At 43.4% G+C, this 288358-nt stretch overlaps 11 protein-coding genes and 2 pseudogenes across 22 annotated transcripts in view; 7 read left to right on the top strand and 6 right to left on the bottom strand.

Annotated features, from left to right (window-relative positions):
* Nucleotides 1–10001, top strand: part of LOC121571623 (ICOS ligand-like) — an 11438-nt gene extending 1437 nt beyond the window's left edge. The window contains exons 3-6 of one of the 4 annotated variants that reach the window (XM_041883198.1): nucleotides 3042–3350; nucleotides 3495–3812; nucleotides 5473–5606; nucleotides 9265–10001. In XM_041883198.1, coding sequence (XP_041739132.1) covers nucleotides 3042–3350; nucleotides 3495–3812; nucleotides 5473–5606; nucleotides 9265–9318 — 815 coding nt within the window. In that variant the 3' untranslated portion in view covers nucleotides 9319–10001. Of the gene's footprint in view, nucleotides 1–3041; nucleotides 3351–3494; nucleotides 3813–5472; nucleotides 5607–5831; nucleotides 6309–9264 lie in introns of those variants that run through there. The other 3 variants (XM_041883197.1, XM_041883196.1, XM_041883194.1) reach the window with 3 other exon arrangements.
* Nucleotides 10002–37167: 27166 nt separating this feature from the next.
* LOC121571619 (phosphatidylinositol N-acetylglucosaminyltransferase subunit A-like) lies at nucleotides 37168–44742 on the top strand. 3 transcript variants are annotated; one of them, XM_041883187.2, is made up of 7 exons: nucleotides 37168–37651; nucleotides 41703–42216; nucleotides 42614–42884; nucleotides 43059–43191; nucleotides 43292–43424; nucleotides 43691–43897; nucleotides 44062–44742. In XM_041883187.2, exons 2-7 carry the CDS (start codon nucleotides 41770–41772, stop codon nucleotides 44353–44355), a joined length of 1485 nt encoding a protein of 494 aa, XP_041739121.1. In that variant the 5' UTR covers nucleotides 37168–37651; nucleotides 41703–41769; the 3' UTR covers nucleotides 44356–44742. The 3 variants fall into 3 exon arrangements, with proteins under 3 accessions (XP_041739121.1, XP_041739122.1, XP_045068056.1); XM_041883188.1 differs by lacking the exon at nucleotides 37168–37651 and adding an exon at nucleotides 38733–38891; XM_045212121.1 differs by lacking the exon at nucleotides 37168–37651 and having other exon boundaries at nucleotides 41467–42216.
* An 8151-nt stretch (nucleotides 44743–52893) lies between these two features.
* Nucleotides 52894–55218, top strand: LOC121572507 (annotated as a pseudogene).
* A 16605-nt stretch (nucleotides 55219–71823) lies between these two features.
* Nucleotides 71824–74742, bottom strand: LOC121572508 (dynein light chain Tctex-type 1-like). Its single transcript, XM_041884574.1, has 5 exons — nucleotides 74716–74742; nucleotides 72929–72970; nucleotides 72635–72758; nucleotides 72282–72359; nucleotides 71824–71900 (listed from the first exon to the last, which is right to left on the bottom strand). Exons 1-5 carry the CDS (start codon nucleotides 74740–74742, stop codon nucleotides 71824–71826), a joined length of 348 nt encoding a protein of 115 aa, XP_041740508.1.
* Nucleotides 74743–85817: 11075 nt separating this feature from the next.
* Nucleotides 85818–178087, top strand: LOC121571615 (synaptotagmin-like protein 5). Its single transcript, XM_041883177.1, has 17 exons — nucleotides 85818–85932; nucleotides 153602–154012; nucleotides 155922–156137; nucleotides 156411–156653; nucleotides 157367–157528; nucleotides 158885–158996; nucleotides 159130–159274; nucleotides 160071–160168; nucleotides 169602–169697; nucleotides 173210–173278; nucleotides 173879–174057; nucleotides 174995–175097; nucleotides 175462–175623; nucleotides 175735–175840; nucleotides 175960–176095; nucleotides 176237–176445; nucleotides 176577–178087. The coding sequence occupies exons 2-17, from the start codon at nucleotides 153894–153896 to the stop codon at nucleotides 176717–176719; spliced, it is 2298 nt and encodes a 765-aa protein (XP_041739111.1). The 5' UTR covers nucleotides 85818–85932; nucleotides 153602–153893; the 3' UTR covers nucleotides 176720–178087.
* A 776-nt stretch (nucleotides 178088–178863) lies between these two features.
* LOC121571620 (sushi-repeat-containing protein SRPX) lies at nucleotides 178864–194602 on the bottom strand. 2 transcript variants are annotated; one of them, XM_041883189.2, is made up of 10 exons: nucleotides 194424–194602; nucleotides 189156–189212; nucleotides 187552–187746; nucleotides 187167–187343; nucleotides 185727–185853; nucleotides 184587–184705; nucleotides 184104–184283; nucleotides 182751–182884; nucleotides 179934–180055; nucleotides 178864–179817 (listed from the first exon to the last, which is right to left on the bottom strand). In XM_041883189.2, the coding sequence occupies exons 1-10, from the start codon at nucleotides 194515–194517 to the stop codon at nucleotides 179637–179639; spliced, it is 1386 nt and encodes a 461-aa protein (XP_041739123.1). In that variant the 5' UTR covers nucleotides 194518–194602; the 3' UTR covers nucleotides 178864–179636. The 2 variants fall into 2 exon arrangements, with proteins under 2 accessions (XP_041739123.1, XP_041739124.1); XM_041883190.2 differs by lacking the exon at nucleotides 189156–189212.
* Nucleotides 194603–196082: 1480 nt separating this feature from the next.
* On the bottom strand, nucleotides 196083–212394 carry LOC121572509 (transcriptional regulator ATRX-like). The gene is made up of 17 exons (XM_045212033.1): nucleotides 212314–212394; nucleotides 211868–211993; nucleotides 211453–211551; nucleotides 211292–211354; nucleotides 211031–211189; nucleotides 210670–210819; nucleotides 210391–210549; nucleotides 208282–208437; nucleotides 208050–208174; nucleotides 207766–207978; nucleotides 206879–207488; nucleotides 203017–203123; nucleotides 200870–200935; nucleotides 200282–200579; nucleotides 196824–199186; nucleotides 196514–196760; nucleotides 196083–196480 (listed from the first exon to the last, which is right to left on the bottom strand). The coding sequence occupies exons 1-17, from the start codon at nucleotides 212342–212344 to the stop codon at nucleotides 196083–196085; spliced, it is 5370 nt and encodes a 1789-aa protein (XP_045067968.1). The 5' UTR covers nucleotides 212345–212394.
* Nucleotides 212395–219454: 7060 nt separating this feature from the next.
* On the bottom strand, nucleotides 219455–219578 carry LOC121573108 (annotated as a pseudogene).
* A 3471-nt stretch (nucleotides 219579–223049) lies between these two features.
* LOC121571622 (ankyrin repeat domain-containing protein 10) lies at nucleotides 223050–255117 on the top strand. The gene is made up of 5 exons (XM_041883193.2): nucleotides 223050–223571; nucleotides 226526–226678; nucleotides 227981–228072; nucleotides 248423–248697; nucleotides 251639–255117. The coding sequence occupies exons 1-5, from the start codon at nucleotides 223374–223376 to the stop codon at nucleotides 251938–251940; spliced, it is 1020 nt and encodes a 339-aa protein (XP_041739127.1). The 5' UTR covers nucleotides 223050–223373; the 3' UTR covers nucleotides 251941–255117.
* Nucleotides 255118–263881: 8764 nt separating this feature from the next.
* LOC121571626 (ubiquitin-conjugating enzyme E2 A) lies at nucleotides 263882–269776 on the top strand. Of its 2 annotated transcripts, none has more exons than XM_041883202.2 (6): nucleotides 263882–263916; nucleotides 266988–267068; nucleotides 268472–268497; nucleotides 268775–268864; nucleotides 268961–269049; nucleotides 269271–269776. In XM_041883202.2, the coding sequence occupies exons 2-6, from the start codon at nucleotides 267043–267045 to the stop codon at nucleotides 269397–269399; spliced, it is 360 nt and encodes a 119-aa protein (XP_041739136.1). In that variant the 5' UTR covers nucleotides 263882–263916; nucleotides 266988–267042; the 3' UTR covers nucleotides 269400–269776. The 2 variants fall into 2 exon arrangements, with proteins under 2 accessions (XP_041739136.1, XP_041739135.1); XM_041883201.2 differs by lacking the exon at nucleotides 263882–263916 and adding an exon at nucleotides 264625–265335.
* Nucleotides 269777–272472: 2696 nt separating this feature from the next.
* LOC121571624 (inhibitor of growth protein 1) lies at nucleotides 272473–276124 on the bottom strand. The gene is made up of 4 exons (XM_041883199.2): nucleotides 274596–276124; nucleotides 274163–274327; nucleotides 273615–273763; nucleotides 272473–273426 (listed from the first exon to the last, which is right to left on the bottom strand). The coding sequence occupies exons 2-4, from the start codon at nucleotides 274299–274301 to the stop codon at nucleotides 272788–272790; spliced, it is 927 nt and encodes a 308-aa protein (XP_041739133.1). The 5' UTR covers nucleotides 274302–274327; nucleotides 274596–276124; the 3' UTR covers nucleotides 272473–272787.
* Nucleotides 276125–276208: 84 nt separating this feature from the next.
* LOC121571617 (ATP-dependent (S)-NAD(P)H-hydrate dehydratase) lies at nucleotides 276209–281124 on the bottom strand. 5 transcript variants are annotated; one of them, XM_041883182.2, is made up of 11 exons: nucleotides 279870–280851; nucleotides 279288–279767; nucleotides 278924–279071; nucleotides 278698–278743; nucleotides 278521–278609; nucleotides 277806–277914; nucleotides 277651–277701; nucleotides 277452–277556; nucleotides 277273–277384; nucleotides 277038–277158; nucleotides 276209–276467 (listed from the first exon to the last, which is right to left on the bottom strand). In XM_041883182.2, exons 1-11 carry the CDS (start codon nucleotides 280369–280371, stop codon nucleotides 276317–276319), a joined length of 1914 nt encoding a protein of 637 aa, XP_041739116.1. In that variant the 5' UTR covers nucleotides 280372–280851; the 3' UTR covers nucleotides 276209–276316. The 5 variants fall into 5 exon arrangements, with proteins under 5 accessions (XP_041739116.1, XP_041739115.1, XP_041739117.1 ...); XM_041883181.2 differs by having other exon boundaries at nucleotides 277264–277384; nucleotides 279870–280850; XM_041883183.2 differs by having other exon boundaries at nucleotides 277264–277384; nucleotides 279303–279767; nucleotides 279870–280850.
* Nucleotides 281125–281527: 403 nt separating this feature from the next.
* Nucleotides 281528–286036, top strand: rab20 (RAB20, member RAS oncogene family). The gene is made up of 2 exons (XM_041883200.2): nucleotides 281528–282006; nucleotides 285411–286036. The coding sequence occupies exons 1-2, from the start codon at nucleotides 281817–281819 to the stop codon at nucleotides 286010–286012; spliced, it is 792 nt and encodes a 263-aa protein (XP_041739134.2). The 5' UTR covers nucleotides 281528–281816; the 3' UTR covers nucleotides 286013–286036.
* The last annotated feature ends 2322 nt before the right edge of the window (nucleotides 286037–288358 follow it).

Raw genomic sequence — 288358 nt, 5'->3', positions numbered from 1 at the left:
CCCCTTGGCGTTTTTCCAAATTTTTTGCATTACAACCTGTAATTTAAATGGATTTATATTTGGATTTCATTTTATGGACATACACAAAATAGTCCAAATTGGTGAAGTGAAATGAAAAAAATTACTTGTTTCAAAGAATTCTAAAAAATAAATAACGGAACAGCTGGAGCAGTTTTGCCTTGAAGAATGGGTAAAATCCCAGTGGCTAGATGTGCCATGCTTAGAGACATACCCCAAGAGATTTGCAGCTGTAATTGATGCAAAAGGTGGCTCTACAAAGTAGTGACTTTGGGGGGGTGAATGGTTATGCACGCTCAAGTTTTCTGTTTCTTTGTCTTATTTCTTGTTTGTTTCACAAAAAAAATATATTTTGCGTCTTCAAAGTGGTAGGAATGTTGTGTAAATCAAATGATACAAACCCCCAAAAAATCAATTTAAAGTCCTGGTTGTAAGGCAACAAAATAGGAAAAATGCCAAGGGGGGTGAATACTTTCACAAGCCACTGTAGTTACATAACTATCAGTGATATAGGGTATATGTAGGTTAGTGTTCTTGGACAGCTATGATGTTGAGCAAGTCAAATTTGTAATCCTATCCAGGCTGGTCTGTTTTGTAGTTTGATAGAGCTATTGTAATATGGTATTTTGTTGCTTTGGCGTAATAGTTATGTAATGAAATCAAATACACTAATACTACAGCTTCTATATTCCTTTGATCAAGTCATTCTACTTTTTCAGAACTTATAGGTTGTTAATTGTTAGAAGCCGTTCCTTTGTGACCTACATAAAGACGATAAGAGTTATTATCTGAGAACTCCTGTGGCTTTACATTTGAAATCCACAACAGATCTAGCAACAACAATTTTTAATTTACTTCCGCTTCAAATGGCTCACCTGGGAGTGTTGCTCCACTTTTAAATTACTCTGTTTACTTAATACAATCTCTTATGGGCTATTGAATTTGAAGAACGGTTCATGTTACTTTGTATGTGTTGAAAGTAATAACTTGTCATCATTTCTGTCTCTTAAAACATGAGATGTCAAAGATTATCCCAAACACCACATGCACAACCAGCTAATGTATGTCCCAAATGAATGGGAAAGATTGGCACATGACCCCATGATGAACTCTAATCATTTTGGGTCTAAGGAGGAGGCTAATGCTAGCCAGACACTGCTAAATATTACAAATGGGCACTAACGAACTGTCTGGAGCATTGAACAACAGCCAAGGCTGAGTGTGTTATTCCGCTGACACAACATTCCTCCCTTTGTTTACTTAACCTTAGTACCACTTTCTGCACCCACCTGCTGGGATAAACTTATCTTGGGCACAAATCAAGGGCTGTATATAGTTTTTTATGACTTAACAAGGGGGGTTCACGTGAGGTTAGAGAGGCTGTGTTTGCGTAGATGGGAGTGTTGGGTTGTTTAGGAGAAAGGGCAGAAATAGTCTCATAGATGGACGACTGGGATGTTAATGTATAGACACTGTGTGTGACACACACAAACCCATACATATACAGGAGGAGGAGTAGAAAGGAGAACTGAAGATGTGTGGGTGTGACAGAGGCAACAACAACTATAGTTAAGATTCAGCTTGATAAACAGTCTATTGAGATATACTAAATATTATGCACGCACTTCTCTTTTTATATCTTCAAGTGAGACATGACTGAGGTGAAGGTCATTGTTACTGGTTTCAGTTTGTCCTTATTCTGAGGGTCCTTTGGTAATTTCTTTACGCATGCACTCATTATAAACTCAGCAAAAAAAGAAACGTCCTCTCACTGTCAACTGTGTTTATTTTCAGCAAACTTAACATGTGTAAATATTTGTATGAACATAACAAGATTCAACAACTGAGACATAAACTGAACAAGTTCCACAGACATGTGACTAACATAAATTGAATAATGTGTCCCTGAACAAAGGGGGGATCAAAATCAAAAGTAACAGTCATTATCTGGTGTGGCCACCAGCTACATTAAGTACTGCAGTGCATCTCCTCCTCATGGACATTGCCTACATACTGGTCCCCCGTGGGAAACGAACCCACAACCCTGGCATTGCAAACGCCATGCTCTACCAACTGAGCTACACGGGACTACCACCAAGGCACCTGCAAGTTCCCAGACATTTCTGGGGGGAATGGCCCTAGCCCTCACCCTCCGATCCAACAGGTCCCAGACGTGCTCAATTGGATTGAGATCCGGGCTCTTCGCTGGCCATGGCAGAACACTGACATTCCTGTCTTGCAGGAAATCAAGCACAGAACGAGCAGTATGGCTGTTGGCATTGTCATGCTGGAGGGTCATGTCAGGATGAGCCTGCAGGAAGGGTACCACATGAGGGAGGAGGGTGTGTGTCCCTGTAACGCACAGCTTTGAGATTGCCTGCAATGACAACAAGCTCAGTCCGATGATGCTGTGACACACCGCCCCAGACCATGATGGACCCTCCACCTCCAAATCGATCCCACTCCAGGGTACAGGCCTCGGTGTAACGCTCATTCCTTCTACGATAAACGCGAATCCGACCATCACCCCTGGTGAGACAAAACCGTGCACAAGATAATCCATCCACTTGACAGGTGTGGCATAGCAAGAAGCTGATTAAACAGCATTATCATTACACAGGTGCACCTTGTGCTGCGGACAATAAAAGGCCACTAAAATGTGCAGTTTTGTCACACAGGGTGCCCGCCAACAACATTTCGCTTAGGGCCCCCAAAAGGCTAGGGCCGGCTCTGACTGCACGTGTTCATATGGATGTGGGTATGCAGACCCGTGAGCCCCTTATGATGAGTTGAGATTTTTTGTGGCCCCCACCCCCATCAAAGTTGCCCGTCCCTGCTTTAGAGTCTGGCTCTTCTTGTTTCCTATATTCTTCGGAACCGATGGGAGTTTTTATAAGCTACTGTTGTTATTTTCCAACTTTTTTTCTTATCTTGTTACAGACAAATGCAACTTGCCAAAAACATTATGGAAATTAACCTTGAGAAATTGAACCTGCTCAACTGGGCCTTTTCTTGTCTTCTAGCCCAGTCAGATGTGCAAGCAATTGTGGAACAGAAGGTCCTCCTGCAATGCCCCTGCGTAAAACGAAATGAGAAAATGAACATATACTGGCAGCTAGAAGAGCATACCACCGTGCTCTATCATGATGGAAGTCATAACAACACAACCATAGGGAATGGATATGAAAACAGGGTCCGTCTCTTTCTGAATGAAGACAAGGACAACTGTTCCCTGCTCCTCTCAGGCATCACTGTGGCAGACAACGGGGTGTACAAATGCTCCTATACAGCCAACGCTTATGTCTACAAAAACGTTATTCTACATGTGGCTGGTAAGTAATTTGGTTGGTTTGTTTGTTCATTGTCTTTCCGCCATCGTTTTATTTCATTGTTTACTTCCCTCCCTTTCTTTTCTACTTAAAAAATTACTCAATTTCAGGCACGCTGTTGTTGATTATCTCCTCTCTCCTCTCCAGCGAGCTACAGTGTCTATATGGACCTCGTCTCAGACCAGGCTTCGGCGTGTTCCGGAGGGGGAGAGGGGTCGGGGGTGTACCAGTGTAAAGCCTCCGGGGGCTATCCAGAGGGCCAGATTCACTGGGAGCTGGATGGACATCCTCTGGTGAACCCCTCCAGGAGGGATGTGACCCACCTGGACAACTTTACAGGACTCTACAGCCTGACCAGCAACCTGACCATCGAGCTGAATAAGGGTGAAAAACTGCAGTGTGTGGTGGAGAACACAGCCCTGGCCTCTAATCTCACCTCCAACTCCAGCTGCAATCAAAAGCTTGGTGAGTACAGGAGACTAGTGATACCAGTAGATCTACTAACCAGTAGCAGTATATCATGGTAGTCAGGGTCTGGATTACATTGAATAATTTTGATTTGGGTCTCAGCTTGTACAAAAACTCCTAAAACGATTCCAACACCATCATTAAGTTTGCTGATGACACAACACTGGTAGGCCTGATCACCGACAACGATGAGACAGCCTATAGGGAGGAGGTCAGAGTCCTGGCCGTGTGGTACCAGGATAACAACCTCTCCCTCAACGTGACCAAGACAAAGGAGATGATTGTGGACTACAGGAAAAAAAAGAGGACTGAGCACTCCCCCATTCTCATCGACAGGGCTGTAGTGGAACAGGTTGAGAGCTTCAAGTTCCTTGGTGTCCACATCACCAACGAACTATCATGGTCCAAACACACCAAGGCAGTCGTGAAGAGGGCACAACAAAGCCTATTCCCCCTCAGGTGACTGAAAAGATTTGGCAAGATTCTACAGCTGCACCATCGAGAGCATCCTGACTGGTTGCATCACCGCCTGGTATGGCAACTGCTCGGCCTCCGACCGCAAGGCACTACAGAGGGTAGTGCGTACGGCCCAGTACATCACTGGGGCCAAGCTTCCTGCCATCCAGGACCTCTATACCAGGCGGTGTCAGAGGAAGGCCCTCAAAATTGTCAAAGACTCCAGCCACCCTAGTCATAGACTGTTCTCTCTGCTATAGCACGGCAAGCGGTACCGGAGTGCCAAGTCTAGGTCCATAAGACTTCTCAACAGCTTCTACCCCTAAGCCATAAGACTCCTGAACAGCTAATCATGGCTACCCGGACTATTTGCACTGCCCCCCCCACCCCCACCCCATCTTGTTACGCTACTGCTACTCTGTTAATTATTTATGCATAGTCACATTAACTCTACCCACATGTACATATTATCTCAACTACCTCAACTAGCCGGTGCCCCCACACATTGACTCTGCACCGGTACCCCCCTGTATATATAGCCTCCCTACTGTTATTTTATTTTACTTCTGCTCTTTTTTTCCTCAACACTTTTTTGTTGTTGTTTTATTTTACTTTTTTATTGAAAAATAAATGCATTGTTGGTTAAGGGCTGTAAGTAAGCATTTCACTGTAATGTCTATACCTGTTGTATTCGGGGCATGTGGCCAATAAAATTTGATTTGATAAAACATCTGCATAGGAATACATGAGAATGAAAAGCTAGGAGTGGGTGCATGCGTGCTTGTGTGTATGTGCGTAAGGGTGGGGGAAAGCTAGGGAAAGCCCAGGCATAAAAATACAACAGGGAAAACCTGAACTCTGTGCTAGAATGAAACAACAGTATTATCTCTATTAGCATTACCAATGTGTAGAGAACAGTGTTTCCTCTGACTGAAAAAGGAAGGAGCTGGAATCCACAGTGATATGTTGAAGGGTAGTCAACAAAGAAAGTTACGCTGCTGTGGCATGTTGGGAGGAAGTGTGAGTTTTTGTTGGAAAGCCTTCTCACCACAGGTCAAGTTACACCAAGAGGTCTGCCTTTTCAAATTCTTCCTCTGACAACTTTTTTGCTTCACCTTTTCTCATCTAAAACATGTTTTTGGAGCGTGTCATAGTTTATATTCACTATTCATATGTTTTCTGTTTCCTCTCTCCTTTCCAGTGTCCATGGGAACTAGCAGTCCTGATAAAGTAGTGGTTGCAGGAGTTGTGGCTGTCAGTCTGGTTGTGATGTTTATTGTGGGAGTCCCGCTGGTGTTCTTACTAACTAGATGTTGCCGACATGAAAGGTCAACGGTGAGCCATTGCCCTCATTATCTGCCACTTGATTTCTGGCCAAGTGTTTAATGCTCTAGTAAGAAAACCAGAGAGCAAAGTTCAATGGTTAATCAATTGTGTTTGAGTTTTAAATAAAACATACAAATAAAATAGTACTTAAATAGTGATTGAACAGAGTTGTGAATTGAACAATAGCGTTTAACACTTTGTGTGTGAGCAATGTTTTGTGTTTTTCCCTGGAAGAAGCAGAGAGACACAGAGAGGCAGGAAAGAGGCGAGACCCAGTCGTTGAATGCGTATGAAAATGACTCTGCCCGAATGTGTGGAGCGTCTCCCCCCTCTGATGCAACAATCTCTCTTCAACTGACAGACAACAAAATGGAGGGATGATAATGAGAGGAAATGAAACTTAAAATAAGGCCTGTGTTCAACGTAGAAACTTGGAGCAACATTGAGCAATGTGTTGTACCGTCATGTCTGAACTATTCTGTGGGTGTTACGCAACGAGGCAAACAGCACCTGAAAGTGGTTTATCACGGTTTTCCCCAGTTCGGTGACACTGAACTGATCCCTGAGTTATGAATATGATGACGAGGGTATCGTACAAAATGTGGCCATGTAGACAAGGTTTAGGAACTAAAAGAGAAGAGGAGAACCGCATAATGGGAGAAATGACTGTGATCAATGGACTGAACGTGAGCTAGACTCAGTGGACAAAGTCCCCCCCCACAAGAAAAGGCAGCCTGAGTCTGTATATTGCAGTTGTAGAGTTTACTCACTTCTTAAAGTACTGGTGCTTTCATATTTCTAAAAAAGAGTAGCAGATTAAACAAGACTACTGTAGTTATATAGCTAATGCATGACTGTGAACGGCCATCATTGAAACTTTTGTCTTTATACATCTTGTATACTGCATGTTCCTGGTGTTGGTCTAATGTAGATCTGTCTGGGCTAAACAAGATTCCCCTCTGTAAATGTCAAACTGGTATGGGGGAGCCCCTACTGTGCTATTAAAACCCCTTATAACGTCACTGGTCACATTATAAGGAAGCTGCAGTAGGAAGTGTCTACTTTGCTGAATCATGCTGAGGATTCAAACAATTTGGTTTTATGTTAGGCCAAGTTATTAGTTTTCATGTAAACAGTCAATGAAGTTATTTTACTTATAATTGTGAATTTAATTATCTGAATATGTAAAGAATTGGATATCAGAATTGTGTTAATTGCTTATTGTTATGTATCTTGCTGTGAACTAAGAGAGCATGTCATGGGATGACTAAAGTCAAGGATTATTAAACTTACAAATGTCAAGCAAATTCTCTGGTTACTCCAGTTTAGAGGTCTTCACATGTCCACCCGAATACAGACCTGACCTGGTACCCGAGTGGGTCCGGGTCCAAAGTTCTAACTTTTCCTTCTGGTCCGGGTCGTGTCCTGTTTGATTGTCATCAGGTCTCAGGTCTATGTAACTACAGCTGATAGACCTGAGTGGACCCGAATGGACCCGACCAAGGCTCTGCATAGCCTATAGAGGGCTTGTAGTACTCCTGAGTGGCGCAGTGGTCTAAGGCACTGCATCGCAGTGCTAACTGTGCCACTAGAGATCCTGGTTTGAATCCAGGCTCTGTCGCCGCCGGCTGCGACCGGGAGACTCATGGGCGGCGCACAATTGGCCCAGCGTCGTCCAGGGTAGGGGAGGGAATGGCCGGCAGGGATGTAGCTCAGTTGATAGAGCATGGCGTTTGCAACGCCAGGGTTGTGGGTTCGATTCCCACGGGGGGCCAGTATAAAAAAAATATGTATTCACTAACTGTAAGTCGCTCTGGATAAGAGCGTCTGCTAAATGACTAAAAATGTTTTTTTAAATGTAGTTGACGTTTGATGCCTGGTGTCCATGTTGGAAGACCACCGCATTAATTATTCTGTTCTGACAACAACAGCCGATTGGCTACCTCAAACTGCATGATAACAGTGCCTAAAACTAGTTGATTCATCACCACGGTCATTTTCTGTAGAGTATTTGGCTGCTCTAACAAGGCAGGAAAGACAACGGGGGAAAAATATGTTTACAGATTCCCCGCAATCATGAAACACCCTTGGTGCCACATGAGATAAGACTCTTGTCAGAAAAGAACAGTCAGAAACGCGAAGAAACTGTTTTTCCCATCAAGACCTGAACCCAGACAGCTGTCAGTAATGGGTCTGCTACGATCATTTCATCACTGGTCAGTCAAGTCTGATCGATTTCGAGTTTATTTTATCTAAGCTAACCAGGTGTTAACAACAACACTAAATTAGCCCAAATTAGCTAGCTAGCTTGTAGTCTAGCAATTAGCATGTGTCGTGTGAGTTAAAAGTTTTGGGGAAGCTATTTTTCACCATAAAATAAAAACTTTTGCATTTGCAGACTAATGCATGGACACAGCCCTTAGCTGTGGTATATTGGCCATATATCACAAACCCCTGCGGTTCCATTGCTATTATGAACTGGTTACCAATGTAATTAGAGTAGTAAAAATAAATGTTTTGTCATACCCGTGGTATATGGTCTGATATACCACAGCTGTCAGCCAATCAGCATGCAGGGCTCGAACCACCCAATTTATAATACACTTGAAATGACTGGAGAAATTAGCTGAATCTTTTTTAATAGGATGGTAGCCTAGGTCTACTCTACTGACACTGACAACAGATCAATAAAAACGACCCTGTCTTGAATAAAACCATGTAATCTAGGCCTATGAAAAAGGGGTCCTGGCTAAAAGGGATCCAGCTTTTGTCAAATTGACAAAAATATGTTTTTGCATTTTACCTAATCCTTTTCCAAACTGTAACCTAATTATCCTAACCTGCTGCCTAAATTCTCCTAATCTGCTATGAAATGTCAAATATGATGTTAATTTGACAAAAGCTAGACTTCTTCTAGCCATGACCATGAAAAGGGGAGACGCCAATTGTACAATATGATGTCCATATAGCCTGGAGGACATTATTGTCTCAAAAATCTCTAGTGGTTATCATATATTCAAACAGCTCTGTGCTGCTCGGCGCAGCGCAAGAAGTATGATATATCATATCTTCATATGATAACCCAATTATAATTTGTTGAGAACTTTTTTCATAAGAGGGGAAATGTATGGACATTACAGCACAGGACAAAGACCTCAATGGGATAGGACAACCTGCTGTGTTGACTATTGGTTGTTCCAGCCCAACAACAGATTTAATCTTAATCTTTATATGACACTAAAACACCTGAATGAATTAAACACAACCAAACAATTAAGAGCCCTGAGTGGCGCAGTGGTCTAAGGCACTGCATCGCAGTGCTAACTGTGCCACTAGAGATCCTGGTTCGAATCCAGGCTCTGTCGCAGCCGGCCGCGACCGAGAGACTCATGGGCGGCGCATAATTGGCCCAGCGTCGTCCAGGGTAGGGGAGGGAATGGCCGGCAGGGATGTAGCTCAGTTGATAGAGCATGGCGTTTGCAACGCCAGGGTTGTGGGTTTGATTCCCACGGGGGGCCAGTATAAAAAAAAAATATGTATTCACTAACTGTAAGTCGCTCTGGATAAGAGCGTCTGCTAAATGACTAAAATGTAAATGTATAGGTGACCTGAAGAAGTGATATTCTAACATCAGGTGTGCTTTTCATTTGTTTATGTACTACTGTAGGTTCACCAGCTGACCTCTATCAAGACACCCATGTCGACTGGATTCCCACTGTGAAGATGAGCAATGCTGCAGCAACATCATTTTCTACTTCTACTACTTTGTCCTTTTCCAAATATGAAAGGAGACATCCTATGGTAGAAAAATTACAATCTCTGTTATGCACTATATAAAAGTGATTTTTTTAAATCAAATGTTTGTTCATGTAAGAGGAAGCTAGTATTTTCCCTTTCTGTCTGTGTGCTGCTTAAGTCACGCGGCCAAAAGACAAAGGGCCGTTTGAAAGGGACCACAGTTTTGGTTCATCCTGTTGCTTTGGTATCTTTCAAGGGCACAGCTGTGAGGAGAACAGAGGCTAGCTTGAGAAGAAGCAGCTAAATATCAGCAGAAAGGAGTAACGGAACTGTCGTTATCACTTGTTTATTCCCACCATGATCTCACACACCTGCTAAACTGCACATACATAAATGAGATTGTATCTTTCTATAAAAACGGAGACCCGACCCTGGTCACCTACGGGTGGTTTGTTGACCAGCTCCATTATTGCAATAATGAATCGATATTAAAGTATGATTGTTTGAAGAAATTGAAAGTCTCTTCCTTACTTGATTAGAATTTCCACGACAACCCCCTAATTATACAAGATGGTTGTTATATGCTGTGGTCAATCTGAATGATTCGGTTGTGCCATTTGAGTAGAGCACCTTCACCCTTAAACCATATGAATATATAAAATGTAATTTGGAATGTGTAAAAGACTATTGTATGATATTGTAAACATGCTGTACTTTAATAATACAGTGCCTTGCAAAAGTATTCATCCCCCTTGGCGTTTTTCCTATTTTGTTGCATTACAACCTGTAATTTAAATTGATTTTTATTTGGATTTCATGTAATGGACATACACAAAATAGTCCAAATTGGTGAAGTGAAATAAATAAAAATACTTGTTTAAAAAAATTTGTACAAATAAATAACAGAAAAGTGGTGCGTGCATATGTATTCACCCCCTTTGCTATGAAGCCCCTAAATAAGATCTGGTGCAACCAATTACCTTCAGAAGTCACATAATTAGTTAAATAGATTGCACACAGGTGGACTTTAAGTGTCACATGATCTGTCACATGATCTCAGTATATATACACCTGTTCTGAAAGGCCCCAGAGTCTGCAACACCACTAAGCAAGGGGCACCACCAAGCAAGCGGCACCATGAAGACCAAGGAGCTCTCCAAACAGGTCAGGGACAAAGTTGTGGAGAAGTACAGATCAGGGTTGGGTTATAAAAAAATATCTGAAACTTTGAACAACCCACGGAGCACCATTAAATCCATTATAAAACAATGGAAAGGATATGGCACCACAACAAACCTGCTAAGAGAGGGCCGCCCACCAAAACTCACGGCCCAGGCAAGGAGGGCATTAATCAGAGAGGCAACAAAGAGACCAAAGATAACCCTGAAGGACCTGCAAAGCTCCACAGTGGAGATTGGAGTATCTGTCCATAAGACCACTTTAAGCCATACACTCCACAGAGCTGGGCTTTGCAGAAGAGTGGCCAGAAAAAGCCATTGCTTAAAGAAAAAAAATAAGCAAACACGTTTGTTGTTCGCCAAAAGGCATGCGGGAGACTCCGCAAACATTTGGAAGAAGGTACTCTGGTCAGATGAGACTAAAATTGTGTTTTTTGGCCATCAAGGAAAACGCTATGTCTGGTGCAAACCTAACACCTCTCATCACCCCAAGAACACCATCCCCACAGTGAAGCATGGTGGTGGCAGCATCATGCTGTGGGGATGTTTTCCCATCGGCAGGGACTGGGAAACTGGTCAGAATTGAAGGAATGATGGATGGCGCTAAACACAGGGAAATTCTTGAGGGAAACCTGTTTCAGTCTTCCAGAGATTTGAGACTGAGACGGAGGTTCACCTTCCAGCAGGACAATGACCCTAAGCATACTGCTAAAGCAACACTCGAGTGGTTTAAGGGGAAACATTTAAATGTCTTGGAATGGCCTAGTCAAAGCCCAGACCTCAATCCAATTGAGAATCTGTGATATGACTTAAAGATTGCTGTACACCAGCAGTTTTGCCTTGAAGAATGGGCAAAAATCCCAGTGGCTAGATGTGCCAAGCATATAGAGACATACCCCAAGAGACTTGCAGCTGTAATTGCTGCAAAAGGTGGCTCTACATAGTATTGACTTTGGGGGGTGAATAGTTATACACGCTCAAGTTTAGTTTTTTTGTCTTATTTCTTATTTGTTTCACAAAAAATACATATTTTGCATCTTCAAAGTGGTAGGCATGTTGTGTAAATCAGATGATACAAACCCCCCAAAAATCCATTTTTGAATTCCAGGTTGTAAGGCAACAAAATAGGAAAAATGCCAAGGGGGCTGAAAACTTTTGCAAGCCACTGTAAGTACACATATAATCCATGGCATACAAGGATATACCCTTACTCTCTTGGGACATTCATTGGGACCTTTTCATCTGCAGACAGGGTTTGACGGCTCTGTATCTGAGGACAGAAAACATCACAAAGAAACAGGCTGCATTATACTCAAGTTAGACAGCCCTGAATATTGTTGTTATATCGCTCTGTCCTCAATTTTTCTCGCTAAGGACTGGAACTGGAGAATAGTTTCATAATGCCCTACAACTAAGGTACCTGCCCTATCCAGAGTAGTCTTCTCTCCTTTCTCACTCTGATAGCCAGAAGTGCTAGCTAATCCTTTCACCCACCCTCTTCCATGGCTGTTAGCTAGCTACCTACCTAGTTACAAATGCATTTGGAGTTACAACGATAAATACATCAAGATAGCTAACTAGCTAATATGAAGTTCCCAAGCTGGTGATATTTAATTAACGTAGCTATACAGTATGTAAAGTTAGCTAGCTAACTAGCAAACATTACATTAGCATCTCATTTGAGTTAGCCTGCACACTAAGTTTATGTGTAGCTAGCTAGCTAATAATGCATCGTTTTTGATCACTTTCCACAAAGCTACACATTCCTTTGTCTCATGCCCTTCTGCACATTTCTCACACCTAGGAACCTCCCTCCTACACACTGCTGTCACATGCCCATAAGATTGACACCTGTAACAACGTAATGTATTCGTCACAAAAGCTTGTACTGGATAACTTACTGTATATATCCTAACATCACTTTGTCAGGCAAAGAGTCAACATCAAAACTCAAAAGAACAGACCGACTCTTCTGTTTCACCACTCACGCCACCCTGTCTGCGTTGCACCAAACGATGAGCATCACAAACACCAGGAATCATCCCCTTCAGTTGGTAAACTTTCACATTTACCGCTACCCCAGTATTCACTCCTTTCAATGGCGCCCTTGTCTTGAGAGCAAAACAATTCACATCTCTTGTCCCCATTCGTTTGACGTGGAGCGCCTGCTCCCTCTGACCAGCAGAAACACAAACAATTATCACAAGACCACTTCTGGTTACTTTCACCAATTCCACAGCACCCAACTCTGTTTTCACCCACCCTGAAACCAGAAATGGATCAGCCAAAAGGCAAGCGTCCACTTCTTCTAAAAACTTCAGACTCATCTTTATCCTGACCCTCGGTGCAAGCCTCGGGCTCCAAGAACTTCACCACACCTACCCCCTCCGATACTTCGCCCTCACTGACTTGCATTTCTCCTCCTGTCTTCGATCCGGCGTACAGCTCACCCTGCTTACACTTTCTACCATTCTTCTTTAACAAACCATAGCCAATTTTAACCCGATTCAAGCTCACCCTCTTCCTTCCTCTCTTAGACCTCCTCTTCCTCTCTTTTTCCCTCCATTCTTCCTCCGTATTCCAAGTATACGTCTCCTTATGATAATACTGCACTTCTCCTGACATACATCTTGTTCTTGCCCTCTCAACGGACGCCATTTTTCCATTGGGCGTCAAGCCACTTCCCAACATTCCTGTGCTCCAAACGCAAAGTAGACAGCCCTCGGCCCTAAACCCTCAGCCCTTGAATTACATTTTACATTGTCATATCCGAGTGTACCTTAAATGTCCCTTGCCCAAGTGAGGGAGAGTGATGATCGGAGTTGAAGTTGAGCACTCCTGTCGGGTAGCTAGCTACAGTTACCCATAGCTGGCAAGCTAGTTATATAGTTTGGTCATTTATTCCAATAAATTTCAGAATTCCCAAAAAATATGTTTATTAAGCTAGCTACGTTTTATAGGCTCCTCACTACAAAACTAAGCCAATTTGAGCGTCATTCCCATTTGCCAACGCTAAAATCAATGTCATCTATATATATTATTTAGCAAGCTAGGGTCATAATGAAAGATTTTTTATAACTAAACCTCATTGTTCTATCTGTGTCATAATTGTACCTCACATGCTGAAAATGTAGTCTGTTGATTCAATTTGACACTTCGCGGCCACCGGAGTTTGACACGTGACAACAGTTTGCATTGAACCGCACAAGTGATTTAAAGTTCTTCACTCACTCCCTTGAGCTAAATTGGAGGGCCCAAGGGGCAACTTTTGTGAATTGGACCTCCACTTAAGAGGACAATCAAACTGCATCCGGTTTTGACGGAGATTCCCCCGAGGGAAAGCGGCTAGCGCGAGGGCTGAGGGGGTAAAATTAAAGTGTTTGGACTGCAGCCTGAGCACAGATAGAACAATGAGAGTTTGGTCTTCTAACATGGCGCTTGGTGCGGTTGCTGGGTGATTTATGACGCAACTGCAAGCCCTCTATAGCATATTTATTTTACGCTAATAAGGTTAATTTATTGACTTATAGAAGGCCTAGCCAACATATAAAGACCTAGTCGTTAACCAGAAGAGCAACTTGGCTGATAAACATACTTTTTTTGTATAGGTCTGGTTGTCTTCGGGTCCATTCGAGTTCGGGTCTGATAGTTTTCTGGTCTGGTTCCCCTTTTTATTAAATTATAGGGTCCGTTCGGGTCCGGGTCTGACATTGCTCTGGTCCGGTTCTGATTTTGGACCAGAGAAGACATGGTTACAGCTGGTCCAGGGTCAGTGTTGTTGTATTATTAACCATATTGGTTAAGCTTACTGAGCTAGGAAGAGCTGGTTGGAAATCAGGAAAATAAAAACAGTTTATAGGTCCTATGATGAGGTACTAAAGGGACGAATCCAGGATTCATATGTGTTCATATTTTGAAAGGACCAAACAGACATTACACAAAAACAAATACAGTATACACTACCGGTCAAAAGTTTGCTGAGCACTTGTTGGCTGCTTTTCTTTCACTCTGCGGTCCGACTCATCCCAAACCATCTCAATTTGGTTGAGGTCGGGGGATTGTGGAGGCCAGGTCATCTGATGCAGCACTCCATCACTCTCCTTCTTGTACAAATAGCCCTTACACAGCCTGGAGGTGTGTTGGGTCATTGTCCTGTTGAAAAACAAATGATAGTCCCACTAAGCCCAAACCAGATGGGAAGGCGTATCGCTGCAGAATGCTGTGGTAGCCATGCTGGTTAAGTGTGCCTTGAATACTAAATAAATCACAGTGTCACCAGCAAAGCACCCCCACACCATAACACCTCCTCCTCCATGCTTTACGGTGGGAAATACACATGCGGAGATCATCCGTTCACCCACACCGCGTCTCACAAAGACACGGCGGTTGGAACCAAAAATCTCCAATTTGGACTCCAGACCAAAGGACACATTTCCACCGGTCTAATGTCCATTGCTCATGTTTCTTGGCCCAAGCAAGTCTCTTCTTATTATTGGTGTCCTTTAGTAGTGGTTTCTTTGCAGCAATTCAACCATGAAGGCCTGATTCACACAGACTCCTCTGAACAGTTTCTGTTGATGTGTCTGTTACTTGAACTCTGTGAAGCATTTATTTGGGCTGCAAATTCTGAGGCTGGTAACTCTAATGAACTTATGTCCAAGATGGCGTAGTAGTGCAGTCCTGTTTTTGTCGTGTGTCTGTAAATAGCCTGTAAATACCCTGTATTTTTGTATTTTTCGTACATATTACCCTATCAGACTTTTCATCCTTCTACAAAATATACTTTCCTGCAACCCGCCTCACTCAATGTGGAACGGATTCTATTATTGACTTACCTTTTATCTAGAATCTCCAGTTGAAACTAGCTAGCCAGCTAACTAGCTACTTGCTATTAGCCACAGTTAGCGGTATTTCACCCAGAACATTGGATTTTTCTGCCGGAATAATTTAATCACTGGACATTAATCACCGGATCGCAACTAGCTAGCCGCAACCGAATGGATGTTGCTGTTTGGCTAATCACCACTGTCCCCGATGCAAGCACCAGTTAGCCTCGAGCTAGCCTAGAGCCAGGCCCATATCCCGGCTATCTACCTCTCGGTCTACCGGACGGGAGTAGCCAGCTAACTAGCTACTTGCTATCAGCTACCGTTAGCGGTTTTTCACCATTGTACTATTATTCGGCCAGTCTGCACTGTCTGCACAGCGCGTTATCGACCCAGAACATATCAGTTTTTCTGCCGGAATCACTGAATCACTGGACCTTTAACTCCGGATTCATCGCTACCAGCTAGCTGCAACAAAATGGACGTTGTGGTTTGGCTAATCATCCTGAGCTAGGCCCATCTCCCGGCTATCTACCTCTCTGTCAACCGGACGGGACCACCTAGTGTTGACACGGAGCCCCGCCGATCCTACACGACTGGTCTGCAGACGAAATCGACTGATGTGGTTACAACAGGCTTCCCGTTACGACGTCGACCACGAAGATTCCATCTGCTAGCCTCGGCCCGCTAGCACACGCTAGCCGTGGTCTCTTGCTCGCTAGTGCTTTAGCAGCCCCCGAACTACCTCCGAACTATCCTATTGCTGTTCACCGGACCTTATGATAACTCAGCACTGATAACAACATCACTAAAAATAACAACACTAAAAATAACAACACAAAACTACCCACCACAATATATATCAAACACCCACAAAACCGAACAATAACAGAAATTACACCCCAGGGGAGCACCTTCCCTCCCCCTTTATACCCAGCTAAAAACACACACACACAAATCCTAAATCCCTATCCCTCTACACTAACCCTAACCCTAAACCCCCCTTCCACCTCTCCCTATAATATAATAATAATAATATGCCATTTAGCAGACGCTTTTATCCAAAGCGACTTACAGTCATGCGTGCATACATTTTTACGTATGGGTGGTCCCGGGGATCGAACCCACTACCCTGGCGTTACAAGCGCCATGCTCTACCAATTGAGCTACAGAGGACCACTGTATCCCTAGCAGCATGCTGCCCCCACTTCCTCTCCTCTCTCTTCATTCTCCCCCTCAAATTCTGCTCCACCCTCCTCACTATCCCCTCCACACCCCCTTCTCTCCCTGTCCTTTCCATTTTCTGCCTAGCTTCCCACAACCCCCGTTTAAAGCAGAAAGCTGTCCCTAACCATCCCCCTCGCTTTCCCTACACCTCTCTCTACCCTAGCCCACGTCACAACAAAATCCCCCCTCACCCTGCCTATCAACACCTGTGCCCTAGCCCATACCACCCCGGCAAAAGCACAGCCCCAAAAAACATGGCGCAATGTCTCCTCCCCGCCACAAGTTGGCCTTGGGCAGGTGGGGGATCGAGTCATGCCACGCCCGTACAAGATGGAACGTACGGGCAAGCCCTTATGGAGGCTCAACCAATTCAGGTCCTTGAGCCTGTTATCCAGACCTCACACCTGCACTCCTTCCCAAACCACAGCGGGGATATCCAATACTGGCCCGGGACACCCTCCCGTCTCACCTCCTCGTACAGGTGCCTGTGATCTAAACCTACTCGGGCAACTTCAACCTCGGGGTGACCACGCAGCCACTTGGCCGCATAGCCAAAGTGCCACGGCAGCTGTTCTGCCCGAGGACATGTGTTAGTCCACACCATTACGCTTCTCGCCTGGTAAGAGAAGAACACCCGCAGGAAGTAACCAGATGGGTGTATTACCGGATGAATGTGGTACCCCCCTACCTCCCTCCCCGATGGGAAAGAGCATGCGAACCCTCGCGACACGCTCGAGCCTGCCACCCCACATGAACTGAAACACTAGCCTCACTAGAGGCCTCCTCAGACTAGCTGGCAATGGGTAGACGAACGCCATATACAAAAGAGACGGCAACACATCCACCTTGAGGACCAGGACCTTGCCTATAAAGGACAATGACCTAGCCCTCCACATCCCCAGCTTCCTCTGTACCACTGCGATGCTCCTGTTCCAGTTCAGCGTGGCTGAGCGGGGGGTCTCAAACAAGACCCAGAGAATCTTCAGGGCCCCGATACAGAGAGATAACCCCCCCAGGCACATCCGTCCTCCCACGGCAACTTCCGAAAAACTTAACGGAAGACTTAGCGTGATTGAGAACCGCTCCCGATACTCGGGTGAATTCCCCAATAATGGCAAGGGACCAAGTCAGGCACGAGTCCTTGCATAGTAACAAGGAAATGTCGTCGGCGTACTGCGTCATCTTAACGTGCAGCCCACCGCTCCCAGGGATAAGCAAGCCCTCCACCCCTGTGTCTGCCCTAATGGCAGCCCCCAGAGGCTCCATGTACAGAACGAAGAGGAGTGCCGAGAGCGGGCACCCCTGCCTGACCCCCGACGCGAGGTCAAAAACGTCACCCATGTGACCGTTTACATTAACCCGGCACCTTGCTCCGACATATAAAGCACGGATCCACCCTATATACACTGCTCAAAAAAATAAAGGGAACACTTAAACAACACATCCTAGATCTGAATGAATGAAATAATCTTATTAAATACTTTTTTCTTTACTTAGTTGAATGTGCTGACAACAAAATCACACAAAAATTATCAATGGAAATCAAATGTATCAACCCATGGAGGTCTGGATTTGGAGTCACCCTCAAAATTAAAGTGGAAAACCACACTACAGGCTGATCCAACATTGATGTAATGTCCTTAAAACAAGTCAAAATGAGGCTCAGTAGTGTGTGTGGCCTCCACGTGCCTGTATGACCTCCCTACAACGCCTGGGCATGCTCCTGATGAGGTGGCGGATGGTCTCCTGAGGGATCTCCTCCCAGACCTGGACTAAAGCATCCGCCAACTCCTGGACAGTCTGTGGTGCAACGTGGCGTTGGTGGATGGAGCGAGACATGATGTCCCAGATGTGCTCAATTGGATTCAGGTCTGGGGAACGGGCGGGCCAGTCCATAGCATCAATGCCTTCCTCTTGCAGGAACTGCTGACACACTCCAGCCACATGAGGTCTAGCATTGTCTTGCATTAGGAGGAACCCAGGGCCAACCGCACCAGCATATGGTCTCACAAGGGGTCTGAGGATCTCATCTCGGTAACTAATGGCAGTCAGGCTACCTCTGGCGAGCACATGGAGGCCCCCCAAAGAAATGCCACCCCACACCATGACTGACCCACCACCAAACCGGTCATGCTGGAGGATGTTGCAGGCAGCAGAACATTCTCCACGGCGTCTCCAGACTCTGTCACGTCTGTCACATGTGCTCAGTGTGAACCTGCTTTCATCTGTGAAGAGCACAGGGCGCCAGTGGCGAATTTGCCAATCTTGGTGTTCTCTGGCAAATGCCAAATGTCCTGCACGGTATTGGGCTGTAAGCACAACCCCCACCTGTGGACGTCGGGCCCTCATACCACCCTCATGGAGTCTGTTTCTGACCGTTTGAGCAGACACATGCACATTTGTGGCCTGCTGGAGGTCATTTTGCAGGGCTCTGGCAGTGCTCCGCCTGGTCCTCTTGCACAAAGGCGGAGGTAGTGGTCCTGCTGCTGGGTTGTTGCCCTCCTACGGCCTCCTCCACGTCTCCTGATGTACTGGCCTGTCTCCTGGTAGCGCCTCCATGCTCTGGACACTACGCTGACAGACACAGCAAACCTTCTTGCCACAGCTCGCATTGATGTGCCATCCTGGATGTGCTGCACTACCTTAGCCACTTGTGTGGGTTGTAGACTCCGTCTCATGCTACCACTAGAGTGAAAGCACCGCCAGCATTCAAAAGTGACCAAAACATCAGCCAGGAAGCATAGGAACTGAGAAGTGGTCTGTGGTCACCACCTGCAGAACCATTTCTTTATTGGGGGTGTCTTGCTAATTGCCTATAATTTCCACCTGTTGTCTATTCCATTTGCACAACAGCATGTGAAATGTATTGTCAATCAGTGTTGCTTCCTAAGTGGACAGTTTGATTTCACAGAAGTGTGATTGACTTGGAGTTACATTGTGTTGTTTAAGTGTTCCCTTTATTTTTTTGAGCAGTGTACTTCTCCCCAAAACCTAACCTGCCTAACACCCTGAAAATAAAATATAAGGCTTTAGCCTGATCAAGTGCTGCTACCATTAACGGCAGCCCTCTATCCTCTACCCAAGCGATGGAGTCCTTAATCAAACTCAGGTTTCACCTAATAGAGCAGCCCTCTATCCCACACATCTGATCCTCATGGACAACGTAGGGAAGAGCTGTGCGCAACCGGTCCGCTAGAACCTTTGCAAGCAGCTTATAATCTACGCACAGCATGGTCAACGGCCGCCAGTTGCCAAGGTCTGTTGCGTCCCTTCTTGTAAAGAAGTGACAGCACACCTACGGCCATCGATCCCCCCGGGATCCCCGTCTCGAATATGGCCTTCAAGACTTCAAGGACTACCGGACTTCAAGGACTACCGGACCAAGTTTCCCCCACCTGCAGAAGCACCCCGTCGTGATCTGAAAAAAAAACACAGGTAACAAACGCCCAGACAACTGACCCAGTGACCTGGATAGAAAAATATAGTCGAGCTTCTGCTCGACCCCTCTGGAGTTGCGCCATGTTGGACCTGCCATCGTCGGAGCAGTGTGCAGGCCCCCATCTACCAGACCATGGCACGCCATTAGCCCGGCGATGGCACCTGCACTACTGTCCCTCCCCCTCCCTATATCTATATTAAAATCCCCCCCTATCACCAAGTGTCTATTCGTGGCACACAGCGGCGCCAGGCAGTCCACCATCTCCCTCCTGCCTGCCGCTAACTGTGGCCCGTACACCACAATTACCCTATATCTATCATCCCTTACTGTGACATCCACCCCCAAAACCCTCCCCTGCATACCTACCAAAGTGCCCTCCACCTTCACCTCCCTATTCCCAAACAAAATCCCTACCCCCGATGAGTGCACCCCCCCATACCCCAAACCGATTCTCCCTTGTCCCACTCCCTCTTAAACCTTATTACATCCCCACTATCCCTTATGTGAACCTCCTGTATAAAACAAACATCAAAACCCACCCCCTCTAAATACCCCAAAACCGCCCTTCTTTTAACATCCTCCCTTATTCCCCTCACATTTAAAGTAACAAAAATAATCCCTGCCATAATACATTTCACAAATTACAACCTACTAAACCCCAAAAAACTAAACAAAACAGGAGGCTCACCTGATGCTCCCCTGCTCCATCTCCTCCTGTAGGGACTGCGACTCCACCCCAGATGCCCCCCCACTCCCCTCCATCTCTCCAACCCAGGATGCAGGAATGGTTTGGCTCCTGGGTTCCCTGCATTCTGGGCTCACCACCATCCACCTCCAAAACCCCAATCTCAAAACAGGTTGGGAACAAATCAAATCAAATCAAAATGTATTGGTCCCATGTGTGTTGGGGGGGCAGCGAGGACACAGGAGATTCTTCCCCCACAGCGCCCTTCTCCCCCATGACATGCTTGCCCATCCCTCTCCCCCACCACCCATTTCCCTCTTCCTGTCCGAGGATCTCCCCCTCCTCTTCCCTCTCTTCTTTGGAGACGCCAGCAGTGGGGAGACCCAGCCCCCCTTGATCACCAGCTCCTCCATCATCTCCCTCACCTCATCCCCCTGGGCACTCGACATCTCGCTTTCCCCCACTCCGGCCCCCCCTCTCCCCCCTTCTCCTCTCCTTCCAGGGCTGTGGCTGGCTCCTCCCCGACCTCCTCTCCCTCCGCCGCCTCCGTCTCCGGCACCACCTCTCCCACACTCCCCTCCGTCTCCGGCACCACCTCTCCTTCCAGAACTGCTACGGCAGTCCCCTGCCCGTCCCCCTCTCCTCCCGCTGCTGTTCTCGGCTCCTCCTCCATCGTCGATGGTATTGCCTCTGGCCCTGCGCTTGGGTCTGGAACTCCTCCTCCTCTTCCTCCTCCATCCCCCGCTCCTGCCCCTGCTCCCCCACCCAGCTGCAGCTGCATACGACTTGTGACGAGCCGTACACTCCCTCCACAGGTGTGCTGACGATCCACACCCATGGCACTTCTTCGACTCATCACAGTCCTTCGCCTCGTGTGCCTCAGACCCACACACCCTGCATTTCTTCGCCCCACATGAGATGAAATTATGGCCATAGGCCATGCATCGTCTGCAGAAAGGGGGCTGACGGGCATAAAACAATGTCCCCCTGTCAGCCCCCAGGGAGAACAGAGCTGGAGGATGAAGGTAACCTCCCAGGCCCTTTGGGTCTTCCCTCAACAGAGCCTGGAAGCTTCTCCTCCCGTTCCAGAACCCTAGCGAGTCTTTGAGGAGCCTTGCCGAGGACACATTGTCCATATACCTCCCCATAAAAGCCCTCGCCTCCTCATCCTTAACATGCGGGTTATACAGTGGGGGAAAAAAGTATTTAGTCAGCCACCAATTGTGCAAGTTCTCCCACTTAAAAAGATGAAAGAGGCCTGTAATTTTCATCATAGGTACACGTCAACTATGACAGACAAAATGAGAAAAAGAAAATCCAGAAAATCACATTGTAGGATTTTTAATGAATTTATTTGCAAATTATGGTGGAAAATAAGTATTTGGTCAATAACAAAAGTTTCTCAATACTTTGTTATATACCCTTTGTTGGCAATGACACAGGTCAAACGTTTTCTGTAAGTCTTCACAAGGTTTTCACACACTGTTGCTGGTATTTTGGCCCATTCCTCCATGCAGATCTCCTCTAGAGCAGTGATGTTTTGGGGCTGTCGCTGGGCAACACAGACTTTCAACTCCCTCCAAAGATTTTCTATGGGGTTGAGATCTGGAGACTGGCTAGGCCACTCCAGGACCTTGAAATGCTTCTTACGAAGCCACTCCTTCGTTGCCCGGGCGATGTGTTTGGGATCATTGTCATGCTGAAAGACCCAGCCACGTTTCATCTTCAATGCCCTTGCTGATGGAAGGAGGTTTTCACTCAATCTCACGATACATGGCCCCATTCATTCTTTCCTTTACACGGATCAGTCGTCCTGGTCCCCCTGAAAAACAGCCCCAAAGCATGATGTTTCCACCCCCATGCTTCACAGTAGGTATGGTGTTCTTTGGATGCAACTCAGCATTCTTTGTCCTCCAAACACGACGAGTTGAGTTTTTACCAAAAAGTTCTATTTTGGTTTCATCTGACCATATGACATTCTCCCAATCCTCTTCTGGATCATCCAAATGCACTCTAGCAAACTTCAGACGGGCCTGGACATGTACTGGCTTAAGCAGGGGGACACGTCTGGCACTGCAGGATTTGAGTCCCTGGCGGCGTAGTGTGTTACTGATGGTAAGCTTTGTTACTTTGGTCCCAGCTCTCTGCAGGTCATTCACTAGGTCCCCCCGTGTGGTTCTGGGATTTTTGCTCACCGTTCTTGTGATCATTTTGACCCCACGGGGTGAGATCTTCCGTGGAGCCCCAGATCGAGAGAGATTATCAGTGGTCTTGTATGTCTTCCATTTCCTAATAATTGCTCCCACAGTTGATTTCTTCAAACCAAGCTGCTTACCTATTGCAGATTCAGTCTTCCCAGCCTGGTGCAGGTCTACAATTTTGTTTCTGGTGTCCTTTGACAGCTCTTTGGTCTTGGCCATAGTGGAGTTTGGAGTGTGACTATTTGAGGTTGTGGACAGGTGTCTTTTATACTGATAACAAGTTCAAACAGGTGCCATTAATACAGGTAATAAGTGGAGGACAGAGGAGCCTCTTAAAGAAGAAGTTACAGGTCTGTGAGAGCCAGAAATCTTGCTTGTTTGTAGGTGACCAAATACTTATTTTCCACCATCATTTGCAAATAAATTCATTAAAAATCCTTCAATGTGATTTTCTGGAGAAAAAAATTCTCATTTTGTCTGTCATAGTTGACGTGTACCTATGATGAAAATTACAGGCCTCTCTCATCTTTTTAAGTGGGAGAACTTGCACAATTGGTGGCTGACTAAATACTTTTTCCCCCCACTGTATACACAGACTGCCACCCATTGCCTTACCCGAGGCAGCTGTTCTATCTTGCCGATGCACTGAAAACCCCGCCAGCTGTATGTTATCCATGTCGTCGTTCAGCCACGACTCGGTGAAACACAAGATATTACAGTTTTTTATGTCCCGTTGGTAGGATAGTCTTGATCGTAGCTCGTCCATTTTATTATCCAATGATTGTACGTTGGCTAATAGGACTGGTAGAGTCAGATTACCAACTCGCCGTCGGATCCTTACAAGGCACCCCGACCTACGTCCTCGATATCTCTGCATCTTCTTCATTTGAATGGACAGGGATTTGGGCCTTGTCGGGTGTCTGAAGTAAATCCTTTGCGTTGGACTCATTAAATAAAAAATATTTGTCCAGTACGAGGTGAGTAATCGCTGTCCTGATATCTAGAAGCTCTTACCGGTCATAAGAGACGGTGGCAGAAACATTATGTACAAAACAAGTTACAAATAACACAAAAAAACACACACAATAGCACAATTGGTTAGGAGCCCGTACAACGGCAGCCATCCCCTCCGGCATCATTATGTGTCAGCATGTAGTTAGCTGTAAAATCGCCTAAACAAACTGCACTATCGATTTAGGCGTCTACAATCTCACCATGTTCAACCTGCAGATCGATGTGCCTCACAGAGTGGAGTCTTCTTCTTCTTCTTCTATGTTATAATGGCGGTCCGCAAACCAACGTTAATGGTGCATGCCGCAACCTACTGTGCTGGTGTGTGTGGTCAATCACGGTTTACAACAGCTCTAAATCCTCCTACCTAACTCAGTACATCTGAGAAAATAAAAAAGAGCCCTACTAACTTCTAATAGACCCTCCCACATCCCCAAAATCCCCTCCAAACCCCCCAACCCTGTCCAACCTCAACGACCCTACACTTCAATCTTTCCCTCTCTTCAACATACTTACAACAATATAACAACACAGGCTCCACCGTTTCATCGACCATACACTCCAGACACAAACCATTAACTTGCTTGCCAACCAGATGTAATGATGAGTTTGTAGTGTATTAGGATTATGCCTTTGTTAAATGTTTTTCATGAAGAAATGGAATGTTGTTTATGTTAGGTCAAAAGTAGCCAGTTGTAGGGTGACGCCCCAGGGGAGACAGGTGATTGGACCGCAGAGGGAGCAACCCATATTTTTACATTGTTTATAAGTATATGCTGGAGGCACAGGAAAGCAGAGCAGCCATTACAATTCGAGGACACTGCTCTCCGGGGGATCTTGACTCCTGTAACTCATGCTGAAAGCTTGTGATATGAATAAAACTTATGATCAAAGGTTCAGTATGAGCGGACTCTTTGTTTGACAGCAATAACCACCAGCATCCCACTTCGGACACGAGAGACGACAAGTTCAATGTACAATGTCCTAAGCGCAATCAAGCAAACGCCACCTCTTCCTTCCTAATCTAACCTTTGAATCTTGGTCCACCAACCTTTCTTTGGAGGGCATATACAGTGGGGAGAACAAGTATTTGATACACTGCCGATTTTGCAGGTTTTCCTACTTACAAAGCATGTAGAGGTCTGTAATTTGTCTGTATTTATCATAGGTACACTTCAACTGTGAGAGACGGAATCTAAAACAAAAATCCAGAAAATCACATTGTATGATTTTTAAGTAATGAATTTGCATTTTATTGCATGACATAAGTATTTGATACATCAGAAAAGCAGAACTTAATATTTGGTATAAAAACCTTTGTTTGCAATTACAGAGATCATACATTTCCTGTAGGTCTTGACCAGGTTTGCACACACTGCAGCAGGGATCTTGGCCCACTCCTCCATACAGACCTTCTCCAGATCCTTCAGGTTTCAGGGCTGTCGCTGGGCAATACGGACTTTCAGCTCCCTCCAAAGATGTTCTATTGGGTTCAGGTCTGGAGACTGGATAGGCCACTCCAGGACCTTGAGATGCTTCTTACGGAGCCACTCCTTAGTTGCTCTGGCTGTGTGTTTCGGGTCGTTGTCATGCTGGAAGACCCAGCCACGACCCATCTTCAATGCTCTTACTGAGGGAAGGAGGTTGTTGGCCAAGATCTCGCGATACATGGCCCCATCCATCCTCCACTCAATATGGTGCAGTCGTCCTGTCCCCTTTGCAGAAAAGCATCCCCAAAGAATGATGTTTCCACCTCCATGTTTCATGGTTGAGATGGTGTTCTTGGGGTTGTACTCATCCTTCTTCTTCCTACAAACATGGCAAGTGGAGTTTAGACTAAAAAGCTCTATTTTTGTCTCATCAGACCACATGACCTTCTCCCATTCCTCCTCTGGATCATCCAGATGGTCATTGGAAAACTTCAGACGGGCCTGGACATGCGCTGGCTTGAGCAGTGGGACCTTGCGTGCGCTGCAGGATTTTAATCCATGACGGCGTAGTGTGTTACTAATGGTTTTCTTTGAGACTGTGGTCCCAGCTCTCTTCAGGTCATTGACCAGGTCCTGCCATGTAGTTCTGGGCTGATCCCTCACCTTCCTCATGATCATTGATGCCCCACGAGGTGAGATCTTGCATGGAGCCCCAGACCGAGGGTGATTGACCGTCATCTTGAACTTCTTCCATTTTCTAATAATTGCGCCAACAGTTGTTGCCTTCTCACCAAGCTGCTTGCCTATTGTCCTGTTGCCCATCCCAGCCTTGTGCAGGTCTACAATTGTATCCCTGATGTCCTTACACAGCTCTCTGGTCTTGGCCAGGTTGGAGTCTGTTTGATTGAGTGTGTGGACAGGTGTCTTTTATACAGGTAACGAGTTCAAACAGGTGCAGTTAATACAGCTAATGAGTGGAGAACAGGAGGGCTTCTTAAAGAAAAACTAACAGGTCTGTGAGAGCCGGAATTCTTACTGGTTGGTAGGTGATCAAATACTTATGTCATGCAATAAAATGCTAATTAATTACTGAAAAATCATACAATTTGATTTTCTGGATTTTTGTTTTAGATTCCGTCTCTCACAGTTGAAGTGTACCTATGATACAAATTACAGACCTCTACATGCTTTGTAAGTAGGAAAACCTGCAAAATCGGCAGTGTATCAAATACTTGTTCTCCCCACTGTAAATGCCGGCCCTTGTGCTCAGAGTCCCATCTCTTCTGCCACACATCTATAAAAATGGCTCCGATCTTACTTTTGGCCTCACCTCTACCCAGTGGAACATTAATATCAATTATATCTCGTTTAAAAGCTCTTTTAGCTAACTGGTCTATAATTTAATTCCCTTCCACACCCGAATGTAAATCTCACTACTACACCCATTCTCTCAATTCTCCATAATAACATTAATACCTCCAATAGTAGGTCACTCCTATTAGATTTACCAGATGATAAACTATTCAATACTATAATTCTAACAGGTTGTACGTCCTCCACCCACTGGAGGGCAACTATTATCGCCAACAGTTCAACTGAGTATATCGACAGTTCATCTGTTAGTCTTCTACATATCTGCACATCAAATTCAGGAATGTAAAGGCCTGCTCCTGTGCACCCACTATCTGGGTCCTTGGATCCATCTGTGAAAAGCGGTAAAAAAGCATAACAACTTTTACCAATGTAATTTTCAACCAGTTTCCCTATATCACTGACTTATGACCAATCTTTCCTTTTCTCTACCAAGGTTAGATCAACAACAGGATCTGGGAGTAACCATGGAGGAACATCCCCTATCACCACAGAAGGGCCAACCTCCAACTCCCTCAAACCACTCTCATCAGCAAGCTTTCCAACTGTCCAACCAAAACCACTGCCTTATCTACTAGTATATTCCCAACAGTCATCTAGAACAGTAGCAGTGGGATGCTCAACCTCACAGCCTTTCAACCTAACCCAATAAGCTAATGGCCATTTTTTACGCAGTATATCCAAAGGCATCTCACCTGCCTCCACTAGTAAGGCACATACAGATGTTGATTTAAATGCACCAATACATATCCTTAAAGCTATATACTGGATTCTCTCCAGCTTCTGAAGCCAAGTCTTTGCTGCTGTTCCATAAACTATACACCCGTAATCAATTGTTGTTCTGATCAGAGCTCTATAAATATCCATCAACGATTGTCTGTCAGCACCCCATTCATAACCATAGACCGAGTGCATAAGATTCACCATCTTCTTTCACTTTGTTTCAACATTTCTGACATGATCTTTCTATGTATATCGCTCATGGTGTCATGAGCCCTCTCACTCCACCGGGTTACCACCTTAATTGGTTTCCACTATCTTCCACTCTGCTCACCTCCCTCTCTCTACTCAGCCTAACTAGCTCCACCTGTCCCTGCTCTGCTCGGCTCTAATTACTCTGCCAGCTGCGCTGCATTACCCACTAACCTCTCCCAGTATTTAAGGCCCTGTCTTTCAGCTCTCCGGTGTCAGATCGTCTGCAAAGCTCACACCCGGAACCTGTGTGCTCGCGCTTCTGGCTCACCCTTGTTTTGTGACCCCGGACCTGCCTGATGTTTGGATACTCTTCTGCCTTAGGAGATCCAGACCTGCTTCTGCCATTTCGACTCCTGACTACTCTTCTATCCCGGTAACTCTGACCAGCCTTCTGCCTTGCTACTACGTATTTTGGATTCCCTTGAACTGTACTGCTGCCTGGTTTCATTCCGCCCTGTTGTGTCTGTGTCTCCCCCCCCCCAGGACTTCTGGACCACCCACCACCGGCTTCATAGGACGCATCGCTGCCACTGGGGGGGACACAGACCCAGCGCATTGGACGGGATCCCTGTTACCCCTGGAGCCTTCATTCACTCCCTACTTCCCTTTTCCCTTAAGTTTAATAAACTTTCTGGTGTGACGCAATTGTGGTCCTCTGGTCGTCTGTCTGAACCGTGACACATGGAACCATATAGGGAAACCCTCCCCATAAGCTGTCCATACAGAGACTACTGTATATTATCAGCAACTTTCTTCTTCGAGAAGAACATACAAATTTTTTTTGCCACTGACTATTTAAAACTCCAGTCAATTGACCATCTTTCAACATCCACTATAGCTTGTTGAATAGATTTGATCACATGAGAGACATTCCTTCCCCTCTTCCAAATAGCTCCATCATCAGCATATAGGGAAGCCCCAATACACCTACCTACATTCGAAAACACATCGTTAATCATAATGTTGAACAAAATAGGACTGATAGCACTGCTTTGAGGAATACCATTGTCAACTCCATAGGCATCAGATAAAATGGATCCTATTTTAACTCGAAAATAGCAATTAAATAAAAGGCCAAAACCCAGTTATACAGTCGTATGAAAGGTTTGGGCACCCCTCTGAGGCTGCATAATAATTTACTCTGTCGTCACAGAAAATTATCACAGTGGCATGCCATTCATTTTCTAATAAAAGCTGAGTACTGGGGTATTGTCCAGACAAAGATTTTTAGTGTAGCAATATTAAGTTGTATGAAATTAAATCAGATGTGAAAAATAGGCTATGCAAAAATGTGGGCACCCTTGTCATTCTGTTGATTTGAATACTTGTAATTAATTGGAACACACAATTAGTTTGGTAAGCTCATTAAGCCTTGAACTTCATAGACAAGTGCATCCAATCATGAGAAAAGGTATTTAAGGTGGCCAATTGCAAGTTGTTGTTCTCTTTGACTCTCCTCTGAAGAGTGGCAACATGGGGGCCTCAAAACAACTCTCAAATGACCTGAAAACAAAGATTGTTCAACATTATGGTTTAGGGGAAGGCTACAAAAAGCTATTGCAGAGATGTAAGCTGTCAGTGTCCACTGTGAGGAACATAGTGAGGAAATGGAAGACCACAGGCACAGTTCTTGTTAAGGCCAGAAGTGGCAGGCCAAGTAAAATATCGGAGAGGCAAAGGCGAAGGATGGTGAGAACGGTCAAAAACAGCCCACAGACCACCTCCAAAGACCTACAACATAATCTTGCTGCAGATGGTGTCACTGTGCATCGTTCAACAATTCAGCGCACTTTGCACAAGGAGAAGCTGTACGGGAGAGTGATGCAGAAGAAGCCTTTTCTGCACACACGCCACAAACAGAGTCGCTTGAGGTATGCAAACACACATTTGGACAAGCCAGCTTCATTTTGGAATAAGGTGCTGTGGACTGATGAAACAAAGATTGAGTTATTTGGTCATAACAAGGGGCGTTATGCATGGCGGCAAAAGAACACAGCGTTCCAAGAAAAACACTTGCTACCCACAGTAAAATTTGGTGGGGGTTCCATCATGCTGTGGGGCTGTGTGGCCAGTGCCGGTACTGGGAATCTTGTTAAAGTTTAAGGTCGCATGGATTCCACTCAATATCAACAGATTCTTGGGAATAATGTTGAAGAATCAGTTACAAAGTTGATGTTACGCCGGGGCTGGATATTTCAACAAGACAATGACCCAAAACACTGCTCAAAATCTACCCGGGCATTTATGCAGAGGAACAAGTACAATGTTCTGGAATGGCCATCCCAGTCCCCAGACCTGAATATCATTGAGAATCTGTGGGATGATTTGAAGCGGGCTGTCCATGCTCGGCAACCATCAAACCTAACTGAAGTGGAGATGTTTTGTAAGGAGGAATGGTCCAAAATACCTTCATCCAGAATCCAGACACTCATTAGAGGGTATAGGAAGCGTCTAGAGGCTGTTATTTTAGCAAAAGGAGGCTCTACTAAATATTGATGTGATTTTTCTGTTGGGGTGCCCAAATCTATGCACCTGTCTAATTTCGTTTTGATGCATATTGTACATTTTCTGTTAATCCAATAAACCTAATTTCACTAATGAAATATTACTGTGTCCATCAGTTATTTGATAGATCGAAATGAAATTGCTGATCCAAACACCCAATTATTTATAAATAGAAATCAGGGGTGCCCAAACTTTTTCATACGACTGTATCTCTCTAGAGCCCAATTCTCCTGATATTTCATCAAACATCGCTACAGATAGTTGACGACAAGGGTTGTAAAAATTGTGTAACTTAATATTACTACCTGCACTGTAGATTTCCACCATCACACATTCATATTCAGATGGGACAGTTATATTACGATATACAAGACCTTCTCTTATGAACGTAGCACACCCATCACCCTGTCCAGTTGATCTATCAGATCTGATTGAACAATAACCAGGAATAATAAAATCAAGATGTGGTCTAAGCCATGTTTCTTGAACACATATCACATCAGGTTTGATCTCCAAATCTATTACATATTTCTTAAACTCCTGACCGTTAGCAATAAGGCTTCTGGCATTCCACTGAAGGACAACAAAAACCAGTACTCTAATTCTTATCATACTGAGACATTCCATCATTAGTATTATTAGGAGTCAACATATCAACAATTATGGCAACAGTAACATCCGTTACTCTTAAAAACTCTGTTGCTGCTTCCACAATGATCTTCAACTTGGCAGTTCTTCTTTCCACAAACGCAGTCAGGTTGATAACCTTTCCAATGAAGGCTATAAAGTAAATCTGATTAACTATTAAGGTGTCCTTTGAAACGACACATTTGTGAGAGCAAGATTTCTGAGCAGGTCTCGTATCTGTGTCTGGACCAACATAAGCAACATTTCCTACAGTAGGTCCACTTATTCCAGGAGTAACCCTATTATCTCCATCATTCTGCCTAGTAGTTCCACCAATCTGCCTTGCAGCCTCTGTTCTGCATAAGAGACATTATGAGTGATTTTATATCTTTGGGCCTCTCCAGCTTCTTTCTGCACCTGGCATCCACCAAATGCTTTCACTTCTCTGCCCCTCTTTCTTCCTGAACAGCCTTTTTTGGCTTCAACCACTATGCCCCCCTCTACATTTTATTTTATATCATCTATGGACATAGATAGTGGAACCCCAGAAATGACCCCCTCAGTTTAGCCAAAGCTCCAGGGACATGACTTGTGATTTTCTTGCCATTGAGAGTTGTCATGTTCAGAATCTTCCCTTGCTGAACATGGTCAAAACAGAATATTAACAGTCTACCATTACCAATGAACCGGGCTAATGTGACTTCCCCTATCACTTTCTTAACGGCATTGGTTAATCGAATAGGGTCTAGATGAGACCCCGTGGTCGCATCAAACACGATTACAACATTCCACTCTGACACATCATTACTTTTGTTTTTCACTACCTTCACCCTCTTCACGTTCTCAACACTAGAACTACCACTGCTGTCAGCACTTTTTCCTTTTCACCACAGACCATCCAGGTCCATGACTTTCATCATCCCCACCCATACCATCAGAACTATCATCCCATGTCGACCACAGTCCAGCTCAGCTGTTGCTAAAACCGTCTACCACAATATAGAACAGTGGATTATATTTCGCTTCCTTGTTTGAAGCCGAACCTCGTGCGTCCAAATTTACCCCCGCTCCCCCTCTCCTTGACCCAGAGTGGAGTCTGACATTCGCAACGGCAGATATACTTTTGAGGAGATGGGCCACACAGTGCATTCTGGTCGATTCTGGGACAAGGGGCGCTCTCCTTCAAGGAGTGAATGGGAGTCTATTGGGCGCTAGCTCAAAAACCCAACATTAGCACGAATTTCGTCAACAAGAAGTACATCATTAAAAAATGTTTCCAAGATGTGAGATAATTAACTTGCTATCTGTAGAATCGTATAGCTTTGGAATCGTGACATTAAGTACTTTCGAGGAAAATAGGAACGTTTCTCGACATATACACAGATTTTGAGAAAGGATTGCGTGATGATTAGTTTACCAATAGCGTGACGCAGTATGACAACGTGAACGCGATTGGTCGACAGTCTGTTGGGTGGGGTGTTATACGTTTCCTCATTCATTGGATTCCTATCTCCTTTCTGTAATATATCTGGCAACGGCACCATGGAACGCACCCTGGCCTAACGCCCTGATCACACCGTTAGTATTTTTGCACAAAGTAGTACGCAGCATAATCTGGATATGTGTGCAACTAAAATTCAACATTCACCTTCTGCTACCATTTCTGTCAAGCCGTCTACGTATACAGTTTGAAGCATACGTTCGATAAATCCAACGTTCTGCACCACACAGAACACACTGCAACTGCCTCTGCAATGCAATGATGCAAGGCAAACGCAGCGTTCCATTGGAAACGAATGTACTTCTGGTGTACCAAAATGCAAAAATACTGTCGGTGTGATCAAGGTGTAAAGAGGCAGACAAATAGGACAAATGTGCTAGATGTTAAATTACACATTTCTCGAGGTAGGAATATCGCAAAAAAATATGATCAATTGCTCATTCGAGAGAAGAAATCGGCTAGTATTGAAATCTGGCATGTATGATAGACGTTTTCGCGATCTAAAAGTCGTATTCCTATTCATTTACAGGGTAGTGAGAGCGACTTTACCACGGTGCATTGTTATACCGGCCGCATTTCTGCTTGCTTGTGCCCCAATAACTCAAATACACATGAAAACATGAAATGACCCAGGGAATCGATACAACATCACTCAGAGATGCACAAAAACAAAACTTTCATAGTTTGTGTGGATTAATGTTAATTTTCTCTTCCCCGTAGTGGAATTAACTTTTATTTAGTGAATGTTTAACCCCCGTCCAGTTAGTGGCGACAATACACCTTTTTGCATGTAGCTTGCCAATAAATCCAAAGAAGAAGAAGAAGACATGCTCGTACATTTTTTATAACTAAACCAAGATAGACCACAGCTTGTCGTTTCCAATGGGAACAAATGAGTCATAGTGGGCAGAACAAGCAAGGAGGTGGGCAGAGCCAAGCACGCGTTAGCGATATCCTATTGGCATGTTCTAGTATACATCTGCATATTTCCGTTAGGGAACGCCTATCCTGTGAAATGCGCGTGTGCAATAACTCAATTCACATTTGCACTCTAAACAGCGCGATTAAAATAAAAAACTTTTGCAACGGTTAAAGTCTACAAAACTTAGTCAACTCTGTTCATAACAGATTCTAGTTTTGGGAACAGAATACTGAATTGAGATGAAATATTTAATCGATGAGAAAATGTGCAGAATGTCGACCAAAATCCATCTCGTTCCCTCTTCCCACTGCCCGCCAGTAGGATTCCTCTCACTATTTGGCAGTGAGTGGAAACGCCAACCGGATGCTTTACATTTATACATCCAGTGAAATATCTGTCTCATTGTTCGGTGCGAACGCTAGATGCAATCACGTTAAGGGTAGACTGGAAAAAGATGGCGGAAGCGGACGATGAAGTGGATTCTGAATCCAATGGCGGTGGAATCAAGGAGAGTTGTAGTGTTGTCCAAAATAATGGAAAACGGAGCAAAGTAGTGTACAGTGATGATGTCCCTTTGTATCTAGTAGGAGTACGGTTTGTTAATGAGGAGCAGCTGAACAGATTACCAATCTTGAAGAAACCATTTGAGAGACCTTTTTTTTTTTTTTTCACCTTTATTTAACCAGGTAAGCCAGTTGAGAACAAGTTCTCATTTACAACTGCGACCTGGCCAAGATAAAGCAAAGCAGTGCGGTAAAAACAACAACAACAACACAGAGTTACATATGGAATAAACAAAACGTACAGTCAATAACACAATAGAAAATATATATATACAGTGTGTGCAAATGTAGTAAGTTATGGAGGTAAGGCTCTTAAATAGGCCATAGTGCAAAATAATTACAATTATAATTTAGTATGAACACTGGAGTGATATATGTGCAGAAGATGATGTGCAAATAGAGATACTGGGGTGCAAATGAGCAAAATAAATAACAATGTAAATAACAATAAGGGGATGAGGTAGTTGGGTGGGCTAATTACAGATGGGCTGTGTACAGGTGCAGTGATCAGTAAGCTGCTCTGACAACTGATGCTTAAAGATAGTGAGGGAGATAAGTGTCCCCAGCTTCAGAGATTTTTGCAGTTCGTTCCAGTCATTGGCAGCAGAGAACTGGAAGAAATGGCGGCCAAAGGAGGTGTTGGCTTTGGGGATGACCAGTGAGATATACCTGCTGGAGCGCAGACTACGGGTGGGTGCTGCTATGGTGACCAATGAGCTAAGATAAGGCTGGGATTTGCCTAGCAGTAATTTATAGATGGCCTGGAGCCAGTGGGTTTGACGACGAACATGTAGTAAGGACCAGCCAACAAGAGCGTACAGGTCACAGTGGTGGGTAGTGTATGGGGCTTTGGAGACAAAACGGATGGCACTGTGATAGACTACATCCAATTTGCTGAGTAGAGTGTTGGAGGCTATTTTGTAAATGACATCGCCAAAGTCAAGGATCGGTAGGACAGTCAGTTTTACGAGGGCATGTTTAGCAGCATGAGTGAAGGAGGCTTTCTTGCGAAATAGGAAGCCGATTCTAGATTTAACTTTGGATTGGAGATGCTTAATGTGAGTCTGGAAGGAGAGTTTACGGTCTAACCAGACACCTAGGTATTTGTAGTTGTCCACATATTCTAAGTCAGACCTGCCGGGTGGGCAGGTGCCAGCAGCGTTCGATTGAAGAGCTCCGATTTGACACATTGAACTCTATCTGAGAAGTAGTTGGTGAACCAGGCGAGGCAGTCATTTGAGAAACCAAGGCTGTTTAGTCTGCCAGTAAGAATGCAGTGATTGAGAGAGTCAAAAGCCTTGGCCAGGTCAATGAAGACGGCTGCACAGTACTGTCTTTTATCGATCGCGGTTATTATATTGTTTAGGACCTTGAGCGTGGCTGAGGTACACCCATGACCAGCTCGGAAACCAGATTGCATAGCGGAGAAGGTACGGTGGGATTCGAAATGGTCGGTGATCTGTTTGTTAACTTGGCTTTCAAATACTTTCGAAAGGCAGGGCAGGATGGATATAGGTCTGTAACAGTTTGGTGGAAAGAGTGCTAGGTAAAGTGAAGGCTGTGAGGATCACGAGAGACGGGCTTGTTTATATTTTTTGTGCTTCTGCGGATCAGAAGGAACGTGCGTTTAGTCTCACCCGATTTGATACGTTTGAAGTGTCGTGTGTGTCTCTTCGGAATAGGGCACCCCTCAAGGGGGTTATATCTGGCTTCTCATGGGAAGTCGATTTTGAAGAGATGAAACATATTCCTGGAGTGATTGATGCACGTCGGATGAATCGTGTGGTGAATGGTGTAAAAGTGAAGAGTCTATCTGTTATTTTGTTTTTGATTTGGAGTCTTTCCCTACTCAAGTGCAGTTGGGATATATAAACTAAAGGGTCAGAGCATTTATCCCAAGACTAATCTGTGATCATTGTAAAGCTTTTGGTCAAGTTGTGGAAAATATCATATAATGTGTTTTAAAAGTGAGGAAAATGTGATATGTTGCAATTGTGGTGGGAACCATGAAGCTACATCTTTCGATTGCCCGACAAGGGTGAAAGAGAATGAGGTGGCCAAAGTCAGGGCTGTCCAGAGCATTTCATATGCAGCAGCTGTTAAAGGGTTGAGGGTTTGAATGGTGCTCCTGAAGAGTCCATGGTGGTGGATAGGCCTTCACTGCAGGCTGCAGGCGTTGCCTTTCACCAGCAGGACACTGACATTTTAAAGGTTAAGAAGGTAGACTTTGTGGCCTTTATAGCTATGGTGATTAATGGCACTACCAAGGTGGAGAGAAGGTCCAGGAAGATAGATATCAGTAGCCTCCAACTGCTCTTAAACACTAGTAAAACTAAATGCATGCTCTTCAATCGAACGCTGCTGGCACCCGCCCACCCGACTAGAATCACCACTCTCGACGGGTCTGACCTAGAGTATGTGGACAACTACAAATACCTAGGTGTCTGGTTAGACTGTAAACTCTCCTTCCAGACTCACATTAAGAATCTCCAATCCAAAGTTAAATCTAGAATCGGCTTCCTATTTCGCAACAAAGCCTCCTTCACTCATGCTGCCAAACATGCCCTCGTAAAACGGACTATCCTACCGATCCTTGATTCGGCGATGTCATTTACAAAATAGCCTCCAACACTCTACTCAGCAAATTGGATGTAGTCTATCACAGTGCCATCCGTTTTGTCTCCAAAGCCCCATACACTACCCACCACTGTGACCTGTACGCTCTTGTTGGCTGGTCCTCACTACATGTTCGTCGTCAAACCCACTGGCTCCAGGCCATCTATAAATCACTGCTAGGCAAATCCCCGCCTTATCTTAGCTCATTGGTCACCATAGCAGCACCCACCCGTAGTCTGCGCTCCAGCAGGTATATCTCACTGGTCATTCCCAAAGCCAACACCTCCTTTGGCCGCCATTCCTTCCAGTTCTCTGCTGCCAATGACTGGAACGAATTGCAAAAATCTCTGAAGCTGGAGACTCTTATCTCCCTCACTAACTTTAAGCATCAGTTGTCAGAGCACCTTACCGATCACTGCACATGTACACAGCCCATCTGAAATTAGCCCACCCAACTACCTCATCCCTATATTGTTATTTATTTTGCTCTTTTGCACCCCAGTATCTCTATTTGCACATAATCTCTTGCACATCTATCATTCCAGTGTTAATACTAATTGTAATTATTTTGCACTATAGCCTATTTATTGCCTTATCTCCATAACTTGCTACATTTGCACACACTGTATATAGATTTTCTGTTGTATTTTTGGCTTTATGTTTTGTTTTACCCCATATGTAACTCTGTGTTGTTGTTTTTATCGCACTGCTTTGCTTTATCTTGGCCAGGTCGCAGTTGTAAATGAGAACTTGTTCTCAACTGGCTTACCTGGTTAAATAAAGGTGAAATAAAAATAAAAATAAAATTGTGGATGCAGCGAAGCGGTTCCTGGGGTTGAGAGATTTCTCAGCGGAGGAGTTACATGGAATATTGGCACAAGCCGTACCACCCTCTCAGGCCCTAGATATGGAGATTGAAAGGAGGAAGAAGTGGGAGTTTTGTTTTGGTCAATGTACTATTTTTATTTGGGTGGATTAAGGTAGTTTCCCTATCACATATGGATTTTTTTTAACCTTGTTTTGATTTTTCAACCCGTCCAGTTGGTGGCGGCAATACACCTTTTTGGGTTGTAGTCTGCCATAAAACCTGCAGAAGAAGAAGAAGAAGAACGTCTCATTGTTCTATCTGTGACACGATGACGCGGAGCAGGAAGTGTCTGTGCTGTTTTGATTGACGATGCACTGAGACAAAGTTGTTGATTTATATAAAACAAAAAGCAATTTCACTTTGTTTTGAAGGTAAGGTCGTAGTCAAGTCTGAACCCTCTGAATGTCCTTTGCAGCATCATAGCAAACATACTAGCTTACCTAGCTTAATTTGTAACGTTAACTAGCCAGCTAAGAAGCTACTGTAGTTAGTTACCTCCAAGCTACAACTGAATGGGTTATCTACACTGAGTGTACAAACATTAGGAACCATGGATATATTCATGGGGCCAAGGAAAATACGTATAATAATAATTTATCTTTCGTCTCTCTGTGTTTCATAATTGACCTTCAATTCTCAAGACACTGAATGTATGTGGTCCTCTGTAGCTCAATTGGTAGAGCATGGCGCTTGTAACGCCAGGGTAGTGGGTTCGATCCCCGGGACCACCCATACGTAAAAATGTATGCACGGATGACTGCAAGTCGCTTTGGATAAAAGCGTCTGCTAAATGGCTTATTATTATTATATTATATCTCACCGGAGAAACCATCCGAGCGAGCGAAACCGCACACCTCTGTCTCTACGTGTAGACTATCTATCTGATGCTGTCTGGTCCAAACGAGTATGACATTGTTGCCATCCCTAACATTGAATGGAATGCAACGGAAGCCAGCGGGCATTTGGCCTCCCTTGATTAAAAAAATATATATACAAAATGTGCCAATCAGTTTAAGATAAACTGAGCGAGCTCAGCTTAAGCTAAACTGAGCGAACTCAACCTTGAATGGTCCTGGCGCACCAAAAAAATTGTCAAGGGAAGCCAGCTTGGATTTTGGCATCCCTCCTATCAAATCGCTAAATTTGGCCCTTTCCTAAATTAGCCATGTATGGAGATAGGGATTTGGACTTGTGGTTTTACTTAATTCTCCATACTGGCCAATTATTATTTTACATTTTAGTAATTTAGCAGACGCTCTTATCCAGAGCGACTTACAGTTAGTGAGTGCATACATTTTCATACTGGCCCCCCGTGGGAATCGAACCCACAACCCTGGCGTTGCAAGTGCCATGCTCTACCAACTGAGCTACCAACCATTAATTCATACATTGTTGTGCCCCTGGCCTGAGAGGATGGAAGTTCAATATGTAGCAGGCTAATGTTAACTAGCTAAAGTTGCCTATGAATGGAAGTTAGGCTAGCAAGCAAGCATTTTAGCCAGGTAGCCTAGGACAACAAAAAGTAAAAGCGTGAACTGTATGGCAGAGTGATAGACCGTTTCGTCAACATGAAAGAAAGGAGGATGGCATTGGCGTTTCTCTACAAATAGGGTGAGTCAACATATTTTTCTACTTGCGTGCACACACACTCACGCAAACAGGACCATGGACATCCACATCTTCTTTAGCTTACGTTGATTGGAATAAATTGTTTTGGTATCTTTTAGTTGTCACTGTATTAAACTAAGCAGAGGTGATTTGATAATGTTGAAGTTGAAATGGTGCTGGAATAGTGGAGGCAGCTCCTGTTTTCTTTGCGACTTGCGGTAACTCTCTGTGGTTCTAAATCAATAGTTATTTAGTGGTCTGTAAAATCCGGAAACATTACCTTGCTTGACCATGCTGTAGGTCATGTAACTGTCTGTTAAATGCAATATGCTCTGTGGACTAAACAGGACAGAGGTTGGTATCCGGTTTTGTGATAAAACAAAGGTGTGGTTGAATTAATTCTGCCACTGTGTCTTCTTATTCTTTAGGCCTATATATCACGGTCGCAAGGCATATGAGTTAACAGGTTATAGAGCAAACAACACAATTGTCACAACACAGGTTGTAATATGGCCTTTTTTATGGCTTCCCCAGTGATTTTACCCACGCCCCGCTACTGTTAGGAACACCTACTCTTTCCATGACGTAGACTGACCAGGTGAAAGCTATGATCCCTTATTGATGTCACTTGTTAAATCCACTTTAATCAGTGTAGATGAATGGCAGGACACAGGTTAAATAATTATTTTTAAGCCTTGAGACAATTGAGACATGGATTGTGTACGTGTGCCATTCAGAGGGTGAATGGGCAAGACAAAACATTGATAACCTGCCTAAATGACTACCGACCCGTAGCACTGACGTCTGTAGCCATGAAGTGCTTTGAAAGGCTGGTCATGGCTCACATCAACACCATTATCCCAGAAACCCTAGACCCACTCCAATTTGCATACCGCTCCAACAGATCCACAGATGATGCAATCTCTATTGCACTCCACACTGCCCTTTCCCACCTGGACAAGAGGAACACCTACGTGAGAATGCTATTCATTGACTACAGCTCAGCATTCAACACCATAGTGCCCTCAAAGCTCATCACTAAGCTAAGGATCCTGGGACTAAACACCTCCCTCTGCAACTGGATCCTGGACTTCCTGACGGGCCGCCCCCAGGTGGTAAGGGTAGGTAACAACACATCTGCCACACTGATCCTCAACACGGGGGCCCCTCAGGGGTGCGTGCTCTGTCCCCTCCTGTACTCCCTGTTCACCCATGACTGCATGGCCAGGCACGACTCCAACACCTTCATTAAGTTTGCTGACGACACAACAGTGGTAGGCCTGATCACCGACAACGATGAGACAGCCTATAGGGAGGAGGTCAGAGACTTGGCCGTGTGGTGCCAGGATAACAACCTCTCCCTCAACGTGACCAAGACAAAGGAGATGATTGTGGACTACAGGGGAAAAAAAGAGGACTGAGCACGCCCCTATTCTCAGCGACAGGGCTGTAGTGGAACAGGTTGAGCGCTTCAAGTTCCTTGGTGTCCACATCACCAACGAACTATCATGGTCCAAACACACCAAGACAGTCGTGAAGAGGGCACGACAAAGCCTATTCCCCCTCTGGAGACTGAAAAGATTCGGCATGGGTCCTCAGATCCTCAAAAAATTATACAGTTGCACCATCGAGAGCATCCTGACTGGTTGCATCACCGCCTGGTATGGCAACTGCTTGGCCTGGCCTCCGACCGCAAGGCACTACAGAGGGTAGCGCGTACGGTCCAGTACATCACTGGGGCCAAGTTTCCTGCCATCCAGGACCTCTATACCAGGCTGTGTCAGAGGAAGGCCCTCAAAATTGTCAAAGACTCCAGCCACCCTAGTCATAGACTGTTCTCTCTGCTACCGTACGGCAAGCGGTACCGGAGTGCCAAGTCTAGGTCCAAAAGACTTCTCAACAGCTTCTATCCCCAAGCCATAAGACTCCTGAACAGCTAATCATGGCTACCCGGACTATTTGCACTGCCCCCCCCCCCACCCCATCTTTTTACGCTGCTGCTACTCTGTTAATTATTTATGCATAGTCACTTTAACTCTACCCACATGTACATATTACTTCAACTACCTCAACTAGCCGGTGCCCCCGCACATTGACTCTGCACCGGTACCCCCCTGTATATATAGCCTCCCTACAGTTATTTTATTTTACTTCTACTCTTTTTTTTCTCAACACTTTTTTGTTGTTGTTTTATTTTACTTTTTTATTACAAATAAATGCACTGTTGGTTAAGGGCTGTAAGTAAGCATTTCACTGTAATGTCTGCACCTGTTGTATTCGGCGCATGTGGCCAATAAAATTTGATTTGATTTGAAGTGCCTTTGAACTGGGTATGGTAGTAGGTGCCAGGGCGCTCTGGTTTGAGTGTGTCAAGAACTGCAATGCTGCAGGGTTTTTCACGCTCAACCATTTCCCGTGTGTATCAAGAATGGTCCATCACCCAACGGACATCCAGCCAACTTGACACAACTGTGGGAAGCATTGGAGTCGACATGGGCCAGCATCCCTGTGGAACGCTTTCGACACCTTGTAGAGTCATGCCCTGACGAATTGAGGCTGTTCTGAGGGCAAAAGGGGGTGCAACTCAATATTAGGAAGGTGTTCCTAATGTTTTTTACACTCCGTGAATAAGCCACTACAAAGATTCGACTAGCTCGACTAGCTAGCTTGCAACCGCTTATTCATAAGATCATCTTTCTATAAGCTTCATTACCAAAGTGTATGATACAGTATTTAGATCGAGTCCTAGGTTAACCTGAGCAGATTGTGTTCTTGTATCTAGCCATTGTAATGTGTATTTCATTATTTACGTAGGTGCATGGTTGCTCTACATGTGAAACGACTGTATGAGTGACGCATACAACCACAGCACTCCACTACCATGGGCCAGCGAAGGAGGGGGACGGCTGCCCAAGCTCCCCCAGCAAACAGACACCCTGACGGGCTCATAGTAGCTCCCCAGGCCCCAGCCAGGAAACACAACATTTGCATGGTGTCAGACTTCTTCTACCCCAACATGGGAGGGGTGGAGAGCCACATCTACCAGCTATCCCAGTGTCTGATAGAGAAGGGCCACAAGGTGGTGATCGCCACCCACGCCTACGGCTGCAGAAAGGGGGTCCGCTACCTGCCCAACGGGCTCAAGGTCTACTACCTGCCCCTGCAGGTGATGTACAACCAGTCCACCGTAACCACCTGCTTCCACAGCCTGCCACTACTGCGCTGTGTGTTCGTCAGGGAGCGCATCACCGTGGTGCACGCCCACAGCTCCTTCTCCGCCATGGGCCACGATGCACTCTTCCACGCCAAGACCATGGGCCTCAACACGGTGGGTAGCAGTCTAGCAGAGAGGGTGTTGTGAGTGGTGAATCTAAGCCTACTTTTGACCGAAAGTAGTGCACTATAGGAATATGGTGCCATTGCAGACGCATTCTAAGGCAAGACGGTAGCACAGGGCTGCCCATCCCTCTTCCTGGAGATCTACTGTCCTGTGGGTTTTCAGTCCAACCCTAATTTAACACACCTGATTCTACTTATTAGCTGCTCAACAAGACCTCAACTAGCTGAATCAGATATGCTAAATTAGGGTTGGACTGAAAACCTACAGGACAGTAGATCTCCAGGAAGAGGGTTGGGCAGCCCTGCGGTAGCATATCACATTCCTGAAATAGCTTTTTATGTGTCCATCTAGTATAAATAACTAAAGGTTGTTTTCTGTTTTACAGGTGTTCACTGACCACTCCCTCTTCGGTTTTGCTGACGTCAGCTCGGTGCTGACCAATAAGCTGCTGACTGTGTCTCTGTGCGATACCAATCACATTGTGTGTGTGTCGTACACCAGTAAAGAGAACACAGTGCTCAGGGCAGGGCTCGACCCCAAGATTGTTTCTGTCATCCCCAATGCCGTCGACCCCAGAGACTTCACCCCCGACCCCTCCCAACGGCATGTCGACAGGATCACCATTGTTGTGATCAGCCGTCTCGTCTACCGCAAAGGTAGGGTGGGAGGGAGGGAGGGGTGAGACTATATACTTTATATAATGATAAATGTGGACCACACATAACAAAAAGATGATCTATGTGTGCCTGTCATTTATTATTACATACAGTTCCGGTAGGTATGATTGTAGGAGTGTGAAGTGTCATTCCCTGCTCTTTACCTTTTTTAAGGAATAGATCTTCTGGGAAGGATCATCCCAGAGCTCTGCCTGAAACATCCAGATCTACATTTCCTGATTGGTGGAGAGGGACCAAAGAGAATCGTGTTGGAGGAAGTGAGAGAGAAATACCAGCTACACGACAGGTACAATTATACAGTGATGTGTGTGTGTATGTATGTGGTTGTATGTACGTATGTGTTTATATGTACTGTATGTATATGAGTTGCTTCTCTCTCTCCCCAGGGTGCATCTCCTGGGGGCCCTGGAGCATAAGGATGTGCGTGGGGTGTTGGTCCAGGGACATATCTTCCTCAACACCTCCCTGACTGAGGCCTTCTGCATGGCCATAGTGGAGGGAGCCAGCTGTGGACTACAGGTGGGTTCATCCCTTATTACAACACAGGCCAGGTACAGTATATGTTAACTGGTGCACTTTGAGATAAAGTGGTTGATACCTGGGACTGGTTGGGTGTTAGTCAGGGATAGTCTAATGAGAAGCAGTGGTGGATTGAGTGGGTGTTTGTGCATTACGATTAATGGGGCAATGAGGTGAACTTTGTATATGTGTGGGTGTTTAGATGTTGAGTATGCTTGTGATGTGAGAGATTTCAAGATCTGATAATTTTGTGTGTGTGCTTGTAGGTGGTAAGTACGCGTGTTGGAGGGATCCCAGAGGTTCTGCCTGAGGATCTGATCACCCTGTGCGAGCCCACCGTGCATTCTCTGTGTGCCGGCCTGGAGAGTGTCATCGCTAGGCAACTATCAGGCCGGGTTGCCTCCCCCGCCACCATCCACGCCCATGTCCGCACCCTGTACACCTGGAGGAACGTCGCAGAGAGGACAGAGAAGGTAGGCTCAAACATGCTTCTGTTTTACTCTATATTTTATTATGTTTCATAAATCTACACTGTGATACACTTTCATAATACCTTTCATTGACACAGACTGAGATACTGATGAGGTCTAATTATAGTGATACTAACACTGTGTCAATGCTCTCTCTATTTTGTCAGGTGTATGACTGCGTCGTTGGGAAGGAGGTTCTTCCTCTGGACAGACGGCTGCTCAGACTGAGGGCACACTGTGGCCCCGTGGCAGGCTCCATCTTTTCCCTCTTTGCTGTTCTCGACTTCCTCTTCCTGCTCCTCCTCCGCTGGCTCCTCCCAGACCGCCTCATAGACATTGCCATGGACGCCACAGGCCCCCAGGGATTGTGGAGGCGGGGCTTGGGCGATAGGAAAGGAACTCACTCTAAAAGTGCCGTCTTGACAAAGGAGGAGCCAGGTGGTCACAAGACCAAGTTATGATCACAACTCCAAGCAGGCACAAGTCCTTATCCTATTATATAACTCCTGATATATTGATACCTGACCCCACTACCTTATGACCTGTGGAGACTGACCAGTCATTTTTTTTTTCTTGCTCAGGTAAAGTTAAGACTTATATTCATTGTAATCCCTGAATGTGAAGCACTCCTGTTTTTATATTTCACTCAGTTTGATTTGATTTTCATTTCTCTACCCATGATTTGCACTGAATAACGAAGGGATATAGGCGCACAGAATTATTTGACATAGGAAAAAGGTTGAGGGTATACCGATCTCACGATGATGGCTGTGTGTAGCCTGATGATGCACTGCTTCCTGGATCTTGACCTATAATGTAAATAAGTAAAGTAAAGTTTTTCATAATTACCTATTTTGTCCCTTAACGATGTTGGTGACCTGTCACTTTTTTTATTTCAAGAATTTATTTTTACTATTTTCAACATTGTAGAATAATAGTGAAGACATCAAAACCATGAAATAACACATGGAGTCATGTAGTAATCAAAAAAGTGTTAAACAAATGTTTTATATTTGAGATTCTTCAAAGTAGCCACCCTTTGCCTTGAAGACAGCTCAAATAAGCAAAGAGAAACGACAGTCCATCATTACTTTAAGACATGAAGGGCAGTCAATCCGGAAAATTTCAAAAACGTTAAGTTTCTTCAAGTGCAGTCGCAAAAACCATCAAGTGCTATGATGAAACTGGCTCTCATGAAGACCCAGAGTTACCTCTGCTACAGAGGATAAGTTCATTAGAGTTAACTGCACCTCAGATTGCAGCCCAAATAAATGCTTCACAGAGTTCAAGTAACAGACACATCTCAACATCAACTGTTCAGAGGAGACTGCGTGAATCAGGCCTTCATGGTTGAATTGATGCAAAGAAATCACTACTAAAGGACACCAATAAGAAGAGGATTTGCTTGGGCCAAGAAACATGAGCAATGGACATTAGAAAGGTGGAAATCTGTCCTTTGGTCTGATGAGTCCAAATTTGAGATTTTTGGTTCCAACTGCCGTGTCTTTGTGAGACGCAGAGTAGGTGAACGGAGGATCTCCACATGTGGTTCCAACCGTGAAGCATGGAGGAGGAGGTGTGGGGGTGCTTTGCTGGTGACACTGTCAGTGATTTATTTAGAATTCAAGGCACACTTAACCAGCATGGCTACCACAGCATTCTGCAGCGATACGCCATCCCATCAGGTTTGCCCTTAGAGGGACTATCATTTGTTTTTCAACAGGACAATGACCCAAAACAAACCTCCAGGCTGTGTAAGGGCTATTTGACGGAGAGTGATGGAGTGCTGCATCAGATGACCTGGCCTCCACAATCACCCGACCTCAGCCCAATTGAGATGGTTTGGGATGAGTTGGACCGCAGAGTGAAGGGAAAGCAGCCAAGTGCTCAGCATATGTGGGAACTCCTTCAAGACTGTTGGAAAAGCATTCCTCATGAAGCTGGTTGAGAGAATGCCAAGAGTGTGCAAAGCTGTCACCAAGGCAAAGGGTGGCTACTTTGAAAAATATAAAGTATATTTTGATTTATTTAACACTTTTTTGGTTACTACATGATTCCATATTTGTTATTTAATAGTTTATTCTACAATGTAGAAAATAGTAAAAATAAAGAAAAACCCTTGAATGAGTAGGTGTGTCCAAACTTTTGACTGGTACTGTAAGTATTCAGAACCTTTGCTATGAGACTGGAAATTGAGCTCAGGTGCATCCTGTTTCCATTGATCATCCTTTAGATGATTCTACAACTTGATTGGAGTCCATTTGTGGTAAATGCAATTGATTGGACATGATTTGGAAAGGCACACACCTGGCTATATAAGGTCCCACAGTTGATAGTGCATGTCAGAGCAAAAACCAAGCCATGAGGTCGAAGATCTCAGAGACAGGATTTTGTCGAGGCACAGATCTGGGGACAAGTACCAAAACATTTTGCAGCATTGAAGGTCCCCAAGAACACAGTGGCCCCCATCATTCTTAAATAGAAGAAGTTTGGAACCACCAAGACTCTTCCTAAAGCTGGCCGGCCGGCCAAACTGAGCAAACGGGGGAGAAGGGCCTTGGTCAGGGAGGTGACCAAGAACCCGACTGTCACTCTGAAAGACCTCCAGAGTTCCACTGTAGAGATGGAAGAACCTTCCAGAAGGACAACCATCTCTGCAGCACTCCACCAATCAGGCCTTTATGGTAGAGTGGCCAGACGGAAGCCACTCCTCAGTAAAAGGCACATGACAGCCCGCTTGGAGTTTGCCAAAAGGCACCTAAAGGACTCTGACCATGAGAAACAAGATTCTCTGGTCTGATGAAACCAAGATTGAACTCTTTGGCCTGAATGCCAAGTGTCATGTCTGGAGGAAACCTGGCACCATCACTACAGTGAAGCATGGTGGTGGCAGCATCATACTGTGGGGATGTTTTTCAGCGGCAGGGACTTGGAGACTAGTCAGGATAGAGGGAAAGCTGAACGGAGCAAAGTACAGAGAGATCCTTGATGAAAACCTGCTCCAGAGCGCCCAGGACCTTAGACTAGAGCAAAGGTTCACCTTACAACATGACAACTACCCTAAGCACACAGCCAAGACAACGCAGGAGTGGCTTCGGGACAAGTCTTTGAATGTCCTTGAGTGGCCCAGCCAGAGCCCGGACTTGAACCCGATCGAACATCTCTGGAGAGACCTGAAAATAGCTGTGCAGCGAAGCTCCCCATCCAACCTGACAGAGCTTGAGAGGATCTGCAGAGAAGAATGGGAGAAACTCCCCAAATACAGGTGTGCCAAGCTTGTAACGTCATATCCAAGAAGCCTCGAGGCTGTAATCACTGCCAAATGTGCTTCAACAAAGTATTGAGTAAAGGGTCTGAATACTTATGTAAATGTAATTTAAAAAATGTTTTACAAATGTACAAAAAAAATCTAAAAACCTGTTTTTGCTTCGTCATTATGGGGTATTGTGTGTAGATTGATGAGGGGGAAAAAAACAATGTAATCCATTTTAGAATAAGGCTGTAATGTAACAAAATCTGGAAAAAGTCGATGGGTCTGAATACTTTCCGAATGCACTGTATTTTCAATAGTTAGCTATAATTTCATTATTAAAATGCTATATGCCAATCCAGCCATGGTTATAACAGGCAATATCTGCATTGGCTTAACGCAGTTTCTCTGGACCCCTGCAAGGTAGGAGTTAACCCTCCCCCACCAAATAAATAATATGTCAGCCAGACCAGGGTTTCCCAAACTCTATCCTGGGACCCCCTGGGTGCACGTTTTGATTTTTGACCTAGCAATACTCAGCTGATTCAAAAAAGCAAAGCTTGATGATGAGTGGGTTATTTGAATCAGCTGTGTAGTGCTAGGGCAAAAACCAAAACATGCATCCAAGGGGGCCCCCAGGACCGAGTTTGGAAAACCCTGAGCCAGACAGCCTCTCACAAAGTATTGACCAGGGCTGGATGGAGAGATGTTAGCTGTGTGGGGTTGGGGGAATGGGATGGGATGGAAGGTGGAGGAATGGAATGGGATGGGATGGGATGGGAGGTGGGGGGTGCTCTATATTTAATGTATTATTTCTTAAACTTTATAATCAAAATGATCAATACTTTGTAGTTATGTATCTTTTGTAATGATTTTTTTTCCTTCTTTTTTAAAAATTCTTCTGAGTGGCAGCCCAAATTAAATTGTATTTGTCACTTGCGCCGAATACAACAGGTGTAGACCTTACCGTGAAATGCTTACTTACAAGACCTTAACCAACAATGCAGTTTAAAGAAAATATTTACTAAATAAACTAAAGTAAAAAACAGTAACACAATAAAATAACAATAACGAGGCTATATACGGGGGGTACAGGTACCGAGTCAATGTGCGGGAGTACAGGTTAGTCGAGGTAATTGAGGTAATATGTACATGTAGGTAGGGGTAAAGTGACTATGCATAGATAATAAACAGTGAGTAGCAGCAGTGTAAAAAAGCAAGGGGGGGAGGGGGTCAATGCAAATAGTCCGGGTAGCCATTTGATTAATTTTTCAGCAGTCTTATGGCTTGGGGGTAGAAGCTGTTAAGGAGCCTTTTTGACCTAGACTTGGCGCTCCGTGCAGTAGCGGAAAGAACAGTCTATGACTTGGGTGGCTGGAGTCTTTGATAATTTTTTGGGCCTTCCTCTGACACCACCTTGTATAGAGGTCCTGGATGGCAGGAAGCTTGGCCCGTGATTTACTGGGCCGTAGACTTTCTTTTCAAGTCTGAGGATAGGGCACCATTCACACATCGTTAGGGGCGTAGACTGGGTAATGCACATCTATTGTTGTCACTATAAAAACACATTTACTGCCTAAAGAGATTCAGGGTATTCATGAGCCCCTAATGTGTCAAAGAGATGTAGAAGAGAGAGTACTGTATGCAGAGAGGTTCCAGAGATGCTGGACACTCACTCCCATAGCAAACAAAGGCCTATGTTTCCATGAACCTCTAGCCTTTTGGTGGCCCTAAGCGAGATTTGGTTGCCACCCCTCGCTGGCAAAACATTTTAGTGGCCAAAAGGCTAGAGGCGGCTCTGCATACAGTATTGACTTTTCATTCAAAGGTTAATGGAAACATAGGCCTGTGCTGGACACTCCCATAGCAATATTCCCGTTTTAAAGCTAATTGCCTGCAATTCTACACATTTTTCCATTAATTATGCCATGTTCATGTGATACAGTGCCTTCAGAAATTATTCATACCCCTTGACTTATTCCATATTTTGTTATGTTACAGCCTGAATTCAACATTGATTAAAAATATTTTTACACACAATATCTACACACATTACCGCATAATGACAAAGTAAAAAAAAAATGGTTTGTGCAAATTTATTTAAAATGAAATACATAAATATCTAATTTACATAATTATTCACACCCCTGGGTCAATACAAGTTAGAATCTCATTTGGCAGTGATTACAGCTGTGAGTCTTTCTGGGTAAGTCTTTAAGTATTATACAATATTTGCCCATTATTCTTTTCAAAATTCTTCAAGCAATGTCAAATTGTTGTTGATCATTGCTAGACAACCATTTTCAAGTCTTGCCATAGATATTCAAGCAGATTTAAGTCAAAACTGTAACTAGGCCACTCAGAAACATTCAGTCTTCTTGGTGAGCAATTCCAGTGTAGATTTGGCCTTGTGGTTTAGGTTGTTGTCCTGCAAAAGGTGAATTAATCTACAGTGGCTTGCGAAAGTATTCACCCCCCTTGGCATTTTTCCTATTTTGTTGCCTTACAACTTGGAATTAAAATGGATTTTGGGGGGGTTTGTATCATTTGATTTACACAACATTCCTACCACTTTGAAGATGCAAAATATTTTTTATTGTGAACCAAACAATAAATAAGACAAATAAACAGGATTTGAACTATTATTTTCTGGCCACTCTTCCGTAAAGCCCAGCTCTGTGGAGTGTATGGCTTAAAGTGGTCCTATGGACAGACAATCTCCGATGTGGAGCTTTGCAGGTCCTTCAGGGTTATCTTTGGTCTCTTTGTTGCCTCTCTGATCAATGCCCTCCTTGCCTGGGCCGTGAGTTTTGGTGGGCGGCCCTCTCTTGGCAGGTTTGTTGTGGTGCCATATTCTTTCAATTTTTTAATAATGGATTCAATGGTGCTCTGTGGGATGTTCAAAGTGACAGATATTTTTTTATAACCCAACCCTGATCTGTACTTCTCCACAACTTTGTCCCTGACCTTTTTGGAGAGCTCCTTGATCTTCATGGTGCCGCTTGCTTGGTGGTGCCCCTTGCTTAGTGGTGTTGCAGACTCTGGGGCCTTTCAGAACAGGTGTTTATATACTGAGATCATGTGACAGATCATGTGACACTTAGATTGCACACAGGTGGACTTTATTTAACTAATTATGTGACTTCTGAAGGTAATTGGTTGCACCAGATCTTATTTAGGGGCTTCATAGCAAAGGAGGTGAATACATATGCACAATTTTTTTTCATTTCAGTTCACCAATTTGGACTATTTTGCGCATGTCCATTACATGAAATCCAATTAAAATTCCATTTAAATTACAGGTTGTAATGCAACAAAATAGGAAAAATGCCAGTGTCTGGTGGAAAGCAGATTTTCCTCTAGGATTTTGCCTGTGCTTAGCTCCATTCCGTTTCTTTTTTATCAGTATTACTTTAGTGTCTTGTTGCAGAATATTTGTTATTCTGTACAGGCTTCCTTCTGTTCACTCTGTCAATTAGGTTAGTATTGTGGAGTAACTACAATGTTGTTGATCCATCCTCCGTTTTCTCCTATCACAGCCATTAAACTCTGTTGCTGTTTTAAAGTCACCATTGGCCTCATAGTGAAATCCCTGAGCAGTTGCCTTCCTCTCCAGCAACTGAATGAAAAATAACGCCTGTATCTTTGTAGTGACTGTGTGTATTGATTCACCATCCAAAGTGTAAGGAATAACTTCACCATGCTCAAAGGGTTATTCAATGTCTGTTTTTTTTTTTTTTTACCCATCTTCTTTGCGAGGCATTGGAAAACCTCCCTGGTCTTTGTGGTTGAATTTGTGTTTGAAATTCACTGCTCGACTGAGGGACCTTACATATAATTGTTTATGTGGGATACAGAGATGAGGTAGTCATTCAAAAATCATGTTAAACACTTATTGCACACAGAGGGAGTCCATGCAACTTATTATGTGATTTTTTTACTCCTGGATGTATTTAGGGTTGAATACTTATTGACTAATTTTACATTTACATTTTAGTCATTTAGCAGACGCTCTTATCCAGAGCGACTTACAGTTAGTGAGTGCATACATTTTCATACTGGCCCCCCGTGGGAAACGAACCCACAACCCTGGCGTTGCAAGCGCCATGCTCTACCAACTGACATTTCAGCTTTTCATTTTTTATTAATTTGTAAGAATGTCTAAAAACATAATTCCACTTCGACATTATGGGGTGTTGTGTGACGGCCACTGACCAAAAATCTCAATTGAATCCATTTTAAATTCAGGCTGTAATGCACCAACATTTTGCAAAAGTCAAAGGGTGTGAATCGTTTCTGAAGGTACTGTATCTGAGTGAGAGTGACTAGCAAAATCAATGTGGGCCCCCTGGAGGTCAGGGTCCCTGGGCACATGCCCTGAGTGCCCAGTCGGAAATGTGGTCATGATTACTACAAGGTTTATAGCTGGATAGACTACCTTACCTAGTAATGCAATTGTTTTGCTGACATGGGCTAATTGAGAGACTGTCAGTGACTGACATAACAAGTGGAAAACTGCTTATGCACTACCAAATGTCGAAATTGCACCTTGTGTATTCTATTTTAACAGGAACATTTTTCATTGTGAGTTCCCCCCTAGTGGCCGCGGAGCGTGTAGTCTGACTGTATGTATGTAGTTGACATCCAGACTGTTTGTAAAAACTGAACCATGGTTTGATGAAAACATGTTGCTCTATGAAAACCCCCAGTATATCTGTGTGTGTGTCCATCAGTCCATCGTCTGTCCTATGCTTACCTCTATTGTCATCCAAGTTACCCCTATCCCATGGACAGGGGGGTTGTGGAGGTGATACTTGTCGGGGAGGAGGTCGATTGGGGCCTGATAAGAGGTCTGGGAAGGCCAGCAGCAGCCAGACAGGTTTGTGGATTCCACTCACAGGCTAATAGCATGGTTCAGTTACTGTGGAGGAGGCTGCTGTTGTTGTTTGACAATGGGTGCTGTTCAGACTGAGATTGCCCTGTGCAGTCGGCCTTGGAGGGGCCCCTTCCACATCTATGTGGGACTGGCGTGCAACTCACTCACTGCTGCTTTGTCAAAGTACATTCTGTTTAGTAAGTAAGTTAACGTTAGGAGAGAGCAAGAAAGTTAAACACAATTTGAGAGGCCAAGAGATCTTCAGTGTGTTGTGTGCTTTTGCCTGTTGTATTAATGGTGTTGTTCAACATAGAATGGTTGGTGTCCTGAATAAACACTATCTGTTCTCCTAAGAGTTAAGAACTGGAATTGTTTCAGATATTTTTTGGCATTGGTTAAGGTAATGAGAGATGGAGAAAATGGAAGGAGAGAGCAGTTAGATCAATATACTGTATCTTGGTGTCTTTCTAGAAGAATAGAAGAAGAATACTGTCTAGGCCACTGATGGTGTTATTCAAATTGAAAATGAATAAATATATATAATTGTCTTACGAACCAAAGTCTAGTTTCGGAATAGTCCAGTATGTAAAGCAATACATTTCCCTCACAATGGGCAACTGCCTCTCATTTGCACATCAACTCTCCTGGCTGTTCCAACCGGTTTGTCTGATGAATATTAATTTATTTATATTGTTGAGACGAGTATGATCAGTTTGGAGAGAGAGAGGAAGTCTGTGTCCGTGTGGGTGTTTAGTTCACACAGGGAGTGTTTTCGGTGATACTCGGGCAGGGGAGCAGGCAGGAACCGGGCACTGGGGTCCAGGAGGTTGCTTGTCTCGTAATGATGTGCTGTGTTTAGACAGGCTATGAAGGATGTGTGTTTCCACAGACTTGTGGTCAGACAGGACTCCTCTTCACGATGCTGCCTACCATGGTAGACTCCTGATCCTGAGGACTCTGGTCACACAAGTACACAGTCAAAAAAGATGATATACACACACACTAAACATAACACACACATGTTATATACACAACATTAACACATTTTCCTCCACTCTCTCTCAGGGGTTCCATGTGGACATGCTGACCATGGACATGGGTCTATCCCCTCCACCAGGCCTGTCTCGGAGGCCATTGCGCCTGCACCAAGTTCCTGCTGGAGAACGGGGCCAATGTAAGGATGCCATTTTAGATTGACAGTGCACAAAGTGCTCTATAAAGTGAGAGCATTATTACTAATCAGCCATGTGTGTAAGCTAGGCCTATAAGATATTGGAATCGTGGCACTTCACTTGCACATTTACTCTGTCCGTCAGCCTCCCTCTCTGGCTTTTGCGGTGGTGGCTGTATTACTTTTTTTGGTAAATATGTGAACATATTTGTTGTATATTGTTACAATTGTTTCTTGTTCTAGACTTGTGAAATATTGGGCTCTGTCTTTTGACTCCATATCTATAGTTTGTTGTGTCATCGACTTGAGCACCTTTTTGAATGAGGCGTGCACGCGCCATTTGTTAGATCAACCAATCTGCGCTTCGCTTAGCCTAATAACTTAAATGAGAAGCAGCCGTTCTGGAACCAAGACATCCTGGACTCCCTGATCTGGTTAAGACAAGCTGGATATGTTCAGGAAATCCTGAATTTGTTAAACCATCTTTCTGGAATACCCCTCAGGTGTTCTTAATGTTTTGCATACTCAGTGTATGTAGCGTGAGCATCTAAAGCCTCTTCATGTGATTGGCCCTTGTGTTTCTCTGTAGGTGAAGATGGTATCAACTGATGGAGCCACGCCCCTCTTCAATGCCTGCAGCAGTGGGAGTGTTGCCTGTGTCTGACTGATTCTACAGTACAGCTTCACCACACACCTTGTCCACCACCTGTCATCACCCATCCACGAGGCTGCGAAGAGAGGTAAGTGTATGTGGTTGTATTCTACATATGTGTGTTTTTGCGGATGTATTTCATATGCAGAATCAGAATGATCCTTTTATGCAGCATGATGGTGTAATGGTAAACATTGTACTCAGTTAAAGTCGTTTCCCTCCCCAGGTCACAGGGAGTGTCTGGAGGGGTCTCATGGGGCCCACATAGACCTTGAGCTGCCTGGTGTGGGAACCCCTCTGTATACTGCTTGTCTGGCTCAGGCCACCGACTGTGTAGCGAGACCGCTGCAATCAGGTGTTGATGACCAGGGTGGGTGTGGTCAGGACACGTCGTTACACGCAGCAGTGCAAGGGGGAGGAGTCAGGGAGGTGGAGCTGCTGATGGACTACGGGGCTGATGGGAGTTGTAGGAATTCAGACGGGAAGACTCCTATGGAGCTGGCAGCCACGGACACTAGTCAGAACTACAATACAGAAAAGGGGTGAGAATATGCACATTCACGCACAAACACATGCATGCATGAGTCTACCCAAACTTCTTACAGTATGAAAGCCTTCCATCAGTACATAAACTATCAATAGATTTTCCATGTCTAACCTATCTGCTCCCATCCTCTTTTTCGTTCTACCTCCTCATGTCTTTTTCCCCAGGTCCCTGCACTCTCTCTCAGCTGTGTCGATTCTGCATTCGGATGAGTTTGGGACGAACTCGTCTGCACAGAACATCAGGCCTCTACCTCCCTTACAGATTCCAGGCTTTCCTGCTTTAACACTAACACTGGAACAACAACCTTTTCACGTGTTTTGTAAATTACTTTTTATACTGTGTTAGCTTATGACATAGCTATTTTAATTGACTTTTCAACTTGTTCAATGTTTTGAGCAGTGAGTTGGTGACTGAACGATGAATGAATGTCAGATGGTTTTGTATATCCTGGGTTAATAGAAACTGGGTTGACTGTTTTTGTAGCTTTTATCTTTTCTGAGGTTGCTGTATTTTCCCCAAAAAATTATTTTATTCAACATATCCAAAATCGTTTTTTGTTGTTGTCATAAACCCCTTATGTTGCTGTGGACTTGTGTTTAGGTAATTGAGTAATATTACCGGCAGAGGGAGCCCCATCACATACTGTATCTAACCCTGGCCCATTCCCCTGCTGGATCTCTTTGACAAAAGACAAGTTGTGGGCAACTAGTTTTTGTAGTTTATTTGAAAATTCTAATTTTTCAAATACTCCAGTATAATTTATATAGAGTTTCAACTAAAAGGTATACTGAACAAAAATATAAACGCAACATGTTAAGTATTGGTCCCATGTTTCATGAGCTGAAATAAAATATCCCAGAACTTTTCCATAAGCACCAACAGCTTATTTCTCTCAAATTGTGTACACAAATTTGTTTACATCACTGTTAGTGAGCATTTCTCCTTTGCCAAGATAATCCATCCACCTGACTGGTGTGGCATATCAAGAAGCTGATTAAACAGCATGATCATTACACATTTACATTTACGTCATTTAGCAGACGCTCTTATCCAGAGCGACTTACAAATTGGTGCATTCACCTTATAGCCAGTGGGATAACCACTTTACAAGATGTATTTTTTTTTTTTTTTTTTTTTTGGGGGTAAGGGGGGGTAGAAGGATTACTTTATCCTATCCCAGGTATTCCTTAAAGAGGTGGGGTTTCAAGTGCACCTTGTGCTTGGGACAATAAAAGGCCACTAAAATGTGCAGTTGTGTCACACAACACAATGCCACAGATGTCTCAAGTTTTGAGGGAGGTGCAATTGGCATGCTGACTGAAGGAATTTCAACCAGAGCTGTTGCCAGAGAATTTAATGTTAATTTCCAATGTCATTTTAGAAAATTATTCCCAAATATTTAGAAAGAGTTCATCATTTCATGGAGTCTGTGAAGGAAGAAACCACATGGAAAAAGTGATAAACAGGTTACGTGTTATGATTTAACTGGATAAGAACCCAAATGCAGACCAGTACACCAAGCCAGAGAAGTTTTAACAGGTTTATTTACAATGTTCAAAGTCCAGGTTTCCCAATATAGGGGAAGAGCAAGTCCAGGTTACCGGGAGGGTAACAGATCCAGATCAGGGCAGGTGTGGTACCGTAATGTCCTAGTGTCCGTGGTGAGTCCAAAAGAGAGGTCCGGTAATGGAGAGCAGGATGGTGGTGGCAGGAGTGAAGCGGAGGCAGGAGTCAGGTTCCAAATATATGGTCGTCTTGACTATGATCTGACGATGAGTGGTAAGTTTGACCGGGTCTTAAAGGCTGAGGTGATTATGGTGAATGAGCTGCAGCTGGAACCCTGACTCCCGCACACCAGACTTCACTCCTGCAATCAAGGACAGACAGAGGGGAGGGAGAGAGCAGAGAGAGAGCTACCTAGCAGCAGTAGGCCTAACAGTACCCCCCCCTCTACGGACGCCACCTGGCGGCCGACGGGGTTTATCGGGATGTAACCTATGAAACTCTCGGACCAGAGCAGGATCCACAATGAAGCTCCTGGGCACCCAGGAACGTTCCTCAGGACCATAACCCTCCCAATCCACCAGGTACTGGAAACCACGACCCCGGCGGCGAACATCCAGAAGTCGCCGGACAGTGTAGACCGGACCCCCACCCACGATCCTGGGCGGAGGAGGGGGACGAGAGGGCGGGCACAGAGGGCTAACCGACACAGGCTTAATCTGGGAAACATGAAAGGTGGAATGAACCCGTAGGGAGGCAGGAAGCTGTAGCTTAACCGCGCAGGGGGTTAACAATAGACAGTATCTTGAACGGTCCTATAAAACGAGGCGCCATCTTCTTAGACTCCACCTTCAATGGAAGGTCCCGTGACTTCAGCCATACCTCTTGACCAGGAGAGTAACCGGGAGCCTGGGACCGGTGACGGTTGGCTTGCCTCTGCATGTACGCCGAAGCTCGGGACAGAGCTACCCTGGCCTTCCTCCAGACCTTGAAGCAGCGGCGCATGTGGGACTGCACCGAGGTACCGCCAGTTCCCTCTCTTGAGAAGGGAACAGGGGAGGTTGATAACCCAGAGCACACAGAAAAGGAGACAAACCAGAGGAAGCGTTAGTCAAGGTGTTATGAGCATATTCCACCCAGGGGAGCATGGAGCTCCATGACCCAGGGTTAGACCCTGTGACACAGCGAAGAGCGGTCTCCATCTCCTGGTTCGCTCTCTCGGCTTGCCCGTTGGTCTGGGGGTGATATCCAGAGGACAGGCTGGATGTAATGCCCAAAGCTTTACAGAAAGCTTTCCACACCTGGGAGACAAACTGGGGACCCCTGTCAGAGACAATATCCGTGGGTAGACCATGAGAGCGGAACACATGTTCAACCAAAATATCAGCCGTCTCTCTGGCAGTGGGCAGTTTAGGTAGGGCCAAAAAATGAGCGAACTTAGAAAAACGATCAATCACCGTAAGAATTACAGTCTTTCCAGACGAGGGGGAAGTCCAGTGACAAAATCCATAGCGATATGCGACCAGGGCCGGCTGGGTATAGGTAGAGGTCGTAGATGACCAGCGCTGGCCTGGGTGGAGTTCTTACTTCGTGCACATACCGTACAAGCAGCAATGAAGGCTCGAGTGTCCGCCTCCATCGTGGCCCACCAGAACTTCCGTCGCACAAAGTCAAGGGTCCGCGAAACTCCAGGGTGACAGGTAAGGGGAGACGAGTGAGCCCACTGAAGTACCTGGGAGCGAGCAGACTCAGGGACAAACATCCGGTTAGGAGGACCCCTCCCAGGGTCAGCTTGATGATGTTGAGCCTGTCTAACAATCCCCTCGATGTCACATGTGACGACCGCAATACTGCAGGTAGGAGGCAAAATGGGTTCAGGGTTACTACCAGTATCAACAGCCGAATGAACACGAGACAGGGCGTCAGGCTTGACGTTGCGTGACCCAGGACGGTAAGACAGAGAAAAATTGAATCTCCCAAAAAATAGTGCCCACCTGGCTTGACGGGGGTTGAGCTGCTTCGCTGACTGGAGGTAAGCCAGATTCTTATGATCCGTCCAAACGATGAAGGGTTGTTCCGCCCCCTCCAACCAATGTCGCCACTCCTCGAGAGCCAGCTTAACGGCGAGCAGTTCGCGATTGCCAACATCATAATTCCTCTCTGCCTGAGAAAGTTTCCTTGAGAGAAAAGCACAGGGATGCAGTTTGTTATCTTCAGAAGAACGCTGTGACAACACCGCACCTACCCCAGTGTCGGATGCATCCACCTCCACGACAAACTGGCGGTCGGGGTCCGGCTGCATCAGAATGGGAGCCGAGGCGGAGCGATGTTTCAGTTCTTCGAACGCTGATTCGGCCCCTTCATTCCAAGCGAACGGTCGTGAGATGGAGGTGAGAGCGGTGAGTGGGCGCCGCAATGCGGCTGTAGTCCTTGATGAACCTCCTATAGAAGTTCGCAAACCCCAGAAATCGTTGAAGTTGTTTTGCGGGTAGAGGGGGCTGGCCAGTCCGTGACAGCAGAGATCTTAGCTGGGTCCATCCGCAACTCCCCCTGAGCGATGATGTAACCCAAAAAAGAGGTCTCAGACACATGAAATTCACATTTCTCCATCTTCACAAACAGTTTGTTCTCCAACAACCTTTGCAACACCTGGCGCACATGCAGTTCATGTTCCTGGGAGGACTCTGAGAAAATCAAGATATCATCCAGATAGACAAAAACAAACCGATTCAACATGTCCCGAAGGACATCATTGACTAGTGCCTGAAAAACAGCAGGGGCATTAGACAACCCAAAAGGCATAACCAGATACTCAAAATGTCCCAAGGGTGTGTTGAAGGCAGTCTTCCATTCATCACCTTTACGAATGCGCACCAGGTGATACGCATTTCGTAGATCCAGTTTCGTAAAGATGGTAGCACCATGAAGGAGGGGAAAAGCAGAATTAATCAAAGGCAGAGAATACTTGTTCTTAATGGTGATGTTGTTAAGTCCACGGTAATCAATACAGGGTCTGAGGGTCTTATCCTTCTTAGCAACAAAAAGAATCCCGCTCCTACAGGTGACGAGGAAGGGACGCATAATACCTGCCGCCAAGGAGTCCCGAATGTAGTTCTCCATAGCCTCCGTTTCCGGCCGGGAGAGATTGTACAGGCGACTGCTGGGGAGCGGGGCTCCTGGCTGGAGGTCAATGGCGCAGTCGTAAGGGCCGGTGAGGAGGAAGAGAAGTAGCTCTGTGTTTGCAGAAAACGGATGCCAGGTCATGATACACGTCAGGAACATTAGAAAGATCCATGGACTCCAGTGGAGGTCGAGGCACAGTACTGGCAGGAGTCAGAGCAGAACACAAACAATTCACATGACAAAATGTGCTCCATGAAACAATTCTACCTGTCACCCAATCAATGTGTGGATTGTGTCTTATGAGCCAGGGGATACCAAGGACCAGAGGGGTCTGTGGGCAGTCGATAATATGGAATTGAATGTTCTCCTGATGATTTCCCGACACTCTAAGACAAACAGGAACAGTCTGATGGGTAATATGGGTCAACAATTGTCCATTCAGACCCTTAGCCTGCAGCGGACAGTCCATAGGAACAGTCTCCAAATCCATTTGTTGAGCCCACTCTCTATCCAAAAGCTTCGTCTGCACCAGAGTCAATCAGCGCACTAACAGAGAGATTCTGGAACTGCCACTGGAGGGATGCCTGGAGCAGAATGCGGGGAGAAGAGGAAGAATCCGCTGCTCGGCTCACCAAAACTTCTCCCATTAATGATGAGCCGGCCCTTTTCCCCGGACGAACTGGGCAGGAAGGAACGAAATGACCAGCTTCTCCACAATACAGGCAGACCCGAGCCTGAATGCGACGTGCACGCTCCTCTGAGGACAACCGTGCACGACCCACCTCCATGGCTTCGGGTTCAGTGCTCCTCGTATCGACTCGGGAAGACACGGCTTTCTCCGTAGGGAAGATGCGGGGAGGAGTTTGTTGATGACAGACAGGTTGCTTGGAACTAACACTCCTCTCCCGGCGGCGCTCCCGAATCCGATTATCCAACCTGATGGTGAGTGAAATAAGATTATCCAGCGTAGGCGATTCATCATATGACACCAATTCATCTTTTAAAGTCTCAGACAAAGCATTGATGAACACTCCTTGTAATGCCTCGTCATTCCAACCACTCACTGCTGCTAAAGTCCGAAACTCCACTGCCATCTCCGCCACACTGCGAGCCCCCTGCCGAAGAGAAAACAACCGTTTCGCAGCCTCCTTGCCTCGTACGGGGTGGTCAAAAACCTTCCTCATCTCAGTGGTGAAGGCAACGTAAGCGTTGCAAATGTCCGACTGACTCTCCCAGACCGCGGATCCCCAGGCACGAGCGGAACCGCTAGTAGAGTTGATAAGGTAAGCAATACGGGCTCTTTCTGAGGCGTAGGTGAGGGGCTGTTGTTCAAACACTAACGAGCATTGAGTCAAAAAATCGCCACAGGTTCCCATGTTCCCGTCATAGCGCTCTGGAGCAGGAACAAAAGGCTCTCTGATCTGGGCTGAAGGGGTAGTAAGGGCAGATACTTGATTGGTGAGTAATTGAACCTGATTAATCAGCACCTGACTGTCCTCAGCAATCGTCTTAAACAGGGTATCATGTTGGCCAAGTAAAATGCCCTGACTGGCTATGGCAGTCCAAATTTGAGTGCACTCTGGGGTGGTATCCGAGCTACTGTCTGCTGGGTTCATGATGGTCAGATCATACTGTTATGATTTAACTGGATAAGAACCCAAATGCAGACCAGTACACCAAGCCAGAGAAGTTTTAACAGGTTTATTTACAATGTTCAAAGTCCAGGTTTCCCCAATATAGGGGAAGAGGCAAGTCCAGGTTACCGGGAGGGTAACAGATCCAGATCAGGGCAGGTGTGGTACCGTAATGTCCTAGTGTCCGTGGTGAGTCCAAAAGAGAGGTCCGGTAATGGAGAGCAGGATGGTGGTGGCAGGAGTGAAGCGGAGGCAGGAGTCAGGTTCCAAATATATGGTCGTCTTGACTATGATCTGACGATGAGTGGTAAGTTTGACCGGGTCTTAAAGGCTGAGGTGATTATGGTGAATGAGCTGCAGCTGGAACCCTGACTCCCGCACACCAGCCTTCACTCCTGCAATCAAGGACAGACAGAGGGGAGGGAGAGAGCAGAGAGAGAGCTACCTAGCAGCAGTAGGCCTAACATTACGTTAAAAAAAGTCAAATGAATTTATTGTGTTAGAGGTTTCATGATGCTTGTATCTAAACCAAAGTAAATAATTCTAAGATTGTTCTATACGTCAGTTGGGGTCTCTATAAGCTTCAATATGAGGTCCTAAACCTAGAATGAAAGTGCATCCTTGTAGCTGTGTAGGCTAGTATGGTCAAAATGTTTGCCTTGGGGTAAGTTGAGCCAATGGCCATGGGGTAAATTGAGTAAATGGTTGATGCAATGGCAAGTTAGCAAATTGACGTGTTTTCTTCCTAGGTGTAATGCAAGGCATTATCGCTGTTATATGAGGTAACAACAGGGCCTGGACTATGTTAAACTTTTTTTTTTTTAAGTACAAAGTGTTTGTTAGGTGTTAAGCCTGTGTTAAAAGATGCCTATGTTAAAATATGTTTAAAATGATTAAAAGACAAAAGAAGTGATTGTGTTGAATTGTGAAATAAAGATAGACATGTTTTTTTTTAAAAGTTAGTGGTACTCTAAAGCTTCATGCCACAATGACTACCACCCTGTAACACTCACATCTGTAATCATGAAGTCATTTGAAAGGCTGGTTATGGCACACATCAATTCCATCATCACAGACACCCTAGATCCACTCTAATTTGCATACTGCTCCAACAGATCAATACACTTCTCAACCTCAATTGCACTCCACACTGCCCTCACCCACCTAGATAAGAGGAATACCTATGTGAAAATGCTGTTCATTGACTGCAGCTCAGCGTTCAACACCATTGTCCCCTCCAAGCTCGTCACCAAAATTAGGACCCTGGGACTGAACACCTCCCTCTGCAACTGGATCCTGGCCTTCCTGATGGGCCAACCCCAGGTGGTGAGGGTAGGCAACATCACCTCTACCACGCTGACCCTCAACACAGGTGCCCCACATGGGTGTGTGCTTAATCCCCTCCTCTGCTCCCTTTTCAACCACGACTGCGTGGCCACGCATGACTCCAACATCATCAAGTTTGCTGACGACACAACGGTGGTGGACCTGATCACCGGCGATGATGAGAACGTCTACAGAGAGGAGGACAGTGACCTGGCAATGTGGTGCCGGGACAACAACCTCTCCCTCAACGTCAGTAAGACCAAGGAACTGATTGTGGACCCTACACCCAAACGAGGGCACTATGTTCATCCACCTCTGGCCTGCTAGCCCCCCTACCTCTACGGAAGCACAGTTCCCGCTCAGCCCAGTCAAAGCTATTCGCTGCTCTGGCACCCCAATGGTGGAACAAGCTCCCCCACGACGCCAGGACAGCAGAGTCACTGACCACCTTCCGGAGACACTTGAAACCCTACCTCTGTAAGGAATACCTGGAATAGTATAAAAGTAATCCTTCTACCCCTCCCTCCCCCACCCCCCCATAAAAAAAAAGAATAAAAAAAAGAAAGAAGTGGTTGTCCCACTGGCTATCATAAGTTGAATGCACCAATTTGTAAGTCGCTCTGGATAAGAGCGTCTGCTAAATGATGTAAATGTAAATGTAAATGTATGACAACAGCACTGTCCTCGATCACGTGGCGCTACAGATGGTGGTGTGGACAGCACACTACATCACTGGGTCCGAGCTCCCTCGCATCCAGGACCTCTATATCAGGCGGTGTGAAAGGAAGGGCCGGAAAAATGTTAAAGGTCATGAACAGTCAAAATCTGGTTTTTCATGAAATTGGATGATATTTGAAGATCAAAGTATGATGACCAAAGTATGAAAAATGAATGTTACTTCTACATTGATAAAGTTTTAACATAAAGTTACTGTTCCCTTCCTCCATGTCAAACACTTGGATACATTATTAAGGGGACAAGGTGACATCACCTTAACTCTCATTTTAATACACCAATGGTAACATGATATTCACTTACCTAATTTAAATAAGTACCGCCTTGTAACCAACATCGGAGAAGGCGTGTTTGCAGAGGGGCATGGTTTATATAGCTAGATAGCTAGTCTACTGGTGCCAACATTTGATTGAAGGGTGTCAGCAAATATAATTAAAAGTTTACCCTATTCATCTATGGCAAAGATACTTATATGTTTCCCCTTTCATCTGTGTCTGGTGTTAGCTGTGTACCTTTGTAGCTCAATTGGTAGAGCATGGTGCTTGTAACGCCAGGGTAGTGGGTTCGATCCCCGGGACCACCCATATGTATAAATGTATGCACGCATGACTGTAAGTCTGTCATGTGAATTTCTATCTCTAATTCAACCTAAGCTTGAATCATTACCAGAGGTTGTAAAGCTCTGGTTTTAATCATCAATGATTCAAGGTCCACAATCCACAAGTAATTATCGGTAAATTTATTCAAGGAGAGCTCTGCTCAAAAACACAAACATACTGTTTTTATACCCCTTGACAAACAAAGACACTATGCTCCTCCCACCTTTAGGTGGCTTTCTTAAACAGTTCCCACCTTCCCCCTTGAATGGTTAGTAACGCCCCCTCTGTTAGTGGGTTGACACTACATGATAATTCTAACATTTATACTGTGTTTGGGGTGAAATTCTTTAGTCATTATTCTTAAAATCCAAATTAATCTAACAAAGTCGCTTTGGATAAAAGTGTCTGCTAAATGGCATATTATTATTATTAGCTAGTTACTGGCTAGCTAGGTCTTCAGCCAGCATGGAACAAAAGGGGGGAGGGTCGTTCAAAACTCTGATGCAGTTGTCAATTCAACACATCCGTCAGTGCTGCTGTGAACTGCATTACCTGAGAAATGCCAAATGGAGTTGTATATATAAAAATATATATATCATTGATGCAATTTCAATGTTGTTTGAGTTGCTTTGTGTTTCACCCAATTAGCTTGAGATGATTTTACTACAACACTGCTCATTGCATCCAAGTTGCTTGACATACAGTACCAGTCAAAAGTTTGGACACACTTACTCATTCCAGGGTTTTTCTTAATTTTTTACTATTTTCTACATTTTAGAATAATAATGAAGACATCAAAACTATGAAATAACACATATGGAATCATGCATTACCCAAAAAAGTGTTAAACAAATCAGAATATATTTTATATTTGAGATTCTTCAAAGTAGCCACCCTTTGCCTTGATGACAGCTTTGCACACTCTTGGCATTCAACCTGGTTACAGATTATTTTCACTGCAGAAAATAATCCCACATATTATAAAGAGGGTTCCATTTTATGCATGACAAATTCATTCTGTGTTATTATTGCGGGTGTAGAGAAATGCTTTTATCATCTATGTTTGCGCATGCACATTGATTGATTGATTGATTGATTGATCTTGTACTGTAATACAGTTACACACCTGCCTGCTCATGCTACCACGCCATAGTGTGAAACCTTGAATGTATAGGTCATTTCACTTCCCATCAGAGTGATCAAGAAAACAACACATTCAATAATACAACCCTTACCTATCTGCAGAGAGAGCAGTGAGTGTGAAAACAGAGACCCCGACGGAGGTGAGTTGGATGAAAGAGATGAGTTTGCATCCCACCCGGCCGAAGAACCACTAGTCAGCGAGGTAACGTTACCAGCTTGCGTGCACCGGAGCGCACGTGACAAACAGCAGAAGGTCACCGAGCGCGAGGCTGGGCATGAATAGGTTGGGCGCCGTCCGCATGGATTTAACGGCGATAAACGTTCTCATGAGCGTAACCTTACCGATAATTCCAAGAATGATTACAAGTCCGTAGACTGTGACGATAATGATACCCGGCAGCCAAATGTAGTGCTCCTGGACCCCTGTGTCGATACCGGATGCCCGCGACAAGTTAAACATCAATATGTTCTCTGGGTTTAAAATGAAGGAGTCCTCCAAAAACAGAGTTGGTGTCTTTCTTGAAAGTTTGTCAAAAATATTATTAAAGGTGCCCATGCAATGGGTTGCTGTTAAATGAAATGGTGTGGCTCATAATTATATTGTGTTACCAAAACCAATTATGCAAAGCCTAATAACCATCATAAAAAGCTTATTTTTATGATGCCGTTTGACACACTGCTAGCCAATGTTGAGGGTTCTCTTATCACTCCTCATTATTCATCAATATGTTTAGGCTACTAAATTATACTCTGTAGAGATAAATCAGATCAAGCCTGAATTGTGCAATGCAGTAGGGAGTTGCAGTTTCCAACAGGCCAATACACAATGACCACAATCCATTGCACGCCCACTTAAACAGAAGAGACTGATAGAAGAGGGACCGTGTAATCGAGGGGGATATAAAGCAGTTGCTTCGCAGCAGTGGCGTGTATTCATGGATACCAAGGGAAGCCAGGCTTCCCCAAAATATTTACCAACAATTTTTTTTTTAAACTTACTAAATAATTTATCTTTCATCTCTCTGTGTTTCATAAATGTACTTTAATTCGCAAGAGGCTGAATGTATTTCACTGGAGAAATCATCAGAGCGAACAAAACAGCACCCCTCTGTCTCAGTATGTGTAGCGTATCTATCTAATTCTGTCTGGTCAAAAACAGAATGGTACGTTGCCATCCATAGTAAGGAATGCAAGGGAAGCCAGCGAGCATTTGGCCTCCCTTGATAAAAAAATAATAGCCAATCAGCGTTGAGTTAAACTGAGTGAGCTCAGCTGTGAATGGTCCTGGCGCACCAAAAAAAAGTGTTAAAGGAAGCCAGTTTGGATTTGGCTTCAGACCAACCACATCATATCAGAACCCAAACATCATCATTGACAGAACAATACTTGAATTGTTGTATCTCGTTGTGTCGTTGTCCTCCGGTGGCTAGCTAGCTAGCTAAAATCATCCCTTTCCTAAATTAGCCATGGATGGAGATAGGAATTTGGACTTGTGGTTTTACTAATTCTCCCTACAGGCCAATGATTATAATGGCAATTCGGATCCAACCATAAATTCATACATTGTGCCCCTAGCCTGAGAGGATGGAAGTTCAACATGTAGCTAGATATAGTATGCTAATGTTAACTAGCTGGCCTGGCGCATCGTTGCTCATGAAAGGAAGTTAGGCTAGCGAGCAAGCATTTTAGCCAGGTAGCCTAGGACAACAAAAACTAAAAATGTGTACTGTATGACAGTCATAGACCGTTTAGGCAACATGAAAGACAAGGATGGCAGTGGCGTTCCTCAAGTAGGGTGAGTCAACATATTTTGTCTACTTGCACGCACGCACACACACACACACACACACACACACACACACACACACACACACACACACACACATAAATCAGTACCATGGACTGCCACATCATATTTAGCTTACGTTGATTGGACTAAATCGTTTTTGGTATCTTTTAGTTGTCACTGTATTAGACTAAGCATAGGTGATTAGATGTTGAAATGTTGAAGTTGAAATGGTGCTGGAATAGGGGAGGCAGCTCCTGTATTCTTTGCGACTTGTGGTAACTCTCAGTGGTTCTAAATCAATAGTTGTTTAGTAGTCCGAAAATGTTGGAAACATTACCTTGCTTGACCACGCTGTAGGTCATGTAACTGTTTGTTACATGCAATATGTCTTGTGGACTTCATTGGACAGATGTTGCTGTCTGGTTTTGTAATTAAACAAATGTGTGGTTGAATTTATCCTGCCACCATGTCTTCTTATTGTCTCGGCCTTAGGCCTATATATCACGGTGTCAAAGCATATGAACTAACAGGCTATAGAGCAAACAACGCAATTATCACAACACATGGGTTGTAATTAGGGCTGATGCAGTGACCTTACTACCGCCACACCAGCAGTCATGATTCATGGCAGCAGTAAAATTCCACGTGACCATTGAGTCATGGTAATCTCCTTTTATGCACTCTGGACATGCTTTGGTAGTATACCTTACTTGCTAACTACCATCAGGTCGCTAATGGCCTGGTACTCAGGACTCTGTTTAAGCAATAATGCATGAGGAGGTGTGGAATATGGCCAATATACCACGGCTAAGGGCTGTTCTTATGCACGACCCAACCTGGACTGACTGGATACAGCCCTTAGCCGTGGTATATTGGCCATATACTACAAACCCCAGAGGTGCCTTATTGCTATTATAAACTGGTTACCAACGTAATTAGAGCAGTAAAAATACATATGTTGTCATACCCGTGGTACACGTTCTGATATACCACGGCTGTCAGCCAATCAGCATTCAGGGCTCGAACCAGCCAGTTTATAATGTCCCTCTAACCACTTGTTAAAAAGAAAATCTAAAAAATAAATAACGGAAAAGTGGTTCGTGCATATGTATTCACCCCCTTTGCTATGAAGCCCCTACATAAGATCTGGTGCAACCAATTACCTTCAGAAGTCACATAATTAGTTAAATATAGTCCACCTGTGTGCAATCTAAGTGTCACATGATCTGTCACATGATCTCAGTATATATACACCTGTTCTGAAAGGCCCCAGAGTCTGCAACACCACTACGCAACGGGCACCACCAAGCAAGCGGCACCATGAAGACCAAACAGGTCAGGGACAAAGTTGTGGAGAAGTACAGATCAGGGTTGGGTTATAAAAAAATTATCAGAAACTTTGAACATCCCATGGAGCACCATTAAATCCATTATTAAAAAATTGAAAGAATATGGCACCACAACAAACCTGCCAAGAGAGGACCACCCACCAAAACTCGGTGGACCAGGCAAGGAGGGCATTAATCAGAGAGGCAACAAAGACCAAAGATAACCCTGAAGGAGCTGCAAAGCTCCACAGCGGAGATTGGAGTATCTGTCCATAAGACTACTTTAAGACGTACACTCCACAGAGCTGGGCTTTATGGAAGAGTGGCCAGAAAAAGCCATTGCTTAAAGAAAAATAGAAGCTAACACGTTTGGTGTTCGCCAAAAGGCATGTGGGAGACTCCCCAAACATATGGAAGAAGGTACTCTGGTCAGATGAGACTAAAATTGAGCTTTTTGGCCATCAAGGAAAACGCTATGTCTGGCGCAAACCCAACACCTATCATCACCCCGAGAACACCATCCCCACAATGAATCATGGTGGTGGCAGCATCATGCTGTGGGGATGTTTTTCATCGGCAGGGACTGGGAAACTGGTCAGAATTGAAGGAATGATGGATGGCGCTAAATACAGGGAAACCTGTTTCAGTCTTTCAGAGATTTGAGACTGGGACGGAGGTTCACCTTCCAGCAGGACAATGACCCTAAGCATACTGCTAAAGCAACACTCGAGTGGTTTAAGGGGAAACATTTAAATGTCTTGGAATGTCCTAGTCAAAGCCCAGACCTCAATCCAATTGAGAATCTGTGGTATGACTTAAAGATTGCTGTACACCAGCGGAACCCATCAAACTTGAAGGAGCTGGAGCAGTTTTGCCTTAAAGAATGGGCAAAAATCCCAGTGGCTAGATGTGCCAAGCTTATAGAGACATACCCCAAGAGACTTGCAGCTGTAATTGCTGCAAAAGGTGGCTCTACAAAATATTGACTTTGGGGGGGTGAATAGTTATGCACGCTCAAGTTTTCTGTTTTTTTGGTCTTATTTCTTGTTTGTTTCATAATAAAAAATATTTTGCATCTTCAAAGTGGTAGGCATGTTGTGTAAATCAAATTATGCAAACTCCCCAAAAATCCATTTTAATTCCAGGTTGTAAAGCAACAAAATAGGAAAAATACCAAGGGGGGTGAATACTTTCGCAAGACACTGTACAATACATATTATCTATGGTAGAAGAACATCAAACAAAACTGATTTAAGATGTCTTTGGTACATAATTGGTCTAGCCTATACTCCAAAATTAAACACATTCTAGTAATCGATGTAGCTCAGTTGGTAGAGCATGGTGTTTGCAACGCCAGGGTTGTGGGTTTGATTCCCACGGGGGGCCAGTATGTAAAAATAATGTATGTACTCACAAACTGTAAATCGCTCTGGATAAGAGCGTCTGCTAAATGACGTAAATGTAATCGTGTGGACTGTATTATTATACATACTGGATGGACTGGTTACCCTATGGTATGCTCCTATGCTACGCTGATATGGCTGACTTGCTTAAACAAATGTGGTTCCTACTGACAAAAAGTTACATATTGCAGCTTTAAAGGGTTATTCGTTTCTAGGGCACAGCATGTGCTTCAAAAGTAGCTAGAATTCATATAGGCCCAATATAGGCTTTATCTCAATAAATATACAAAAATGCTTTTCTGGTGCTCCTACATTTTATGTTGTTCTCTTAACTATTTTCAGATTAGGGCTGAGGGGAGGTAGCAAGTTTTCTAAATGGAATCCAGCCAAGAATATTCCTCTAGTTTGTTAGGCTGGGAGCAAATTCTTAAAAAATCAATTTGTCCTTCTCTCCAGCCTTGAAGTAATTGATCTTCTAAGCTTTGGTTAGTGAACAGAATAGTAACAACAGCTTCAATCAATGATTAACTCAAGGACAGAAGGATGCTAAAAAGAGGGCCAAAATCATCCAAGGCAATCATTTTCAGAACTTCTCTGAGGTAACTGTTTTATTTTCACCAGCTATAACCTGTCACTCATTCTCAGGCTATGGATACCCTTGCTTCATCAGACCTGTACAGACATATTCTCATGTGTTGACTTTGGCCTCTTTTCACGCTCAATATTTGCCTAAATATAAAATGAATAAACTCTTAGAAACAAGCTTGTCATATGAGTTTCACTACTCGCTTTAAACATCTGTAATTACATAGAATTACATTGGTCATATGACCAATGCAGTAGCTTGTGTCTGTAAACAATTTAATTCCACCTGTTCTTTTAAAATCCCATCTGGTACAAGGCTTTGCCCTAGATTAGAACAATGCAGCAAATAGGATAACCTTTTGTTGTTGTTGCAAATTGTCTAACGCCACTAGTACCTCACAATCCCCCTATGTACATTAATGTGTACAAGTTAAGAAACTAGCAGTTGCACTTGTTTCACCCTATCCTAAACCTCACTAGATATTCTGTCAACCTGCTTTACTGGTGAGATGTCTCAAATAAACACCAGGAAATGATGACATTAGTTAAATAATGCATTTAATGACTGAAAGGTCAATGGACAAAAATGTCAGTCACAACTCACAAGTCATATTTACAGTATCATGAGTAGTTGAAACAAAAAGCATTTTCAGTCAGTTTAATATCACACGTCAGCTACTACAGCGACTGAAATGACAGCAACACTTAACAAAGAGCTGAAGTTAGTTTCAGAATGGGTGGCAAGGAATAAGTTAGTCCTAAATATAAAAAAAAACTAAAAGCATTGTATTTGGGACAAATCATTCACTAAACCCTAAACCTCAACTAAATCTTGTAATGAATAATGTGGAAATTATTGTATTAGCCGTGGATTGTAAACTGTCATGGTCAAAACATATTGATACAACAGTAGCTAAGATGGAGATAAGTCTGTCCATAAGAAAGCGCTGCTCTGCATTCTTAACAGCACTATCAACAAGGCAGGTCCTACAGGCCCTAGTTTTGTCGCACCTGGACTACTGTTCAGTTTGTGGTCAGGTGCCACAAAGAGGGACTTGGGAAAATTACAACTGGCTCAGAACAGTGCAGCACGGCTGGCCCTTAAATGTACACGTAGAGCTAACTTAATAATATGCATGTCAATCTCTCATGGCTCAAAGTAGAGGAGAGATTGACTTACATTTACATTTTAGTCATTTAGCAGATGCTCTTATCCAGAGCGACTTACAGTAGTGAGTGCATACATTTTCATTAATCACTACTTGTTTTTGTAAGAAGTGGAACTCTATTCCACATCAGGTAACTGATACAAGCAGTTGAATCAGATTTAAAAAACTGGTAAAAGTCCACCTTATGGAACAGCGGGGACTGTGAAGAGACACGCACACACACTCTACACACACGTACATTGTAATATTGTTGTATAGTGGTATTATACATTTTGTATTGTAGATATGTAGTGGTGTAATAATGTTATATGATGTAATGTTTTATATTTTGTTTTATATGTAATGTAGGGGCCTTATTGTGTTTGGACCCCAGGAAGAGTAGTTGCTGCCTTGGAAGCAGCTAATGGGGATCCTGATAAATACAAATACAATGTAGGACAGCTACAACTTCAGCAATCTACAGGGAATGGTCTTAGAATAAATATAAATGGAGTATATTTAATTATTATGTCTTAACATATTCTTAAATTAAACATACACCTTCATAAACCTACAATGCTTCAATGGAACCTCCAATTTGTCTTTCTCTCTGCACTCTGTTAGGAATGTATTGAACCTGATCCCTCTGCTATGAGCCTCAGAGAAAACATTTTAGATGAGCCTGTTCACAGTTGTAACTATAATTGTGATGTATTAATTTAGTTAATACTATTATTACACATGTATAGCCTAGTTGAAGATGTTCTGTGATTGTTGAAAGAAGAACGTTTAGCAGTATGGGTAGTGCCATTTCCTAAATCCATACTGAGCATATCTCTCTCTAACTATTGGTCTATATTTACATTTACACACAGACAACACTAAACAACACTATAAATCCACCACATATAGCAACACATCATCATCCTATGATTCCCATTGTGGGTGGTCAAAGTTTGTGAGTGTGGGGTTAAGAGGTGTTTTTGTACAACAGACATTTCTGTTAATGGGTAATTAGCATAGGATATTCAAGGCTTGGTGGTCCTGGTGCATGCCTGGCTGTGATCGGCTCTGTGCGAGACAGGGGGTTTTGGGAAGGGAAATTGAGGGTCCCACATTAACAGGTTACGGCCACAGTGAAAACACTCGCCACACAGTACATGGTGCGGTTCTCCCACCTGACTGTGCAGTTTCCTGTGGGAGGACACCACAAAGACCAATCAGGTCAACCTACTAGATCTCAACCAATCAAAGGGAACACAACATCAGAATTAATTTAGACACGTAAAATACAGTTCGACACATGCAGCTTCTTGAGTGTAGTGCAATGTTCAAAACATATACAGATAGAAACGCAATGTACAGAGCGGGAAAAATCCCCTGTTCTCAGAATATCACAGAAAATCATGTCAGTAAAATTCAATAGATTTCTATCTTAAAGTTCTGCATGTTACACCCTCCTGATTTAGCCAAAGGATGACACACTGTTCATTAGCACAACAAAGCAAATGCCTGTTCAATGGTTTGTACAGTTAGTAGTAGAGTAGTACTGTGTTGGGTTTTCCTCTCTCTCACCATCAGTAGCAGTGTCCCAGTAGCAGGAGTTGGCGGTGTGGAGACCAGCACCACTCTTCTGCGTGATGACACAGTTCACTGGAACAAAAGACAATGTTGGTGATACATTTCCTGCTGTAAGCATTCTGTCATGCACAGAGCCTTGCTCCTGGTCACGAACAGAGCCTTGCTCCTGGTCACAAAGGGCCCATCATCCAGCCTGTTAAGGGTGGAGAAGATAAACCTTTTTCTAAGGTATACTAACAACTTCAACTTTTAGTGCATCTATGTTTTCTCACTACTTCGATGTGACCAATTTGTGACTGACTCTTAATCCCATAGCTCAGTTGTGTTAAAATATCTTAACATCACACCTATGAACTTGAATGGTCTCCCTTGTTTGACCAACTGGGTGAGAGAGTGCTCCACGATGCTGGCGGTCCATTGGTTCACTTTGTTCTGGTTGTAGTCTATTCCTCCAATGATACCTTCGATACACTGAAACACAGACAGTCAGTAAGAGCAATAATATCATAGGAGATTGCAATGAGAAACAACACAGTCAAGCCACTATGAAGGGGATAATCAGTGGTTTTGACCATCTTTACCAGCCAACAAATAAGGCTGTTGATAAACATGTTTCCAAGACCCAAGATCCTCTTACCTACCTCTTTAACAGAGACACTGGCCTCATCTGTGTTGAAAGACACCTGTGATTCCAAATATATATATATAAAAAAGGCTCATTATGAAAAACATGAAAAAACTAGGGTATTATTTCATTCACACAGTTGTGTGCTTGGAATCAAACAAAACAAAAGGACCTGGTGTTGACCTAGATTTTCCTGGCTGTTCTCACAACAAACTATGGTACACAGACAGACCCCACTTTGAGATCTTAGAGATCAAGTCAATACTTGAGCTGTGGATGCTGGATATCAACAGCTGCTTTCAGGCAAGCCCAGGGAGGAGAAAGGGGCTGCTGCACCAATAACTCATTATCTAACTATTAGTCTGTTCATAGGATCTACAGAATAACTTGCACTGAGATTATGGGTATTGCAGCCTGCTAAAGTATGAAAGAAGGTTGTGATTTCTGGAAGATTTCTTAGTAGCTTCAACATTTCATACACACACTGGGTTACTTCAACTGCATAATACTGTTAGCTAGCTAGCTATGCTGGTTTTTGACAGATAATCAGTCCAGTTGATTTGACCACACCAAGTAAATTAGCTAGCTGCTAAACTGATCATTTCCCCACACATAAACATGCATTAATATGACATCATTTGCCTGACAAATGTTTACAAGGTCTATATTATCTTGTCAGTTTCATTTGACTACTCAAATACTCATGGAAGGACTATATTACACTGGCCCGGGTTGAACCGGGCAAATGCCTGTCACGTCATTCGTCGAAAGCGGGAGGGAAGAGCGCCCTTCTCAAATCAAACAGGCGCAGCTCGGTCATGTTGTTAACAAGGCAGCATGGTGCATCGTCCAGAAACATTTTTTTCCCATAAAATAAATGGTTTAATTTTCTTAATAGTGTACACTGGGAAGTGTGGGGATCTAGATGTGATGCCTAGCTTAGAAGGAATGCATTAATGATTAAACATAATGGGTTTGTACTGTACTGATATAAATTGTTTCACAGAACAAGCTGTGATTCATGTGAGGAACGCTAGGGGGTAGGATGAGATAATAACTTGTGATTCTCACAGACACATACACACTGCCTCTTTGTTATACCGCGCTCAAGGACGTGTACTGCAAAAGTGCTGACTTTCTGGATAAGTTGCAAAACAACTAGACACCTGGCAACAGTGAGGCGCCAAGGGACTGGGACCAGCCTGTGCGCCAACGGATAGGCTGAGTAAGTCTAAACCACGCTCAGTCTCTACTCTGATTGGCCAGCAGGGAGCGGGAACTATCTCTGTCAGAGTATTTGAAGAAGAACTTAGAACAATGGATCAGTTCTCTGAGTGCCCAGCGTGGACCGGTATATACGAACATCATATTTACCATTGAAGTGGTTTGCATTAATTAAAATACTAGTCTATTTTAGAAGACGTGTATTGACCTCTTTTGTTCCTAATACCAGATTTGAATTGACACAACTTAACAGAAGGCAGGTAAACGTTTTTATCCAAAATAATCACTTGTGTATGTGAAAACACAGAATCATATTAATCACTCCACGTGCTTAATTACTTCACTTTTGTTTTGAGCCGACTTCGCGCAAAACAAAATAAACGAATCCCCTCAAGTACTCGCTTGTGACGTTTCAAAACACCATCTATGCAGTGCATGCAAACGTTAGCTAGCTAGCTGGCCATCTAGCTAACTTGGCCGAATGATATAAAGTCTGATATATATATATATATATATATATATATATATATATATATATATATATATATAGCTAGCTATATAGCTAAATGCACAATCTACCTCCTCTCCGGAATTGGACTCCTCCATTGCTTTAAAAGCAAAGATTTCCACTTTATATAAAGATCCAGTCCATTTACAAAATTGGAGGCCCCTTACACTTCAGTGTTGTGATGCAAAAATCCTAGCAAAATGTATAGCGCATAGAATTAAAAAGGTATTGTCGGATATTATTCATTCTAATCAGACAGGTTTTTTATATGGAAGATACATTGGAGATAATATAAGGCAAGTATTGGAAACAATAGAACACTATGGAAAATATGGGAAACCAGGCCTGCTATTCATAGCAGACTTCGCAAAAGGCATTTGATAAAGTTCGACTGGGGTTTATATATAAATGCCTGGAGCATTTCAATTTTGGAGAATCTCTTATAAAATGGGTCAAAATCATGTATAGTAACCCTAGGTGTAAAATAGTAAATAATGGCTATTTCTCAGAAAGTTTTAAACTGTCAAGAGGAGTGAAACAAGGTTGTCCACTATCGGCATATCTATTTATTGTGGCCATCGAGATGTTAGCTATTAAAATCAGATCCAATAATAATATCAGAGGATTAGAAATACAGGGCTTAAAAACAAAGGTGTCATTGTACGCAGATGATTCATGTTTTCTTTTAGATCCACAACTAGAATCCCTCCACAGCCTCATAGAGGATCTAGATATATGTTCTAACCTCTCTGGATTAAAACCAAATTATGACAAATGTACTATATTACGTATTGGATCACTAAAAAAAAAAAATTTTACATTACCATGTAGTTTACCAATAAAATGGTCTGATGGTGATGTGGATATACTCGGATTACATATCCCAAAGGAAATAAAAGATCTCACTTCAATAAATTTTAATAGAAAGTTAGCAAAAATAGATAAGATCTTACTACCATGGAAAGGAAAATACCTGTCAATTTGTGGAAAAATCACCCTGATTAACTCTTTAGTATTATCCCAGTTTACCTATTTGCTTATGGTCTTGCCTACGCCTAGCAAACAGTTTTTAAATTATATGAGAAAAAAATATTCAATTTTATTTGGAACGGCAAGCCAGACAAAATTAAAAGAGCATATTTATATAATGAATATGAATTCGGAGGACAGAAATTATTAAATATTAAAGCATTAGACCTATCACTAAAATCTTCAGTCATCCAAAAGTTATACTTAAATCCGAACTGGTTCTCAAGCAAATTAGTAAGATTGTCTCACCCAATGTTCAAGAAAGGCCTTTTTCCCTTTATTCAGATTACAACCTCTCACTTTCAGTTATTTGAAAAGGAAATAATCTCCCAAATGTCACTATTTCTAAAACAAGCCATAGAAAGTTGGTTGCAATTTCAATTTAATCCTCCAGAAACGACAGAACAAATAATGCAACAAATATTGTGGTTAAATTCAAATATACTAATTGACAAAAAAAACTTTATTTTTTGACAGAATGTTTAAAAAAAGGTATAATCTTCGTAAATGATATCATCGGTAGGACTGGTGGAGTTATGTCGCACATGCAGCTAACAAAAACATATGGAAATGTCTGCTCTACCCAAAATTACAACCAAATAATTGCAGCCTTACCGCAAAAGTGGAAGAGGAAAGTGGAAGGGGGAGAAAGTAAGGAACTTGTCTGTCGGCCTTGCATTAAAGAACATTAAAGAACAAAAAAGGAAAACTGTGATAAATAAAAAAGTATATCAGTTTCACTTAAGGACCAAAGGATTGACAGCCGTCCCATATAGATTGCAAAATAGTTGGGAAGAGATCTTTGACGTACCGATCCCATGGCATAGTGTTTATGAACTGACACGCAAAACGACACCGGATTCAAAAAATTGAATCTTTCAATTTAAATTATTATATAAAATTCTTGCTACCAATAGAATGTTATTTATATGGGGGATACAATCTTCCCAGCTCTGCAGATTTTGCTGTGAAGAGAGAGAATCATTAGATCATTTGTTTTGGTTCTGTCCATTTGTAGCTTGTTTTTGGACACAGGTCCAGGAATGGCTAAAGGATTGCAATATTTACCTGGAACTAACCTTGCAGATAGCATTACTGGGTGATCTGAAAAGTCATAGTCAATCAATCAATAATATAATAATACTTTTAGCAAAAATGTTTATTTTTAATTCACAATCTGTCGATGCAATGAGAATAGAAAGGTTCAGAACTTTTGTAAAACATCACAGTACGGTTGAAATATATATGGCAAATAGAAATCCTATATGGATGGTGTTAAAAGATAGATGGGAGGTATTGAATAGAGTTGAAGGATGGGACTAATAACAAATAACAACAAATAATAACAAAGATAGCTAATAATGTAAGCATACTGTGTCCATAATAAGTATATAGGTTGTGTGTTGGGAGCTTTTGGGAAAGAGCACAGTTAGAAAGATATGGCATATAGAAGCAAACCGGATGGACATCATGAAAATGATCGGAGAGGTTGAGAGTAGAAGAAGTTCAGGAGCAAAAAATATATTATATATATATATATATATATATAATATAATTATTGTAAAATTAACTCTGTCCATAAGGTGTAGATAGTAAGTATAGACCGGAAGTAGAGGCCTGGGCATTGTTGTTCACTAATTTACTCCAAGTAGGGAAAGGATGGTGGGGTTGAAAAGTAATAAAGGGGAATATATATATAAAAAACATGGGGGATTGGAAGTGATGCAGACAATTACATTGATAGAAGATACAATCTATCTGCAATATTAAGCTGATCCATTCCCCCATATATATATTTGTATAGCTAAACCACAACCAACGTGAACAAATTGGTCATAGTGGGCAAAACAAGCAAGGAGGTTGGCAGAGTCAAGCACGAGCTAGCGAGATCCTATTGGCCTGTTCTAACAGACGTCTGCAGATTTTCATTAGGGAACGCATACTCTGTGAAGTGCGCGTGTGCAATAAATCAATTCGCCTTTGCACTCCTTCTAAATAACGCACTTTTCTACAACTTTGGCAAAGGGGAAAGTCTACAAAACATAGTCCGCTCTGTTCATAACAGATTGTAGTTTTGTGTACAAAAAGCTGTATTAAGATCAAATGTTTCATCGATGAGAAAACGTGCAGAATGTCGGCCAAAATCCATCTCCTTCGATTTTATCCCACTGCCGGCCACTGGGCTTCCTATTTGGTAGTGAGTGGAAACGTCTTCTTCTTCTTCTTCTGCTTCTTCTTCTTCTTCTTCTTCTTCTTCTTCTTCTTCTTCTTCTTCAGTTGGGTTTATCGGCGGTTGGCATCCAACATTATGGTGCATTACCTCCGCCTACCGTACTGGAATGTGGGCCAGAGAAAGGGATAAACTAAATCCTACCTGCCAACCCCGTTTCTCTTAAAAAAGATAACAAAATATTTGAGACTATATCTAATGACGTTCTGCTCAATATACTCTTTAAACGAATTTCCTGTATCCCCTTCTCCCTCATACTAAATCTCATCCTCTCTCTTTCCCTCTGATACTGCCCACACTGTAGCAATACATGCTCCACAGTCTCTATTTCCTAACAATAATCACACTTTCCTGATGGATGCTTTCCTATCACGTTTAATGTCATATTCAACTGGCTGTGTCCCACCCTTAATCTTGTAAAAATTGCCTCCTCTCTTCTGTCCCTTCCTGCCGTCCTCCCCTCCCCAACTTTCCTCTGTACCTGAAATAAATGCCTTCCCTTATTATTTCTATTCCACTGCTCCTGCCATCTCTGCACCATCACTGTATATATCAGTATTTTTGCCTCTGCCTTGCTGTGAAGAGACCTGTGAAGAGACCTCTGGTGGCATGTCTTGTGGGGTATGCATGGATGTCCGAGCTGTGTGCCAGTAGTTCAAACAGACAGCTCGGTTCATTCAACATGTCAATACCTCTCACAAATACAAGTAGTGATGAAGTCAATCTCTCCTCCACTTTGAGCCAGGAGAGATTGACATGCATATTATTAATGTTAATTCTCTGTGTAAATCCAAGGGCCAGCCGTGCTGCCCTGTTCTGAACCTATTGCACTTTTCCTAAGTCCCTCTTTCTGGCACCTGACCACACGACTGAACAGTAGTCCAGGTTCGACAAAACGAGGGCCTGTAGGACCTGCCTTGTTGATAGTGCTGTTAAGAATGCAGAGCAGCGCTTTATTATTGACAGACTTTTCCCCATCCTAGCTACTGTTGTATTAATATGTTTTGACCATGACAGTTTACAATCCAGGGTTACTCCAAGCAATTTACACTCCTCAAGTTGCTCAATTTCCACATTATTCATTACAATATTTAGTTGAGGTTTAGGGTTTAGTAAATCATTTGTCCCAAATACAATGCTTTTAGTTTTTGAAATATTTAGGACTGACGTATTCCTTGCCACCCATTCTGAAACTAACTGCAGCTCTTTTTAAGTGTTGCTGTCATTTCAGTCGCTGTGGTAGCTGACGTGTATAGTGTTGAGTTATCTGCATACATTTACTCAAAGCCATTGGCATGTCGTTAGCAAAGATTGAAAAAAGGGGCCTAGCCAGCTGCCCTGGGGAATTCCTGATTCTACCAGCTGCCCTGGGGAATTCCTGATTCTACACAATATTTTTATCATCAATTTCTCTGAGGCAATCATCAGTCATTTGTGTAAGTGCTGTGCTTGTTGAATGTCCTTCCCTATAAGCATGCTGAAAGTCTGTTGTCAATTTGTTTACTGTGAAATAGCATTTTATCTGGTCAAACACACATTTTTCCAAAAGTTTACAAAGGGTTGGTAGGCTGATTGGTCGGCTATTTGAGCCAGTTAAGGGGGCTTTACTATTCTTAGGTAGGGGAATAACTTCCCTCCAGCCCTGAGGGCACACACTTTCTAATAGGCTTACATTTAAGTACTGGCAAATAGGAGTGGCAATATCGTCAGCTATTATCCTCAGTAATTTTCCATCCAAGTTGTCAGACCCTGGTGGCTTGTCATTGTTGATCGACAATAATACTTTTTTCACCTCTTCCACACTTACTTTACGGAATTCAAAATTACAACGTTTGTCTTTCATAATTTGGTCAGATGTACTTGGATGTGTAGTGTCAGCGTTTGTTGCTGGCATGTCATGCCTAAATTTGCTAATCTTGCCAATGAAAAAAATAATTAAAGTAGTTGGCAATATCAGTGGGTTTTGTGATGAATGAGCCATCTGATTCAATGAATGATGGAGCGGAGTTTGCCTTTTTGGCCAACATTTCATTTAAGGTTCTCCAAAGCTTTTTACTATCATTATTTATGTCATTTATCTTTGTTTCATACTGTAGTTTCTTCTTCTTTTCATTCAGTTTAGTCACATGATTTTTCAATTTGCAGTACGTTTGCCAATCGGTTGTACAGCCAGACCTATTTTCCATCTCTTTTGCCTCATCCCTCTCAACCATACAATTGTTCAATTCCTCATCAATCCACTGGGATTTAACCATTTTACAGTCATTTTCTTAATGGGTGCATGCATATTAGTAACTGGGATAAGCAATTTAATAAAAGTGCAGCATCTGGTTGCTCGTCATTACACACCACAGACCAACAAATATTATTCACATCAACAACATAGGAATCACTACAGAACTTCTTGTATGACCTCTTATACACAATATTAGGCCCAGCCTTTGGAACTTTCGTTTTCCTAGATATGGCTACTATATTGTGATCACTACATCCGATTTGGATACTGCTTTCCAACAAATTTCTGCAGCATTAGTAAAGATATGATCAATACATGTTGATGATTTCATTCCTGTACTGTTTGTAACTACTCTGGTAGGTTGATTGATAACCTGAACCAGGTTGCATCACTAGTTACAGTTTGAAGCTTTCTCTTGAGTGGGCAGACTGATGAAAGCCTGTCCATATTTAAAATCACCCAGAAAGTATACCTCTCTATTGATACAGTTGAAGTAGGAAGTTTACATACACCTTAGCCAAATACATTCAAACTCAGTTTTTCACAATTCCTGACATTTAATCCTAATAAAAATTCCTTGTTTTAGGTCAGTTAGGATTACCACTTTATTTTAAGAATGTGAAATGTCAGAATAATAGTAGAGAGAATGATTTATTTCAGCTTTTATTTGTTTCATCACATTCCCAGTGGGTCAGAAGTTTACATACACTCAATTAGTATTTGGTAGCATTGCCTTTAAATTGTTTAACTTGGGTCAAACGTTTCGGGTAGCCTTCCACAAGCTTCCCACAATAAGTTGGGTGAATTTTGGCCCATTCCTCCTGACAGAGCTGGTGTAACTGAGTCAGGTTTGTAGGCCTCCTTGCTCGCACACGCTTTTTCAGTTCTGCCCACACATTTTCTATAGGATTGAGGTCAGGGATTTGTGATGGCCACTCCAATACCTTGACTTTGTTGTCCTTAAGCCATTTTGCCACAACTTTGGAAGTATGCTTGGGGTCATTGTCCATTTGGAAGACCCATTTGCGACCAAGCTTTAACTTCCTGACTGATGTTTTGAGATGTTGCTTCAATATATCCACATCATTTTCCTTCCATGATGCCATCTATTTTGTGAAGTGCACCAGTCCCTCCTGCAGCAAAGCACCCCCACAGCATGATGCTGCCACCCCTGTGTTTCACGGTTGGGATGGTGTTCTTCAGCTTGCAAAGCACCCCCTTTTTCCTCCAAACATAACGATGGTCATTATGGCCAAACAGTTCTATTTTTGTTTCATCAGACCAGAGGACATTTCTCCAAAAAGTACGATCTTTGTCCCCATGTGCAGTTGCAAACCGTAGTCTGGCTTTTTTATGGCGGTTTTGGAGCAGTGGCTTCTTCCTTGCTGAGCGGCCTTTCAGGTTATGTTGATATGGGACTTGTTTTACTGTGGATATAGAAATGTTTGTACCTGTTTCCTCCAGCATCTTCACAAGGTCCTTTGCTGTTGTTCTGGGATTGATTTGCACTTTTCGCACCAAAGTACGTTCATCTCTAGGAGACAGAACGCGTCTCCTTCCTGAGCGGTATGACGGCTGCATGGTCCCATGTTGTTTATACTTGCGTACTACTGTTTATACAGATGAACGTGGTACCTTCAGGCATTTGGAAATTGCTCCCAAGGATGAACCAGACTTGTGGAGGTCTAGAATTTTTTTTCTGAGGTCTTGGCTGATTTCTTTTGATTTTCCCATGATGTCAAGCAAAGAGGCACTGAGTTTGAAGGTAGGCCTTGAAATACATCCTCAGGTACACCTCCAATTGACTCAAATGATGTCAATTAGCCTATCAGAAGCTTCTAAAGCCATGACATCATTTTCTGGAATTTTCCAAGCTGTTTAAAAGGCACAGTCAACATAGTGTATGTAAACTTCTGACCCACTGGAATTGTGAGACAGTGAAATACAAGTGAAATAATCTGTCTGTAAACAATTGTTGGAAAAATTACTTGTGTCATGCACAAAGTAGATGTCCTAACCGACTTGCCAAAACTATAGTTTGTTAATAAGAAATGTGTGGGGTGGTTGAAAAACGAGTTTTAATGACTCCAACCTAAGTGTATGTAAACTTCCGACTTCAACTGTATCACATATATTGTCAAGCATTTCACACATGTTATCCAGATACTGACACTTAGCACTTGGTGGTCTATAGCAGCTTCCCACCAGAATGGGCTTTAGGTGAGGCAGGTGAACCTGTAGCCATATTACTTAAACAGTATTTAATATGAGATCCTCTCTAAGCTTTACAGGAATGTGGTTCTGAATATAAACCGCAACACCGCCCCAATTGGCATTTCTTGTTAGGCCTACTGCTGCTAGGTAGCTCTCTCTCTCTGCTCTCCCCCTCCCCTCTGTCTGTTCTTAATTGCAGGAGTGAAGTCTGGTGTGCGGGAGTCAGGGTTCCAGCTGCAGCTCATTCACCATAATCACCTCAGCCTTAAATACCCGGTCAAACTTGCCACTCATCGTCAGATCATAGTCAAGACGACCATATTATTGGAACCTGACTCCTGCCTCCGCTTCACTCCTGCCACCACCATCCTGCTTTCCACTACTGGACCTCACATTTGGACTCACCACGGACACTAGGACGTTACGGTACCACTCCTGCTCAGAACCCTGGATCTGTTACCCTCCCTGTAGACCTGGACTTGCTCTTCCCCTATTTTTGGATACCTGGACAATTTAACTTTGAAAATAACCTGTTAAACCTTCTCTGGCTCGGTGTAGTTGTCTGCATTTGGGTTCATATTCAGTTTAAATCGTGACATTTCTGTATTTTCTGTAAATGTTATAACCTTGTATTGCTACCATTGTATCATCAAAGGTATTATCTAAGTGAGTTTCAGAGATTGTCAGAATATGAATGTCATCTGTTATTAGCAAATTATTGATTTCATGAAGCTTGTTTCTTAAGCTACATATGTTAATGTGGGCTATTTTTACATTTACATTTACGTCATTTAGCAGACGCTCTTATCCAGAGCGACTTACAAATTGGTGCATTCACCTTATAGCCAGTGGGATAACCACTTTACAATATGTTTTTTTTTTGTTTGGGGGGTAGAAGGATTACTTTATCCTATCCCAGGTATTCCTTAAAGAGGTGGTGTTTCAAGTGTCTCCGGAAGGTCGTGAGGGAGCTTGTTCCACCATTGGGGTGCCAGAGCAGCGAACAGTTTTGACTGGGCTGAGCGGGAACTGTGCTTCCACAGAGGTAGGGTGGCCAGCAGGCCAGCGGTGGATGAACGCAATGCCCTCGTTTGGGTGTAGGGACTGATCAGAGCCTGAAGGTAAGGAGGTGCCGTTCCCCTCACAGCTCCATAGGCAAGCACCATGGTCTTGTAGCAGATGCAAGCTTCAACTGGAAGCCAGTGGAGTGTGCGGAGGAGCAGGGTGACGTGAGAGAACTTGGGAAGGTTGAACAACAAACGGGCTGCGGCATTCTGGATGAGTTGTAGGGGTTTAATGGCACAGGCAGGGAGCCCAGCCAACAGCGAGTTGCAGTAATCCAGACGGGAGATGACAAGTGCCCGGATTAGGACCTGTGCCGCTTCCTGTGTAAGGCAGGGTCGTACTCTCCGAATGTTGTAGAGCATGAACCTACAGGATCGAGTCACCGCCTTGATGTTAGCGGAGAACGACAGGGTGTTGTCCAGGGTCACGCCAAGGCTCTTTGCACTCTGGGAGGAGGACACAACGGAGTTGTCAACCGTGATGGCGAGATCATGGAACGGGCAGTCCTTCCCCGGGAGGAAGAGCAGCTCCGTTTTGCCGAGGTTCAGCTTGAGGTGGTGATCCGTCATCCACACTGATATGTCTGCCAGACATGCAGAGATGCGATTCGCCACCTGGTTATCAGAAGGGGGAAAGGAGAAGATTAGTTGTGTGTCGTCTGCGTAGCAATGATAGGAGAGGCCATGTGATGATATGACAGAGCCAAGTGACTTGGTGTATAGCGAGAATAGGAGAGGGCCTAGAACTGAGCCCTGGGGGACACCAGTGGTGAGAGCACGTGGTGCGGAGACAGATTCTCGCCATGCCACTTGGTAGGAGCGACCGGTCAGGTAGGACACAATCCAAGAGTGAGCCGCGCCGGAGATGCCCAACTCGGAGAGGGTGGAGAGGAGGATCTGATGGTTCACAGTATCAAAGGCAGCAGACAGGTCTAGAAGGACAAGAGCAGAGGAGAGAGAGTTAGCTTTAGCAGTGCGGAGAGCCTCCGTGACACAGAGAAGAGCAGTCTCAGTTGAATGACCAGTCTTGAAACCTGACAGGTTTGGATCAAGAAGGTCATTCTGAGAGAGATAGCAAGAGAGTTGGCTAAAGACGGCACGCTCAAGAGTTTTGGAGAGAAAAGAAAGAAGGGATACTGGTCTGTAGCTGTTGACATCAGAGGGATCGAGTGTTGGTTTTTTGAGAAGGGGTGCAACTCTCGCTCTCTTGAAGACGGAAGGGACATAGCCAGCGGTCAAGGATGAGTTGATGAGCGAGGTGAGGTAAGGGAGAAGGTCACCGGAGATGGTCTGGAGAAGAGAGGAGGGGATAGGGTCAAGCGTGCAGGTTGTTGGGCGGCCGGCCGTCAAAAGTCGTAAGATTTCATCTGGAGAGAGAGGGGAAAGAAGTCAAAGCATAGGGTAGGGCAGTGTGAGCAGGACCAGCAGTGTCATTTGACTTAACAAACGAGGATCGGAAACAGCAGAAACAGATGAAGAAAATGTAGAGAGGAGGGAGTGAAAAGATGCCAGGTCCGCAGGGAGTCTAGTTTTCCTCCATTTCCGCTCGGCTGCCCGGAGCCCTGTTCTGTGAGCTCGCAATGAGTCGTCAAGCCACGGAGCAGGAGGGGAACTTTACTGGGAAGCTTAGCAGAGGTAGACATACTCTGGTTATTTTTATTAGTGCAGGGTGAGCTGCACACAGTGGACTTCCTACTAGGGCACACCACCTCAGTGCTAACAGTATTACTCTGGATCATAGGCGTATGATTACTGCATACAATAGCTGTAGGATCAGCAGAGGCATTCTGGGCAGTAAGAGGGACATAAATTAGGTTATTTACATTGTGTCTTCCAACGCCCCTAGGATAATGTACATTTTCTGAATCATTATGACAACTCAGCGACAAAATGGTAGGGATTAAATGAGCTGGACTTTGGTCAAGTGGAAGAAGTGGACTGTTCATAACCACTAATAAAGGATCAGATATTGTTTTGTAATTCTGTGTTTTATGTAATTCTGTAATTTTATCCTCATAACAGCTAAGGTTAGAACTGGGGTACGGTACCATAGTCTGACTCTAGGACTCAAGGACAACACACACACCAAGAAAAAAAAACACAGAAACACACACAGAAAGAAAGAGAGAGAGCTAGAGAGAGGGAGCGAGAGAGAGCGCGCACAGGAAGACATCTGAACAGCTTCTTTACCACTGCAGCATTACTTATTTAATCAATAGGAAATTATTAGGCTATATTCAATATCACGGTATATTGCCACTGGATAAATAATATCCGACTAAATCGGGTTCATAGATAGACCGCAGTGTAGTTGCTCCAGCTGTCTTCCCGAAAACGTGACCACGCCCCCCTTACACACGGGAGCACTGGGCTGCTTGCTATGCGGAGCAGGGCGGTTGACACTACAGCTGTGATCAGAGAGACGCGCAAAGAGACGGACTGACTGCACAAGCTCCCCCATAGCATCCACTCTCACGAGTCACCAAGCCACCACATACTGGAGTGCAGGTTTCAGGTACGATGGCTTTTCTGTTGCAATCTATAGAGAAACGTTGTAATTTTCTGTTGGTGGTTCTATCTGTGTTAAACATGAACTGCGGTGAATGTCTCATAATGATTCTGAAAGGGAGATTCCCTACGAGGAGGTAACAAGCGACAAGAGACCAGCAAGCCATTCCCATAGCGAATAACCATTATCATAAGCTAAATGGTTAAAACTCATAGGCTACAGGCTGTTTTTACAAAATTGCGCTAGACTTTAAACATTTATTTCGTATTGTTGCATAACATTCTCAATAATTGTATTATGGACAAATCAATCAATATAGTAATTATAAAATAAAACGTTTCAGTTCAGGTGAGATCTCTCAACTACCATACAACCTAATGTAAAGTTAGCGGCGTTTGTTTGTATAGGTGCAATGCAGCAAAAGGCACTTTTTGTGCTCTCCGTCCAGTCGCACTAGAAGCTGGTTCGACGATGGTCAATTTATCTGACAGTTTTTGTTGTCTAGACAGAGCTGTTGACTATAGGCAAATTATAACAATTATAAAAAACAGCCTACAGCCTATAAAAAATATCCTCATGAGAAATGTAGCCTATTTTATATCTGCAAATCTTTCTTTCAATGGGCTATTATTTGTTGACTATAGGCAAATTATAAAAATGATAAAAAACAGCCTACAGCCTACAAAAAATATCCTCATGAGAAATGTAGCCTATTTTATATCTGCAAATCTTTCTTTCAATGGGCTATTATTTGTTGACTATAGGCAAATTATAAAAATGATAAAAAACAGCCTACAGCCTACAAAAAATATCCTCATGAGAAATGTAGCCTATTTTATATCTGCAAATCTTTCTTTCAATGGGCTATTATTAGGTTACTGTGAAACAACAACTTACACATTTTGCATTTACTAACTTAGTAATTAGTAGGCTATGGCCACAGAGACAAATGTTGGATTTAATGCAATAGCATGAACTGAACCTATCAAAATGTTTCATATTCACTTAGCACATCTGAAACGAATGTTGCTTCAAAGTTACAGGTATATGGAAGCCCATTCCCGCCACCAAAACGTTTTTAAACATACTTTCAAAACATTTCGAGATAAGTCAACATTTCGAGAAATGTATGACAACATTTCGAAATGTTACGTTGAAATGTCGAGATACGCAAGTAGACATTTTGAGATAGTAGAACATACATATAGGATATGTTTCTTCATTTGTACCATTATGTGGTGACGTATTACCAAGTGGTCTTTGCAAGTTTTCATTTACATGTTGGTCATTAAGTGGGTGCTTTTGTCCTTAGCAATTTACAAGGTTGATAAAACAAATGACATATGACAATCATAGCAAGTAAAACGTTTCTGTAACCATTACTGAAAATGTTGTTCTGTTAAGGATACTCTGGTCTTCAAAATAATTGTAATTACAACAAGATGTCTTATGATATATGTTTGACTATCTCTGGATAGTGTCAATACAATACTGAGCTATTAAAATCATGTTTTTGATTACATTTGATGATATTTGGATGAAACCAGATCAAAGTATGATACAAACTCAAAGTTTTGAGATAGTAGAACAGGATAGGATATGTTTCTTCATTTGTAGCATTATGTGGCGATTTCCATCTATCCATGTTTCAGACATCGGCACAACAGGGCTGCCGCAAACATGTGGCAAGCTGGCATATGGCCCAACACTTTTGATCCAGTTTGATAAAAAATATTGGCATAAAAGCGTTGACAATAGGGACAAAGTACTGTTGATTTGACTGATTTGCCTCTGATTTGCCTCAACTCATGCACAATTAATCTGTGCTTCAGTCTGATCAACTGTAGCCTACTGATAACAACCACAGCTGCAGGTAGCCTAGAGAAGCCTATGCACTCTGATCTCCTCTGGCCAGGGGAAACGAAGGGCTAAAGTCATGTATTTATAGCCTAAAATAGGCCTATTTATTTGTGTGAGGAGAAAATGTGAATGTAATCAAATTTGGTTTATATTCAAATTTGAGGTGGCTAGGCTACCTAGACCTTATCAATGCAACATTATTGACTGGAATTAATCAATCAACACAATAGTGATGACATACTGTGTGAGTAAGTTTTTTATTACATATGCAAAGGCCAACACAATACAAACCTGCATAAAGTTCTATTGTTCAAGTGCAGTTGAACAGGAATTACGCCCCCAATAGGCTATGCCTCCTGAAAATAACATATAGATTACATTAAACAAGACCCATCTGCAGGGTCAACCCAGCATAAAAGTGAATAAAAACTCTTCAGATGGTTAAATTAACCCATGTTTGGGTAATCTAAATGTGTGGCCTATTAGGGGCGTGGCTTATATACTATTATAACAAAGTGGTAACTATCCCAACATTGGAATATGCATTTAAGGAACTCATACACTTGTATAAACATTATTAAAGCCACAAAAGTATCAGTGCTAACCGGAATTACATTTACTCTCATGGGTGGCCAAAAATAACTATTTGAAAGCTACGCCCCTACTAAGCTATGCCTCCATTCTTCTGATCTGACCCGGTGGATCTTAGCTCAAGAACCAAGCATCAACAACCAAACTTAAAGAAAACAATGGGTTGTTTGTGACCGAACTGGCTGGGTCAAAATATCCCAAACGTGTGTTCTGTTTTTTAGAGTGTGGAGCTGGATCACAGGCTGTTCTGAGCTGTTCTAGCATGTTCTGGACTGGAGTAATGTTATGTTGGACTCTGCTGTGTTGTACTGCACTTACTACACCAAGCTGGTGGTGAAATGCTGCATAGAGCTGTGCCTGTGATGTGCTATGTAGTTGTGAAGTGCTGGGTTTCCCTCCCTCCCACTCGCTGGCTTTGATCCCCGTTCCCCCTCTGAAGTGTGTACGCCTCGCCGCTACGCCGCTGCCTTTTGGTATGCAGTGTGGAGCCCCACATCGTGGCCTCAAAAGACTGTGGCATCCCTATTCAATTACAGTGCCTACTCCACCCATGCTCTAACAAGGTTATGTTTTAGGTTATTGTCTCCCAGTGTCTGGTGGAAAGCAGACTGAACCAGGTTTTCCTCTAGGATTTGCCTGTGCTTAGCTCGTTTCTTTTTTATTCTGAACGTAACACTTTGTATTCAGGACATAAAGTTAATTGCTTTAAAATATTGTTAGCAGTATTACTTTAGTGCCTTGTTGCAAACAGGATGCATGTTTTGAAATATTTGTATTCTGTACAGACATCCTTCTTTTTACTCTTTCAATTAGGTTAGTATTGTGGAGTAACTACACTTTTGTTGATCCATCCTCAGTTTGATCCTATCACAGCCATTAAACTCTGTACAGTGCCTTGCAAAAGTATTCATCCCCCTTGGCGTTTTACCTATTTTGTTGCATTACAACCTGTAGTTTAAATAGATTTTTATTTGGATTTCATGTAAAGGACATACCCAAAATAGTTCAAAACGGTGAAGTGAAATGAAAAAAATTACTTCAAAAAACTCTAAAAAAATAAATAACGGAAAAGTGGTGCGTGCATATGTACAGTTGAAGTCGGAAGTTTACATACACTTAGGTTGGAGTCATTAAAACTCGTTTTTCAACCACCCCACAAATTTCTTGTTAACAAACTATAGTTTTGGCAAGTCGGTTAGGACATCTACTTTGTGCATGACACAAGTAATTTTTCCAACAATTGTTTACATACAGATTATTTCACTTATAATTCACTGTATCACAATTCCAGTGAGTCAGAAGTTTACATACACTATGTTGACTGTGCCTTTAAACAGCTTGGAAAATTCCAGAAAATGATGTCATGACTTTAGAAGCTTCTGATAAGCTAATTGACATCATTTGAGTCAATTGGAGGTGTACCTGTGGATGTATTTCAAGGCCTACCTTCAAACTCAGTGCCTCTTTGCTTGACATCATGGGAAAATCAAAAGGAAATCAGCCAAGACCTCAGAAAATAAGTAAGGAAACAGGTACAAAAGTATCTATATCGACATAACCTGAAAGGCCGCTCAGCACGGAAGAACCCACTGCTCCAAAACCGCCATTAAAAAAGCCAGACTACGGTTTGCAGCTGCACATGGGGACAAAGATCGTACTTTTTGGAGAAATGTCCTCTGGTCTGATGAAACAAAAATAGAACTGTTTGGCCATAATAACCATTGTTATGTTTGGAGGAAAAAGGGGAACACTTGCAAGCCGAAGAACACCATCCCAACTGTGAAGCACGGGGGTGGCAGCATCATGATGTGGGGGTGCTTTGCTGCAGGAGGGATTGGTGCACTTCACAAAATAGATGGCATCATGAGGAAGGAAAATTATGTGGATATATTGAAGCACCATCTCAAGACATCAGTCAGGAAGTTAAAGCTTGGTCGCAAATGGGTCTTCCAAATGGACAATGACCCCAAGCATACTTCCAAAGTTGTGGCAAAATGGCTTAAAGACAACAAAGTCAAGGATTTGAAGTGGCCATCACAAAGCCCTGACCTCAATCCTATAGAGAATGTGTGGGCAGAAATGAAAAAGCGTGTGCGAGCAAGGAGGCCTACAAACCTGACTCAGTTACACCAGCTCTGTCAGGAGGAATGGGCCAAAATTCACCCAACTTATTGTGGGAAGCTTGTGGAAGGCTACCCGAAATGTTTGACCCAAGTTAAACAATTTAAAGGCAATGCTACCAAATACTAATTGAGTGTATGTAAACTTCTGACCCACTGGGAATGTGATTAAATAAATAAAAACTGAAATAAATAATTCTCTCTACTATTATTCTGACATTTCACATTCTTAAAATAAAGTGGTGATCGCAACTGACCTAAGACAGGGAATTTTTTTACTAGGATTAAATGTCAGGAATTGTGAAAAACTGAGTTTAAATGTATTTGACTAAGGTGTATGTAAACTTCCGACTTCAACTGTATTCACCCCCTTTGCTACGAAGCCCCTAAATAAGATCTGGTGCAACCAATTACCTTCAGAAGTCACATAATTAGTTAAATAAAGTCCACCTGTGTGCAATCTAAGTGTCACATGATCTGCCACATGATCTCAGTATATATACACACCTGTTCTGAAAGGCCCCAGAGTCTGCAACACCACTAAGCAAGGGGCACCACCAAGCAAGCGGCACCATGAAGACCAAGGAGCTCTCGAAACAGGTCAGGGACAAAGTTGTGGAGAAGTACAGATCAGGGTTGGGTTATAAAAAAATATCAGAATCTTTGAACATCCCACGGAGCACCATTAAATCCATTATAAAAAAAAAGAAAGAATATGGCACCACAACAAACCTGCCAAGAGAGGGCTGCCCACCAAAACTCACGGACCAGGCAAGGAGGGCATTAATCAGAGAGGCAACAAAGAGACCAAAGATAACCCTGAAGGAGCTGCAAAGCTCCACAGTGGAGATTGGAGTATCTGTCTATAGGACCACTTTAAGCCGTACAAATCAAATCAAATCAAATCTTATTTGTCACATACACGTGTTTAGCAGATGTTATAGCGGGTGTAGCGAAATGCTTGTGCTTCTAGATCCGACAGTGCAGTAATATCTAACAATTTCACAACATATACCGAATACACACAAAACTAGTAAGGAATGGGATTTAAGAATATATACATATATGGACAAGTAATGACAGAGCGGCATGGACTAAGATACAGTAGAATATTATAGAATAGAATGCAGTATATACATATGAGATGAGTAGTGCAAGATATGTAAACATTATTAAAGTGACTAGTGTCCCATTTCTTAAGTGGCCAGTGATTTCAATAGGCAGCAGCAGCCTCTAATGTGCTAGTGATGGCTATTTAACAGTCTGATGGCCTTGAGATAGAAGCAGTTTTTCATTCTCTCGGTCCCAGCTTTGATGCACCTGTACTGACCTTGCCTTCTGGATCGTAGCAGGGTGAACAGGCAGTGGCTCGGGTGGTTGATGTCCTTGATGATCTTTTTGGCCTTCCTGTGTCATGGAGGGTGGGTAGTTTGTCCCCGGTAATGCGTTCGGCAGACCGCACAACCCTCTGGAGAGCCCTGCGGTTGCGGGCGGTGAAGTTGCCGTACTAGGAGGTGATACAGCCTGACAGGATGCTCTCAATTGTGCATCTGTAAAGGTTTGTGAGGGTTTTAGGTGCCAGGCCAAAGTTCTTCAGCCTCCTGAGGTTGAAGAGGCTCTGTTGCGCCTTCTTCACCACACTGTCTGCGTGGGTGGACCATTTCAGTTTGTCGGTGATGTGTATGCCAAGGAACTTGAAGCTTTCCACCTTCTCCACTGCGGTCCCGTCAATGTGGATAGGGGGGTGCACCCTCTGCTGTTTCCTGAAGTCCACGATCACCTCCTTTGTTTTGTTGATGTTGAGTGAGAGCTTATTTTCCTGGCACCACACTCCCAGAGCCCTCACCTCCTCCCTGTAGGCGGTCTCGTCATTGTTGGTAATCAAGCCTACTACTGTTGTGTCGTCTGCAAACTTGATGATTGAGTTGGAGGCGTGCTTGGCCACGCAGTCATGGGTGAACAGGGAGTACAGGAGTGGGCTGAGCACGCACCCTTGTGGGGCCCCAGAGTTGAGGATCAGCGAAGTGGAGATGTTGTTTCCTACCTTCACCACCTGGGGGTGGCCCGTCAGGAAGTCCAGGACCCAGTTGCACAGGGCGGGGTTCAGACCGAGGGCCTCGAGCTTAATGATGAGCTTGGAGGGTACTATGATGTTGAATGCTGAGCTATAGTCAATGAACAGCATTCTTCCATAGGTATTCCTCTTGTCCAGATGGGATACGGCAGTGTGCAGTGTGATGGGTGATTGTATTGTCTGTGGATCTATTGGGGCGGTAAGCAAATTGAAGTGGGTCTAAGGTGAGAGGTAAGGTAGAGGTGATATGATCCTTGACTAGTCTCTCAAAGCACTTCATGATGACAGAGGTGAGTGCTACAGGGTGATAGTCATTTAGTTCAGTTACCTTTGCTTTCTTGGGTACAGGAACAATGGTGGCCATCTTGAAGCATGTGGGAACAGCAGACTGGGAAAGGGAGAGATTGAATATTTCCATAAACACACCAGCCAGCTGGTCTGCGCATGCTCTGAGGACACGGCTAGTGATGCTGTCTGGGCCGGCAGTCTTGCGGGGGTTAACATGCCTAAATGTCTTAATCACGTCACCATGGAGAAGGAGAGGCCACAGTCCTTGATAATGGGCCTCGTCAGTGGCACTGTGTTATCCTCAAAGCGGGCGAAGAAGGTGTTTCGCTTGTCTGGAAGGGAGACGTCGGTGTCGGCGACATGGCTGGTTTTCCTTTTGTAGTCTATGATTGTCTGTAGACCCTGCCACTATGAGCCGTTGAATTGCGACTCCACTTTGTCTCTATACTGATGTTTTGCCAGTTGAATTGCCTTGCGGAGTGAGTAGCTACACAGTTTGTATTCTGCCATATTCCCAGTCACCTTGCCATGGTTGAATGTGGTGGTTCGCGCTTTCAGATTTGCGAGAATGCTGCCATCTATCCACGGTTTCTGGTTAGGGTTGGTTTTAATAGTCACAGTGGGCACAACATCACCTATACACTTCCTAATAAACTCAGTCACCGTTTCAGTGTATACGTCTAAATTATTTTCAGAAGCTACCCAGAATATATCCCAGTCCGCGTGATCAAAACAATCTTGAAGCGTAGATTCCGATTGGTCAGACCAGCGTTGAATAGTCCTTAGCACGGGTACTTCCTGTTTGAGTTTCTGCCTATAGGAAGGGAGAAGCAAAATGGAGTCGTGGTCAGATTTGCCGAAAGGAGGGCGGGGGAGGGCCTTATAACCATCCTGGAAGTTCGAATAGCAATGGTTGAGGATTTTAGCAGCGCGAGTACAACAGTCAATATGTTGATAGAACTTCAGCAGACTAGTCCTCAAATTTGCTTTGTTAAAATCCCCGGCTACAATAAATGCAGCCTCAGGATATGTGGTTTCCAGTTTGCATAAGGTCCAGTGAAATACTTTGAGGGCCGTCGTGGTATCGGCTTGAGGGGGGATATACACGGCCGTGACTATAACCAAAGAAAATTATCTTGGGAGATAATACGGTCAGCCTTTGATTGTGAGATATTCTAGGTTGGGTGAACAGAAAGACTCGAGTTCCTGTATGTTACTAAAATTACACCATGAGCCACCATCTTCGTCAGAGCTGGGCTTTACGGAAGAGTGGCCAGAAAAAAGCCATTGCTTAAAGGAAAAAATAAGCAAACACGTTTGGTGTTCGCCAAAAGGCATGTGGGAGACTCCCCAAACATATGGAAGAATGTACTCTGGTCAGATGAGACTAAAATTGAGCTTTTTGGCCATCAAAGAAAACGCTATGTCTGGCGCAAACCCAACACTTCTCATCACCCGAGAACACCATCCCCACAGTGAATCATGGTGGTGGCAGCATCATGCTGTGGGGATGTTATTCATCGGCAGGGACTGGGAAACTGCTCAGAATTGAAGAAATGATGGATGGCGCTAAATACAAGGAAATTCTTGAGGGAAACCTGTTTCAGTCTTCCAGAGATTTGAGACTGGGACGGAGGTTCACCTTCCAGCAGGACAATGACCCTAAGCATACTGCTAAAGCAACACTCGAGTGGTTTAAAGGGAAACATTTAAATGTCTTGGAATGGCCTAGTCAAAACCCATACCTCAATCCAATTGAGAATCTGTGGTATGACTTAAAGATTGCTGTACACCAGCTGAACCCATCAAACTTGAAGGAGCTGGAGCAGTTTTGCCTTGAAGAATGGGCAAAACTCCCAGTGGCTAGATGTGCCAAGCTTATAGAGACATACCCCAAGAGATCTTCAAAGTGGTAGGCATGTTGTGTAAATCAAATGATACAAACCCCCAAAAAATCCATTTTAATTCCAGGTTGTAAGGCAACAAAATAGGAAAAATACCAAAGGGGGGTGAATACTTTCGCAAGCCACTGTAACTGTTCTAAAGTCATCATTGATCTAATGGTGAATCCCTGAGAGGTTTACTTCCCCTCCGGCAACTGAGTAAGGAAGGACGCCTGTAGTGAATGGGTGTATTGATACACCATCCAAAGTGTAATTAATTACTTCACCATGCTCAAAATATTCAATGTCTGCTTTTTTATTTTTACCGATCTACAAATAGGTGCCCTTCTTTGCGAAGCAATGGAAAACCTCCCTGGTCTTTGTGGTTGAATCTGTGGTTGAAATTCACTGCTTACAGGTAATTGTATGTGTGGGGTACAGAGATGAGGTAGTCATTCAAAAATTATGTTAAACACTATTATTGCATTATTATTGAGTCCATGCAATTTATTATGTGACTTGTTAAGCAAATGTTTACTCCTGAACTTATTTAGGCTTGCCATAACAAAGTGGTTGAACCCTTATTGACAAGACATTTCAGCTTTTAATTTTTTATTAATTTGTAAAAATGTCGAAAACATAATTCCACTTTGACATTATGGGGTATTGTGTGTAGGCCAGTGACAAAAAAATCTAAATCTCAATTTAACACAAGAAAATGTGGAAACAGTCAAGGGGTGTGAATATTTTCTGAAGGCACTGTATATGAAAGTAAGCTTTGCTTTTATACTTACAAGACCATCATCCTTGATTGAGCGAGCTGTTTTGTCTTGTAGTAATGTGATGCCTGCCTGTATTTCCTTAAACCTTTATTTTAGCAATACAGTGAGGGAAAAAAGTATTTGATCCCCTGCTGATTTGGTACGTTTGCCCACTGATAAAGAAATGATCAGTTTATAATTTTTGTCACGGATTCTGCCGAGGCTGCTCCTCCTCCTTGCTCGGGCAGGCTTCGGCGTTCGCCGTCCCCGGAGTACTAGCTGCCACCGTTAGATGTTTCAGTGTTTGATTGCTTTTGTCTGTCTATTGCACCTGTGTCCGTTTGTGTCTGATTATGTGTCCTATAAGTTGCCTGTTTTGTGTTGGTTAGTTTGTGTGTTGTTATTTGCCTGTCCGTTAGTGCTGCGTGTTTTCTCTGTTTGTTGTTTTTGTAGTTTACGCAGAGTTTGCGTAATCGCTCGCCTCTGGTTTATGTTGAGGCCGTTCATTTGTATTGTGCCTTGTGTTGCACTAGTAAACTTTGTTGGACTAAGCTTCGGTGTCCTGCGCCTGACTCCCACACCACATTCACCTCAGCCATTGACAATTTTAATGTTAGGTTTATTTGAACAGTGAGAGACAGAATAACAAAAAAAATATCCAGAAAAACGCATGTCAAAAATATTATAAATTGATTTGCATTTTAATGAGGGAAATAAGTATTTGACCCCTCTGCAAAACATGACTTAGTACTTGGTGGCAAAACCCTTGTTGGCAATCACAGAGGTCAGATGTTTCTTGTAGTTGGCCACCAGGTTTGCACACATCTCAGGAGGGATTTTGTTCCACTCCTCTTTGCAGATCTTCTCCAAGTCATTAAGGTTTCGAGGCTGACATTTGGCAATTCAAACCTTCAGCTCCCTCCACAGATTTTCTATGGGATTAAGGTCTGGAGACTGGCTAGGCCACTCCAGGACCTTAATGTGCTTCTTCTTGAGCCACTGCTTTGTTGCTTTGGCCGAGTGTTTTGGGTCATTGTCATTCTGGAATACCCATCCACGACCCATTTTCAGTTCCCTGGCTGAGGGAAGGAGGTTCTCACCCAAGATTTGATGGTACGTGGCCCCGTCCATCATCCCTTTGATGCGGTGAAGTTGTCCTGTCCCCTTAGCAGAAAAACACCCCCAAAGCATAATGTTTCCACCTCCATGTTTGACGGTGGGGATGGTGTTCTTGGGGTCATAGGCAGCATTCCTCCTCCTCCAAACACGGCGAGTTGAGTTGATGCCAAAGAACTCAATTTTGGTCTCATCTGACCACAACACTTTCCCTCAGTTCTCCTCCCTCATTCAGATGTTCATTGGCGAACTTCAGACGGGCATGTATATGTGCTTTCTTGAGCAGGGGGACCTTGCGGGCGCTGCTGGATTTCAGTCCTTCACGGTGTAGTGTGTTACCAATTGTTTTCTTGGTGACTATGGTCCCAGCTGCCTTGAGATCATTGACAAGATCCTCCTGTGTAGTTCTGGGCTGATTCCTCACCGTTCTCATGATCATTGCAACTCCACGAGGTGAGATCTTGCATGGATCCCCAGGCCGAGGGAGATTGACAGGTCTTTTGTGTTTCTTCCATTTGCGAATAATCGCACCAACTGTTGTCACCTTCTCACCAAGGTGCTTTGCGATGGTCTTGTAGCCCATTCCAGCCTTGTGTAGGTCTACAATCTTGTCCCTGACATCCTTGGAGAGCTCTTTGGTCTTGGCCATGGTGGAGAGTTTGGAATCTGATTGATTGCTTCTGTGGACAGGTGTCTTTTATACAGGTAACAAACTGAGATTAGGAGCACTCCCTTTAAGAGTGTGCTCCTAATCTCAGCTCGTTACCTGTATAAAAGACACCTGGGAGCCAGAAATCTTTCTGATTGAGAGGGGGTCAAATACTTATTTCCCTCATTAAAATGTAAATCAAGTTATAAAAATGTTGACATGCGTTTTTTCTGGATGTTTTTGTTGTTATTCTGTCTCTCACTGTTCAAATAAACCTACCATTAAAATTATAGACTGATCATTTCTTTGTCAGTGGGCAAACATACAAAATCAGCAGGGGATCAAATACTTTTTCCCTCACTGTACATGTCGTTGAGGAAAAAATTATAATAATCGTAACATATTTCTTTGGTCAGTAAGTGCCCAACATAACAACAGGTGGTGGTGTGTTGGACACTCATATGTAGAGGTCTATAAAGCCTGTCTCCAATTCTCATTTCTGTAACCGTTAGCTTACCTGTGTAATATTGACATAAGCTCAGAAACACTTGTTTTGCAAACATGGTCCTGTTTTATCAATTGCTGTGCTGATCAATGGGACGTTCATTACCTCTGTCAAATGAATATGTAGCTTAAACTTGTGTGTATTTGTATTTCTTTTTGCAATAAAAATGGTTACGCTACAATAATACACATTTACAATAGGTCTATATCTAAAAATACACACAGCCTAATGTTATACAGGACCAGTCAAGAGTTTGGACACACCTACTCATTCCAGGGTTTCTCTTTATTTGTACTATTTACTACATTGTAGAATAATAGTGAAGACATCAAAACTATGAAATAACACATATGGAATCACGTAGTAACCAAAAAAGTGTTAAACAAATCAAAATATATTTTATATTTGAGATTCTTCAAAGTAGCTACCCTTTGCCTTGATGACAGCTTTGCATACTCTTGGCATTCTCTCAACCAGCTTCATGAGGTAGTCACCTGGAATGCATTTCAATTAACAGGTGTGCCTTCTTAAAAGTTAATTTGTGGAATTTCTTTCCTTCTTAATGTGTTTGAGCCAATCAGTTGTGTTGTGACAAGGTAGGGGTGGTATACAGAAGATAGCCCTATTTGGTAAAAGACCAAGTCCATATTATTGCAAGAACAGCTCAAATATGCAAAGAGAAACGACCGTCCATCATTACTTTAAGACATGAAGATCAGTCAAGAAATTTGAAAGTTTCTTCAAGTGCAGTCACAAAAACCATCAAGCGCTATGATGAAACTGGCTCTCATGAGGACCGCCACAGGAAAGGAAGACCCAGAGTTACCTCTGCTGCAGAGGTTAAGTTCATTAGAGTTAACTGCACCTCAGATTGCAGCTCAGATAAATGCTTCACAGAGTTCAAGTAACAGACACATCTCAACATCAACTGTTCAGAGGAGACTGCATGAATCAGACCTTCATGGTTGAATTTCTGCAAAGAAACCACTACTAAAGGACACCAATAAGAAGACTTGCTTGGGCCAAGAAACACGAGCAATGAAAATTAGACCGGTGGAAATCTGTCCTATGGTCTGATGAGTCCAAATGTGAGATTTTTGGTTCCAACCGACGTGTCTTTGTGAGACACAGAGTAGGTGAACGGATGATCTCTGCATATGTGGTTCCCACCGTGAAGCATGGAGGAGGAGGTGTGATGGTGTGGGGGGTGCTTTGCTGGTGACACTGTCAGTGATTTATTTAGAATTCAAGGCACACTTAACCAGCATGGCTACCACAGCATTCTGCAGCAATACGCCATCCCATCTGGTTTGCGCTTAGTGGGACTATCATTTGTTTTTCAACAGGAATATGACCCAACACACCTCCAGGCTGTGTAAGGGCTATTTGACCAAGAAGTAGAGTGATGGAGTGCTGCATCAGATGACCTGGCCTCCACAGTCACCCGACCTCAACCCAATTGAGATGGATTGTGATGCGTTGGACCGCAGAGTGAAGGAAAATATCCATTGCTCGTGTTTCTTGGCCCAAGCAAGTCTCTTCTTATTATTGGTGTCCTTTAGTCGTGGTTTCTTTGCAGCAATTCAACCATGAAGGCCTGATTCACACAGTCTCCTCTGAACAGTTGATGTTGAGATGTGTCTGTTACTTGAACTCTGTGAAGCATTTATTTGGGCTGCAATTCCTGAGGCTGGTAACGCTAATGAACTTATCCTCTGCAGCAGAGGTAACTCTTGGTCTTCCATTCCTGTGGCGGTCCTCATGAGAGCCAGTTTCATCAAAGCGCTTGATGGTTTCTGCGACTGCAAATTTTCCGGATTGACTGACCTTCATGTCTTAAAGTAATGATGGACTGTTGTATCTCTTTGCTTATTTGAGCTGTTCTTGCCATAATATGTACTTGGTCTTTTACCAAATTGGGCTATCTTCTGTATACCCCCCTACCTTGTCACAACACAACTGATTTTATTATTGATCGATTGACTATGAATTTTCAGATCACCCAGTAGTGCTATCTGCAGGGTTAGCTCCAGGTAAATATTGCAATCCTTTAGCCATTCCTGGACCTGTGTCCAAAAACAAGCTACAAATGGACAGTACCAAAACAAATCATCTAATGATTCTGTCTCTTCGCAGCAAAATCTGCAGAGCTGGGAAGATTGTATCCCCCATATAAATAACATTCTATTGGTAGCAATAATTTTATATAATAATTTAAATTGAACAATTCTAAGTTTTGAATCTGGCGTCGTTTTGTGTATCAATTCATAAACACTATGCCATGGAATCGGTACGTCAAAAATCTCTTCCCAACTATTTTGCAATCTATATGGGTCCTTTGGTCCTTAAATGAAACTGGTATACTTTTTTATTTATCCAAATTTTCTTTAACCAATTATATTCTTTAATGCAAGGTTTTTCCACCTTCCACTTTCCTTTTCCATTTTTGCAGTAATGCTGCAATTATTTGGTTGTAATTTTGGGTAGAGCAGACATTTCCATATGTTTTTGTTAGCTGATTTGCTCAAACACATTAAGAAGGAAAGAAATTCCACAAATTAACTTTTAAGAAGGCACACCTGTTAATTGAAATGCATTCCAAGTGACTACCTCATGAAGCTGGTTGAGAGAATGGAAGAGTGTGCAAAGCACTCATCAAGGCAAAGGGTGGCTACTTTGAAGAATCTTAAATATAAAATATATTTTAATTTGTTTAACACTTTTTTGGTTACTACATGATTCCATATGTGTTATTTCATAGTTTTGATGCCTTCACTATTACTCTACAATGTAGAAAATAGTTTTAAAAAATAAAGAAAAACTTGAATGAGTAGGTGTGTCCAAACTTTTGACTGGTACTGTATATATTTTTATTATTTTAATAGCAGGATACTGTAAAGTCAATTTTTCCTCAGAAGAGTATGAATTAGGCTGTTTGAGAAGGTTTTAATCCTAAGCAACCTGCATACATATTGTTTGAAGTAAAATAGACAAACATAGCTACTATAGTAAAAAAAAAAAATAGTAGGTCAAAGCTGTGTGCTAGAAAGCCTTGGTAGAGCATGGATGGAGTAGGCATTGTGGTACTTGTGAATGTTGTTTATTTTTCGGCTTCAGACGATTGCCTACTTATCACTTTAAACATAGTTTTTTGTTTTTAATGGCCATGTTTTTTACAGCGGAAGGTGATTATACAAAATTGAACAACATTTCCACATGCAAAAGGTGTCTTTCGAAAATATAATTTGCACTTCAAATTATGTTTTGTCTACATAATTTATTGTCAAGGGCTACTCTGGCACTCAATGAACTGTATGGGGCCACAAACACACAAGAAACCGCTCACCCAGAAGCAGTGTTTCTGGTGAGTGGAGACTAACGCGGGGAGACTTAAAACCGTCCTGCTTCACTTCTACCAACACATCTCCTGCGCCACTACGGGCACTAAAACTCTAGACCAAACTCTAGAAACGCACTCCCTTGTCCACCCTTCGGCAAATCTGACCATGACTCCATTCTCCTGCTTCCTGTTTACAAACAAAAGCTCAAAAAGGAAGTACCAGTGATGTGCTCAATACGGAAGTGGTCGGATGAAGCAGACGCATGGCTACAATACTGTTTTGCTAGTACAGACTGGGATATGATGTGGCAAATTCGTCCTTATACTGATCAAAGAACCAAAGTATTTCAGAGTTTTTGTAGAATCAAGATAGACTTTATTACAAATAGACAAAGCCGAGGTGGTTTGCAAAACATCTCCCTCTTACCTCTCAGCTCTCCATTTATATAGTCATATTCACATACATCTCAGTTTAATGCCCCTCCCTCTTGGGTTCCCCCACCACTATCCTCAGTTTCCCCCTCTCGACCGCTCTGCCCACTTCCTTAGTCTATGATAGCGGCTAAATTTGAATTCTATTCAGTTTAGAAACAATAGGAGTACAATCAATCAAGCCCTTGTCATGCAAAAATAATCATGTTCAGTTTAAACTCTGTTCAACCCCGGCTCACCCTGGCTTGACCTGGAGATTGATTGTTGGACATGGCAGGTCCACACTCAATCTCTCAAACATACCCAAACCCAACTCCTCTCTTCCCTCCCGTCATGCTGTAATTACTCATGTTTAGTCTGAACTCTGTTCAACTCTGGCTCCGCTCTCAGGACTTTGTCTGAGGAGAGAGGCAAAAGGCAACAGTCTGGTTTCAGTCTCTGATAAGGTAGGACAGCCGTGGATTAGGTAAGAGCGAGGAATTCGACCCGAGGTCAGATCCCCATTTCACACACAAACCCAGTGAAAGGAACCAATTAAAGTTCTTACCCAGCAACAGAGAGTACCCATGTTAAATCCTGGCTCCATGTTCGTCATGTTTGTGATTAACTTTGTTTATCTCATAGTTTACTGAAAAATCCTCATCAATATGTTCCAGGATTCATTCGATAGCATTGAGGAGTTAACCACAACAGTCACGGGCTTCATCAATACATGCATAGACGATGTCGTCCCTACGGTCACTATAAGAACGCATCCAAACCAAAAACCATGGATTACAGGCAATATCTGCGCTGGGCTAGAGGCTAGAGCTACCGCTTACAATGAACGGAACATGGACGCATACAAGAAAGTCCGCTACGACCTTCGACGAGACATCACACATGCAAAAGGACAATATAGGAGGAAGGTGGAATCCTATTACACTGGCTCCGACACTCGTAGTATGTGGCAGGGCTTGCAGATGATAACAGATTACAAAAGGGAAACCCAGCCATGAGTTGCCCAGCGATGCAGAACTCCCAAACGAGCTAGATGCCTTTTATGCTCGCGTCGAGGAATATAACACTGTGCCTTGCATGCAAGCCCCTGTTTTTCCGGATGACTCTGTGATCTCGCTTTGCATTAACGTTGTTAGCTATGTTGGCTAATTAGCTAATGTTGTTACGCATTAGCTAACTACCTAGCTAACTTACCGGTCGCGCAGTCCGAGTCGATGCCCGACCGCAGTCCCTCTACCACCGTCTCTCCTATCATGGACAACACCTTCTCCTCCAGCTGGTCCACATGAATGGTCGATATCCCCTTAAGAAACTTCTTACGTTTTTTCGTAAGTAAAGTGGCTTGCGAAAGTATTCACCCCCCTTGGCATTTTTCCTATTTTGTTGCCTTACAACCTGGAATTAAAATTGATTTTTTGGGGGGTTTGTATCATTTGATTTACACATCATGCCTACCACTTTGAAAATGCAAAAAAATTTTTTGGGTGAAACAAACAAGAAATAAGACAAAAAACAGAAAACCCACCCAAAGTCAATACTTTGTAGAGCCACCTTTTGCAGCAATTACAGCTGCAGGTCTCTTGTGGTATGTCTCTATAAGCTTGGCACATCTAGCCACTGGGAGTTTTGCCAAGGGCAAAACTACTCCAGCTCCTTCAAGTTGGATGGGTTCCGCTGGTGTACAGCAATATTTAATTCATAGCACATATTCTCAATTGGATTGAGGTCTGGGCTTTGACTAGGCCATTCCAAGACATTTAAATGTTTCCCCTTAAACAACTCGAGTGTTGCTTTACATTTACATTTTAGTCATTTAGCAGTATACTTAGGGTCATTGTCCTGCTGGAAGGTGAACCTCCGTCCTAGTCTCAAATCTCTGGAAGACTGAAACAGGTTTCCCTCAAGAATTTCCCTGTATTTAGCGCCATCCATCATTCCTTCAATTCTGACCAGTTTCCCAGTCCCTGCCGATGAAAAACATCCCCGCAACATGATGGTGTTCTCGGAGTGATGAGAGGTGTTGGGTTTGCGCCAGACATAGCGTTTTCCTTGATGGCCAAAAAGCTCAATTTTAGTCTCATCTGACCAGAGTACCTTCTTCCATATGTTTGGGGAGTCTCCCACATGCCTTTTGGCGAACACCAAATGTGTTTGCTTTTTTCTTTCTCAAAGCAATGTCTTTTTTTTCTGGCCACTCTTCCGTAAAGCCCAGTTCTGTGGAGTGTACGGCTTAAAGTGGTCCTATGGACAGATACTCCAATCTCCGCTGTGGAGCTTTGCAGCTCCTTCAGTTCAGGGTTATCTTTGGTCTCTTTGTTGCCTCTCTGATTAATGCCCTCCTTGCAATCGAACATCGAAAAATGCCTGTTGTCATTGATTCAAATGAAACCAAATACCGCAACATATTATTTTATTTTATGTTTTTCAATGGTGCTGTGAACCTGAATGAATCTATATTCATCCCATACACTGTAACAAATTGCTGTAAATGTACAGCAAAACTTTAACAGTTAGCTACTGTAATTCTATATTACAGTACAGTACAGTAAGGAGCAATGCATTATGGGGGCTAAATGACATTCTAGTACACTGCTGTAACATTACAGCAATTGCTGTAATTTTAGAATATAATTTTACAGTAAAGTACTGTATTACCTGTTTTGCTGTATATTTACAGCAGCATACTGTGAATTCTGATGCATTGTGGGAAAATGTGGTTGGCGGTGAAAGAATCTAAGGCTCATTATCATAATCATATCATTATCATATGAGAAGCTACATTTGTTGCTGCCATTAGTGTGAATGCTGTATCCCACAGAATACAGTACCATACTGTATTTTTATATTTATTGTGTAAATCTACAGTCATTTACTGGCTACTGTGCTGCCAGTAATTTACTGTAATTCAGTACCAACCTACAGAGTACAGTACCATACTGTATTTTTGGTATCTAAAAACGTTTTTCTGCAAATCTACAGTAATTTACTGGCTTACTGTAATTCAGTACCACCCCTACAGTATACAGTACCATACTGTAATTTTGGAGAGCCAACATTTTGTGGGTGTATGGTATTGTTGTGGCTCATTAACACATTTTGAGACATGCCTTGTAAGAGGCTATACTTGTTGCAACCGTTAGTGAGAGTGCTGTACCAATTTAAGTGATATGTTTTAGTAGTTCCCTGCAATAAAATGTATACTGAACAAAAATATAAATGCAACATGCAACAATTTAAATGATTTTACTGAGTTACAGAGCATGTAAGGAAATCAGTCAATTGAAATAAATTCATTAGGCCCTAATCTATGGATTTCACATGACTGGACAGGGGCGCAGCCACAGGTGGGCCTGGCTCCCAAGTGGGTGGGCCTATGCCAGTCCTGCCACAACCTGGGGTGCCAGGCCCAGCCAATCAGAATGAGTTTTTCCTCACAAAAGGGCTTTGTTACAGACAGAAATGCTCCTCCGCAGCCATTGTGTTGTGTGACAAAACTGCACATTTTAGAGTGGCCTTCTTTTGTCTCCAGCGCATGGGGCACCTGTGTAATGATCTTTTATTTCAGCTTTTTGATTTCACTTATTAGGATCCCCATTAGCCAATGCCAATGGCGACAGCTAGTCTTACTGGGGTCTGACATATAACGAAAAAGACATTACAGACAAAATACTTTACAATTTACATACATTTTAAAACATGAACATTTAGTGTGTGTGTGCATCTATCAGTTACACATACAGTGGGGAGAACAAGTATTGTATCTTATGGTCTATTGTATGATTTTTAAGTAATTCATTTGCATTTTATTGCATGACATAAGTATTTGATACATCAGAAAAGCAGAACTTAATATTTGGTACAGAAACATTTGTTTGCAATTACAGAGATCATACGTTTCCTGTAGGTCTTGACCAGGTTTGCACACACTGCAGCAGGGATTTTGGCCCACTCCTCCATACAGACCTTCTCCAGATCTTTCAGGTTTCGGGGCTGTCGCTGGGCAATACGGACTTTCACCTCCCCCCAAAGATTTTCTATTGGGTTCAGGTCTGGAGTCTGGCTAGGCCACTCCAGGACCTTGAGATGCTTCTTACGGAGCCACTCCTTAGTTGCCCTGGCTGTGTGTTTCGGGTCGTTGTTATGCTGGAAGACCCAGCCACGACCCATCTTCAATGCTCTTACTGAGGGAAGGAGGTTGTTGGCCAAGATCTCGCGATACATGGCCCCATCCATCCTCCCCTCAATACGGTGCAGTCGTCCTGTCCCCTTTGCAGAAAAGCATCCCCAAAGAATGATGTTTCCACCTCCATGCTTCACGGTTGGGATGGTGTTCTTGGGGTTGTACTCATTCTTCTTCTTCCTCCAAACACAGCGAGTGGAGTTTAGACCAAAAAGCTCTATTTTTGTCTCATCAGATCACATGACCTTCTCCCATTCCTCCTCTGGATCATCCAGATGGTCATTGGCAAACTTCAGACGGGCCTGGACATGCGCTGGCTTGAGCAGGGGGACCTTGCGTGCGCTGCAGGATTTTAATCCATGACGGCGTAGTGTGTTACTAATGGTTTTCTTTGATACTGTGGTCCCAGCTCTCTTCAGGTCATTGACCATGTCCTGCCGTGTAGTTCTGGGCTGATCCCTCACCTTCCTCATGATCATTGATGCCCCACGAGGTGAGATCTTGCATGGAGCCCCAGACTGAGGGAGATTGACCGTCATCTTGAACTTCTTCCATTTTCTAATAATTGCGCCAACAGTTGTTGCCTTCTCACCAAGCTGCTTGCCTATTGTCCTGTAGCCCATCCCAGCCTTGTGCAGGTCTACAATTTTATCCCTGATGTCCTTACACAGCTCTCTGGTCTTGGCCATTGTGGAGAGGTTGGAGTCTGTTTGATTGAGTGTGTGGACAGGTGTTTTTTATACAGGTAACGAGTTCAAACAGGTGCAGTTAATACAGGTAATGAGTGGAGAGGACAGGAGGGCTTCTTAAAGAAAAACTACCAGGTCTGTGAGAGCCGGAATTCTTACTGGTTGGTAGGTGATCAAATACTTATGTCATGCAATAAAATGCAAATTAATTACTTAAAAATCATACAATGTGATTTTCTGGATTTTTGTTTTAGATTCCGTCTCTCACAGTTGAAGTGTACCTATGATAAAAATTACAGACCTCTACATGCTTTGTAAGTAGGAAAACCTGCAGAATCGGCAGTGTATCAAATACTTGTTCTCCACACTGTACATGTCAGTACATACACACAACAAGTAGGTCACATGGGGGAGAGGCGTTGTGCCGTGAGGTGTTGCTTTATTTGTTTTTTGAAACCAGGTTTGCTGTTCACTTGCGCTATATAAGATGGAAGGGAGTTCCATGCACTCATGGCTCTGTATAATACTGTACATTTCCTTGAATTTGTTCTGGACCTGGGGACTGTGAAAATACCCCTGGTGGCATGTCTGGTGGGGTAAGTGTGTGTGTCAGTGCTTTGTGTAAGTTGACTATGCAAATATTGTGGAATTTCCGACACATTCATGTTTCTTATAAAAACAAGAAATGATGGCCGCGACTGGGAGACCGATGAGGCGACGCACAATTGGCCCAGCGTCGTCCGGGATAGGGGAGGGTTATATTGTAGGTGGCTATATTTGTTGCACCCGTTAGTGAGAATGCTGTACCAATTATGTGGTAGTAGTGCGCTAACAATTTAATCTATATAGGTGACGGATCAGAGTGCCAGTGTGATTTAAAGGTCACGAAATTGGGTGATGTTTGAAAGAAAACAGATCAAAGTATGAAAAAATGACATTTATAAAGTTTCATCATGTAGTTACTGATGCACTCCACCATGTCAAACACTTCGATTCATTATTAAGGGGACAAGGTGACATCAGCTTAACTCTCATTTTAATACACTATTGGTAACATAATATTATTTTACTTAATTTAAATAAGTACTGCCTTGTAACCAACATCGGAGAAGGCATGTTTGCAGAGGGTTGTGGTTTATATAGCTAGATAGCTAGTCTACTGGTGCAAATTTTGACTGTCGGGTGTCAGCAAATATAATTACAAGTTTACCCTATTCATCTATGGCAAATATACTTACAGTTGAAGTCGGAAGTTTACATACACTAAGGTTGGAGACATTAAAACTTGTTTTTCAACTACTCCACACATTTCTTGTTAACAAACTATAGTTTTGGCAAGTCGGTTAGGACATCTACTTTGTGCATGACACAAGTAATTTTTCCAACAATTGTTTACAGACAGATTATTTCACTTATAATTCACTGTATATAAACACCATGGGACCACGCAGCCGTCATACCGCTCAGGAAGGAGACGAGTTCTGTCTCCTAGAGATTAACGTACTTTGGTGCGAAAAGTGCAAATCAATCCCAGAACAACAGCAAAGGACCTTGTGAAGATGCTGGAGGAAACAGGTACAAAAGTATCTATATCCAAAGTAAAACGAGTCCTATATCGACATAACCTGAAAGGCCGCTCAGCATGGAAGAAGCCACTGCTCCAAAACCGCCATAATAAAGACAGACTACGGTTTGCAACTACACATGGGGGCAAAGATTGCACTTTTTGGAGAAATGTCCTCTGGTCTGATGAAACAAAAATAGAACTGTTTGGCCATAATGACCATTGTTATGTTTGGAGTAAAAAGGGGGTTGCTTGCAAGCCGAAGAACACCATCCCAACCGTGAAGCACGGGGGTGGCAGCATCATGCTTTGGGGGTGCTTTGCTGCAGGAGGGACTGGGGCACTTCACAAAATAGATGGCATCATGAGGAAGGAAAATTATGGGGATATATTGAAGCAACATCTCAAGACATCAGTCAGGAAGTTAAAGCTTGGTCGCAAATGGGTCTTCCAAATAGACAATGACCCCAAGCATACTTCCAAAGTTGTGGCAAAATGGCTTAAGGACAACAAAGTCAAGGTATTGGAGTGGCCATCACAAAGCCCTGACCTCAATCCTATAGAAAATGTGTGGGCAGAACTGAAAAAGCGTGTGCGAGCAAGGAGGCCTACAAACCTGACTCAGTTACACCAGCTCTGTCAGGAGGAATGGGCCAAAATTCACACAACTTATTGTGGGAAGCTTGTGGAAGGCTACCCGAAACGTTTGACCCAAGTTAAAGAATTTAAAGGCAATGCTACCAAATACTAATTGAGTGTATATAAACTTCTGACCCACTGGGAATGTGATGAAAGAAATAAAAGCTGAAAGAAATCATTCTCTCTACAATTATTCTGACATTTCACATTCTTAAAATAAAGTGGTGATCCTAACTGACCTAAGACAGGGAATTTTTACTATGATTAAATGTCAGGAATTGTGAAAAACTGAGTTAAAATGTATTTGGCTAAGGTGTATGTAAACTTCCGACTTCAACTGTATATGTTTCCCTTTTCATCTGTGTCTGGTGTTAGCTAGTTACTGGCTAGCTAGGTCTTCAGCCAGCATTGAACAAAAGGGGGGGAAGGGTCATTCAAAACTCAGACGCAGTTGTCAAGTCAACACAAGTCAACACATCCGTCAGTGCTGCTGTGAATTGCATCACAATAGACATGCCAAACGGGTGATTTATCAAATAAAATAGTAAAATAAAATATAACTGATGCAATTTCAATGTTGTTTGAGTTGCTTTGTGTATCACCAAATTTGCTTAAAACGATTTAACTGCAATGTTACTCACTGCATCCAAGATGCTTGACATGGGCATTTAAAAGAGCTGTCAGTCAAGGTGAGCTCTTGAATATAAGCTCCCCGCCCACTCAGCCTGTCTTTTCAAACTTCCTGGTAGTTAGCCATGAGAAAAAAAGTACTTTTCAGAATGACTTTTCAGGACCTTTAAACCTTTATTGGGTGAATATTAAAGCTGCAATATGTAACTTTTTGGCCGACCTGACCAAATTCCCATATAAATGTATGTTATAGATCTGTCATTCTCATTGAAAGCAAGTCTAAGAAGCAGTAGATCTGTTCTATGTGCACTATTTCTATGCTTCACGTTCTTAAGTTTCGCTTTTGCGTCTTTTACTTTTGGTTTTGTACACCAGCTTCAAACAGCTGAAAATACAATATTTTTGGTTATGGAACATATATTGCACAGCGGTTTAGATGGTACAATGATTCTTTACACTATACTTGCTTGTTTTGTCACATAAACTGAAATCAGGCGAACTATTAGAATTTTAGCAACCAGGAAATGGCAGAGTGATTTCTGCATAGTGCATCTTTAAGCCATGTCCTTCTGATCTGTTTTGCCCTGTAATCACAGCCAGTTTGGAAGCCTTTGTTTAGGCCTCTAGAAGTGCAAGTGATATAAAACCCAAAATATTCATAAATATGCTGTAATATACAAATACCTAGCAGCCAATCTGCTTGCACTAATCCCATGTAATTACAGTAAAATACCAACGAGATTACAGTAGCATTTACTTTCTTACAGTATAGTAGGCACATTTTACAGTATTGTACTGTGTCATTGCTCTGCATTTTCCAGTAACTTACAGGAAGCTGGTGGCAAGTTACTGTCAATATTACAGTAACGCACTTTGCACTAGCCAGAGATGGGCAAAGATACAATACATCCAAAAAGTATCTTTTTACAAATTCAGGATATTTTGAAGACCAATGTATCCTTAACTACAACAACATCCCCAGTAACAGTTATGGATACTTTTTACTTGCTATGACTGTGATATGTGTTTTTTTAATCAACCTTAGATGAATGCATTGACTGTAAGTCACTCTGGACAAGAGCGTCTGCTAAATGACCAAAATGTAAACTCCACCTTTCTCCGCTAATAGCCAGTTTAGAGCCTGCCTATTCTGCCATGCCATTCTACTGGTAGCCTGTACTTGCTCTCCTAGAGCTGTGTAATTAATAAACCTTTGTTGATTATAATAAATATAATTGATCCATTCTAGGTTTTTGTTGGTTGAAATCCAGACAAATATTGATTCAAATCCTGCTTTAATTTCATCTCTTGGCTTATATTCATTTGGAATTCCTCTGGGTTGACCTATTGCATCAAAATATACATTGGGGTCATGTTCATATGATCTTTTTACCCTTTTATTATTATTCTGTGCATCCCTATTTGTTGTTTTGTCTACCTCCCACTCTGATATAACCACCTCCTGAAGCATTTGTACTCTAGCACATGCTCCCTTCCATCCTTTAGGCAAAGTAGCTCTAATCTTTTGTTCTCCACATACCCAAAACAAATCTGCCACTGCCACCGATTGATCCTCATAAGGAAAAATCAATGGCATTGCCAGTGTTTGCTTCTCACATTCCCCAGGGTCACCCGGCGCTCCATTTGTAGCTATTACCCCAGTACTTGATCCTGCTGCCTGATAAACTGCTCTGTGGGGGGTATCTGCATTCCAGGACATATCTTTATTTAGGTGCCATGTGGTCTCACACTTTCCCTTAAATTTTCCCAAATCGTGCTCCCCATCCGTTTTATTGTAGCATTCATAATTTTTATTATAGTCTATAAGGTATTTTTCCGGTGCTTCCATTTTTCTGGGCTCTATTCTGATATCTAATTTTTTACACCACTCTCCCCATCCTACTTGATTATAGAATCTGTAATGATAGGGATTTCCCAAAAATGATAAACATTCTGCAGGACAGTAGGGCCTTTCTCCTCTTTTAAGATGACAGTAGCTTCGTTTAAAGTTAGCACAGTCCTTGTAACTGTGTGGATTTGTTATTAATATCAATTATTTTAACAGAGAAGGAGCACATACTAAACAATTAGTTTTTCTATTAATTATTTTAGCCGAATATTGTGCCCATTTGTACCAATCATTTTGCATGGCTCCCTCCCATAGCCTTTCTATTTTTGTTGATGCTTTCATTACTTTCGGTATTACTGTTGGGGCTGAAGTAGATTGTCTATTTTCCTGATTTCCCCAATTAGTTAAAGAATCCCAGATGGACTCCATCTGGTGCCTCGACATCCTCCGCTTCCCCACGGCTCGCCGACGGCAGACCGGTTGTCTTCAGGACCCTGGTTAAGTGGTTTAGATGGTACCACGTCGTGCTTCCTTCCACCTGTACTGCTGTGGGCGTTGCTCGGATCACCGTGTATGGTCCTTCTCTCCTGGGCTCGTTCCACTTCCTGCGAAACACTCGGATGTAGACTCGATCTCCTGGAATCACCGGCCCTGGCTCCTCTGGTCCAGGTTCCGGTTCTCGCCCTTTTTCCTGGAGATAGATCACTTTATGTATAGCAGTTAGTTGTCTTACATATGCTTTAAGTTCCATCTCTAATTGTTCCAATGAGGGTCCTTTGTAGGGCCCTCTTAGACCTGGCACTGGCATGGGTCGACCCATAAGCATTTCATGCGGGGTTAGATGCGTATTTCTGTTAGTTTGCATGCGATAACTCAGCAACGCCAGTGGTAGTGCATCCACCCAATTGAGCTTTGCACTGGCACAGATTTTATTCAGTTTAGCCTTGAGGGTACCATTAATTATCTCAACCATCCCCTGAGATTGCGGCCGATACACACACCCTAGTCTTTGTTTAATCCTTAGCTGCTGTAATACTTGCTTCACTGTTTTCTGAATAAATGCTGATCCATTGTCTGAACTGATTTCTGTTGGTATTCCAAATCTGGGTATTACTTCTCTGGTTAGAAATGTGATTACTGTTCCTGATCCTAGATCTGCTGAGGGTACCGCTTCTACCCATCTACTGAATCTATCTATGATCACTAGCATGTACCTTTTGCCATTCACCTTTTTTATCATCTCTACATAGTCCATGACTAAGTGTCGAAATGGTCCTTCAGGAACTGGTATGTGCCCTATGGGCGTTGTTATTCCTTTCCTTACATTGTTTTGTGCACACACCTCACATCTTGCTAATGCCTCATCTATTGTTGCCTGTTGGTATGGAGACCAGTATCCTTGTTTTTACATTTTCCTTACTATCTCCCCCCTTGCGCAATGGTCAAAACCATGCGCATCAGTTATCAATAAGTTGAGCAACACAATGGGTGCTACTATGGTTCCTTCATGAGACCTCCATAATCCCTTCACATCTTTGGTGGCCCCTCTTTGGTGCCACATAGTCTGTTCATAAGGTCCTGCTCTTTCCTGCATCCTTATTATATCATCTGGCTGTGGTATGGATTCAATAATGACCATTGGTGCTGCTAACACTGGGACGGTGCATCTAGATGCCTTCCTTGCAGCTTCATCAGCTGCATTGTTTCCTTTGGTTATAAATCCCATTCCTTTCCTATGTGCCTGACATTTCACTATCGCCAATTTAGTGGGATACATTAACGGCATCATTAATTCCACAATCTGCTCGTGGTGTTGTATGGGTGTGTCACGGTTTCGGCCGAGGCTGCTCCTCCTCCTTGTTCGGGCAGGCTTCGGCGGTCGTCGTCGCCGGAGTACTAGCTGCCACCGTTCAATGTTTCATGTTCGTTTGGTTTTGTCTGTTTGTAACACCTGTCCCTTGTTAGTGTTTGATTGTGTTCCCTATTTAGTTTCGTTATTTTGGGTCAGGTGTTATGTGTGATTGTTTTTGTCAGCTGTTCGTGTTCTTGGTATTTTGACTCTCTTCCTGTGTATTTCGAGAGTCCGCACTGCGTGCGCTTTTTCCTTGTTTTACGCACTGTGTTGTGTGCGTATTTGTCGTTCTCGCCTCCCGGTTGGGTTGGCTATTTTCTCCTGTTTGGAGTTGTTTTGCACCACTAAAGACTGTTGACGTACTCTTGTGTGCCTGCGCTTGATTCCCTACACCACATCCACACTCAGCGTGCGTGACAGAATCACACATCACCCATGGAATCAGCAGGAGCGACCGCGCCAACAGCAAGCATGGAGGAATGTCTTCGTGGGCAGGAGGACCGGATTAACCAGGTCTGTCATGCCCTGGAGGGGGTGATGAACACTCTCCACCAATGGGAAACCAGCGGGGTACCCACGACCCCACCTACCGAACCATCCCCATCGGTCAGTCCTCCTGTCCCATTTCTGGAACCCAGTGGGATTCGGCTCTCGCTCCCGAGGGCGTACGACGGCTCCGCTGCCGGGTGTCAAGGGTTCCTGCTGCAAGTGGAGCTCTACCTCGCCACCGTACACCCGGCGCCCTCGGGACACGAGAGCGTCTCAGCCCTCATCTCCTGTCTCACCGGCAAGGCGTTGGAGTGGGCCAACGCCGAATGGAGGAGAATGGACGCCGCTACCACTACCTATGCGGAGTTCTCCCGCCGCTTCCGTGATGTGTTTGACCATCCACCGGAAGGGAAGGCGGCGGGGGAGCGTCTGTTCTACCTCCGACAGGGGATGAGGAGCGCCCAGGACTTTACTTTGGAATTCCGGACTCTAGCGGCCGATGCAGGGTGGAATGAGCGGGCCCTTATAGACCACTTCCGTTGCAGCCTCCGGGAGGACGTCCAGAGAGAGTTGGCGTGCAGGGACACCTCGTTGACGTTTGACCAACTTGTCGACATGGCCATTCGGCTGGATACCCTGCTCGCCACCCGTGGACGTCCCGGGTGGGGTTCGCCCATTTCACCCTCCAGCACCTCCGAGCCGAGCCCTATGGAGCTCGGGGGTGCTGGCGCTAGAGAACGGAGGAGTAGGAACCCGAGGGGGGCCGTTCCCTGCACTAACTGTGGCCGTGGAGGGCACACCGCGGCTAGGTGTTGGGGAGGGTCCCCCGGTGGAGGAGAAGGCCGGTCACGCATTGGGGGGTCCCCCCAGGTGAGTAGGCGCCCTACTTACCCAGAGCTTTCTGTCGTTCACCTAACCTTGCCTGTTTGTTTTCCACAGGTTGCACCTCGTTCCCAGCATAAGGCGCTGGTAGATTCAGGCGCAGCTGGGAATTTTGTAGATCGCCAGTTCTGTGTAGAGTTAGGGATTCCCCTCCTTCCCGTTGATAAGCCTTTCCCTGTTCATGCCCTAGATAGCCGTCCGTTAGGGTCTGGGTTGATTAGGGAGGTCACGGCACCCCTTAAGATGATGGCGCAGGAGGGTCATGAGGAGACGATTCAGCTCTATCTGATTGACTCTCCTGCGTATCCGGTAGTGCTGGGCCTTCCCTGGTTGATGACCCATGACCCTACTATTTTGTGGCGAGAGAAAGCTCTTAAAGGGTGGTCTGCCCAGTGTGAGGGGCGGTGTCTGGGTGTTTCCATAGGGGCGACCTCGGTGGAAAGTCCGAATCTAATGCCAGCACTGCATATTCCCCCCGAGTATGAGGATTTGAAAGTGGTGTTTAGTAAAACTAGGGCGGCGCAGCTGCCGCCTCATAGACGGGGGATTGTGCGATAGATCTCCAGTCAGGAGCAGCTCTCCCGCTGAGCCATGTGTATCCCTTGTCTCAAGAGGAGAGGAAGGCAATGGAGACGTACATCGCTGAGTCTCTGAGACAGGGATACATACGGGCCTCCACTTCACCCGCTTCCTCTAGTTTCTTTTTGTGAAGAAAAGGATGGAGGTCTGCGCCCGTGTATTGATTACCGCGGTCTCAATCAGATTACGGTGAAGTACAGCTATCCACTTCCTCTGATTGCGACTATGACGGAGTCATTGCACGGTGCGCAGTTCTTTACAAAATTGGATCTCAGGAGCGCATATAACTTGGTGCGCATTAGAGAGGGCGATGAATGGAAGACAGCGTTTAGCACGACTTCCGGACACTACGAGTATCTAGTCATGCCATATGGGTTAATGAATGCTCCCTCAGTCTTTCAATCCTTCGTCGATGAGATTTTCCGGGACATGCAGGGACAGGGAGTAGTCGTATACATCGACGATATTCTGGTGTACAGTCCTACCCGATCAGAGCATGTAACCCTGGTGCGCCGAGTATTGAGGAGGCTGTTGGAGCATGACCTATATGTCAAGGCAGAGAAATGTCTGTTCTTTCAGAAGTCGGTCTCCTTTCTGGGTTATCAGTTGTCTGCGTCAGGGGTGAAGATAGAGGTAGACCGGGTGTCAGCTGTGCGTAATTGGCAGACCCCAACCACTGTGAAGGAGGTGCAACAGTTCTTGGGTTTTGCAAATTATTACCGGAGGTTTATCCGGGGTTTTGGACAGGTGGCAGCTCCCATAACGTCTCTGTTGAAGGGGGGTCCGGTGCGCTTGCGGTGGTCAGCTGAGGCGGACAGGGCTTTTGGGAAACTGAAGGACCTGTTTACCTCGGCGCCGGTGTTGGCGCATCCGGATCCCTCTTTACCTTTCCAGGTAGAGGTGGACGCGTCAGAGGCCGGTATAGGGGCCGTTCTTTCCCAACGTTCTGGCACACCACCTAAACTCCGTCCCTGTGTGTTTTATTCTAAAAGCTCAGTCCGGCGGAGCGGAATTATGACGTAGGAGACAGGGAGCTGTTAGCCGTGGTACAGGCCCTAAAGGTGTGGCGGCATTGGCTTGAGGGGGCTCAACACCCTTTCCTCATTCTAACTGACCACCGTAACCTGGAATACATCCGGGCAGCTAGGAGACTGAATCCTCGCCAGGCCCGCTGGACTATGTTTCTAGCCCGGTTTGTGTTTAAAATTACTTACATCCCTGGGTCCCAGAACGGGAAGGCAGATGCTCTGTCTCGGCGGTATGACGCGGAGGAGAGGTCCGTTGAGCCCACTCCCATACTACCAGAGTCCTGTCTGGTTGCACCGGTGGTGTGGGAGGTTGATGCCGAGATCGAGCGGGCGTTACACACCGACCCAAGTCCTCCACAGTGTCCAGTGGGTCGGACGTACGTTCCGCTCGAGTGCGCGATCGCCTCATTTATTGGGCTCATACGTCCCCCTCCTCTGGACATCCGGGTATCGGCCGGACAGTTCACTGCCTTAGCACGAAGTACTGGTGGCCAACGTTAGCTAGGGATGTGAGGATTTATGTCTCCTCCTGTTCGGTGTGTGCCCAGTGTAAGGCGCCCAGACATTTGCCCAGGGGTAAGCTACAACCCCTGCCCGTTCCCATAACGACCCTGGTCCCACCTCTCGGTGGATTTTGTTACCGACCTTCCCCCCTCACAGGGGAATACTACCATCCTGGTCGTTGTGGATCGGTTCTCGAAGGCCTGTCGTCTCCTTCCCATGCCGGGTCTACCCACTGCCCTACAGACCGCTGAGGCTCTGTTTACCCAGGTCTTCCGGCATTACGGGGTACCCGAGGATATAGTGTCTGATCGAGGCCCCCAGTTCACCTCCAGAGTGTGGAGAGCGTTTATGGAACGGTTGGGGGTTTCGGTAAGCCTTACCTCGGGTTACCATCCGGAGAGTAATGGGCAGGTTGAACGTGTTAACCAGGAGGTGGGTAGGTTTCTGAGGTCTTATTGCCAGGGCCGGCCGGAGGAGTGGGCGAGATACGTTCCTTGGGCCGAGATGGCACAGAACTCTCTCCGCCACTCCTCCACCCAACTAACCCCTTTCCAGTGTGTGTTAGGGTACCAGCCGGTTCTGGCACCTTGGCACGAGAGCCAGATCGAGGCCCCTGCGGTGGATGAATGGGTGCGGCGCTCGGAGGAAACATGGAACGCTGCCCACGTACATCTGCAGCGGGCCATCCGTCGGCAGAAAACGAGCGCCGATCTCCACCGCAGTGAGGGGCCTGTGTACGCACCTGGAGATCGAGTCTGGCTCTCGACCAGAAACCTGCCCCTCCACCTGCCCTGCCGGAAGCTGGGTCGGCGGTTTGTAAGGGCCATTTAAAGTCCTGAGGAGGTTGAACGAGGTGTGTTACAGGTTAGAACTGCCTATTGACTATAGGAATATTAACCCCTCGTTCCATGTGTCTCTCCTCAGGCCGGTGGTAGCTGGTCCACTCCAGGAGTATGAGATAGAGGAGACTCCTCCGCCCCCGTTGGACATCGAGGGGGCTCCGGCGTACACTGTGAGGTCCATCCTTGATTCGAGACGCCGGATGGGGGGTCTTCAATATCTCGTGGAGTGGGAGGGGTACGGCCCGGAGGAGCGGTGCTGGGTGCCAAGGAGGGACATATTGGACCAGTCCCTGCTGACCGAGTTCCATCGGGGTCATCCTACGCGCCCTGCTCCGCGTCGTCCGGGTCGTCCCCGAGCCCGGGGTCGGCGCACGGCTGGAGCCGCGCGTCAAGGGGGGGGTACTGTCACGGTTTCGGCCGAGGCTGCTCCTCCTCCTTGTTCGGGCAGGCTTCGGCGGTCGTCGTCTCCGGAGTACTAGCTGCCACCGTTCAATGTTTCATGTTCGTTTGGTTTTGTCTGTTTGTAACACCTGTCCCTTGTTAGTGTTTGATTGTGTTCCCTATTTAGTTTAGTTATTTTGGGTCAGGTGTTATGTGTGATTGTTTTTGTCAGCTGTTCGTGTTCTTGGTATTTTGACTCTCTTCCTGTGTATTTCGAGAGTCCGCACTGCGTGCGCTTTTTCCTTGTTTTACGCACTGTGTTGTGTGCGTATTTGTCGTTCTCGCCTCCCGGTTGGGTTGGCTATTTTCTCCTGTTTGGAGTTGTTTTGCACCACTAAAGACTGTTGACGTACTCTTGTGTGCCTGCGCTTGATTCCCTACACCACATCCACACTCAGCATGCGTGACAGGGTGTACCATCGCTTTTCTTGAACCCTCGCTGCTTCCAGACTGCCCCAAATAAATGACACACCCCATGTGCATAGGCTGAATCAGTATAGATATTAACAGTTTTTCGTTTTCCTAGGATGCAAGCTGCAGTGAGTGCTTTTAGTTCAGCCAACTGGGCTGAGCATGGCTGAGGACAGTATTCTGCTATCACCTCTTTGAAATATTCTCCTTGTTTTTGCACTACTGCATAACCTGCATGATTTCCCACATGATCTTTATAAAAGGATCCATCAACAAAATACTCTTCTATGCACTCTTCCCCTAGGCTTGACAATGGGGTTGACTCTTAGTCTGGCCTTAGTCGAGTAAATGTCAATGAATCTGCTACACAGTCATGTGCTTGCCCCTCAAACTCCAAGGGGATTCTTTCAGCTGGGTTTACTGTACTTCATCGTTTAATGGAAATATCTGGATAGGTCAATAGAGTCATGTATTCTAAAGTTCTAGCATTGGTAAGGACAAACTTCCCTTGTTCTATTAGTTCCATTATTTTATGGTGTGTATGTATTGTTACCGGGTATCCCATAGTAATTGTGGACGCTTTGTCATATGCATATTGTAATGCAGCTAGACCTGCATCACTGTTCCATTCCAGGCTTGCTCTGAGGTCTAGTTGTCCTGCTTCTTTCATGATTTCTCGCAGAGGAGCAGTTTTAATCACATACTCTTCTATCCAGTCTGAGCTGAATCCAGTCATCCCTAAGAACGTCATCATCTGAGCAACTGTTTGAGGGAGTGGTGCCTTGCTGATTCCTTCCAGTTGTCCTGGTGCTATCGCCTTTGTTCCATGTGCAATTGTTCTTCCTAGATATTCAACTTGAGATTGGCAGTACTGAAGTTTCGTTTTTGACACCTTGTGTCCTCCTTCTGCCAGTCGCTTTAAAACCTTAATAGAATCAGCATGGCATTGTGCTAAGGAGGCAGCGCAGATCAACAGATCATCCACATACTGGATCAATGTTCCTTCAAGTATTAGATCTTATAGATCTGTTCTTAACACCTGATTGAACACATGAGGAGAATGCTTAAATCCCTGTGGCGTCCTAGTATATGTGTATTGCTTACCTTTGTAGGTAAATGCAAACAATTGTCTGCACTCTTCTGCCAGGGGCACACACATTTTTTTTCATTTTGCCACAAAGTCTGAGCCATCCATTTCCGTCACCTCCATTGCTGCTCCTTGTTTTCCTATAATTATGTACTGAGAGATTATAGGTACTGATTTTCTATTTGCATTTAACAACCACAGTTGCTCTAAAAGATCATCACGATAGGGATCATATTGCATGGTGCAGTGAAATTCTGACTTTCCTCTTTCTGCTTCTGGTATCTGAGCCTGAATAAACCTACCCCATTTCTTGACTACCCTATCTACTTCTGTCTCAATATCCCCTAACCAATAGACATTTGCTGTATCCTGTTTCATTACCATTTGTAAGTTTAACCCTGCCCTGTCTATAATTACCCCTTCAGAGGAACATCAAATGTGTATACCCATTTTGCATAGGGCATCTCATCCCAATAGATTGACAGGGGTGTGTTCTGATACAAGTATAGGGAGGGTTGCGGATTTGTCATCCGCTGTCAGGCGAACTGGAGCTGTCATTGGAATTAACTGCGCTTGTCCCGAGAATCCTATAGTTTTGGCATATTTGCCAGACATGGGGAGGTGTGAGGCATAATTTGGACTTACACAGGTGTAAGTGGCTCCAGTGTGAACCATCATGGGTGTGCCTCTGTTCTCTATTTGAACCTGCAACATAGGTTCTTGATCAGCTCGTGTAGTTAGTACTGGAAACTGACCCTCCCCGGTAGGATTCTCTGGGAACCCCTAGTACCCCTGATTGGGCCCTGCCCATGGATTCACAGGACCTTGGATTTGTTGCTGTGGTTGCCAGCCATCTGCTTGCTTCCAATTATTTTGGTTTTTGTTCCCCTGTTGTTGCCAGGGGTTTGTGGGGCAGTTTCGTCTGGTATGCCCTGGCTGCTGGCACCCCCAGCTAATTCCAGGTGGCCCTTGTGAGCCCCGATTTCCTCCTTTCTGATTATTTTGCTGACATTTTTGCTGTTTATTGTTATTATTCCATTGCCGGGGTTGTTGTGCATACACATTCACTACTGGTGCTGTGGGTTGTACTTGGGCCTGTGGCGCGGGAGGCAGATATGGCCCTCCTGGAGTGACTGCAGCCATCATTCCTGTTTCATTCGCAGGTGCTGTTAATGGGGCCTGGATTTTCTTCTTCACTCTGTTTGTCAGTTCTTCCAATTGGAGTTGAGTCAGTTTCCTCTGAATGTCTCTCCCCTGCTCCATAAGTCTCTGTTCATCCTTTCTGTGTTTTTCTAATGCAAGTATCACATGGTCACAGAATTCTTTGTGTGTCTTTGAGGTTAGTCCCACCACATCCTCCAGCCTGCTTCTCACTGATTGGGGCATGGCCTCTATTATTGAGTTTCGGAATAGAGTTGTCATCAGTGTGTCCCCTTCTGGATCTCGTTCTGTTTCCAGTCTCCATCGTTTCATCTGTTCATGTAGATAGGCAGCTGGATTCTCAGTTTCTCCCAGTGTCCCCCCTTTCAGTGACTTGGGGTCAATTCTCGCCGGGTATTCCAGTCTTAGTGCTTGCCAGACTTCAGGGCGGTGTGAATCAAAGTCCATCCCATCTCCTTGTGGGTCACTCACTTCTCTACTCAGGTCACTGTTCCCCAGTATATCCTCCATTTTTGCCTTTCCAACCACACTCGCCAACAGTGCCTTCAGATCCCCCACAGCCAGCAGTTTCCCCATGGTTTGTTCCTCAAAAATCCTAATCCATTTTCCTGCCCCATCATGCAAATCTGGTAGACGGGCAACCAATCCTTCCAGGTCCTGTGATCCCCACGGAACATAGTGAGCCTGGGTACCTTTTATTAGAATTGGATATTGTCCCTTGTATTTTTCAGGTCTTCTTAATGTTCTCCTATTCCGCAATCTTTCTTCCCTTACACCTTGATTGCAATCTCCCCATATTTCAGCTGCTGCTCCTTCTTCCTCCTCTAGCTCTCTGCCTGTCCGCTGTCTTACCTCACTTTGCTCCCTCTCTTTTTCTTCCTTTTCTCTCAACATTCTCCTCATCCTGTCCATTTCTTTCTCTATTAGTTTGTTTGTTGCTTCAATATCTGCCATTTCTTCATCTGAGAGTTCTCCATCATCTCTCTTCGTCATTTTCATTCTTCCCAATGGTTCCCTCAGCTCTCCATAGCTGTCCAATCTGTTTGGCTTGATTTCTGCCCTTCGCTTGATTCCTTCTGTTTTCTTTGAGTCTTTTTCCATCCTTTGGGAGGATGTAAACAAAGGTCTTTCTTCTTCCATTTCTATTTCTCCTTTTATTGATATTACTCCAGACACCTGGGGATATTGTCCACAAACATATGGTGGAGGTCCCACAGACCAATCTGCTTTCTTTTTGTTTGTTTTCTCATCATCTTTTCTCAACATGTTTCTGGCTTCTTGCATGTTCTTTAGCAATCCTTCTCCTTCCATTTTGAACATGATGAGTACTTATTTTTCTCTTTCTTTTTTGGCGCTTCTCTTCTTTCCTGTGTCTTTTGCTTTATGGTTCTTTATCAGTGTTTCCATTTCCTCACACACGAGACATCAAATGTTCCTCCTTCTGGTCATTTGGTGCCCATTCTCCTGGTGCGTTTCTCCCATTTTTCAGATGTTTTCGCTATTTCTTCCTTGCCTAAGGGATACCTAGCACTCAGTATTTCTACCGCCGTTTTATTCATATTTATGGCCTATATTTTTAACTTCCTTTTTAATCTATTTTAGTATTCGTCCTATTTATTTATTTCTCCTTCTTAATTCTTTTTATATTAGTATTCACTTTTATTGTTAAACTATTTGTGCTTCTTTGATTATTGTTTGGTCAGAACTTATTTATTATTAATGGGCATTTGACAGTCTCTTAATATAATAATAATATCTCCTGATGTCCACTTTTCCTTTGTGTGGACACCTCATGAATCTTCCCCTTGCTAGTGTTTTATCTTAGCTTTAAATCACTCAGCTATATTCTTTATGTAATAATAAAATAATGTCTCCTGATGTCCACTTTTCCTTTGTGTGGACACCTCATGAATCTTCCCCTTGCTAGTGTTTTATCTTAGCTTTAAATCACTCAGCTATATTCTTTATGTAATAATAAAATAATGTCTCCTGATGTCCACTTTTCCTTTGTGTGGACACCTCATGAATCTTCCCCTTGCTAGTGTTTTATCTTAGATTTAAATCACTCAGCCATATGTGTGTTCCTACCCCTATGAACATCCACACACCATTCACTCTTTCTCTCCTGGTGTGAGACCGGGTGCGTCCTTCCTACCAGGTTACACTTAAGTAACGGTCCAGGAAAGGTGCGTCAACCTTTCCCCACCAAGGACAGAGATTTTCACACTCACTTGCACTCTCACTATTTCACGCACTTTTCTAAGTTACCTGTAAACTTAACCCCTTCTTGATACACTTCCACGACACAAGAAAACAGTTTTATACAGGATTTCTATTTATTTAGCCCCCTAGGTGATACACTTCCTCGACACACCTGGACTTCTACCTATCCTACGCTTTCCTAAGCGACCTGTAAATTCTGCCCTTCTTCTCTGATTCACTTCCTCGACACAGAGAAAAAGCGATATTTATACAGGATTTCGCCTACCTAAGCAGTCCTAAAAAACGATTCACTTCCCGACACGTTTTAAAGCGGTATTGGTAGGACTTTCTAACATTATATTCTCTAATCGCTCAACCAGATGGACAGCCGCCCGTGCCGAAATGACCCAGACAAAGTGATCAGCAAGATAAATCAAATGAATCGACCGAATCGAACAGACACATCAGATGAGCAACCGAGTGACCCCGATGATTGAATGCACGAATTGAGCAATCGAATCAAACAGATCGATCAGACTGTCCAGATGAGCAACCCGAATGAGACAGATTAATCATCCAACTTGACCACAACCAATCAAATCACAATGGATTAAACAGAATGACCAGCAGGACGAACAATTGAATCAAATGACTTGAACAAACGGTTCAGACGAAGAACCGAGTGACATCGACGAGTACAAGACCAAATGATCAACTCAAACGAGACAGATAACTCACCCACTCAACCACAATGACCGACTCACACCAACCCAAGCAGACCATCCACCTACCTAGCAGATCTACTTAAACTATTTTCTACTTATTGCAACCCTCAAGGCTTTTCATCATTTAACATGCATTTTAAATCCAAAAGCTCCCAGTCTCTAATTTTCTGGTTCTTAAATTTGGAGAGACCTACTTGGTATTCTGCAGCTGAGGCCGGGCCCCGGATCGAACCACACAAACTTTATACTATATAAGTAAGAACTTGGCTTACCTTTTTTTTTTAAGCGGTCGCTCTGATCCCTGTTTTCAACTCCTGGCAACGCTCGCCATTTATGTCGTAGAAATATTTGACTAAAAAGTAGTCAACTCAAAAATATCTCTCAAGAAACTGGATCTTGTGAATCCAAAAATTTGACTTTATTATTTGCGTTACAAAGCCGAGCTGCTCCATGCAACACCTGCCTCTCCTTGACTCAAATATCTCCTTTTATACACATACAAATGCATAATCATGTTTACATAGCATATACAATTACTCCCCTTAGGGAACATGATTAACTTATTTTAGTGCCACTCTACCCTTATCTTTCAACGTCCAGATGTCACATGTGGTTTACTCCAAAAGGCCATGGGCGCTTTTCCATATGAGGCCTCTTTCCCTTATCTCATTATATTGGTGGCAGACACTTTCTTAAAAATAATACACATACATACATTAAGGCATGGCTACACACTACATTGGCTATATTCCTTATTTGAGTATGCATCTGGATTACAAAATGTAAATCATGTTAACTATATTTTACCTTGACATTTCCCAACATTTTGCTTTAATGATACATAATTTATTTCCATATTAATAACGTCACACTGTCTCAAACTTGACCCACGGTCTTCACACCTTTCAAATGAACCTTCACATACACGCACACACACCGTTAGCTGGTAATAGCCGGCTTTTGGACAATAAAAAAAATGAAAAGCTGATAAATAAAACTGGTGCCAGCCAATTGTTAGGGAGAAGAAAAAAATCTAATTGCTAAATTATGTTTTTTATCTTACTAATTGATGGAAATACCAGTCAATGTAAGTGCATTTGACCGGTCATGCTTGCGTAACAATTCTAAATGCAATTGCATGTTAAAAACTGTTTTGATGGCAATGATTAAAAAGAGCTACTATCTTTATTTCTCAACTGGTAATTGAAGCACGCTTCCCATTCGCCATTCAAGTGCATATAGGCAATGGTAGGCAGGCTTCAACCATCACACATCACTTTGCAATGAGCTGGAATGGAGGCAGTATGTTTGAAACCTGAACGTTTTACTTCATATTCTGAGGCATGTCTTACCTTGCTTCAAAGTAAAATCTGACCATAGAAACGTGGAGGCAATTCTTTTATAAAGACTTCCATATACCATTGAAACCAGTAGCCTATTTCTCTCATGTTCTATAGGTTTTCAAATCAACTTTCTTTCATTGTCCAGTAGCCAAAGGCACAATCCTAGTCACATTAGCAACCCATTCTAGTTGTTGCATCTTTAGATCTCCCCTCTTTCTACATTTCTAATGGATATTTTTTATCTCTGTCATATGAAACCGCTCGAATGTGCGGTGCGCTTCTGACAATAATGCTAATTGCATTATGGATTGAACATTTGCACACAGTTCACTGCCTTGTGCGCATTGCTGCGCTTATAATATGAAGAAATAATAGTTGATCATAATTTTAAGCTAAACGTTCTGATCTGTTGCATCAGCCTCATTGCTTTTTTTATGTAGCCTAGGCTTACTGGTTGTATGAATTTGGGATCTATTGTCCCACAACTGTCCCAGAGTCTGTCTGGAACAGGCTATTCTTTCTCGCACAGAATGACAAGCTGACCAATTGAATAGGTAAACCTCTCTACAATAAAATGTTTGGTTAAAACCACATTCCAGCAGCTAAACTACCACCGGCTAAATCTATGACGTTAAAATGCCTATTTACTCTGTTCCATCTGACTGTGCAATCCACTGTCTCTTCAGCCCAGCGAAGCAATTTATAAACTTGATCTCCACTATAAAAAGCATCTAGACATTATCTCACATTTCTTTTAGACTAACATTTAGTTTTCAACAGCAGACATTTGTATAAACCTTGCTGTCTGTCGATCCGACATTTGCAACATTGTTTCAATATTCAAATTCGATCTCCAGCTGTCCCCTAGCAATGAACGAGTCGGGACGAGACAGAAAGGCAGGCAGCGTTTCTCAGCCAGTCGAAATCATGAATCAGCTGGCATCATTTTTATGTATATATACAAAAAAAAAGTAAATTTAAAAAAGGTAAAACAAAACGAAGTGCAGCTACTGTAGTTTGCTGTCTTTCCAGCTTCAGTTTGAAGTGATTGTGTTAACTGTGTTGTTGGCTAACTCCTCTGAACAACTGTCCTGACGAGTGAGCACATTTTCTATGACAGGCGAAATCGCACCTCATTAGCTCATTGTTATGGTTGTATCCAAATAAATGTCACTATAAAACAGCTTAAACAAATGCAAATGCAGCTACTTTGCTGTTATTCTGGCTGCACTTTTTGACGTGACTGTAAGTTAGCCGTAGTTGGCTAGCTAGCAAGCAAGGGATAAGAACATTGCCAGCCAGTATGGCAATGGAACATTTAGAATGAACGACTGGGTCACGTCAATAGATACAGAACAAAAAGACTGAACGACTGGGTTGCGTCTCTGGCAACCGAACCAATAGAACGAACGACCAGCCGGCTTGAGTAGCAACCCTAGATTTGTGTCGGGACTATATCTTGTTGAATACTTAAATAGTATGAATAAATTAATCAATATAACATTTTTAATGAAAATATGTCAATCATTATTTGAATATGTTGGTAACCCGTTATATAAAAGTGATAATGCCCTCTAAGCCGGTGTTTGGAGGATATACAGTGGGGGGAAAAAGTATTTAGTCAGCCACCAATTGTACAAGTTCTCCCACTTAAAAAGATGAGAGAGGCCTGTAATTTTCATCATAGGTGCACGTCAACTATGACAGACAAAATGAGAAAAATTTTCCATAAAATCACATTGTATGATTTTTAATGAATTTATTTGCAAATTATGGTGGAAAATAAGTATTTGGTCAATAACAAAAGTTTCTCAATACTTTGTTATATACCCTTTGTTGGCAATGACACAGGTCAAACGTTTTCTGTAAGTCTTCACAAGGTTTTCACACACTGTTGCTGGTATTTTGGCCCATTCCTCCATGCAGATCTCCTCTAGAGCAGTGATGTTTTGGGGCTGTCGCTGGGCAACACAGACTTTCAACTCCCTCCAAAGATTTTCTATGGGGTTGAGATTTGGAGACTGGCTAGGCCACTCCAGGACCTTGAAATGCTTCTTACGAAGCCACTCCTTCATTGCCCGGGCGGTGTGTTTGGGATCATTGTCATGCTGAAAGACCCAGCCACGTTTCATCTTCAATGCCCTTGCTGATGGAAGGAGGTTTTCACTCAAAATCTCACGATACATGGCCCCATTAATTATTTCCTTTACATGGATCAGTCGTCCTGGTCCCTTTTCAGAAAAACAGCCCCAAAGCATGATGTTTCCACCCCCATGCTTCACAGTAGGTATGGTGTTCTTTGGATGCAACTCAGCATTCTTTGTCCTCCAAACACGACGAGTTGAGTTTTTACCAAAAAGTTCTATTTTGGTTTCATCTGACCATATGACATTCTCCCAATCCTCTTCTGGATCATCCAAATGCACTCTAGCAAACTTCAGACGGGCCTGGACATGTACTGGCTTAAGCAGGGGGACACGTCTGGCACTGCAAGATTTGAGTCCCTGGCGGCGTAGTGTGTTACTGATGGTAGGCTTTGTTACTTTGGTCCCAGCTCTCTGCAGGTCATTCACTAGGTCCCCCCGTGTGGTTCTGGGATTTTTGCTCACCGTTCTTGTGATCATTTTGACCCCACAGGGTGAGATCTTCCGTGGAGCCCCAGATCGAGAGAGATTATCAGTGGTCTTGTATGTCTTCCATTTCCTAATAATTGCTCCCACAGTTGATTTCTTCAAACCAAGCTGCTTACCTATTGCAGATTCAGTCTTCCCAGCCTGGTGCAGGTCTACAATTTTGTTTCTGGTGTCCTTTGACAGCTATTTGGTCTTGGCCATAGTGGAGTTTGGAGTGTGACTATTTGAGGTTGTGGACAGGTGTCTTTTATACTGATAACAAGTTCAAACAGGTGCCATTAATACAGGTAATGAGTGGAGGACAGAGGAGCCTCTTAAAGAAGAAGTTACAGGTCTGTGAGAGCCAGAAATCTTGCTTGTTTGTAGGTGACCAAATACTTATTTTCCACCATAATTTGCAAATAAATTCATTAAAAATCCTACAATGTGATTTTCTGGAAATTTTTTCTCTCATTTTGTCTGTCATAGTTGACGTGTACTGTTGTGTCGAGCAAACGTTGCTAATTATGCTGTGTGACCAAGGAGAACCCGCTGACACTGTATTTTCATCATAAAGGTTTATTCATAACAAAGGGTTACAGCGTCGATTTACAGATACCTGCAGATACCCGGAGAATAATCGCCCCATCTCTAATATGATTATTCTGACCTCTTTTGTCCCAACTGTGGTATATATGCTATGTAATCTGATATGGGTGTTCCCCTACAGACCAATCCCAGGAGTCCACACTGTCACGCCCTGGCTCTGGGGACACTGTTATGTTGAGCCAGGGTGTGTAATTCTATGTTTGTATTTCTATGTTGGCCTGAGTGACTCCCAATCAGAGGCAACGAGTGTCAGCTGGTTGTCTCTGATTGGGAGCCATATTTAACTGTCTGTCTTTCACTTTGTGTTTGTGGTTTCTTGTTCTTATTTGGTTTGTGTTAAACCGTAGACATCACGTTTTCGTCTGTTATTTTGATCGTGTGATCATACCCTAATAAATATAAATATGTTCACCTTCAACGCTGCGCATTGGTCTCTCCCTGACGATCGTGACAGAAGAAACCACCAGAACTGGACCAAGCAGCCTAGTGAGGAGCAGAGTGGGTGGACTTGGCAACAGTGGAGGCAGAGCTTCGACTGGGTCAAGCCGAATGAGGAGCTGAATGGCGGAGATTGGAAGCAGAAGAGCGAGAGTTGGGCGAGAATTATCGAGGCCTGGCCCACGGGGAAGAGAGACTCCCAGAAAATTTTTAGGGGGGGGCTCACAACGTCGGACCAGCAGGAGGCCGCGATAGAGCGGTCCAGCGGGTTGCCAGAGGAGGCCGCCAGGTTACGGGGGCCACTGGTCGAAGAGGGGATGGAGGATGTAGAGGCACGGCGAGAGGTACTGGCGTGTGTTGCCAGTCCGGTCCGGCCCATTCCAGATCCCGGTGTAGGGCCAGTGGTGTGTGTCCCCAGTACGGTCCGGTCCATTCCTGCTCCCCGCACCAAGTCTGTGGTGCGTTTCGTCAGCCCTGTCCGGCCCGTTCCTGCTCTCCGCACCAAGTCTGTGGTGCGCGTCGCCAGCCCAGTCCGGCCCATTCCTGCTCCCCGCACCAAGTCTGTGGTGCGCGTCGCCAGCCCAGTCCGGCCCATCCAAGCTCCCCGCACCAAGTCAGTGGTGCGCTTCGTCAGCCCGGTCCGGCCCGCTCCTGCTCCCCGCACCAAGTCAGTGGTGCGTTTCGTCAGCCCGGCTCGGTCCGCTCCTGCTCCCCACACCAAGCCAGTGGTGTGCGTCGTCGGTCCGGCACGGCCCGTGCCTGTTTCACTGGTGCCTGGTCGGCACCGGTCAGATGCGTTACGCCGGAGCTAGAGCAATCCGCTCCATCAGTGTGCAGTCCAGCTCCGGCCAGCGGGGCCAGACCGGACCAGGGGTACTTTGGGGGGGTTGGAGAGGGAGTGGGGATCAGGCCCGAGCCGGATCCGCCGCCAAGGCGGAGTGCCCACCCGGTCCCTCCCCTGTGGTATTTAGTTGGCGCGGTCGGAGTCCGGCGCCTTTAGGGGGGTACTGTCACGCCCTGGCTCTGGGGACACTGTTATGTTGAGCCAGGGTGTGTAATTCTATGTTTGTATTTCTATGTTGGCCTGAGTGACTCCCAATCAGAGGCAACGAGTGTCAGCTGGTTGTCTCTGATTGGGAGCCATATTTAACTGTCTGTCTTTCACTTTGTGTTTGTGGTTTCTTGTTCTTATTTGGTTTGTGTTAAACCGTAGACATCACGTTTTCGTCTGTTATTTTGATCGTGTGATCATACCCTAATAAATAGAAATATGTTCACCTTCAACGCTGCGCATTGGTCTCTCCCTGACGATCGTGACACACACACCAGACTTCCTCTGTTCTATGGTGTGTCACCACAAAACTACTCCCTCTAACACTGAATAAACCTCCTCTCAGGTTCCACTTGAAAACCTTAGCAAAGTCATAATTCATCATACACTACAGTACCTATGATGAAAATTACAGGCCTCTCTCATCTTTTTAAGTGGGAGAACTTGCACAATTGGTGGCTGACTAAATACTTTTTTCTCCCCACTGTATTGGCACGGTTTCCTAACGGAAACCCTGACACACACAAACACCTCAATCCGATTCCCTGCTCAGGCTCAGCCCTGCTCAGTTATTCAGCAGCCAGCCTCGTCTCTGAGAAGAGGAAGTACATTAAAAAGCAGCAAAGAAACTGAAATGGGTTCTATGAAATATTCAATCTGGTGCTTTCTGCCGGAGGAGGAGGCTGTAGACAGCAGCACTCCTCAATATAGGTTAATAGGATGGACTCATCTTTATCCAGCACAACATCTCTCTGTTCTGTTCTTCTAAGCACTCCACACACAGGAACACTAAAGCTATAATTAACCACTGCATCCTAATCTTAGCAGGGGAGGTGTCATGTCTTTAAAAAAGTTAAAGATCAAAGATGTAACTTAATCCATCTTGCTTCATCACAGTTATATCAGAGGGAAGAATATATCTGTGATTCTAGTTAATCTAGCAGGGCCAGGGTTCCCAGTTGTATTCTCACTTTTTTGTTCTGAAAGTTTCTAAAGAAGCTTCCCACTGGGCACTGTAAATTTTGTTTCCACAGTGTTTACAAAAATGTTCAATGTGATAATGTATTAACATGGGAAAACTTAGATTTGCATCAACAAACAACATTTTTGTCTTATTTTAACCCATTCTTAAATCAAAATGAAACAACGTGCCTTGATGTTTTCTTGAGTTCACACTGAATTCACGTTAATCGACAATTCAAACATATTTCTCAAAACTGGAGATTCAACTAAAGTCTGTGCCCAGTGGGTTGTTAATAAACAAGTGATCTGATAAACCGATAAACATTTCCACTCACCTCTGGACTATGGATGACAGATTTCTGAACACATCTGATCCAGAAAGCCATTGTTCCAGTCACACAGTGACCTTCTCATCACTCCTTGTCATGACTCAGAGGGGAAGGATTGAAACAATACAGCCATAACTAAGATCATAACTACAGTCCCGTGTAGCTCAGTTGGTAGAGCATGGCGCTTGCAACGCCAGCGTTGTGGGTTTGATTCCCACGGGGGGCCAGTATGAAAATGTATGCACTTACTAACTGTAAGTGGCTCTGGATAAGAGCATCTGCTAAATGACTAAAATGTAATCATTCTCCTTTCAACAGACTGTTTCACTGGCCTCCCTGGGGAAATTGCAGATTTATTTTTATTTCTGTATTCATTACATTGATCTCCCTCTGTGCCTATGTTCTCCTGCTGGCATGCAGCAACTGGACTGGAGGTGTGCTAAGGTCCTTAATCTGTCTCTGTCACTTAGCATAGCTATATTAGCCCGGCCCTGATTATGTTAGTAATTAACTAGATGGATTATCATCACCCAGAGCTGATTGCCTGGTCAATGCTTTGAGAACAGCAGAAGAGTTGGACGACAGGTGGAGGAGGTGAATGTGAAGAAGAGATGGAAGGGAGGAAGAGAGGACAGGTGTTGATTTCAGTGTTACTTGTGTAGCATTTTGAACGAAGACTCTGTCACAGTGTCTTAGGTGTAGAAGAAACCCTTCAAAGAAAGCTGGGTTTGGCAGTTTAACAAACCATCATCTCTCTTTGACTGTGACTCAACCAGCATGATGACTCATTGAGTATAACAACATGTCATGATAGATATGACAGCGGCAGTGAAAACACAATCATTGTTCGATAATGTAATCATCCCGTTGTGTTTTGTTCCCCTGTCTCCGCTCAGCATGGCTTGGTTTATTTCTGTGTCATCATTGCCAAAGCTTCTCCTCAAGGATTCCTAACCAATCCCTCCCTGGCATTCACAATGTCACCGAATATGAAACATACAACAATACTATCAATGATAGAGGTCAAAGGTGATCTCTCCTCCCTCCTCCCCTCTTGTAATTCCTTTATTCTCTTCTCTCACGTCTCTCTCTCCATCCCTCACTCCCTCCTCCTCACTCTCTCTCTGTGGGTGGGTGTTTGATTGAAGTGGAATGTCATCTCTGTGGATGGGCTTTGTGTTTCCATGCTAATCTTGGCCTGTGCATGCTGGCATCTCTCATTTAGAGGACGAAAGACACACACAGGTCATTAACAGCATGGACGTGGAGATGCATTCCTTCAGGGGAAGGAGGAGAGCAGATAACAGGAGAGGAGAGGAGGAACAGGGGGATGAAGCAGGGGTGATAAGGGGGAAAGGAAGAGAAGAGATGAGGAGGAAAGGAGGACGGGAGTGATGAGGAATTGAAAGGACAGGTTTGAGAGGAAAAGAAGAGATGAGTGGAAACAAGGAGGAGAGTGATGAGGAATTGAGAGAACAGGTGGAAGTGGAAAGGAGGGGGGAGGTAAATCTATAGAGACAAAGGCTCAGATGGTTGAATCTATTTATCATTTTCTGCTCCATTGAGCCCCACAGGAAGTTGCAGCAGCCTTGGGCATGGTTTGGTGATTACTCAGACTCAGTATGATGGGTAGTAGCGATACTGCTGCAGGGTAATGATGTTGTATTGTTACTGCCGTTGTGTGTGCTTTATTACATACGTATAACATATTTGTTGGGCAAGTGACCCTATCCAGACCAGTGTGTGTACGTGTACAGTATGTGCTTGTTTTGTGGGACTCTTTATTCTGCCCCCTGTCCCAGCGTGTGTCAAATGAATTGGAGCTGCAGAAAGTACACAGGGCGCTGATAATTATGGTCCTCTATAAATGAGATCACAATGGGGGACCTGCCTATGGCTAGAACCTGTCCCAGCACACAGATGTAGAGTCAGTGTACTCTCCCCAATCCTAATGGTTAATATTAGGGAGGCAAACTCAAGACTGGTCTATGATCAGTGTCTAGGTGGAAACTTTATCCTATGCCACTTGCAGTTATTTCATCACAAAATGGTGGTGTCTGATGAGCTGCAAAGGTGGAATGTGTTTTTGGAATGTCTGAAGGTCGCATGATGACTGAAACATAATTGTTATGTATAACTCAACTATATTTTTCTACAAATTGAATTAGAATGTTGTGCCTTTTATAATTTATAATATTCTGTCTAAGGACAGCACTTGCACCATGGCTATTTCTCTCAGACATCTGCAGTGATTGTCAAGCTTAATTGGATTGTGATTGGCATGAAATAATTATTAGCAGTATTTCTCAACAGGTATTGGCATGCTTGTCTAACCACAGGAGTGAGTGAGATTGATGGATATGTAAAAGTATTCTTACACAGCAAATGGCAGTGTTGATTTTTCAGTGTAACATTTCTAGTGTTGATTCAGGAGTTCAATTAACTCTCTACGAGTGAAATTAACACTCAGAGGTAAATAACCAGTGTTGAATGTGAGAGTGTGATTGTGTCAGTTTTACTCTGTGGAGAGTAACACATTCCCATCAAAACCACACTCTCATTATCTTATTTCCAGCATGCTCTACTGCAGGTCGATTTCTTTGGGAATTGTTTTTAATATCTGTGTGATCTGTGTGATTGATTAATCTTATGCTACACAAAGAGAAATAACATACATTTTTCTAAACTAATACAATCCATTAGTTAGATTAATTTCACCCTTAACTGAAATGGTTGTTCCAGTTGAAATGGTTTAGATAGTCTCCTTTATCCATGTTTCTAATCCTGACCGTTGTGCTGAATACAGGTTGTGTATAATGTGATTTGCAGGCCTGATGTGGCCTGTAAACCAGGATGTTCCTAACACTACTGTGTTTTTAAAAACTTGAACTTTTGGCTGTCCTAACTCTGGCTGGCTTCTTATAGGAATCACACATCACTTTGCAAGCCAGTATAATGTGATTTGCAGGCCTGATGTGGCCTGTGAACCAGGAGGTTCCTAACACCACTGTGTTTTTAAGGTAATTTTATTTGGCGTTTCCAAAATTCATTAGAAGATGTTTCTTCCATTCAATCAAATCAATCAATTATGTTCAAATATTACATTTCAAAACAATCAATAAGAAAAAAATTACAAACAGAGAACCAATTATAACACGCTAGACCATCTAACATATCATAGCAATATAATGCAGTCTCTTTTCTTTTCCCTGTTCGGTTGTGTTTGTTTTCAGAGTGTCTATTAAGGACAAACTTGTAGGAGTTTGGAGTCTTTGCTGGAGTGGTTGGTCTGGTGGAGTGGTTAACGGTGTGTCTGTGTCCTTGTGTTGGCGGAGGGGAAGGGGTTGGGTCTGGGCTAGCAGCAGTTTGATGAAGGTGTCAGTTGTGGTGGCCGCTGCTGCTGTATAATGTGACTTGTAGGCCTTATAATGTGTATAATGTGACTTGCAGACCTGATGTGGCCTGTAAACCAGGAGGTTCCTAACACCACTGTGTTTTTAGGTAATTTAATTAGGTTGTACATAATTCAATACAAACTCAGTTTTCAATAAAAAAAATAATAATTTTACATTTTCAATAGATAATGAACAATCAAATCAAAAAGTCAATAAATCAAAGAAAAACTAGGCAGATCAAATCAAAAGGGGGGGGTTCACAGTGTGTTGGGGAGTAGATCTTGCCTGTTTTGATTTTGCGGGTTGATGGTTGGTTTAGTAGAGTGGTTGACGGTCTTCCCACAAACATTCCCAATTTCCCTTCAGAATGCAAGGTCTTATCTCTGGCTGCCTGGAAAGAGGCTGGCTGGCCATCGATTGCACCTCGCTGTGCAGAGAGACTGACATCCTATCTCAGGAAGTGGATTATATGCAGTAAGATAGACAGCAGAGATAGAAGAATTTCAGAAGAAATTAGATTTAGTGCATTTCCCCCGAAACTTCAGATAAAGTTTATATTAAGTGTGTGTGCGTGCGTGTGGACCTTTTCACAGACCTTTCGGTAGAAGGTTAACACAATGAGTCTAAAGGTTAGTGAGCTCAGCCCTGTAGTCTCCAGGCAGGTACCAAAACACCCAAACCTTGAGAACCAGCTAGATATACTAGACTAAATATACTCACTGTACCAGATAGGGATCTATTCTATTCTGTATGCACGTGTTTGTGTGTGCCTAATTGTGCAGTGACTGTACATACCTGTTTTTGTGTAATGTACACCAGCTCCCAACTCAGCCATACCAACATTAACTACAACACAACATCCGATGTCCATCAGTTTCACATACAGCAGCCTTTTTGGTTGGTGGTAACCCATTCATAAAACACACTGACTGGCTGGCTCGCCCATAGAGGCGCATTCCTGTCATGTTGACACGGTGTCACAGCCTCCCATCTCAAATAACTTTCTGAGCTTTATGTGTTCTGTTCCAATAACGAAACCCAGCCGCTGTGTTCTGTGCATTGAGTCACTGTGGTTAGAGAGGGGAGATGTAGTGTTGTACTCATTCAAGGTCTCTTTCAATCTCAGTGTCAGTGTGCAACGACCCAAAGATTTATGGGTGTCTTCTCACCTGCAAGATCACTGCAGTGTTATATTATACTGTGGATATCTGTAGTCAAGTGTATAGTCACAACTATATACACACGTTCACCTTTTCAGGCTTTATAAAAAAATGCACATAATGTGATTTTTGTCACTACTCTGAACTGAGGTTGTGTGCTTCTCTGGCACTTTCTGACAGAATTTCAATATCCGACATAGAACTCTATCCTTAGATCAGAAATAGTTGAGTAGGAAATTGTTAAGCTGCACAATTAAATCATACCGTAACCATTGCTGCACATGATTCCAAATCTCTCTGATTGTAATGGTCTGTAATACCATCGACTGTTGCAGTAGACTCCATCCGTACAGAATGCTGTTTTATGAGCAGTGTAGTGTAGTGGCAATGGTTAAGTGGAGTGTTTAGTGCTCTCCTGGTGTTGCCACTGCGTTGAGATGCTCTGACATTCACCATCGATCTGTGTCCATGTCAGAGTGGCATTAAATATTTAGGAGGAAACCACGGCAGCGAGAGACACAGCCTGGAAGCTCTCACCACACACAGAGGATGTATAGTATATTAAGTTAACAGCAGAGAATGCAATGGAGCGGAGCAGTACATTATTTTAACAATACACAACTCAGTAGGGCTGGGCGATATATTGTATATTAACGTATAGAGGTATGGATCATTAAAATACTGTCTATAACGATATTTTGATGCTAAATCAATCAAAACTTGCAAAAAGTCAGGGTAGCCATGATTAGCTATTCAGGAGACTTATGGCTTGGGGGTAGAAGCTGTTAAGAAGCCTTTTGGACCTAGACTTGGCGCTCCGGTACCGCTTGCCGTGCGGTAGCAGAGAGAACAGTCTATGACTAGGGTGGATGGAGTCTTTGATAATTCTTAGGGCCTTCCTCTGACACCGTCTGGTATAGAGGTCCTGGATGGCAGGAAGCTTGGCCCCAGTGATATACTGGGCCGTACGCACTACCCTCTGTAGTGCCTTGCGGTCGGAGGCCGAGCAGTTGCCATACCAGGCGGTGATGCAACCAGTCAGGATGCTCTTGATGGTGCAGCAGTAGAACCTTTTGAGGATCTGAGGACCCATGCCAAATCTTTTCAATCTCCTGAGGGGGAATAGGCTTTGTCGTGCCCTCTTCATGACTGTCTTGGTGTGTTTGGACCATGATAGTTTGTTGGTGATGTGGACACCAAGGAACTTGAAGCTCTCAACCTGTTCCACTACAGCCCCATCGATGAGAATGGGGGCGTGCTCAGTCCTCTTTTTTTTCCTGTAGTCCACAATCATCTGCTTTGTCTTGATCACATTGAGGGAGAGGTTGTTATCCTGGCACCACACTGCCAGGTCTCTGACCTCCTCCCTATAGGCTGTCTCATCGTTGTCGGTGATCAGGCCTACCACTGTTGTGTCGTCGGCGAACTTAATGATGGTGTTGGAGTCGTGCCTGGCCATGCAGTCATGGGTGAACAGGGAGTTCAGGAGGGGACTGAGCACGCACCCCTGAGGGGCCCCCGTGTTGAGGATCAGCGTGGCAGATGTGTTGTTACCTACCTTTACCACCTAGGGGAGGCCTGTCAGGAAGTCCAGGATCCAGTTGCAGAGGGCTGTGTTTAGTCCCAGGGTCCTTAGCGTAGTGATGAGCTTTGAGGGTACTATGGTGTTGAATGCTGAGCTGTAGTCAATGAATAGCATTCTCACATAGGTGTTCTTCTTGTCCAGTTGGGAAAGGGCAGTGTGGAGTGCAATAGAGATTTCATCATCTGTGGATCTGTTGGGGCGGTATGCAAATTGGAGTGGGTCTAGGGTTTCTGGGATAGTGGTGTTGATGTGAGCCATGACCAGCCTTTCAAAGCACTTCATGGCTACAGATGTGAGTGCTACGGGTCGGTAGTCATTAAGGAAGGTTATCTTAGTGTTCTTGGGCACAGGGACTATGGTGGTCTGCTTGAAACATGTTGGTATTGCAGACTCAGTCAGGGACATGTTGAAAAGACACTTGCCAGTTGGTCAGCGCATGCTCGGAGTACACGTCCTGGTAATCCGTCTGGGCCTGCGGCCTTGTGAATGTTGACCTGCTTAAAAGTCTTACTCACATCGGCTACGGAGAGCGTGATCACATAGTCATCCGGAACAGCTGATGCTCTCATGCATGCTTCAGTGTTGCTTGCCTCGAAGCGAGCATAGAAGTGGTTTAGCTCGTCTGGTAGGCTTCCCTTTGTAGTCTGTAATAGTTTTCAAGCCCTGCCACATTCGATGAGCCTCAGAGCCGGTGTAGTACGATTCAATCTTAGTCCTGTATTGACTCTTTGACTGTTTGATGGTTCGTCGGTGGGCATAGCGGGATTTCTTTTAAGCGTCCGGGTTAGAGTCCCGCTCCTTGAAAGTGGCAGCTCTACCCTTTAGCTCAGTGCAGATGTTGCCTGTAATCCATGGCTTCTGGTTGGGGTACGTATGGTCACTGTGGGGACAACATCATCAATGCACTTATTGATGAAGCCAGTGACTGATGTGGTGTACTCCTCAATGCTATCGGAAGAATCCCGGAACATATTCCAGTCTGTGCTAGCAAAACAGTCCTGTAGCTTAGCATCTGCATCATCTGACCACTTCCTTATTAACCGAGTCACTGGTGCTTCCTGCTTTAATTTTTGTTCATAAGCAGGAACCAGGAGGATAGAGTTATGGTCAGATTTGCCAAATGGAGGGTGAGGGAGAGCTTTGTACGCGTCTCTGTGTGTGGAGTAAAGGTGGTCTAGAGTTTTTTTTCCTCTGGTTGCACATTTAACATGTTGGTAGAAATTAGGTAGAACGGATGTAAGTTTCCCTGCATTAAAGTCCCCGGCCACCAGGAGCGCTGCCTCTGGATGAGCGTTTTCCTGTTTACTTATGGCCTTATACAGCTCATTGAGGGCAATCTTAGTGCCAGCATCGGTTTGTGGTGGTAAATAGACAGCTACGAAAAATATAGATGAAAACTATAGAAAGAGCAGAATCTTGTTCAACGACCGAGTTATGCATTAAGGAGAGAATGCTTTCCTGTGTGATAAATTTTAATGAGACGATCAGACCACCATGGCATGACCCTCAAGCTGCTCTTCACAAACCCTTAAGCATTGGCTATACCCCTGAGCATTACATTATACATCTCAGTGTGTCCACAAGGAAATTATTTGGTAAGATATATCTGCTTCTCTGAAGCTGGATCTGATGATGAAAGCTCTGTGAGCTAGAATATATTTTATTTAGGATGAAAAACCCACTGATTTAAGGCCAAAGAAAGACTGATAAATTTGTGCTGAAATAATGAGGCTGAGACGCTGATGCCTTGGTTGGATCTGCTATGTTTTCCATGGGATCCATAGGAAGACAACGCAGGGTGACCCACATACACTCATTTAGGGTACACACACAGGCACAAATGCGCATTGCGCACATGCATACACATACAGTACACACACACATGTATGCACAAACACACAGGCGCACACACACCACAAGCACTACGCACACATGTTAGTAGTGACACATACAAACTAACACCATGGGCACACATGCAGAGTACTCTCACACAAACACAAGGACACACACACATAGAGAATAGTGTGTTACTGTTATCTGTATCACTGTAGCACTGCTCCTCATACCAGAGCTCTCTACACAACAGCCCTGTGCCCAGGGACGGACTGGGACAAGAAATCCTCTCTAGCATTTCTAACACAACGGCCCATTTTTTCCCTTGAGGCCCTTACACCGCCCCATTTTATTCCTTGAGACCGCCATTATTAGCCAGATAATTATAATTTTGCTTAATAAACCAAACAAGTAAGACAGGCCCACTAGGCTAAAACTGGACCAGTCCATCTGGCATTTGCCCGAAATGCCAGATGGCCAGTCCTCCCCTGCCTATGCCCAAAGGCTGTCAGATAATATTACCGTTATTTTCGATTGCTAACAAGCATTGTTCAATACTGCGGATACATGTGCAAAACTCTAAATACAGTTATCAAAACAACATGCAACTTGGAAATGCACATCCTACATGTCTCAAAAGCAAATCTTTCTACCAAATGAAAGCTAACAGTCTCTCACAACATGCACACTTTGCCATTCATAGTATAATGATCTACAAAACTCTAAAAACAACTACCACTTGAAAATGTGTCAACTTGTCTTTAATATCATATTTTTTTTGATGAACCAACAGTCATTTTTACAAAAGAAGTGGCAAACCTGTACTGTATAGAATGTCCTGCAAGATATGTAACTAAATAAAGCAGAACGGCTGCAATATGCTTCATTACAATTTACTATATTTTTGCAAATTACTGTATTTTGCTTTTTGCAGAGTAATTCCAAAATACACAAAAATAAATAATTCCAGTACTGTTAAACAAACAAAATGTGTATACACTATGAATATGCATAGCATATTGACCAAATGAAACAGATATATAACAATGCTAGTCAACCCTGTCTGCTGCATTGAGCCACAAGTTCTCATCCACATCACACCGTATGGCCTCTCGCGCAATACACCTGGAAAATAATCTCTTTGCATGCCTGATCCATCCCTGGCAATCTTCTGCAGAGATATCCAGGCATCCTGCATTCATTGCATCCAAAAGTGACATTTGATCATGTGGATGGTGGTCATAAACTTTCCACCTCCATGAGGAAAATAATTATTCTATGGGGTTGAGGAAGGGAGAGTAAGGGGGGAGGAAAAGTGACACCATCCCGGGATGGGCTGCAAACCACTCTGTGACTGCATGGGAGTGGTGAAATGCCACATTGTCCCATACAATCACCCAGGTTTCCATATTTCTTCTGACTTGCCCTCTTTCTTCACCTGGCAAAAGCCTTCCATAGAGGTCATCCATGAATGAAATGAGGTGCTTTGTGTCGTATGGCCCAATTAGTGGTTTATGTAACAGCAATCCTTCAGAGGATATTGCGGCACATATTGTGAAGTTGGCACCCCTCTGGCCCGGGACATTCACTGTTGCTCTTTTCCCAATCACATTCCTTCCACGTCGGCGTGTTTTGGCCATGTTAAAATCAGCCTCATCCACAAAGACAAACATGTGGGGTGTTGGCCTGGCTTCAAGCTCCATGACATTCTAAAATATTGTAAATCCACAGGGCAACATAACAGTTATTCTAAAACAGTAGTTTACATTACAATATACTGTAACTGAAATCACTGCTGAGTGTGCAGTGCTCTGGTGGGTTTTGTTTACAGTAAAAAATAGTACTGTATTACAGGATATAGACATCTTACCTGGACATATTGGTACCGGAGTTCCTTGACACAAACAGAGTTCCTCTCAAAGGGAACAGTGTACACCTGCTTCATGCTGATATGATGCTTTGTCAAGACTCTAGCAATGGTTGTCGTGCTTACACTTTCAACATTTTGAAATGTATTATTGTCTGCCAACACTCTCTCTTAAATGTTTTATGGCATTGTTGCTAATGACCATGTCAACAATTACAGCTTCCTGCTGAGTAGAGAAAATCCTACCTCTCCCCCCTCTATTTGGTAACCATTGGATCCTAAAACAGAAATAAAATTACACACAAGTGGTTCGGATAGCTTTTGCTCGATTTACTACTCTACAGTAATATTCAGTACAGTTAGATGCCCATGCAGAATGCATATCTTACCTGTTAGTTTGCTGGAAGGTTCTTATAATAGATGACACAGTTGAGTGTTGCAAATTTGGCTGCACTCGATGAGACCAGCATCTCTCATTGATAGACCATGATTGACAACATGATCAATGATTGTAGCCCTAATCTCATCTGACACTACAACTCTGGGTCTTCCCCTCAGTTGTCTTCCACCACGGATACGTAATCCTCTGCCTCTCCCGGCAACTCTTTCACCTCTGTAAGCCACTACACGATCTCTGGCTGGGTCCATGTTTATGTAAAATATATTCCAAAGATGTCCCCTTTTGTAGAGATGGTAATGACATAAAATTTGAAAATACCTGGGTAGGTCTTCAGTTACGTAATGTAGAATGAAAATCAGCTGTGAATAATTAAGAGTTATTATTAATATTTTATTTTGCTTTTACTGTAGCAATGTAAAAAATTGCAGTCATTCAATTTTCAGTAGCTTTTGAACTTGAGTTTAACATTTTTGATAAGGGTATCTTAACATTTGCAAAATGGTCTGTAGATACATAGAGTTTTGTTGGTAAATGTGTTTTTGTGAGACAAGTATTTATGTAATTTGAAAGATGTTGTCATTGAATGCATTTTGTGTCAAAGCAATGACAAATGATCCACAGGTTCCCACATAGTGTTGTTGTGATAACTGTATTTAGAGTTTTGCACATGTATCCGCAGTATTGTACAATGCTTGTTAGCAATCGAAAAAAACTGTAAAGTAGAAATGGGAGACAGAGAGAACTGAGAGAGAGGGGAGAAATAGGGGAGAAGGGTGTGGGGGTGAAATGCTCTTTCAAAAGTTTATTACATTTGATGGGACATTGTTTGTGTCTATCTTAATGGGTTTTTATAGTTTTTATATTGTTTTAGTTGTGTGTGTTTGTGTGTGTGCGTGTGTTCGTGTATGTGTGTTATAATGTACTGGATGTCTAATTTATCTCCTGTTCACATTGATAGTTGGCTTGTTTGTACTCTACTCTACACATAAGATAATATGGTTCTTCTGCTTCTTGCCAACTGGGGCATGGTCACTCTCTCTGACACTCCTGTGGTGTGTAATAGATAGATGGATGCACCTTTCTGCACTTGCACCTGCTGCAGTGAAACAAAATGTCTCCCGGGTGTCCACAGTCCATTCCCTCAGATAGTGAATGTAGTTGTAAACTACATAGTGGAACCAAAAATAATGGAAACTCCATACCCTTGGCTCAAAGTCACGCTGCGATGGGCTCAGAGATGGGCCCTGCTGATAGGAGATATGTGGTGGGTGAGTAGTCTGACGCTAACAAGGCTGCCGTGCGTCACCTAGGCAGATGCTACACATTGGTAGCGGAGGAGGTGACCCCCCTGTAAATGACTGAGCCCTCCGAAAACAGCTACATAAATCCAACCATCAGCAGCTGCCCAGTCACCCAGGTATCGACACAGTCATTTCCCTTTCTGACGTAAATGAAGTCGGAACCCACATGATGAAACAAGAGGCACCGGATACTTTGCTTCCATATTCTGAATTCTGTTAGTATAGATCCCCATTCAAGAAGTCACACAAGTTCTGGTGACTCATCCCTTTCTGCCTACCCACAGTGGAATGGACGCTATTGACAAACAATTAGTCAGACCATGAACTGTAGCCTTGTACCACATAATGCTGTAACAAGGGAGGAAACTCCTTCCCTGCTACTCCCACGCTAAACCAAGAAATCTCAGTATTTATCTTATGTCTTGACCCAGAGTATTCAGATCTGGGCCTGCAGGTCTGCAGCATTGCTCTGCTCATTTATATAATTCCCCTCTAATAAGGGACTGATTCAGACCTGGGGCATCGAGTGAGTGGACAATAAATGGCCAATCAATTACATTAATCAATTAGTTAACCATTCACAGCAAATTGACCAGTGTTAACTAGTGTTGATTTTTCAGTATCACATTTCTAGTGTTGATTCAGGTGTTAAATTAACTCTGTAACTGTTGAATTAACACTCATTGGTGTAAAATAACCCCAGTGTTGGTGTTAATAACTAGTGTTAAACAAAAACCACGCCCATCATTATCACATTTCCCAGCATGTTTAGTTCAGGTTGATTTTTAGAATTGGTTGTTTCAATATCTATGTTTTTGCATGTAAGTTGATTGATTGATTAATATTATGCAACTCAAATATAAATAACATCATTTTTTTTTTTACTAATCCAATCTGTTACTTGGATTTATTGCTCCCGTTACTGAAATGGTTATTCAAGTTTAGATGCTTTAGGTAGTCTCATATCTTACTTTTCCCAACCCGGCAGTCATTCGGAATGCAGGTTGCGGGTGAATTAACATTTTAAATGTTGGATAGCCCCACTCTCGCTGGATTCCAATAGGGATTACATGTCACTTAGTGAGCCAGCATAATGTGACATACAGTACATGCCTGATGTTGCCTGTAAACCATGAGTTTCAGCGCACCTCAAAATAAGGCCTTAAGAAATATATGTTGTATTATATTAAATAATACAATTTTAATAATAACATATTTGCTTAGGATCTTACTTAGTGAAGGCCACAGGACCCTAATGAATGATGGATAAATGCAACAACCATGTCTCTGTCACTAACAAAATATAGTCATGGGTATTCTGGGAAATATGCAAATAAGGCGTTACACTAAGCACTTTCAATTTAATGCTGAAAAGTGTGGACTCATATAGACACTGGCCCAGTGTTAAATGGAACACTCTCAGTGTTGATTTAACACTGGAGAATTTGCTGTGTTGGAGAGAGAAGTTCGAGAAACAGAATAAAGATACAGCTGAAGTAGAGAAGAGAAAAAAGAATAGAAGAGTAGCAAAAGCAACATCACTGTGTACTCAAGCGTCAGATTTGAAAGCACTTGCCATAGTTCCGGCCTTATCGGTTGAGTGCATATTAGGGGTGTGCCGAGTACTCGGACAAAATGAGTATTGTAACGGATATGGAGAATTTTCAGAATACGATTAAGACACAAGTATTTTTTATAACTATCCACGATAAGAAAAAATTAATTTTCAGCTGCCAGCACACATCTCTCTTACACTCAAACAGTGTGAAGCGCTGTGTGCTATAAACAACTATTGGCTAGTTTTTCTGTCTGTAAAGAAACGGTCGGGGTATTGGATGAGCCTGCTGCAACGATTGGATTAGAACAAGCCGCTCTCCCTCTGCTCTCAATTCCCCAGACACTCACTCGTCTCAGGCAGTGTTGCCAACTTAGCGACTTTGTCGCTATATTTAGCGAGTATTCATACCCCTCTAGCGACACATTTTCAAAAAAGCGACTAGCGACAAATCTAGGGACTTTTTCTGGTGTTATTGGAGACTTTTGGAGACTCTGACGTGAAAGCACGTATCGTTCTTACCCTCCCCATGAACAGCGGGTGCTGCCGTGGGCCCTGTCCCCAAGCACTCACAGGCGGCCCAGTCCTCGCGCAGCAGTCCCTCTCAGCTGTAGTCAGAGCAGGAGATGTTCACTCCTCTGCGTCCAGACTGCAAATGAATTGCGCATGCGGGAAGCATGCAAAAAAAAAATACACACATTTTTAACAACTAAGTAACTCCACCAGAGTGTCTCTTTTGGGTCACTTTTGCCGGTCCCAAGCCCGGATAAAGGAGGAGGTTGGAATTGTGACATAAAAAAAAACAAGAATCCACAGAAGAAAGTTCATTTGTAGTTCTAAACATATTTAGGGTGTTTTTTACTCACTTTTTGTCTCTCCCACGACGTTATTACTCTCTCCTATAGCGTCCATCACAATGACATGCACATGGGCAATAATGCAAATTAGGTGATGTCATTTAGTGACTTCTAGCGACTTTTAGGACAGCCAATAGCTACTTTCCTTACTGAGGAGTTGGCAACACTGGTCTCAGGGCATAAGTGTCCCCTTCTCCAAACATTTTGTTTGAATCAGAATCCGTAACTAGTCATTGTTGTTCAATTTAGTTATTTCCTGTCGACTTTGCTGAGGCCATATGGTTGTTTTTGTCTGTCTACTTGGCGTTGTTTAGTAGGTGACTTTTTCTGTCCATAAAATTATTACATGGCTGACGACATCTGTCGTTATGTCGTGATCCAAGCCCATGCTTGCTTGCTATTATTATTTGTTCTCGTCCAGGCATGTTTACCTAGCGACAGATCATTAGAAAATTAAATGACAAATGTAGATTGTTTATTTTGATTGTGCAAATGTTGTGACATAAGTGTCGGGAGAGAAAAGATTTGCTCCTCTCGAAAGTGAAACAATATATGGGGCAAGCGAATTAGCCCACCTTCATCTAAATCTGTCTGGAATAAATGCAGGCAGTAGTAGCCAGCCACGCATTAGGCTATTTATTAGCCTATTTTGCTGATAATTGAATAGGACTAAGTAAGTAAATCATGTGCATCTTAATCTGTCGGGGTCGTTTACCTTTGAACAGTGTGCGAATGAGTGTAGGAATATAACAATGCACTCTGAGTGATAGCGCAATAATGTGCATTTAAGGTCTAGGCTTTACCTGCATTTAAAGCACACTTCCGGGTTTTCTGATCACAAGTAAATCCGATTACGAGTATAAAGTGTGATAAAACGGATGAGTATGATGAGATTGGCACACCCCTAGTGCAGAGTGCGGAGACTCTGGTTAGAGGCTGAGGTTTGGACCTTCCTAGACATTGTATTTGCTCAGGGCAGAGACTACATCAGAGAGAATATTAGTGTGTTTACTATTTAGCTGTGTGCTGAAGGAGGGTTCCTACTCCCACACAACACAACACCTGCTTCTGTAACATTTAAGAGTCTGACATAAAGAAACAGGTACTGTAGACACAGTAGTGCACCACAATAGCAGAATTAATGGCATGAGGTCAAATCAAATAAATTAATGTATTGAGTCAGACATTAGTTGTTCAAGGCTGCTTACTTGAGTCACATCTTGTAAGCAATAGATTTGTATGGCTGCCAGGTTGTGCACTGAAGTAGTCTGGATGTTGGCTGGTGTTGCAGGTGGAGTGTCTTACTACAGATTACATAAAATGAGGACCTTGGGGACATACTGTATGTGTGTGTGTGTGTACATGTGTGTTTGTGTGTGGGTGTGTGTGTGTGTGTGTGTGTGTGTGTGTGTATTCATGTTTATCTGTGTGTAATATATTAGCACACTGAGGCAGGGATGCAGGTAAAAGAACAACGTTTATCTGATGTCATGGTTCAAGTGCAAGTACAGATGATCACATGTACATACATGACAGTGTGTGTGCGTGTGTGTGTTGTGAAGTCTGAGTGTAAACTCATTCAAGTGATTATGCCCTCGAAGCCGGTGTTTGGAGGATACAGTGCATTCGGAAAGTATTCAGACCTCTTCACTTTTTCCACATTTTGTTACGTTACAGCCTTATTCTAAAATTGATTAAATTGTTTTTTCCCTCATCAATCTACACAAAATACCCCATAATGACAAAGCAAAAACAGGTTTTTTCGAACATTTAAAAAAACGGAAATACCATATTTACATAAGTATTCAGACCCTTTACTCAGTGCTTTGTTGAAGCACCTTTGGCAGCGATTACAGCCTTGAGTCTTCTTGGGAATGATGCTACAAGCTTGACACACCTGTATTTGGGGAGTTTCTCCCATTCTTCTCTGCAAATCCTCTCAAGCGCTGTCAGGTTGGATGGGGAGCGTCGCTGCACAGCTATTTTCAGGTCTCTCCAGAGATGTTAGATCGGGTTCAAGTCCGGGCTCTGGCTGGGCCACTCAAGGACATTCAGAGACTTGTCCCGAAGCCACTCCTGCGTTGTCTTGGCTGTGTGCTTAGGGTCGTTGTCCTGTTGGAAGGTGAACCTTCACTCCAGTCTGAGGTCCTGAGCGCTCTGAAGCAGGTTTTCATCAAGGTTCTCTCTGTACTTTGCTCCGTTCATCTTTCCTTCAATCCTGACTAGTCTCCCAGTCCCTGCCGCTGAAAAACATCCCCACAGCATGATGTTGCCACCACCATGCTTTATCGTAGGGATGGTGTCAGGTTTCCTTCAGACTTGACGCTTGGCATTCAGGCCAAAGAGTTCAATCTTGGCTTCATCAGACCAGAGAATCTTGTTTCTCATGGTCTGAGAGTCCTTTAGGTGCCTTTTGGCTAACTCCAAGCGGGCTGTCATGTGCCTTTTATTGAGGAGTGGCTTCCATCTGGCCACTCTACCATAAAGGCCACAGATGAACTCTGGAGCTCTGACAGCATGACCATCGTGTTCTTGGTCACCTCCCTGACCAACGCCTTTCTCCCCCGATTGCTCAGTTTGGATGGGCAGCCAGCTCTAGGAAGAGTCTTGGTGGTTCCAACATTCTTCCATTTAAGAATGATGGAGGCCACTGTGTTCTTGGGGACCTTCAATGCTGCAGAAATGTTTTGGTACCCTTCCCCAGATCTGTGCCTCGAAACAATCCTGTCTCGACACTCTACAGACAATTCCTTCGACCTCATGGCTTGGTTTTTGCTCTGACATGCACTGTCAACTGTGGGACCTTATTTAGACAGGTGTGTAACTTTCCAAATCATGTCCAATCAATTTAATTTACCACAGGTGGACCCCAATCATGTTGTAGAAACATCTCAAGGATGATCAATGGAAACAGGATGCACCTGAGCTCAATTTTGAGTCTCATAGCAAAGGGTCTGAATACTTATGTAAATAAGGTATTTCTGTTTTTGGTTTTTAATACATTTTGAAAAATGTATCAAAGCCTTTTTTCGCTTTGTCATTATGGGATGTAGATTGATGAGGAAAATGTTTTATTTAATCCATTTTAGAATAAGACTGTAACGTAACAAAATGTGGAAAAATTAAAGGGGTCTGAATACTTTCCGAATGCACATTTTGAAATGTTGCATCCCCATGTTGTCTAACATCGAGCACACAGCCATACAATCTCCATGGACAAAAATTGGCAGTAGAAGTCAGTTCGTCAAATTTCTGCCCTGCTAGAGCTTCCCCGGTCAACTGTAAGTGCTGTTATTGTGAAGTGGAAACATCTAGGAGCAACAACGTCTCAGCCACAAAGTGGTAGGCCACACAAGCTCACAGAACGGGATCGCTGAGTGCTGAAGCGTGTAGCACGTAATGCAACACTCACTGCCGAGTTCCAAACTGCCTCTGGAAGCAACGTCAGCACAAGAACTGTTCGTCGGGAGCTTCATGAAATGGGTTTCCATGGCCGAGCAGCCGCACACAAGCCTAAGATCACCTTGCGCAATGTCAAGCGTCGGCTGGAGTGGTGTAAAGCTCGCCACCATTGGACTCTGGTGCAGTGAAACGCGTTCTCTGGAGTGATGAATCACGCTTCACCATCTGGCAGTCTGATGGACGAATCTGGGTTTGGCGGATGCCAGGAGAACACTACCTTCCCGAATTCAAGGTGCCAACTGTAAAGATTGGTGGAGGAGGAATAATGGTCTGGGGCTGTTTTTCTTGGTTCGGGCTAGGCCCCTTAGTTCCAGTGAAGGGAAATCTTAACACTACAGCATACAATGACATTATAGACGATTCTGTACTTCCAACTTTGTGGCAACAGTTTGGGGAAGGACCTTTCCTGTTTCAGCATGACAATACCCTTGTGCACAAAGCGAGGTACATACAGAAATAGTTTGTTGAGATCGGTGTGGAAGAACTTGACTGGCCTGCACAGAGCCCTTACCTCAACCCCATCGAACACCTTTGGGATGAATTGGAACGGCGACTGCGAGCCAGGCCTAATCACCCAACATCAATGCCCGACCTCACTAATGCTCTTGTGGCTAAATGGAAGCAAGTCTCCACACAATGTTCCAACATCTAGTTGAAATCCTTCCCAGAAGAGTGGAGGCTGTTATAGCATCAAAGGGGGGACCAACTCCATATTAATGCCCATGATTTTGGAATGAGATGTTCAACGAGCAGGTGTCCGCTAGGGCTGTGGCGCTCATTACATTTTGTCAGCCGGTGATTGTCAAGCAAATAACTGTCGGTCTCACGGTCATTTACGTTAATTAACATAAACACATTTAGCATCTCCTTGCTTCCACACATAGTATACAAGCCACTGATGCAGACCTTTGGAACATCTACATTTTAAAAAGTCTAATAAATCCATCTAATATAGTCTACACCTTCACAATAAATCCATTATTTATTTTAGACAGGTCTAAAGAAGCATGATATGAAGAAAATGTAGTCTATTTCAGAAGAACAGAATAGCATACTCTGAGTTGTCCTTATGTTAGGACCTGATCTGGTTATGCCAAATGGCTGTGGGCTACATTAGTTCATTTAGCAGACAAGATTTCCTTAGAATTCCGTGGCATTATTTGATATTATTTCATAGTATGAAGAAGGATATTTTCTCCAAACGATTTGAAGGAGTGCGCACATGCGGCTATTCTGTGTTGAGTTGTTAACAAAGAAATAGGTACTCCTATATGCTTAATTTAGAGCTATTAATGTAACTTTAGTTGTTCTACAAACGTTGGGATATATGTTTTGATTTTTAAAACATTGTAAGGCTGCACGATGCAACTCTAATGATTATTTGAAAAAAGTCACTTGAAAAGCATGAGCTCTGCTTAGTTTTTTTGTGCAGGCTGTACACACTTTATCAGTCTCTCATTCACAATTTGACAAGCACTTGATAATGCCTCAAATTTCACGGCGGCATCCCCTTTGTGTGGCCATAATGTACCCTAAAAAAATCAATGCCTTTTGCAGCTAGTGGCAGTTCTGCCCTTGGCCCGGAGTGCAGCGTTGTGCCCTTCTCCCTGAGTTCTGCACGCTCCGAAGCACCTCTCACTCACATGGCTCTCCATCACGTGATCGGGCTACAAGTGAAGACAGACACATCAGGGACGCAACTGCACGCGTCCTTTTCGAATTCCGAGGTGCATATTGTCCACATTTACTTTTGTCAGCCAACAAGATGAGTAGGCCTAACGAACAGCAATAACACTAGCCTATGTCAATCTACTATCCCCCATAGTACAAAAGTTTACCTATTCTATTCTGTGCGAGAAATAAATATTCCAAACATAGCCTGGGACAGTTGTGGGATGCGATAGATCCCAAATTAATACAACCACTAGCATAAAAAAAACATTTTTTACGCAATGTGTCTGACGCAACAGATCAGAACGTTTAGCTTTAAATGTTTATTAACTATTAGGCTATCTCTTAGCATTATAAGCGCAGCAATGCGCACATGGCAGTAGGCTATAAGCATGAATGTTCCATTAGTGGGAAAACACCATTATCAGAAGTGACCACAAATGTGATTGTGCATGTAATGCTTTTATTATAAAGGTGCATTTTTTATTATCTTCCCCAAACTTGAAACTCACGCGCTGCTTATGTATGCCAGTTAGGCTCTACACCCCTTGTAAAGCGGATTAATGTGCTTAATTTTAAGAAGTTATTTGGCCACTTTAGTTGTGATACAAACCTTATCAAAACACATAGGCCTATGGGCTAGGCTACATGAGGTGTGTGACTATGATTAGAAAAAGTCGCCAAAAAAAGGCATTGTTTCTTGCCTTATGCTGGGCATCATTCACAAGTGATAATATATAATTCACAAGTGATAGGCTAATATTGTCACCCATCAGACAATTTTTCATTTAATCTTGTCTTTACATATACTAAATAATATATGTGTGAAATTTGTTTTGATTGAGAATGGACCATTATCATGCACCTGTCTTGAAACAGGAGCAGCGGGAAAAAATACATGTTATCTATGCACTTAAATAGCGATTGGAGGACACTTTTCCCGTGGTTCATTTTCATGCCAGCCAGGTAGGCTATACTCCTGTTGTAAAGATAAGCAATGTGCTTAATATTAGGAAAGTTGAGAAATAAATATAGTAGGCCTAGCCTATAGAAAGCTGATGGGATCCTCCTCTTTTTAATAGAGGCCATCACTCTGTTTTTTCACGCAATTGCATAGCCTATAGAAATGTTGGGCAACATGAGCTCATGGGCTCTCATGGAGTGTTTGATTAGATTTTCGATTGCATTTGCATTGATGTCAGAGTGATAAGAGGGACAAGAGTGCTGAGTACCAGGTAGTTAGCACGTTTGGTAAGCTACTAATGACCATCAGCAGCATCAGAGCTTGGAGAAGCCTAATTACCGTGACTAAATGGTCACGTGGAATTTGACTGCCTTCATGACTCGTGAACGCCGGTGTGGCTGTAATACCATCACCGCAACAGCCCTAGTGTCCGCATACTTTTGGTAATGTAGTGTATATCAGACCGTATACCACGGGTATGACAAAACATTTATTTTTACTGCTCTAATTTCGTTGGCAACCAGTTTCTAATATAAATAAGGCACCTCAGGGGTTTGTGGTATATGGCTAATATACCATGGCTAAGGGCTGTATCCAGGCACTCCGCATTGCATTGTGCTTAAGAACAGTCCTTAGCCATGGTACATTGGCCATATACCACACACCCTCTGGCCTTATTGCTTAATTATATTTGCTTGGCTTCCCCCTGAGTCAGAGAGAAACAAAGGCACAGTGCTACTGAAGTCCTACCATATAAGGGTGTGCACAGACTGCACACACACTGGTGCACGTACACACACATACATACACACAAACATACACACACACACTTTCACGCATCCATACACACCCTTGATCTCACCAAGTTGGAATGCATTGCACACACACATTTAAATACACAAGACATTGCAGATATAATCTTGGCGGAAAACATTTCTGAGTGACTCGAAGAGTGAAGCAGGATATGCTAACTCATGGTGTAGACTGTGAAGTGTGTGTGTCCTCAGAATCCAGGATTCTGGAGAAATGCTTCAGTCACGTGTTTGTTTCCATCTAGTGGAAAGCCTTCCGTTATAGCAGCAAAGGGGGGACCAACTCCATATTAATGCCCATGGTTTTTGATGAGCATGTGTCCACATACTTTTGTCCATGTAGTGTACATACGCACACGCACACACACACACACACACACACACACACACACACACACACAAACAAATACGATTTGATTTGATTTTCTCTTTTTAATGCAACTGTGACTGTGAGTGTCATTCCAGTGTATCTCATTTGTTGTGTTATGCCATTGCAAATAATATATGACTATGGCCAGTGACGGTGTCTTGTGAAAGCCCTGGTGTTAATTGACAATGGTTGACTAAATCACTCTGTGGTTTGAAATTCTCTTCTCGGGGACCACCAGCTGTTCCAGAGGTAGCTCACTTGATTCAACTTGTCAATTAATGCAATAGTAATACCTATGGAATTTTAACAATATAATATGGCCAGAATAAAAAACCCTGTATGGTTCTTTAAAAGGATCTACAAAGAACATTTCAGATTGGGAAAGGTTCTTTATAGCAGGGGTTCCCAAAGTTTTTCACTCAGGCGCCCCTTCCAGCATTGGGGAACATCGCGCCACATCTATTTCTATGGGCACAAGCCCTCTTCCATCCTCTCACTCTGTCCTTGGATTATCTCTTTTGTTATTCCCCACGTTATCTCTCCTCCATCTTTCCCTCCTCCTACCTTCCTTTCAGTCTGTCTGCCCCCTGATTAATTCCTCCACTTCTATCTACATCAATCTCGCCGTCTTTCTCACCCTCTGTCAATCCTCCTCTTCTTTGACCTGTCTGTCCTGTATTATTTTATCCCTCCATCACCCTCTCCATCTCTCTCTGTCGGCCACTTGAAAACAGAACATCTGCCCTCGAAAAGCTGAATCATAATACACTTCAGTCACAGTTATTCTCTGTTGTTATTCAGAGAACGATCAAAGCGTAACATCTGAAAACAAAATCATTATATTGTGTTCCTTTCCGTTTCTCTCTCCCTCCAGCAGGGTAGAGGGTGCATATAGATTAGACAACAAACTTATGATGAATGTTGCTGAAACGTATTGGGAAAGGCTACAGATAGCACAGCTGCTGTATAGACAAAAACATCTGCACACTTTTGCTTTTAGAACCAATCAAAGAAGGCCATCCAGTGTGTGTGTGTGTGTGTGTGTGTGTGTGTGTGTGTGTGTGTGTGTGTGTGTGTGTGAGTGTGTGTGTGTGTGTGTGTGTGTGTGTCTTTGAAATAATAGCAGGACTCAGTGTTGACAGTGGCATGCAGTAATGAGCCAGTTAGCATTCCCATGGTGCACTGCAACAGGTCAATGAGCTGACATTTGCACCACCGCTGAACGCCAAGTACCCAGTGGACTTATTATCAGTGGAGAGGACACGTGCACACTAATTAACACTTTGTGTGTGTGTGTGCGTGTGTGTGCGTGCATGGGTGCTTGAATGCATGTGTGTAGTCATTAGGGCTGTCTTAAATTAGTGGAAGCAGCTATTAGACCTATTTGGCAGGGGATTTGATAAGGTTAACTGGTATAGAGTGATTGCTTTATTAAGGTGATGATGTGCTAAGCCTGGGGTGTGAGACATGGTCAGACTGATTGGGTGATGTGGGGATGGTCAGGGGCTGTGAGACTGTAGAAGTTACTATGGTAATCCTGCTGACAATCAATATCAGCTGTCTGTTCATAAGAGCTTCAACACTGTGGCAATGTGATTAGACCAGCAGATTACCTATGAGCTCAATAGGTTGTGAGACCAGACTCTAACATCAAGGGTCAGCTGCAGTCTCTCACTTCAGAGATAGTCCCTAACAACAGTTTGTGTTGTGTTGTGTTTTGAACAGGGTCAGGATCAGAATGGCTGTGGACCAGTCTCTGGGGATATAGTAACTGCTGTGTGATTGGAGGTTTGTCTGAGACACCAGAGAGAAACAAGATAAGGAGAAGAACACAGAGGAACCTTGGGGAACGTGGAGAACGTCCTGCTTCACACATAGAAACCATGATGACGCTAACAGAACGCTAACGGAACGCTCAGTGAGGTCATGTAGCTGCACTCGGACCGTCCTGCATGTGACCACACCTCCCACATCTCCTCGGCTTCTCTGATTGGCTGGTTTTGAGAGTGACGGACCAATGGAGAAGAGTGCTGAGGAGCTGAACCTCTCGTTCCTGCTGGAGCATGAGAGAGAGATTATCCTCAGTGTCCTGCAGAAGGACGAGAAACTGAGGAAGCGAGAGGAGAAGAGGATACGGTGAGGGCAGAATAAGTCTTTATCATTATTATCATTATACAATACACTACAATCATAAATGTACTCATACATCTACTACTACACCTTCTTTGATGAAGATGTTTTTCAGTGGCGATTTTAGCATGTCAATCTTGGTGGAGCAAACAAAAAATACAGGAAACGTTGAGCGGATAAGAGGCAATCCGTAATTCCGATTAAGACATTAATGAGCGAGCTAAGACGGACGTAGTCAATATAACTATTTGTTCAGCACTTTTGAAATGTACAGTGACAGAATTCAGAACATGGGCTGTTCTTACAGTATTCTCCCTGTACACCAAGTCAGAACCGTAGGATAAATAAAAGGGGCACATAAGCAGACAATGAAAGCTCTTACAATATTCAATGATTACATTTCTCTAAAACAGGCTATAGGCTACATGTGCACCACCAAGTCAGAACAGTGGGCTACTAACAGCTTACTACACAACATACACTTAGTATTACTTTCTTAGCTACAGTTTAAATATCTCCCTGACATATTACATCATTTATACAGCAGCATACAATTCCTTTTTGGACTCACCTTGTTGTGCTGTGCTCACTTGAACAGGAAGGTGGCGTGACGGTCCTTGTGGGAAAAGTTTGTCATCAAACTTTGTCATCAAAGTCTGGCATTCTCTAGATTTATGGTGCTTTGAAGACACCTGGGAACTCTGAAAAAAACAAGGTTGAATCATGACGTCAGTGATCTTCAGGTTGGCACTCTAGAAGCCTCACGAGTGGCGCAGCAGTCTAAGGCACTGCATCTCAGTGCTTGAGGCGTCACTACAGACTCCCTGGTTTGATTCCAGGCTGTATCACAACTGGCCGTGATTGGGAGTCCCGTAGGGCGGTGCACAATTGGCCCAGTGTCGTCTGGGTTTGGCCGGTGTAGGCCGGCATTGTAAATAAGAATGTGTTCTTAACTGACTTGCCTAGTTAAATAAAGGTTAAAAAAAAAAAGAGGCCAGAGTTCCCGACTTGGATGACCGTTCAAAACATATTTTCCCAGTCGGAACTCATTTCCAGTTGTCTTGAACTCACTGAAGTCTGAGTTTTCCCAGTTCCGAGTTTCCAGTTGTTTTGAACGCGGCAGAAGTCGTGCTGGATTGACAGGATAGCCAATGTATTCAACCTTTTCTGGCTCATGGTGTTGCATGTGAATGTTTATCCTTTTAAGCTTGGAAAAGAGACCCTTAAACCCAGACTTGGACCACGCACCCTCTCCACTGAATAGCAGGCTAGTGATTGCTTTGCAACGCTTGCAGTTAGCCACTGATTCCTTCCAAACCACTCATTGTTGAATTTGCGATTTCCAACTTGTGTAATGTTTATGTCCAATGGCCAATGAGCATGATACGTTTTATCTATAATTTCTCTTCATGTGACAAGGATTGAAAAGGATTTTCCAGTAGATTGTCGACTTGATTCATGATGATGACTGCTTGACTAGCTTGCTAGCTAAGATTTTGAAAGTATAATGTTGACATGATCAGTACAATCAAAGCTACGGTAAATATAACATGATTTGACGTCTTGTTATCTGTGGCCAATAACCTTGAGCCTTCTTGGATGGATACTTCTAATGTAAATATATGGCATCACCCAGGGGGCTTGAATTTTCGAGCTCTCCCTGTAGATTTTGCGGTGATGTAGCGTTTAGCTAAACAGGTGGGGCTCAAAACAGGTGAGGCTCTGCCCCACCTGCCCTGAATGACGGGTCGCCACTGATGTTGATGATGATTTTTTTGTCGTAATCATCATCATTATTCGTACCTCTACAATCACAATACGACCACATCATCACAACTACTACAATCATGGTCATAATCATTAGTGACAATGACAAACTTAATAAGTGTTCTTCCTTTGTTTCTCCCTGTTGTAGGAAGCTGAAGAATGAGCTGGTGGAGATCAGGCGTAAGGGTTTGCGACGCCCCCAGGAGGTTGGGGAGCGTCAATGCGCCCGCTGCCTGAAGGGCCTGGGCCTGATCTTCGACCGCGGGGAGCTCTGTGAGGAGTGCCTACAGCGCGTCTGCAGCGACTGCCGCGTGATGCCCCCTGAAGGAAAGCAGTGGAAGTGCTCCATCTGCGCCAAAGTCTCGTGAGTCTTGGCAAAGGCATCAGGTCATGGTTTAGCACCAGTAACCGTTCTGTGTGTGTATGTGTGTATGTATTTTTTTAATGAATGACAGATGCTTCCTATTTGTTTTCAATCACTCTGCATTTATCTTCATTTGCTCTGTGACATCCTTTTCAGAGCGTTTTGACATCACCTTTAGAGACAGTTAAAGCCAGGGTTAAAGTTGGGAGGTCAGTGAATTGTACAGGGGTCAGAGGTCAGGGGACTCTGTCTGATGGTGTCTCTGATTGACAGAGAGCTGAAGGTGGTGACCGGGGAGTGGTTCTTGGAGGAGCGGTCCAAACGGTTTGACCAGGGGGCGGTGCTCAGCAGTGATGTTATCAAACAGTCTATCATGAGCAGCCCCGCTGGAAGCCCCCACAGGAAGTCCCCAGCGCCAGGCGACACAGTCCACACACCTGAGAGGCCTGACAAGTCCAAATCAGGAAGAAGCGCCGTAAGGAACCTGGTGGATGGTGCCAAGAGGAAAGGGAAAGGGTGAGAAACACACACAGGTACTGTATGTACACACACAGGGTTGAGCTGGATTACTTCAACATATAATCAGTTGGAAATTACAGATTGGCAATTTACAATTTAATCAATGACACAGGAGAAGATCACTGCACAGAGTTAATATGATGACTAGTCTACTACACAGGCAGGTGGAGAATGGGCCATCATCAGAGAATGTGTTTCCCATTGCATTCTGACTGGTTGGGTTAGTAGGCTTCCAGGACACACCTGGCCCACTGGCCACTCAACACACAGTTTTCTGGACTCCAATGAGACAAAGATTTATCACATTATCATATTGATATTTGATTAAGTAATCCAAAATGTAATCAGCATCTGGGCTGATTACAGCTACTTAATTTGTGTAATCTGATTACTTAATGTAATCATTTACGTAATGTAATCAATTACTACAGTCTTAGAATAAAAGGTGCTATCTAGAACCTAAAAGGGTTCTTTGGCTGTTCCCATATAGGAGAACCAAAAATAGTTCTACCTGGAACCAAAAAGTGTTATCCTATGGGGACAGCCAAAGAACCCTTTTGGAACCCTTTTTTCTAAGAGTGTACCCAACCCTGCGACACACACGCGTACACACAGACACACACACACAAATGCACACGCACACACACTGACGTATCACACACACACCACAGGCTGATTTGTAAAATTATCAGCTGTGTGTTGAATCCCAGGATGCGGATGGAAAAGAGGGGCAGCTGTCCCAGCCTGAAGCCAGAAAACGAGGTGGACGGTGGGAGTGTGTTTCCTTCTGTCCCCGACACAGACACATACAGTGTACACAGCGCCCGGTCCGCACCACGCTCCACAACCCGCTCTGCACCTCACTCACACAGGTGAGGCCAAACCACCAAACCACACCCATACAAGTAAAAACATTTTTAAAAAGGTTTTATTGTCACATACACCGTGGGCACATCTCCATTGTCTATAGTGGCTTATTGACTTAATCTCCTTCATTTACACTCATTTGAAGTTACAGGATAGGTGAAAGCAGCACATCTGTTTTAGGCAATAACTAAAGCTGTAGAGATTGGGTGTGACGAGAAGATGATTGATGACCAGTGGTTAAATTGAAAGTACTAACCCTAAACCTAGAATGGTAATTCAATCGAGTACAGGCTTAACTGAATGAACAACAAAGATGGAATGCAATATTACATTTAAATAGTTTGGGGAATGGCCTTGTCTCCGAGGGAAGATCCTCTGAGCCAGATAATGTGATGGCAGGTAGTTGACATATAAATACATGCAAAGATTTACGCCCATTGGTGAATATGGTGTAATTGCAGAACACAATTCGGGGTGTTTCTTGATGTGGGTGTTCCCTGATATCAGGAAACGCCAATTGATACCTGTCAATGGTCAGTTCCGATATCATGAGACTGATGGTTTCTCGACACAGATGAATTGTTTACATAGCAGGTTAGGATAACTAACGTGGCAGGTTAGGATAATTAACACAGCAGGTTAGGTGAATTAGCGTCGCAGGTTAGGAAACTGAGGTTAATGTTAGGAAAAGGGTTAGGGTTAGCTACAATGCTACAGTTGTCTACAACTGTTGTCCCCGACACGAAAGAAACAGCCACAGACCAATGGCGAGCATCAATGGGTGTAGCTTGATATCAAGAAACGCCTATATCAGAAAATGCCCCTAATTGCGCTCTGAATTACACCCTTCTCCCATTGGTTGAGAGAGAGGAAGGTGATAATTGCAAGAGTGAGCCCATAGGTTGAACAGCAATCATGAGGAATGTGCATTATTGTGCGGTGCTTACAGGCTATATAATACATTTGTCTCCATTCCCACTATACCTGTATAATAGGAAACAAAGTTAATTATGTTATGCTGACTGGATGAAGTTAAACGAGCATTCAGACCAGCCTTCCTGTTTGAACTTTTGTAAACTACATTACATTGTAATTACATCTATAAGCCTTAATCCTAACCCCAACCCTAACTCTAACCCTAGAATGGTAATACATTGTACTTACAGCAGTAACCCTAGCCATAACCCAAACCCAAACCGTTGCTTCATGTCAACACCCTGATCCAACCCTGACCCTGATCATCAGAATCTCAAATGGGTTATTCCAGTGTGTATGATGTGTAATGTGATGGTTTGTATTCTGTGTTGTCCTCAGGGGTAGTACTGTGTAATGTGATGGTGTGTATTCTGTCTTGTCCTCAGGGGTAGTGCTGTGGTTCTGGAGACCTCAGGGTTCCCTACTGTACCCAACAACCTACGCTCCCAAACCCCGGAGAGGGACAGGTTCCCTACACCCAGCAGCAAGAGCAGGAGGGTCAGGGTCAGCTACCCAACAGACACACACACACACACATATTTTCATGCACTCATAAACACACACACACACACTCATAGAATGTGTGATTTTTAACATACCTCTGTCTGTGTGTGTGTGTATGTGTGTGCAGCCGGAGGGAGCGGAGAGCGTGGCTAGTTTCCGCTCCAGTGACAGCGTATTTGACAAGATGTCCGACACTGTCCCCGGGCATGGCAGGACAGAGTCTGGCACCACCACCCCCACCATCGCTGTCTCCAGGGCCTCCGTGTCATCAGGTATCGTCATGACAACACACTCCTCACACCTCCACCATGTGTGTATGTGAACACCAAATTCACTTGTTTACTGAGTTTGAATCTGACAGGGGAGCATGAAGAAGATGAAGATGAAGCATTTAATGTCATGGTTTTTATGGAGGTGTGTCAGAAGGTTAGGAAGTGTTCTATTAGATTGGGAGCAATGGAGCCTGGTCCTTCGATCGTCAGGGAGAGTTGTAGCACCTTGTAAAGGATGGAGTTTACGCATTAAACTATCACTAACACTGCCAAGGGCATAAGTCATTACAGCTCCTATGTTGCTCTCACCCTCTGCCTCTCTCTCTCTCCCTCCTCTTTCTTTCTTTCTTTCTTTCTTTCTTTCTTTCTTTCTTTCTTTCTTTCTTTCTTTCTTTCTTTCTTTCTTTCTTTCTTTCTTTCTTTCTTTCTTTCTTTCTTTCTCACTCTCTCTCGATTGCTCTCTTACACTCACACCCACTCTCCTCTTCTTGTTTCTCATTGTCTCCCTCCCTACATTTCCTCTCTCCTCCCTTTCTCTCTTTGCCCTTTTCTCTACTCAGACACCTTTCTCATCTCACCCAGTAACAGCTGGCTGTTGTAGCAGCATATGGCGCTCTGTCACATGTTAGCATTTCATAACAACTCTAATTAATGTCATTAGGCATGGCTGTGAAAGTACTGAGGAGAACTGTCTGTATGTGTGGCTGTGGGAAGGTAATACCTTGTCACTCCCTCCTCTCATCTCTCTCTCACTTTCCATCTCTCTCTTGCTCTCTCTCTCTCTCTCTCTCTCTAGATCGTAGTCGTTCTGAGGTGGACCTGTCTGTTCCTGGTTCTGCAAGTGATGAGGCCCTCAGTCTGAGGAGCCGCTCTGTCCCTGGGCTCAATGACACGGTACACACACACACACAAGGCTCCCATCTTTTGTGTCCATCTCTATGGCAATATAATCACACAGCAAATTGTCCAGTGTTACATAGTGTTGATTTTTCAGTGTAACATTTCTAGTGTTGATTCAGGTGTTAAATTAACTCTGTAAGTGTTGAATTAACACTCATTGGTTTAACATAACCCCAGTGTTGGTGTTAAAGTGGAACTGACAGCATTTTAGCAAGGTGGTAAGGGTAGGCAACAACACGTCTGCCACGCTGATCCTCAACACTGGGGCCCCTCAGGGGTGCGTGCTTAGTCCCCTCCTGTACTCCCTGTTCACCCACGACTGCGTGCCCAAACACGACTACAACACCATCATTAAGTATGCTGACGACACAACAGCCTGACCACCGACAACGATGAGACAGCATATAGGTAGGAGGTCAGAGACCTGGCAGTGTGGTGCCAGGATAACAACCTCTCCCTCAATGTGAGCAAGACAAAGAAGCCGATCGTGGACTACAGGAAAAGGCGGGCGGAACAGGCCCCCATTAACATCGACGGGGCTGTAGTGGAGCGGGTCGGGAGTTTCAAGTTCCTTGTTTTCCACATCACCAACTAACTATCATGGTCTAAACACACCAAGACAGTCGTGAAGAGGGCACGACAACACCTTTTCCCCCTCAGGAGACTGAAAAGATTTGGCATGGGTCGCCAGATCCTTCAAAAGTTCTACAGCTGCACCATCGAGAGCATCCTGACCGGTTGCATCACCGCCTGGTATGGCAACTGCTCGGCATCTGACCGTAAGGCGCTACAGAGGGTAGTGCGTACGGCCCAGTATATCACTGGGGCCAAGCTTCCTGCCATCCAGGACCTATATACTAGGCGGTGTCAGAGGAAAGCCCAAAACATTGTCAAAGACTCCAGTCACCCAAGTCATAGACTGTTCTCTCTGCTACTGCACGGCAAGCGGTACCGGAGCGCCAAGTCTAGGACCAAAAGGCTCCTTAACAGCTTCTACCCCCAAGCCAATAGACTGCTGAACAATTAATCAAATGGACCGTGGATTGTCCCGGGCTTGTGACTGTCTAGATCCCTACTGTTTGTTGCTGTTTTCAATTTTCAAATTTTTTTGCGACCTGCCCTCTCTGGAATTGCGGGGAGTAACAGCGTAGCCTACATTGCTACCATGACAAAGACCAAAGCCGGTGGGAGTACCGTTGAAGACAGTGGTGTCTCTCTATCACAGATGAAGGATCTTTTAAATGAACAAAAATAGTTCTACAAGCAGTTGTTACAACAACAAGAAAATAGCTTCAAGTGTTGTGTCCAAATACTGGTGAAGTCAACTAATAAAAGAATGGACGACCTGACCAGAGAGGTCCAGGACCTGAAGAACAGTTTGCAGTTCTCACAGGGTCAACTCAATGAGTTTAAACAGCAAAACAGCAAGATGACAACAATCTGTAAATCATTAAGAGAAGGGACATCAGTTCTGTATGTGAATCCATGATAACAATGACAGAGAAATCTGATTATAAAGGGACAATCAAGGCGGATCAACATTGTTGTAGACGGAATTGCAGAATCTTCACATGAGACCTGGACGGAGTCTGAGGACAAAGTCAGGGAAATGATCTCGGAGAAACTGAAGATGGACCACAGGAAGATTGAGTTGGAGCGCTCCCACAGGACTGGAAAACCCACCACCGGCCCAGGTGACAGGCCCAGGCTGAAAGTCGTCAAGTTCCTGAGGTTCAAGGACAGGTAGCGGTTCTTGAAATAGCCAAGAACTTGAGGGGAACGCACATCTTCCTCAACAACGACTATCCTGAGGCTGTGCGCAAGAAGAGAAAAAAACGTATCCCGGCCATGAAAGCTGCCAGAGCGTGTGGGGACATTGCTTACATCTGATATGACAGGCTTATTGTCCACCCTCCCTCCCAAAAGCCTAGAAGGGATGAGAGAGCCGGGCCTATGGGTTCGTAGCTTTAACCCCGCAGCACACACACTTACACACACCAAATAATTAATGGACTGCTAAATGTATGTTGGTTTTTTTCTCTTGCTTTGTTTGTTCTTTTCTCTGAGAAGCTTCCCGGGAAAGGGCTGAAAATAGCCCATATTAATATATGTAACCTTAGAAATAAGGTTAATGAAATCAATAACTTGCTAACATTAGATAACATTCATATATTAGCCATTTCTGAGGCTCACTTAGATAATTCCTTTGATGATACAGCAGTAGCAATACAAGGATATAACATCTATAGAAGAGACAGGAATGCTTATGGGGGAGGTGTTGCTATGTATATTCAGAGCCATATCCCAGTGATCACAATATAGGGCCTATATCTAGGAGAACCAAGGTTCCAACAGCTGGGCCTAAAATAGTGTATAAGAGATCATACAAAAGTTTTTGCTGTGACTCTTATGTGGATGATTTAAAAAATATGTTTTGGTCTGATGTGACTAATAATGAGCATCCAGACACTGCACTCCATGGATTGATGAGGAATTGAAAAACTGTATGGTTGAAAGAGATGGGGCAAAAGGAGTGGCTAATAAGTCTGGCTGCACATCTGACTGGCTGACTTACTGCAAATGGAGAAATTATGTGACTAAACTTAACAAAAAGAAGAAGAAACTGTATTATGAAGCCAAGATCAATGATATAAAGAATGATGGAAAAAAAACTTTGCCGTACTTTAAGTTAAATTATGGGCAGAAAGACAAATTCAACTACATCTTTCAGCGAATCAGATGGCTTATTTATTACAAAACCTTTTGATGTTGCCAATTATTTTAATGATTTCTTCATTGGCAAAGTGGGCAAATTTAAGCAGAAAATGCCAACAACGAACAGTGAGCCATCGTATTCATGAATTTAAAAAAACTAATAGTGAAAGAAAAGCATTGTAAGTTTGAATTTTGTCAAGTTAGTGTGGGACAAGTGGAAAGATTATTGTTATCGATCAATAATGACAAACCTCCTGGCATTGACAACTTGGAAGGCTACTGAGGATGGTAGCTGACTCTATGGCCACTCCTATCTGTCATATCTTTAATCTCAGTCTAGAGGAAGATGTGTGTCCTCAGGCCAGGAGGGAAGCCAAAGTCATTCCGCCCAAGAGTGGTAAAGCGGCCTTTACTGGTTCTATCAGCAGACCAATCAGCTTGCTGCCAGCTCTTAGCAAACTGTTGAAAAAAATGGTGTTTGACCAAATACAATGCTATTTCTCTGTAAACAAATTGACAACAGACTTTCAGCATGCTTATAGAGAAGGGCACTGAACATGTACTACATGTAGCTCAATTGGTAGAGCATGGCGCTTGTAATGCCAGGGTAGTGGGTTCGATCCCCGGGACCACCCATACGTAAAAATGTATGCACACATGACTGTAAGTCGCTTTGGATAAAAGCGTCTGCTAAATGGCATATTATTATTATTATTACACTGACACAAATGACTGATGATTGGTTGAAATAAATTGATAATAAGAATATTGTGTGAGCTGTACTGTTAGATTTCAGTGCAGCCTTTGATATTATTGACCATAACCTGTTGTTGAGAAAATTTATGTTTTATGGCTTTTCAACCTCAGATTCAGAGCTACACTATATATACAAACGCTGGAAAATAGTAAATAGGCATTTCAATGTAATAGATTTAGCCGGTGGTAGCTTGTGGAATAGACACCGGCTGGAATGCGGTTTTAACCAATCAGCATCCAGGATTAGACCCACCCGTTGTATAATGAGGATTATAAACTGGGTGGTTCGAGCCCTGAATGCTGATTGGCTGACAGCCTTGGTACACTATATATACAAAAGAATGTGGACACCACTTCAAATTAGTGGAATCGGCTGACAGGTGTATAAAATCGAGCGCACAGCCATGCAATTTCCATAGACAAACAATGGCAGTAGAATGGATATCACTGAAGAGCTCAGTGACTTTCAAAGTGGCACCGACATAGGATGCCACCTTTCTAACAAGTCAGTTCGTCAAATTTCTGCCCTGCTAGAGCTGCCCCAGTCAACTGTAAGTGCTGCTATTGTGAAGTGGAAACATCTAGGAGCAACAACAGCTCAGCCGCGAAGTGGTAGGCGATACAAGCTCACAGAACGGGACCGCCGAGTCCTGAAGCGTCTAGTGCGGAAAAGTTGTCTGTCCTCGGTTGCAACACTCACTACTGAGTTCCAAACTGCCTCTGGAAGCAAAGTCAGCACAAGAACTGTTCGTTGGGAGCTTCATGAAATGGATTTCCATGGCCAGGCAGCTGCACACAAGCCTAAGATCACCATGCACAATGCCAATCGTCGGCTGGAGTGGTGTAAAGGTCGCCGCCATTGAACTCTGGAGCAGTGGAAACGAGTTCTCTGGAGTGATGAATCACTCTTCACCATCTCAAATCAAATCAAATCAAATCAAATTTTATTGGTCACATGCACCGAATACAACAGGTGCAGACATTACAGTGAAATGCTTACTTACAGCCCTTAACCATCTGGCACTCAGACGGACGAATCTGGGTTTGGCGGATGCCAGGAGAACGCTACCTGCCCGAATGCATAGTGCCAACTGTAAAGTTAGGTGGAGGAGGAATAATGGTCTGGGACTGTTTTTCATGGTTCGGGCTAGGCCCCTTAGTTCCAGTGAAGGGAAATCTTCATGCTACAGCAAACAATGACATTCTAGACGATTCTGTGCTTCCAACTTTGTGGCAACAGTTTGGGAACGGCCCTTTCCTGTTTCAACATGACAATGCCCCCGTGCACAAAGCGAGGTCCATACAGAAATGGTTTGTCGAGATCGGTGTTGAAGAACTTGACTGGCCTGCACAGAGCCCTGACCTCAACCCCACCGAACACCTTTGGGAATAAATGGAACTCCGACTGCGAGCCAGGACTAATCGCCCAACATCAGTGCCCGACCTCATTAATGGCTGAATGGAAGTCCCCGCAGCAAAACAAATCAAATTGTATGAGCCGAATATAACAGGTGTAGACCTTTAAAAATAAGAAATTAAAGTAACAAATAATTAAAGAGCAGCAGTAAAATAACAATAGTAAAATAACAATAGAGAGGCTATATACAAGGGGGTACCGGCACAGACTCAATGTGCGGGGGCACCGGTTAGTTGAGGTAATTGAGGCAATGCAAATAGTGTGGGTAGCCATGTGATTAGATGTTCAGGAGTCTTATAGCTTGGGGTTAGAAGCTGTTTAGAAGCCTCTTGGACCTAGACTTGGTGCTCCGGTACCGCTTGCCGTGCGGTAGCAGAGAGAACAGTCTATGACTAGGGTGGCTGGAGTCTTTGACAATTTTTAGGGCCTTCCTCTGACACCGCCTGGTATAGAGGTCCTGGATGGCAGGAAGCTTGGCCCCAGTGATGTACTGGGCCGTACGCACTACCCTCTGTAGTGCCTTGCGGTCGGAGGCCGAGCAGTTGCCATACCAGGCAGTGATGCAACCAGTCAGGATGCTCTCGATGTTGCAGCTATAGAACCTTTTGAGGCTCTGAGGACCCATGCCAAATCTTTTCAGTCTCCTGAGGGGGAATAGGTTTTGTCGTGCCCTCTTTACGACTGTCTTGGTGTGCTTGGACCATGTTAGTTTGTTGGTGATGTGGACACCAAGGAACTTGAAGCTCCCAACCTGCTCCACTACAGCCCCGTCGATGAGAATGGGGGCATGCTCGGTCCTCTTCTTTTTCCTGTAGTCCACAATGATCTCCTTTGTCTTGATCACGTTGAGGGAGAGGTTCTTGTCCTGGCACCACACTGCCAGGTCTCTGACCTCCTCCCTATAGGCTGTCTCGTCGTTGTCGGTGATCAGGCCTACCACTGTTGTGTCATCGGCAAACTTAATGATGGTGTTGGAGTCGTGCCTTGCCATGCAGTCATAAGTGAACAGGGAGTACAGGAGGGGACTGAGCACGCACCCCTGAGGGGCCCCCGTGTTGAGGATCAACGTGGCGGATGTGTTGTTACCTACCCTTACCACCTGGGGGCAGCCCATCAGGAAGTCCAGGATCCAGTTGCAGAGGGAGGTGTTTAGTCCTATGGTCCTTAGCTTGGTGATAAACTTTGAGGGCACTATGGTGTTGAACGCTGATGTGTAGTCAATGAATAGCATTCTCACATAGGTGTTCCTTTTGTCCAGTTGTGAAAGGGCAGTGTGGAATGCAATAGAGATTGCATCATCTGTGGGTCTGTTGGGGCGGTATGCAAATTGGAGTGGGTCTAGGATTTCTGGGATAATGGTGTTGATGTGAGCCATGACTAGCCTTTCAAAGCACTTCATGGCTATAGACGTGAGTGCTACGGGTCGCTAGTCATTTAGGCAGGTTACCTTTGTATTCTTGGGCACAGGGACTATGGTGGTCTGCTTGAAACATGTTGGTATTACAGACAGACAGGGAGAGGTTGAAAATGTCAGTGAAGACACTTGCCAGTTGGTCAGCGCATGCTCGGAGTACACGTCCAGGTAATCTGCCTAGCCCTGCGGCCTTTTGAATGTTCACCTGTTTAAAGGTCTTACTCACATCGGCTATGGAGAGCGTGATCACACAGTGGTCCGGAACAGCTGATGCTCTCATGCATGTTTCAGCGTTACTTGCCTCGAAGCGAGCATAGAAGTAACTTAGCTTGTCTGGTAGGCTCGTGCCACTGGGCAGCTCGAGGCTGTGCTTCCCTTTGTAGTCTGTAATAGTTTGCAAGCCCTGCCACACTGCCAACGAGCGTCAGATCCGGTGTAGTACGATTCGATCTTAGTCCTGTATTGACGCTTTGCCTGTTTGATGGTTCGTGGGAGGGCAAAGCTTCCGGGTTAGAGTCCCGCTCCTTGAAAGTGGCAGCTCTACCATTTAGCTCAGTGCGGATGTTGCCTGTAATCCATGGCTTCTGGTTGGGGTATGTACGTACAGTCACTGTGGCAACGACATCATCGATGCACTTATTGATGAAGCCAGTGACTGATGTGGTGTACTCCTCAATGCCATCGGAAGAATCCCAGAACATATTCCAGTCTGTGCTAGCAAAACAGTCCTGTAGCTTAGCATCTGCATCATCTGACCACTTTTTTATTGACCAAGTCACTGGTGCTTCCTGCTTTAGTTTGTGCTTGTAAGCAGGTATCAGGAGGATAGAATTGTGGTCAGATTTGCCAAATGGAGGGCGAGGGAGCGCTTTTTACGCGTCTCTGTGTGTGGAGTAAAGGTGGTCTAGAGTTTTTTCCGCTCTGGTTGCACATTTAACATGCTGGTAGAAATTAGGTAAAACGGATTTAAGTTTCCCTGCATTAAAGTCCCCGGCCACTAGGAGCGCCGCCTCTGGATGATCATTTTCCTTTTTGCTTATGGCCGTATACAGCTCATTGAGTGCGGTCTTAGTGCCAGCATCGGTTTGTGGTGGTAAATAGACAGCTATGAAGAATATAGATGAAAACTATCTTGGTAGATAGTGTGGTCTACAGCTTATCATGAGATACTCTACCTCAGGCGAGGTAATGTTCCAACACCTAGTGGAAAGCCTGTTATATCAGCAAAAGGGGGACCATCTCCATATTAATGCCCATGATTTTGGTATGAAATGTTTGACGAGCAAGTATCCACATACTTTTAGCCATGTAGTGTACTACCAGACACAAATGAGAGAACACCTCACTGACCATTTTAGAGTCGCGCTAGCAGAGCTGGTTAGGCTGTTACATGTTATCTAGAGCGTTCGTGATTAACAAAAACATTTTTTGTCTACATTTACTGAAACCGGTCATATACAGCGGGTGTTGCGTGTTCCTCAATTAATCAGTTATTCTGCACTAGCAGAGTGAATTTGCGAACGCAAGAGATATGCTAACTGGACAAAAGTTGTTCAAGTTCTTGCTAGCTAACCAAATGACACCTGCATCTCGAGCTGTGTATAGCCACCGAAAAACAATATGAGGGGAAATATTCAGTCGCTCACCCACTCCTCTAATGACATGACATCCTCCTAGCAGCTAGCTAGCTATCTAGCTAATGTTAGGCTCCATGTTTTTAGCTTGATACATAAATAGATATGCTAGCCTATTAGCCACGTTATGATTGACTTGTGATCATTGCCCTTGCTAGTTTGATTGTATTGACATTCCCAGCCTTAGTTACATTCGTCCGTTTATGTCCAAAATATTGAGTCATTGAAACTGAAACAGTGCATCCCGAATGGAGGCAGCAAACAATGTACCAGGCCAGCTGTGATTTACAACCTGGTAGCAATATTTTTTGGACTACCAAGACATGTATTGGTGAATTATATTAATCATGCACTGAACTGCAGTCTATTCTGCCAACAATGCCTTAGTGTACGTCATGGAATGTTGAGTCAAATAGGACCTATTTTTAAAATCTCTTATAAAGTTGGTTTTGTGCCATAAACTGGGAATTTGATATTTTTGACTGATATTATGTCTGTCTGTTTGTTTCATATCTGCAAAGTAGTTAAAATGCTGTCAGTTCCACTTTAATAACAAGTGTTTAGTGTGAGAGTTGAATTGTGTCAGTTTTTACTCTATCATATTTCCCAGCATGCTCTACTGCAGTTAGATTTTTTTGCATTGTTTTTACTATCTGTGTTTTTGCATGTACATTGATTGATTGATTAATCTTATGCTACACAGCAAATGTTCCAGTGTTAAATCAACTCTGACAGTGTTAAATGTAACACTGGGCCAGTGTCTTAACGGGTCCACACGTTTGAGTGTTAAATTAACACTGTGCTTAGTGCTGACGCTGTTACACTTTGTCAGTGTTAGGGAATTAACACTTTCAGTGTTATGCAATAACACCATTGGTGCAAACTATACACACTTCCTAGTGTTAAAATACTATATGAGGTGTTATCGCATAACACTGAAAGTGTTAATTCCCTAACACTGACGAAGTGTAACAGCGTGGTAATTTAACACTGGTCTGTCTGATTAACACAACTGTATGAATGAGATATGAGCTTCAATAAGGAGCCCAGTTAGGAGTTAATTAGTGAGTGTAGGCTCACATCAAAACCTGCTCGGTAGCAGGGCTGAAGGCTGTGTGGTGAAGCAGGTGTAGATCTTAACCACTGGCTTAGAGTCACTACTCCTCCGTATTTACTGTAAGTGTGCATTTGAATAAGCAGTCTGATCTGTCTACACGTGTGAGTACACACACTCACACACATGCATGGGCACACACATGCACAGGCACACACGCACGCGCACACACAGACTCGCAAAGAGCTCAAAGACAGTATGTGTGATGAGTGGGTCATCTTATTAACCCACTATGTCCTGACCTGTCTGATTGAATTTAAAGTTGCCACAGGGAACAGACTGATATGATATGTTGACACTGTATGGCCTCCTTACTGAGAATCTACATAGAGATTGAATGGGCTGATGTCTCCTCTGATGGTTTCTGTGTTCCACAGGAGTTTAATAATGATGAGAAAGACGAGGACATCGATGCTCTGATGTCGGCACACAGCAAGGCCACCAGCCGACGCGTGAGCAGCGCTATGTCCACGGTAATACCCCGTGGTATCGCTAACACACAATGCTCAAAACAATTACTCTGTCATACTCTGGCACACAGACAGACAGAGTGACATACACGCAGACAGACTGGCACACACATCCACACACACACACACACACACACAGAGAAAGAGTCCATAAAGAGGGATGAGTGTGAACTGTGTCAACAGGGCCAGTGGCCCCAGGGCTGAGGAACAGCAGGGCAGTGTCACAAACACAGCTCACAGCAGAGCTCACATATACAGTGGGGAGAACAAGTATTTGATACACTGCCGATTTTGCAGGTTTTCCTACTTACAAAGCATGTAGAGGTCTGTAATTTTTATCATAGGTACACTTCAACTGTGAGAGACGGAATCTAAAACAAAAATCCAGAAAATCACATTGTATGATTTTTAAGTAATTAATTTGCATTTTATTGCATGACATAAGTATTTGATACATCAGAAAAGCAGAACTTAATATTTGGTACAGAAACCTTTGTTTGCAATTACAGAGATCATACGTTTCCTGTAGGTCTTGACCAGGTTTGCACACACTGCAGCAGGGATTTTGGCCCACTCCTCCATACAGACCTTCTCCAGATCCTTCAGGTTTCGTGGCTGTCGCTGGGCAATACGGACTTTCAGCTCCCTCCAAAGATTTTCTATTGGGTTCAGGTCTGGAGACTGGCTAGGCCACTCCAGGACCTTGAGATGCTTCTTACGGAGCCACTCCTTAGTTGCCCTGGCTGTGTGTTTCGGGTCGTTGTCATGCTGGAAGACCCAGCCATGACCCATCTTCAATGCTCTTACTAAGGGAAGGAGGTTGTTGGCCAAGATCTCGCGATACATGGCCCCATCCATCCTCCCCTCAATACGGTGCAGTCGTCCTGTCCCCTTTGCAGAAAAGCATACCCAAAGAATTATGTTTCCACCTCCATGCTTCACGGTTGGGATGGTGTTCTTGGGGTTGTACTCATCCTTCTTCTTCCTCCAAACACGGCGAGTGGAGTTTAGACCAAAAAGCTCTATTTTTGTCTCATCAGACCACATGACCTTCTCCCATTCCTCTTCTGGATCATCCAGATGGTCATTGGCAAACTTCAGACGGGCCTGGACATGCGCTGGCTTGAGCAGGGGGGACCTTGCGTGCGCTGCAGGATTTTTAATCCATGACGGCGTAGTGTGTTACTAATGGTTTTCTTTGAGACTGTGGTCCCAGCTCTCTTCAGGTCATTGACCAGGTCCTGCCGTGTAGTTCTGGGCTGATCCCTCACCTTCCTCATGATCATTGATGCCCCACGAGGTGAGATCTTGCATGGAGCCCCAGACCGAGGGTGATTGACCGTCATCTTGAACTTCTTCCATTTTCTAATAATTGCGCCAACAGTTGTTGCCTTCTCACCAAGCTGCTTGCCTATTGTCCTGTAGCCCATCCCAGCCTTGTGCAGGTCTACAATTTTATCCCTGGTGTCCTTACACAGCTCTCTGGTCTTGGCCATTGTGGAGAGGTTGGAGTCTGTTTGATTGAGTGTGTGGACAGGTGTCTTTTATACAGGTAACGAGTTCAAACAGGTGCAGTTAATACAGGTAATGAGTGGAGAACAGGAGGGCTTCTTAAAGAAAAACTAACAGGTCTGTGAGAGCCGGAATTCTTACTGGTTGGTAGGTGATCAAATACTTATGTCATGCAATAAAATGCAAATTAATTACTTAAAAATCATACAATGTGATTTTCTGGATTTTTGTTTTAGATTCCGTCTCTCACAGTTGAAGTGTACCTATGATAGACATTACAGACCTCTACATGCTTTGTAAGTAGGAAAACCTGCAAAATCGGCAGTGTGTCAAATACTTGTTCTCCCCACTGTAGATACAGCACTTGCTAGGAGCCAGGTCCATTAGTCTAAACTCGCAGGTTTTTTGTTAAATACTGTATTACAGTATGTATAGCATATGTATGTATGCTATGCACTCGTAGAACCTGGGTTCACAACATTTGAATTTATTTTCTCACAACACATTTTGCCACTGGGATAATAAAGGGCACGATTGGTAGATTTTTTAAACATACTGGCTTAATATACAGTACTTACAGTATAAGAACATACACAGCAAATTCTTCAGTGTTAGATCAACACTGAGAGTGTTACATTTAACACACTGGGGTTCTTTTACACCAATGAGTGTTAATTTAATACTGAAAAATCAACGGTAGGTAACACTGGCCAATTTGCTATGTACTGTCATTGCTGGCTTATCTACGTATTTATGCCACTGAACCCCCCTCAGTGTTATTCTGAGACATTGCTATGTTAACAAGAGACAAACACATCCCCTGCCTGTCTGACATTTATGATTTCACCCCAGACATGACTAACAACATTAATTCTGACCGTGGGATCTGCTCCCAATAACAGCAGAGGTGGAGGCCCATGATTACGGAGATTATTCAGATGAATAGTGACTGGCTTCTGTGAATCTCCCTGCTCGAAAATAATATATGAATAGAACACAATGTTTAATGATTGCTGTGTTAGGGATGGATATGGGTGGATGAGGGAAACACACACACATTTACATTACATTTTAGTCATTTAGCAGACACTCTTATCCAGAGCAACTTACAGTTAGTGAATACATATATATATTTTTTTATACTGGCCCCCCACCCTGGCGTTGCAAACGCCATGCTCTATCAACTGAGCTACATCCCTGCCGGCCATTCCCTCCCCTACCCTGGACGACGCTGGGCCAATTGTGCGCCGCCCTTGAGTCTCACGGTCGCGGCCGGCTGCGACAGAGCCTGGATTCGAACCAGGATCTCTAGTGGCACAGTTAGCACTGCGATGCAGTGCCTTAGACCACTGCGCCACTCAGGAGTATACACACAAAATAGATATCTACAGCAACAATTATTCCTATAATGTTCATGTACACTATGAGTAATATTCATCATAACTGAAGCCCAGAAAGGTTGCTCCTCATTTTATCCACTAAAACACATTTACATTTTAGTCATTTAGCAGACGCTCTTATCCAGAACGACTTACAGTTAGTGAGTGCATACATCTTTTCATACTGGCCCCCCGTGAGAATCGAACCCACAACCCTGGCGTTGCAAGCGCCATGCTCTACCAACTGAGCACCCATTGCTCTACCCAGACCTGTTGCTTTGGTCCAAGCACCTGTGTGTAGTTGCCTTTGATATTTACTGGTGCTGTCAGCCTGCTTTGTCCGTCCCTGTTTATTCATATTTACCCCGGAGGAGATCTAATCAGCTCCTACTTCATCTGATAATCACCATGGCAACCCTGCTAGATTCTGTTTTGTGTCACAGCGTCTGGTGATGGGGTGTCTGGGGTTTCTGCTCTTGTACTTTGGGTCTTTCCTCTTGTCTCTGTCCTCTTTACACTTTCACAAGTATCACCTCTCTTCCCTCCTCTCTCCCTCCTTTCTCCCTACTTCTCTGTCTCCTCCTCCCCCTGCTGGCTCTGGTCTATTCTTCCTCTGGCTGCTAGTCTTCTACTCCTGGCTCAGAGAGAAAATGGGGCTACCTCAGTGTCCCTGGCGACTCGGACGCAGAGACTGTGAGTCCTTGCCTCCTTGTGTGTGCATGCTTGCATGTGTGTGCCCCACTTATTGTGAATATATTTCCACCAAGCAGTGCCGCTCTGCTCCAATCGCTGCCACTGACTGCCTAAATTGGTCATTCATCATACTGGCTCATTCTATGACATAAATTAGATCATCTTTAGGATTTTACATTCGCCAGCCAGACCCATCTCACATCAAATGACTCAATCTGTCCATTCTGCATTTTTACCTTCAGAAAGACTAAAGGCTATCCAGGCCTCCATCTGTCTTACTCTCTTCCTGTCCTCTCCTCCTTTTCCCTCCACTTCTTTTTTAAATGTCCCCCTGCTCTGGCTGTCCTCTTCTCTCTCCCTCATCTGTTCTGATTCTCTACCCCGATCCTCTACTTCTTTGTCCTCCATTCTGTTATTTTCCTCTCCCATCTCCCCCCTCCTCTATTACACTCTTTTAATTGTTTTGCTGTCTCCTACCCCTCACTTGCTCTCTGACTACCCATCTCCTCTCTCTTTTCCCTCTCCTCTCTATTCTATCTAACCTCTCTACCCTTCTCTCGCCCCCTCTCCCCTCCTCTTCCCCCTCTCTTCTCCTCACAGAGTAGTCTGAACAGTATGATGAGTATGTACAGTGAGACCGGTGACTATGGCAACGCCAATGTGAGCGGGGAGCTGCTGTTGAACATCAGCTACAGCTATAAGACAGGCGCGCTCAATGTCCTGGTGAAAGAGTGTCGCAACCTGGCCACTGGGGATGAAAGGAAGCAACGCACAGACGCGTAAGGGCACACACGTACACACTGAAGAACCAACACTCTAAGAACAAAAAAGTTGCTATCTAGCACCAAAAAGGGTTCTTCGGCTGTCCCCACAGGAGAATCCTTTAAAGAACCCCTTTTGGTTCCAGGTAGAACCCTTTTGGTTCTTAGTTGTAATGATGTCATGTCATAGTATTGTGTGGACCAGGGGAGAGTTAGTAGATAAGTGGTTTGGTGCCACGGAGTCTGCATTCCTTATGTCAGAGTAGATTACTGATGTTGATCTTAGAATAATTGATGGACAGGATATAGAGACAGGGGTAAAGGGTAATAACATCAAAGAATGGGAGTGCCCATGGAGGGTTACCGGATGTTCGTGGAGAGACTTGTAACAGAGTGTATATAGAGAGAGTGGATCTTTGTTCTGGAGTTAGGAAGATGGCAGAGGCAGGGCTATGTCTGTTATAACTAACCATGGTACCATATTAAATATATTATATAAACTCCCCATCAAAAGTGTCTAAGTACATCCTTACATTCGTAATCACTTGATACCCTAGAAACTCATCATAACATTAGTAGAACCCTTTTGGGAATAGAGTTCTACATGGTACCAAAAAGGGTTCTCCTATGGGGACAGCCACAGAACCCTTTTGGAATCCTGTTTTCTAAGAGTGTATGCTTACTGTGCCTACAGTTTAAAGAAATTACACAAACACACACACACACTAAATTATCACATATTCACACTTAAAAAAGAACACATCTCTAACAGCACAGTCCCTGACCGTCAGCTCAACTAGAACCAATCTATGACTGAAGTGTGAACTCATCATGATCCACAATGACTGTGACAGTCATGGTATGATAGAAAAACCTTAGTGAAGCCCTGGGGTGATCATATGGATACATGTCCTCCTCTGGAGTGTGGCTGAATGACTGTGTCTTCCATTGGCAGTTATGTGAAGGCTTACCTTCTCCCAGACAAGTCTCGCCAGAGCAAGAGGAAGACCAGCATCAAGACCAACACAATCAACCCTGTGTTCAATGAGAACCTCAGGGTAAGGGAGTGTTTGTGTGCACGTATGAAAAGGTGTATAGCTTGGGAGACAGTAATATGTAATGAGTTTGTTTTTGTGATCATGAGAATGTGTATCAAGTTGCCTGAAGAAAGAGTGTGTGTGTCAATAGTAGTCAGTCAGCAGGTGTTCATATTTAAAGAAATGAAGCTTGCACACTATATGCTCCTCCCATGTGTTTTCATTAACCTGCACCACAATACCTAGTGTTTCAGCCTTCGTAGCCTTCAATAGCCTTCATCAAGGCCCTGGTGTGCATGTTTTATTCCTGTATGAGCATCGACAGGAAATGTGTTTTGGTACTTAGTCCTACTCTCCATCCGTCTCTCTCGCCTGTGCTGTGTAGTATGTGATCAGCCACTCCCAGTTGGAGACGCGGACACTGCAGCTGTCTGTGTGGCACCACGACCGCTTCGGTCACAACAGCTTCCTTGGGGAGGTGGAGCTGACCTTTGACTCCTGGGAGTTTGACACCAACATGGAGGAGTGGTACTCTCTGCAGCCTAAGGTATCCTGTGTGCAGATGGACAATAGCGTATATGTGTGGATTTATACTGTATGTACTGTATGTGTGTAAGTGGTAAATGCTGTAAGTACAGTATGTTTGTTCTATGTGCAGCTGGACAGTAGTATGGACTCCACGCAGTATAAAGGGGAGCTGACTGTCGTTCTGAAGTACATCCCTGCAGAGAAGAACCTCATGCTACCCCTGGACCAAGTCCAAGGTACTCCACAATTACCCCCTCTGTTTTACCTGCCCCCAGCCCAGCACTAACACACCTGATTCAACTAATTGATTAAAGATGTTGATAAACGGAACCCTTTTGTCCTCTCCTCCTCTCAGTGAAGAAAGGCTTTCTGAAAGGAAAGAAGACCAGCATCAAGCTGCCCAAAGGAGGCATGGTGGAGCTGCTGGTCAAGGAGGCCAAGAACCTGACCGCTGTCAAGTCTGGAAGCACCTCGGACCCCTTTGTGAAAGGGTGAGACGGGTGCACCCATTTAGTTTCATGTAGAGACCAATTTCTTTCAATCAGCCTACATTCCTAGGACCTACTATCTACCTTCTTCCTATTCCTCTGACAGTTTTGTATTTCTTGTTTCCTGTCTCTGCATCTGTTCAGGTACCTGCTCCCTGACTACAGTAAGTCCACCAAGCACAAGACGGCGGTGGTGCGTCGCACTGTCAACCCTCAGTGGAACCACACCTTTACTTACTGTGGCCTGCAGGCTGGAGACTTGAACAACGTGTGTCTGGAGCTCACCGTCTGGGATAAGGAGGCTCTGGCCAGCAACGTCTTCATGGGGGGAGTCCGACTCAACGGAGGGACAGGTCTGTATGTCTTTTCTCTTCTTTTCTCCTCTCAGAAGTTTATGGTGATTTGTAGCATATTCAGTCAGCATAACGCTGTAGGGATATGGAGTGTATACAACAGATAGTGATTATCTATTGTCTCCCTACAGGCCAGAGCTATGGGAACGAGGTGGACTGGATGGACTCGTACGGAGAGGAACAGCGGCTATGGCAACGCATGATTGACAACCCAGAGGTCCCCCAGGAGTGTACACTGTTGCTGAGGTCCAGCATGTGCAAGCACAACACATGAGAGGGAGGGAGAGAGAAAGAGAAGGAGAGAGGCAGTTGGAAAGACAGAGGGAAACAGAGAAAGGTGGCAGAGAGGGGAGAAAAAGTGGAAGAGAACAAAAGAAAGAGAAGGACAGTGGTTGAGAGTACTAAATGTCCATGCGCTATCCCGCAATAAAAGGCTGATGACATCACCCCACTTCCTTTGAACCCTAACCACTGAGCCACCCTGATCCTACACTGGGGTTCATGGTCCTCTACCTGGTTAAGTGCACAACCAGTCATGCCTTACATACACATGGCCATACCCTTCCCTCCAAAGCATCCAGCCAAGACCAAGCACTACTACTACTACTACAACTACTACTAATACCACTGTACATTATGACATATATGTAACATAATGAACAAGCACGTGCCATTGTATGATCTGATCTGACTCCTGGTTTCCACTATGCATATACAGTATGGGTGTGTGGGGGAACATGTCCTTGTCTCTGTAGTTTATTTACAACACTCTCCTCTCCCTGTGATGAGACCATGAGGTAGAACATGTCCTTATTCCCAGATCTAGGATTAGATTGCCTTGACCTGCTCCGAACTATAACCATTAGGGGGAAGTTAACATATCTGACCCTGTGTCAGTGGTTCAAGATAGCTTCTACCTACCCTCATAAGGTAACTACTCCAAAGGCACTTTGGGTTTGTTGCATGCGGAGGAGATTTAAACATTCCAATAGAATACTGTACAATGACAATTAGGGTATGTTCAAGACTGCGATGTTTCATGCAATAATTGTATTATGCAACATTTTGAACTGATAATCACCCGTTTCAAATTGTTGCACAATTGCATTGTAACTGATCCTGAACACACCAATAGTTTTACTGTTGTCTTGATAAAGCACATATTAAGATTAGAACAGCACAAATAATACTCACTTCATCATCAGACGTTTTTGGACCTAACTTTGTGTGGAAACAGAGATTAAGGTGGAAATCTAACCAGAGATCCATCAGCACCAAATTGCTGATCGAAATGTATTGTGTCAAATGTGGAATAGAGAGTCAGGGCAGTTCTATCTGCAACACTGAAAACGTTTTGCCCCAGGAGCCTTGAGGAGATGGGAGGATTGCGTGTTCCAGGGTGAGTCAGTGACCAGTCCACCCTCTGTCTGTGACTCACTGAATAGAGCACATCCGTCAGAGTGTCTGTACCTGTAAGTCAGGCCATTGTGACCCGTCTGTCCCTGCAACCTCCCTGGATGAGTAATAACACTTCTAGTATCCCCCCCCGTAAGTGGTTTCGGAGTCTTGGTATGCATCCCAAATGGTACCCTGTTCCCTTTAAAGTGCACTAGTAGAGCACTATAAAGGGAATAGGCCAGTAATCAAAGGTCGCTGGTTCGAATCTCCGAGCCGACTAGGTGAAAAATCTGTCGATGTGCCCTTGAGCAAAGCACTTAACCCTAATTGCTCCTGTAAGTCACTCTGGATAAGAGTGTCTGCTAAATGACAAAAAATGGAAATGGAAACGGAATAGGGTACCATTTGGGCCGCAGACTTTGTCTCGGTATACAGTCATATCTTACTGTGGTGCCATTCTTTCTGTGGAATGCCAAGTCTGCACATTCGCCATTGTCTGAGTTCCTATTATGCTCTGAATTCCGAGGGTAAACAACCATTGAAAAGTACAGAATAATAATGATACTATTTAAATGGTATTTAGTGTATAGATGAGTTGCGTGCAATACCCTGCTACTGAAGAAACACCAGACGTGTCTAACAGCATGTTACTGTCTCTGTTTTAATGTCCTCTCATTCAAAACTAGATTGATTTGACATTGGAATGTGACTGAATCCATCTCTTCTTTTGGTTGCAATGTGTTATCAGAATATTTTGAAGTAATAAACCACACATATCATACCTCAGATGATTTCTATGTATGTTTAGAACAGACTTGCTTTTCTGTGCGGAATGTAACTGTGCGTGTCTGACCGGGTAAGTGTTCATGTGTGTATTTTCATTCACACAGCACCTATCTATCCTGAGGGTAAAAGTATGAAATTTTTTCTGTCATTACAAAAGACAAACTAGACTGTCCCAAACTAGAGTCGTAAAACATAGTTCTGGTTCTAACTGTAACGACAGAAGGACGAGGTCACTCTTTTTAAGAGGGCTATTTAATCATGGTTGTGTGAAATCAAGCGGAACAGACAAACAGCAGTGTACCTGATGGACCAACATCGCTGCCTGTTACATCACACACACATACATTCCCGAGTGCTTATTATTAATGTCCTAATTAAAACACTGCTATCAGAACGGAGAAACATAAATATAAAACAGCTAAAGGATTTTTCCAGTTTCATATCCAAAAAAAAGAAAATAGTTATTATACAAAATATCATAATAGTAAAATGTGTCCAAGCTTTAAAAAAACATACATACAGACTGACTGACGAGTACAAGAATCAATATGATTGTGATGACCCACTCCGCCCAGGACCTCTAACTGCTGAAGGATGCAGTGATGAAAGAGAGTAATATTTCCATTCTAATTAGCCTGGTCCCAGTGCTCCACAGCTCCAAACTCCAATCAGACATTCCAATACTAATGATTCCTACTTAGTAGTGACTACTGAACCCCCTGTCTCCTCACAATTAGAAAGGCACTTAACTGAAAGTCATTGCATTGGTGGTAAATAAAGGGTTTAATGACTTAGGGAATCTCCTATTGAGGGATACGTTAACTAGCTGTGGTCTGCTATGAGGAACTGGAGGATGGGAGTCGGGTTCAGGAAGTAAGCTTGAGCAACGGTAGGGTTTAATTAGTGATTTGGAGGGATATTGTAGGGAGAAGGAAATAGTGGGTGTACAATTGGGGAGCTGGTGTTGGGGTGGGGGTGATAGTGAGGGGTGTTGTTGAGGTGTTGTACTACTGGCAGGTGTGGCCTGCCTCCTGCTGCAGCACCATCTCATCCATGCGTCCCTGCCAGGTGTCAATGGTGGTGAAGATCTGGGCTGAGGTGATGGGGTACGTGTAGCGCTCCCTGTCCATCCCCTGCTTGTCAATCATCACCATGTTGAAGTTATCATGGGAGATCTGAAGCAGTAACCTAGGCAACACACATCAACACTTCCATCAGGTCAATGCTGAACACACTATGGTAGGTCTGAAGAATGAGTTGTAGGTTTGTTATGAATGATGATGACGGTGTGTGTATGTGTGTACCTGAGTTGTAGAGCCAGCCCTGGGGGGATGAGTCTGTGGCTGATACGGCCGATCTGTGCCGGGTATATCCCGACCAGCTCAATCACCGTCACATGCCTGAGATCCAGACCACACTGGGCATGCTGGAACACACACACACACACACACACACACACACACATATCATAAACACACAAATAACATTGTACACACAGCACAGAACATGAAAATGCACTCACATACAAATTCAAGTAATGTCAAAACATTTCACAGAATCCATCACCTGGCCTGTTAAAAGGCCCAGTGCAGTCCAACATGTGATTATCCTGTGTTTTATATACAGCTCTAGAAAAAATTAAGAGACCACTGCAAAAATATAAGTTTCTCTGGTTTTACTATTTATAGGTATGTGTTTGGGTGAAATTAACGTTTTGGTTTTATTCTATAAACTACTGACATTTCTCCCAAATTCCCAAAAAAAATATTGTCATTTAGAGCATTTATTTGCAGAAAATGACAACTGGTCAAAATAACAAAAAAGATGCAGTGTTGTCAGACCTCGAATAATGCAAAGAAAATAAGTTCATGTTCATTTTTAAACAACACAATACTAATGTTTTAACTTAGGAAGAGTTCAGAAATCAATATTTGGTGGAATAACCCTGATTTTCAATCACAGCTTTCATGTGTCTTGGCATGCTCTCCACCAGTCTTTCACATTGATGTTGGGTGACTTTATGCCACTCCTGGGGCAAAAATTCAAGCAACTCGGCTTTGTTTGATGGCTTGTGACCATCCATCTTCCTCTTGATCACATTCCAGAAGTTTTCAATGGGGTTCAGGTCTGGAGATTTGGCTGGCCATGACAGGGTCTTGATCTGGTGGTCCTCCATCCACACCTTGATTGATCTGGCTGTGTGGCATGGCGCATTGTCCTGCTGGAAAAAACAATCCTCAGAGTTGGGGAACAATGTCAGAGCAAAAGGAAGCAAGTTTCATCCAGGACAACCTTGTACGTGGCTTGATTCATGTGTCCTTCACAAAGACAAATCTGCCCAATTCCAGCCTTGCTGAAGCACCCCCAGATCATGACCGATCCTCCACCAAATTTCACAGTGGGTGCGAGACACTGTGGCTTGTAGGCCTCTCCAGGTCTCCGTCTAACCATTAGACGACCAGGTGTTGGGCAAAGCTGAAAATTGGACTCATCAGAGATGACCTTACGCCAGTCCTCTACGGTCTAATCCTTATGGTCTTTTGCAAACCTCAGCCTGGCTTTTCTTTGCTTCTCATTGATGAAGGGCTTTTTTCTAGCTTTGCACGACTTCAGCCATGCCCCTAGGAGCCTGTTTCGAACCGTCCTCGCCGTGCACTTCACCCCAGCTGCCGTTTACCATTCTTTTTGTAGGTCACTTGATGTCATCCTACGGTTGTTGAGTGACATTCGAATGAGTTGGCAGTCATCCCGGTCAGTAGAGAGTCGTTTTCGCCCTCTGCCGGTCTGTAGCTTTGTTGTCCCCAATGTCTGCTGCTTGACCTTGTTCTTATGAACTGCCGTCTTTGAAATTTTAAGGATGGAAGCAACCTGACGCTCACTGTATCCCTCTGCCAGTAAAGCCAGAATTGAACCCTTCTTTTCCTCACTCAAAACTTTCCTTTTCAACTCTTTTGGCATGGTCAATAGTTATTTTTTGATTAATATTACTTTTGAGGTACTATTAGCACTGCTTTTGCCATCCAGCTGGTCCTATTGCAAGAGGATAGTGATGACCACAGCAGTGGTTTTTATACTTTTCCTCATTAAATAAGATTTGGTTCAGATGATCACCTAATCAGTACCTAATTCAGTAGAATGAGGTGTGCCTGTGTTAGAATTCAACAGACACTGGAATTGAATGGCTGTCATACATGCAGAGATGCTGATTTAAGAAAAATGTGCAGTGGTCTCTTAATTTTTTCCAGAGCTGTATATTTCCACACTATGAAGTTGGAATAATACTGTGAAATTGTGAAAATGCCCTTTTAGTGTAAGAGCTGTTTGAAAAGACTGCCTGAAATTTCAGCCTATTTTGATGAGATGGAGTTTTGGTGACATCACAAGGTGGTAAATTAGTTAATAGACCAATAAGAAAGAGAGTTCCATACCTCTCTGCCAATAACAGCTAGTTTTCAGTTTTCCCCTCCCCACTCAGACCACTCCCAGACATTCCGAGCTAAATTCTTGCTTTAGAAATTGCTATTTGCTAAGAACCTATTTTTGTTTATTTTAGACCATTTTAATTTAAAACAATCACAGTAAGGTACTTAATTGTTACCCAAGAACTGATTTGATAATGAGAGGAAAACGGCTGCATTAGACCTTTAAAGGTGAGGTTGGAATGACTCACAGCGTATGACAAGAGTCGTCTCTTTCCTGACACTTTAAAGGTCAGGCCTTTTAAAGGCGGCTCCCTTTTAATATCTTCTGACAGGCAGAAAATCATCCAAACCCAGAATAGCCTGAATTTAAAGAGAGCACCGGCCTTGTTTATGCTGCGCCGTGACATTTTCTCTGTTTACCAGGAACCGAGGCACTACACACCCCATCAGCAGAACCACAGACAATTTTACCCACTCCCTCACTCTGTCTCTCTCTTTCCGCTCTCTCTCTCCCCCCTCCCTTCCTCTCCCTCCCTCCCTCCCTCCCTCCCTCCCTCCCACAGATAATGTTACCTACTCCCCAACTCTCTCTCTCTTTACTCTCTCTCTGCCTTTCTCCCCTCCCTCCCTCCCTCTCCCTCCATCCCTCATCCCTCCCTCGCTCTCTCTCCCTGCATCCCTCCCTCCCCCCTCCCTCACCTGTAGGTTGGTCATTTGGAACCTGTAGTAATGATTGGCAGCTGTGGGAGCAGAGATGATGAGGAGGCGTCGTTTCTCATAGAACTGGTCCAGCAGACCTGAGGCCGTACGCACCCCCACGTTGATGTTCATAGCTGTGACATAACATGTTATGACATAATAAAACACTACATCATTGCATCATATCACATCATCATATTCTATGAAAGCAAATGATGTAACTTGATTTGCAATTGCCAATGAAATCTCAAAATGATGTTAATTTCGTTGCTCTGTTTTACTTGTCTTTACTGTTCTTGTTGCTATAAACCTTGCTAGCAATAGTAGCGAATGACCTGTTCCTTCCACAGCGTATATAAGAAGTGCTATATGGAGTGTCACTGTATTATATAATATAATAGCAGTATTATATTGTCTCTTCTATTAGACAATAACCCACTTAAGTATGTGTCACAGACAGTGCTGGTCAATGTCAGAGCAGGAAGTATTGATCTGCTGGATCTCTGTGATCGATCGACAGCCCATCCTGGCCGAGGGAGACATGCCCGTTTTCACCTCCAGTGAACCCCTCAGCACCCCTGACCACCACTTCAATACTGCTAAACACACAGCATGGAGAATGTGTCATGTATGTGTGTGTGGTTTATAGTGATGGGGGAAAAAATCTAGTTACATATCGGGATATTATGTTTGACGATATATCGTATCGTTTTGAAAATATCACAATATAATTTTTGCGCTGGTTTGATGTGCCTGCATCAAAACTCCAGTACCTTTCCTTCATAGATTGTTCTCCATCTTCTTTTTAAATAGAGAGACAATTTGTTTTCAGCACTTTTATTTCCATGTCTGATCAAAACTTGTTTTCTCATGGCTCTCTCTTGTCCCTCTGCAGCAGACATACAGTGAGGGAAAAAAGTATTTGATCCCCTGCTGATTTTGTACGTTTGCCCACTGACAAAGACATGATCAGTCTATAATTTTAATGGTAGGTTTATTTGAACAGTGAGAGAAAAATCCAGAAAAACGAATGTCAAAAATGTTATAAATTGATTTGCATTTTAATGAGGGAAATAAGTATTTGACCCCTCTGCAAAACATTACTTAGTACTTGGTGGCAAAACCCTTGTTGGCAATCACAGAGGTCAGATGTTTCTTGTAGTTGGCCACCAGGTTTGCACACATCTCAGGAGGGATTTTGTCCCACTCCTCTTTGCAGATCTTCTCCAAGTCATTGAAGTGCAAAGTACTGTATGTGTGTCTGTGAGGTGTGCTTATGTGATGTGAACAGCATGAACAGTGTGTGTATGTGTGTGTGTGTATACATGCATGTGTGTGTGCACAGATACGTACCTGCACAGTTGGTTTCCATGCCTGACCAGGTGAGTCCATACTGGCACACCCTGGCAGCGCTGCCCTGAAGTTCGTACCCTCCTGTACATTTGAAATCACAGGTGGCCCCGTAGTTATCTCCATCACTGTCACACTTCATATAGCCGTTCTCTGGAGGGGTCATGGGGCTGCATCGACGCACTGGTGGCACAAAACAGATTCAGACACTCACTCTCAGGCTACGTTCACAAAGGCCGTCCAATTCTGATATTCTTTTCACTAATTTGGTATTTTGACCAATTAGTTCAGCTCTGAAAAAGATCTGATGTGAAAAGATCTGATGAGATAGGTCAAAAGACCAATTAGTGGAATATCAGAATTGGGCTGCCTGTGTAAACGCAGCCTAAGAGGCATACATGTGTAAGTGTTCTGTGATTGTTCCTTCAAATGTTGTCAGAACATTGTTGTCTGACTACAAACGTTGTAATAATGTTGGGGTGTCACCTCGTACTCTGACAGAGAAGCGGCAGCTGCCCTTGTTCCCGGCGCGGTCGTATACGGTGTAGGACATCTTATGGAGCCCCTCAGGGAAGTGTCCAGGAGGCTTCCCTTTCAAGATCACACTGTAAACACAGCCTCAGTCAAATACTACACTGTGTCAATAGTACTGAAGCCTAACTAAAGACTTACCCTACTACTACTGCTACCATTACTACTATTACTGCCACTAAACTTGAGCGGTATCCAGATGGGCATACCTTCATACCAACCTTGTGCCATACTGGGACATTCGGTAATGCCGGCACTGAACACAAGGGGCGCTATTTTCTAAACCCACTGCCTCTGTAATCCTAAGGTTAGCAATGCTAACAAGTACATGTAAAATCCCATAGAGAATGCAAACTAAATGCTAACAAGTACATTACAAATATTTTATACAGCCTCTGACCTAAACTATTTTCAGGACAGACGTCCCAGCTCATAAAGTTATACAAGTAACTCAAAAATGCTACTTACAGTTTGCTGCACGCACAAAACAAATATTAGACAGCAAGGCTCTTGATCCAGGAGGGGATTGTCTACTGTTACCAAGCGAAAGCTTGATTTTGGAAGAAGCTAACCACGTAGCTAGATAGCTAACTAGCTACTAAATTAGCAAACCAAATGCACAACTGCAGAGCATTTAGCACATTTTAGACAGTTAAATTAATAGCTATAAAATATCTAGCTGGCAAACATTTTGATGTGAATTCCATACTGTAACTAGATGCGTGCTGCACAACAGTGAGTGACTCACAAGTCTCTCGTTGTTGTGTGCTTGTAAACAAACACCACGTGACTGGGGACTACCGGTAAGAAAAATTATGTGACAGGTAAAATGAAGAACGCGATCTTCTTTATCTCCTAACGTATTGCACAAGCTGACTGCAGGTATTTACTTAAAAAGTAACTACAAATATTCAAATGTATAAAAAAAACTTCAAATAAATAGTTTAAACGGTATTGAAAAAACATCCTGTGGCTATTTCCAAATATCCCGGTATACAGTATATACACGGTATACCGCCCAAGCCTAACTACCACTACAGGTTATAAATTAAGGTTCAGTGGAGTTAGGGGTTAAGGTTCAGGGGTCAGACTGACTCGGTGAGGATGCCGTCGGCCGTGTCCTTGCCCTCCGGTGTGTCCCAGGTCACCCTGGCAGAGAGCTTGCCAGGCTCTGCCGTTTTGTCCTTCAGGTTAGGACACTTTATCACTGGGGCGTCCACATCTACCAGAGAAGAAGAGAGGGGAGGGGGGGTGGTTACAGGACAAGAGGGGATGTCGGGAGACAGAGATAGAAGAGAAAGAGTGGTTAAAACGGTCAGCAGATGTGGAGGGAAGAGAAACAGGAAGAGAGAAAAAAACGGTGATTTTCCCTGTTCTGTCGTGTTGTGTTGTGTCCTCTGTGTAATTGGGGTGATTTTAGACTAGAGAAGCTCCTATCACAGCAGACCAGGAGAATCAATGTCATTTCACTGGAGCAGAAAGACTCCATCACTGCTGTGTGTGTGTGTGTGTGTGTGTGTGTGTGTGTGTGTGTGTGTGTGTGTGTGTGTGTGTGTGTGTGTGTGTGTGTGTGTGTGTGTGTGTGTGTGTGTGTGTGTGTGTGTGTGTGTGTGTGTGTGTGTGTGTGTGTGTGTGTGTGTGTGTGTGTGTGTGTGTGTGTTCTCTGATCTAAATCTGTCACTCAAACATCAAAATGAGATTTGCTAAAACAAAAAACATGCAATATGCTGTTTTTGTCTTGTCAATTTTAGCATCTCAGAGAGGCTTAGCCACACACACACACACACACAGATACACACACACACACAGATACACACACTATTCGGCCATGCGTATAATTACATAAAAACATCTACTTTCCCTGTGAATGTGCTGTAATTCCATATCTACCTGTCTGCTGGGTGTAATTTGCTAGGGGGGATGTGGAGGGCGCAAGGGATTTGAATCTCTTCATATCCATCCTCAGTAATGAAAACAACCTACAATGTACAATGTCTCCACAACTGCTTTTGCAAATCACACACTGCCTTAAATTGTGATCGCATAAGAGGTTACTCCACATTATTGTCAAGTGGTTCTGAGACTGGATTGCTGTAGTTCGCAGTGTGTCATGCTTGGGCTAGCAGCACAGGCTTGTGGTTACTCAACCTTACACACGGTGTGTGTGTTTGTTTGACTTAAGTCAATTAAATCTGAATAAAATCTGTCTATAATTCAGCCTGTTTCTCACATAGCAGTAGGTCATTATTTCATTAAGTCAGTCAGGAGTGAATGTGATTTATAATTTATTGGATCCCATAGTCTTAAGAGCAGCCTGTATTTCCTTAGCATTTAAACAGTGTGGGGGTTGGAATTAGGATGTGGTGGGATTCAATGTGCAATGTGAGGTGGGCAAACTCAATAATACTCACACAGCTACAGACACAAACACCACACACACACACACACCACAAACACCATACACATACTGTACATCGGTAAATGCACACACGCACACACACACATCCACATGCACGCAAGCACTCTCTGACTCACCTACACAGACGCTCTCCCCTGAGGTCCAGGTCTTGTGGTACTGGCAGGTGACAGTCTTGGGCCCCTTCAGAGTGTATCCAGGGGAGCAGAAGAACTCACAGCGGGAGTTAAAGTAGGATCCGTCTGAACACTTATAGCCCCCGTTAGCAGGCATTTGTAGCTTAGGACACCGGATCTCTGACAGGGAAACACAAATCAAGTCCATAACTGTATTTTCACAAACAGGGTGTATGATTGGCAGGTAGCTGATGAATCTGACAATGATTCTAATGGTTGTGTGTATCTTCAGTGGTTACATATGTTTGGTGTAGAGGTGTGTGTCCAGTGATTTTGGGTCTTGCCAGTAGGCCAGGTGTGTGAGTTTGTGTGTGTGTGGTGGTCTCACCCCTGCAGGCGTAGTTCCCTGACCAGTGTTTGCTGGCCATACACACCACCTCTGGGTGTCCCTGCTGCATCTCGTAACCCCTCTTACAGCGGATCTTACAGCGTGATCCCATTACGTTCTTATAGTACTGCCCTCCAGGACTCCGACAACTCACATCGCCATGCTTCACCTTGATGGGCGCGCACCAAGGGGTCCCTAAAAATGGGGTTGGGTGTGGAATAAGAGGGAGAATTATACCATTCACATAAAATATTGAAATAAACTTCGTTCTGGTTCAGGTGCTGGACAGACATCTATCTATACAGGATAGAGAGAGACATTGTCTGTTAGTGCCGCAATGTAAATTAACTTTTGGGGGCCGGGGGGTATTTACCAGTGTTTTGGACATCCATTTGTTTTCTCACCTTACACTCACAGCCTCTCTTCATTTTAGCAGTAAGTCAGGCAGTGAGTTACCCATACCAACATACATAATCCATACCAATTTACCACAGGACACAGTGTTTACAGCAGACTAAAGAGGTCAAATCTGGAGTGCTAGTGTAAACCCATCCATCATCTCATCACAGGTAGACAGAAAGATACAATGGGTTTGTCACTTACCATAATCCATACTGACAATAAGAAGTACTTGACAACAAGAAGTACTTGCTTGAGTAAAGAAAAGATAGAGGTTGAGAGTAAGGGAAATAGTTTGAGTGTGTGTCTCCGTCTTTGATCACTTTGATCCAGTGGATTTAAATGGGATCACTCAATCATACTGTTGATTAGAGCTACTAAACCCCATCAATTTAACTATCAATGAATATAACCTTCAGAATAGAGGCTGAAGTGGATGATGATTTAGAGCTGATTTACAGCAACATGGTCATAATCATGAGGGATAAAGATGTGTCAGAAGAACACTAAAGTTGCCTCCAACTTTCCTCACCAGTTGGACGGCTCTATCCATCCCTCAAACGCTTGCCTAAAGATTCCTTTTGGGAATGCCAAATTTGAGGGGCCAGCAGGTTCGTATTCCAGGGAAATAAAATCTGCAGTCTATTTCCCGCTGGCTCAGAACACACACACTTTCTTGTACGCACACACGCACACACACACTCTTTCAAACACACACTCTCAAACACACACCAGCTGGACAGGAGCTGGTCCGTTCGTGTGTGTGTTGGCTGTATCTCCAGTCTCCACTGTCATTGAGTAAGAGAACACAATACTATATTTGAGTCTCTACAGAGGAGAAATATTCCAAGAGTTTGTTTTGGCCCAGAGGGTAAAATTACATGTCTAACTGACCTCAATGAAAAGTTTAAAGTTAGTTTGACATAATTGTGTCAGTTTGTAAAACAGGGGATGAAGCATATCGCTATCTTGTGGAGAAAACAAATAACACAGTTGTATACATCACATTGAAGTGACAGACACACAGCTAATAAAATTGGCTATTCAAAGAAAATAAATGTTTTCAATGTTGATAAAAAGTGAAGTCATTGCTTTGAGTTTAAGAGGCTTATGTTAACCCTAAACTTTCCTGCATGTTGAACGCGAGTGCCAGAGTGTGTAAAAGCGTGCAAGCGTGTGGCAGAGAGCTTGGTCAAAGCATTCACCTCCGTTTCTACGAGCATATGCGTCTTCATCATCTCCATAGCCATAGTATCCTGACCCTGGGAAAGTAAGAGGGAGAAGAAAGCAGCTAGTGACCAAGGCAGGGAGAGAGCAAGGCTGCATTCAGGATAAAAGTAGGGCTGCATTGGTTTCTGTATAGCACTTTGTGACATCTGCTGATGTAAAAAGGGCTTTATAAATACATTTGATTGAAAGGGTTTAGCAACGTTTCAAAACATGATGTAGGCCTAATCCTTCAGCAAGAGATTTGGGTTGGACCATACTGGTGTTTTGCAAGAGGGCATTATTAAATCAAGATTATCACTGTTGAAAACAGTAAGTCGCTCTGGATAAGAGCGTCTGCTAAATGACGTAAATGTAAATGTAAAACGTTGCTAAACTATTCCTCCAAAGAGGACCCCAGGGGTTGGACCATGAGAGATCTCTTGAACACATGCAGAGAGGAAGAACCCCAAGGGAGCCTTTCTCCCCAGCTGGTTTGACACAATTAATCGCTTTTAATGCAACCTTGTTCTAAAACCAGTTGTGCAATGGCAACCTCACACTGGGGTCACAGTCAATAAGTATGAAACGGAAGGAAACGTTTAGAAATGGAGGAGGAACTACCTAAACCTTTTCTCCATTCCAAAATGTTTTGTCCTGTTTGTTCTTGCTGAAACGTGACCCAGGGTCTTGTTGTGAGGTCACCAACATACTTACTGTGATATGTGACTAGTGCTCCAATATTGGTTTCCTTTCCTTCTCTCCTTATTGGTCACTAATATGAGAGAGCTAGAAAAAGAATGGCCTTCCAATAGAAATCTGGCTTATTGCTTTCATCTGTCAAGATCTTTGATATCAGTTGTCAAAAGGAAATCAGATATGAGTATTGGGATGTTGCTTCTCTGGCAGACAATGCTTCGCTGTCACAGCATAACTACTGCATGATCTAGAGCTTTCTGCTTCAAAATGATACATAATATTTCAATGCACAATGCAAGATAAAGGAGGAGTGACATGAGGGAGAGAGAAAAAGGAGAAGGGAGCGGGAGAGAGAATGGGTGAGGGAAGGAAAGTGGTGTACATGGGAAAGAGGGGTGAGGAGCGAGCTCAGATACGCCCCATCGCTACCAGAGGAGGATGTTATGGACCAACCCAGTGTGAATGTGTTCTCTGTTCTGGATCCATGAGGGACAAAACAGACAGAGAAGTCTTTCACTCCTGCTACAGCTACACGCTCTCAGCCCGATGGGCATTTATATACATCAGCCAAATGTCCGATCACACTGCTACTGAGCACATCCTCATACAGACTCTGAATCTGATTTAGCTGGCTGAGGGGAAAACTCACGGGCACACAGCCAAGGGTGTCTATAAGAGGGAAACAGACATATCTGGGAAACTAATCACAGGTGTGTGCCGCTGCTTCAGATTAGTTCTATAACATGCTTTCAGACAATTTACTGCCTACAGTGAGGTTATATATGACTATCCTTACATAGTACGACCCCTATATAGCCCCACACCAGAGAGCACATGGAAAATGTACCGCACATCTCTACTGGGCTTGGTTATGGGGCCATAATAGACAACAGACAACAGAGTAAATCTAACACACACGTAGGCCTTCCTTTCTGTCTCTATCGAGACTGTTCTACAGATTGCTATCCTGCTACAACAACTAAAGTTCTGCTCTGATTTCTTAGTTTTGTTATTCTTTAATAAATGGAATCCTAGGGGGCTCTACTGACATACACCATACCAGCAGAGAGCCTCATAGCCTATAGCAGGGGATATTTCCCAGAGACAGAGCTAGTCCATCTTCTCCACACGCACATCCTTAGAGACAAAGGCAGCCAGTTAGACTGACACTCACATCCCATACAGGAATCTGCAGCAGAGGGCATAACACATTATTATAGACTTGTCTCTCTCTCCCCTCCTAAGGGATCTTAGAGAGATCTTAGAATACCGCAGTACTGTTCCTATACCGCAGTACTATTCCTTTTCCATTCAAAGCTGTCTCCAGAACAGCCAGGGGTAAAATTACACTATGATTAACTTGAAACTATCTCATCCACATCATCAAAATGAGCCAGCCTTGAATAAAAGCTGATATGCTGAGAAGTTGACACTCAACTTGGCAGTATAAAGTTTCCTTTTATTACTTATTTCCCATTTGGTTAACATCAGTGAGTGAATAAAGGCCAGATCCAGAGCTTTCAATAACAAAGAAGTTGTCATTGATCTACATAAACATGGTTCCACTCCCAACAGTCTTTCTGTCAGTGCACTGAGGTTTGGAATCAGACAGCATCCCTAACGGTCTCTCTCTTCTTTTCTCTTCTTCTCTCACAGTGAAAATGACTCTTCAGAGGGTGGAAAGACGTCAGAGAGAACACAGTGTTGATAAAACAGAGAGAGCGAGCGAGAGAGAGAGGCTCTTCTGCCAAGCTCTATGAGAACAACAGGGCCAGAGGGAACACAAACTGAGGTTCCAATCAGCTTTTTTCAGCCGAGCTTTGCGTAATAGGGATCAATAACAGGGTTAATGTAGAAACATGCCAGGAGGAGAACTGAACAGGCAGTACAGGCATCTGTTATTTCATCTGGGCATCAGAAACACATAGACTAAAGACAGTGAAGTGATTCAACCATCTCTTTCTCACTGCCTCTGTGCACAACTTCCCTTTTATAGATCTCTTCCTCAACCAACCACTCTAACTCTCGTTCTCTTTCTCTCTCCAACATCACATGCTCACGACACCTTTCTTAACGCATCAATCACTGACTCTCTCACTGGCATGCTGTCTTTCTCTCTCTCTATGGAAAATGAGAATAACCATTATTACTGCTTCTCCAGTGGTATTAGTAAGCTGGCAGGCTTAGAGAATTCCCTAGGCTACATCACGCTGTGTTAGGACGGCATGTTTGAGCTTTCTGACAATTAACTATACACACAAGGTCACTCACCTACCACAGACCAACAGCACAGCAGTCCATTCAGAAAATATGAATGATTCATCTAGTCATTATGACTGGGTTTCACTGTAAGGAGAAGGCGTCACTGAGTGTGTGTGTGTGTGTGTGCATGTGTCTGTGTGAGTGTCTGCTTGTGTTGACAGAGCAAATAGTACTGAGAGGGGACAAAGGAGACTGCGGCAACCATCTTATTTTTTTGAGACAGAGACATACAGAGTTCCGGAGAGAACCAACCATCAAATCCTTCCCTTGCCAGTTACCACCCACCTTCATTTGCCCTGGAGGTAACATCAACACTCAGCCTGTCTCTCTGTACAGACACCTCAATGCATGTAAGGTAACATCAACACTTAGCCTGTCTCTCAGTACAGACACCTCAAAGCACTGTATACCGCCACAGCAAAGAGAGGTTAGTAAGTAAAGGCTACTTAAAACCCAAACCATCCCTCCCCTTCTCAACCCTCTTTAACCCACACACACACACACACACACAGAGGACACACATACAAATGCCGCCGCATAAACAAACAGTCTAACTAACAACCCCCCCAAAAATACAAACACCCCTGTTAAATCAACCCCCATAAACACACACACAATCACTCACGCACACACGCACGCACGCGCGCACACACACACACACACACACACACAAGCACACTCACACACACCAGTGACCTCCAGCTATAAGAGTCCGTTTGACAAGCTGTGTTTACCCTGTCAGTGTAAATCTAACTCCAGTTGCGTATGTACATGTTTCAGCCTGTTTCTCAGACAGAAGTGGTGAGCCATGCCGCCACTGAACAAGACACATAAATCTCCAAATCAACACCCTCACACACTCTCAAGCACACACACCCACACAATCTCTCTCTTGGTACGGACATATGCATGCACATACACTCCATGATAAACACATACACGTATACACCCATGCATCCAAACTCTTATCCGGTCTCATCCGGTCTTGAACTAATTTCAGCTTCTCATTACTCTCCAGCGAAGGTTTCTCTGCAGGCTACTGTCCCTGCCCTGTTGGCACTCATCCATCTGGAAAACCTCTCTCTCTCTGTGTGTGTGAGTGCTTGCAGTATGAAAATGTATGCACTCACTAACTGTAAGTCGCTCTGGATAAGAGCGTCTGCTAAATGACTAAAATGTAAATGTAAATGTGTGTGTGTGACTGTGTGTGAAATTATTGTGTAACCAAACTAAGATGAGAGAACACCACATGGCATCATATCAATCAATCAGGAAAAAATAAAACAACTATTATGGGCTCTCTATCCCACCATGTTGTAGGACTGTTGACGGTTCCATTCAACTGATACAGTCCTCCTGTCACCCTCCAAAGAGACCCTGCAGTCTTATTAAACAAAACCACCTAGCACTGGAAATACACTGACTGCACAGATCTGCGGGTCTAGGAAAGCTAGGAAATGGGAGGAGGGAGGCCGAGCAAATGTGCAGTTAGTCCGAACACAGGAGCCCTTGTGTGGCTTGTGGCCTGTAACGACCCCGACATCCCGGAGCTATGGGCTCTGATTACAGGGCACTGAGCTCCAAAGCCGGTCACACTGAAATGTTTACTGGAGATGTGAAATGATCTAGGCTATTGACAACTTCGATGTGATTTGCTACTGTTTGTATGCTGACTGAAATCATAGACCATTAACTAGGTGACGATTAGTTACATTTTGGCACGTTTTACGCACATATCCCCTTGTTAAACGAATGGACGACTGTTAAACTCATTACCCACTGGGCACACACTGGTTGAATCAATGTTGTTTCCACGACATTTCAATTGACGTCTGTCCCCAGTGGGATAGCGAAGAATAGTTACTTTGGATGGCAAAATAACTTGAACAAAGGACTTCAATTGATAAAAAAATAAATAAATATATATATATACAAGCTATGGCACGAAGGTAAGCTATGGCACAACGTACAGCATGCTGGCTTTAGTGTCTCTCATGAATTCTGCGGGAGACGTCCGACAGATTCGCACTGCACCCCCCCTTTTTACCCCAGCCTCACCCCCCTCCACGTAAACATAAAATGTGGCTCACCAAAAAGTCGCGGTGGGACATAGGCTAACCGATAATGAATGCGTAATAACAGAACAAATTGCAACAACCGCTACCTAAGTTATGCAAACATCTAAAAACGTTACATTTGTTTGAGAAATTAAAGTTGTCCATTTGGACGTTGTCCATTTGGACACTCGTGGGTTAACTAAATCCCTCTCTGACCCGCGGGATGGATAAATATTAGCCATTCCTTACCTTCATAGGCTAAACTGAAGAAGAGCTGGAGAAACACGAACAGAGACACTACCAGCCAGGTGTCCATATTCACGCGCGGGACACTCTTCAACATCTTTGTAAAGTACAGGAAAACTTCCAAGGCATTCCAACTTTCCAAAGACCCGCCTCCTGCTCCAGAAACACGAGAGGATACTCCACCAGGATCCTAATAGAATCTGGCCTGAGCCACTGCGCGCGCGCACGCGTCACAGCTGAGTGCGCTGAACTAAACACTGCAAACCACTCAAACAAATTATACTAGACGTTTTAACCTGAAACAAAGTGACTTTGTTTTCATACAATAGCTTACGGATTTAGGTCTAGTTGCCACTTGCCAATGCTGCTGGGGCAATACATTCCCCAAGAACAAATCTAAAAGCACAACCAAATAAAGGCATCTCAAACACCAAAGTGATACATCATTGCTGGACACACACACACACACAGACAGAGAGAGAGAGAGAGAGAGAGAGAGATCTCACACAGACACATGAGTGGTGAGAGAAAGTATACAGCTGATGAAAGACTCTCCACCACCACATGACACACGGACATGCTTGTGCACTCTCACACTCACACACAGCTTTGGCTGCCTGCCTGACAGTTCTCCTCTCTGGTCTCTTTAGGGGCGAGTCTCCACATGAAGGTGTTAAAGTGCTCCTTGTCTTCACAGGAAACAGGAGAGGGGAGTGTGAGCCAAACACAGCTTCTGTGCAGCAGGCTCTCAGGATCTATAATAACATTAACACCAGGCTGAACTAGGCTGAAACACGGCCAAAACTGCATATGTGTGTGTGTGTGTGTGTGTGTGTGTGTGTGTGTGTGTGCGCGTGACACGTGTTTGTTTCTCCTACATGTACTGCAGAAATTGATGTTTTAGATACCCTATCACCTAGGTATAGAGACAGAACAATCATATTTAACTATGTCTACTAGATGTACATTATAAAGTACTTTAGAAAAACAGTCTTTACTCCTGACAGTCCTGTGAAGTTCTCAATTTCTCTTTATTTAATACAAATATCTGTATATTACAATTCAGTACAGTATAGTGCATGAGTACACTCAGTTCAGTACCTTACAGTAGAGTGCAGTACACATACTGTGTAAATTGTATGCAGTAATTGATTAAATTCAATGATTTTACGTAGGGTCGTGCTGTATATTGAGAACCTTTATTTAAAATATGGTGGAATGTTGTGTGTGCATATGTATTGGCAATGGAGTTAGTCTAAGAATTACACTTGAGATGAGATCTAAGAAATATTTAAGAATATACTATTGACATCTGCTTGACCCTGTTTGCGTCAGGTAGGCTAAATTGTAGTTGATTCCATAAGATGTTACCTCTAATACCTCTCGATCTATGCCATAGTTCATATACTGTATATAATCTTTCCAACAGACAAATCAAAACTGGGTGAACAAGAACAAACTATGTATTCATGAGAAAAAAGGGGGACAGTTTGTGCAAAGAAAGCTCTCAATAAATAAACAAATACATGAATATAATAAATAATAATTTTCAGTCCAACCTGGCCTTTTATGTTCAGGACTGTGGATAAGTGTCATAATAGAAAGTACAAGCACACATCCACAATGAGGTTCTGAAACACCCATATTGATGTCCAGTATAGTTCACTTCAGCTCCAGGTACTGGGGTAAGACATTGTTCCAGAACTGTTGAGATTCTTGGGTTGTCTTTTTTCCCCCTGTGGTCCTCTGCTTGGTACGGGCCGGTGGTTTGAGTTTCTCCCTTGGGGGCTCTTCCTTCCCTTTCCTGCTGGGGGGAGCTGCTTTAAGGGGTACACTCTGTGATCCTTTCTTTTTCCCTTTTGCTGATTTTATCTCTTCTTCCTCTTCTTCTTCTTCTTCTTCTTCTTTTTCTTCTTCTTCTTCTTCTTCTTCTTCTTCTTCTTCTTCTTCTTCTTCTTCTTCTTCTTCTTCTTCTTCTTCTTCTTCTTCTTCTTCCTCTTCTTCTTCATCTTCATCTCTCTCCTCCTCTTCCTGTCCTTTACCATCTTTCTCCTCTTTTTCTTCCTCTTCCACAACTTCTTTTTCTTTCATACCTTTCTCCTCCTTTTCTTCCTCCTCTTCCTCTTCTTCTCCTTCCTCCTCACCTTCCTCCTCTCCCGCTCCCGTTTCCTCCTCATCCATCTCCCCTTTCTGTTCACATGCACCCTCTTCTTCCTCTTCTTGTTCCACCTCCCCATCACTTGTCTTCTTTTCTTTCCCTTCTTTTTTATCTCCCTTCTCCTCCCCCTCTTCTCCACCCTCCTCTTCCTCTCCATCTTTTTCTTCCTCCTTCTCGTTTTCCTTTTCTTGCCTCTCCCTTTCCTCTTCTTGTTTATTTGCTGCCTCATCTCTCTCTTCATGCACTCCTCTTTCCTCTTTCTCATCTTCCTGTTTTTCACCATCCCCCTCTCCTTCATTTTCACTCTCATCCTCTCCTTTCTCCTCATTATTCTCTTCTCTTTCTTCTGTATTCTCATCCTTTCCCTCTCCCGGATCTTCTCTATCCTTCATTTCCTCTTCTTCCTCCTCCCCTTCACCCTCTTCCTCTCCTTCTCCTTCTCCTTCATCCTCCCCCTCTCCTTGCTGTCTTTCTTCTTCCTCCTCTCCCTCTTCCCCTTCCTCTCCTTCATTTTCTCCCTCTGCTTCTTTGTCCCCCTCTTCTTCTTCTTCTTCTTCCTCCTCTTCCTCACCTTTTCCACCTTCAACCTCTTCCTCTCCTCTGGCCTCATTCTCATCATCTTCTCGTCCCTCCTCACCCTCCTCGACTTCATTGTTCTCATCTCCTTCAGCTTTCTTTTCATCCTCTTCTTCCTCACCCTCAACTGCTTCCTCTTTCTCCTCTCCTGCATCATTCTCATCTTCTCCACTTTCTTCATCCTTTTCCTCATTGTCATCCTCTTCTTCTTCCTCCTCCTCACTTACAACTGCCTCCTCTCCCTCCTCCTCCTTTTCTTCACTTTCACTACCTTCCTTATCCTCTCCCTCTCCTTCCTCCTCTGCTCCACTCTCTTCCTCTTCTTGGTTCTCTCCTTCCTCCTCTGCTGACTCAGTAGCTTTACTTTCTTCACTTTCTGCTTCTTCTGCTTGTTCATCTTCCTTCTCTTCTGCTGATCCCTCACTCTTGCTCTCAGCCTCATTTCCTGATTCATCACCACTCTCCTCCTTTTCATACTCACTCGCATTGCTCTCCTCCTCTTCCTCTTTTTTTTCATCCCAACTCTCTTCATCACTGGACTCCTCTTCAGTCTTCTCCTCCTCCTCCCCCTCTCCACTTGTCCCAGAACCACTTTCGCCCTCTTCTCCTTCCCCCTCACTCTCTTCAATCTTCTCTTCTCCTTCCTCCTCTTCTCCAACTGACGCATAATCACTCTCTCCTTCTGACCCCTCACTCTGTTCAATCTTCTCCTCTCCCTCCTCCTCTAGGCTTGCCTCAGAATCACTCTCTTTGCTCTCCTCCCCATCACCTGTCCCCTCACTATCACCCTTCTCCTCTTCCTCTTCCCCCTGTACTGTGCCCTCACCACTCTTCTCTTCTTCCTCCTCCCCCTGTACTGTGCCCTCATCACTTTTCTCTTCTTCCTCCTCCCCCTTTATTGTCGCATCACTATTACTCTTCTCGTCTTCCTCCTCCCCCTCTCCTGTCCCCTTACTCTCACACTTCTCGTCTTCCTCCTCCCCCTCTCCTGTCTCTTCACTCTCACACCTCTCATCTTCTTCCTCCCCCTCTCCTGTCTCCTCACTCTCACACCTCTCATCTTCCTCCTCCCCCTCTCCTGTCTCCTCACTCTCACACCTCTCATCTTCCTCCTCCCCCTCTCCTGTCCCTACACCATCCCCCTTTTCTTCTTCTTCCGCCTCCGTGCCCTCGCTCTCTTCACTCTTTTCTTCTCTATCCCCCATTCCCTCTCCACTGGCCACAGTATCACTGTCTTCACTGTTCTCTTCCAGACCCTCACCACTTCTGCCATCCTCTTTTTCCTCTTGTTGGGTGCTCTCCATTTCTGTCCCATCTCCTTGTCGCTTTGTGGAATCTTTATCTTCATCATCCTCAGCTCCTGACCTTTCACTACTAGAGTTCTCATCGTCATCGACTTCGGCCTGACCTCCTGACCTCTCGCTAGCAGCCTCTGTGGTGTCTGGGTCCTTCTCAAAACTCCTGCTCCCCGCTTCCTGATCAGAATTCCAAAGGGTGCTGATGCGGAGGGCGGTCCTCTTGCTTTGCTCGGCTGCGCTTGGATCTGATGTTGAAGAAGAGGGTGATGTGGAGGAAGGCTGGGTGATGGCGCTCTGTTTGGTGAACCTCTCTACCCGGCTGGACCGCTGAGGAGGCATAGAGGTGGCTGTGTCACTCTCCGACTGAAAACCCCTCACACTCATCACCGCCTCACTCAGGACCCCCATGGCTGCCCCCGCCATCCCCACATCTGGAAGGAGAGAGGCTGCATCGCTGAGAAATCCTCCCCAGCTAGTCTCCCCCTCCTGGGAATCACCAAAGGCATCTTCCCCTGGGACCTCCACTCTATCCCTGACCTGAGAGACAACCAGTGACTTCGTTGACTTCTTATCTCCAGCATTTTGAGGTAGTGCATCTGATAATGACAGTGATGTGATTGGTGATTCGGCCTTTGAGGTAGGTTCTACTAAGACTGGTTGGCTGGAAACCTCTGTCGGCTTGCTTTTCAGTTTCACTGGGGCTCCCTTCAACTCAGTCAGTTTAGTTTCAACATCTAAAGATTTGGGCACATATTTTGTGTTGGTGGGTGCACTTTCTGTTTCTGTGACTTTGGCTTTATCTTTAACTGCCATTTTGTTCCCCTCTGTTGTCCCTGACTCTTTGAAAGTAATAGACTCTTCCATCTTCTCTTCATTCACCTCTTTTGCCTTATTTTTTCCCTTTATTGGAGTGCTTTTACCTTCAGATGGTTTGTTATCATCTACAATCTTCTTGGGAATGCTCTTTACTTTCAAAGGAGTGCTTTCAGCAATAGCCTTAATTGGAATTGGTTCCTTTTCCACAGGTTTAGCTTTAACTTTGACTGGAGTGGACATGACCTCTTGAAGTGGTTTATTTTGAACTTCAATAGTTTTAGTATCTTCCTCTGCAATTTTAGATTTATTGTCTTTGGACTCCAAACTTTTAGTTTTGATCAGAGTGCAGGTCGCCTCAACCTCCTTACCTTGAACTTTTACAGGGCCTTTACCTTTCATCTCTGTACCTTTATTCACCTCAGACAGCTTGCTTTGACCATGCTTTGGAGTGCTGGGTTTAGATTCAGACAGTTTGCTTTGACCATGCTTTGGAGTACTGGGTTTAGATTCAGACAGTTTGCTTTGACCATGCTTTGGAGTGCTGGGTTTAGATTCAGACAGTTTGCTTTGACCATGCTTTGGAGTGCTGGGTTTAGATTCAGACAGTTTGCTTTGACCATGCTTTGGAGTGCTGGGTTTAGATTCAGACAGTTTGCTTTGACCATGCTTTGGAGTGCTGGGTTTAGATTCAGACAGTTTGCTTTGACCATGCTTTGGAGTGCTGGGTTTAGATTCAGACAGTTTGCTTTGACCATGCTTTGGAGTACTGGATTTAGATTCAGACAGTTTGCTTTGACCATTCTTTGGAGTACTGGGTTTAGATTCAGACAGTTTGCTTTGACCATTCTTTGGAGTACTGGGTTTAGATTCAGACAGTTTGCTTTGACCATTCTTTGGAGTACTGGGTTTAGACACGGATATCTGGATCTGACTGTGTTTAGGAGTGCTAGGTTTCGATACGGATAACTTGCTTTGTTTCTTTGCAGGTGAACTTGGCTTAGACCCTGCTTTACCTGTGCTTTGCAGATTACTACCCGTCAGTTTACTGGTGTTCGCTTTAGGGCCAGCCTTTCCTGTTGTCAAAGCGATGTTCTCCTTGCACCTGGCTGGGGTTTGAGGGGTCTTTAAGCATTTGGGGCTCTTTGGGGGCGTGGCCTCTGCCTTTAACAAACTCCAGCTGGAGCCTCTCAGGAGCTCGGTGGGAAGGGCCTTATGGGAAAGTAGCTGCGCCTTCCTGTTGGCCGGGGCTTGTTCAACCTCCATTTCTGCCTCCTTAACAGCTCTCCTCAGAGCCCGACCCTTTTTATGTCCCTGGAGAGATAGAGAAAGAGTGAAGGAGACAGACAGAGAAAGACAGAGGAAGAAAGAGAAAGACATAAAGTGATATAAAAGTAAGAGAGCAAAGGAAGAATGAGAGAAAGGAGGGTAAGTTTTACAAACAGAGAATATTCAGAGTAGAGAAAAAGAGATAAGGATTTGAAACATAAAGAGAAGACAGTAAAGTGTAAAGCAGAATAAAGTCTCTAAATGTAGAGTGAAATAAGGGAGAAAGACATGGCAGTCCTTATTTCTCCTCCCTTCCAGTAAATACAATAACATACCTTTTCCTTCTGTTCTGCAGATGTAGTCCCAGTCTCATCGCCAGAATCTCCTCCCAATGGTAATGCCTGCCTCAAAGAGAACAGGACACAAGTCTCACAACCAAACTCAACATCTCCTTGAACTATATAGAGATACGGTAATAACCTACATAGAAGTTCTTACAATGAAACAACTATAAAGGGTTACAACACAAAAGCCAGAATCTTCTTTCCATCAGGAATGTAAACAAAGTGTGTGTAGTCAGCTTTCCCGCAGGCAAGCATGAGCCTACAAAACCGTATAACAGACTCAAAACTATAGGCCCTTAGGAAGAACTAAGACGAATGGCGATTCAATACGTCTATTTTTTCCCCATCTCTGCTGGAAATAAATGATAATCTGAGTTAATGAGAGGGTGCTCATTGCCATGGCAACCTTTATTAGAAGCTTTTCCATCCAATTCATTAACACATGCACCTTCATCAACGTGTGCCAAACTCATCTATCTCCCTGACCTGAGAGACAACCAGTGACTTCGTTGACTTCTTATCTCCAGCATTAAAGGGTGTCAATTGAAAAAAGGTAAAATGAAACGTGCAGCTAGTTTGCAGTCTTTCCAGCTTCAGTTTGAAATGATTGTGTTAGCTGTTTTGTTGGCTAGCTCCTCTGAACAACAGTGCCCTGACGAGACAGCACATTTTCTATGCCAGGTGAAATCGTGCCTCATTAGCACATTGTTATGGATGTATCAAAATAAATGTCACTAGAAAACAGTTTAAACAAATGCAAATACAGCTACTGTTGTTTTTCTTTTTGACGTTTGACGTGATTGTAAGTTAGCTGTAGTTGGATAGCTAGCAAGCAAGGGATAAGAACGTTGCAAGCCAGTATGGCAATGGAACATTTAGAACTAATGAATGGGTCGCGTCCATTGATACAGAACAAAAAGACTGAACGACTCGGTCGCGTCTCTGGAAACCGAACCAATAGAACGAACGACCAGCTGGCTTGGGTAGCAACCCTAGATTTGTGTCAGGACTATATCTTGTGGAAGGATGAAATAGTGTGAATAAATTAATCAAAATAAAGGTTTTAACGAAAATATGTCAATCATTATTTGAATATGTTTGTAATGCCCTCGAAGCCGGTGTTTGGAGGATATAGTGACACGGGTTACTGACCCAAGACGAACCCGTGCCAATATATCCTTCTCGGGCATTATCACTTAAATATACTACACCTCAAAGGCTCTCTAGGACTAGATAAAACCCGTACAGTATACACACAGGGTCATAGCACACAAGACACCATAACGGTTCTGTGTAAAGACTAAAGAATTACCTGATGCATGGGAGAGGCAGCACAACAAAACGAAAAGCCTGGTCTTCCCAGCATCATGTGTTTCTCTAGCTTCTGTGGCAGTGTTTGGATGTGTGTAGCTAAATACGCTTCTCATCTGAACACAGGAGACTCCCTCAGTCTCCCTCAGCAGGAGTCATGGAAACATGGAAGTGAGGTGTGTCGACATCCCAGCCACATCAACACTATGGATTAGCTACACATAAGGAGGTGCTGTGTGTGTGTGTATGTGTATACTTGTTGTGTGTGTGTATGTTGATGGGAGGGATGGTGGCAGGGACAGGGGTTAAGCTCAAACACATTTGTTTATTGGCAGGAGCAATCTGTAGCACTGAAGCTGCCTTGAGGATATTTATGACATATTTTCTTGGAAAAGCAAATGAGCGTGAGACAGATACAGAGACAGATGGAGAGATCCCAAACCAAGCTCAATTAAAATGAATGGTTTTGGGTTTCACCCCCCACTGTTCCACCAAATGGAAAATGCCCCCCTATCCCCTATCAAACACACACACTCCACAGTGCGCTGAGCTATGCACATTTTCCTGGAATACTCAAAGACTGCCTGCAAACGCTGTTTCCTGCCTTGGAGCACACAGGCACCAGACCAAAGTAAAGGAGAACAGAGAACCCAGACCAACGTAGAGGAGAACAGAGAACCCAGACCAAAGTAATGAGCCATTATGATCCCAGGCCAAAGACATGGAGGCAACGTACTGTACCTCAGACGAAAGCAAGACAGCATACATACCTACACATAACACATGCTAAAAATTGTAATATTCTATAATAAAGCAATTGTACTCACCAGGTCTGGCAACATGTCATTATTGTCCTCTTCATCCATGTTCTCCTCCATATTCTCAATGAGCATCAGGCTGTCAGGGGCTTCTGTCACAGTGTCCTCAATCCTCTCTGTAAACACACATACTGAGAACATGGCTGCACTGGGATAGGTCCAGACCTGGGTTCAAATACTATTTCAAATATCTCAATTACTTTCACATACATTTCAAGTAAGTATTCAGGTATATTTTATTTAAAAAATATTAAGATACATTTGGAAATACACTTGGAAAGTATTTGAAAAACTAAAATACACTGACTCAAATACACTCCCATGCATTTAACCCAGGTATTTGAAAATAGTATTGGAAATAAGTATTTGAACATACTGTCAAATACAATTTCGCAGACTATTTGGTTTTTACAAATAACCATTCAAATTCTAAAATAAAAGTCCGTAAAACTTCAATTAATAGACCAGGCATTTATTTGCTTACAGTTGAAGTCGGAAGTTTACATACACTTAGGTTAGAGTCATTAAAACTCGTTTTTCAACCACTCCACAAATGTCTTGTTACAAGTTTACATACACAAGTTTACATACACTACAGTTGAAGTCGGAAGTTTACATACACCTTAGCCAAATACATTTAAACTCAGTTTTTCACAATTCCTGACATTTAATCCTAGTAAATATTCCCTGTTTTAGGACAGTTAGGATCACAACTTTATTTTAAAAATGTGAAATGTCCGAATAATAGTAGAGTGAATGATTTATTTCAGCTTCTATTTCTTTCATCACGTTCCCAGTGGGTCAGAAGTTTACATACACTCAATTAGTATTTGGTAGCATTGCGTTTAAATTGTTTAACTTGGGTCAAACTTTTCGGGTAGCCTTCCACAAACTTCCCACAATAAGTTGGGTGAATTTTGGCCCATTCCTCCTGACAGAGCTGGTGTAACTGAGTCAGGTTTGTAGGCCTCCTTGCTCGCACACGCTTTTTCAGTTCTGCCCACAAATGTTCTATAGGACTGAGGTTAGGGCTTTGTGATGGCCTCTCCAATACCTTGACTTTGTTGTCCTTAAGCCATTTTGAACAACTTTGGAAGTATGCTTGGGGTGATTGACCATTTGGAAGACCCATTTGCGACCAAGCTTTAACTTCCTGACTGATGTCTTGAGATGTTGCTTCAATATATCCACATAATTTTCCTTCCTCATGATGCCATCTATTTTGTGAAGTGCACCAGTCCCTCCTGCAGCAAAGCACCCCCACAGCATGATGCTGCCACCCCCGTGCTTCACGGTTGGGATGGTGTTCTTCGGCTTGCAAGCCATCCCCGTTTTCCTCCAAACATAACGATGGTCATTATGGCCAAACAGTTATATTTTTGTTTCATCAGACCAGAGGACATTTCTCCAAAAAGTACGATCTTTGTCCCCGTGTGCAGTTGCAAACCGTAGTCTGGCTTTTTTATGGCAGTTTTGGAGCAGTGGCTTCTTCCTTGCTGAGCAGCCTTTCAGGTTATGTCGATATAGGACTCGTTTTACTGTGGATATAGATACTTTTGTAGCTGTTTCCTCCAGCATCTTCACAAGGTCCTTTGCTGTTGTGCTGGGATTGATTTGCACTTTTCGCACCAAAGTACGTTAATCTCTAGGAAACAGAACGTGTCTCCTTCCTGAGCTGTATGACGGCTGCGTGGTCCCATGGTGTTTATACTTGCGTACTATTGTTTGTACAGATGAACGTGGTCCCTTCAGGCGTTTGGAAATTGCTCCCAAGGATGAACCAGACTTGTGGAGGTCTACCATTACCAGGTCTTGGCTGATTTCTTTTGATTTTCCCATGATGTCAAGCAAAGAGGCACTGAGTTTGAAGGTAGGCCTTGAAATACATCCACAGGTACACCTACAATTGACTCAAATGATGTCAGTTAGCCTATCAGAAGCTTCTAAAGCCATGACATCATTTTCTGGAATTTTCCAATCTGTTTAAAGGCACAGTCAACTTCTGACCCACTGGAATTGTGATACAGTGAATTATACGTGAAATAATATATCTGTAAACAATTGTTGGAAAAATTACTTGTGTCATGCACAAAGTAGATGTCCTAACCGACTTGCCAAAACTATAGTTTGTTAACAAGAAATTTGTGGAGTGGTTGAAAAACGAGTTTTAATGACTCCAACCTAAGTGTATGTAAACTTCCGACTTCAACTGTAAGTTGACTGTGCCTTTAAACAGCTTGGAAAATTCCAGAAAATGTTGTCATGGCTTTAGAAGCTTCTGATAGCCTAATTGACATAATTTGAGTCTATTGGAGGTGTACCTGTGGATGTATTTCAAGGCCTACCTTCAAACTCAGTGCCTCTTTGCTTGACATCATGGAAAAATCAAAAGAAATCAGCCAAGACCTCAGAAAATAAATTGTAGACCGTTGTATAAACACAACGGGACCACGCAGCCGTCATACCGCTCAGGAAGGAGACGCGTTCTGTCTCCTAGAGATTAACGTACTTTGGTGCGAAAAGTGCAAATCAATCCCAGAACAACAGCAAAGGACCTTGTGAAGATGCTGGAGGAAACAGCTACAAAAGTATCTATATCCACAGTAAAACGAGTCCTATATCGACATAACCTGAAAGGCCGCTCAGCAAGGAAGAAGCCACTGCTCCAAAACCGCCATAAAAAAGCCAGACTACGGTTTGCAACTGCACATGGGGACAAAGATCGTACTTTTTGGAGAAATGTCCTCTGGTTTGATGAAACAATAATATAACTGTTTGCCCATAATGACCATCGTTATGTTTGGAGGAAAAATGGGGTTGGCTTGCAAGCCGAAGAACACCATCCCAACTGTGAAGCACGGGGGTGGCAGCATCATGCTGTGGGGGTGCTTTGCTGCAGGATGGACTGGTGCACTTCACAAAATAGATGGCATCATGAGGAAGGAAAATTATGTGGATATATTGAAGCAACATCTCAAGACATCAGTCAGGAAGTTAAAGCTTGGTCGCAAATGGGTCTTCTAAATGGACAAATACCCCAAGCATACTTCCAAAGTTGTGGCAAATGGCTTAAGGACAACAAATTCAAGGTATTGGTTTGGCCATCACAAAGCTCTGACCTCAATCCTATAGAAAATGTGTGGGCAGAACTGAAAAAGCGTGTGCGAGCAAGGGGGCCTACAATCCTGACTCAGTTACACCAGCTCTGCAGGAGGAATGTGCCAAAATTCACCCAACTTATTGTGGGAAGCTTGTGGAAGGCTACCCGAAACGTTTGACCCAAGTTAAACAATTTAAAGGCAGCGCTACCAAGTACTAATTGAGTGTATGTAAACTTCTGACACACTGGGAACGTGATGAAAGAAATGAAAGCAGAAATAAATAATTATCTCTACTATTATTCTGACATTTCACATTCTTAAAATAAAGTGTGGATCCTAACTGACCTAAGACAGGGCATTTTTACTAGGATTAAATGTCAGGAATTGTGAAAAACTGAGTTAAAAATGTATTTGGCTAAGGTGTATGTAAACTTCCGACTTCAACTGTATATCACTGAACACAACAGGCGCTTATTAGAGACAGGCTTCTGTTTGAGCCAGGCATCTACTTCCTTAATGAACACAGCTTTTGCTCATTTGCATAGTTAATTGTTTAATTCCAGCATTCACTTCCAGTATTTAAATGTATTTGAATTAGGCGTTTATTTGCTGAAATGTGTGCCTTTGCCCGGCTATTAAAAGGGACAGGTGGTTATTTGAGACTGTGTTTAATTGACATTTTTATGGGTAATTGTTTTCGGCTGTGTATTTGAAAATACTCAAATACACGGAAAAAGTATTTTAATTACCAGATACTCAAATACATGTACTTGAACCCAGGTCTGAATAGGTCATAGAATATGGGCTGCAGTTCTGCTTACTACAGCTTGTGGCTGTATACTGTGGTGAAAAGGAAAGACAGCATCGTAGGATTCGGCTACCTGTCTGTGGTGGGGTGGGACTCCGAGAAGGGCTGGCGTGCCCCTCAGACAGCGTTTTGGGGGACTGGTTATCATCTGTGGGCTTTACAGAGGGGGGTTTAGGGGACATTGAGGTGGTGGGGATGAGTTTATGTGTGGATTTGAAGGACCGTGAGGGGGTAAGGGGTTCTTTAGATGTATATTTGGGTGATTTTGATGGGCTGGGCCTCTTCTTTGGGGAGGACTTGGAGGAGAGTGAAGGGCTAGGAGGGTCTGGGAATATGAACTTGGGTGACAGTGATGGTGTTAATGGGATTTTGGATCTGGATTTAAGGGACAGAGAGGGGCTGGGGGGGTTGTTTGAGGAGGGATTGGAGGACAGTGAGGAGGTGGAGGGGTCTTCAGATGGTGTTCTGGAGATGCAGATATTTCTGGACAGGGGCAGGGAGGCGTTGAGTAAGCCGGACATCAGAGGCGGAAGGTTACGGAACATCTGGCCAAACTGCTCTGGAGAACTCTCCTGAAACACACAACACAGAAAAGTAGATATAACTACTAAATAATGGCTACAGAAGGGCTAAATTGCTCCATCAGACCATAATAATAGTATTAAAGAGTGGTTATTTAGACTGGTACACATAAAGTAGGCTACTGCACATGACCATTACTGAGGTGCAGCAATGTGATGCAACACTGCTCCCTAGTGAAGGCAACCAAACACCACAACTCTGTCAACCCTTGTAATCAACACTTCGGATCTCCTTTCTGGAACTGTCAGATGTTTTGGCAGTGCTCACCCTCTCTCTGCGGCGGGCCCTAGCAGGCAGGGTCCAGAGAGGAGGTGCGGTCTTGGGTATCAGGAGGGAGGGGTCCATCAAGAGCAGCTCAGTGTAGGTCTCCAGAGTCTCCAGAATGGTCTCTGTAACATCCTCCTCCTCTATCACCACTTCCTCATCCTCTGGGGGTCTGGGCATAGCCAGCACCAGCATGTGAGAGCCGCCACATGCCACCTGAACACACATACACAGTATTAGCAGGTGCACGAACATAGACAGACACACACAGACACTAATTGACTTACTGACTGGACGCTGTATTTGAGGAAGCGTGGGCACAGTGTTGGTCTGAACTGGTTGGTGAAGTTCTCTTCCCCCAGTCCTAGTTTACCCTGGCGACCGTCCCCAAAGGTGTATAGAATCCCACTGTCTGGAGTGAGAGAGATGGGGTCTCAATGGAACATGCTCAGGCTTCAAATTTCTGAATGACAACTTCTATTCAACAGTGTATACTAGTCGAATAGTATAGAAGCTTGCCTGTGATCACTGCGGTGTGGTTCTCTCCACAGGTTACGTGACTGACTCTGCCATTCCGGAAGTGGTCCAGTGCTTTTGGCAGAGGTGCCTCAAACAGGAAGGTCCCATGGCCCAGCTGCCCATGCTGCCCCCGCCCAAATGCGTACACATTGTCCTCTGCAACACGGAGAGGAAGAGAGAGGTGTAGAAGAAGATGAAACAGTTACCGGCTAGGAACAATAGACAGACTGTTTTATTTCATTAACAGTACTGTATTAACCCTTTGACGCGTACGAACACATATTTGTGATCATTGTTGAGTGGTCCCTGCAGCGTACCATCGCAAATATGTGATTGGAACAGTAGCAACAGAACGTATGATGCAACAAACGTGTCTAAACAGCATTGTTGTCTGAAAAGCATCGAAACAATGTTTTGTACTGATGGGAAATAAAGGTCTTCACAACTTTATTCCTCAATTTCACCTTTTATTGTAAAAGATAAATGCGAACTTCATCATCCAAACATCACACGGAACACATACACAGCCGAACTCATTCCATATACCAGTCTAAATAACAGGTTGCGCTGACAAAAAACTAAACATAAGTTAGCGTCCTAACTGCTAGACTTGTTTACAATTGTCCACATATCTGGTGAGCACAAGGGAGAAATGTAATATTGTTTACAAAGGAGATGCGTATCAGCTAAGCAGCTAAATTCTTTATGCAGGCAGCCATGTTTGTTTGTGCTTGAAAAGTGAAAACTCCCTAATCCCAGAATGCCATTCACTATAAGACGCAAATAAACAAAGTCAAAGTCAAAGATGGCTGCGCCCATTACCTGAAAAATATTAACTTAGTTTGGCAACTTTTCAGCATATTACAAATCTTCAATGTACTTCTTACAGTGTATACAAGAACCGGAGCACATGACTGACAAGTCGTTTACCGTTTTTGACAAATCAGAAAGCAAATAAAATGTTATCACCTCACAGATCATCAGCCCAAATACAAGCCTACTGCCTAGCCTAACCATAGTGCACAAGCTAAACAGGGATGAAACCATTTTAAGGGGGTTTGTGGGGGGGTTCATTTCATTTGTGGGGAGTTTTCAAGTCCATGGTCGGTAGAAATGGGGGAAGGTATCATGGGGGGTATGATGCAGGAAATATTACTACGATGGGGGATTTATCAATAAATGGGGGGGGTCTGAGCTGGCAACCCTGAGGTACCATAGTTACAATCTGATGCCGCATTCAAAACAACTGGAAATCTCCGACTTCCGACTTCAGTGCGTTCAAGACAACTGGGAACTCCGATAGGAAAAAATATTTTTGAACGGTCATCCAAGTCAGAATTCCAACTCGGGAACACGGGCCTCTTTCTAGAGCTCCAACTTGAAGATCACTGACGTCATGATTTGACCTCGTATTTTTCAGAATTCCCAGTTGTCTTGAAGGCACCATTACATTTACATTTTAGTAATAATATAATAATAATAATATGCCATTTAGCAGACGCTTTTATCCAAAGCGACTTACAGTCATGCGTGCATACATTTTTGTGTATGGGTGGTCCCGGGGATTGAACCCACTACCAAGCGCCGTGCTGTACCAGCTGAGCTACAGAGGACTATAAGTCAGTCGAGTGAACTATCCCTTCACCTTGTTTTTTATAACATCTTTGGTCTGACAGACGATTACGTGACAACCAGAATGCACTGTATGATGTCAACAAACATGGCGCCACACATAGCTGGCAAATAGCTTAGCATTAGCTCATTATAATCATAAGGCTCAGTAAAGCCTCAAACATAAATTGTCCGCAACAGTGAAATGGGCTACTTCTTATGTGAATTAATGAGGAGGCGGAACAGACCTCAATTCAAACTGTTGTTAGAAAATCTAACTTGTTAGAAAATTAGTCTATAGATAATTAGCAGGCAGTGTGCCTTGGTTTGAGGGCAGCGTGGGTTAACTGTCCTATTGCGTAACAATCATATCTTGAATCAGTGAGTGCATTCTGACATCACACGCATAAAACAACTCACGCTGGGGCGACTGTTAGAGATATTTGGAACTCACATGTGAAAAGGTTAATAGTAATAGTATTTCACAGAGGTATTTACTTGTGAGTGCCACTGTGTGCTCCCCTCCACAGGACACTTGGATGACCGGGTCCTGGATGCCTTCCACCCTCTGAGGGACTCTGTGATTGGCTAGCTGGTCTGGGAATAGACCCAGCCTTCCGTTCCCACTCTCCCCAAACGTGTAGAGGTCCCCATCCACTGGAACAAGCCCAAAACAACAACAATAACCCAGCCGCGTTACTATATAACAACAGGATGTGGTATGCATAAGGTTAAGCTCCCCAATATAAGATAACCCTGCATGTGTGAGTGTATTACCTGTGACGAACGCTGAGTGGTGGTATCCACAAGACACCCAGGCCACTGGCTGTCCCACCATCATGTCTCTGGGCTCTGAGGCGTAGCTCTCTGTCCCCAGACCGATCTGGCCCACAGAGTTATCACCCCACATGAACAGCCTACCCTCCTCTAACAACACAGCACACAGACGGCATGTGAAAGATCAGAAACGCACACAGACTGACAGAGAAGAAAGAAAGAAAGAAAGACAGACAGACAGACAGACAGACAGACAGACAGACAGACAGACAGACAGACAGACAGACAGATAGATAGATAGACAAACACACTGCTCTACACTGATGATGCAAGTAAACAACCCATCTGTCGTCATCCTTACCTGTCAGGGCAGCTGAGGTGTTGCAGCCAGCAGCAAGCATTTTGATTGGTGCGTGGTCAGAGAAAGGATGAAGCAGGTGGAAGGTGTTTGTGTCATCACAGTGTCCCAAACCAAGCTGCCCCTCCTGGTTACTGCCAGCACCATAAACACGCCCACTCCCTGACAACCATGGGGGAAAGAATCTTAAGTAATGATAATGGCAAATATTCAATCATAACATCCTCTAAAGTAATGCAGAGTAAAATAACATGGTTTTCTTACATGTGCACACTATTGTGTGGTCTCTCCCACATGATGCAAACTTCACTTTTTCAGACTTCAATGCTAAAGGAAAAAAACATGTTTTAACATTACAAAACGTAGTAAAACTTAAGACAAAACATGAGTCAAACATAATCCTAGTACATGATGGACTGACTGACCTTTCACAGTGGTGGGCTTGTTGATGTTGACGTTGATCTTTGACCCCAGTCCTAGCTGACCCCAGGTATTACTTCCAAACATGAACAGCCTGCCATGGCCTACAGGTAGGAGAAGAGGCATTACACTTATATTTCATAAACTGCTAATAAAACTCTTAATTATACTGTTTTTATGCTTTTTTAAATGTATTAATTTTTATTTGAATGCCTAAATACTATAGATGTCTTTAAGTATAATGCATTTTGTTCATTACACTAACTAATTACAGGTCCAATATAGCATCAATAAACTGTTAATAACTATTTATAATAACTTACAGACATTTTATAAACAACAAACTGATAATTTATGGTTTTATACAGTGTCTCCAAGTCACCCAATCACACGGGAGAGAGTTGGCTACAAATTGAGTACCTGTTATGACAGCGGTGTGATCACCCCCACATGAGATTTCTTCTGGATGGTCATTCTTCAGCCAGAATTTACTGGGCACATTATCAGCAAACTTGCTCTTCCCAAAAGTGAAGACTGCTCCTGTTTCTGTTAGGGTAAAAAAAAATAACTTTCAGACAGGAGAGAAACTATGACAGTTCATTGGAGTTTGGGGATATAACAGGTCTAATATAGCCTACAATGTTCGGTTGTACTAAAATGACCCTGATTTCACTAGGCTAACGTTACAGGAGTAGGTAATTCCTAATGCTAAGCGGTTGTCAGCAACCTATTTAAGCTGCTACAAGTCAGAAATAGCAGCAGGTTAGCGAATGGTCACCACCACACATTACTGGTGCTATACTATCTAAATAACAGCCATATGCTTTTAAAAAAGCGAGATACAGACACTTGACAGCTTTTTTTACCAGGTATATCAGCCTCCGTCTGGCGGGTCATCTCTCCCCTGTCTTCGGAACACCTCACCCATGAATGTGACGTTCCTCGGCCGAAATAACCTTCTTCTTCTATGGTATTATGGCAGTCCGCAAACAAGCGTTAGAGATGCATGCCGCCACCTACTGTACGGGTGGTAAACTATGGAAAAAATATCCACTGTAGGAAGGGGGGAAAAACCGATATCTTACAAAGTACAAAAATGGACATAATAAATCAACAACCCACTCCTTCAGTCAAATTCCAATTCAAGTCACATCCCTACACAGGCTCAGGGGCCTGTGAGGGCGGAACATCCTTTGACAGGATTTCTTGCAATGTCTCGGCTATGAACTCACTGTGTCCCAAAAAGTCCCATACAGCCCTTATTCTCTCCACCTCTCTCTCCTTCACCCTAACAGGGCAATCTGGGGACTCGGGTACATGCTCGCCACCACAGATGCAGCATATAACCTCAGCTGGCATACAATATTCTTCCAGTCTGCATACACTTGATACATGCCCAAATATTTTGCATTCATAACACTGGAGGGGCTTGTGCACAAAAGCTCTTACTGGGTATCTCATAAAGCCTAGTTTTACATGAGAAGGGAGCGACTCATCAACAACAATAATATGGACGAAGTGGATTTCCTTACTCCATCCACCATACATGCGCACCAATCACTTCATCTACTTCCTCAGGTATATCATCTGTATCCACTTCATGCGTAACCCCAGAAATAACTCCCTTGACTAAAGCCCAGAATCCATACACATTCCATTCAAAAATCTTTTAGAGGCGCAAAGCACGCTTCTTCTGTTCCACGGACACACCAGAAATCAGAATAAGACCAGCTCTTGTGACTCTCACCGACGCCACCTCACCATGATACTCCTCGTGACTTCAAATGGATCCCCTAGGTAACATTGATCCAAAACTCTCACTCCGACTATAAACAAATCTAGGGATTTCTTAGTTTTCATCACAACTTTACTTATTTTGTTTGCTTTCTTTTTCTCAACAAGCCCACTCGTTCCCACTCGCTGTACTCTCATCTTCAGCCGACCCACCAACAGTTTTGAACAGAACATCCGTTTCCGCCTTCTTCTTCTTCAATGAGGTTTAATGGCGGTTGGCATCCAATAAATGTTGCATTACAGCCACCTACTAGACTGGACTATAACTCCCTTATACTTTGCTTTATTTTTGCTTTATTTTTTTTATTAATTAACAATAATGTAGTGCATATAGCGACAGAACGAAACTAGCACAAGGGAAAATCAACCTTGGCTGCATACAAGTAAAGAGTAGCTCAACCAAGCTACTCACTCTCACAACGAACAATCACTCACAAAGGACAAGGGGGCAGAGGGAACACTTATACACAGACTAATGAGGGAATGAGTACCAGGTGTGTGTGATTGACAAGACAAGACAAGACAAGACAAGACAAGACAAGACAAGACAAGACAAGACAAGACAAGACAAGACAAGACAAGACAAATGGAGTGATGATAAATGGAGCAGTAGTGGCAAGTAAGCCGGTGACGACGAACGCCGAAACCTGCCCGAGCAAGGAGGAGGGGCAGCCTCGGCTGAATTCGTGACACCTCTGTACTGGTACAGATCTACTACTCACACCACTCCTCTCAGGATCCCTCCCCCTTGACCCATCTTCCTCTACTTTCTTTACTGCCTCAGTATTTGATAACTTCTGCACTACTCTAACCCTGGAAACCTCCACCTGCCTCTCTCGCAGCAGACATTTCTGATCCCCAGCCCCATGGGCACCCCTACAATTGCGATGAGCCAAGAAAGCGTTATTGTTATTTTATTGTGTTACTTTTATTATTTTTGACTGTAGTTTATTTGGTAAATATTTTCTTAACTCTTTCTTGAACTGCATTGTTGGTTAAGGGCTTGCAAGTAAACATTTCACGGTAAGGTCTAAACTTGTTGTATTCGGCGCATGTGACAAATAAAGTTTGATTTGATTTGGTAGAAGATGGATAGAGATGGATTTTTTACCCTTTGGCAAAGTTTTTAAAAATCGCGTTGTTTAGAAGGAGTGCAAAGGCGAATTGAGTTATTGCACACACGCACATCACAAGGTAGGCGTTCCCTGCGGACGGGCGTGTGGGGGGACTAGACCGCAACCTCTGACTGAAACAGGGTAGGTATTAGTTGCAGGTACACACCACTTGTGTAAGGAATCATTAAAGTATTATTTTTCGTTGGTGTAGCCTATTGACCTAAAATCATCAGTAGTCGAAAAAGAGAAGGTCGGCACTCTTTGAATTGAAGTGAAAAAGGTTTATTAAATTTTACACATAATCAAACATTAGAAAACATACCAACAAAACACCCTCCAATTTATGCTACCCTGTGACTATGGAGCGTAGCCCTGATACCAAAAAAAAATGGCTGTGACTGCGTTTACCTCCGCCCCGCCCTTCTGGAAATCTCTTCCTCAAAGCTACAGATCCGTTCTGCGCATGTGTTATTTTACGCACACATTTTTTCTACGTAGCTTCTGTTGCTTACACCACCTCCCTTCACGTTTCTTTCGTCACTCACGCTCACCCTCTCCTGAACAATGATGATGTAGCCTGTCTCTGCCTCATATTTCTGAACAACTGAATAAAAACCTCGCACCGATTTGAACGAACATTCAAGGCCATTATGTATTCCAGTAACCTTCTCGTTCTTCTGTCTGTTGTAACGGATATTGCAGTTGGACAAGCAGGACGCAGTCCCTACACATTGCATTGGAGCAAAAACAATCTGCGTTTAGTGTGATGATGTAGGCTGGTCTTTGTAGTTGCTGCCATATTGTAGCCACTAGCCAGAGTTGCTAAAAAAGAACACTACTCGTTTGACTGCCTGTCTGCCTCCTGCTTAGCCAATGTTTGCAATGATGATTAAAAAATAACATTACATCTCTAATTAGACTGCGTGTCTTTGTCTTATTTGTGTTTGATATGCTGCCTAGATAGCTGCATGTAACTCCCCACTTGAGTTTTGCATTGTGCACAAAATACATGTTGATCATGTATTTTGTGTACATGTAAATACAGTGCCTTCAGAAAGTATTCATACCCCTTGACCTATTCCACATTTTGTTGTGTTACAGCCTGAATTAAAAATGGATTAAATATTTGTATTTTCTCATCCATCTACACACAATACCCCATAATGACAAAGTGGAAACATGTTTTTAGAAATCTTTGCAAAATGTATTGAAACTGAAATACAATAAATATCTAATTTGCATAAGTATTCACACCTCTGAGGCGATACTTTGTAGAAGCACCTTGGGCAGCGATTACAGCTGTGTGTCTTTCTGGGTAAGTCTCTAAGAGCTTTCCACACCTTGATTGTGCAACATTTGCCCATTATTCTTTACAGAATTCTTCAAGCTCTGTCAAATTTGTTGTTGATCATTGCTAGACAAGCATTTTCAGGTCTTGCCATATATTGTCATGTAGATTTAGGTAAAAACGGTAACTCTGCCATTCAGGAACATTCGCTGTGTTCTTGGTAAGCAACTCCAGTGTAGATTTGGTCTTGTGTTTTGGGCTATTGTCCTGCTGAAAGGTGCATTTATCTCCCAGTGGTGTCTGGTGGAAAGCAGACTGAACCAGGTTTTCCTCTAGGATTTTGCCTGTGCTTGTGCCTGTGCATTTATTTATTTTATCATGAAAAATTCCCCAGTCCTTAATGATTGCAAGCATACCCATAACATAATAATAATATATAATAATATGCCATTTAGCAGACGCTTTTATCCAAAGCGACTTACAGTCATGCGTGCATACATTTTTTTGTGTGTATGGGTGGTCCCGGGGATCGAACCCACTACCTTGGCGTTACATGATGCAGCCACCACTATGCTTGAAAATGTGAAGAGTGGTACTCAGTAATGTGTTGTATTGGATTTGCCCCAGACATAACACTTTGTATTCAGGACAAAAAGTTAATTGCTTTGATACATTTCTTGCAGTATTACTTTAGTGCCTTGTTGCAAACTGGATGCATGTTTTGGAATATGTTTATTCTGTATACACTTCCTTCTTTTCCCTCTGTCAATTAGGTTAGTATTGTGGAGTAACTACAATGTTGTTGATCCGTCTTAATTTTTCTCCTATCACAACCATTAAAATACACTGCTCAAAAAAATAAAGGGAACACTTAAACAACACAATGTAACTCCAAGTCAATCACACTTCTGTGAAATCAAACTGTCCACTTAGGAAGCAACACTGATTGACAATAAATTTCACATGCTGTTGTGCAAATGGAATAGACAACAGGTGGAAATTATAGGCAATTAGCAAGACACCCCCAATAAAGGACTGGTTTTGCAGGTGGTGACCACAGACCACTTCTCAGTTCCTATGCTTCCTGGCTGATGTTTTGGTCACTTTTGAATGCTGGCGGTGCTTTCACTCTAGTGGTAGCATGAGACGGAGTCTACAACCCACACAAGTGGCTCAGGTAGTGCAGCTCATCCAGGATGGCACATCAATGCAAGCTGTGGCAAGAAGGTTTGCTGTGTCTGTCAGCGTGGTGTCCAGAGCATGGAGGCGCTACCAGGAGACAGGCCAGTACATCAGGAGACGTGGAGGAGGCAGTAGGAGGGCAACAACCCAGCAGCAGGACCACTACCTCCGCCTTTGTGCAAGGAGGAGCAGGAGGAGCACTGCCAGAGCACGTGGAGGCCACACACACTACTGAGCCTCATTTTGACTTGTTTTAAGGACATTACATCAAAGTTGGATCAGCCTGTAGTGTGGTTTTCCACTTTAATTTTGAGGGTGACTCCAAATCCAGACCTCCATGGGTTGATACATTTGATTTCCATTGATCATTTTTGTGTGATTTTGTTGTCAGCACATTCAACTATGTAAAGAAAAAAGTATTTAATAAGATTATTTCATTCATTCAGATCTAGGATGTGTTATTTTAGTGTTCCCTTTATTTTTTTGAGCAGTGTATGTAACTCTCATTTTATCCATCTACCAATAGGTGCCCTTCTTTGCGAGGCATTGGGAAAACCTCCCCGATCTTTGTGGTTGAATCTGTGTTTGAAATTCACTGCTCGACTGAGGGACCGTACAAATAATTGTATGTGTTGGGTACAGAGATGAGGTAGTAATTAAAAAATCATGTTAAACACTATTATTGCACACAGACCTCCATGCAACTTATTATGTGACTTGTTAAACAAGACCATCCTAGAACTTATTTTGGCTTGCCAAAACAAAGGGGCTGAATACTTATTGACTCAAGACATTCCAGCTTTTCATTTTTTATTAATTTATAACAAATTCTAAAAACATAATTCCACTTTGACATTATGGGGTATTGTGTCTAAAAATACTAAATTTAATCCATTCTAAATTCAAGCTGTAACACAACAAAATTTGGAAAAAGGGGTGTGAATATTTTCTAAAGGCATTGTTGGCACACACACGCTAACGCATACATTCTACACACGTACATTGTAATGTTGTAATATTGTTGTATTGTGGTTTATACATTTTGTATTGCAGATATGTAGTGGTGTAATAATGTGTTGTATGATGTACTGTTTGATTTTTTTTGTGATGTAATTCAAATAATAATATAATATGCAATTCAGCAGAAGCGACTTACAGTCATGCGTGCATACATTTTTTCTGTATGGGTGGTCCCGTTGATCGAACACACTACCTTGGCATTACAAGTGCCGTGCTCTACCAGCTGAGCTACAGAGGACCACATAAACATAAACATTACACAACAAGTTGGAAATTGCAAATTCAACAATGAGTGGTTTGGAAGGAATCAGTGGCTAACTGCAAGCATTGCAAAGCAATCACTAGCCTGCTATTCAGTGGAGTGGGTGTGTGGTCCCAATTCTGGGTTTAAGTGTCTCTTTTCCAAGCTTAAAATGATAAACATTCAACATTGGACATGCTGTCAATCCAGCATGATTTCTGCCGCCCTCAAAACAACTGTTAACTCGGAAGTGGGAAATCTGACTTCAGTTAGTTCAAGACAACTGGGAACTTGGGAAAAAACTAGCTCTGATTGGGAAAATACGTTTTGAACGGTCATCCAACTCGGAATTGTAAATTGGGAACTCGGACCTCTTTCTAGAGCTACGAACTGATGATCACTGCCGTCATCATGATTCGACCTTATTTTTTCAGAGTTCCCAGTTGTCTTGAAAGCACCATAAATCCAGAGAATGCCAGACTTTGATGACAAAGTTTGATGACAAAATTTACCCATGAAGGACTGCCGCACCATCTTCCTGTTTAAGTGAGCACAGCACAAATAAGGTGAGTCCAAAAATGTATTGTATGCTGCAGCATAAATGATGTAATATGCCAGGGAGATATGTATACTGTAGCTAAGAAAGTAATACTAAGTGTATGTTGTGTAGTAAGCTGTTAGTAGCCCATGTGCCTCACCCTTATAATTTGGTATATTTTATCCTCTTAATTTCGCCTACTGTTCTGACTTGGCACATGTAGCCTATAACCTGTTTTAGAGAAATGTAATCATCGAATATTGTAAGAGCTTTCATTGTCTGCTTATATGCCCCCTTTATTTATCCTAGGGTTCTGACTTGGTGTACAGGGAGAACACTGTAAGAACGGCCCATGTTCTGAATTATGTCGCTGTACATTTCAAAAGTGCTGAACAAATAGTTATATTGACTACGTCCGTCCTAGCTCGCTCATTAATGTCTTAATCGAAATTACGGATTGCCTCTTATCCGCTTGTCGTCCCCTTATTCCATAGTTTGTACATCATTTTAAAAGGCAGTAAATGAGGCTGAATTAACTGTTTTACTGCCAGACAAGGCTCCGCTGATAGCCAGGTGTAGCAGTGGTAAGGTGTTGGGACTGCGGTTGGGACAGCTTTATGTAGGCCCAAACAGTTTGTGGGCACCGTTTGTCACCGTTATAGTGCAATTAATGTATTGTTTAGTGTTGTGTTGTGTTGCGTTGTGTTGTGTAGTGGCTTTGCTGGCATGCAATCCCATTTTGTTTTTTGAGTTTGCCCGACCAAGATTTACATGCTAAAATCGCCAATGTTCCCGTTCACTAACGGTTAATTTACGTTGACAATTATATCAGGAGAGAGCTCGAACGCAGTCCCCTACTACCAGAAATGACGCATTGGAGATTTCCACATTTGGGAAATTCGAAGTGGTCAGCACAGCTGGAGTGCAGTGGCTGAGTCTCGCCCTTTCTGCATCCTTTGACTCTCTATGTCCCCTATCCTCCCGGCCGGCTCGGTCCTCCCCTCCAGCTCCGTGGCTTGATGACTCATTGCGAGCTCACAGAACAGGACTCCGGGCAGCCGAGCGGAAATGGAGGAAAACTAGACTCCCTGCGGACCTGGCATCTTTTCCCTCCCTCCTCTCTACATTTTCTTCATCTGTTTCTGCTGCTAAAGCCACTTTCTACCACTCTAAATTCCAAGCATCTGCCTCTAACCCTAGGAAGCTCTTTGCCACCTTCTCCTCCCTGCTGAATCCTCCTCCCCCTCCCCCCCTCCTCCCTCTCTGTGGATGACTTCTTCAACCATTTTGAAAAGAAGGTTGACGACATCCGATCCTCGTTTGTTAAGTCAAATGACACTGCTGGTCCTGCTCACACTGCCCTACCCTATGCTTTGACTTCTTTCTCCCCTCTCTCTCCAGATAAAATCTTGCGACTTGTGACGGCCGGCCGCCCATCAACCTGCCCGCTTGACCCTATCCCCTCCTCTCTTCTCCAGACCATCTCCGGTGACCTTCTCCCTTACCTCACCTCGCTCATCAACTCATCCTTGACCGCTGGCTATGTCCCTTCCGTCTTCAAGAGAGCAAGAGTTGCACCCCTTCTAAAAAAAACAACACTCGATCCCTCTGATGTCAACAACTACAGACCAGTATCCCTTCTTTCTTTTCTCTCCAAAACTCTTGAGCGTGCCGTCTTTAGCCAACTCTCTTGCTATCTCTCTCAGAATGACCTTCTTGATCCAAACCAGTCAGGTTTCAAGACTGGTCATTCAACTGAGACTGCTCTTCTCTGTGTCACGGAGGCTCTCCGCACTGCTAAAGCTAACTCTCTCTCCTCTGCTCTTGTCCCTCTAGACCTGTCTGCTGCCTTTGATACTGTGAACCATCAGATCCTCCTCTCCACCCTCTCCGAGCTGGGCATCTCCGGCGCGGCTCACTCTTGGATTGCGTCCTACCTGACCGGTCGCTCCTACCAAGTGGCGTGGCGAGAAGCTGTCTCCGCACCACGTGCTCTCACCACTGGTGTCCCCCAGGGCTCAGTTCTAGGCCCTCTCCTATTCTCGCTAAAGACCAAGTCACTTGGCTCTGTCATATCCTCACATGGCCTCTCCTATCATTGCTATGCAGACGACACACAACTAATCTTCTCCTTTCCCCCTTCTGATAACCAGGTGGTGAATCGCATCTCTGCATGTCTGGCAGACATATCAGTGTGGATGACGGATCACCACCTCAAGCTGAACCTTGACAAGACGGAGCTGCTCTTCCTCCCGGGGAAGGACTGCCCGTTCCATGATCTCGCCATCACGGTTGACAACTCCGTTGTGTCCTCCTCCCAGAGTGCGAAGAGCCTTGGCGTGACCCTGGACAACACCCTGTTGTTCTCCACTAACATCAAGGCGGTGACCCGATCCTGTAGGTTCATGCTCTACAACATTCGGAGAGTACGACCCTGCCTTACACAGGAAGCGGCACAGGTCCTAATCCAGGCACTTGTCATCTCCCGTCTGGATTACTGCAACTCGCTGTTGGCTGGGCTCCCTGCCTGTGCCATTAAACCCCTACAACTCATCCAGAATGATGCAGCCCGTCTGGTGTTCAACCTTCCCAAGTTCTCTCACGTCACCCCGCTCCTCCGCACACTCCACTGGCTTCCAGTTGAAGCTCGCATCTGCTACAAGACCATGGTGCTTGCCTACGGAGCTGTGAGGGGAACGGCACCTCCGTACCTTCAGGCTCTGATCAGTCCCTACACCCAAACGAGGGCATTGCGTTCATCCACCTCTGGCCTGCTGGCCCCCCTACCTCTGCGGAAGCACAGTTCCCGCTCAGCCCAGTCAAAACTGTTCGCTGCTCTGGCACCCCAATCGTGGAACAAGCTCCCTCACGACGCCAGGACAGCGGAGTCACTCACCACCTTCCGGAGACACTTGAAACCCCACCTCTTTAAGGAATACCTGGGATAGGATAAAGTAATCCTTCTACCCCCACCCCCACCCCCACCCCAAAAAAAACATTGTAAAGTGGTTATCCCACTGGCTATAAGGTGAATGCACCAATTCGTAAGTCGCTCTGGATAAGAGCGTCTGCTAAATGAGGTAAATGTGAACCGACTTCTTGATCAGGGTATCTTCCTTGCCATTTTAGTATAAGATGTGCACGACGGTGGAGGGGACCTCATTCCAGTGCAAATGTTTTCAGCTGACGGTAAACACTTTGGCTCCTGATAATAACGCATCAAATCGACCAGGGTTTCATGGCGTTTATGAATGCAGTTGCGGACAGAGCAGTGGAAAAGCGATTAATTTTGTTTTACTAGATATTGGCCTTGTATGCATGACGTTTATGTATGCACTCACTACTGGAAGTCGCTCTGGTTAAGAGCGTCTGCTAAATGACAAATGTAAATGTAAATTATAGCAATTTCCGAGAATTTTCCAATCATGCAACACGATAGAAATGACCTATACGTTGACTTTTTAATATCTAAAAAGTCTGTCTGATATCACAAAAGTAGGCGATGTACCAACATGCTGAAATCATGTTCATGCACACAGCCAAACGAATGACACCAACTATTTCTGATATTTAGTAGAATTCCAAGCATTGTTTTCTCGTGCTTGTGTTCTGCGCTCAGGAAAACATGTTGCAATTAGACCATCGACCACAGGGTGGCATACGACCCCAGATATGGAGGAGAGACAGTAGCTCATTACTTCATCCACAACAATACTGAGTAGTAGCACAGATAGAAGAGGGTATATTTAGTCACCAGTATCTTTGGTAGTAAACTAGGCCAGGGGTTCCCAAACGTTTTCACTCAGCCCCCCCCCTTCCAACATTGGGGAACATCCCGCGCCCCGCCCCCTCTGCGCGTGCGCGCCACGTCTATTTCTATGGGCACAAGCACTGTTTGTGACAAACTGTTCACATTCCTCTTGTTGGTGGAGAGAACATTTAAAAAGGTTTAAAGCTTATTTTCTGCAATTCAATACATTTTGCCATGGGATGGATACTTTTTTGGGGGCATTTTAAAGCAAATTTCCTGCAATTCTACAATTTTTGTCATGGGGTGCAGAGAAAAGTTTTGCTTAGCATTAAGTGTTACACGTATTTATGCATAAGCCATGCACATACTGAAATCACATTCAAAATAGCCTGACTGTTATATGTGGTTGTTTTGACCTACCTTAGCTGAATATAGGCTACTACAACCCATTGTTTTTCAAAAATGTCATACTGAGTAAGTAGACTATCTGAGCTGGCTGTATTTTGTGAATGTAGACTACAGTATGTTACCCAATCTTATGTGTCATTGTTGCAATAAAAAGTTATTTAGGCCGATATTTTTGTGCAATCTAATTGCAAAGAGCCATGCATCCAATTGTGAGTAGATCAGGCGGGGTTTGTTGAAGTTTTTGCAGGTATAATAGCCTAGGCTACAGGCAGAGATAGTCATTATTTCTGTTACACGTATCAGAGAATCAGATGTGAATTTTGTGCCGGGTCATGCGTACAAAACTCCATTCCTGAATTTGCAAGTCGCCTCTCAAGTTTATTCCTGAGTGCGTTGGACAAGAAGCTCGAGTCTCATCGCTGTCTCGGTGTGGTCATTGTTGCAAGCAAGCAGGGTGACGGTGCTTTCACGAAAAGGCACTCAAAGAAACATTACCACAATAACTACATTTGGAAGCAGGCGACATTTGGAAGCAGGCGACTGCATTTACTGTTCTCTCGCTAAAATCGTGTTTTATATTCGTTTGATAATGTCGGTGGGCATTGATACGGGATTCTCAAGTGAGGAGATTCTGAACGTTCGCTTCCCACTCCACCGGGCGTGCAGGGATGGAGATATCGGTGCGTTGTGCTCGCTTCTTCAGTGCACCTCAAACCCTGCGGACTTAGCCGTGGAGGACTCTTTCTACGGCTGGACACCCATACATTGGGCTGCTCATTTCGGAAAGGTAATCGGATATTTATATATTTTTTTACTAAGAAATGAAAAGGCCGAGGCATAGAGTTGCTAACCATCTTTGGCCGAGGTTTCCAGCTGCCATTTCAAAAGACAGACTGAATGAGAAATATTTAGGTAGCTAGCTAACGTTAGCTAGCTAGCCCTTGATCATAACTCTCAGTTCCATTACATTACACATAAATCATTGGACGAAGCCGTCTTCCGTAGGGGGGAGTTTTGTTAAGGTCACTCCCTGACGCGGCTCGGTCTGAACATTAACATGCATCGCTTGCAGTACGGTTTTGAAAGCATAAGGACCTTATCATTCATATCAGCCAGAAATAATAATAAAAGGTTAAATTGATATATATCTTGATAGGGTTAGTGTTCCCACACGGCCATATATCCATGTTACAGCGCTCGTTTACCGAAAACAGATGGAAGACAAGACCTGTACTAATTACCTATCTAGCAACTCGAAGTGTAGTTTCTTTGATCTGTGCAAAACTGCTACAGTAAGTGTGTCGTTTTATTTGAAGGATTCTTTCTCACTGATGAAAAATAAGGGCCATATGCTTTGAAAAGCCATATTGCAAGCTTATTGACGTTTCTAAACGTGAAAACTGTTGGGAGAAGGCAGAATGTGTCAAATTGTGTAACATTTTACATTGGGACTGTTGAAAATAAACATACTTTTGTGCTATAATTTGTCACTTCCAGCTCAGCAGAAACGGAATGTGTCATGGCCTGACTGATTGGATTGGCCTCCATCATAAGCTGGTTACAGTGTGGCGGGCTCGATTGTTTATTGGTTGCGTTGGAAAACCAATAACCTGTAACGCGCCAAAAGGCAGTTTATAAGCACACCGGACTCCTTCCCATGTGCAAGTGTATACATAAACATTGTAAACAAGTCAACTGAAGGACGGGGTGAGCTCGAGTCCAGCCTAGCTGATTGTTTGACTAGGAGGAACAATTTCAATCCATGGTTTTAAATCGGCCTCATCACTGACTGGATGTTGATCGATTTCAGAGAGAAGTGAAAGTACGATAGCTAAAAGTACAAGAGCTACACCGTATCAATTGGAACAACCTATTTTAAGCACACACTGAGAACAGCACATTCTCCCCCCTCTATTTCCCTGTCTGTGTCTGGTTAGTGACAGTATGCTAACTCAGCCTCAGGCATATACTAAAATCGAGTCGGCCATTGACTCTCTTCTGTGCTGCTGAGTTAGTATTAGTCACCCTGAGTTACTGTATCCTGATGGATGTTTAGATGACACAGCAGGGTTTTACAAATAGCGGAGGCATGGTCTGCCTGACTCAATGACTGACCACAAGGCAGTTTGTGGTTGTGAGAAGCATAGTTGTCTCACTTGTGTTGCTCATAAAAAACGAACATGCACAAACACAATATACACACAATATGGAGCATGGCCAACTTCCAGGTTACACCCTTGTCTTATGGTAAGGAAATCCCCCCCCATTGCGATGTGCCTTTTTAAGTAAATCAGGTGATAAATTAGGTGGAGACTGGAGTGCCACTTAAATCACTGTTCACTCTTGCAGAAATCAGCATTTTATGACGTGTCAAATAGTTTGGATAAAGAATTTGTTTATTATTTAGTGGCCTTTGCTCAGTGTTTTATTAAATTGTTTAGGTCTACCCAACCTACACCCTTTATAGAGTTGGTTTCACGCCAAGTGAGGTGGTATGTCCCATGTGGCTCAGTTGGTAGAGCATGGCGCTTGCAATGCTAGGGTTGTGGGTTCGATTCCCACGGGGGACCAGTATGAAAATGTATGCACTCACTTCTGTAAGTCGCTCTGGATAAGATAAATTACACAAATGTAAATGTAATATAGTTATTTGGATTGATGCATTATTATATTGCCCTGGTGGCGTTTTAACTGGGTGTGATTTAGGCTTGGGCCATATACCGGCGTATTTGGAAATAGCGGATGGTTTTTCAATACCGTTAACTATTTCTTAGATGTAATTTTTTTATACATTTGAATATTGTAGCTACTTTTAAAGTAAATACCTGCAGTCAACTTGTGCAATATGTTAGGAGATAAAGAAGATTGCCTTCTGCATTTCATCTGTCACATAATTTTTCATAATGAAGCTTACCGGTAGTACCCATTCACGTGGTGTTTGTTTACAAGCACACAACAATAAGAGACCGGAGCCTTGTGACTCACTGTTGTGCAGCACGAGCCAGGTGCTCTAGTTACAGTATGGAATTCACAACTAAATGTTTGCCAGCTAAGATATCTTATAACTGTTAATGGTCTAAAATGTGCTAAATGCTCTGCAGTTGTGCATTTGGTGTTCTAAATTAATAGCTAGTTAGCTATCTAGATAAGTGGTTAGCTTCTTCCAAAATCAAGCTTTGCTTGCCGGTAACTGCAGAGAATGGCCTCCTGGATCAAGAGCGTTGCTGTCTAATATTTGTTTTGTCCATGCAGCAAACTGTGAGTAGCATTTTTTAGTTACTTGAATGACTTTATGAGCTGGGATGTCTGTTCTGAAAATAGCAATGCCTTGTTATCATTTAGTTAGCATTCTCTATGGGATTTGACATATAGTTGTTAGCATTGCTAACCTTCGGATTACAAAGGCTCATTGGTGCTTGAAAATAGCGCCCCTCGTGTTCAGTGCCGGTATTACCAAATATCCAGGAATGGCATTTACATTTTACATTTTAGTCATTTAGCAGACGCTCTTATCCAGAGCACAAGGTCAGTAAGAAGGTATGACAATCTGGATACCGCCCCAGCCTAGTATTTGATTACAGAAAATACTGATACTGTAGGCCTTTTTCTTTTGTATTGCTCCACTATACTGTTTAGCTTGAAGGCCTGTGGATTTCCTCAAGGCAGGACAGACATAGCAGGGGGCTTTGACACTGTATTGGTAATAAATAAATATTTTTTTCCCCTTCTGTCTCCTCTCAGTTGGAGTGTGTGATGGGTCTGGTTCAGGTGGGCTGTGGGGTCAATGCGGTGACCACAAGGTTTGCTCAGACACCCACTCACATTGCTGCGTTTGGGGGCCACCCAGAATGCCTGCTGTGGCTGCTGCAAGCTGGCGCCGACATCAACAGACAGGTACAGTGCACATGGATGCATACACTTACCAAAACACACACCCACGCACGCAGCAGGAGAGGGGGGACAGACGTAGTGAAAATGACAGCAGCCAGTGTGTGTGAGAGAGGCTGAGCTCAGACTGATCCTATCAGAGGGATCATCCTGGCTTTGGGCCAACCCATCTGAATTGGTACCTGTTACACATTTAGATTGAGCGTATGTTAAGAGGAAAGAGGCACTGCAAGATATCCATTCTGTTTGGTGGCTATGGTCTTATTACATCTATAAAACCTCCTCAGCCCTGTGTTTGTGAAGAGCCCCAGCCAGCCTGCTTTTATCTCCATGCTGTTGGATTAATGACTGACAGAAAACCACCAGTCGTTGTGTATGTGCGCACGTACGCTTCTATACATTTGAAAAGCCAATAGGGTTTTTATTTAGACTTGATGTCATTGGTGTGTGTGTGTGTTCTTCTGTCATGCTCTTTTGTTTACGCTCCTGTCTTGTGTGTGCACACACTTCACCGACCATCTGACGCTTCACTGCACCACTCAGAGAAATCTGAATTAGTAGGTCATGATGGCATAACTCCTACCTCTCCTATTGGCATGCTGCAGCATGTCACTGTTATTTCTAATAGAGCTCTAATATGACTTACATAAAAAAATTCAACCCATATTTCAAAAATAGCCATACAGTTTCCCCTCCATTAAACCCATCAACCTCTTTTAACCCCTCCCTTGTATGGATTTAATAAAGCCACCCAGGGATATGGTGCAGGGTGGGTCACCACTACAGCATTTCAAATGGCCTACATTCTCTGTGTGTGAAGAACAGTGGTTATGGAAAGAGGAGGGATTTGTTGGAAAAACACTCTCACAATCTCTCTTTACCACTCTTTCAGCATCTCCCTCACTTTCTCTCTCATGGAGGAATCTATTTTGAAAAATGCTCTCGCTCTCTTGCCACAGCCTTCTACCTCCCTTCCTCCCTCCCTCTCTCTCTACCGCCTTCCCTCTCTTCCTCCCTCTCTTTTTCTCTAATGCGTGATACTCTACGGCCGTGTGGCCTGCTGTGCAGCTGGGGTGACGAGTTCACTCTGCTTCTGGAGAACTTCACCCTGGTGTCTGCCAGACCTCACCAGACACTGCTCTAAGGGAAATGAGAGAGGGGAGGGAGGGAGGCTAATCTGCTGCATATTATTGCAGCACAAAAAACCAATGTGAGCTTCAGTTTGTGTAAATACAGTGTGTAACACATTTATTTCATTCTCTCTCCTTCTCTGTCTCTTTCTCTATAACCTCCCTCTCTCTTTCTCAGGACTATGTGGGTGAGACACCCATCCATAAGGCTGCCCGTGCAGGCAGTCTGGACTGTGTCAACGCTCTCCTGATTCAGGGGGCGAAAGCTGAGTAAGTCGTGCTACTGCACCCCCTGTGTGCTCTGTCTTCCCCTCACTGTAACACCCAACAGCTCCCATACCTACACGTTTACAGGAGGACTCAATCAAAACCTAAACAAGCTGTGCTTTTTTTAGGACGGTTGACACTGTGCTCCATGTTCAAACTGTGGAAATTGGTGTGTATTTTCGGAATGGTTCTCTGGACAGATAATGAAATAGAATGACTGCACAGGGACTACCAGTGGAATAACCTATGTTGTTACCCTGTAACAAGCTATTAACTATGTTCAAAACTAGGTTCAGAACTTGATTAACAATGGTATGAACTATAGCTGCCTGTACTTAGATTTTGTTACAAGGTAATTACATGAGTTATACCCTTACAGTTAGTAGTTACCCTGAAGTTACGCCTATGAAAAGTAATGTGTTGCTGAGATTTCCTCCTCCGAATCAGTCCTGTTACTGTAACAACCAGACAAGTAGAGCAGAACACCACGTCTTTGGAAGGATGCATGTTTCCAGATAAATGGAGAACAATAATACAATTCCTGATAATTTCATGTTGAATCCCAACATGTTGCTCCACAATCCTTTGCTGTTCTTCTCAGTTTGGGCCATCTGAAGTCGGAACACTTCAAGGGATTCTAACTCTATTCCTGGAGAGGTACTGGAGGGTGCAGGCATTTGTTCCAGACCTGTAATCACACCTGACTCAACTAATCAAATAATCATGGTCTTCTGTTTGGACCATGATTAGCTGAACTGAATGTGTGTGTTCAGGGCTGGAACAAAAGCCTACATACCCAGTAGCTCTTCAGGACCAGGGTTGAAGACCTTAGTCTATAAACTGGTGTGTGAGAATCTCTCTAGTCACAATCTGAACATGGAGCAGTGTCTTTTCAGGGGAAAATATTTTTGATACCTCTAGTGTTTTTGGTGGAGTTCTCCTGCAAATGTGACCCAGGTTGATAAGCTTTACCATCTGGAAATTATTTTGATGTTCTGCTTAAACTGTAGATTATTATTTGTAGAATGAATAGAGCATTACTTTTTATTTGTTCACGTTTGCTTTGGTAAGTGTATTTCTATAGCTGTGGCGCCTGACCAAATGCACATTTCCTCATTACGAACGCGAAGAGGAGAAACGGACGATTCCTGGTAGATTTGAACAAAATGGAGGTAACATTTATTTTTTAAATACTTTTTACTTGCTTGGAGATGACACTGAAAACACATCAAATTATGTTCCAAAACCCCTTAATTTGTTTCTGTCCTCGTTGAACCAAACAATGTGAAAGGATTGGATCGGTTAAACCTTTAGGCAATGTGACAGAAACTCCACATAACAAACTGGTTTCACCTATTCAGTCCTTTTCGGACCATTTGTCATAAATGAAAGAAGACCTAGTTGAGAAGTTGTTAACCATATCAGGATGTAGCCAGCCTGGTCTCCCATCATTACAATGGGCTGGTGCGGTGCATGCAGGTAAATGGAAAGAGAGAACTGGACAGGGAGCGAAGAGAAAGACACACTGACAAAGTAGTATGAATACTGTAGCGTTAATTACCCCCATTTGTTCTTAACAGCAGATTCATTAAAACGCTAAATGCATAATCCAAGAGAAATTCCCAACTTTTCTTAATAGAAATAGAGAATACAATTACATGCTGTGCAGCAGCTCTTATGATCTGAACAAAGGATAGCAGCTGTTGCCATTTGAAAAAGGCTTGTTTGGTGATAACAGACCACACACAGATAGGGAAACTACTCCAGCCATTCAGTGCAGGTGCCCAAAGTTCCAGAAAGCTTATAAGTCGTTTACCTGACATGAACTACAGTCCTGGTCAAAAGTTTTCAGAATGAAACAAATATTAATTTTCACAAAGTCTACTGCCTCAGTTTTTATGATTGCAATTTGCATATACTCCAGAATGTTATGAAGAGTGATCAGATGAATTGCAATTAATTGCAAAGTCCTTCTTTGACATGAAAATGAACATAATCCCCAAAAAACATTTCCACTGCATTTCAGCCCTGCCACAAAAGGACCAGCTGACATCATGTCAGTGATTCTCTCGTTAACACAGGTGAGAGTGTTGACGAGGACAAGACTGGAGATCGCTCTGTCATGCTGATTTGAGTTAGAATAACAGACTGGAAGCTTTAAAAGGAGGGTGGTGCTTGAAATCATTGTTCTTCCTCTGTTAACCATGGTTACCTGCAAGGAAACACGTGCCGTCATCATTGCTTTGCATAAAAAGGGCTTCACAGGCAAGGATATTGCTGCTAGTAAGATTGCACCTAAATCAACCATTTATCGGATCATCAAGAACTTCAAGGAGAGAGGTTCAATTGTTGTGAAGAAGGCTTCAGGGCGCCCAAGAAAGTCCAGCAAGCGGCAGGACAGTCTCCTAAAGTTGATTCAGCTGCGGGATCGGGGCACCACCAGTGCAGAGCTTGCTCAGGAATGGCAGCAGGCAGGTGTGAGTGCATCTGCACGCACAGTGAGGCAAATAATTTTGGAGTATGGCCTGGTGTCAAGAAGAGCAGCGAGGAAGCCACTTCTCTCCAGGAAAAACATCAGGGACCGACTGATATTCTGCAAAAGGTACAGGGATTGGACTGCTGAGGACTGGGGTAAAGTCATTTTCTCTGATGAATCCCCTTTCCGATTGTTTGGGGCATCCGGAAAAAAGCTTGTCCGGAGAAGACAAAGTGAGCGCTACCATCAGTCCTGTGTCATGCCAACAGTAAAGCATCCTGAGACCATTCATGTGTGGGGTTGCTTCTCAGCCAAGGGAGTGGGCTCAATCACAATTTTGCCTAAGAACACATCCATGAATACAGAATGGTACCAACACTTCCTCCGAGAGCAACTTCTCCCAACCATCCAAGAACAGTTTGGTGATGAACAATGCCTTTTCCAGCATGATGGAGCACCTTGCCATAAGGCAAAAGTGATAACTAAGTGGCTCGGGGAACAAAACATGGAAATGTTGGGTCCATGGCCAGGAAACTCCCCAGACCTCAATCCCATTGAGAACTTGTGGTCAATCCTCAAGAGGCGGGTGGACAAACAAAAACCCACACATTCTGACAAACTCCAAGCATTTATTATGCAAGAATGGGCTGCCATCAGTCAGGATGTGGCCCAGAAGTTAATAGACAGCATGCCAGGGCGGATTGCAGAGGTCTTGAAAAATAAGTGTCAACACTGCACATATTGACTCTTTGCATAAACTTAATGTAATTGTAAAAAAAAGGCTTTGATACTTATGGAATGCTTGTAATTATACTTCAGTATACCATAGTAACATCTGAGAAAAATATCTAAAAACACTGAAGCAGCAAACTTTGTGAAGACCAATACTTGTATCATTCTCAACTTTTGACCACGACTGTACACACCTCACCCTAGACGACGCCTGTGTTTTTAGTTTAGCCATATGTTAGGTTAGCATAACTCTCGAACGAACCATGAAATAATTATCATTAACACCAACCGTTAATAATCCCTTACACCCTCAGTATGTTTTCTGATTCCTCAGACTGTAATAAATAGACGCATCCAGAAACATACAACCTGCCAGTCCTGTTTGTTTTGATTGAGTGCATTTGATATACCTGAGAGGAATTGGAGTATGACGTAACACTTACATACTCCCTCACAACTAGCAGGACTTGAAAGGTCTGTGTTTGACATGATTACAATAGATACAGATGAGGCTCTGCTAGCCATACTGTGGATGTGCTTCTAAAAGCTCTCTCCGTGCCAGCTACTTTATCTCCTTGCAAGTAAATGGGTTCATACTATGAAACAAAAGTGCCCCACCAAACATCAACATAGATACATTTTATAGAGAGGGTAGGCTATATCTGCAGTTTCCCACAGATGATGGATGTAAAATGGACAGTCTCAAGGAGGAGAGATATTATTTTAGAAGGCATGGTATAACACTGATGGGTTTTTTATATAGGCCTACATTTGCTCTGCTGTCAATTATTCTTTAGGGATTCTGTGGGTTAGACGCTGCCTAATCTCAGTTAACCCAGAACTAATGTCTCGCTTAATTGGTCAGATGCTCAATGAAGTTCTGGGTCCATACAGTGCATTCGGAAAGTATTCTGATCCCAAAAAAATTACGTTACAGCCTTATTCTAAAATTGATTCAATAAAAAATTTTCCTCATCAATCTACACACAATACCCCATAATGACAAAGCGAAAACAGTTTTTAGATATTTTAGCAAATTATTTACAAGTAAAAAACAGAAATACCTTATTTGCATAAGTATTCAGACCCTTTGCGATGAGACTTGAAATTGAGCTCAGGTGCATCCTGTTTCCATTGATCATCCTTGATGTTTCTACAACTTGATTGGAGTCCACCTGTGGGAAATTCAATCGATTGGACATGATTTGGAAAGGTACACACCTGTCTATATAAGGTCCCACAGTTGACAGTGCATGTCAGAGCAAAAACCAAGCCATGAGGTCGAAGGAATTCTCCGTAGAGCTCCGAGACAGGATTGTGTTGAGGCACAGATCTGGGGAAGGGTACCAAAAGATGTCTGCAGCATTGAAGGTCCCCAAGAACACAGTGGCCTCCATCATTCTTAAATGGAAGACGTTTGGAACCACCAAGACTCTTCCTAGAGCTGGCCGCTTGGCCAAACTGAGCAATCGGGGGAGAAGGGCATTGGTCAGGGAGGTGACCAAGAACCTGATGGTCACTTTGACAGAGCTCCAGAGTTCCTCTGTGGAGATAAGAGGACCTTCCAGAAGGACAACCATCTCTGCAGCACACCACCAATCAGGCCTTTTATGGTAGATTGGCCAGACGGAAGCCACTCCTCAGTACAAGGCACAGCCCGCTTGGAGTTTGCCAAAAGACACAAAGGACTCTGACCATGAGAAACAAGATTCTCTGGTCTGATGAAACCAAGATTGAACTCTTTGGCCTGAATGTCAAGCATCACGTCTGGAGGAAACTTGGCACCATCCCTACGGTGAAGCATTGTTGTGGCAGCATCATACTGTGGGGATGTTTTTCAGCAGCAGGGACTGGGAGACTAGTTAGTATCGAGGGAAAGATGAACGGAGCAAAGTACAGAGAGATCCTTGATGAAAACCTGCTCAGGACCTCAGACTGGGTCAAATGTTCACCTTCTAACAGGACAACGACCCTAAGCACACAGCCAAGACAACACAGGAGTGGCTTCGAGAGAAGTCTCTGAATGTCCTTGAGACGCTCCCCATCCAACCTGACAGAGCTTGGGAGTATCTGCAGACAAGAATGGGAGAAACTCCCCAAATACAGGTGTGCCAAGCTTGTAGCGTCATACCCAAGAAGACTTGAGGCTGTAATCGCTGCCAAAGGTGCTTCAACAAAGTACTGAGTAAAGTGTCTGAATACTTATGCAAATGTGATATTTCCGGTGGGGTTTTCCATTAAAAAAAATATATACTTGTTTTTGCTTTGTCATTATGGGGTATTGTGTGTAGATTGATGAGGGGGAAAAAACGATTTAATCAATTTTAGAATAAGACTGTAACGTAACAAAATGTGGAAAAAGTCAAGGGGTCTGAATATTTTCAGAATGCACTGTAAGTACTGAAAAGTTAGCGCATATATTTTGTCAAGGCCATCACCATGCCCTGCAAATAGGGCTTTACCAACAGTTTTAGAGTGATCAAGTGCCATCGGGTTTAGGTATACAGAGATTCTAGAACCATTAACTTCTACAAGAGCAGTATTGAAACCTTAGCGTGGACAAGACACATTGTTGACAGCAGACCGCATAGACTTCCTCAATTAGACAGGGATCTAATTATTTCACAGCCAATTTTAAATTGGTTACTAAATTATAATCGTTGTCTGTTTTTAAATTGATTATAAAGTTTGTCTGTCTCAAGGACAAATTGCACACAAACATGCATATTCTGATTCTCTCAAGGGAATGTTTTTGCCCCCCAAAATTCTTAGCAAGTGTTGGAAGGATTCACCCTGAAGGATAGTTCAACATTGAAGGCAGAAACAGGTGTTTTAGTTACAGTACCTTCTTCATGTCATCTGTGGGACAACCTGTAGCCTATACCTTTTCATCTGTCCGTCAAAACCCCAACGCACACACCTTAAACCAGAAACACCAGTGAGGTTATATGCCATGGGTTTACTATATAACTGTTACTAGAACCTTTCTGATCAGGAAGAAACTACTTTTATTGCCAGGGAGAAACAGAAACCAGCATGACACTGCAGCACTCGAGAATTTGAGTTCTACATCCCTGAGCTAGTGAAATGTAATCTCAGTTTCAGGTGACTATAGGGTACTCTACTCCTTATTTCAGCTGACATACAGTGAGTTATGCCATACTTCATTGAAGTGTATTTTAGTTTCTGGCAGGCGCTATTCCAATGTTTAGGATTCTAAATTCTCATCAAGTAGAGTTGCGACCTAACCAAACATGGTATAAATTATAGTCATACAAACCCAAATTCCAACAAGCATTGTAGAACAGATATAGACAGTATTGTTATAGTATTATTGTTAACCCAGATTAAAAAGGGAAAAAGTATTGTATCGGGTTAAGGAGTTGGTGGTCCATGGCATTTAAAATCACTGGTGACATAATTTCAGAGGGGGAAAAAAAATCACATCTAGATTATTTTCATTCTATTCATTCTGATTAAATGTGCATATGGTCGCTAGCCTCTGAACAATTTTGAAAGCTGTTTGTTTTTCCCTAAAGGTCCTAGAAATGCTACTTTGCAGCTGTTTGAGTTACTGTTTGATGTCACAATGTTGTTTCCTTTGACAGCTGTAGCTCATGTTGTTTCTGATGTCCCAGTATTCTAGAGTACGAAAGAGAAAGGCAAACTAGACAGGAGGCTCATGGCAATAGATTTTCATTTTTCTTTACTATACGTTCTCAAATTAAAAAACATTGCCCTGTCTAAACAGTGACTTATTAAGAAATTATAGGTGAAAATATAATGATTCAAAACCTTTACAAATATTATTGTTAGAATCGTGTCTTTGTTCGTTTTGTCCCCTGCAATCTTCTATTGCCCTATGGTACTTCAGAAGGCCAAAGGGTTTGACCAATAGCAAACAAGTTATAAAATGTAGGCTAATCCATATGAAACCAGCTTTTATTTTCTGTTCTTAAAAGTACCACCAATAAGGGTTGGAAAAACACTTTTGGATAGAGCCATTTTCTCCTGTGCTTAGTGGCTGCTTCCATGTCTGCTCTTAGTACCCAGAGGGAGCTGATAAAACTGCAATGGAAACATATTTGACAGTGATTGATATGTTCCTCCTGTGGTAGAGGCAGCTGTAGTTTGAGTAAATCTAGCCTAATAGTAATGGAAGCACCAGGCATTGAAGCACCAGGCAGTGGTATGAAAATGAAGGCTAAACAAAATGGTTTTATGAAATATAACAACATTCCTAAAGCCCATTTTTTAAAATTGTCAGATGTTTACTTACTGGTATATAAATGGCAATGCTACATAAATGCGTTCAGCTTTAAATAGCCTCTACAAACATAAGGTTGTTACTGGGCCTATAGTTCACCAGCCAGCTCTAATGCTACTGTAAACGTAGCTCTTAGCTGCACGCAGACATTTCCATACAGATTGGTGCCACGTGTGCCAGGTTTCTGCAACTGCTTCCTTTGAATTCTGGAAGTTATGTCTGTGCCAGCCAGATTCATATTTGGGTGAGGGGAGCTTTTAGCTTCAACTGAAATGTTGACATTAAAGAAATATAGTTTCTGTTTGTAAAATGAAACCGCATGGAAACAGACCTACAGTATGAATCATATACCTCAATATTGCACTTTCCCACTGTTACCAACTATAAGTTTACCTTTAAATTGAATCCTGTAGAATAGGGAGAATATTGAACTATTAAATGCACCCAACCATTTTAAACCTGTTATCCTACTATCAAAATACTTTGTCTAAGCTGTTGTCTGGTGTGACTGCCAGACAAACGCGCGCATACACCATTCCTTTGATGCTCCAGTAATGGATGACTCCCGTACCAACCGCCACCATTAGTGAGGCACTCTGTTGTCACTGTGTTACATGGCACAGTTCCATAAGGATTATTCCATTCAGAGAATGTTCCTTTGTCTATACATGAACAGCCCATCCCCTTTCCCTTCACTGTGACATTCACAATCGTTGAGCCAAAAGCATCTCCAGCATGCTACTAGATCCCATAGACTTCCAGTCATTGTGCTAACACTAGTTAGTAATCGTTCCAGAAACTACCTTCAACTTCCTTCAAACTGCACGTAGACACATAAAAATTGTATCCATGAGTTCATCTGATTCTGGGTAAGTAGAAAAAAAATCTAAAACTATCCCTTTAAATGTATTCAGGGGTTGACATTTATTTCAAAATAAATAACTAATATGGATGAACTAAAATACTCTAAAACTTGCTTTTGTTCTTAATCAAACTGTGATTTGATCTGATATTCCTTGGTCAAACTCGTCCCCCTGTTTCTGCTGCTGCACACATCGTTCATAGATAGTTCTAGTATCATATCTCTCACTGCGTCTCATGAACAGAGCTCTCTCACGTTTGAAGAGGACATTTCAACATTGACCAATCACAGACGTCGTCATCATGGCTGCTGTTGCGCTGGGTTTTTTCTGCTTCGTCACTTTGCCCCAGTACCCTTTCCCTCCTGTCTTTCAGTGCTTTACTGGTCGTCGCTGTGACCTTCACCTGAACTAAGAATGACCTTCTTGGACATTTGAGCTCTTGTCTGCTGCCCGTTTCCCCCTCTCCTTCCAGACTGACCTTTACCATTTAACTGACCAATAATGCTGCATCAATGTGCCACATGATTTACTTCAGAGGCTAAGCAAATTAGGCTTCTCAAACCTCCACAACATGAAGAGCAGCTAGAATTACTTCCCTTGAAGATAGACCCAAGTATGCAAATCATAACCTTGATGAATTAAATATTTTCATTATTTTGTGAAATTTCTGAAGCCATGGAACATGTCCTTGTTTGTGGGTTTGTCCCTGAACCATCTTGAATAACCTATCTGAAAGAGGATTATTTTCTAATGAAGGGTGATAGTTCAACCATCTATCATAGTGTTTGCTGCATCTCAAGACTCTAAGTTCAACATATTAAGACTATGACCTATTTTGTTGTTGTTTGTCAGTGGCAGTACATTGACAAGGACCAAGGCCCATTATTCTGGACAGGTGCTTTTCTTGTGCCCTGATCATGTTGAATCATCCTGCACAAACCATGAACATCTCAGCCTGCATTCTTACTCACAGAAGCTTGGTTGTGTTCTATCGTTGATTCCGTTTTTTTTCCTCCGTCATCGTTTACGCTACTGCCCTCTTTCCAGATTATCATATACCCAATCTCTTGGTATCATCAATCACAGATTATCTCCAACAATACATACATGGAGCAGCAAGTGGTAACTTTCTTGTTAGGGAATTTCAGGCCAAACGTTCTGGTTTATTCAAATATATAAATATATGCTTTTAAGTCGCAATCTTAATAGGGCAATGAATATTAATTAGCGTTTGTTTCATTCAAATAGTCATCCATTTGATTTTGATGCAGGGAAAAAAATAGCATAATTCACAATCAAAACCTTAAATACCTATAAACATGCGTAGATTGTTTTGACCCTAAAACATACATATTTTATTTAATTTACTTTTGGATTCTCATTTGAATTTCTTGTCATGAGCCTCAAGCACTTTTAGGGTTTTACAGTTAGCTACTCTAGGGGGTAAGCTCAGTAGATTAGTGAATAGAGAATCACTCTGGGTAGTGTAGTGGTTAGAGAATAGTCCAGAGTAGAGCAGTCACTAGGGTCATACAGTGCCTGAACTATTTAACTGTATAATGCTAACAATTTTGTCATGGTTCTTAACTGTCATCTTATTATACCTTATAGGGCCTATAATATTTTGCTGTATAGAAGAACCTGTTCTGTTTTTGAATGTCACCTTCAGTATTAACCCATTACTATGATATACCATAAGATCTGTTTTGATTATCTGATCTTCTGTCACATTTTCTCTTATGAAAGTGGCAATAAGGAAAAAAAATACTTAAGAAAAAAACGTATGATCTCTTCTTTTTTGTACTGTCAACAAATAAGACTCAGAAACCTCCACGTCTCAATGTTTTGCAGCCATTGAATTCGAAATGACTTGATTTTTTCAAGTAATCCTAGAAAAGGGGGAGAATAGACACTGCAGAGTCTGCCCCGTTCCCTGGGATAGCCGTACTGTTGTGGCATTGAGTGTTCTCACTATCGCTTCCTATCTACACACTGGCAAACTGTTGAGGTATTTCATGCGGTGATTGGTTTTAATGCTAGGACATTTATGATTATTAATATCTTTTAAAAAGTTTGATTTCTTTAGACATGTTTAGATCTGCATGCTTTGCTTAATATTACCTGTCCCTGTATTTTATTTGTTTGTTTTTATTTGTAAACTAACAATAGGACCCATTTATGATTAGTGATCTTTTAATCAGTCCTATGTAAGTCACAGGTCAGCATGATTTTAGGATCTCTCTCAAAGGTGATAGGCTAGCAACAGAAGGCAGTGGTTGTGTGCTCACAACTGAAAAGCAAAGCATACCAGGCATTTCAAAAGAGAAATTAACGCTTCCTTACTTACTATTCAGATTCGAACATGGTCATCCTGTATTATAGACCATTTCGAATCCAACAGGCTGATTCTTCAAGGTACTGTATCACCCTTTAGCATTCACACACCTATGACGGGTCTCAATAACAGGACATGAGTGTGATTGTAGATATCATTATGGTGTGTTTTGTGTTGTTTCAAATAAGGTTGGCCTTCATTTACCGCTCTCTTCTCGACCTGAACTATGTATTCATCAGAAACTTTGCAGTAAAACAAAAAATCTAAATGGATTACTTTGTAACTACAGGAACCAAATGGGAGCGGGTGGGAGATGGAATGTAGAGGGCTAGAATTCAGAGGGAGGAAGAGGGGGGAAATGCAAGGCCTCCCTTATCTAAGGGATTTGCCCTGAGCAAAACGGTAATCAGTCTATTGTTAACTCCGAGACAAAGAAAACCATAGCTGAAAACTACAGAAGAGCTGCAGGATTAAAACCCACTTAGCTTAACTGAGTGTGTTTAAGTTTCTATTGGACATTCATCATTAATAGGCACATTTACAATATTCAGTGACGTGAGATCTGAGTTTAAGAAAAAACTACTCAAATGCACCAAATACAATGTCCTAACTTATGTTGGTGTATTAATAAATTAGGCTATTGTGGATGTTTTGAGTCAAAAATATATATTTTCCTTGCAGTGAAAAACAATTCAATATTTTATGCATGAAAAGAAAAGGAACATAACTACATACAAATTCAAACATGCCTTTTGTGCTGGAAGAATGTTGTTTTTGACTCATCCCAGAAACCAGGTTACCATTTTTGTGGGACATGTCTCCAAATATAATTCACAGGGGGAAGGGGGATTTCCTTTTGCCTATTGACCGGTTTAAAGCCAAGATAACAAATGCAGTTAGAGCAACTAAAATAGAGTATCTCCAGTGCCGCTCTGATCCTGTGAAGGGAAATGCTACATTATCAGGCTTTAACAGAACTCTCAGAACAGTGTTCCCAAAATAGAGGGGTTTCAATGGAGACCCTTGAAAATACTTTTGTATTATATAGTGTATGTGGACACTCCTTCAAATTCGTGGATTCGGCTATTTCAGCCACACCCGTTGCTGACAGGTGTATAAAATCGAGCACACAGCCATGCAATCTCCATAGACAAACATTGACAGTAGAATGGCCTTACTGAAGAGCTCAGTGACTTTCAATGTGGCACCTTTCCAACAAGTCAGTTCGTCAAATTTCTTAGAGGATTCCACTTCCTCTAGGAGCAACAACGGCTCAGCCGCGAAGTGGTAGGCCACACAAGCTCACAGAACGGGACCGCCGAGTGCTGAAGCGCGTAAAATTAATCTGTCCTCGGTTGCAACACTCACTACAGAGTTCCAAACTGCCTCTTGAAGCAACATCAGCACAAGAACTGTTAGTCGGGAGTTTTATGAAATGTGTTTCCATGGCTGAGCAGCTGCACACCAGCCTAAGATCACCATGCGCAATGCCAAAAGTCGGCTGGAGTGGTGTAAAGCTCAGTGGAAGTAGTGGAAACACGTTCTCTGGAGTGATGAATCATGCTTCACAATCTGGCAGTCCAACGGACAAATCTGGGTTTGGCGGATGCCAGGAGAACGCTACCTGCCTGAATGCATAGTGCCAACTGTAAAGTCTGGTGGAGGAGGAGTAGTGGTCTGGGGCTGTTTTTCATGGTTCGGGCTAGGCCCCTTAGTTCCAGTGAAGGGAAATCTTAACGCTACAGCATACAATGACATTCTAGATGATTCTGTGCTTCCAACTTTGTGGCTACAGTTTGGCGAAGGACCTTTCCTGTTTCAGCATGACAATGCCCCTGTGCACAATGAGGACCATACAGAAATGGTTTGTTGAGATCGGTGAGGAAGAACTTGACTGGCCTGCACAGAGCCCTGAGCTCAACCCCATCGAACACCTTTGGGATGAATTGGTACGCCGACTGCCTAATCGACCAACATCAGTGCACGACCTCACTAATGCTCTTGTGGCAGATTTTTTTATGTTATTTTATATATTTTAATATGGTGTCATATTTCTGGTTAACATATATGCAAATATGCATGTGTTCTGTTATCAAATCAAATCAAATCACATTTTATTTTATTTGTCATATGTGCCGAATACAACAGGCACATATGACAAATAAAATAAAATGTGGGCCACGCAGTGAAATGCTTACTTATGAACCCGTAACCAACAATGCTGTTTTTAAGAAAAATAAGTGTTTTACTGAAGTAAAAAAGAATAAACCCTAACTCTAAAATAGAAAAATAACATAATTAAAGAGCAACAATAAATTAACAGTAACGAGGCTATATACAGGGGGTACCGGTACAGAGTCAATGTGCGGGGGCACAGGTTAGTCGAGGTAATTGAGGTAATATGTACAGTTGAAGTCGGAAGTTTACATACACTTAGGTTGGAGTCATTAAAACTTGTTTTTCAACCACTCCACACATTTCTTGTTAACAAACTATAGTTTTGGCAAGTCTGCTAGGACATCTACTTTGTGCATGACACAAGTAATTTTTCCAACAATTGTTTACAGACAGATTATTTCACTTTTTTAATTCACTGTATCACAATTCCAGTGGGTCAGAAGTCTACATACACTAAGTTGACTGTGCCTTTAAACAGCTTGGAAAATTCCAGAAAATGTCATAGCTTTAGAAGCTTCTGATAGGCTAATTGACATCATTTGAGTCAATTGGAGGTGTACCTGTGGATGTATTTCAAGGCCTACCTTCAAACTCAGTGCCTCTTTGCTTGACATCATGGGAAAATCAAAAGAAATCCACAAGTCTGGTTCATCCTTGGGAGCAATTTCCAAATGCCTGAAGGTACCACGTTCATCTTTACAAACAATAGTACGCAAGTATAAACACCATGGGACCGCGCAGCCATCATACCGCTCAGGAAGGAGATGCATTCTGTCTCCTAGAGATGAACGTACTTTGGTGCGAAAAGTGCAAATCAATCCCAGAACAACAGCAAAGGACCTTGTGAAGATGCTGGAGGAAACGGGTACAAAAGTATCTATATCCACAGTAAAACGAGTCCTATATCGACATAACCTGAAAGGCCGCTCAGCAAGGAAGAAGCCACTGCTCCAAAACTGCCATAAAAAAAGCCAGACTACGGTTTGCAACTGCACATGGGGACAAAGATTGTACTTGCAAGCCGAAGAACACCATCCCAACCGTGAAGCACGGGGGTGGCAGCATCATGCTATGGGGGTGCTTTGCTGCAGGAGGGACTGGTGCACATCACAAAATAGATGGCATCATGAGAAAGGAAAATTATGTGGATATATTGAAGCAACATCTCAAGACATCAGTCAGGAAGTTAAAGCTTGGTCGCAAATGGGTCTTCCAAATGGACAATGACCCCAAGCATACTTACAAAGTTGTGGCAAAATGGCTTAAGGACAACAAAGACAAGGTATTGGAGTGGCCATCACAAAGCCCTGACCTCAATCCTATAGAAAATGTGTGGGCAGAACTGAAAAGTGCAAATAGTCCTGGTAGCAATGATTAGCTGTTCAGGAGTCTTGTGGCTTGGGGGTAGAAGCTGTTGAGAAGCCTTTTGGACCTAGACTTGACGCTCCGGTACCGCTTGCCGTTCAGTAGCAGAGAGAACAGTCTATGACTAGGGTGGCTGGAGTCTTTGATAATTTTTAGGGCCTTCCTCTGACACCACCTGGTATAGAGGTCCTGGATGGCAGGAAGCTTGGCCCCAGTGATGTACTGGGCCGTACGCACTACCCTCTGTAGTGCCTTGCGGTCGGAGGCCGAGCAGTTGCCATACCATGCGATGATGCAACCAGTCAGGATGGTGCATCAATTTTGCAGAGACATTTGATATATTTTCTATTTGTCTCAGCAGTTGTATTTCAGGAGCTAGATGTCATGTATGTAGAGTTTCGTATGTAGCGTTAAGAGCATATCGGATTTCATAAATCTTCTGAATGCTGATATGCAGTTTGAGGGTTCATGATTTAAGCACACTTTACTTGAATGGTTGTTCACAATGGCTCCATTGCCTTTGCTGGATGTTTTTCATATGTTTGGAGCCAGAAGCTAGACTGGATGCTAGTCTGTTTCTGCTATAGCCAACTCCCTTGTCATTCCAAACAACATGGCATGATACTGACAAATGAGTTAAACCATAAACAGACTGGCATCCAGTCTGGCCAGAAATCTGATTTTAAACTGTAGTGCTATGAGTGAGATTGAATGGGGGGCACTATGTGTACAAAGGAACAAGGCACCACATAAAAAAATCCTGTTTTGATAGTTAGCTTCTTACTCCGTGTCTTTTGTATATCTACCTATGCATCCAGATCTTTAACTTTATTCTTATACAGATCATTGATTGTAATAACGTAATTAGGATTTTTAAAACTATTTATTATTTAAGTGTATGGGAACGTGGTTCTACTGGTAATTAATAATATAATATAATTCTAATACATTTTAGCTATTGTTTTTACATTTTCAGTCCTTTAACTTATTGGACTAAGTTCTCTAGTTCTTTAAAACCAGTGAAAACTGATGGGTTAGGCCTATATTATAATATTTAGTGTTACTTGTGGTTGTGTGGGTTATAACCTGTCACATTGATACTTTGGGGTGAATGCTATCCTATCAGTTACTTCAGCATCTGCTAACACACAATTAGCAAACATTTTGTGTATGATTGTTCAACCAAAAGTCACTATCGTACTTGTTTTTGGAATGTTATTTCCATGATTCCATGATCCCATGTGCTCTAATTTTCTTCCCAATGTTTTTTCCCACATTGTAATCAAGAACACTTTTGCAGTTTGTTCTAAGAAAAAGAGAGAAGAGAAGCAACCTTAAAAGGATCTTAGTCAGTGTAATTTGATCCATAATAAATGATAGTCAAGTTCAAGGAGGTGGAGTTGCTAGCTATCCTTTTTCTCTTTTTAATCATTCTACTTTAAATGGATAGTTTGGGATTTGGGCAATGAGGCCTTTTATCTACTGCCCCAGAGTCAGGTGAACTCGTTGATACCATTTTATGTCTCTGTGTGCATTTTGAAGGAAGCGCTAGCTGTTCCCGTAGACTTCCAGTCATTACTCTAACGCTAGTTAGCATTGGCTCGTGAAACTACATCTTAATTGCCAAAATCCTGAACTATCCCTTTAATGAAATAACTGGTCTTTGTCAGAGTGACAGCAGGGGGCGGGTCCAGGCCTTGGGTGGAATGGGATTGGATAGTAAAGTTAGAGGGGTTAGACTGTAAACTGTTCTTTCTTAACAAAGTGGGACAGGATTGGGGATTATTGTTGGGATTATTTCTCAACTCAGACCTTTTTAGTGCCTGATTTATTTATTTCCTAAGAGCCAATCCTTTCATCAGTAGCTCATTTATTTGGGTCATAGTTCAGATATAACTAGACCGGAAGATGGATTTCTAACTGTATATGTTTATAATACACATTACATATGCATAGTATTATTACATTGTTTGGTTGATCATAAACTACAGTATATCCTGTTTCTCCCTTCAACAAATTCACTTAGTGTTGGGTTGAAGTGTTACCTGATTACCAATACAATAATAGGCTATTTCTCAGAAGCCAGAACAGAATACTTTGGTGTCATGTTCTTTGTGCATATCATGTTCCCCACACTGGTTGTATCAGATTCTCTGGCACCATGAATGATTGTTACTCCTCTTAGTGAGACCCGTCAGTCTACATGCTCACAACCAACATTTTATATAAACAAAGCTGTTGCTTGAAGGTGGGATCTCTTGGAAGCGTTAATTTTTGTTTTTTCAAATTGTCAGAATGGGGGGAATGGGATATGTATGCAAGTTAATCATGTGTGATTTTTATTTTAATTCAACAGAAGAACGTGATCTCAAGCACGTTATTTACAGTGCATTTTGATTTGATTTATTGTTTGACTTTGTATATGTTAAGATAGTTCTAGGGATTGTAAGAAAGACCAAGCACTGAGTTTATGAATGAGTGAACAACAGTATCTAAACTGAAGAGTATATATTGCTTCATGGATGTCACTGGGTTGCTACACCTTTCACTTTATGCACATTTATAACTCATATTTGTATATCCATATTATGGCTCACAATAGTTTTTAAGCACTGAGAATGATCCTACGCTCGTCCGGCCCGCTCATTAGGCAGGATTAGGCGGCTGGCAATTGCGGCAGATTGACGAGGGAGGCATTTTCTGAGCTAAACTGACCAAGACGCAACTCCAACAACAACACATAAAACCTCACATAATTCTGCCCAAAAACAATGACAATTTCTCTCAACCAGTGGCATATAGGCTTTTTAGGTGAGTGCAGATGCCGCCCTGTGATAAGCAGTGCCCACTTTGTCAAAGGCAGGGGCGCAAGATATTTTGCTTGTCCATTCCCAGCTCGCCTCTCCAGGGTGCTCTTGGAGAGACTCATCGCTGCGGCACTCCATCAACGTTCCGTCAAAAAAATAATCTAACATAAATCATGTAGCAGATATAGGACATGTTAGAAAGAGTATGTGGCCTTTTCTGTAGATAAAATGTATGACAATGTAATGAGACGGACACTTTTTACATCATGCAGGTTTCTCTGATCAAATAAAAAACGCGCTGTCATGTTAACAAAAAATCCTAAAAACAGGACGGGTCAAAGTAAAATGGACAATATTTAATGGACAATCACAACTGTTGTCCAGGAGTTTCACCCCGTTGTCATGATCAGTGGTTTCAAGTTTGTATCTGTCAATGTTTGACAAGCTGGTTATAGCGAAAAAGAAAATACTTCTGTATTTCCCGCTGTGTAAACACATTGCAAATAGGCTCACGATAACTCCTGATGAAGTTGGATAGCTGATATTCAGAGCTTAAATTGCCCAATTGATTAGTCACAGCAATTATGACTAATAAAGCCTATGCAATGGCCTGTTTTACAAGTGGTGGGCCTTCCACATGGATGGGCATTCATAAAATGCCATTGTGGCTGACATGGTAGGCTACTCCCCAATAAGCATGAGCCAACGTCTTTTTTTTGGGTCCTGTCCGATCCGTCTTTTTTTGGTGTTTTACAAGTGGTACGCTTACCACATAGATGGCCGTTCATAAACTTCAATTTCAGGCAAAACTGTAGGCTACACCTCAGTAAGCACGGACCGACACTGATGCCTTTTTTTGGTGCTATATGGACCGGCCTTGATTTCCACATCCACGGACATTGGTTTTTGGTCCGGACCAAATCTGAACTTATCATAGACGTCTATGTTTGGTTCAGATTTCGTCCGGTCTGGACCAGCCTTGATTTGGCCCAAACATAGACGTCTATAAATTACATATTTTCAACTTTCATTCAGAACCGAAAATTAACCTGATTTCAACATTGGGAAAATACACCTTTTCAACGTCCTAGAAAATATGTATTTTAAACATATGGAAAATACGTATTTTCACCTTTCATTCAGAACCTAAATTGAACCCAACATCAACGTCTGCAAAGTATGGATTTTACACGTCTTTTCAATCCTACAACCCCTTACAGCAACACTGCAGTAGCAGATTATTTTTGCCTAGTGCATCATTGCAATCTATAAGAGGCAGAGACTGCCCACAGAAGGTCAAGTGTTCGCCTTTTCTCATGTCCAAATAAAAGTTCAATCGACATGGGGGACCTGCCTCGAATGCCCTCTTCCCCTTACAAAGACCTGGTTGTTCGCCTTGGAAAATTATTTTGACACGGAATCCAATGGTGTTTAGCCTCGGAACAACAAGTGCAGAATTGTTCTGCCGTTAACCAGCGGAAATGTTTGGCAATTGGCATCCAAACAATCAAGCTTTCGGGCCTCTGTTTGCTTAGAATATTTTTCGAGACACTTCCTGGAAATTAATTTAACCATTTCCATGGCAGTGCAGACCTCCATCCTCACAAGGGAATCTTTTTGGTCTGCTACAGCACATGCCAGGACAGGAACAGTGACCAGGCAATTCTCTACCTGGTGTCTGTTTTTGTTTGTTTATGACCTACTTAGAAGCAGGTCTCTTTGGTTTGGCCTTGTCTTATAGCTTTAGATGGTCAATTTGTCTTAGTACCCAGGTTAGAGTACTCCTATCTTTTTAGACCCATTTGCTTTGATGCTCACTTATCCCTTTTACTTTTTTGCCCAACTGATTTTAGAAGTCCAGACACAGAAAACAGCTCAAACACTGATGCTCAAACACTGACGCTCTGAATTGTTACCCACCCAGTGACATCCTTGCCTTATGGCTAGCATATCTATAAGCTATTATGGAAATCATGATCAGAAATATTGGAATGGTAACTATGCTCACTGCATTGCTGTTTGCTCATTCATAAAGTCCTACTGTAGGTTTATTACAGGTTTATAGTTGCAACAGGAAATGACTAAACAGACTGTCTGTTATGCACACGCCTGAATCTGAGACCAAATCAACCATAGGTCTTTTTGGTGTCTGTTGTGATACCAACATGATTGGTTGTGTTGTTTCTTAACCTTATTGGGTCCTTCTGATTGGATGCCGGCTGCTTTCACATTATGATATGTCTGTTTTCAATCTTTTTCTCCCTCTTAAATAGTGAGTGGTACTGTACTGCTCCAACATATTGAGTCTCATTTTTGCTTTTCTATCCTGGAAGAAAGAACATATTTTGTCATCCCTGTTCCTTGAAGATTACTCTGCTGGATCTCTCTTTTCCAGTCTGTTCATCTCTTATGCTTTTCCATTTCCAATCCTTGTCCTCTTCTTTCGGTCTCTTGTTCCGTCTGCATCAAATCATGGACATCATTGGTGTACTGAAAAAAAGACCTAGCTTCCTCTGTGACCGATGAAGAGTTGGAGGACCCTGAAGCCTGTCTTGTGGACTGCCTTTGGACCATATAAGCAGAACATCGATCCTGTGTTGCCAGTCTCTTCTACTCACATTAGCAAGACATTTTACTATTATTCAGCTTTTTTAGACACTTTGTTCACTTCATACACTCATATTTATTCTCTCACATACATGCACATACATTTTCTGCAAGGTAGACGTTTACCATGATTTTGATACTGTTCTCTACCTGCAAGTTTTCAGAACACCACCTTGTATAACTTTTCCTCTTTTTGACTATTATATATTATTGTTTTTGAGGTCACCGTCAATCAGAATGAACTTGTCCATTATCTCCAAGGACGTGTATTTCTTCTGCTCAATGTTTTGAATCTTTGAAATGTAACAACATTTCTGGGATGTGGGAATGACTTTGGTCTCCAGATTCAGGCATTTTTCAAATGTGTGCATATTGATAGTTATTTATCATGTTCTCTTGCAGTGGACATCTCTACATTTCATTTAAAAAAAGAGATGTAACATTTATTTGTATTTCAAGATGTATTTAATTTCAGGGAAAGAATATCTAAAAGGATCAGTCGTCATCTCTCTCTCAAAGAGATGATGGTAGTGAAGATGTGCGAGGTTAGGGTAATAGAGGCAGTCAGGGATTTTTGTGTGTTTGTTTGTGACTGTGTGCATTTGAGTGCCTGTGTGTGTGTTTGTACAGTATGTATGTGAGATTACGTGTGTGTGTGGGTGTGTTATCCCTGGCTATGGCAGGGCGTAGGTTTCTCTAACGCTCTCTTCTCTTATTGCGCAGTATGAGGAACGCTAGTGGGCTGTCCGCCGCTGACCTGGCCCATGCCCAGGGGTTCCGCGAGTGTGCCGAGATGCTCTCCAATGCGCAGAACCTGCAGTGGAACCAGAACCTGACCCAGACCCATCTTAACGGCTTCTGTCTGAACGGTACCACCCAGAATGGAGGCCACTCCCACCCTCTCATCCAAGGGCGGAGCCTCCTTAACGGGGCACCCAATAGAAAGAGATCGTTTGATAACATGGAAACCAATCAAATCAAGAAGGCCAGAACTGACGGTAGATTTTTGCATTTTTAAAACTCTATAAAAATAACTTCAACTTGCGAGGGATTATTAACGTTTTCCAGTTACTTTTTTATGAGCAAGAGTTTTAGGGTGACTAATCTTTCCTGACTAGGGTTGCAAAGAAAACTGGTAATTTACCAAAGTTACCGGCATCTTCTGTAATCTATGATTACTTTGGTAATTTATAATTTTTAAAAATGTATTAATATATAGTATTCCTTTTTTTATACACTGCTCAAAAAAATAAACACAATGACAAAACAACACAATGTAACTCCAAGTCAATCACACTTCTGTGAAATCAAACTGTCCACTTAGGAAGCAACACTGATTTGACAATACATTTCACATGCTGTTGTGCAAATGGAATAGACAACAGGTGGAAATTATAGGCAATTGGCAAGACACCCCCAATAAAGGAGTGGTTCTGCAGGTGGTGACCACAGACCACTTCTCAGTTCCTATGCTTCCTGGCTGATGTTTTGGTCACTTTTGAATGCTGGCGGTGCTTTCACTCTAGTGGTAGCATGAGACAGAGTCTACAACCCACACAAGTGGCTCAGGTAGTGCAGCTCATCCAGGATGGCACATCAATGCGAGCTGTGGCAAGAAGGTTTGCTGTGTCTGTCAGCGTGGTGTCCAGAGCATGGAGGCGCTACCAGGAGACAGGCCAGTACATCTGGAGACGTGGAGGAGGCCGTAGGAGGGCAACAACCCAGCAGCAGGACCGCTACCTCCGCCTTTGTGCAAGGAGGAGCAGGAGGAGCACTGCCAGAGCCCTGCAAAATGACCTCCAGCAGGCCACAAATGTGCATGTGTCTGCTCAAACGGTCAGAAACAGACTCCATGAGGGTGGTATGAGGGCCCGACGCCACAGGTGGGGGGTTGTGCTTACAGCCCAACACCGTGCAGGACGTTTGGCATTTGCCAGAGAACACCAAGACTGGCAAATTCGCCACTGGCGCCCTGTGCTCTTCACAGATGAAAGCAGGTTCACACTGAGCACATGTGACAGACGTGACAGAGTCTGGAGACGCCATGGAGAACGTTCTGCTGCCTGCAACATCCTCCAGCATGACCGGTTTGGCGGTGGGTCAGTCATGGTGTGGGGTGGCATTTCTTTGGGGGGGCCGCACAGCCCTCCATGTGCTCGCTAGAGGTGCCCTGACTGACATTAGGTACCGAGATGAGATCCTCAGACCCCTTGTGAGACCATATGCTGGTGCGGTTGGCCCTGGGTTCCTCCTAATGCAAGACAATGCTAGACCTCATGTGGCTGGAGTGTGTCAGCAGTTCCTGCAAGAGGAAGGCATTGATGCTATGGACTGGCCCGCCCATTCCCCAGACCTGAATCCAATTGAGCACATCTGGGACATGTCTCGCTCCATCCACCAACGCCACGTTGCACCACAGACTGTCCAGGAGTTGGCGGATGCTTTAGTCCAGGTCTGGGAGGAGATCCCTCAGGAGACCATCCGCCACCTCATCAAAAGCATGCCCAGGCGTTGTAGGGAGGTCATACAGGCACGTGGAGGCCACACACACTACTGAGCCTCATTTTGACTTGTTTTAAGGACATTACATCAAAGTTGGATCAGCCTGTAGTGTGGTTTTCCACTTTAATTTTGAGTGTGACTCCAAATCCAGACCTCCATGGGTTGATAAATTTGATTTCCATTGATAATTTTTGTGTGATTTTGTTGTCAGCACATTCAACTATGTAAAGAAAAAAGTATTTCATAAGATTATTTCATTCATTCAGATCTAGGATGTGTTATTTTAGTGTTCCCTTTATTTTTTGAGCAGTGTATATGTGTCCATATTGTCCATGAGTTTCTAGTGGATAGACCATTATGGTTCCAGAGAAAATAGTTTAGGCTAATTAATGAAGAAAGCATTTAATCAACAATGGCATTATTTTCAATTAACTCTGCAACTCTTGACTTTTTTCACAACCAGTTTGGTGCCAAAACGTTTACAACAAAGACGTATTGACATAGTAAGATAAGTGTGTAAAATATATATTAAGGATATTTCATGCTGAAGCCCTCATATTTAACACCAATGGTATTCACTAAGTTGATGGTTTATATTTAGGATAATGTTTACAGCTTTATCATTCACTTTTTATTTGAAAATCATCTTGTTTTATTATTTTGTATATTTTCGAGGGCCAGAGATAATTACAGACACCTGTGATAATCTGAAGTACCCAAAAAAAAGGGCACTAGATGTCATCTGATCAAATAAAAAAAAAACACCTTAAGTTACCAAAATGTTGCTAGTTTACTGGTAAACTTCAAAAGTTTCCAGTAGTATTGCCTCCATTTGCAGCCCTATTCCTGACTGAATTTTCACCTTACCTAATAATGTGTGATAAAGCATCAAGTGTCATAAAACCTTTTTAAGATTCTAAAATCCTGTTGTAAAACCATGATTAACCTGGCCTGGCCTATTGAGAAACTGGTAGAATACATTGTTGTTCGCTGAATTGTGCAGCATTAGAACAAGCAGTATGAGGAAGAAGGGGGTGGGAGGGGGACTTACCTTTGCTGTTTGCCAGGCCTCTGATGTTGACATTTAAAAGCATCTGCTTGTTTTATTGGACTTCTGCAAACTGTGGAGCAGAGTTTTGAGCGGTTGCCAGGAAGTTGATACAGGCTGTAGGGAATCAGGAAATGGGGCAGTGGCCGATTTATTGCTGAATGATAAAGCCTAAAATTGGACTTTGTACTCGCTGAGTAAGGTTGATTTTATTCTAGCATGCTAAATACCAGTGTCTCCCCTTATGCCCAGACAGCCTGTGCATGCTGGAATGGCCTCTTTGGGACTGTAGAGTATTCTGACCAGTATGTCATTGTATTCTTATTTAGTCGTATTCTAGATGGTAGCCCAACACGCTCATCCACTACTCTCTCCACTGCTCTAACTAGGTATGGGCCTGCCGCTGGGGATGCTGAATGTGAATGGGTCGGTCTGCGGCGTCGGAGAGTTCCTGATGGAGAGCATACACCAGGAGAGCATGGAGTCAGCGCCGCCGGCAGTGAGCTCAGGTGGGCCAGGACCCTTGGCGTTTGAGATGAATGGGTCTGCGCCAGTTCCAGGCCTGCTGGACCAGGAGCAGGACCAGGGAGGAGTGGAGGTGTCCACCCCGGCCCCTAAGGAACTGGAGATCTTCACTGTGGCCTCCATGCAGATCCCCTGTCGCTGCACTAACTCCTATGCCTACCTGTAGAGGCCTTTAGAGTGCGTGTGTTGAGTGTTGACCCTCCTAGTGGTTGTATCTTGGTAGAATGTCCATCAGGCCCCCTCTGGCCATGTTCTCTCACTGATGGCATTATTTTTAGTGCAATTGTTGGGTTTTTGGCATGATAATTATGTATTTCCGGTTCTAGAAATAAGGGCGTAAATAGTTAATTTATTGTATTCTACATACATGTTATGAAATACATTGCCTTTCTACCATACTTAATTGATAGAGAAACATTCGTTTTATGTTTTGTTGTTATACCAGTATCTTTGAATGATCCACAAAAATCTTGTTAAATAATCTTGTCTTTTTGGCAAAGCCCCTTAGGATGAGTGAATTCTGTTTTGCACAATTATCCCTCCACCGCCCTACATTGCCCAATTGTAACTGTAATAACGTTGTAAAATTATAATCTACATTCCTTTGATGTAGAAACGCCCACACCTTGAGAACAACGTACTAAAACCAGCCTCACTTGGTTTAAGGAGAAGATTAGGGAGAAGACGGAGAAGATTAGGGAGGTTAAACTTAGGTTAGTTCAAATCCTAGAGGCTGCACTGAAGTTTCCCTCTGCATCATGAATATGCAATGACAGAATTCTGACCTTTATGAAGTTAGACCAGTGGTTCCCAACCGTTTTTTAACCGTGACACACCTTGATGGGATATAAAATTCTGCGGCACACCTAACATTTCCCTATTAATTGATTTAGTGGTAATGACCTCTTCTCTTATCTGATCCATACAGCAAATCAAGTGTTTTTTATAGATTTAAATAGGGTTTATTTGAAATATTTTCATAGTTTTAATAATTCCTTACTCTCATGATGGTTAATTAGTGTGTACTAAAGTTCTTCACGGATCCACCTGTATGCGAATACACAAGACCAGATCCGGGACCCAATCTGGTCCGGATCCACAATTCTAAATAATGTCAAGGGTTTGGGTCAGATCTGATATGATTGTCACTGGCCTTGGGTATGTGTAATTTTAACTGACTTGTCTGCTAGGACCCACATAGAACCGAACACCACTGCTGCAGTAGAGAGCGAGAGAGAGAGAGAAATTGTATAATTTATGCTGCTGCTCTTTGTTTTTCACGAGAGTGGCGCATTTAGCTTGTTGGTCAAACATAAGAGCCAATTTATGCTTGATCCGAAAATGTAGTCGAGGCAGCGTATGGATGGTGTGACGCAATTGCGGAGCCTCCAGAGGCACGCAAAGGCCAAATTGAGCCTTGAACCGCATCGCCTTATGCCTCTCAAATGTGGAGGGTTCCGTATAAGCTCCGCATTGACTTGATTGGTTGACTGTAGGTGAGGGCGGGAGATCCTGTATAAACACAAACCGACTTCCTTGTCAACTTCCTCCACAACTGCTCGGTGAAGTGCAAGAAGTATGAATGCCCTGACTTCTGCAGAGGCTATATTCACGGTAAATGCTGCATGGCCAATGCAGACGTCGGAATGACCATGAAGCGCCTTTCAGTCATAAAAGCGGAAATAGGCTACATTCATAGAGCGTCACCTCTCTACCTCCTCGCGCTTTATCAGCTCCGGTTAATAAAGTAGCTTAAAAATGTACTTTTCTGCTGCTTCACTCGGACCGGGTCTGGATCCGATCAGGTCTAGACGGAACAGGTCTAGTTGTCCTCGGGTCTGTTCGGAACGGGTCTCTATATATTTGTATTTTATTTATGCATATCGGGTCCGGATGGGAAACCCCAGGTCCATTTCAGAACGGGTCCAACCATTTTTGAAGGTCTCTAGCCCTTTAAGAGCGTCCCCGAATCTGCACCAGAAAGAAAAAAAATACAGCTCTCGTAAAATAGGTCATTCGTTTTAACAGTTTGGGCTACAAACAAGCGGTTTTCTGCATCGTAAAGGTGCAACCACATACACAAAGTCATGATCTGTTTGTTTCTATGGCACAAGCTGTGGTATAGCTAAACTCAGAGCCATATATTAAGAATTAAATTACTCCGGCTAAGCTTAATCAGACTTTCCTGTTTTAATGGTTTTCACAGACTAAGTAAAATGATACAAATTATCTGACCGACACTGTCTAGTGCGCCCGAGTCAAAATTCCATGTGCATTCTACAGGTCACGTTTATAAGTGAGTGTTAAACATCGGTTGGGAACCACTGAGTTAGACATCCATTTGATGTCTTTACTGAGTACTGCATTTAGTGGTAGCATTGTTGTTGCACCACTTTGGCCAATAACGGGATAAAGACAGAATTTGTCCATCTCATGTCAGAATGAAGAGACTACTAGAGAATGTTCCTGCCCTTACCAGAGTAAAAATAAGGGAACGCATATTTTGTTTTATTAGTTTGTTTAATTCCCCCCCTGAGATAATCTACCTTTTTGGCCATTTCTGGTGACTCCTCTGTCTCATAGCTATAAAGCTTTTTAAATTTATTTTTTATACAAGAACTCCCTTGTTATGCCAAAGCATATATTTACATGAATGTATAAAGTACATAAACCTTTACTGTGCAGCTTTTCTGTATTATGTGAGCTTTTAGGTATTTCCAAGGTGTGCTATATGACCTGACCCTGTCCTATTAGCTAGCAGACTGGAGACTTTGGTTTGGTGAGCCCCTCCTAGTGCCCTCACCTTCTCTCATTCTACTTTTCTAGGAGAGGACTTTGTAGCTTTTCTGTATAGCCTATCTAGGCCTATTGTGTCTGGTGTTGAAAATGATGTGAGTTTATTTTGACCGTTTTTCTAAGTTTCTGCAGCTTTATTTGGCTTGTTTTGTTGTATTATAATGTAGTATTGCTTTGCTAACTGCAGTAATGACAAAATGTAGATGCTGAATTGTTGAACTATGACAAATGAGTGTGATTAGTAGTGCTACAATTTTTATGAAGCAAGGCAAAGCTACTCTTGCCTAAGGCAATGTTTTTTTAGAGAGAAATTAATCTTCGTAAATGTATTGTTAACAAACTTAAAATCCCCCCTTGCATATATCTGCTTCATGCATGAAGGACAATTATTCTGTCAAACAATCAGCCCTGCAGTACTATTGTCTGTACAGAATCACAAATGTTAATGAGTAGGTAGTGTTTATTGATGCAAATTAGAGCTTCTAATGCTCAGTGCTGAGTAGTTTTGTATACTTTAAACTCATTAAATTGTCATTATTTTGAATAACATGATGGTGGGCTATGATTTTTGTCTTATTTTTATTTGTTTTGCATGATAAATAATCTCTACAATCGTCTGTAAAAACACTGAGAAGCAATATTATTTTATATTTTCTATAGTTACCCTGAATAACTGAGTAGTTTGGTGCCCTCTAGTGATATTGAGGAGGCTGTGCAGCCCCTCAATTGTGGTGTCTCATTTCTAAGGATTATGCTGTCATTTGGATTGTCCTGTTTTGGCGGTATGGCTGAACCAATCGGAGCCGGGAAGGGGGTGTAACTAGGGCAGTGCCGACTCAGCGTTTGTGTGTCAATGTAACCAGGAAGAGGACAGTCATGTGACACACTGCAAGGGTCAAAGATGACAAGATTATGAGGTTTTCTGGAACCTATTTGGCAACCTTTTAATCAAACTCTTCTGTGTAGATGTAGTCACGAGGTTTTACGTTTTTGAAATGTTCATCTCCATCGGGAATAGTTGTGCAAAGCAAAATCAATTCTTACATCTTTGCTTATTGCTGTGAGCAGGAAGTTCTGGCCCCGTACTGGCAAAACCAGCATTGAAATGAATTTGACCAGGTGTCCCATTTCCCGAATGGCAGGTGACCCTCTAGCAGCAGGTTTAGGGTGTGAGGGGACCCCGTCGAGCGGCTCTACGATCGCCCCCGCTGACAACGTCCACCACCACCACGTCTACAGGGATACAGCGGAGCACATGGTTGCCACTGGTAACGCAGGCAGCCAGGTGGAACAGCAGACGTCGGTGAAGGCAGAGCAGCAGTACAGCCATTAGCAGTATAACCATGCCCTGTTCAGCACCATGCTCCTCTACCACGGCTCCTAAGGAGGTGGAAGGCCGTCCCTCGGGTTGCCTGTCATTTATGCTTGACATAAACAAGCATTCATACGCCTTAAAACCGTGAAGTGAGTGGTTGCTTTTTCACATGGTCATTGTGATTTTTATTTTTTTTTAATGTAAAGGACAGGCCCATCCCTCTTCTAAAGGGGGTGGTTAGTTTTTAGTTTATGGATATGAAATGTTCTGTAAAACAGTAACTTGTTTTTGTGATACAGTTTTGTGATGTGAAAAGTTGATTTTGAGTGATTAAAGAAAAAGCTACAGTAAATGCATATAATGCATTATCTTTTCATTTTCAAGTTAAAGTTTATACATTTGTTTTTTAAACTCTTTGTGCTTAGTCATCCTGTAATTAATTAGTAATGTACTGTTATTTTACCAATTGATCTAGTTCTGGGGCCAAAACTAGCCTGAATGTAAATGAAAGTTTTTTATGTTATGTCAGAAGTAATTTTTTTTCTGAGTAATTAAATAATGCCTCAACCTCTGTCTTGATGGAGTCAGGTTTTTTGTTATGTCATCCTCATTCAGCTGTATCCTGATGAGAATTAAATATGAGATCACCTTAAAAGCACATCGGGATGCGATTCTTCGAATTGTCAGAAAATGTGACTGCTCCTTCCTACACTAATGGATGGGGAACAATACAGTATGCTATGAAATTGGAATACAGGACTTTTGTCTTGAACTACTATCTTGTATCCTTTACACATCATATAAAGCTTGAATATTTGAAGATATACACTGAGTATACCAAATACTAGGAACACTTTCCTAATATTGAGTTGCACCCGCTTTTGCCCTCAGAACAGCCTAAATTCGTCAGGGCATGGACTCTTCAATGTGTCAAGAGTTACACAGGAATGCTGGCCCATGTTGACGCCAATGCTTCCTATAGTTGTGTCAAGTTGGCTGGATCTCCTTTGGGTGGTGGACCATTCTTGATATACACGGGAAACTGTTGAGCGTGTTCAGCAGTGTTGCAGTTCTTGACACAAACTGGTGCGCCTGGCACCTACTACCATACTCCGTTCCAATGCACTTACATTTTTTGTCTTGCCCATTCACCCTCAGAATGGCACACCTACACAATCCATGTCTCAGTTGAAGTTTTAAAAATCCTTCTTTAACCTGTTTCCTCCCCTTCATCTACACTGATTGAAGTGGATTTAACAAGTGACCTCAATAAGGGATCATAGCGTTTACCTGGTCAGTCTGTCATGGAAAGAGCATGTGTTCTTAATGTTTTGTGCACTCAGTGTATTTCCTCCCATAGTTTACCCAATAAGTAAACTGAAATTCCAGTTCCAATTTTCCACATTGGGAATTAACTTTTTGTATTGAGTGAACTGAACCCTACCCTGGGTGCTCTGCACTCTAAAAAGAAAAGGTTCCTGGAGTATCCTTTAGGGGTTCTTCAAATTGAAACTGGGGGGACCCCTATAAAAACCCCTTTTAATGGATCCTCGATTAACCGTTTGAATAACCTTTTGGGGTTAATTTTTGAACTACCCCCCCCCCCCCCCATTATTATTATTATTATTATTAATAATATGCATAACAATTACAACAATAACACTATTTTAGTTGTCAGTGTTTATTATGATTTTAGTGGCAAAGCAGGATAAAAAAATCCAAAGGTAAACTCCCAGCAGAGCCCAAGTCCAATGGATATATCCTCTGGCGTGTTGATGTTCTCCGTATCCATAGCCAGAATGATTTTGCAGTGCATGGTGATCGAACAGGGTGTAGGGAGGGTGAAGTCTGTGAATCCAAAAAATTGTAATTATGCAGATGATTAACAAAACATTCACATTTTACATTTACATTTTAGTCATTTAGCAGACGCTCTTATCCAGAGCAACTTACAGTTAGTGAGTGCATACATTTTTTTTCTCCATACATGACAGTTTTCATACCTTGGTTTTTGTGGTAAATGTGAATGAAAAAAAATGTTTTGATAATGGTTTTCATACACATACCTTGTCCATAACATAGAGGCCTATGGGATATTCAATGAAGAGGTAAGGGAGGAGGATGGTAAATGTGATCTGCATAACATACCAATACCAATTGATATACCTTTGTATGCCTCCTTGTCTGTATACCTGCAGACACAGACACACAAGAGGGCAGTTCAGTCATCTGCACCCAATACAGCTAGCCTTCAACATATTATTAAAGCCTACATATTCATACCTCTTTGTTGGTTGATATCCATAGAATTTTGTAAATGTTCTGTTTTAGAAAGATTTGAACAAATATGAAAGATACATGGTATCATCATAAAACAATATCAATTTAGAACACACAAGGGGCTAACCTTAACTGAAAAATGTAAAAGTCTCAATTTAAGGTAAGTGCCTGCACCTGCTGTCCTTTCCTTTCAAATTCAAATCCAAATGTTTCAGTTGGGCAGTTAGGTTCATGCAAGAACCCTCACCAACTAAGACAAGAACTTTGAGGATCTTAGAAGAACCCTGGTTGAACCCCTAATTTTTAGATTGTGGGGCCTCTGTTGGATTGCACATGTCATAACCCATTTGTTAAATTGTGGTTTTGAGTTGTACTCAATGCACCAATAATTACTGCAATAAGTCGGTGTTTTGCATAATTAGTGTTATTCAACGCCATACGACCACCCAGGAGCCTGGCAACGGCATAGGCCCGTGCAGTGGAAGGGAACGCCTCAGACAATGGATTCACGCTCTGTCCCCGTGCGGTCCTATGCCTGTGGTTGGGGACCATGCCCACTCCACAGTCCACACACAGATTAGATGGACACAAACAATAGGACCTTGGTTGGGCACTGGCATAATTCTCTGTTCAGAACTTAGAATCACACACCACAGGTGAGAATTGCATGTATTTATTTAAATTTTAACAGGGAGTCCCATTGACATCAAGGTCTCTTTTGCAAGGGAGCCCTGCATCTTACAATTACGCAACAAATTACACAGGAAATGCACCAGAAAGTAAAAATAGGGAATACATAAATAAAACGCACTCAAAAAACAATCACATTCTTCAGCAGAGGTCCTCAATCAACACTGAAATGCCTGAAAGGCACCGATACATCCATTTGTAGGGAACTCTGAAGATTGTTCCATGCAACATGTAAAGTGTTGGTCCCATGTTTCAGGAGCTGAAACAAAAGATCCCTGAAATGTTCCATACGCACAAAAATATTATTTCTCTCAAATGTTATGCACACATTTTTTACATCCCTGTTAGTGAGCATTTCTCCTTTGCCAAGATAATCCATCCACCTGACAGGTGTGGCATTTCAAGAAGCTGATTAAACAGCATGATCATTAAACCAGGTGCATCTTGTGCTGTGGACAATAAAAGGCCACTCTAAAATGTGCAATTTAGGCACAAGACAATGCCACAGATGTCTCAAGTTTTGAGGGAGTGTGCAATTGGCATGCTGACTGAAGGAATATCCACCATAGCTGCTGCCAGATAATTTAATGTTAATTTCTCTACCATTTTAGAGAATTTGGCAGTACGTCCAACTGGTCTCACAACCGCAGACCACGTGTAACCACGCCAGCCCAGGACCTCCACGTCCGGCTTCTTCACCTGCGGATCGTCTGAGATCAGCCACCTGGACAGCTGATAAAACTGGGTTTGCACAACCGAAGAATTTCTGCACAAACAGTCAGAAACTGTCTCAGTGATGCTCATCTGCGTGCTTGTCGTCCTCACCAGGGTCTTGACCTGACTGCAGTTCGGCGTTGTGCCCGACTTCAGTGGGCAAATGCTCACCTTCGATGGCCACTGGCACACTGGAGATGTCACCCATTGAGCATGTTTGGGATGCTCTGGATCATCATGTACGACAGTGTGTTCCAATTCCCGCCAATATCCAACAACTTCGCACAGTCATTGAAGTGGAGTGGGACAACATTCCACAGGCCACAATCAACAGCCTGATCAACTCTATGTGAAGGATATGTGTCACGCTGCATGAGGCAAATGGTGGTCACAACAGATACTGACTGATTTTCTGATCCACGCCACTACCTACCAGTCATGTGAAATCCATAGATTATGGCCTAATTAATGAATTTTGGGGGCAACTTTCAGTGCCAAGAACCCTAAGGTTCTTCGAAGAACTTTGAGGATCTTAGAAGAACCCTTGTTGAACCCCTAATTTTTAGAGTGTAGAGCTGGCCGCCCGGCCAAACTGAGCAATCGGGGGAGAAGGGCCTTGGTCAGGGAGGTGACCAAGAACCTGATGGTCACTCTGACAGAGCTCCAGAGTTCCTCTGTGGAGATGGGAGAACCTTTCAGAAGGACAACCATCTCTGCAGCACTCCACCAATCAGGCCTTTATGGTAGAGTGGCCAGACGGAAGCCACTCCTCAGTAAAAGGCACATGAAAGCCCGCTTGGAGTTTGCCAAAAGGCACCTAAAGGACAGACCATGAGAAACAAGATTCTATGGTCTGATGAAACCAAGATTGAACTCTTTAGCCTGAATGCCAAGCGTCACGTCCGGAGGAAACCTGGCACCATCCCTACGGTGAAGCATGGTGGTGGCAGCATCATGCTGTGGGGATGTTTTTCAGATGCAGGGACTGGGAGACTAGTCAGCATCGAGGGAAAGATGAACGGAGGAAAGTACAGAGCAGTGGCGGCTCCTGAAAAAATTCTCAGGGGGGGCAATTTTTCTGATGATTTAGGTGACCTACACACATTTTAAAAAAGATATGTCCAGCAACAACATGAAGACAGGGGCAGCATATAAGTCAATACCAGAAGCATTTATTGACTGATCTCAAAAGTGTTGGCTTACCAGGGTTGGTGGAGCCCTCAGTTTCATCTTTGCCTCGCAAAGCTAACTCAAACACTCCGCAAAACTTCACACACTGGATTAGCCAGCTGAGGATGTGGCGGTTCTTGCTAATGTCGTAGTAAATATATTTGTTATAGTGAATATGGAATATGATATGTTGAGTAAAATGTTGTGCTAAGATCTATTTAGGTCAGGAGCTGGTTATACAGTGGGGAAAAAAAGTATTTAGTCAGCCACCAATTGTGCAAGTTCTCCCACTTAAAAAGATGAGAGAGGCCTGTAATTTTCATCATAGGTACACGTCAACTATGACAGACAAATTGAGGAAAAAAAATCCAGAAAATCCCATTGTAGGATTTTTAATGAATTTATTTGCAAATTATGGTGGAAAATAAGTATTTGGTCACCTACAAACAAGCAAGATTTCTGGCTCTCACAGACCTGTAACTTCTTCTTTCAGAGGCTCCTCTGTCCTCCACTCGTTACCTGTATTAATGGCACCTGTTTGAACTTGTTATCAGTATAAAATACACCTGTCCACAACCTCAAACAGTCACACTCCAAACTTCACAATGGCCAAGACCAAAGAGCTGTCAAAGGACACCAAAAACAAAATTGTAGACCTGCACCAGGCTGGGAAGACTGAATCTGCAATAGGTAAGCAGCTTGGTTTGAAGAAATCAACTGTGGGAGCAATTATTAGGAAATGGAAGACATACAAGACCACTGATAATCTCCCTCGATCTGGGGCTCCACGCAAGATCTCACCCCGTGGGGTCAAAATGATCACAAGAACGGTGAGCAAAAATCCCAGAACCACACGGGGGGACCTAGTGAATGACCTGCAGAGAGCTGGGACCAAAGTAACAAAGCCAACCATCAGTAACACACTACGCCGCCAGGGATTCAAATCCTGCAGTGCGAGACGTGTCCCCCTGCTTAAGCCAGTACATGTCCATGCCCGTCTGAAGTGCATTTGGATGATCCAGAAGAGGATTGGGAGAATGTCATATGGTCAGATGAAACCAAAATAGAACTTTTTGGTAAAAACTCAACTCGTCGTGTTTGGAGGACAAAGAATGCTGAGTTGCATCCAAAGAACACCATACCTACTGTGAAGCATGGGGTTGGAAACATCATGCTTTGGGGCTGTTTTTCTGCAAAGGGACCAGGACGACTGATCCGTGTAAAGGAAAGAATGAATGGGGCCATGTATCGTGAGATTTTGAGTGAAACCCTCCTTCCATCAGCAAGGGCATTGAAGATGAAACGTGGCTGGGTCTTTCAGCATGACAATGATCCCAAACACACCACCCGGGCAACGAAGGAGTGGCTTCGTAAGAAGCATTTCAAGGTCCTGGAGTGGCCTTGCCAGTCTCCAGATCTCAACCCCATAGAAAATCTTTGGAGGGGAGTTGAAAGTCTGTGTTGCCCAGCGACAGCCCCAAAACATCACTGCTCTAGAGGAGATCTGCATGGAGGAATGGGCCAAAATACCAGCAACAGTGTGTGAAAACCTTGTGAAGACTTACAGAAAAGGTTTGACCTGTGTCATTGCCAACAAAGGGTATATAACAAAGTATTGAGAAACTTTTGTTATTGACCAAATACTTATTTTCCACCATCATATGCCAATAAATTCATTAAAAATCCTACAATGTGATTTTCTGGAATTTATTTTCTCATTTTGTCTGTCATAGTTGACGTGTACCTATGATGAAAATTACAGGCCTCTCTCATCTTTTTAAGTGGGAGAACTTGCACAATTGGTGGCTGACTAAATACTTTTTTCCCCCACTGTAAGTTCTGTTCCTATCCAATAACAATGGACAAAAGGGTCCTATCTTGTCAGCCTTGTCAGTTTCAGTTCTCCAGTAAACTTGTGATTATCAACACTAACCTCATCGTTGTGGCGGCGGACAGCTAGCCTGTATCCCTCATCCAGTTGAGTGGGAATGTTCACTCTCCCCAAAGCAGACAATCTCAAACAGCTATCCATGTGGGTCTTTGACAGCTCATGTTTCTTAATCTTTCCTGAAAGATGGTGCATGTCCGTTACACACCAGTCGCTGTCCAAGCGGTGCTGTCTGCCGTGCCGCCTTCAGGGTGAAAGAGTAAGCAGGGGGTAGCAGAAGACTGCATTAGCTACATCGCAGCCTGCTAGCCAGGTTTTTCGTTCGTACCAATTTTTGGAAAATCCTCGGGTGTAGGACTTCCCCCCTTTAGTAGAAACCTGTTGAATTATTAAATTTGGTCTGGGAGGTCCTAATTGTTTCGTTGCCAATTTATCTTCATTTGTTCGCCGACAAAAAGTAACTTATATCAAAGAGACAATCGAGTTGCACTGAACGCTATAGCCATCTTGATAGTAGTATGTGAATTGATTGATGAGGCTACCCGCTCTTTTCTTAGTTACGTTCATGGTTATGTTACGTATGACGAAAGCGCGTAAGTGCAAGCCCTCAGAAACCCATAGAGATTGTATTGAAAGCTCTGATATTTGAAAAAAATAGATTTTACATGGGAGTCTATGACAGACTTCTGGGCGATTTTCAACCTGACTGAAATCGCCCCAAAAGGGGGGGCATTTGAAGCACGACTTTAGCCTGATTGGACATTTAGTGGCACTGTGGCAGATCAGACATCTAGATTACAACACTGATAACTACTGTTGCCGTGATATAATTGATTAGAAAAAAAATCCCTTCCTTTTCCCGTTTGGCAGTGCGTCGCCCATATCGCCCTATTGAACACACCGCCCCTGGTACAGAGAGATCCTTGATGAAAACCTGCTCCAGAGCGCTCAGGACCTCAGACTGGGGCGTATGTTCACCTTCCAACAGGACAACGACCCTAAGCACACAGTCAAGACAACGCAAGAGTGGCTGAAAAATGTATGCACTCACTAACTGTAAGTCGCTCTGGATAAGAGCATCTGTTAAATGACTAAAATGTAAATGTAAATGAGTGGCTTCGGGACAAGTCTCTGAATGTCCTTGAGTGGCCCAGCCAGAGCCTGGACTTGAACTCGATCGAACATCTCTGGAGAGACCTGAAAATAGCTGTGCAGCGACACTCCCCATCCAACCTGACAGAGCTTAAGAGGATCTGCAGAGAAGAATGGGAGAAACTCCACAAATTCAGGTGTGCCAAGCTTGTACCGTCATACCCAAGAAAACGTGAGGCTGTAATCGCTGCCAAAGGTGCTTCAACAAAGTACTGAGTAAAGGGTCTGAATACTTATGTAAATGTTATATTTCCGTTTTTTTTATATACATTTGTACAAATGTCTAAAAGTCTGTTTTTGCTTTGTCATTATGGGGTATTGTGTGTAGATTGATGAGAAAAAAAACGATTTAATAAATTTTAGAATAAGGCTGTAAGCTAACAAAATGTGGAAAAAGCTGAGGGGTCTGAATACTTTCCAAATGCACTGTGTCACCATAGTCTAGGACAGGAAGGAACGTTGACATTCTACTATTTAGTGAGAGGCATGACCTATTTCTATAGAAGAAGCCAATTTTTATTCAAAGACATTTTATTTAACAAGTAATATTTGTTTCTCTCAAAATTATAGGGGTCAAAATTGCCACCTGTTTTCAATACCTTTCAATACAATAGACCGACACTGAGCCTTTTTTAAAAACAAAATATGAGATTGGAGAACACATTGGGAGGGCTCTTAAACCATTCCTCCATACATAATCTTTCCAGATCTTTGATATCCGTAGTCTGCGTTTATGGACTGCCCTCTTCAATTCAAACCACAGGTTTTAAATGGGGTTCGAAGTCCGGAGACTGAGATGGCCATTGCAAAATGTTGATTTTGTGGTCAATTATTATTTCATTGTAGATTTTGCTGTGTGCTTGGGGTTATTGCCTTGTTGGAAGATCCACTCGCGGCCAAGTCTCAGCCTCCTGGCAGAGGCAACCATGATTTAGGCAAAAATGTCCTGGTACTGGGTAAAGTTAATGAATATCGTATTCCTCTCCATTGCTCCCTTTGTTTCTGGACAATGCCCACTATTTCACGTGTACGAACACCGGTTTGTCACCTGTCGCCAAGACCGACCTTTACAGCTGGAGTTTTTTTGACCTATCTGTACAAACGCTACGTCACTGTAACCACGCCCCCCGTAAAACACGGTCTCAAATAAAAATAGGATGAGACTATGTAATTGGATACGTATTTAATAGTTTTTCGATACATCATACGCAATTCAATTGACATACGCAATAGTAAAAGTAATACAATAAAGTATAAGTATATTAAAACCTAAATTATCTTACGTCTCGTTTTTCTTTAGAAGAATACGAAAACAACGTCCCCTATTAGCTGAAGTGGTATCGCCTAATATGCCACTTACCAGCCGCTAGGGTAGGAGTCGAAGGATAGTGTTTTACCGAGGCAATAGCGGAAAAAAAAAAAGAGCTGAATGTTGTTGTAAACACAACATTAACCAGCTAAATTATAAACACATTTGTAAATAAAACAATACATTTATAAAGTTAGCTTACGATGTCTACTCCGGCAAGAAGACGATTGATGAGAGATTTTAAGCGGTGAGTTGAACATTTTACTGATGTCTGAAGCTAACTAGCTAAAATAGCTAAGCTAGTCAGCGAAGGTTACCAAGCTAGCTAGCAAACGTTAACTAGCAAGTCACACAGCCGTCTATTTCCTGACATTTTGGGGTTTATCTAGTTTACATTTCTCAAATGTTTAATGTTGCTTTTGAAAATAGCCCCTGCCGATAAAGTCGTTAAACCCTAAAACATAAGCGACTTATTTCGTCAGCTACGTTAACTAATTTAGCTTGCCAACCAAGACTTGGCTACAGTAGCTGGCGAAGAAAACAACTCGCTCTCCCAAGACGAGTCACCATCGCTCACTCGCAAGCGAAACTGGGTTAGATTAACAATACGTCATGCATAAGATTAGTCAGGTTGGTTTTACGATATCCTTGAATTGTATCACATCATCAAACCGTACTTGACTGCATAACGTTAACGTGACGGTGTTTAGCTAGCTTCTTCTTCTTTGAGGTTTCTTCTTCTATGGTAGATTGGTTGTCACACAATTTAATGTGCATCCTGCCACCTATTATGCGGGATGGAAATAGGATTCCCCCCAAAAAGTGAACAAAGTACAATAAACGACCAGAAAATAAATCAAACAACTATTCTGGAAAAAATAAAACATATCTGATCCCTACACAGGCTCAAGGGGAACCTGGGAGGGCGGGTCTTCCGGCACCAGTACCCTATGCAAGCTTCAGATCCTTAAGGCACAAACACTTGAAACATTGCCAAATCCTTTACAATTATTACACTGCAATGGTTTGGAGACGAAAGCTCTTACGGCATATCATACATAACCAAGCTTCACATGTGTTAGTATTTGCTCTTTATCAAAAGACAACAGGACCGACAGACTTTCTTATTTTTCCCCATTCACCCAGCGGGTCAGACGCTGGGCACAAACCACACCAGGAATTCTGTTCAGGTATTCAACCTGAACATCCGTCGTCACCCCTGAGATGACTCCTTTGATGTGTGCTCTACTCCAAAGTTCAAAACATCTGTTGTCTGGATTATTTTGAGGCCCACTTTAATCTAACTCTGCTCTTCAGAAATACAATGAATCAAAATAAGACCACTCCTGGTCACTCTGACAGACTCCACTTTTCCAAGCGCATACTTCACCATTTTCGACACCTCAAACAGGTTTCCCACATATGCATCCTTTCTCAAGAAACGCATCCCAACAAGAAGCGATTCATTATCATTCACACACGTATCCTCCAATCCAATTTTAGACTATTTCCTTTTCGTTCCAGTTTTCGATACTACTGTTATCCATTCAGAACATTCGTCTTCACCGAATGTTCTCAATGCGCTGCTCAATTATAACTCAGCATCCACTTCTGCCATCTTCCCACTTACCGTCCCTTCTTTGAGGTTTATTGGCAGACCACACTCATAAGGTGTATTGCCGCCACCTACTGTACGGGGTAGTACGTTTAGCTATCTAAGTAACGTTAACACTTATATGGGTTTCCGCATTGGTTGATAATATTGCAAGTAAGAGTGAGTTCAGTAATGTGTCGATTTGTAAAATAACTCAGTTTGAAAATAGGGTTACCAAGTACATTAGCTAGGTAGCAAGCAATTTGACAGGTGGAACTAAAGTTGTTTTTCTCGGACCCCCATAGGTTACAAGAAGACCCTCCGGCTGGCGTCAGTGGCGCCCCTTCCGAAAACAACATAATGGTGTGGAATGCAGTCATATTCGGGTAAGATTGGCCTTCCTCTGACAACGCCTGGTAAAGAGTACCACAGTATGAGTCATAATACCCATAAAACCTAGCGGTCAAACAGGGAAATGGTTCCAATCGTTTTCCACCATTCATTTTTCCCATTGCGGATTTTAGAAACACTTAAAATAAGGGCTGTGTTTCATGTAGGTTTACCCTGGTGTGATGTTTTGATAACCGTATAAATCTCTCTAGGACAAGGTGACTTTTCCAAGCGCATACTCAAACGGGTTTCCCCATATGCATCCTTACTCAACAAGCTCATCCCAACTAGAAGCGATTCATTATCATTCACACACGCATCCTCCAATCCAATTTTAGACAATTTCCTTTTTGTTCCAGTTTTCGATACTACTGTTGTCCATTCAGAACATTCGTCTTCACCAAATTTGCTCGACGTGCTGCTTGATTAGAACTCCCGCTCCACTACAGCCCCGTCGATGTCAATGGGGTCGTGCTCAGCCCTCTGTTTCCTGTAGTCCATGATCAGCTCCTTTGTTTTGCTGACGTTGAGGGAGAGGTTGTTGTCCTGGCACCACACTGCCAGGTCTCTGATCTCCTCCCTATAGGCTGTCTCATCGTAGTCGGTGATCAGGCCTACCAACGTTGTGTCGTCGCAAACTTAATGATGGTGTTGGAGTCGCGGCCACGCAGTCGTGGGTGAACAGGGAGTACAGGAGGGGACTAAGCAAGCACCTCTGAGGGGCACCCTTGTTGAGGGTCAGTGTGGCAGATGTGTTGTTGCCTACCCGTCAGGAAATCCAGGATCCAGTTGCAGGGGAAGGTGTTCAGTCCCAGGGTCCTTAGCTTAGTGATGAGCTTTGAGGGCACTATGGTGTTGAACCCTGAGCTGTAGTCAATGAACAGCATTCTCACGTAGGTGTTCCTTTTGTCTAGGTGGGAAAGGGCAGTGGGGAGTGCAATAGAGATTGCATCATCTGTGGATCTGTTGGGCGGAATGCGAATTGGAGTGGGTCTGGGGTGATGGTGTTGATGTGAGCCATGACCAGCCTTTCAAAGCATTTCATGGCTACATATGTGAGTGCTACGGGCGATAGTCATTTAGACAGGTTACCTTGGCATTCTTGGGTACAGGGACTATGGAGGTCTTGAAACATGTAGGTATTACAGACTGGGTCAGGAAGAGGTTGAAAATGTCAGTGAAGACGCTTGCCAGCTGGTCAGCGTAGTTATTGATAATTCTGTGAGATCCAGGTCATTTCAAGACATTTCTAGGCCAATGATACCAAAAATGTGAAGTGATTCATCTGCTCATCGTAATGTTCCTCCTTCATCCGTTAACTTATTTATTGGGAAATGACACATGCATATATTTCATACATACAGAGAAAACCTTTAAACGTATTTATTTCCCTTTACAGCCCAGAAGGGACACCTTTTGAGGACGGTGAGTACAGCACTGTGCACTCTGCACCCCATTCTTCGTGTTTGCATACTCTATGCAGCTAAGGGTTGTGTGTGATGTAATTGTTGATTTAATAAATTCCAAATAAAGTAGACTAGAGCAGTCTATCATCAACTTCCATTTTTATCTACCGGCGGTATTGCAGATAATGCAACACCTGTAAATGTGAACAAGTTTTCTAACATTCTTGGTTAGTATGAGTGATATGAGCCAGAGCCATGGTTCTAATTAATCTTTCCCCCCATCTTTTATGTTCCAGGCACATTTAAGCTCACTGTTGAGTTCACAGAAGAATACCCTAACAAACCCCCCACAGTACGATTTGTGTCAAAGATGTTTCATCCAAATGGTATGTTGTCACAACGACAGTAGCAAAACATCCTGATAATGGTTAGTATTGCCTGCAAAGGTTAACAGTATTTTAACCCTTCCGTTTTATTTACAGTGTATGCAGATGGAAGTATATGTCTAGACATTCTGCAGAATCGATGGAGTCCAACCTATGATGTGTCATCCATTCTTACCTCTATCCAGGTAGGCAAATATATCATGTTTTCCATATTACATTATTTTATATGCCATGAAACCTCCCTTCCCTGTCAACATTTAGTCCTACTGTGACAAAGCAGAGATTGTAAAACACAACGTCATGGTGCATGCCCACTTTTATGTCTCGCTCTCTGTGCTGTAGAATGCCTGTCTCGTCTACTAAGTTGGCTCATTACTCATCACCTCTCTCCCTTCCCTCCTTCCAGTCTCTGCTAGACGAACCAAACCCCAACAGTCCAGCCAACAGTCAGGCAGCCCAGCTTTACCAGGAAAACAAGAGGGAGTACGAGAAGCGTGTGTCGGCCATTGTAGAACAGAGCTGGAGGGACAGTTGACCACACCCTCTCCCTTCTGGTCTCCTCTATCCCCAACGCTGAGCTGTGTGTGTTGCGAGTTTGAGGAGTACATCTTAATTTAGATTTTTTTTGTTTCTTCCTCCTTTTAAAATTTACGTTTTTATGCACTTTACCTCTCCCTTGTTCAACCATTTTTTTTCTGACACGCTTGGAGTGATGGAGTTTTTCTTTTTTTCTATTTCTCCCTCCCGTTTTGGCTTATCAGGGGACTTATGTGCTGAGTCTTGTTTTTGCCGCCACTGTCTTCAATTGAGGACAATTTTTGGACGTCAATTACCTGCCTCCCTTCCCTAGCTGAAATAAATGAGTTGGACTGATATGTGTAACGTTTGGAAGAAATGAATCATGTTAACCTGCTTGTAGGTCCTTTCTTTGGTGTGCTCCCCGTACCCTTAATACATAAGCTAATTTTACAAAGCAGCATCTGAGCTATCAAGCTCATTAACTTTCTTTGGAAAATTGCTGCGTGTGTTCATCCTAAACAACCTGATTCAGAACCAGACCCACATGCTTAACCAATGTCTTTGCTGTGTTGTGAGCTCTGTTACATGCATGACAGCGATAGTGCATTCTTGTTCTCTGTTCATTAGGTACTCTAATGTACAGTGGGGAGAACAAGTATTTGATACACTGCCGATTTTGCAGGTTTTCCTACTTACAAAGCATGTAGAGGTCTGTAATTTTTATCGTAGGTCCACTTCAACTGTGAGAGACGGAATCTAAAACAAAAATCCAGAAAATCACATTGTATGATTTTTAAGTAATTTGCATTTTATTGCATGACATAAGTATTTGATCACCTACCAACCAGTAAGAATTCCGGCTCTCACAGGCCTGTTAGTTTTTCTTTAAGAAGCCCTCCTGTTCTCCACTCATTACCTGTATTAACTGCACCTGTTTGAACTCGTTACCTGTATAAAAGACACCTGTCCACACACTCAATCAAACAGACTCCAACCTCTCCACAATGGCCAAGACCAGAGAGCTCTGTAAAGACGTCAGGGATAAAATTGTAGACCTGCACAAGGCTGGGATGGGCTACAGGACAATAGGCAAGCAGCTTGGTGAGAAGGCAACAACTGTTGGCGTAATTATTAGAAAATGGAATAAGTTCAAGATGAAGGTCAATCACCCTCGGTCTGGGGCTCCATGCAAGATCTCACCTCGTGGGGCATCAATGATCATGAGGAAGGTGAGGGATCAGCCCAGAACTACACGGCAGGACCCCAGACCGAGGGTGAAGGTCATGTGGTCTGATGAGACCAAAATATAGCTTTTTGGTCTAAACTCCACTCGCTGTGTTTGGAGGAAGAAGAAGGATGAGTACAACCCCAAGAACACCATCCCAACCGTGAAGCATCATTCTTTGGGGATGCTTTTCTGCAAAGAGGACAGGACGACTGCACCGTATTGAGGGGAGGATGGATGGGGCCATGTATCGCGAGATCTTGGCCAACAACCTCCACCCCTCAGTAAGAGCATTGAAGATGGTTCGTGGCTGGGTCTTCCAGCATGACAACAACCCGAAACACACAGCCAGGGCAACTAAGGAGTGGCTCCGTAAGAAGCATCTCAAGGTCCTGGAGTGGCCTAGCCAGTCTTCAGACCTGAACCCAATAGAAAATCTTTGGAGGGAGCTGAAAGTCCGTATTGCCCAGCGACAGCCCCGAAACCTGAAGGATCTGGAGAAGGTCTGTATGGAGGAGTGGGCCAAAATCCCTGCTGCAGTGTGTGCAAACCTGGTCAAGACCTACAGGAAACGTATGATCTCTGTAATTGCAAACAAAGGTTTCTGTACCAAATATTATGTTCTGCTTTTCTGATGTATCAAATACTTATGTCATGCAATAAAATGCAAATTAATTACTTAAAAATCATACAATGTGATTTTCTGGATTTTTGTTTTAGATTCCGTCTCTCACAGTTGAAGTGTACCTATGATAAAAATTACAGACCTCTACATGCTTTGTAAGTAGGAAAACCTGCAAAATCGGCAGTGTATCAAATACTTGTTCCCCCCACTGTATATAGGAGAACATGCATCCGGATTGATTGTACAGATTTTGCACTGGTTGTCCACCATGTCATTCTTTCAGCACTTGTAAATAAAAAGTCAAAACTACCTTTACTATGACAGTAGTAGTGTTTCTCTTGGCTGGTTAACCATGTTGTGCTCCCTACCGTAATCATCAATCCACTCTATATTTAGCTTTCGCTATCTGTGGCAAATACTGTGAACTCTTGCAATGCTAGCACTGAGAAACTAGCTACACACTTCCATCATCAGTTAATCACAATGCTTCTGCAGCATTGCCATTCGACAAACTTAATTGAGAATGTATGGTTTATTGGCAAGGAACTCTTTAAACAAACTCATCGCAGACATATGGCGTACACATACCAAATGACACCTGGTATAACACGTGTTGTTGCTTTGCTATTTTTGACTATGACCGTAAGCACAGACTATCCCCCCCTCTACAACTATCCCCACTCTGCAAAGAGCAGAGGGGGGATTGTTGTCATTCGCAGAAATCCTTGGTAAGGGACCAAAGGATTTCATAATATACTACCATTGGACCAGACACATTGAATGGGCTCCCGCCCAAGATGCATTTAAACAACTTTACCGGTGTCACAACACAAGGTCATAGGCCCCTTGTCAAGGGGCTTTGGCATCATGCACTCAGTCAAACATGGATATTTTACATTTTAGTCATTTAGCAGACGCTCTTATCCAGAGCGACTTACATTTTCATACTGGCCCCCCGTGGGAAACGAACCCACAACCCTGGCGTTGCAAGCGCCATGCTCTACCAACTGAGCTACAGGGGACTATATTATCAATTTAACAATCTAACAGTCTGTCTACAATCACTTTCACTGTTAGGGCAGCCCTATCAGTAATGGCACTTATAACAAACGGCAGTCACATCCCATAGTAAATACAGATGATGCAAAGACAATTCAACAGAGGAAGCACATTGCATTCATAGTTATAAGCCCATCTTGTGCAATAGTACATGTCTAGAATGACTTTCAGCACGCAATCTTGGTTGAAATGTTTTATTTGTTCATTTGGAGGAGCAATATGGCTAGTATTGTTGCATGCATGATACAGCTAGCGTCAACAATCCTTGGTGTGACTGACACAATAACCTGTATTACATATCTGCTCTAAACCAGTGGTCCTGAACCAGGATGTCCATCTTACAGTACAGCCTTTACTAAAATGATAACAAAGTCCCTCTTCCCAATTCTTTCATTTTCAAACAGCATTGATAGTAATTGGGAGTAAAAAAATACAATAACAAAAACACAAAACTAACATGACCACAAACAATGTCCACTGGGCCAGGTAGAGCAGCTACCTGTTGTAGGCCCTCTCCTTCTTCGCCCTCTCCAGGGCCTTGTCCATGGTCTTCTCATTCTCACCCCTGCATTTGGGGCAGAACCACTTCCCCTTGGGCTTGTGATGCAACCCCACACAGGAGAAGTGGAACCACTCGATGGGACACTCGTCGTTATCACAGCCAATCATCTCGCCGTAGGACACCTGTTCACACAGGCAGTAGGTGGGCTCGTCTGGGTCGATGGGCAGGTCTGGGGGTGACACCTCCCTCTCTGACTTGCCCTTTGACCTCTTCTTCTTCTTGGACGACGACGTTTTGGCCCTCTTCTCCCTGGACGCCCCCATGCCCGCCTCGTCACCATGATCCATGCCTCCATAGCTCTCCCGGTTCTCTCCGTTCTTCTGCCGCCGTGAGCGTTTCCCGCCAGACTTGTCCCCTCCACCGACTGAGCCTGGCGTTGCCTCGTCACGCCTCTTGTCGTGGTGACCTGCTTTGCCCGGTGTGGTTGTCACTGCCGACATTGACATCATGGAAGCTGCAGTCGTCGTCATAGCAGTTGATGTGGGTACATGGGTCTCGGGGTTCTCCTGGGAGGCGTGGAGGAGCTCAGAATGCCAGTCCACCTGCCGGCTACGGTTCTCCACCAACTCCACCTGGAACAGTAGGACAGTACAGGGTTTATTATATATACTGTGTGGGTTGTGATCAGTGGGGTGACATTGGTTGGTCAAGGAGAGTAACCAATGTGGGCTTTGCCGCTATCTCATCTATATATTATTGTTATTTTCAAGCTGGACAGTCATTCAGCAAAGTTTACAGGCAGCCAGCCATGTTTACGCACCATCTGCCCAGCAATCTGTATCTTCTCATCTCCTAGCTCCTGGCTGCTGATGAGAGCTCTCTGGATGGACAGCTGCATTCTGCGCTGCTGGAGAGGGTCGGACTCCCGACGGTATCGCTCATAAGCATCATCCAGCTCCTGTAGGACATCTGAGAAAAACAAAATATGCAAGAGATGTAACAAACATGGCCCATTTGTAAAGGGGAAATCAATGTAACAAACATGGCCCATTTGTAAAGTGGAAAACAATAGTTTATTAGGTAAACAACCGTTTATTACTGTAGCTAGCTAAATACCTTTACATACTTTGGAACAAATCCAGTTATAACTAAGTGAAAATTGAAATAAAAGGGTATCTACTATTTCAACTATATTACAGATACACAGGCTGACAAGCTTGTATACCTGAATGCCATCAGTAGCCAGGTACTTGCTAACTACTACCGTAGCTAACGTCAGCTAGCTGGGCTAACAGTTTCGTTAGCTAGCTACATTATGATTAGAGGTATGTAGATAACTAGTCGGTGGATGAAATGTCAACAAATTGCCTTGGTATTTTGCATCAATTTCCTTCATAAGAGACACGCTCCTCTGTAGGTCGAATGGTAGTGATTCGACCAAGTCCAAATATTCTTCCACATAATTTGTAACGACGTGGACCGGGTCGCCGTTAGCCGGATTTAGCATGTTCTTCTGTCGAAGTCCACACAAAACTGTCCACAACAAAATAAGAGATTATATTTGTTACACAGAACATCCGAAACTCATAATCCTGAAAACATACGTTGAACTTTTATTTAAAAAAAATATATCTAGCAAACTCTTCGAGATGACTTTTGCTATACTGTATCGAACGCTACTGCTGTTAGCTAGTTTAGGGTAAGCTAGGTAAACTAGAAGCGAAGTAACGTTAGCCTTCACAATAATTACTGTCTGAACACGAAAATGAAGCTACGCAAATAACGAACAATTGTTACTCACCAGCAACTTTATATTTGTCATTTAATGAACTTCATACAACCTATTAAATCCAACTGGAGAATCTTGTAACTCAACTGTGTATTGATTGCGTCTGGTCCAACTTGGAGAACTGTAAATGTTTATGCGCATGCGCATCGTATGACAAACAAACCTGCCATGGGTAGATTTTCTACAGTGAGTGTAGATACTTTTTAGGCAGTCGTTTTAATGCATTTAATTAGTACAAGGATGCAGATCTTGTGAAAATGGTCCATGCTTGATGTTACAATTTAGCTAGTTACAGTTGCACATGTTCGTACTGTTTGAGCAAGACAGTTATCAATGACACGTTAGAGACTAAGTCTCTGTGCAACACTGTTAATGAGATAGAAGACAGAATATGCGACCGATGAAGAGTAGAAGACAGAAAAGACATAACAAATAAATTAACTCCAACATTTTAATATAGGGTGGTTGACAAAAACAGGCGACAACACCAGTGCCACACTGTCACTGTAAGATTATATTCTGGATGACAGTAAAGACGGGAATGTCATTACGGAATATGATTAACTGTCTGGAAGAAAATCACAGATTCTAAATGTAATTTTGTCTAAATTTCACCAGGTATTGCTCAGTGTGTTACAGTATGTGTACTGTTATTGGGTAGTCTTATATTAAGGTGTTAGCTCACCCTCATGTGCCCCGTTAATTGTGAAGTGCTGGCAAAAAAAAAATTAAAAGCAAATAAGACACTTTGAGAAAAGAACTGTGACTCCAGCGTAGAGGAAATATTGCATTGTCATTTTTTGTTTCAATGGGTTCAGTGTAAGAGAGAAAACGTAGCCAAAAAGTATTTATCAATGTAAAAAAAATCATCGAGGTCAATAGTTTATTGAGCACCAACAGACTAGGAGTCATACCTGTGGGAAGTAGCGGTTAATTAATTAATATTTTGTTTTAGAACATTTTACTAGTCCTGTATTAGCGGACCGATATACCCTTATGTAGCGCCAGCAAAAAAAAATCGCAGCACCCCGAACATCTTCCTGCGGCTATGCTAGAAGTGGTTTCATATGTTGGAGTCCTTATTTCTTGTGTGTATTATTTCTTATTAACTCAATCCGATCGTGGGTTGTCAACAATGCCGTTTTTAAAGGCAATGATACCTCGTTCGTGAATATTGCATTCAAGGTAAAACGCTGCAAATGTTGGCTCAATCGGAAATTACCTTTAAATGGCACATTGTCGACAGGCCCGATCGAATTCAGTCACGTAAAGACTAGCTACAGCTAAAGTCTCTGAAAGGTGTTGACAATGTCATTGATATTTGTCAACAATTATAGAGAATGGATTCTCAGGATTCCCATGGAAGAAAGTGTTGTTTGTGTGTATGAATGTAATACTTTATGTATGCATGTACACTACATGACCAGGAGTATGTGGACACCTGCGGGTCTGACTGAAATTTGATTAACTGACTTGTTGGAAAGATGACATCCTATGAAGGTGCAACTGAGCTCTTCAGTAATGCCACTCTACTGCCAATGTTTGTCTATGGAGATTGCATGGCGGTGTGCTCGATTTTATACAACTGTCAGCAACGGTGTGGCTGAAATAGCTGAATCCACTAATTTGAAGGGGTGTCCACATACTTTTGTATATATAGTGTATGTGAGTGTTTGTATGTACAGTACATATGTATGTGAGTGTATCTTGGACTCTGCTCCTATAGACTGTTCTCAGCTCTCAAATAGTTTTTTGAAGGCAGAGCTGATCTCCTGGATCATGTCTGTGGTGGTGGTGGCTCGGCCATGTTTGTGGAAGGCCTGTCTGTTACACTGTCTGGTCAGACAACAGGCCCCAAACGCTGCCACCACTGACGGGTTCACACTTAGGCAGAAGAAGAGATTGGAGAATACGTAACAGTTAGATCAATGACGAATACACTATAAAATTAGACCAACTAGGTTACATATCGTTGCTGTCGGAAGAAAACCTCCAAAACATAAACTTTTCAGGAAATTGAAAAAACTGCTTTATTTTACAATTAACAAACATACAATTTTGAAACTTCAGAAGCTATTTTGAATAAATGTTCTTGGTCCTAGAGTCATTAAATGCTCAGAGTACATTGATGAATGTTACTGCTTTCAATACACGAAGGCGGCAGGTAGCTTAGTGGTTAAGAGTGTTGTGCCAGTAACCGAAAGGTCTCTGGTTCTAATCCCCGAGCCAACTAGGTGAAAAATCTGTCGATTTTGAGCAAGGCACTTAACCCTAATTGCTTCTGTAAGTCGCTCTGGATAAGAGTGTCTGCTAAATGACTAAAAAAATACATAAATATTGAGTTACGAGGTTTTCATCAGACAGCGACGATATGTTATCTAATGTTTTCATAGAGCTATATTCATTTTGGTCAGGTCAGTGTTTAATCACACAATGATAAGATTAATATTGTACCTTTTGGTCATGTCTGCTGAGGAGGCATATGCCCAGTGTGCCAGCACTCCCAGAGAGCCAGATAGGAGGTCTCCTTGCCCCCCACACCGCCGCCCGCTGCCCTCCTGTCTGCACAAGATCACTGGACACCACAGAGACACAGGACACGGTCAGATCTTGACAGGAATATGTGTGAGCGTAGCGCTTAGTCTGAGTGTAGCTGTGTGTATGTGTTTGTAACACTAACCCTTGTTACCGTCGGTGATGAGGTCTTCCTCCCCCTTGAGAATCACGGTCAGGTTTCCCATGGCAACACTGAGCTCCATGGCACTCCTCTGATGGTCACTGCTATCCAGAGGCTCATGGTGCTGAAAACACAGATAGTGGGTTAATAATGAACGAACGCACACACTGAGCTAGCACTGGCAGACTCACCATAGCCTCATACAACCGGGTGAACTCCATGTAGTTGGGAGTCAGGATGCCCTTCTGGTACCCTTGGATGACTGATGGCTGCTGAGCAACCAGCCACAGCCCGTCCTATTGGTGGAACACACACAATCACTGAACATCCTTGTAATTTAAAAACAAATCTACTACCAAAGCAAAAATCAGTTGTGTGTACAGTACTTACTGCATCAATAACTATAGGGATATCTCTTGCTTTGGACTTCTCAATTACTTCCTAAAGAAAAAGAGTCATAAGAACATTGGTAATATCATGTGGACTGTCTAAACTCAAATTGACTGTGTGTGTGTGTGTGTGTGTGTAGTCAGTGTCCCACGTGCCTTGGCGTTTTTCAGCAGCATGACATCTCTGCCTAGCCCTGGTCCCACCACCAGGCTATGGAGTCTGGGGAGCCATTTCTCTATCTCCTCCACTGCATTGGGGCTGTCCCTATGTACACAGTTATCATCAACATTACATTACATCATATACACACTGTTTACATACACTGAGTGTACAAAACATTAGGAACATCTGCCATTTCCATGACAGACTGACCAGGTGAATCCCGGTGAAAGCTATGATCCCTTATTGATGTCACTTGTTAAATCCACATCAATCAGTGTAGATGAAGGAGAGGAGACAGGTTAAATAAGTATTTTTAAGCCTTGACACGATTGAGACATGGATTGTGTATGAGTGCCATTCAGAGGGTGAATGGGCAAGACAAAATATTTAAGTGCCTTTGAACGGGGTATGGTAGTAGGTGCCAAGCACACCGGTTTGAGTGTGTCAAGAACTGCAACGCTGCTGGGTGTTTCACGCTCAACACTTTCCCCTGTATCAAGAATGGTCCACCACCCAAATGACACAACTGTGGGAAGCATTGGAGTCAACATGGGCCAGCATTCCTGTGGAACGCTTTCGACACCTTGTAGAGTTCATGCCTCAACAAATTGAGACTGTTCTAAAGGCAAAAGGGGGTCCAACTCAATATTAGGAAGGTGTTTACATTGGCTTGTCAGTGTATGCATTGGCTTCTAAGACAGAACTTACAGCACAGGATGAACTATGAGCTCCGGACTGTAGGATTTGATCACTGTCGCTGCGTCTTTAGTACAGAATACGTGTGACAGGTCGGCCCCCTAGGAAGTGACAGAGGTTTTGTCATCATATCAATATCTCTGGCAGAGAAAGAATTACACAGGACCAAGAAAGCTACTGTGTGCTTACCACTTTCAATGCAGAGATAGCAGCAAAGTACGGAGCTCCTGTATACCTTACCATGACAAGAAAAATAGTCAGAAGGAAGGGTGGATGGAATGAAAGGACACAAAGAAGAGGAGAAAAAATTGTGAATTACTTTGTTACCTCACACAATATGGGTATATGGCAGAAAACCTTCATTTAGAAATCAAAGTTGATGGTAGAGTTGGGTTGGGTCACTTGGGTGACTTACTCTTGACATCCCCCAATAATCCCAATCCGCCCGTCTTGGCCTTTATGCTTTTTAGACGTCAGTGGAGGGACTATATTTTTCACCAGTGGAAGGATATCATCCATGCCTGTGCGTGCGGCTGTCCCAAGGGAGAAGGAGCGCTCGATGACTGAGAAAGAAAAGAGAGAGGTATTCAGAGTTCTCCTTAAAATGTGTAGCTTCCCTGCGCTAGCTGCTTGTGTGTTGTGTGTGCTTTTAGGCTTAGACATGTTTGTGCGTCTGTTTCCGCATTATTCAGTTCTGTTTGACCTGCTTGTCGACAGGCAGTCTCACCAGGGCTGGCCATTGCTCAAACACAGTCCAACTGAGTGAGAGAAGTGAATACCTAAAGACTGAGAACCTGCATTGGACTGTGGCTGACGGTGGTAGCTGGGCCACTCAGCCTGGGATTGGGGCGAGTGGACCCGGAGGTGACACGACCGGCCACGCGTCATATGGCTGGAGGCGGACATCGGCACACCGGGCTGCATGGTGGACTCCATGGTATTCCGAGCAGGCGGCATTGCTGTGGTTGCGGTAGCTGTGGCGACAGGGTTTCTGGTGGCGATGCTGGAGAACATCTGTCCCAACACCTGGAGCATGTGGAGCTCGCGGGCGTGTTCAGCCTCTCGCCGGCGGTCCTCGACCTGCAGACGCTGCTCCTCCATCTGGTAGAAGCTCTGCTCGGCCTCGGCACTCTGCTCCAGGAACCGCTCCATCAGACTGTCCAGGGGCAGGTCGGCATGCCGCTTCTTGGGCCGCTTGGGTCGGCTGGAGGACGGCCCACTAGCTGACTGGCTGTTGCTGGTCTGTCTGACTGTGATGCCTGTGGAGGAAAGTGGATTGAGGTTTCGAGGGCTGTCACTGTGGCAGTATCTGCATACAATATGATAACAATGTAACAACATACCATATAAATGGTACTTACCGTTCCCCACTGTCACAGGGATAGTGATGGGAGGGTATTCCAGCTTCACTTGGGTCTCTGGGTAGGAGCATTCCCCTGTGCTCTCCAGGTATGGGTCCTGTGGAGGGTCTGTGTCCTCTTCCTCCTCTGTCCCGTCCATGGTCTCATCCCCCACAGCCCCGCTGTCTAGCAGCTCCTGGGGGTCAATCTGGGGACGGCTGCTCAGTATCCTCTCCATGGCATCATAGAATTTGCAGATCTTGTGGTATTGTCCATTGTTCCTCAGGTTGCCCTCCTTGGCCAGGAGGAACTGCCTTTTCAGGCTTTTGATTCGCACCCTACACTGCTCCGGGGTTCTTTCGAACCCCATCTCTCCCAACCTTCGGGCGACGTCGCGGTAGACATGACTGTTTCGGAAGTTTCCATCCAACGCTGTCTGGATGTCCTGCTCGCCCCAGATGTTAAGCAAGGTTCTGGTCTCGACATCCGACCACAGAAAGCCCCGTGTTGAAATGGCGAGCATAATTAGGTGCGAGTTCAACTGATGCGCGATTGATATTTTAAAGCATGCAGAAGTTAGAAAACCAAAAAAAGTTAGCTAGCAAGTCGGCTAGTGAAATAGACTAACGTTAGCTAGCTAGCAACAGCCTGCATCAAACCTCGAAGCTCGACATTCAGACTGAGATTGATACCAGGTAACAATTTACCTGGACATGGAAGGCGCACATTTAGCAGCCTGATGTTGAGTTTCAGACAATGCACTTTAATATAATGGAGATCAGTGTGTCCCACAGTCTACAAAGCTGATTGATTATAGATCCCCACCAGTACACTCATGAGTACACCACAGCACAAACGTCAGGGGCAGAATGTGTACTACATCACAGGGATTGATTCTGAGTAGCTCTGCTGGGTCCTAAAGAAACTGAATTATTTCAAGGATTATTGTGATTTATAAAATTACAGTGACAGGGATTTCATGTTAAAGTACAGTATTTGTTGTTTTCACTTTACCTTCCTCGTTTAGATACAGAAGTGTTACAACAATCGTCAGTGCAACAGTACTGAGGCAAAAGACAACCATCCAACTTCCATGTTGCATGATTCTGTCATGCCCTTGCGAGCCTATTTAGTGGTATTAGAGGTGTCACAGACAGCGCTCACACACTGACAGTTCTTACCTAGACACGAACTGTGAGTTACTGCTGAAAATAGGATAGAGAGACGCTTCACTGGGATCATGAGAGCTGCTAAAAAAGCCTAAACCAAAACAGGAAGTGGGTTGGATATGACACTGGAATCTGATTGCTTTTTTTAAGCTCTTAAAGAAACAGAGGTCCTTTATGCTATTTATTATAGGGTAAAGTTCACAGATAGAGTGTGAACTCTCCGTTCTACATAGGATATTGAATATCCTATTGAGTTGTAATTTGTTTCCTTCATTGAATAGTACAATGTTACACTTACATTGTAACTAGCAGCACATCACCTGTCTCGTCTAAAGGCTAGCAATAAACTGGATTGCTCGATTTGCTCTCCTGCGCGCAGTGTTGTTCATTTTTGGAATCATTATTTGACCTCAAGGGGCGCAATGCGAGGTAAATCAAGTGCATCTAGAAATCCAACCTCCCCAAGCGTTTAAATGAACTTCCGGTTTTATCACAACTTTGAAAATCACTTTCAACAAGTGGACGAGAGAGGGAAGATCGGTGTTCTTCCGACTAGTCGGGCTTGTTAGATCTATGTGTTGATTGTATTGATAATCGCTCGAGTAATATCGAAGACACAGGACGATTTCTGTGTGTTTTAATCTGTCGATGTCAAGTAACTGTTAGCTATGTTTTCTAATGGCAACTTGCACCTACATTGTCCTATATCCGTAAACTAAAGGAAAGTTAAGTTAAGATAGTTTGGAGTGTCCCTGCTACACCGCTGAGGAAGGCTGCCAAGCGGCACGGGGCAAGAACCATGCCCGAGCTTTCCAAGATGAGGAAGCCCGACGTCAAGGTTGTCATTCTGGGCGACATGAACGTTGGGAAGACCTCCCTGCTCCACAGGTACATGGAGAGGAAATTTAAAGACACCATGAGCACCGTCGGAGGGGCGTTTTTCCTCAAACAGTGGGGACCCTACAATATCTCAATTTGGGACACTGCTGGTAAGGTGTTCATTATTGACTGTCATGAGTAGGTGTCGTTTATAGTAGGTCTTACGTTATTTTCCTCATTGTTTGATATCCACAGCCTGTTTAGAGTAGGGCCCTACACGTGTAACAATCAGTGTAGCCTGAGTAACCAGCTCTGTTGTTGATTTCCACTGTGTTTACCTGTGGAGAGTGCGTGACTCCACCACCTGAGGGTTGCTTGGCTGGGACAGTCCCTTTCATGTGACTGAGGCCAGATCAGATTAGTGATCTGGCCTACCAGGTTAAATGGGCTACTGGACAAGAACCACAATGTCAGACAAGTTAATGCCTATTATGTTGGACTAGGTCATATTGTACAGATTCATTAAATCATGGTTAATCTGAAATTGGTCTATTCCAATTCCCCAAAACCCCATCTCAAATTCTAGTTGGCACTGGATGAGGTCATATCACATGATTATATAGTATCTGATGTTGCACATTTTCAAGGTTTAAGATGTTCAGGGACAATAACATTACATTTTATGTTTCTCAATATTTATTCCATCCACCAAGGGTTAGGCTATATTCTTCCTAGCCCAATATTGGACTGAAGGACCTAAAATTAGTCCTTAGTCCAAGGACCTCACATGTTCTGTTTAACCTTTTTAAAATCTTTTTTAATCTTTTTTTTTCCTGAAAATTATTTCTCACCGATATGAAAGGTACATTCCTTATGCTTCCAAAACCATACCGCAAGCGATGTGTGTTGATGTTCAGTCCGAGCGCCACGGCGCTTAACAAAACACCCCCCTACAGAAGACGCCTTCGGCCAATGACTCTTATGTGTAATGTAATGGAACTGAAAGTCATGATCAAGGGCTATATCCTTCCAGATCTGGTGTTAGATATTGGGCTGGGGGCAATGCTTAACAACCAACACTTTTGATTTTTGAGGATTTTTAACATATAAAAAAAAAATGGTTCATATAAGGAGTGATGAAATGCAGACAATCAAGTAAACATAATGACAATCAATGTATATGCAATATTACATTTACCAGAGTTTAGATTAGGTTTTGGTTTATTAGACCTGAAGTTCAGAAAGACACACAGGCCTAAGCCTAAACTCGACATTCAGATGTTTTTGAAATCCTGATTGGCACACTTGTGGGGCTAAAGCCCTCGCCTCATCAGAGGTTGTAACCTGGAAATAATGACATGCATTGTTTTGGTCATCTGTATCAAATGGCCACTTTCTGATACTCTATAATAACAGGTGCGATGTGAGGTTGGGATATAATATCAGTGCTTTGAACTTGGGTAAACATTTAGAAAAATAAACTTCAATCACAGCAGCTGAAATAAAGGTGAATTGGTTATATGACACAAGGAATATTATGACTATTAGCAACAGCAACATGATTTTGGTTGACTTACTGTAAGAAACTGGTAACTGAATGCTAAAACGAGTGTGTGTTTGCTTTGCACACCATTGTCAAAAGCATTAAGGGGCTTAACTCCAGTCCAGTGACTGTTGTTGGTTTAGAAAGATAGAAAAACCACTGAGTCACCAAAACTTAATCTCCCGTCCCTGCTCCTTATCCCGTCCCTGCTCCGTATCCCCATGACCTCTCAGCAGGATGCTGTTGCCTGCTATGTCCACATCATAGGTTAAAATAGGAAGTATTATGATTGCACAATCAAGTCCGAAGTTCATGGGGAAGGGGTTATGAGCCTTGTAAGTGAATGATTTACAGTATATAGTAGTTCTCAGACATTGTTGTAATTTCCCCTAAATCCTCCCCAGAACAGAAAATATCATTGTCAAACAGCCACAGTATTGGTTCCTTATTCTCTATGGGAGTTTCAACTGTGATGTATTTCACTGCTTACTTTAATTCTTATGACTATTGGGGAGGGTTAGATTTTTAGTAAACAGTAGCCTACATAGACAAACAAATAGACCTAGGCCTACTTTCAAACACATACTACTTACATACACTTACTAACACATTTAGTCTCATTTCAACCAATGGATGTTTCAGTGGTAGATGGTTCAACCTCCTGTGGAAGTTATAGAGCCAGTAGCCGGCGGCTGCCGTCGTCTTTAGCCCTTATAAGTCACATGACATGAAGACTGCATCGCGAGGAGGGGGTTTGGGGTGACAGCACATGCTTCAACCTCCCACCCATTTACTGAACCTAATTTAACCCTGGAGTGTTGAGTCATTCTACCAAATACAAAACATAGGCCTACACCAAAAGGGGGTTGGGGGTGGTTTAGTATCTCCCTAACCAGCACTTGTCTTCCTGACTGGCCCTCCTCCCTACAGATGTATCATCTCCTGTTTATGACACTGCTACACACTGGCTGTTTCTGGGCAGAATAGGACCCTAGCCCCGCTGCCCCGCACTTACTCTCTACCCTGTAGAGCTTTTTCTCAAACAACAAAATCTTCCCCTTCCTCAAATTCTGTTGATCCCAGGAAAATAGCTGTGTCAGCATAAACTAGACTTCAGCTCAGCTCTCCTTATTTGGTGGGTTATGTATCAGGCAGGCTACTTCTGGACAGTCAGGCCTAAGGTTTCTAATTAGATATCTTACGACCTGTGAAACATTTCATTTGGAACATGTTCAAAGGTTCCCTGGATTTCTGCACATATTTGGCCGATGATGTTCTAAACACTGGGAACAAAGAGCTCTCTCACACACTCCACACTCGTACAAAGGCTCCCTGATGAGATCGCTGTACTGAAACTCACACACACACACTGAAAAGCTCTTGCGTTATTCTACAACAATGGCTGCTTCTGTTTTTCGGCTACTGACTGTCTCGCTCGCTCTCCCTACCTCTCCCTTCTGTAGGCTATAGGCTACCTGTGGTTTGGAAGCCCATTCTTTTAAGCTTGTGCTTTTTTGTCTGTGGTTTGTTTGCCTTTATAGCTCAGTTGGTAGAGCATGGCGCTTGCAACGCAAAGATAGTGGGTTTGATTCCCGGGATCACCCATATGTAAAAAAGGTATGCACGCATGACTAAGTCGCTTTGGTTAAAAGCATCTGCTAAATGGGCTCCTGAGCGGCGCAGTGGTCTAAGGCACTGCATCTCAGTGCTTGAGGCGTCACTACAGACCCCCTGGTTCGATTCCAGGCTGTATCACAACCGGCCGTGATTGGGAGTCCCATAGGGCGGCGCACAATTTGCCCAGCGTCGTCCGGGTTTGACTGTGTAGGCCGTCATTGTAAATAAGAATTTGTTCTTAACTGACTTGCCTAGTTAAATAAAAAAAATATGGAATTTATTATTATTACTTGGTGTTCGTTGGTCTATATAAGAACATAATCATGAATATATGTCAACGCTTATGTGTATGCATCTACTTTCCTGTGTGCTTATAATGTTTTCTGATCATCCTTCCCTTTGTGTGTGTCCCAGGTCGGGAGCAGTTCCACGGGCTGGGCTCCATGTACTGCCGGGGCGCTGCTGCTGTCATCCTCACCTACGATGTGACCAACTGGCAGAGCCTGGCTGAGCTGGAGGAGCGCTTCCTGTCCCTCACCGACACGGCCAATAATGACTGCATCTACGCCATCGTGGGCAACAAGGCCGACCTCACAGACCCCCAGGCCCAGCTACTAGCCAACCAAGATGGCCTGACAGAGGACCAGAGAGAGTGGGACAGGGAGAGGACTGGGGAGCCCAGGGTGCCTTCTGCATGTCCCACCCCTCCAGCCTCCCCAATCTCCCTGTCAGGGGTGTCAGTCAACAAGCAGGTGAGCCGGGAGGACGCAGAGGCGCTGTACGAGAGGATCCTGAGATACAAGGGTCTGGAGGAGACGAACAGCCTGCCTGCTGACAAGATGTGCTTCGAGACTAGTGCCAAGACAGGCTATAATGTGGACACTCTGTTTGAGACAATGTTCGACATGGTGCTGCCCTCCATCCTCAAGAAGAGGACTGAGAGAGAGGGATCGCCCACCGTGGACCTGGAAGAGTGCAAAGGGACAGGGAAACGGGCCAGGGCCGCCTGCTGCTAGGGATTAGGGGGAGGTGGGGAGGGATGGATGGACTGTTTGGGGGGGGGGGTTTAGACTGATCGTAAAGAGGGGAGTTCATGTCATCTCTGTATTGTTCTCCCAGGACATTCTGAGAATTTTCAGCGTTGACCGTTTGATGATACACACACACCTGCACACACATTCTTTCAATCAAGCTGTCAATCAAATTAATAATCAAAACAAGTAATTTCATTATTCTTCCAATGAGCCGGTAAGTACAATAGTGGAGAGCTGGAGTAAGGAGTTATTGGATTTTAAACGTCTTCGAGAGGTTCTGTGTGGACTTGAGTTCAGCCCAAAATGTGTGTATGTGTAGAGCAGGTTTGGGTTTTCTGTTATTAATCTTGTTCTGGAGGCAGCTCTGCAGAGTGGTCACTAGCTGGCGCAGCCACAAAGTCATAAAATCTAACCTTAACCACACTGCTAACCTTAAATTAAGAGCAAAAAGCTTTTTATTTTCTTTTTTTCCCCATACATTTCTACAATATAGCCAATTCTGACTTTGCAGCTGGCCCATCTAGCGGAAATGGCTCAGTATTGCCTCCAGGACAAGATTCATGACAAACGTCAACCTGCATGTGTATATGGGAAATAGGCTACTGGTACACAGGCACACCTGTTTATAAATCAATCACTGAATGTTTGTTCATGTTTTGGAATGAGAATGTCACTAACCATGTTTCCATCCACAAATGGCGGTGGAAATGCCTTTATGCGCAAATATTGTTACAATAACCATAATATCGAAGTAAACTTGGAGTCAAGCGATGATATGGTGTTTGGTCCCCCACTATGACTCGGTGGCTTGATGGTCCTTTTCAATAAATATCGAGGGTCTAATTCTGGTGACATCATGATTGTCGATGCTTGACTGCCGTTTGACAAATAAAAATATTCTCACTCTTTTATAATATTCTCATCATGTAGACTAGCCTATCCACACTGTATCTGGGAGCTGTTGGCTAGAGCGCACGTGCCAAGACCAGAGTAAGCACATTTGCTATTTAACGCAACAAGTTGAAAATGTGATAAACACATAAAACTTTAGATTTTTTTTCGGAAAAAATATTTTTGTGTGCACTACGTCAACAAACACGCACTGATTTTTTTATCCGCAACAAGTCAGTTTGGTGGAAGCACACCACTGGTGGGAAATATATTCTTTATGTGGATTTTAGAATATTCACATGAAAATCTGTCGCCAATTGGATGGAAACCTAGCTACAGATGCCATTGTTCAACAGCACTAATTGTTTGACTAATAGGGTGGCCACACTGAATTGTGTAAATTAATCCTATTTTAAGGATGTTCTGTTGCATGTTTTTTATTGATTCCTTTTTTCACGTCATTTTGCCTAATCTAAATTATAATATGTGTAATATACAATATATGTAAGATACAAGTTTGATATTTTCAAAGATACGATAAATTATTATTTTCATTTAGAAATAGGGGGATATAGTTTGTTTGAGCTAAAGTGTGAATGTCAATGCATGTACCACCAGCAGAAGTATAACAAACAACATTTTATTTTTGTTATGACTCAATTACAATAGAATTCAATGGATTCATAGCACCCAATGGTATTCAACATAATTACATAGAACAAATGACCAAATGAATCTGTTCAGCACATATGCAATGAATAGAAGTGGTTGGAAATATAAAACATGTGTTATTATTTCATGGAAGATTCAACATGGACTACTTCCTTGGACCTAGATTGTGATAAACAAATAAATGCTCTGGAGGGATTGCTGACCGAAGCACAGATTTGGTCCAACCACTCCTCTCTGCTCAGACTTTGGCCAGGGTTGCGTTCAGTTTGATTAAACGTTTGCCACGTTGCGTGGCGGTTTGTACTAAACTACACATTTCACCAAAACGTTCTTCAATGTTCTTGAACAGAGGTGTATTCATTATGCCCATTCTGTTGCAAAACATTTTGCAACAAACTGACCCAACCCCTCCTCGTTTTTCAACTGGTCGCTCAGAACAGCACCGTTTCCATTGAATTGAATGTTACACACCATTGTTTTTGTACTGAAGCAAGCCCCAGAGTTGTTAGAATTTTTGTGCTGGCTTGATTCTGACTGAGCTGACTTCATATGATTAGCCTGTGGAAAAGCATACTTGGAAAATGTGATGTCAACAATTTGTGTCATGGGTAAAACACAATTTTACAAAATATATATATTTTAGTTCTGAGCAAAATAAAAAAAGTTCATTCAGCGGATATAAATATACGTAGGAAAGTAAATCAGTGCAGTTTGTGACAATGTATGAATGTAAGATTAGGGTAAGAGCTGTAAAATATATATTGA

Source organism: Coregonus clupeaformis, chromosome 40 (genome assembly GCF_020615455.1).
Source record: "Coregonus clupeaformis isolate EN_2021a chromosome 40, ASM2061545v1, whole genome shotgun sequence".
Classification (NCBI taxonomy): Eukaryota; Metazoa; Chordata; class Actinopteri; order Salmoniformes; family Salmonidae; genus Coregonus; species Coregonus clupeaformis.
This window is presented reverse-complemented; position numbering and strand designations above follow the sequence as displayed.

Excerpts from the sequence above, each read along its gene's own strand:
- LOC121571619 (XM_041883187.2), top strand. The coding sequence starts at position 41,770 with ATGGGCCAGCGAAGGAGGGGGACGGCTGCCCAAGCTCCCCCAGCAAAC. Across the intron at positions 42,217-42,613 it reads AGACCATGGGCCTCAACACG|GTGTTCACTGACCACTCCCT; the intron begins GTGGGTAGCAGT and ends TCTGTTTTACAG. Across the intron at positions 43,192-43,291 it reads AAATACCAGCTACACGACAG|GGTGCATCTCCTGGGGGCCC; the intron begins GTACAATTATAC and ends CTCTCTCCCCAG.
- LOC121572508 (XM_041884574.1), bottom strand. The coding sequence starts at position 74,742 with ATGGAGGAGTCCAATTCCGGAGAGGAG. Across the intron at positions 72,971-74,715 it reads AGTCCAATTCCGGAGAGGAG|GTGTCTTTCAACACAGATGA; the intron begins GTAGATTGTGCA and ends TTGGAATCACAG. Across the intron at positions 72,759-72,928 it reads CCAGTGTCTCTGTTAAAGAG|TGTATCGAAGGTATCATTGG; the intron begins GTAGGTAAGAGG and ends TCTGTGTTTCAG.
- LOC121571615 (XM_041883177.1), top strand. The coding sequence starts at position 153,894 with ATGGAGAAGAGTGCTGAGGAGCTGAACCTCTCGTTCCTGCTGGAGCAT. Across the intron at positions 156,654-157,366 it reads GCCAAGAGGAAAGGGAAAGG|GATGCGGATGGAAAAGAGGG; the intron begins GTGAGAAACACA and ends GTTGAATCCCAG. Across the intron at positions 158,997-159,129 it reads CCAGCAGCAAGAGCAGGAGG|CCGGAGGGAGCGGAGAGCGT; the intron begins GTCAGGGTCAGC and ends ATGTGTGTGCAG.
- LOC121571620 (XM_041883189.2), bottom strand. The coding sequence starts at position 194,517 with ATGTTGAAGAGTGTCCCGCGCGTGAATATGGACACCTGGCTGGTAGTG. Across the intron at positions 180,056-182,750 it reads TCCAAATGACCAACCTACAG|CATGCCCAGTGTGGTCTGGA; the intron begins GTGAGGGAGGGG and ends TGTGTGTTCCAG. Across the intron at positions 179,818-179,933 it reads GGGCTGGCTCTACAACTCAG|GTTACTGCTTCAGATCTCCC; the intron begins GTACACACATAC and ends TGTGTTGCCTAG.
- LOC121572509 (XM_045212033.1), bottom strand. The coding sequence starts at position 212,344 with ATGACCCGCCAGACGGAGGCTGATATACCTG. Across the intron at positions 211,552-211,867 it reads TCACACCGCTGTCATAACAG|GCCATGGCAGGCTGTTCATG; the intron begins GTACTCAATTTG and ends TCCTACCTGTAG. Across the intron at positions 199,187-200,281 it reads TAGTAATCTGCAAAGCACAG|ATGTTGAAACTAAACTGACT; the intron begins GTAAAGCAGGGT and ends CCAAATCTTTAG.
- LOC121571622 (XM_041883193.2), top strand. The coding sequence starts at position 223,374 with ATGTCGGTGGGCATTGATACGGGATTCTCAAGTGAGGAGATTCTGAAC. Across the intron at positions 223,572-226,525 it reads GGGCTGCTCATTTCGGAAAG|TTGGAGTGTGTGATGGGTCT; the intron begins GTAATCGGATAT and ends GTCTCCTCTCAG. Across the intron at positions 226,679-227,980 it reads GCGCCGACATCAACAGACAG|GACTATGTGGGTGAGACACC; the intron begins GTACAGTGCACA and ends TCTCTTTCTCAG.
- LOC121571626 (XM_041883201.2), top strand. The coding sequence starts at position 265,292 with ATGTCTACTCCGGCAAGAAGACGATTGATGAGAGATTTTAAGCG. Across the intron at positions 265,336-266,987 it reads TTGATGAGAGATTTTAAGCG|GTTACAAGAAGACCCTCCGG; the intron begins GTGAGTTGAACA and ends GGACCCCCATAG. Across the intron at positions 268,865-268,960 it reads AAAGATGTTTCATCCAAATG|TGTATGCAGATGGAAGTATA; the intron begins GTATGTTGTCAC and ends TTTTATTTACAG.
- LOC121571624 (XM_041883199.2), bottom strand. The coding sequence starts at position 274,301 with ATGCTAAATCCGGCTAACGGCGACCCGGTCCACGTCGTTACAAATTAT. Across the intron at positions 273,764-274,162 it reads AATTGATGCAAAATACCAAG|ATGTCCTACAGGAGCTGGAT; the intron begins GCAATTTGTTGA and ends TGTTTTTCTCAG. Across the intron at positions 273,427-273,614 it reads TACAGATTGCTGGGCAGATG|GTGGAGTTGGTGGAGAACCG; the intron begins GTGCGTAAACAT and ends CTACTGTTCCAG.
- LOC121571617 (XM_041883181.2), bottom strand. The coding sequence starts at position 280,371 with ATGCTCGCCATTTCAACACGGGGCTTTCTGTGGTCGGATGTCGAGACC. Across the intron at positions 277,702-277,805 it reads TGCTGCTGAAAAACGCCAAG|GAAGTAATTGAGAAGTCCAA; the intron begins GCACGTGGGACA and ends CTTTTTCTTTAG. Across the intron at positions 276,468-277,037 it reads TCAGCAGACATGACCAAAAG|TGTGAACCCGTCAGTGGTGG; the intron begins GTACAATATTAA and ends CTTCTGCCTAAG.
- rab20 (XM_041883200.2), top strand. The coding sequence starts at position 281,817 with ATGCCCGAGCTTTCCAAGATGAGGAAGCCCGACGTCAAGGTTGTCATT. Across the intron at positions 282,007-285,410 it reads CTCAATTTGGGACACTGCTG|GTCGGGAGCAGTTCCACGGG; the intron begins GTAAGGTGTTCA and ends TGTGTGTCCCAG.